Raw genomic sequence first — 243,793 nt, 5'->3', positions numbered from 1 at the left:
CTCAAACTCCTGACCTGAAGTGATCCTCCCACCTCCGCTTTCCAAAACTCTGACGTTATAGGCATGAGCCATCATGCCGGGAGATTACTGGCTTTTATAGAGGCATAAGAGAATGTTGCGGAAGGTCACAACTGCTGCTCAGGTGCCATCAATCCTCAGGACCCTGTCTGCCTGGGATTTGCTATGGAAGGCTCAGCAGAGCAGAGACCAGGAGATGCTTCAGCTGTTCACAGGTCCTGCCTTTGGCGATGGTTAGCGGAATCTGTTTCTGTGCTGGAAAGAGAGCTGGCAAAGTTGGGGTGAGAAACATCACACTGGAATAGGTTAATTACATGAAATGAAACTCATTTGCGTAAATTATTATAAAACACAGCACAAGACATTTTAGGTACGATAATTGGTTTGACAAATTATATTTCTGGAGTCGAAATATACAGACATGTTCCTTGTGAAACATACAGGCGTAACACAGATTGTAGGTTGGTTTTGAACATACTGTGCAAGTTTACCATCACCAGAAGCTCCTCAAATTACTGTCAGGAGCAGTCATGTGGTGTTGTGCAGAGTAACGTACAAAGCGAGCTTCCAGCCGCTGGTAAATACAGAGACCATATGGATGCCTACTGGGACTTCCATTAAACATTAGGGACTTCAATTAAAGGGAGATAGCAAGTTTTATCTTGTTTGCTGGAGAGTAGATTCTGTTGAGCCAGGGACCTGGACTTTTCTTTGTCTACTCCTGATCCTTGTTATACTGCAAAGGGGCCTCGATCCAGACCCCAAGAGAGGGTTCTTGGACCTCACATAATAAAGAGTTTGGGGCAAGTCCATAAAGTGAAAGCAAGCTTATTAAGAAAGTAAATGAACAGGCTGGGTGCAGTGGTTTACACCTGTAATCCCAGCACTTTGGGAAGCCAAGGTGGGCGGATCACTTGAGGTCAAGAGTTCAAGAACATCCTGGCCAACATGGTGAAACCACGTCTCTACTAAAAATACAAAAATTAGCTGGGTGTGGTGGCGTGCACCTGTAATCCCAGCTACTCAGGAGGTTGAGGCAGGAGAATTGCTTGAATCCGGGAGGTAGAGGTTGCAGTGAGCTGAGATAGTGCCACTGCACTCCAGTCTGGGCAACAGAGCAAGATTCTATCTCAAAAATAATAATGATAATAAAGTAAAGGAATAAAAGACTACTCCAGGCCAGGCGTGGTGGCTCACGCCTGTAATCCCAGCACTTTGGGAGGCCGAGGTGAGCGGATCACCTGAGGTCAGGAGTTCGAGGCCAGCCTGGCCAACATGGTGAAACCCCATCTCTATTAAAAATATAAAAATCAGCCGGGCATGCTGGCATGCGCCTGTAATCCCAGCTACTCAGGAGGCTGAGGCAGGAGAATCACTTGAACCCAGGAGGCGGAGGTTGCAGTGAGCCAAGACCGCGCCACTGCACTCCAGCCTGGGCGACAGAGACTCCATCTCAAATAAGATAATAATAATAATAATAAATAAAAAATAAAAGAAAGTAAAGGAATAAAAGAATGACTACTCCACAGCCAGAGCAGCAGCATGAGCTGCTGGACTGAGTATACTTATAGTTATTTCTTGGTTCTATGGTAAACAAGGGGTGGATTATTCATGAGTTTTCCAGGAAAGCAGAGGGCAATTCCTGGAACTAAGGTTTCCCCTCCTTTTCAGACCATATAGGGTAACTTCCTGACGTTGCCATGGCATCTATAAACTGTCACAGCACCGGTAGGAGTGTCTTTTAGCATGCTAATGTATTATAATTAGAGTATAATGAGCGGTGAGGACAACCAGAAGTCACTTTCATCACCATCGTGGTTTTGGCTGGCTTCTTTACCGCATCCTCTTCTATCAGCAGGGGCTTTGTGACCTGTATCTTGTGATACCAAACCTGCTGACCTCCTATTTCATCCTGTGACCAAGAATGCCCAACCTCCTGGGGATGGAGCCCAGCAGTTCTCAGCCTCATTTTACCCAGCCCCTGTTCAAGATGGAGTCGCTCGGGTTCAAACACTTCTGACCCTTGTACTGTGGCACTGACCTGATCAATGTATCCTACTGTGAAAGGAAAATAAATCTCGGGACCCCAAGATCACTACGCCAAAGAGAAAAGTCAAGCTGAGGGTCGCATCAGACAAACCTGCCTCCCGTTTTATTCTTCAATAAGATAGCTAGAAAGTTCAAAAGAGCTACATACCCCCCTCACAATTTCTCCACAAGCAAATTCCTTTCGGGCCTCAAGATCTTTGCCCTAAAACAGTTCTGATGAATTTTCCCTGGCAATGTAAATTGATAGCTTATCTTCACAGGTACAATGCAGAAAGTCAGCCCTCCGCTCACTGAAGACAAATGCATATGTGATTTCTTCCTCTGTCCTATTGTTTATACAAAATGCAGATTCACTGAGCCAGACAGTGAGTAAGGCATATGTGACTATTCCTCTACCCACTCTCACATGTAAATTGTGTATTCAGTGAAAGGCTGATCACAGACTCAAAAGAAAGCAAACTTTTGGCCGGGCATGCTGGCTCACGCCTATAATCCCAGCACTTTGGGAGGCTGAGATGGGTGGATTACCTGAGGTCAGGAGTTCAAGACCAGCCTGGCCAACATGGTGAGATCCTGTCTCTACTAAAAATAAAAAAATTAGCCTGGCGTGGTGGCACACACCTGTAGTCCCAGCTACTCAGGAGGCTGAGAAAGGAGAATCGCTTGAACCTGGGAGGTGGAGGTTGCAGTGAGCTGAGATCTCACCACTGCACTGCAGCCTGGGTGACAGAGTGAGACTCCCTCTCAAAAAAAAAAAAAAAAAAAAAGAACTCGGGATAGGGGGACATGGGTCCCCAAGCCCCTGAATTCAGGAAAACTATATTGAACTTTGTCACCACACATGAAAACTGCAAGGGGCCACAGAAAGCTCCTAATTCAATGCCTCTTTTTCATTTTTTTTCAATGCCTCTTTTAATGTGGAAACTAAAGCTAAAGAGGAGATAAATGGCTACAGAGTGTCACAGGCAGGACAGAACCCAGGGCTCCCTACCTCTAGACTGTTTCTCCAGCAGTCTAGCGACCACTCATCCTCCTTTTTTTTTTTTTTTTTTTTTTTTGAGACAGAGTTTTGCTCTGTTGCCCAGGCTGGAGTGTAGTGGCACAATCTCAGCTCACTGCAAGCTCCGCCTCCTGGGTTCACCTCATTATCCTGCCTCAGCCTCCCGAGTAGCTGGGACTACAGGCGCCCGCCACCACGCCCGGCTAATTTTTTGTGTTTTTAGTAGAGACGGTGTTTCACCATGTTAGCCAGGATGGTCTCATCTCCTGACCTCATGATCCACCCGCCTCGGCCTCCCAAAGGGCTGGGATTACAGGCGTGAACCACTGCGCCCGGCCCACTCATCGTCCTTCTGCTAATAGCACCCTGATCTTCCTCTGAGGAGCCACCCCCTGTGCCTGGCTGAGCCCTTATGCTTGAGGGGGGCTCTGCCCACATCTCCAGACCAAGTCCACAAATGCCAGTCCCTCAGGCCCAAGCTAAAGTCAGGGTCAGACACAGGACTCCACAGAGCCATCCGGGGTGAACAAGAGGCTTCTGGGGGCGTTTTCTTCCACTGGAGCTGGCCTGTGTGGGGCTTCCCCAAACATGAAGGCCCAGGAAAAGCCTGTGTGCAACCCCAGAAATGAGACAGAACTAGAGGGGGAGCAGGAATAGGTCCCTAGGTCCAACCAGGTGACATTGGTTTAGCTCAATGTCGGGTAGTATCTAGCCTTCCATCAGATGCCCTTTTTTTTCTTTTTTGAGAAGGAGTTTTGCTCTTGTCGCCCAGGCTGTAGTGCGGTGGCACAGTGGCACGATCTCAGCTCACTGCAACCTCCACCTCCCCAGTTCAAGCGATTTTCCTGCCTCAGTCTCCCGAGTAGCTGAGATTACAGGCATGCGCCACCACCCCTGGCTAATTTTGCATTTTTACTAGAGACGGGGTTTCACCATCTTGGCCAGGCTGGTCTCAAACCCCTGACCTCAAGTGATCCGCCCGCCTTGGCCTCCCAAAGTGCTGGGATTACAGGTATGAACCGCCGCACCTGGCCGACATCTTTCTTTTTTCTCCTTTCTCCATCCTAACCTTGCCAGTTTTCTGCCAGGCGGGATACAGTGTTTTCAAATCCCAGTTCCATCGCTTACAACGTGAGTCGCTCCATCTCTGAGCCCGTGTTCGCATTTGTAAAATGGGAATGACGCCGCCAGCTCTTTGGGTTGCTGGGAGGATGAAATGAGAAGACCCAAGTAAAGCACTTACGTCAGTGCCCGCCACCCCGGGAGGACTCGCATATTACTATTAATATATTAGGCCAGCTTACACTGGGTTTTGTCACTGACAATAGAGTTTGAGCAATCCAGGGCCTGTTACTGACACCACACCATGCTATAGTCACAAAATCACATATGCTTCCAGGACTCCTCCTCGAAAGAGTAAAGCTTTAAGTGTAGTGTGTGCTCAAGGGCTACGTTTCAGTTCGATGGATACCAGGAAGACACCTGTTCCCTGCGTCCTCTCCACGCCCCAGGCCGGGCGCCCACACCCTGCTCCTCCTGACGCCGCACAGCCACGCACCCAGGTACCCTCTCCGCCACCCCTTCTCCTCGCCTGCAGGCGGTGTCCACACCGCCCTCTCCGCTCCTGCAGACCGGGTCCTGGAGGGCGGCCGGGCGGTCCACGGGCCGGTGTCGCGCCGCCAGAGAGAACGCGGCAACTCGCTTCAGCCGACTCTGGACTCCTGACCTGGCGCGACCCCGGAAGTGGGCGGGCGCGCGACCTCGAAGCCAGCACCGACGCGGCGCACCGCAGCCAATCGCACGTCCCAGGTCGCAGCGTCCTGGCGAGGCTGGCCAATGGGCACGGGGCCTGATGCCGCTTCCGGCCCACCCTCTTGCCCGGTCCCCGGGAGGGCCGGTCCGCTCCTCCCGGACGCCGAGGACCTACCACCGCGACTTCGCCCCGCCCGGCGCGGGCCCAGGTGAGTGCAGAGTGGCGCCCCAGCTGCAGCGGCGGCCAGGGCCGTGGGAAAGAATGGGGCGATGAAGGGCTGGGCACGCCGCCTTCCCCACCACCCCCAGGCTGTTTGCTCGCGGGGAGGGAGGAAGGAGGGACCGCACTTGTCATCTCGCCTGCACACCTGGAAGGTGCCGCCCCCGTCCCCTGCCCTGGAACGCCCACAGGCTAGCGAAGTTGCCTGGTGCAGGTGACGCCCCCATTCCAGCCTTTGGACTGGAGCCATAGGAGAAGCGGATCGCGGGATCCTGGTTGTTTTCGAGAATCACGCAGCAAGGGGCCTGCCTATCCCTCTCCCTGGGTATTGATGGGAGCAAATCTGCTTGTCGTAAGATTAGCTTTGGCAGATGGTCAGGGCCCAGAGCTCCGACATATGCTACTGGTGGCAGTGCAGGGGCCCCACCTGTCACCCAAGTGCACAGCACTGGGCTGAACGCCAGGCTGACTCAGGACACCTCCTGCCCGGTGGGGCTGGGCGGACCCTATTCTTCAGGAAAGAATCAACTACCATGCAAGTTCTGCTGCTTTTTCCCACCTTTTAGGACCCTGATGTCGCTTTTGAACAGCCCCTGCACCTGGCAGCCAGCGAGCTACTGTAGTAGGCATTGCCGACTGTTTGCATACCGGATGGGAGTGACAGTGTAATAGAAAAACAAGCAAGAAACCTTTTAGGTAGGACTCCTAAGGCTCAGAGGAAGTAAGTGCTTGCGGAGCGTTCTTTGTACTGTGTCTTTTCCTCTACCACATCTCTGTCCCCGCCTCTCTTGGGTGCTTTTTTTGGTCTCTGAAAGGATCTGTGAATAAACTGAGACAGAAAGGCAGATGGCTTTGAGGGTGGCGAGCAGACCTTCTTCGTGGAAAGACTGAAGGTTCAACTCAAATTCATCTTGTAGAAATTCTTGGTGAATTCGAGGCTGCTGATTTGGAAGATTTTCCTCCATCCCTCTAACCCTACAAAACAAACAAGTCCCAGGATCCCTGAATCATGGGGCTTCATGTTCCAACCCCCCTTTCAAGAGTCCTCTGACCCAGTGACCCTGTGTAAGTTGCCTGATCAGCTCACAGCCAGAAAGTGGCCCATGAGGAGCTAGGGGGAGCCTCTTGGCAGAGGCAGAAAGAAAGTGTGGCTGACCAAGGATGGTTACCGGATGTCAACTGTAGCTAGGAAGTGACGACAGGTGCCTGGGTCTCTACTCTGAAGGGAGTTTGTAAATACAGCAACCCCCCACCCCTCCCTTTCACTGTAGCAGAGTCTTCTCCCATTAACTGCCCAGAAGATTCAATGATGTCTATGAGGAAATTAGTGCTTAGTCATTTATTTGAAGGAAAGTCAAAATCTCCTTTCATTGAGCTCAACCTGCAGACTGAGTCTAGCTAAACTGCTTGCTTATCCAGTGAATTCTGAGCTATCTTTGTTTTGTTGTTGTTGTTGTTGTTGTTTGTTTTCCTTTTTGAGACAGGGTCTCGCTCTGCTGCCCAGGCTGGAGTGCAGTGGCACAATCATAGCTCACTGTAGCCTCAAACTCCTGGGCTCAAGTGATCCTCCTGCCTCAGCCTCCCAAGTAGCTAGGATCACAGGCATGTGCCACCACACCTGGCTAATTTTTTTTTTAACTTTTTATTTTTACAGAGATGGGGTCTCCCTGTGTTGCTTAGGCTGGTTTTGAACTCCTCGGCTCAAGCGATCCTCCCACCTCAGCCCCGGAAAGGGCTGGGATTACAGGCATGAGCTACTGCACCTGGCCTCTGAGCTATCTTTGAAGGCTAACTTATATTTAACACTATAGAAAGTGACAATTAAAAAAAAAAACCTTCGTCTTCCCCTAGCATTTTATTGAGGATTTTCCCACATACAGCCAAGTTGAAAGAATTATACAGTCAGCATCCCCATCCCCACCAACTAGATTCTACTATTGACACTTTACTTGCTTTATCACATATCTGTCCACCAATTATGACCTTACTTTTCAAGTTATTTGTGGCATTTGTTTTCCCTGGAGAAGTATTTCTGTCTTAGATCAGGGAGTTGGCAGTGTGTTGGAGGTAGGTGGTGGTGATTATCCTTAAATGTTGTTTCAACACCCACTGTGTGCAGAGACTATTATGGAAATGAAGAGGCTGAAGACTCAGACCTGAAAGGGACTTGGTTTTTTGTTTTTCTTTTTTTTTTTTTGAGATGGAGTCTTGCTGTGTTGGCCAGGCTGGAGTGTGGTGACACGATCTTGGCTCACTACAATCTCCTCCTACCAGGTTCAAGCGATTCTCCTGCCTCAGCCTCCCAAGCCGGCTAATTTTTGTAGTTTTAGTAGAGACGGGTTTCACCGTGTTGGCCAGGCTGGTCTCAAACTCCTGGCCTCAAGCAATCTGCCCGCCTTGGCCTCCCAAAGTGTTGGGATTACAGGCATGAGCCACCACGCCCAGCCCTATTCTGCCTTTTATAGATTAGGAAATTAAGGCACAGAGAGGTTAGTTAGCTTTTGGTGGTACAAGAAAGTGAGGATCCCAGAATGCAGCATTCTGAGATCCAGGCAGCTCTGGACTCTCTTAGTCACTGTGAAGGTGCCAGAGGGACCCTCAGTCCTGATCAGTGAGGCACGAAGGGGTCACCAGGGGTCCCAGCTCAGTTTCAGATGGTTCCAGAAAGCTGGTGTTCTGATTTTCTCATATGTTTGACGGGCCTTGGTGTCCTGGGATGGAGGGGGTCAGCTGCTCTGGGAGGGGCTCTTACTCCCCGGGCTTCCTCCATTCTGCTGGGCAGTCTCCCTCCTATTCTTTTCCCCCACTTCCTGTTATGGGAGTTTCCCAGAGCTGAGCTTTTGTTCTGCTTCCTGTCTTCCTGTTCCTCACCCTCTCACTCACTTCCTTCTCAACCTGCAATCTGTCTTCTTGGTGTTTGTAAGATATACCTTGTCCCAGCCAGGGCCAGGGGCTCCTGCCTGTAATCGTAGCACTTTGGGACGGATCACCTGAGGCCAGGAGTTCGAGACCAGCCTGGCCAAAGTGGCAAAACCCCATCTCTACTAAAAATACAAAAATGGGCCAGATGTGGTGGTGCAGGTCTGTAATCCCAGCTACTTGGGAGGCTGAGGCAGGAGAATCACTTGAACCCAGAAGGTGGAAGTTTCAGTGAGCTGTGATTATGCCACTGCACTCCAGCCTGGGAGTAGAGGAAGACTCTGTCAAAAAAAAAAAAAAAAGATGCACCTTGTCCCCAAAGAGCCTAGTTTTTTGTTTTGTTTTTTTTTGAGACGGAGTCGCACTCTGTCATCCAGGCTGGAGTGCAGTGGTGCAATCTCGGCTCTCTGCAACCTCCACCTCCTGGTTCCAGCGATTCTCCTGCCTCAGTCTCCTGAGTAACTGAGATTACAGGCACGCGCCACTGTGCCTGGCTAATTTTCACCTTTTTTTTTCAGTAAAGATGGAGTCTCACCATGCTGGCCAGGCTGGTCTCAAACTCCTGGCATCAGGTGATCCATCCGCCTTGGCCTCCCAAAGTGCTGGGTTTACAGGTGTGAGCCACCACACCTGGCTTTTTTTTTTTTTTTTTTTTTTTTTTTGCCGGTGGCAGCTGCTCCTCTTTTCAGACATGCTTCTATCTCGTGCCATCGTCACAGTCACCCGGCCGTCTGGAGCACCCGCATGGCTCTGGTATGCTGCGGGAGCACTGGGCCCAGCCTCCAGGCACCTAAATAAACTCTGCCTGTCTCCTTTTGCTCCGGTTTTTAAGTCAGACTGGCCATGTCTTCATCTGTAGGCTCTTTCCTCTCTTCAGGCCCCGGGCCAGTGTCCTGGGTTGGATCTAGGAGCCGCCCTGTCGGGCAGAGCTTCTCAGGTGATGGCCCTGGTGGCTTCATCCAGTAGCTCTGTGTTTGGCTGCCTTGTGTGTGGCCATGTGGCCCTGCCACGGTGGAAAGACTGTTCCTATCAGGAGCCAGGACTCCAGGAAGGACACCCCTGGGTGCAACAGCACTATGGGCCCTGGAGGTGGGGCCAGGGGTGGTCAGTGGCAGAGCTTAGCAATAGCCTTGGCTATGCCTACAAAGCACAGAGAAAGAAGAGAGAAAGGGCTGGGTGCAGTGGCTCACGTCTATAATCCCAGCGCTTCGGGAGGCCAAGGTGGGAGGATCGCTTGAGGCCAGGAGTTCAAGACCAGCCTGGGCAACATAGCGAGACCCCATCTCTACAAAAAAAATTTTAAAAATTAGCCAGGTACGGTGGCACATGCCTGTAGTCCCAGCCACTCAGGAGGCTGAGGCAGGAGGATGGCTTGAGTTCAGGAGTTCAAGGCTGCAGTGAGCTATGATTGCACCACTGTACTCCAGTCTGGACAACAGAGCAAGATACTCTCTTAAAAAATAAAAAAGAAAAGAAAAGAAAAAGAAAGGAGTAGAGAATGGCAGAAGAAGAGAGCCGGGGGAAGAGGAGGAAGGAGTCACTGAGGGCGCATGAAGAAAAGACCCCTACGTCCCTGAATTCACATGGTCACGTTGGCTCTCAACGTGCCCTCATTATGCCCAGATAGAGGCCAACATGGCGGGGAGACCTGCCCACTCTGGGGAAGGACCCCTGGGGAAGTAGTGGGGTAGTTATATCTTTCGAGATTCAACTAAACCTGTAAGCTTTCATTGATTCTTTTGAAAACAAAGATCTGGCCAGGCATGGTGGCTCAAGGCTGTAATCCTAGCAGTTTGGGAGGCCGAGATGGGAGGATTGCTTGAGACTAGGAGTTTGAGACCAGCTTGGGCAACATAGTGAGACTCTGTCTCTACAAAAAAAAAATTTTTAATTAGCTGGGTATGGTGGTGCATGTCTGTTGTTGTCCCAGGAGGCTGAGGTAGGAGGATCACTTGAGCCCAGGAGTTCGAGGCCGCAACGAGTTGTAATCAAACCACTGCACTCCAGCCTGGGTGACCGAGCAAGACCCTGTCTCTACTTTTTAAATTCTTTTTTTTTGAGACAGGGTCTCCCTCTGTCACCTAGGCTGCAGTGCAGTGGCACTGTGTCTGCTCACTGCAACCTCCATCTCCCGGGTTCAAGCCATTATCCTGCCTCAGCCACCTGAGTAGCTGCGACTACAGGCACACACTACTGTGCCTGGCTAATTTTTGTATTTTTAGTAGAGATGAGGTTTCACCATGTTGACCAGGCTGGTCTTGAACTCCTGGCCTCAAGTGATCTATTTTTAAATTCTTTCAAAAACAAAAAAGAGACCGGGCGTGGTGGCTCATGCCTCTAATCCCAACACTTCGGGAGGCAGAGGCAGGTGGATCACCTGAGGTCAGGAGTTCGAGACCAGCCTGTCCAACATGGTGAAATCATGTCTCTACTAAAAATACAAAAATTAGCCAGGCGTGGTGGCGTGCACCTGTAGTCCCAACTACTGGGGAGGCTGAGGCAGGAGAAAACCTGGGAGGTGGAGGTTGCAGTGAGCCAAGATCCCAAGATCGTGCCATTGCACTCCAGCCTGGGCAACAGAGCGAGACTCCGTCTCAAAAAAATAAACAAAAAAAGAAAGAATAAGCAGTTGGCCACGCGCGGTGGCTCACGCCTGTAATCCCAGCACTTTGGGAGGCTGAGGCAGGCAGATCACAAGGTCAGGAGATCGATACCAGCCTGGCCAATGTGGCGAAACCCCGTCTCTACTAAAAATACAAAAACTAGCTGGGTATGGTGGCAGGTGCCTATAATCCCAGCTACTTGGGAGGCTGAGGCAGGAGAATTGCTTGAACCCTGGAGGTGGAGGTTGCAGTGAGCCAAGATTGCGCCACTGCACTCCAGCCTGGGTGACAGAGTGAGACTCCATCTAAAAAAAAAAAAAAAGAGAAAAAGAATAAATAGTCACAGTAGAAGTCTCCCAGGTTTCACATGACTCTGATGTCCCCTGGGCTGGGAGCCTGAACGCTGGCCCTCGTCCTCCTGCCGCAGGTTACCTCCAGCCGCTGCCATGCCCAACTCAGTGCTGTGGGCGGTGGACCTCTTCGGGAGAGTGTACACGCTGTCCACAGCAGGCCAGTACTGGGAAATGTGCAAGGACTCCCAGCTGGAGTTCAAGCGCGTCAGCGCCACCACGCAGTGCTGCTGGGGCATTGCCTGTGACAACCAGGTCTACGTGTATGTGTGTGCCAGCGATGTCCCCATCCGCCGCCGAGAGGAGGCCTATGAGAATCAGGTAGTGACCCTCATGGTTGGAGTTGCCGAGCGGGTCAGTTCGCTGGGTTATTGGTTAAAATGATGAACCACAGAAGGGAAATAGAGGCCCCAGATTCCCCACCAGTTCCTGCCTTCATTTCCTTCCTTGTACTTAAAATCTGTGTTGCTGCCAGGCGTGGTGACTCACGCCTGTAATCCCAGCACTTTGGAAGGCTGTGGCGGGCAGATCGCTTGAGCTCAGGAGTTTGAGACCAGCCTAGGCATCATGGTGAATCTCTGCCTCTACAAAAAAAATACAAGAATTAGCAGGGTGTGGTGGTGTGCACCTTTAGTCCCAGCTACTTAGGAGGCTGAGGCAGGAGGATCACTTGAGCCAGGGAGGTCAAGGCTGTAGTGAGCCATAATCGTGCCCTGCACTCCAGCCTGGGCAACAGAGCAAGACCCTGTCCCCCTGCACCCCGCCCCTCCAAAAAAAATTCAAGTTGCATAGTATCCAGGGTCTTTGAGGCTGAAGCCACTATTGTGTCCTCACCAAAGCAGTCTGGCCAGGTCCCCACGAGGGCAGGCTCCAGTGGTTTCTGGGAGCCTAGGACAAGGTGTGCCCTCCACCGCCTGCCCTGCTCACAGCGCCGTGGCTGGCAGGAGGTTCTTTGCCCTTTGGGGCTGTGCTGATGTACTTGCTGGCTCATGATGAAGTGGCATGGGGGTCCCCAGTTGCTGGGTCCCACACAGGCCCTCTGCTCACTTCCTATTCTGGAGATCAATGAGGGGGTCGGCTGGGCAGGGTCAGCTGGTCCTGGAGATGCCTGGCCCGCCTGGGTTCCCGCCCAGCAGGCTTGGGTCCAAGGCCGCCTCTGTGTCCCCGGCCCTCAGCGCTGGAATCCCATGGGCGGCTTCTGTGAGAAGCTCCTGCTGAGTGACCGCTGGGGGTGGAGTGACGTGAGTGGGCTCCAGCACCGGCCGCTGGACAGGGTGGCACTGCCCTCGCCGCACTGGGAGTGGGAGTCTGACTGGTACGTGGATGAGAATTTTGGAGGTGAACCCACTGAGAAAGGGGTAGGTGAACTTGGGACCCTCCATGACTGCCCTGTGGGGAGGGGGTGCCTCCCGCCTGTCCCTGCTTCTGTCCCCTGCACCCTGTGGTGCCTGAGCTCGGGTGTTTCAGGCCACACCCTCCCTCCCCACCTTCCCCAGCTCTTCAAATGCCTTCCCCGCAGAGCCTGAGAGCCCCTTCCTTGGTGTTTCAGGGGTGGACGTACGCCATCGACTTTCCCGCCACCTACACGAAAGACAAGAAGTGGAATTCTTGTGTGCGGCGCCGGAAGTGGATCCGGTACAGGAGATACAAGTCCCGGGACATCTGGGCCAAGGTCTCTGTTCCTGAATGTGGGTTGGGGGCAGGATAGGGCCAGGACAGAGTGTCACATGCAGCCTCCTCTCCACCTTCCCCACCTGTGTGCACCAGGGGACACCACGCCCACCTCGGGACCTGGCCTTTGAGCTGTTTCCTGTCCCGGGAACACCACGACACTGCGTGTCCCTTCACTTGGGAGATAGTCACACAGGGAGCCAGGCCAGGCCCAGGACAGCACAGAACTTGCCCTGACCCTGGTGTCCAAGCTGCTCTGTCCCAGACTGAGCCTCCATCTGGCACTTTGTCCTCCCCCTCAGCCAAGGGAGGCACCTCTGGCTCTAGCGTTGCTCCATGACCCAGAAGAACCTCCCAGCTTAGGGAGCACAGCACTGGACCCAGGTCTTGGCGTGGCCTCCAATGAGTGGAGGCCTCCCTGGGACATACAGGGCTGTCAGGTGGGGCTGCCCCTGGGACTGGGAGAAGCCAGGAGACCAGGGAGCTGGCCCTATTTTTTTTTCTTTTTAGAGATAGGGTCTCGCTCTGTTGCACTCTGTTGAGTGCAGTGGTACAGTCACAGCTCACTGCAGCCTGGAACTCCTGAGCTCAAGCAATCCTCCCACCTCAGCCTCCCTAGTAGCTGGGACTACAGGCATGCACCACCATGCCCGGTTAACTTTTAAATTTTTTGTAGAGGCTGGGTGTGATGGCTCATGCCTGTAATCCTAGCACTTGAGAAGCCAAGGCAGGTGGATCACTTGAGGCCGGGAGTTTGAGAACAGCCTGGCCAACATGGTGAAACCACGTCTCTACTGAAAATACAAAAATTAGCCGGGCAGGGGCCCCCACAGTCCTGATGCTGCCTTCCCTGTGAATTAAGGCAGCTGCAGGCTGGGCTGAAGAATGGAAGTCCGGATGGCAGGCGGGCGGGAGGTGGGTGCATGCCCAGGTGCCCACTGGGCGCTGACTGCTACCATTTCTCACTTCCTTCCTTCAGATCCCCTCGAAGGATGACCCCAAGGAGCTGCCCGACCCCTTCAACGACCTCTCTGTAGGGGGCTGGGAGATCACGGAGGAGCCTGTGGGCCGCCTGTCAGTGTGGGCTGTGTCTCTGCAGGGCAAGGTAAGGCCAACCCCTCTCCCTGCCCTGGCTCCCCACGATCCCACCTCCTGTGGGTCCTGTCCTGTGCACCCCCTGGGTCTTGCTCCTCCCCGGAGCCCCGGCCCCCCCACCCCATGCCTGCTCCTGGCCTTTCTCTCCTCCGAGCCCCCAGCGTGCTGATCAGTGCCCAGCCTCAGCTCAGGCACATCAATGCGGCCTCCTCAAGACAGTTTCTGAGCTCCCTGCTGGTGCCTCCCACAGTCTTCAGGAATAGTGTGGGGGTGGGTGTGTGGGTGACAGAAGGTGTGCCACTGGACGGATGGGTGGTGTGTGGGCAGAAGGATGGATAGGTGGGTGTGTGGATGGATGGGTGGATGGGTGGGTGTGTGGGCAGATGGATGGATAGGTGGGTGTGTGGATGGATGGGTGGATGGGTGGGTGTGTGGGCAGAAGGATGGATAGGTGGGTGTGTGGATGGATGGGTGGATGGGTGGGTGGATGGATGGATGGGTGTGGGTGGATGTGTGGATGGATGGGTGGGTGGGTGTGTGGATGGGCGGATGGGTGTGTGGATGGGTGGGTGAGTGGGTGGGTGGGTGTATGGGTAGATGGATAGGTGGGTATATGTGTGGATGAATGGAAGGTATGTGCAGATGGACAGATGGGTGGGTGTGCGGATGGATGGATGGGTGGATGGATGGATGGATGGGTGGGTGGGTGGATGGGTGGGTGGGTGTGTAGATGGATGGATGGGTGTGTGCATGGATGGATGGCTGTGTGGGTGGGTGGGTGAGTGGGTGAGTGGGTGTATGGATAGATGGATAGGTGGGTATATGTGTGGATGAATGGAAGGTATGTGCAGATGGACAGATGGGTGGGTGTGCGGATGGATGGATAGATGGGTGGATGGATGGGTGGGTGGGTGTGTGGATGGATGGATGGGTGTGTAGGTGGGTGGGTGAGTGGGTGAGTGGGTGTATGGATAGATGGATAGGTGGTTATATGTGTGGATGGATGGAAGGTGTGTGCAGGTGGACAGATGTGTGGATGGATGGATGGATGGGTGGGTGGGTAGGTGGGTAGTGGATCTGTGGCTGTTTAGAGAGAGGCAATCCTGTCTCAAGGAGTTTGTGAACTAAGCAGAGGAATCGAAGCAGCCCCTGAGGGCAGCAGAGGCCCCGAGGGTCCTGAACTCAGGGCGCTGACACTCGAGTCATGGCTTTCTGTTGCACAGCAGGATTCTTCAGTCGCTCTCACCACGCATTGACCACAGCTCCCCAGTGGGCTTAGCAGTTATTCAGAAGTTGCCAGTTTTGTCGCAGCCCCCCTCTGCGGCCACGTTGGCCTGGGAACAGGCGAACACAGTTGCTTCCTCAGCCCTGCTGAAGGGCGGTGGCGAGGGGCCGGGCAGAGTGAGGGAGCTGCCCCAGGACTGAGCCCCCATCGGGGGGCCATGGCCATCTGGATGCAAAGAGAGAGAGGGGAGAACAGGGGCTGCAGAGCAGCGTTTGTGTCCTGGAATGTCGGCCGTGAGCTGGTGCTGCCTGCACCACACCTGTGGTCCATGAGAGGTGGCACCAGGACCTGGGCTTCTGTAGAAGCTGGGGAGACAGATGGGCCACCTGCTAGCCGAAGGGAGGCTCCTAGGCCTGGTCCTGCAGGGCCTGCTGTAGGGGGATGGTGGCAGGATTGGGAGGCTGGGTCCCCTGTCTGAAGACAGCCCTATGGGGAGGGTCCCTTGCCCTTTCTGGATCACGAAGTGACATGTAGTCTCCCCCAGCTAAAATGAGCCAAACAGTTCAGACGCTCTGAGCACGTTGCTCCCAGTCTTAACCATTCAGTGAAGGAAAAAAGAACTGACGTCTTAGATAGTTTATGAATGGGAGTTGGAGCCTCCCCTGGAGCCGGGTGTCCTGAGAGCACATCGCCACAAGGGGGCATGGGACACACGGGCTGGCCAGAGTGGCCGGAGACCCACATGCCTGAGACTGGAATCAGGTGGTGGGTGGGTGTCCATGAGTGGGCTGGGTTGGGGGCATCACCCCAAACAGATGAATGGAACAAGTGTATCCCTCAGGACCACCGGAATCCAGGGTTTGCGTTTTTTGGCCGGGGTAGGGGGCAGGGAGTGAGATCTGGACGGTCAGGGGACATGGGTCCTACCCCCTACCACACCGAGACCCCCGTGCTTGGCTGGTGTGAATGAGTTGATGCAGGTGCTGTGTCCCTGTCTTGCCTCCCAGGTGTGGTACAGAGAGGACGTCAGCCACTCCAACCCCGAAGGGTCCTCCTGGTCCCTGCTGGACACCCCCGGGGAGGTGGTTCAGATCAGCTGTGGGCCCCACGACCTCCTGTGGGCCACACTCTGGGAGGGACAGGCCCTGGTCCGGGAAGGAATCAACAGGAGCAATCCCAAAGGTGGGCAGCCCGGCTCCCCCACCCACATACCCTGTACTGGGGAGAAGGGTGAGGGTCACTCGCTCCCCAGCTGTCCAGGCTGATGGGGGCCACTGGGGGTTTCTTGGGGGCCCGGTAGGAAGTTCCTGGTCCATCGTGGAGCCTCCTGGATCTGAAAACGGGGTCATGCACATCTCGGTGGGAGTCAGCGTGGTCTGGGCTGTCACCAAGGACTGGAAGGTAAGATGGGGATGAGGCTGGGGGATCACTTGAGCCCAGGAGTTGGAGACTGCAGTGAGCTGTGATCACACCACTGGACTCCAGCCTGGGTGACAGAGCGAGACCCTGTCTCAAATTAAAAAAAAAGAAAAACCCAGGCCGGGTGCAGTGGCTCACGTCTGTAATCCCAGCACATCGGGAGGCCTAGGTGGGCAGATTGCCTGAGGTCAGGAGTTCAAGACCAGCCTGGCCAACATGGTGAAACCTTGTTTCTACTAAAAATACAAAAAATTAGCTGGGCATGGTGGCGGGCACCTGTAATCCTAGCTACTTGGGAGGCAGGAGAATTGCTTGAACCTGGGAGGTGGAGGTTGCAGTGAGCCAAGATTGCACTATAGCACTCCAGCCTGGGCAACGAGAAAGACTCCGTCTCAAAAAAGAAAAACCCATTAGAACAAATCCGGCACCAGCTGAGCACCATGCATTGTTTGTTGCTGAAATTGTTGCCAATCTCCAGGACGTTTTGTGCCGTAAAATCCTCTTCCACCCACACGCTGGTACCCAAATGCAGCAACTGCAAGTATCACCTAATAGGCTGCAACATTTCGAAGAATCGGAAGCGAATTTCCTGAAGCCCTTGATTAACCAAGCGCCTCCCCATCCTCTAGTCACTGCTTGTCTTTTGCATCTTATCAGCGGCAAGTCCAATAAAACCAGCCGATTTCCGATTACTCACAGGGTTTTTCTTTTGTTTGTTTTTTTTGAGACGGAGTGTCGCTCTGTCACCCAGGCTGGAGTGCAGTGGCGCAATCTCTGCTCACTCCAAGCTCCGCCTCCCGGGTTCACGCCATTCTCCTGCCTCAGCCTCCCTCGTAGCGGGGCTACAGGCGCCCGCCACCACGCCCGGCTAATTTTTTGTATTTTTAGTAGAGATGGGGTATCACCGAGTTAGCCAGGATGGTCTCGATATCCTGACCTCATGATCCGCCCGCCTCAGCCTCCCAAAGTGCTGGGATTACAGGCATGAGCCACCGTGCCTGGCCAGTCACAGGGTTTTTCTAACTGCTTGTCAAGGGGGTTTCCCTGGCCCGGGGGATGGACGGCCCACACGTCTGCATCTGTATCTCCAGTGCTGAAGCTCTCAGAGTCTGAGGCCACTCCCAGCCCACAAAAATACAGACCAGACTGTCCCCCACATTGGATCCTGGTCACCCCACTTCCCAGAGACCACAACTTCCAAGCCCCTCTTACAGCCATGTGTCACTTTCTTTGGATTAAATGGGCAACATTGGATTTCTTTTTTTTATTTTTTAATTTGAGACAGAGTCTCGTTCCGTCACCCAGGCTGGAATGCCGTGGCCCGATCTCAGCTCACTGTAACCTCCACCTCCTGGATTCAAGCGATTCTCCTGCCATGGCCTCCCAAGTAGCTGGGGTTCCAAGCGTGTACCACCACACCTGACTAGTATTTGTAGTATTTTTTAGTAGAGGCAGGGTTTCACCATGTTGTTCAGGCTGGTCTCCAACTCCTGACCGCAGGTGATCCACCCGCCTCAGCCTCCCAAAGTGTTGGGATTACAGGTGTGAGCCACCGTGTCTGGCAGCATCTCAGGCATTCTAATAGCACAAGGTCTCCAGTAGGTCTGAGACTAACGGGGCCTCCCAGGCCACCATGGAGAATGTATAAGAAGAGCCCTGATGGAATGCCGGGTGGCGGGGTGGAGCATGACCAGCCGCTGAATCACAGAGCCACAGACAGTCTGGGAAAATCTAGTGGGAGTGTGTGTATTTTTACACGTCGACATGAAAATACTTCACTTTAAGTATTTCTTGAAGTACTAAGAATAGACCCAAAATAGGGGTCTTGTTTTTTCTAATAATGAGCTTTTTAAAAACTAGTTTTCCTAAATAACAGTATTAAGGCCGTTGTCTTTCACAGGGACCAACTCAATTCAAATAAAGTAGCCTTTTCCAAGCGTTAGGCTGGAGAATGGGCAGGAAGCTGCCAGGACACATGTGGCTGAGGCCAGAGGACCCTCAGCCCTCGTGGGACAGTGCCAGGCACAGGAGATGCGGTCAGGGTGTGGGAAGAGCGGCGTGGATCACGGATAAGGGCTTCCTCGCTAAATGATGTACCACTGCTCATTTGCGACGTGAACCAAAGGATCAAATTATTCACTTGTTCTCCCTGAGGCTTAAACGAACGAACCGTCTGTTTCAGTGGCCCTCCAGGAAGGCATGTTTATTTCTGACTCCCCCAGGTGTGGTTCCGAAGAGGCGTCAACTCTCACAATCCCTGCGGCACCAGTTGGATTGAGATGGTTGGTGAGATGACGATGGTGAACGTGGGAATGAACGACCAGGTGTGCACGTGGGTCTGCAGCCCCTAAACAGCAGGGGTCTCAGAATGGGGGCTCCTGATGCCACCCAATAGCCTAGTGGCCGCTTCCCACTGTAGGAGAGCCCCCCACTCCATTGTACTGAGCAAGAAGTTCTTTCTGAGGTGCCAGGCTTCCCTCTGCTGCCACACCCTCCTCCCACCCCCCCGGTGGCACAGCACCCAGAGGCCAGGGGGAGACAGGCACCTGCTAGTGCACAGGGGTGCTGAACCCAAGGCGAGCCTGCCAGGGCCAAGGGACAGAGACGCCACAGCCTACCTAGCCAGGCCACCTAGGCCCTTTAGCAAACCTTACTTCTTGCCCAAAGGCAGAGAGTAGGATGCCTACCCAGAAACCTTTTCCATGGAAAGTGAGGTCAGAATCAGGGAAGTTACTTTACATCTTAAAAAAAAAACACCACGGCCAGGTGTGGTGGCTCACACTTGTAAATCCCAGCACTTTAGGAGGCTAAGGTGGGAGGACCACTTGAGCCTAGGAGTTTGAGACCAGCCTGGGCAATATAGTGAGACCCCATCTCTACAAAAATTTAAAAATTAGCCAAGTGTGGTGGTGTGCACCTGTAGTCCCATCTACTCAGGAGGCCAAGGCAGGAGGATTGCCTGAGCCCAGGAGGTCAAGGCTGTAATGAGCCATGCATGATTGCACCACCGCACTCCAGCCTGGGTGACAGAGTGAGATCCTATCTCTAAAAAAAACCAAAAACATTCCGGGCACAGTGGCTCACGCCTGTAATCCCAGCACTTTGGGAGGGTGAAGTGGGTGGATCGCCTGAGGTCAGGAGTTTGAGACCAGCCTGGCCAACACAGTGAAACCTTGTGTCTACTAAAAATACAAAAATTAGCTGGGCGTGGTAGCACGTGACTGTAATCCCAGCCACTCTGGAGGCTAAGGCAGGAGAATCGGTTGAAGCTGGGAGGCGGAGGTTGCAGTGAGCCGAAATCACGCCACTGCACTCCAGCCTGGGTGACAGAGCAAGACTCCATCTCAAAAACAAAACAAAACAAAACAAAACTTAGCTGGGTGTGGTGATGGGAGCCTGTAATCCCAGCTACTTGGGAGGCTGAGGTAGGAGAATCACTTGAGCCCTGGAGGCGGAGGTTTCAGTGAGCCAAGACTGCGTCATTGCACTCCAGCCTGGGTGACAGAGCAAGACTCTGTCTCAACAACAAAAAACAAAGACAACAAAACCAGGACCACCTCTGGGTTCACTGGGGGCATCTGCTTCCCACCAGAGGGCACACGCAAGACAGGGAGGCAGGTGAACCTCATTTCCTAACACAGCGTCCCCCAGCCCCGCCACTTCCCGTGGACCTTGTCACCTTGAAACCCTGGGTCTGCCTGAGGTCAGGGAGACGGGACCAGGTCGCAGCTTCTCCTGAGCCCCCTTCCAGTATTTGACTTCTGTGCCCACCACACAGCCCCAGCATGGACCTTCCCAGCCCACACACACCTGCACATGGAGGACCCTGCCTGCATTTTGCACCCCTAGGAAGCGAGAAGAGCCCCCGGGCCTGCGCCCAGATTCCTCGGAACACAGCCTCTCTCTTCCAGGTGTGGGGCATTGGCTGTGAGGACCGAGCCGTGTACTTCCGGCAGGGTGTCACCCCCAGCGAGCTCAGTGGGAAGACCTGGAAAGCCATCATCGCGGCCCGAGAGTGTGACCGGTCACACTCTGGCAGCTCGTCTAGTCTCCTCAGGTGACTGGGGGTGGCAGGGTGCGCAGGAGTCAGGCTGGGATGGGCCGTCTGAGCCTAGGTGGTCATGTCCAGAAGAGGCTGCCACCTGCCCCACTGGGTCCCAGGACTTGTCCCAGGCAGGAGAAAATGGGTCTCCACTCACAAAAGCCACAAGAGCCGAAGCCCTCCTGCCTCGGTCCCACAGAGAGGAGGTCCTGGGGGCAGCCTGGGGTGGCCACTGGAGGTGTTTGACATACTCTGGGCTGCTGGTGGCGGCACCTGGGAGCAGGGTAAGGCTGGGCTGTCGTGATGGAGGTAAGGCTCGACCCTGAGCTGGGTTGTCCCATTGGGTCCGAGGCTGAAGATCTGGGGCAGAAACAGTTTCTCTGGGGTGGAAGTAAAGGCCCTTCTGTCCAGGGGAAACAAGGACAAGACAGAGGGTCTCTGCCCAGCCTGCAGCAGTGGTCTCAGACTCAGGCATCGGGGTCTCCTGGAGGGTTTGTTCAGACTTTGATCTCCGGGTCTTACCCCGAGTTTGTTTGAGACTTGGTATTTCTCACCAGCCCCCAGGTGATGCTGCTGCAGTTTTGGGGCTGCACCTGGTGGTCCGTGGGTCTAAAGAGCATGGACAAGCCCCAGCTCTGCCCACCAGCCGTGAGAGCACAGGCAGGCGACTCAGTGGATGAGCTGGGGACATCTCAGCTCTGCAGCGGGCGTGTCCACATCATGGGCATGGATGGAGATGGCGCTCAGGGCCCAGGCTCTGCAGCCGTCCACGTTTCCACCTATAGCTGTGACCCTCCCTAGCCCCTGGTCCACACCCCTCTGTGCCCTGAGCCTGGTGGTTGCCACCCTGCCGTGCTGTCAGCCCAGAGGCCCAGGGAGGACAGCCAGGGCAGGCGTTTGCTCATGTGTCACCTGAGGGTTTAGTCTGCTCAGATGGTGTTTTTTTTTTTTTTTTTTTTTTTTGAGACAGTCTCACTCTGTCATCCAGGCTGGAGTGCAGTGGTGTGATCATGGCTCACTGCAGCCTCAAACTCCTGGGCCCAAGTGATCCTCCCACCCCAGCCTCCCAAGTAGCTGGGATTACAGATGTTCACCACCACACCTGGCTAATTCTTGTATTTTTAGTAGAGACAGGGTTTCCCCATGTTGGCTAGGCTTGAACTCCTAACCTCAAGTGACCCTCCCACCTCTGTCTCCCAAAGTGTTGGGATTACAGGCGTGAGCCACCACACCCCGCCAGCTGGTAGTTCTTTTTTTTTTTTTTTTTAGACGGAGTCTCACTCTGTCGCCCAGGCTGGAGTGCCACGGCGCGATCTTGGCTCACTGCAAGCTCCACCTCCAGGGTTCACGCCATTCTCCTACCTCAGCCTCCCGAGTAGCTGGGACTACAGGCACCCGCCACCACACCTGGCTAATTTTTTGTATTTTTAGTAGAGATCAGGTTTCACCGTGTTAGCCAGGATGGTCTCGATCTCCTGACCTTGTGATCCTCCCGCCTTGGCCTCCCAAAGTGCTGAGATTACAGGCGTGAGCCACTGCGCCTGGCCCCAGCTGTTAGTTCTTAAACTGGAAAGCACATTAGAATCAGCTGAGAAGCTTCAAAAACTACAGATGCCAAATCTTTATAACTTTGAGGTTAGCGATAGCTTCTTAGATATGACACCAAAAGCACAGGCAATGAGGAAATACAGATAAATTGGACTTCATCAGAATTAAAAACTTTTGTGAATCAAAAGGACATTATCAAGAGAGTGAAAAGTCAGTGGAAGAAAGGCAAGGCTGGGTGCGGTAGCTCACACCTGCAGTCCCAGCACTTCAGGAGGCCAAAGTGGGTGGATCGCTTAAGCCCAGGAGTTCAAGGTCAGCCTGGACAACATAGTGAGACCCCATCTCTACAAGAATTTTTTAAAAAATTATCTGGGTGCTGTGGCATGGGCCTGTAGTCCTAGCTACTTACAAGGCAGAGGTGGGAGGATCACATGAGCCCAGGAGGTCGAGGCTGCAGTGAGCTATGATCACGTCACTACACTCCAGCCTGGGCAACAGAGAAAGACTCTATCTCAAAAAAAAAAAAAAAAAAAAAAAGACAATAACAAATGCTAGTGAGAACATGGAGAAATTGGAACTTCATACACTGCTGGTAGGAATGTGAAATGGTACAGCCACTGTGGAGAACAATTTAGCAATTCCTCAAGACATGAAACCCAGAACTGCCATGTGAGCCAGCACATCCACTGCTGGGTGTATATCCAAGAGGCTTGAAAACGCGTTTTAGTCCATTTTGTGTTGCTATAAGGGAATCCTGAAGCTGGTCTTTTATAAAGAAAAGAGGTTTATGATCGGGCGCGGTGGCTCACGCCTGTAATCCCAGCACTTTGGGAGGCTGAGCCCAGCGAATCACTTGAGGTCAGGAGTTCAAGACCAGCCTGCCAACATGGTGAAACCCCGTCTCTACTAAAAATACAAAAATTAGCCAGGCGTGGTGGTGCATGCCTGTAATCTCTCAGCTACTCGGGAGGCTGAGGCAGGAGAATCGCTTGAACCTGGGAGGCGGAGGTTGCAGTGAGCTGAGATTGTGCCCCTGCACCCCAGCCTGGATGACAGTGAGACTCCGTCTCAAAAAAAGAAGAAATACTAATTCTAGATCTTCACTCTCAGATATGTGGATGTGATTGGTCTGCAGGGTGGCCCAGGTGTCAGCTCCCTGGAAGCAGGTGCTGATGTATACCTTGCACAGAGGAAGAGACAGGAGTTCAGAGAGGTTCTGACTTGCCCAAGTTTCCACAGGCAGTCATGGTGGAGCACGCTGGAGCTGGGCCTGCCTGACAGCGCCTGTTCCCCTGCAAGGGAGTGATGGGTCTGCCCTGATTTGTCCCCAGTGCCGGCTGCTTCTTCGGTGATGAGGTGAGGGGTAGTGGCGAGTCTGCCCCCAGCGACACCGATGCCTCCTCGGAAGTCGAGAGACCAGGGCCTGGCCAGATTCTCCCTGCAGAACCTCTAGACGATTCCAAGAATGCCACAGGGAACTCAGCCTCAGGCCTGGGGGCTGGCAGGACCGCAGAAGATACCGTGGAAGATGCCTGCCCAGCCGAGGGCAGCAGGGAGGCCAGACCCAACACGCACCCCGGCCCGGCCCCCACCCCGGCCGAGCTGCCCTGGACCAATATTGACCTCAAGGAGGCCAAGAAAGTGCCCAGCCACTCGGCCGCTGGCTTCCCCGAGACCACCAGCCTCTCCTCTCTGGGGCTCCTCCCACTGGGCTTGGAGGAGCCGTATGGGGTGGATGACCACCCGCTGTGGGCCTGGGTGTCGGGAGGCGGCTGCGTGGTGGAGGCATGTGCCATGCCCAGATGGTTCACTGTCCAGGCGGGTAAGGGCTCCTGCAGGGCCTGGGGGCATCCACATGGCCAGGTGCCCTGGGGGTGTGGGGTGTGGGAGGAGGCCGGGGTCAGGGGGCTCGGGCAGGCCTGCTGTCCTCCCTGGACGCCTCACTGTGCTCAGCAGCTCTGAGCCAGGCATTGCGCTCCTCTGTGGCCTCCAGAGACCAGCCCGAGGCTGTCAGGACCTGGAAGCACGGTGGCCAGTGCCCCTTCCCCTGTCTGCAGCCCCTCCCCTGTGCTAGCGGTGGTGGCTGCTTTCCAGGCTGAATTACTGGGGGAGAGCAACTCATCCAACAGGGCAAAGGGTGGAAGGAGGCTTAACAGAGAGCGTAGCTTTTGAGCTAGAAAGGGCTGATTTGGTGGAGGGGAGCGCCGTGGCTTCCTGCCCAGCTGCGGGCAGGACAGTGCCCCGGCCCTGAGGCTCTCTCTGCCCCACAGGCCTGTCCTCCTCGGTACACATGCTGTCCCTGTCCATCACGCCGGCCCAGACCGCTGCCTGGAGGAAGCAGATCTTCCAGCAGCTCACGGAAAGGACCAAGCGGGAGCTGGAGAACTTCAGACACTACGAGCAGGCCGTGGAGCAGGTGGGTGCCCCGGTGGCTGCGCATGCATTTTTTTTTTTTTTCCAGCAATCATTCATTGAGCGCCTGCTGTGTACCAGCTCTGAGAGAAACAGATAGATGCCTCCATCCCCTGGTCTCCCGCCCAGATGCAGGCATAGAGAAATGAGCTCAGGGTTTCTTCGTCCATCCTGAAGACTTTGGTTTGGGCCTCACTGTGTTCCAGACTCGTTGGAGGCCCTGGGGACCCAGAGACGGCAGCAACCTCAGAGGGTGGTGGGTGGGGAAGGGAGGGTGGCCAGGGAGGGGAACCACGTCATCCTCTTCCTGCTGGAGGGAACCCCGGGCGCCCAGGGGTGTAGCGTGTGATTGCAAGGAGTTAGCACAGAGGGCGGCCGGAGACCCCACCCCTGGGCTGACCCTGCTTCTGCCCCACTATCCTGTGGCAGAGCCCGGCCCTCAGAGGTCAAGTGTGGGGGTGACAGGGAAGTCACACAGAGCATGTGACCTGCCTCATTCCAAAGGCCCCTGGACACAAGTAGGCTGTGGTTTGGGTTCTAGCTCTGCCGCTGGCTCACTCTGTGACACCAAAGCCAGGCACGGAACCCTCCCGAGCCTGTCTCCCCATGCAGAAGGCGGGATGGCAGTGCCCACTCTGGCTGTTTGAGAGAGAGGAGGTTGTACGGAACAGCCCTGGCTCAGCCTGCACCTATTGGGTGTCCGGCAGCGTCACTGTTATCATTAGCATAGGGGGAGCTGGGCTGACAGCCGGGAGTGCTGGGTGGGCCCTACCCCAGCCCTGCCTCCTCCTCTGGGCACCCCCAGCCCCGCCCTCCTCCCCTGGCACCCCGGGCCTGCCTGTGATGGTGTCCACTGCCCCGGCCTGCGCAGTCGGTGTGGGTGAAGACCGGGGCGCTGCAGTGGTGGTGCGACTGGAAGCCCCACAAGTGGGTGGACGTGCGCTTGGCCCTGGAGCAGTTCACGGGGCACGACGGCGTCCGGGACAGCATCCTCTTCATCTACTATGTGGTCCACGAGGAGAAGAAGGTGCCCACGGGTCCCACAGGAGATGGGGCCAGGGAGGGGACACAGGGCTGGGGTGCTAGAGGAGGGGTACAGAAATGGGGGTGCCCAGGGGAGGGGTACAGAAATGAGGGTGCCCAGGGAGGGACACAGAAATGAGGGTACCCAGGGGAGGGGTACAGAAATGGGGGTGCCCGGGGAAGGGGGTACAGAAATGGGGGTGCCCCAGGAGAGGGAGTACAGAAATGGGGGTGCCCAGGGGAGGGGGTACAGAAATGGGGGTGCCTGGGGAGGGGGTAAAGAAATGAAGTACCAAGGGAGGGGGCAGGGCTGGGGGTGCCAGGAGAGAGGGTGTCCGAGGGCCAGGGTCCCAGGGTGAAGCACAGTGGGGGTCACCCTCCAGAGGCCTCCTGCCCTGGGTGACAGCCCTGCCGGGCGCCTGTTCTGTGAACAGTACATCCACATATTCCTGAATGAGGTGGTGGCGCTGGTCCCAGTGCTGAACGAGACCAAGCACTCCTTTGCCCTGTACACCCCTGAGCGGACACGGCAGAGGTGGCCGGTGCGTCTGGCTGCTGCCACCGAGCAGGACATGAATGACTGGGTGAGTGGTCGGTGGTCCCCTCGGGCCGGGGGGAGGGATAGCCATGGTGGGGTGGCCTGGCCTGGCCTGGCCTGCTCAGCAGTGACCGGCATTGTGCCACACCAGCTCGCCCTGCTCAGCCTGTCTTGCTGCGAGAGCCGGAAGGTGCAGGGCCGCCCGTCCCCGCAGGCCATCTGGTCCATCACCTGCAAGGGGGACATCTTCGTGAGCGAGCCCAGCCCAGACCTGGAGGCCCACGAGCACCCCCTGCCCTGCGACCAGATGTGAGTGAGCCGCACTCTGGGTGGGGTCTGGGGCCTGGCCTCACCCCGAGCTCGTGGTTACAGAAGGGGGATCCAGAGGACTGGAGTCCACGCAGGGTCAAGCTTCTCGCTGACCAGGCAGAGGCACGGCCACTGGTTCCCAGGCCCCCAAGTCCCCCTGGGCCTGTCCAAAGACTCCAAGAGGGGGAACCAGAAGCCCCACTGGGCCCAGGGTGGGTCAGTGCCGCCCAGCAGCCTCTGAGCATCGGGAGGAATGTGGAGTGTGGGTGAGGGGCACAATTCTCCACCCCAGGGGGCTTCCAGGCTGTAGCAAAGCAGCCACGTCTCTCCACCTGCCCAGGGCACAGACCCGGTGCTCAGCCGCCTCCAGCTCCAGCTGAGCCCCTGCTGCATGGGCGGCCCGGGGCCTGGGGGCAGAGAGGAGAGAGCCGCTGTGGGAGGAGAGTTTGGGGGCGTGGTCAAGGCAGAGTTGGTAGGGTTTGAAGTCCAGCAGGAGTGGGCAGAGAGAGGACTTGACGTTTGGCACTGGGAAATGCTGGTGGAGACTGGACCTGGGGGACGTGGGGTAGCCAGGCTGGAGTGGGGTGAGGGCAGGGCTGGGCGCACAAGCCTAGGAGACATTGTTCTGTTGGGGACATTGAGAGCCACAAGGTGGGGCTAGGCAGGTTGGCTCACGCCTGCAATCTCATCACTCTGGGAGGCTGAGGTAGGAGGATCACTTGAGGTCAGAAGTTCAAGACCAGCCTGGGCAACATAGCTAGACTCGTCTCTACAAAAAAAAAAAGAAACCAAAAAAGTTAGCAAGGCATGGTGTCATGCACTTGTAGTTCCAGCTGCTCGGAGGGCTGAGGTGGGAAGATCACTTGAGCCCAGGAGTTCAAGGCTGCAGTGAGGTGTGATCACACTCACACCACGGCACTCCAGCCTGGGCAACACAGCGAGACCCTGTCTCAGAAAAAAAAAAAAAAGCCACAAAGGGGGAATGAGGTTCCCTGGGGGGGGGATCTGAGCTGAGTCCTGAGGACAAGGGCCCGGCAGGGGACATGGGGGCTATGATTCTGTCCCCTGTGGGACAGAGGCTGCCCTGGGGTTGTTCCCAAGCCGACGAGGTCCTGGGCTTCATTACCCGTGGGCACTGGGGCTGGGGACATAGTGAGCCAGAAGCCCTGGCTGCAGGAGGGGACAGCAATATCCTGTCAGAGGATTCAGACCGCCTCTGGTGACAGTGACAGTGACAGGGCCTCGGCCGCAGGAGGCTGTGACCTGCACCAGCCGCAGCCTGCACTCTGCCCACCCAGGAGGCCATGCTGTGCTGGCACCGCCTCCCGCTGACACCCTGGAAGCCCAAGGGCCGTGCTGTCACTCATGCAGAGGATTAGATGTCATGTCCGGCTCTGCTCTGTGACATTCAAGCCTGGCTGCACCTGCCACTGTGGCCAGCCCATTTCCCCAGGTCCCAGACCCCAAGGGGCCCCTGTGAAACACGCCGCTGGCCTCATCTCCCTCCATGTCACCATGGGGCTGAAGTGGGTGGGTTCCAGAAGACTCCCAGCCCATGGAGAGGGTCTGACCTGCACAGCCCCAGTGCCGAGACCCTGCACCTCTCGTGGGCTGAGTCTTTTTAGCGTTGATTAATATGAACGCGGAGGTCAGGCAGGGTGGATGGTCTGTGCTTGGAGACCGAGGGCTGGGAAAATCCCAGAACCACAGGAGGACACGGAACAAAAGGGCAGCCAGGCAGGGTTGGAAGGTGGGGTCTGAGGGGTTTCCACCTGCCCTCTCCCATCCTTCCAGGTTTTGGCGGCAGATGGGAGGCCACCTGCGGATGGTGGAGGCCAACAGCCGGGGCGTGGTGTGGGGCATCGGCTATGACCACACGGCCTGGGTATACACAGGCGGCTATGGAGGCGGCTGCTTCCAAGGTGAGGGCGGCCCACAGCCCCCCCGGAGCCTTCCTGGGCGTTCTTTCCTCTAGTCCCCGTCTGGGTTCCCTGCCCAAGGCCAGGGCCATTGTCCCAGTGTTCACACTCGGCTAACAGCTGGCTGACAGGTGACCTTCACCACTGCCAGCCTCCACCCAGGATGGTCCCTGCCAGTACCCACTTCGAGCTGAGGGCCTCGAAGGTTCCAGAGAGGCAGCGGCCAGGGTCCACCAGCATGTCCAGCCTCTCATTTTCAGGGTGTTAGGTGGGTTCCTCCTTCAGGGTAGGCACTCGCTGAACTTCTGTGGCCCCCCGATTTCTAGGAGCCAGGGTCCCTCTGTTCCTACTGGAAAACGAAGGCGGAAACAGACACTGAAACGGGGCGTTCCAGGCCGCAGCCCACATGCCCCACGGGGGAGCAGCTAACCCCAGAGAACTGTGGTCCCCTGATACCCCAGGAACGCATATCTGAGCAGGCTTTCCAGCTTCCCTGTGTGTGAGGCAGGAATGACCTCTGTCTTCATTTTACAAGTGAGGAAGCCGGGGCTCACGGAGGTTACGTTGATGGTCCCAGGTGCCTTTGTAACACAGAGTGAGCTGGGTGGGCCTCATGCCTCCCTGGTGCTAAGTAGGAGGGCAAGGTGGGAAGAGGCGCTGGAGGGGTGTGGATGGGAGATTTAATGCACAGCAGGCTGTGCTCATCGAGGTTGCACAATCCCAGAATAATCACGGTCCCGGAGGAGAAAACCCAAGCCAGGCCGACCCCCGTGCGATAAGCTCAACAGGACTGTTTGCTCCTCTCCGCTGACCTGGCTCCAGCCCGCCCTCCCCGTCTCTCTGGGAATCTGTGCTTCAGACGGAAAGCCAGAGTCCCAAGCGGAGCGTATGTGGCCTCGGTCCCAGCAGCCACCTCTCCCCACAGGCCTGGCCAGCAGCACCAGTAACATCTACACGCAGTCAGACGTGAAGTGTGTTCACATCTATGAGAACCAGCGCTGGAACCCCGTCACAGGCTACACCAGCAGGTAAGTGGCACAGGTGCCCGGCCAGGATGCTGCCTGGCATAGGCCTTAGTCCTGGCAAAAATAGGACAGCAACATCCACCGTAGCGTGGAGTCCAGTAGAGCCTGGTGTCAGGCCGCCAGCAGGAAACTAACCGGATCTTACCGCTCACTGAGATTTTTTTCCTTGAATCTTTTTTTTTTTTTTTTTTTTTTGATACAGGGTCTTGCTCTGTCACCCAGGCTGGAGTGCCATGGCATGATCTCAGCTTACTGCAACCTCCGCCTCCTGGGTTCAAGCAATTCTCCTGCCTCAGCCTCCCGAATAGCTGGGATTACAGGCGCCTGGCACCACTCCTGGCAAATTTTTTGTATTGTTAGTAGAGACAGGGTTTTACCATGTTGGCCAGACTGGTCTTGAACTCTTGACCTCAAGTAATCTGCCCACCTTAGCCTCCCAAAGTGCTGGGGTTACAGGCATGAGCCACCACGCCCGGTCAGAAGTCTCTAACTGTATTGACAAAGTTTCTACCTCCAAGAAATGTATGTAATTCCTTCTTAATAAGATTCTGTTCCTGATTCAAGCACCAGAGATAGAAGAAAGAGAGGTTTGTACTTTTGTTTTCTTTTTCTTTTTTTTTTTTTTGAGACCGAGTCTCGCCCTGTCGCCCAGGCTGGAGTGCAGTGGCGCGATCTTGGCTCACTGCAACCTCTGCCTCCCAGGTTCAAGCTATTCTCCTGCCTCAGCCTAACAAGTAGCTGGGATTACAGGCGCGCTCCACCACGACTAGCTAATTTTCGTATTTTTAGTAGAGACGGGGTTTCACCATGTTGGTCCGACTGGTCTTGAATTCCTGACCTCATGATCCGCCTGCCTCGGCCTCCCAAAGTGCTGGGATTACAGGTGCGAGCCACCACACCTGACCTGTAGTTTTCTATACTGGAGCTTTGACATCTTTTATTAGACGGTATTTCATATTTTTGGACAGTATTATAAGTGGCATATTCAAAGTTTTAAATTTTTTTTTTAACTTTTTGAGGCTGTCTAAAGAAATGCAATTGATTTCCTCTCCTGCTTTTCTTTGTTTTTTTTGTTTTGTTTTTTGAGACACAGTCTCACTCTGTCGCCCAGGCTGGAGTGCAGTGGTGCGATCTTGGCTCACTGCAGCCTTTGCCTTCTGGGTTCAAGCGATTCTCCTACCTGAGCCTCCCGAGTAGTTGGGATTACAGGCATGCACCACCATACCTGGCTATTTTTGTATTTTTAGTAGAGACAGGATTTCACCATGTTGGTGAGGCTGGTCTCCAACTCCTGAACTCCCGAAGCCCGCCTCAGCCTCCCAAAGTGTTGAGATTACAGGCATCATCAGGCGAGAGCCACTGCGCCCGGCCTCCACTTCTGCCTTTTCCAAATTGACGAAATAAACACTTAGTAATAGAAACAACAAACTCTCTGACAACTCTAATCTCACCAGCCAAAGACAGCAACTGCAATTAGCATGTGGGGTGTGGCCTTCCAGCCATACTGTGTGTCCGTGTTGGGGGCAGACAAGGCCAGGCACAGGGAGGTGGCTCCATGACCTCACCGTTCTGTACCCAGAGTGGACCCAGTGTATCTGACTTTACTCAGCCTTGGACGTCTCAACCATATGTGACCTTTTCAGCGTCCTATGGAACCATTTAAAGGATGTCCCTGTGTGTAAATATTTGTGTGTCTGTGTGTTTACCCCAGTAAATCAGGGGATTTGAGATTTTCTAAGGCGGTTGGCACACATCGCCAAAATATTTCCATCCTGAAAACCTCCGCCTCAGCTGTGGGCAGTGTCCACACAGCCTGGCAGCACACTTGGATCTCCACTCCCTCCTCACGTCCTCCTCAGTTCCGACGGAGGACAGGGCAGGGCAGGGCAGGGCTGCGCACCCACATCTGTCTCAGAGAGGCCTGAAAGGGCCACAGCTGGTCAACACAAATGCGTGCCCCAGCTGCGTTCTCCAGGCATCTCAGCCTCAGCCGTCCCCAGAACTGCCCTATGTGCTGCTTCCTGCCACTCGAGTGTCCTGTGGTGGTACTAACAAAGTACCACAGACCACATGGTTTGAACAAGAGAAATGTGGCCACGTGTGGGGATTCACGCCTGTAATCCCAGTGCTTTACAAGGCGAGATCAGCCTGGGCAACAAAGCAAGACTCCATCTCTACAGGACACTTAAAAATAAATTAGCCAGGTATGGTGGCATGTGTCTGTGGTCCCAGCTACTCAGGAGGCTGAGTTGGGAGGATCAATTGAGCCCAGGAATTCGAGGCTGCAGTGAGCTATGATCATACCCCTGCACTCCAGCCTGGGTGACAGAGCGACAGCCTGTCTCTGAAAAGAAAGAAAGAAAAGAGAACGAGTGAGCAAGAGAGAAAGGGAAAGAAAGAGAGAAAGAAAGTCTTTTCCCCTCTATGCATGTGTCTGTGTCCAAATTTTCCCCCCTCCCCCCGCCTTTTTTTTTTGAGACGAAGTCTTGCTCTGTCGCCAGGCTGGAGTGCAGTGGCGTAGTGGCACGATCTCCGCTCACTGCAACCTCCGCCTCCCGGGTTCAAGCGATTCCCCTGCCTCAGCCTCCTGAGTAGCTGGGACTACAGGCATCCGCCACCACACCTGGCTAATTTTTTGTATTTTAGTAGAGATGGGGTTTCACCATGTTGGCCAGGATGGTCTCGAACTCCTGACCTCAGGTGATCTGCCCGCGTCAGCCTCCCAAAGTGCTGGGATTACAGGCGTCAGCCACTGTGCCCAGCAGGCTGTCACCTCTTAGGAGTGCGAGTGCCTGGAGGTGGCTGGCTCTGAGACTGGAGCTCGGTGCTTCCCTGTGGGGTGTTATGGGGGTGTCTGAGTGAGCCAGTTCATTCCCCAGTCTCCCTCGTCACCTGCCCTGTTGTCCTGCCGCAGGGGTCTGCCCACGGACCGGTACATGTGGAGCGATGCCTCGGGGCTGCAGGAGTGCACGAAGGCTGGCACGAAGCCCCCGTCCCTGCAGTGGGCCTGGGTGAGGTCCCGCTGCCCCCTGGGGGGTTGGGAATCCGCCCTCCCACCCCTCCTTGCCCCTCCTCGAGTGTTCTGACTGCCTTCTGGATTCGGGGGGTCCCATCCTCACTGACCCACTCCTCCCAGGTTTCCGACTGGTTCGTGGATTTCAGCGTTCCGGGGGGCACGGACCAGGAGGGGTGGCAGTATGCCAGCGACTTCCCTGCGTAAGCCTCTCCCTGCACAGGGCCTTCGGGCTGGGTCCTGAATGTCAGGGCCCTGGAGTGTGTGGCCTCTGGCCTCACTGCTCTTCCAGGCTGAACCCTGCCCCCTAGGCCTGGCCAAGGAGCAGACCCCTGGTGCCAGCCCTGCTACTGGAGGGGGAGGAGCCAGCAGAGAGGCCAGGAGGGGCCCAGGGGAGTGCTCCCTGCACACGTGGCACCCCTGGCCTCCATGTGTGGCACGGGTAGGAGCACCATGGCTCCCCCACGCCACGTTCATCCCTGCTGTGCCAGGCACGGGCTCTGGGAGGGTCAGATGGTGGCACCCAGGGCACCAGACTGAGGGGCTTGAGGAGGGCGAGTGGCCTCTACAGCCTTAGCAGGGTGAGCTCTGGGGGGCTTTGAGCCAGGCCCTTAGTGTTGAGGGACCCAACACGAGATGTTAGGTGAAGGGGCAGTGTGAGCCCCTCGGAGAGATGCAGTGGCTGTCACGAGGCCCTGGACCCTGGCGGTGCAGGTGCACGGCGTGGGCAGGCCCTTCACGGCACAGTCTCAGCCTGTTGGAAGATGGAGCCAGGACAGCCTGAGCTGGGGCCCAGAGCCAGGTGGCTTCTGAGCAGACCAGGACCGTCCCCTCGGCCACAGCCAGGCCTCCTGGACCACCCTCCGCTCAGCCTCGGGCCTCATCCTGACCGAGGGCTCTTGCTCCCCAAAAGGGCTCTGATGGGGCCTGGGGAGGGGAGGGCTGAGTCCCCTTAGCCTGACCCCTGACAAGTGACTGCTCCGCTCCAGCCCCAGGGAGGCCCGACCCCCTTCCCCAGGGAGACCCCTGCCCCTGGGAGGCCCCAACCCCCAGGAGGCCCTCCCTGCAGGTCCCCAGGGCTGCACTCAACCCTGATCCTGCCGGGGCAGCCAGGAAGCGCCTCCTGAGAGCCGCGCGTGGTGACACCTCCTTCTCTGAACCCCATCCATGGCTTCCACCCAGTCCCCATGCCCTGTAACGGGTAGAACAAGAATGTTTACATGCACGGTCCCTTTCCAGAAACTTCCACGAAGTGGCCCTGATTTCATCTTCTTCCTCCTTGCAGCTCATACCATGGGTCCAAAACGATGAAGGATTTTGTGAGGAGGAGGTGCTGGGCCAGGTGAGGCAGGGCTGCAGGGTGACTGTCACGGTCAGGCTCCTGGAGGAGCCACCCTTGAGGGAGCTCTGGTTCCCTGCACCCCGGGCCAGATCTCCTGGCCTCTGACCTCAGTCCCAAGGGAAGAAGCAGTGGGGAGTAGGGTGAAGAGGGAAGCCGAATCTGAGTAAATGTCAGCCCAGGAAATGCCCGCAGGCTCCCGGTGCTCTCTGGTTTCAGAATAGTTTGTTTTCATGAACAAATAAGAGAAATGTCACTGGCACACTCCACCTGTGAGCGGGACAGAGAACGGGGCCTGGCTGGGGCTGGGGGTGGGGGTGGGGGCCTGGCTGGGCCTGGATGGGGGTGGGGGTGGGGAGGAGGCCACCTCTGGGCCCCTCTTTCTACCCGCCCCGGGGTTGGCTGCTTTCCTCCTCCTGGCTCCAGAGGCAGAGGCCCTGGAGCCTGGTGGTCACCTTGGGGTCCCTGGGCTGTGTCCCCTCTCCACTGTACAGAAAATGCAAGCTGGTGACCAGTGGGCCCTGGCTGGAGGTGCCCCCCATCGCCCTCAGGGACGTGTCCATCATCCCGGAGAGCCCGGGTGCCGAGGGGAGTGGGCACAGCATCGCCCTCTGGGCCGTCAGCGACAAGGGGGATGTGCTGTGCCGCCTGGGCGTGTCGGAGCTCAACCCTGCGGTGAGTGCCGGGGCCAGACAGATTCTTCTTGAAATGAGACCTTTGCTCTGGAGTCCGGCAGGGCTCAGACCCTGCTCAGGACAAGCCCCTAGGACCAGTGGACACTGCCTGTGGTCCGAGTGGGTCCCTGTGCCCTGGGGCAGTTGGCCCAGGAATGAGGCGGGTGGGGCGGGGGTGACAGAGGTGGGCCAAGGGGACACTGCGGCTCTTTGGCACCCAGTCCTTGGTGGTCAGCACCCCGGTGAGGTGCACACGCCCACGGGGGCGCTTTCCCTGCTCGCAGGAGGATGAGATGCGCCCAGGATTTCAACAAGCACCGAGATCAGGCCGGGTGGGGCTGTGTGACTCCCGGCTGTCCCCCAGCCACCTATGCTGCCCACGCGCTAGGCCCATTTCTGCTGGTCCTGGAGGTGGGGCCCTGGGGGTGGGGGCCCTGGTGACCTCAGCGCCCCTCCTTGCTATCCCCAGGGCTCCTCCTGGCTGCACGTTGGCACCGACCAGCCCTTCGCCTCCATCTCCATCGGGGCCTGCTACCAGGTGTGGGCCGTGGCAAGGGACGGCTCCGCCTTCTACCGGGGATCCGTGTACCCCTCGCAGCCAGCCGGTGAGTGCCGCGCCCCAGGAGCCCCTGCAGTGTTCACCTTCCGTCCAAGCTGATGTTTGCTGAACATCCCCTCTGGGCCAGGGTCCCCCAGAAGCTGGGACTTCCCCCAGAAGTGGGAGTCCCCCTCCCACTGGGACTGACTGGGAGGTGGTCACCCTGGTAATGGGGCAGCTGGAGCCAGGCCTGCCTGGCCCTTCCTGGGGTGGCCCCTGTGTCTCGGCCCTGCAGGGTCCACTCCACAGTGACCAATCTGGTGGCTGCCCGGGAGGACGGGCTGTGCTGGCTTGTTCTTCTCCAGATGTCCAGTGTCCAACACGGGGACGCTGGTACTCAGCTGCCCTCTGCACAGGGATGGGTTAGCAGGGCAGCCCCTGAGGCTGGGTCTCCACCATGAGCTGCACAGGAAGCCTTTGTGTTGCGCTGGCAAGATGAGTCCATCGGAGCCCGCCATGGCTTCCAGAGACCCCAGGCACAGTGCTGGGTGGACGGCAGGGCACGTGTCAGCTCTGTGTGGCACACAGCTGACACCAGGCTACACATCCGAGAGGCAGCTGGGGACCGAGGCCCACAGCCCCACCTGGCCCATGCAAGGAGGAGAAGGCAGCGTGCCTGAGTCAGCCTCCCCTTCGCAGGTGACTGCTGGTACCACATCCCGTCCCCACCGAGACAGAGGCTGAAGCAGGTGTCCGCGGGGCAGACGTCGGTGTATGCCCTGGATGAGAATGGCAAGTTGCTCTTTTTTTAAATTTTTAATGTTTTGGCTGGGCATGGTGGCTCACACCTGTAATCTCAGCACTTTGGGAGGCCGAGGCCAGCGGATCACCTGAGATCAGGAGTTCGAGACCAGCCTGGCCAACATGGTCTGCATGACACAGTGAGACTCTATCTCAAAAAAAAAAAAAACTTTAATTTTTATGGGTACAGAGTGGGTGTGTATATTTATGGGGTACATGAGATGTTTTGATACAGGCATGCATGCATAATATCACATCAGGGTAAAGGGAGTATCCACCTCCTCAAGCCTTTATGTTACAAACAATCCAATTCTACTCTTTTAGTTATTATTGTTATTATTTTTTCTTTGAGATGGAGTTTCGCTCTTGTCTCCCAGGCTAGAGTGCAGTGGTGCAATCTCGGCTCACTGCAACCTCCACCTACTGAGTTCAAGCGATTCTCCTGCCTCAGCCTCCCAAGTAGCTGGGATTACAGACACGCACCACCACACCTGGCTAATTTTTATATTTTTAGTAGAGGCGGGGTTTCACCATATTGGCCAGGCTGGTCTCAAACTCCTGACCTCAAGTGACCTGCCCACCTCGGCCTCCCAAAGTGCTGGGATTACAGGTGTGAGCTACCGCGCCTGGCCCTCTTTCAGTTATTTTAAAATGTACCATTAGCCAGGCACAGTGGCTCATGCCTATAATTCCAGCACTTTGGGAGGCTGAGGTGGGCGGATCACTTGAGATCAGGAGTTTGAGACCAGCCTGGCCAACTTAGTGAAACCCATCTCTACTAAAAACACAAAAATTAGGCCAAGCGCGGTGGCTCACACCTGTAATCCCAGCACTTTGGGAGGCCGGAGCAGGCGGATCACAAGGTCAGGAAATCGAGACCATCCTGGCTAACAGTGAAACCCTGTCTCTACTAAAAATACAAAAAATTAGCTGGGCGTGGTGGCGGGTGCCTGTAGTCCAAGCTAATCGGGAGGCTGAGGCAGGAGAATGGCGTGAACCCCAGAGGCGGAGCTTGCAGTGAGCCGAGATTGCGTCACTGCACTCCAGCCTGGGTGACAGAGCGAGACTCCGTCTCAAAAAAAAAAAAGCCAGATGTGGTAGTGCGCACCTATAATCCCAGCTACTCAGGAGGCTGAGGCAGGAGAATCGCTTGAACCTGGGAGGAGGAGGATATTGATTGCAGTGAGCCAAGGCATGCCACTGCACTCCAGCCTGGGTGACAGAGCAAGACTCTGTCTCAAAAAATAAAATAAAAATAAAAATAAATAAAGTAAAATGTACCGTTAAAAAATTTTTTTTTTGTTTTTGAGACGGAATTTCATTCTTGTTGCCCAGGCTAGAGTACAGTGACATGATCTCGGCTTACTGCAACCTCCGCCTCCCAGGTTCAAGCGATTCTTCTGTCTCAGCCTCCCAAGTAGCTGGGATTACAGGTCCCTGCCATCATGCCTGGCTAATTTTTTTGTATTTTTAGTAGAGATGGGGTTTCGCCATGTTGGGCAGGCTGGTCTCGAACTCCTGACCTCAGGTGATCCGCCCACCTCCGCCTCCCTAAGTGCTGGGATTACAGGCATGAGCCACCGCGCCTGGCTGTGTTGTTTTTTGACTTTATAATAATGGCCAGTCTTGCAGAAATAAAGTGGTATTAATATCTCAGTGTGGTTTGGATTTGCATTTCTCAGATGATTAGTGGTGTTGAGCATTTTTTCATGTTTGTTGGTCATTTGTATATCTTCTTTTTTTTTAATTTGAGATGGAGTTCTGCTCTTGTTGCCCAGGCTGGAGTGCAGTGGTGCGATCTCGGCTCACTGCAACCTCTGCCTCCCAGGTTCAAGCGATTCTCCTACCTCAGCCTCCCGAGTAGCTGGGATTACAGCCATGCACCAACACACCCGGCTAATTTTGTATTTTTAGTAGAGATGGGGTTTCTCTGTGTTGGTCAGGCTGGTCTCGAACTCTCAACCTCAGGTGATCCGCCTGCCTTGGCCTCCCAAAGTGCTGGGATTAAAGGCATGAGCCACCGCGCCCAGCCGCATATCTTCTTTTGAGAAATGTCTATTCATGTCATTTGGCCACTTTTGGATGGGATTATTGGTTTTTTGTTTTTTGTGTGTGTGCTGATTTGTTTGAGTCCTTCTAGATTCTGGTTATGAGTCCTTTGTCAGTTGCATAGTTTGCAAATATTTCCTCCTATCCTGTGGGTTTTCTGTTTACTCTGATGATTATTTCTTTTGCTCTGCAGAAACTTTTTAGTTTAATTAGGGCTCCTTTATTTTTGTTTTTGTTGCATTTGCTTTTGGAATCTTAGTCAGAAATCCTTTGCCCAGGCAAAGCCCTTGAATAGTTTTTCCTAGGTTTTTTTTATAGAATTTGTATGGTTTTAGGTCTAGATGTAAGTGTTTGATTCATCTTGAGTTGTTTTTTTAATATGGTGAGAGATACGGATCCAGTTTCATTATTCTACATGCGACTATCCAGTTTACCCAGCACCATTTATTGTATAAAGTGTCCTTTCCCCAGTTTATGCTTTTGTATGCTTTCTCAAAGATCAATTGGTTGTGGGTATCTGGCTTTATTTCTTGGTTCTCTCTTCTGTTCCACTGGTCTATGTGTCTATTTTTATAGCAGCACCATGCTGTTTTTGTTACTGTAGGCTTGTAGTATAATTTGAAGTCCAGTAATGTGATGCCTCCAGATTTGTTCTTTTTGGTTAGAATTGCTTTGGGCATTGAGGCTCTTTGTGGGTTCCATATTAATTTTAGGATTTTTTTTTCTAATTCTGTAAAAAATGATGACAGTATTTTAATAGGAATTGCATTGAATCTGTAGATTGCTTTGGGCAGTATGATCATTTTCATGATATTGATTCTTCCACTGATTCATCCCATACTCATCAATCCATGAATATGGGATGTATTTCCATTTGTTTCTGTCATCTATGATTTCTTTCAGCAGTGTTTTGTAGTTCTCCTTATAGAGATCTTTCACCTCCTTGGTTAAGTACATTCCCAGGTATTTTATGTTATTTTTTGCAGCTGTTGTAAAAGGGGTTAATTTGATTCTCAGCCTGGTTGCTGCTGGCATGTAGCAGTGCTACTAATTTGTGTGCATTGATTTTGTAACCTGAGACTTTCCTGAACTCATATGTCAAATCTAGGAGTCTTTTGGAGGCGTCTTTAGGGTTTTCTAGGTATTTGATCCTATCATGGGCAAACAGACACACCGTGACTTCCTCTTTTTCGATTTGGATGCCCTTTCTTTCTTTCTCTTGCCTGATTGCTCTGGCTAGGACTTCCCTTGTCCATAGTTTCTGCCTCAGCAGAAAGAGGATCAGGAGGCCGGCCGTGCCCAGCACAATAGGGCGATTATGAGGCTCGGGGGACGCCCCGAGTGTGCAGAAGGCGGAGCTGGCTGCAGCCCAGGCTCCTGAGTGTGGAGAAGCGGAGGAGGCTGTGGCCCTGACTCAGGGGCCAGGACCCTCCTGCCTCCCCAGCAGCTTCCCAAACCCCGAAGTGGTTAGAGCGGGGCCTGGCCACCGGCTGCCGGGCCGCACGGGCAGGAGGGGCCGGGAAGGTCTTCCCCTTTGACCCTCACTGCTTTTCTCCCCAGGAAACCTGTGGTATCGCCAAGGGATCACGCCCAGCTACCCGCAGGGCTCCAGCTGGGAGCACGTGTCCAACAACGTGTGCCGAGTGTCCGTGGGGCCCCTGGACCAGGTGGGGGTGCTCAGGGGGTATCGGGCACTTGGGGTGCTCTGGTTCCCTCTCTGGTCTCCCCCATCCCATGCCCAGCCGTCCCACTGCAGGTAGGGCTGAGGGCTTCATGGGGTCTGTGCTCCAGGTCTGGGTGATCGCCAACAAAGTGCAGGGCAGCCACAGCCTGAGCCGGGGGACAGTGTGTCATCGCACCGGCGTGCAGCCTCACGAGCCCAAGGGCCACGGCTGGGACTACGGCATCGGGGTGAGCGGGGCCCGCGGCCTTGGGCTGTGTTATCACCTTGTGCCTGCACTGGGTGCTGAAGACGGGACGACCACTGTGGGACTGTCCCCTGGGACCCGGTGTCTGGGTTGCAGGGAGGCCCCCAGGCAGATCCCCTCCAGGATCCTCGAGTCCCCGAGTCCCCTGGTGACACAGCTCTCTCCTTCCAGGGAGGCTGGGACCATATCTCTGTCCGGGCCAATGCCACCAGGGCCCCCCGGAGCTCGTCCCAGGAGCAGGAGCCGAGTGCCCCACCAGAGGCCCATGGCCCCGTCTGCTGCTGAGGCCCCCCCACACACCTACATGCAGGGACGGTGCCCAGTTTGGGGGATCAAGGCTGAGCCATTCTTGTGCTGGAGTGTGCACCGTGGGAGCAATGTGGCCCAGGTGGACTCAGGAGGGAACCTGGCCCCAAGGCTGCGGCCACTTCAGAGGCACTGGCTGAGACGGCCCTGAAATGTGAAGCTCCGCGGACACTCCCACACGTGTCCCCGTCTGCGAGGAGTCCCGGGGTGTGGGGCATGGGGTGGGGCTGCACCTCCCAGAGGCCCCTCCCACCCTTCCCTTCCCCTCTCCCTTCTGCCTTTCCAGGACTAGAACCGGGAACCTGGAGCCCTCCGGGAACGCCGGCCCTGGGGCAGCAGAGCCAGGATGGAGCCCTCCTGAGCTGGCATCTCAGACAGCACCCGGGCCCGCCACCCCTCACCAAGAGAGATGGCCATGGGGCTCAGGGCCTCTTTACCATGTGCAGTGACCATTTCTCAGAGCAGGACTTGCAAAGAGGCTTTAATTTCAAAAGTGAAGGAAGGAGGCCAGGCGCCGTGGCTCACGCCTGTAATCCCAGCACTTTGGGAGGCTGAGGTGGGCAGATCACCTAGGTCAAGAGTTTCAAACCAGACGGGCCAACATGGTGAAACCCCATCTCTGCTAAAAATACAAAAAAAAAAAAATTAGCTGGGCATGGTGGTGGGTGCCTGTAATCCCAGCTACTCGGGAGGCTGAGGCAGGAGAATCGTTTGAACCCGGGAGGCGGAGGCTGCAGTGAGCCGAGATCATGCCACTGCACTCCAGCCTGGGCGACAGAGACTCCATCTCAAAAAAAAAAAAAAAAAAAAGTGAAGGAAGGAGACAGCAGATTGGAAATAACACTGGAGTGGATGGGATGTCCTCTTCCCTGAGGGGGCCGGGGTACCAGACGGGAGGCTGGGAGAGGATGAGAGGCTGCCCCATGGCTGGAGGCAGTGTCCGTGTGTGCAGTCACCATCATCAACCCCCATTCGGCCCCTTCCCCAGATGCGCTGGTGACAGGGGCTTCTTGGATGTCAAATCATGTTGTAGGAGGGTGCAGACTGCGGGCTTCTGTGGGGAGCAGTACTACTGTGTCTGTCGGCAGTGGCCATGGGACCCTCAGCCCGTCCTGTACATGGAGCAGGGTGCACAGTCACCCTCCATCCTGTGGCGAGAGGCTGGCCCGGCCCGGCCAGGCGAGGCAGAAGGTGTCGGCCAAGTGGCCCCGACCCCATCCCGCAGTCTCTCAGCTGCTTTTTATTACCTCTGTGCCCCATTTGGGAGTTTGCTTCCTCCACCTGGACACTTTGCCCGGGAGGTCATCAGAGCCCAACCCCAGGCTCTGCTCGGTTGGAGAGGGGATGACTTCACCACCACCTGACCTTCCTAGGGTCCTGGTCTCACTGTCAGCTGGGGGTCCGTTGTGTGTATTTGTACAGTTTTGCTGTATGGGGTTTGTCACCCAAAAGCTGATGCTGAGAAAGGCCTCCCTGGGGCCCCTCCCGCGGGCATCTGAGAGACCTGGTGTTCCAGTGTTTCTGGAAATGGGTCCCAGTGCCGCCGGCTGTGAAGCTCTCAGATCAATCACGGGAAGGGCCTGGCGGTGGTGGCCACCTGGAACCACCCTGTCCTGTCTGTTTACATTTCACTATCAGGTTTTCTCTGGGCATTACGATTTGTTCCCCTACAACAGTGACCTGTGCATTCTGCTGTGGCCTGCTGTGTCTGCAGGTGGCTCTCAGCGAGGTACGGGGAGGGCGTCACCCTGCAGAACGGCAGAGTGACGCGTCCTCTCGCTGCTGAGCACCAGCTGTTTACCTGCCCTGCATCACTTCCTCGGATACTTTACTCAATAAGCATTTCCCCTGGAGTGTCCGTGCCCTGGTGTTTTTTATCGATACGTTGATTAAAACGCGTGGTTCCCCGTGTGCCTGAAGCAGACATTGCTGTGAAATCTTTTATTTTTGTTTTATGACACAGCATCAATTTCATGAATACTTTGAAAGGGCCATTAGAAAAAATAAGAGCCAATTTGGGTCATTTGAGAAACATTTTCAGCACAATTACAGTGGGGGCACGGGCCGTTCGGCTCCAGCTGGGTTTTCCCAGATGCAACAATCGCGGTTCTGGCTTCTCCACTGGTGGGGATGGGGATCGCGCCTTCGGAGCTCTCAGGGCGCCTGTCTGTCGGGGGCTGGGTGCGTCCACAGCCCCGGGGGATGGCGCGTGGCGTAGCCCAGGAACGGCATGTGGGTGGGTCTCTGACCTGCTTGTGCAGGGACTTGAGGGACCTCATCCCGATGGCCGAGGCAGGGGCTCCCCACGGGATAAAAGGATCCGGCCTGGCCTTGGGGTCCAAGAGGAGGGCCAAGGGAGTGGACCTGGCCCCTGTCCCCTCTCCTCCTCGAAACACTGGACACCCTGAAGCGAGACTATGGCTGCTGAGGATCCTGTGTGATGTGGCCGCGGGGCGTCCCCTCTGGCCTCAGGGGAAGAAGGACTGGGCGGCTCGGCCCAGGTCACCCTCTAGGAAGCAGAGGAGGTGCAGGTGCCAGTTCAGGGCAGAAAGAAAGAGCCACTGAGGCCATTGTCCTGAAGGCGGTGACCCCCAGGCACTCCTGCTGCCCCCCAGGAAGCCCTGGGCTGCGCTGGACACCGGGCCGAGTCTCCGTCTTCTGGACCGAGGCTCTTCTGGGCTTTCAGGCTCAGCTCGTCGGTCCATTCAGCAAGTTCAGGGGCAGACTGAGCCCTGCTCTGGCCATGGCTCAGCCGGAAACAAGAGCTGCCATGTTCGTAGCACCTGAGTACCCCCGCCGGGGAGGTCTCTGTCATCTCATGTCCCCGCTGGGCAGGTGCCCCACAGCAGGGGAGCCCTGGGCTCTCTCTGTCCCAAGCTCCCAGCTGCATCCAACCTCAGCTCACAGTTGTGGATCACCCTGACCTTCCAGAGTGCCCCTCCCAAGGGGCAGACCCAGCATCCTGGAGTCCCCACCCCGAGCTGTGCTGAAGGACAGCTGGGGCGGTAGGGCCAGGACCAGACCAGGCCTCTGACAAAGTCTCATCGAAATGAAACCAATGTGCCCGGGCCACCTTAAGGGGCCCTGACCAGGAAAGTTAGGCCTGAAGCTGCCAATGCCAGATCCTCAGGGTGTTACCTGTGTCCTTACGTGGCTAGGCCTGACCCCAAGTGCCACAACCCCCAACTTGGGGAGGGCAGGGCCACCTGGTGGGGACGGGCCAGCCAGAGCCCTTGGTCTCAGCTGTGGCAGCCACATCCCTGGCCCGGCTTGGCCCTGAGGGCCTTTGGGACATCTCTGGGCAGAGGCATGAGGGAGGGGAGAGTCCAGTAGCCAAGTCCGGCAGAGCCAGTGGGGCAGGAACGCCCAGCAGAAGGAAGCTGGGCTTGGGGCAGCAGAGACGTGCCAAGCCACCAGGCCTGGCCATGAGGATGAAGCACCTGGGCGGGGGAAGGGACGTACCTGCCACCCCAAGGCTCCACCAGGCAGAGAGACCCAACGGGCTGCCAACTCAAACCAGAACCCAAGCACGTCATAATGTCCTACAGACAGCATGGTGCCAATTATATGATAACCCCACATCAGTGAGAATAAGTAACGGCGGTGGCAGGGGCTGGGTGGGGGGCACACTCGCTCCCCACACAGGCCAGGGCTGAGCAGGAGGCCTCAGAGCTGCTCTTGGGGAGCAACCCAGGGCCTTGGGGCTTCTCTCCCATGCCCAGAAGGGCTGCACCAGGAACACCCAGCCCTGTCTCCTGCTCCAGTTCCACAGCACCCCTCACACCCTGCCCCAGACCCTCCACAACCAGGCACAGCCTGGAGTCAACACATCCAGGAGCCCCAACTTGGGAGGAGGGAGGAAGAGACTCCAGCCCCTCCCCACCATTCAACTTTTAAGGATGAATTGGAGGTCATCTGATTAGAGTTTCTGGCAGCTCCAATCATCTCTGATTGGCCCCACTCCCCGAGCAGCCTTAGGCTCTGCCGGGCTTGTCCCGGGCCTCAGTTTACCCCAAATGAGGATGCTGAGCCCAGGCCCCATGTAGCCCTATAACAAAGGTTGGAGAGGGGGTCCTTGCTGGGGCTTTGGCCTTGGAAAACCTGCAGGTAAACCTTTTCCTGGGATCTCCCCTTGCCCAGAAGTCAGGGTGAAGAGACGTTAGTTCCAAGGCTAAGGAGGCCTTTCAACTCGGGCTGAGACTGCCTGGCTCAATGAAAAATCAGGATCCAACTGGGCCCTACCTAGAGGTTTGGGCCTCACGCCGCTGTCCAGGGCCACAGCCGCAACTAGGCCACTCGCTGGTCCCCAGCGGGGCAGGAAAAATTGCTCCAGGGAAGTGGCTGAATGTTCGGGGGAAAATGGAACCGCTGAGGCCGTGTCCTTGTGGGGTGTCACCGCCCATCTGGGGCTCGTGGCTTGGAGGGACTGGGGCTGGGAGGAGCAGGCCAGGCAGCTGCGGCCACCGCCACCCCCACCCAGGACTGGGCGCTAGGTGCCCTCTCGGAAGCTGTGGATCTGCGTGGAGTACCTCTGCAGGTGGCCCTGGGGCTGGGCCTCCGTGGCCCCCAACGCACCCCCAGCCACCTGCTGCTGCTGCTGGTAGTGCTGGTAGAGCTTGGGGCCCGGCCCCTCCAGGCCTGGGAGGCGGCTGCTGGACATGGTCAGGATGGTGGCCGTCAGCGATTTGATGTAGTTCTTGGCCAGCGTGAGCGTCTCGATCTTGGAGAGCTTCTTGTCCGCGCGCACGTGGGGGATGACTTCACGCAGGGCCTGGAAGGCGTTATTTAGCTTGTGCATCCGCTGCCGCTCCCTCTCGTTGCTCTCCAGCCGCCGCTGGATGCTGCTGTCACGACGGCCACCGGGCCCGGAGGGTCCTGGCCGCCTGCGCCTGCCCTCGCCCGGAGCCCTTGCTGCGGCCCGGGCCGGCCGGCTCCGCAGACCCTTGGCCGGCTCTGGCCCCGGGTTCGGCAGGGACCCGTCGGGCGTCCCCTCCCCGGGGGTGGCCTCTGTGTCCTGCACCGGGGCCCGGCGCCGTGGGGGCCGGTTCTTGGTCTTCATGGCCCTGGACTGGCTGTCCTAGGAGGTGGCGGCAGGAAGGTGAGGCCCTTGGAGCTGAAATCCAGAACACAGGACACTCTGTGGTCACCCCACATGGGCAGGGGACCCGCTGGGGTGCCGTCCCTGGCAGCCTCCTCCTTGCTGACAGCAATGGTACCAGGGGCAGGGGTTGGCGCTCTGCGACTGGAGGTCCTTCTGTTCACACGCTTAGCCCTGGGCTGACCCCACACACACCCACGCCCTTGCTTTACCTCAAACAGACCTCTGGAATCTGTCCCTGTCCCTGCGTCCCCCTTCCCCCAGGATGACTCATCCTGACCCCTAGATCTTCCTCTGGCTCATGCCCCTCACTGCCCCCAGAGTGCCTCCTGAGCTCGGTGACCTTTGACACTTTGCCTAGAATGCGTCCCCCACCCTAGCTTAGGGGGCGCCTCTGCCGGAGGCGGCACTGACTTCATCCCGTGGGCGGGCAGTGACTCCAGCCACCAGGCTCTCACTGTCCTGCCCCGCTGGACGTGACACGTGCAGGGACAGCACTGGGGCCAGAACCGCTGCGGACATGGGACAGCACTGGGGCCAGAACCGCTGCGGACATGGGGCAGCCGTGGAGGTCAGAGGTCGGCAATGGCCAGGGCCTGGCGGCAGCCCCCAATCCCACCACGTGGATGGGCCCCGTGGAGCCTCCAGACAGACCAGAAGTCCCCCACCCGGGTTTCCCCACAGCCCCCACAACCCCCACAACCCCACCGCCAGGTCCTGCCCCTGGGTCCCCTCCCCGCGGCCCCACCCGAGTTCCCAGCTCCCGGGTTACCTGGGGATCCGCGGCCACACGCGCCGAGGCTGCCCACGGGGGACAAGGACACGTCGCTTTAGCCGCCCCGGGAGGGGCCGCGGACGCATGCAAATGAGCCCTCGGGGCGGGGCCGGGGCGGGGCCGGGGTCCGGGTGTCCCGGCGGGCGCTGGGCAGCAGTGGCGGCACCTGCGGGCGGGCGGGCGGGAGGCCGGCGCCTGGGGCTCCCGGACCAGGTGGCCGCGCAGCCCCGCCCCCAGCTTCCGCCCCGCCCCCAAGATAGAAAACCTCCCCCGCCCGCCTCTCCCCATCCTCCCCCTACTGCCCCCCACCCTCGTCCCCCAAGACAGCCACCCCCGCCCGCCTCTCCCCACCATCCCCCGACAGCCCCCGACCCTCGTTCCCCCAGACAGCCTCCCCCACACGCTTCTCCCCATCCTCCCCCGACAGCCCCCCAACCGCCCCGAGATAGCTTCCCCCCATTCGTCTCTCCCCATTCTCCCGCTACAGCCCCCCCAAGACAGCCTGCGTCCCCACCTCCCCTACTCCCGTCCCCCGACAGCCTCCCCACAACCTGCTTTTCCCCATCCTCCCCCTCAATTTCCACTCGCGCCTTTCCCACCCGCCTACCCCATATCCGTGCCCGAGACAGCCTCCCCCCGCCCGCTTTCCCCGACCCTCCCCCTGACACAGCACCCCCGCATCCATGCCTCCCGCGATCCTCCTTGCCCGGCCTCTCCACTCGTGGCGGGGCCCGGGCCCATTCCGCCAATGGGAAACAGGTCTCTGGGAGCCGCCGGAAGGAGGGGCAGCCCCGATTCAGGCTCAGCACACAGATCCCAAGTCCCAGGAGCACTCCGGGACGAGCCGCTCCGCGAAAACGCGGGCATCTCCCAGGGGATCCCCCGCCCCGCCGCCCGGGATGTTTAGGGGAACCTGGGGCTCCTACGGGCTGGGGGCGGAGCCCGAGTTGGGGTGGGGGTGGGGGGCTCCTTGGGCAGGTGTGCAGTCCTTGGGAACGCCTGTTTTGTTTGTTTGTTTGTTTTTGAGACGGAGTTTCGCTCTTGCTGCCCAGGCTGGCGTGCAATGGAGCGAGATGATCTCGGCTCACCGCAACCTCCGCCTCCCGGGTTCAAGCGATTCTCCTGCCTCAGCCTCCCGAGTAGCTGGGATTACAGGCATGCACCACCACGCCCAGCTAATTTTTGTATTTTTAGTAGAGACGGGGTTTCTCCACGTTGGCCAGGCTGGTCTTCAACTCCTGACCTCAAGTGATCCACCCGCCTCGGCATCCCAAAGTGCTGGGATTACATGCGTGAGCCACCACGCCCAGCCAAAGCAGCATCTTGCTCAGGGACTATTCGGGGCTGCTAGGGGTGCGGTGACTGCACGCTGCTGGGGGTGCGGTGAGTGTCACGCTGGCTGGCAGGCCTGGGCTCCACACTCATGGGTCTCGCCGCTCTGTCTCAGTACCTCTGGGTGGGAACTCAGAGGGGCCATAGTGGGGCGGGGGGCGGGCACAGAAAGGCTAGCTTGGAGCCAAGGTTAGTTAGTTCTTCTCTTGGCCTAAAGCTCATTTGAGGCTGGGCCAAATGAGGTCCTTGGAAATGAAAATGCTTCCGAAATTCATGAGTGCAAAGGCATGGTTTATAGACATGCTTCAAGGTGGCAGGAACACTAAACAGGTTTGGTTTTCCAGTGGTTATACAAAGCTTTATGTCCTCAGGAGTGCGGGGAGTTTAGGTCTGTCACACAAGCTCCAGAGGGACCAGGGCAGGGGCCTGGAACACAGGCTGCGGGCGCTCACAGCAGGGCAGGGCCAGGCCACCCACCCAGGTGGCCCTTGCACGGTGGACAAAACACAGAAGAAACGCGGCCAACAGAGTTTATAAATATATAACTATATTTATTTTGAATATTAAATAGTTTTTAAATTACAAGCAATTTATTGAATCACACTATGCATCAATATACAGTAAAAATCTTACAATTTAAAAATGTACACAATTTAAACTGAAAGTTCATTGACTATTATATTGCCATGAACCTCTTCTGCCTGTGTTAAAGCACAGCAGGGAGGCCTGGTGGGTGTGACGGCCCCCTACGTCCTCCTCTGCAGACGGAATCCGACGGTGGATCCATACACCAGCCCCATGATCAAGATCCCGCTCGGCCCACGTAGGCCTGAGTGCTTAACCAGCACGTGTCCACACCGGTCAAACTGATCTTCACAGGCTGTTGGTAATTCAACACTGTCAATGCATCTTTAAGAATTTCTTTATAGATGAAAGAGAATGTTCTTTGTTAATAAAGACTTGAGCCAACCCCATTGCTACTTAGGAATATTGTTTTGGAGATTTCCATCGGAAGTCACTGCGTATACCCATTCTTTTTTTAAGGCTACTTCCCATAAGGCTCATGTTTTGAAGCCACTCTAACAGAAGCCCAACCTCTGGCGTCTAACCCTTGGTTCACTTCTGAATTTTCAGATGATGGGCTGAGTTAAGGAAGAGCAGGCGCTGCCTTCCTTCCACCGGGGCCCTGGGGACAGGCATGCAGTAGGTCCTTAACTCTACAAATACCTTATTTCGGGAAACAGGAATAAAAGGAGGGGTTTGGAAAGGCCTTTTACAGCAGCAAGACAAACCAAGACTTTTCTTAGATAAACCCATTTCTATAGAAACGATCGAACCTGTACATTTAAAAATAGAACGAACGTTGTTTGCAATTCGGCTTGGTCGAGCTTTCTGCACCCTTACGGTGAATGGCTTCTCGTCCACACACACAGGCCAAGTCTCAGAAGGATGTGGGGAGCACTTTTTCTGGGTTGCCCTTTCTGGCTTATTGACAGGGTCATTCAAAAAGACAAATTCGCATCTAGCTAGTAAGGAAATGAAAACTAGATTATTTTTGTTATAGGATTTAAAATGTACAAACTCCACCAAAACAGGACTAATTCAGATTGATTCTGGGTTGCTACCCCATAGAAGGCCAGAAAATATTCTAACCTTCCCCCACATTATCTAGAGAATGCCACTGATTTAGTTCATTGTACAACTTATTAGAACAAGTACATTTTGAAAACCCACCACTGATAACCAACTTATTAGTTAAAAAATAACAAAACAAACAACAAAAACCTGAACTGAACACAGCACATGCTGACATTTCAAAAATGGGCTGCAATTTTTATTCTACTTAAATTTCCTGTGTATTGCTTGGATTTCAAAAAAACATGTTAACCCACGTGTTGATTATAAATATAAAATCTCGCCCCTCCATGCAACACCACACTAAGATCCACTACCCCCCAACTCAATGTATAAAATGCTTTTTTGGCAATTAATTATGAGTGACTCAAAATAAATAAAAATGGGAATTATGTTATGAAAAAAATTGTTTTTTTTTTTGAGACAGGGTCTGGCTGTTACCCAGGCTAGAGTACAGTGGCATGGTCTCAGCTCACTGCAACACCCATCTCCTGGGCTCTAGCCATCCTCCCACCTCAGCCTCCCAAGCAGCTGGGACTACAGGTGCACACCACTATGTGCCCCAGCTAGTATATATATATATATATATATTTTGTATTTTTAGTAGAGACGAGGTTTCGCCATGTTGCCCAGGCTGGTCTTGAACTCCTGGGCTCAAAGTGATCCGTCCGCCTCGACCCCCCAATGTGTTGGGATTGCAGGCGTGAGCCACCGCGCCCGGCCAAAATCTTAATCCTAGTGGAAAACTGACAGCCCCAAAAGGTTAATAAATGTACTCGAGGCTGACACTGTATAAGACGACGACAGATTCCATGATCTGTATGACTTTGGTCATTAAATCTGAACTCCTTAAACCTGCAATTGAAAAAGTAGTATAATCACGTCTCATTTCTCTTCAGCCAAGACTAATCTTAGATGTAAAAACTGAGAAAACTCAGGAAGTCCCCACAGCAAGAATTCAGAGTCATGACAATTTTGGCAAAATCATCTTCTAATGCCCTGTTAATTAAAAAAAAAAAAAAAATTCGCGCATCCCGAGACAGTGGTGCTCCCCACATAGCCCAGGTGGGCACCGCATCCACCCCATGCCTACACAGGAGGGGACTCTCTCCATCCTGAACTTCTTGCTTTGGAAAGTTATTGCTTAGTATAAAAAATGAGAGGAGTAGGGTGGAACTGGCAATGAAGGTCATTTGCTGCGCACTCTCTGGCAACGTCCGCCTGCATTTTGCACTAGGACTCAACTTCCTTCCGTGTACCCCAGGCGGCCCCTGCACGGGTCTGGAGAGCACCCCAGGTTGCGCTGGAGTCTGGAAACATATCAGCACCGGAAAATATGTTGGGTGAAGGGTGAGTATGAGGGGACTGCAGGCCCAAGGACCCCCGAAGGAACGGCTGCCTCCCCAGCACAGCACAGCCGCGCTGCACCAGCCACCGAGGACTTCCTTATGTCAGAGCAGAACTCAGGGAGGGAGGTGTGAGGTCGCCCATGACCACAGGGGCTCGTGACGATGTGACGAAGCTACACTGGGAGCACTCGGGCCCTTTCAAAGCCAGAAGAGAACCTGGGGCTTAATGCAGAACGGAGGGTCCGTGAGATGAGTCCCGGGCCATGCAGGACCACCCAAGGCCCCGACCCGAACTATGTGTCGGCTGCTGATGCTCTGCCGTCGGCCGTCGTCCCTTGTCCATCCCCCTTCACAGCTGCAGGATGTGGTGTTATCTCATCCCACATGGATAACCACAGACTGGCCAGGCCCAGCTGGACGTGACGTGGAGTGGCTCGGAGGAGAAGATTCGGCTGTGGAGGTTTTTTTAAAGCTCAAGTCCCCACCACCTGAAGTGTGCACACATCATCAAGTCGAACGGTCCCCCACGGCTGGTATGCTCTGCGGAGATGAGTCTGCCTGAGTTCCCCGGCTTCTTGAAGGAAGGACTGACAGGAACACGGAAGCTTCCCAGCAGCCTGGCCTCCGAAAACCAGGCAGAAGAGCTGCGCGGAGGGAAGCGGTGCGGTGCCCCGTGCAGGGTGCAGCTCTCTGGACCTGCCACGCCAGCACGTCCCCAGGGATGGGCCGGGTCCATCTGAGGTCTGCGGCCACAACCTGTTGGTTTTTACCAAAAGGGCTTTAAAAAATGGGATGTGGGGTGGGAGAATGACAAGGAGAGGCTGCAAGACCTCTCAGCTCCTCAGAGAGAAGCCTCATTTGCTGCGGCAAAGCCGCTTCATCAAGAAGAGACAAAAATGCATTCAAGTCCATCAACAAAACAGTGGTATTTTGGACTCAATGAAAATATTTCCTATATGAACATAAAACACTAACATTCAGAATCATTTATCATTTATGAAAGAGTACCATATGTACAATCCCAACAATCCTAGACACAGTAGAACACTCAAAATATTTAAGCTTCACAAGTACCATGCAGCGCAAACTATAAAACAGAAAAAAAATCAAACTAGTGGCTAGCATCGGCTTGACCTGCCTCATTCCCCTCGAATAACTGAAGATCCTGTACAACAATGGAGACTCTCGGAACATTTATCCACAGTGCAATTACAGAAAGCAGTTCGTGATTTCTCTAGAAATAATAAATATGGCTCACTGGTGACCATTCCCCTCACGTGTCCTCTGTGGTGCCCACACGTGCGCCGGGATGTGCAGGCGTGGACGCAGAGACGCCCCTGTGGAAAGCACACATGCGGTGCACACAGCTCCACACGCGCGCGCACATGGAGGCTGTGCCCCTGCCTCCCCCGACGGCCAGCGCATGAGCACTGCCTGGGAGGCCGCGGCCGCGGGTGCACGGGGCACTGAGGGACGCCGGCTCCTGGACACGGCCTCGCTCTGCACCTGGGCTCCCGAGGGCCCCGCCTTGAACGCAGCTAAGAGCCGTCTCCCTCTTCACCTCTGGATTCTTCCTCCCAATCTCATGTCAGCAAATGGCGAGTGGATGTCGCTGCTCGGGCTGAGGGCGCAGGGGCGCCGCTCCAGGGGAGCAGCCTCGGACCCGAGCGTGCGCGTTGGCAGCCACCTAGTCCTTTTCTCCGTCTTCGCTGCTTCCTGTTGAGGAGAGAGGAAGCGAGACGACAAAGCTGGGTTTTTAAAATGATCAGACAGGCATGGCGTGGATGGCATGTGCGCTGCACCACAGGAACGGAAGCGGGTGTTTTGAGCCCAGCACCGCCTGAGCCGCCCTTCCTGTCCTTTCCTTCGGAAGCAGCCCCTGCCTGACTCTCCCACATCTGCTAGGCTCAAATGCCCGCTGGGCGCTAAGGGTCAGGGTGCAGAAGAAGTCAGCTGGGATCCACACATCTGCCCCGACAGACTGGCAGATAGCAGGTGTTATCTAATCGGCACAAATGAAGCCTAGCGCCGAGGGAAATAAAGCCTCTTTGTATTCCATATTTATTATTTGATCTGTAAACTTCCAATCAAAAAATGAGCCTATTAACCTTTATCTTTCAATCTAGTGACGGGGAAAGAAGGCTCCCTATGTTCAGATACCTCGACTTCAAATGGCCCCTGCCCATTCACCCCACCCCGCCCTCGGGAGCCACACCAGGACCAAGACTCAGCAGCAAAACCAACATTCCAGGGGCAGCACCAGAGGGCATGTGGGCTGGTCCCAAGTCCAGGGGTCAAGTGCTCTTACGAGCCTGCTGAAGAGCAGGTTCTCTCTGGGAAAGGAGGAGACAGAGTGCGGAGGAGGGACTATGCAGCCACAGGAGAAAAAGAGGAGATGGCGCGCAGCCTGGGCGTTCCTGGGACCCAGAGCCCCTCTGCCTCAGCCTGGCCCCACAGGGTGGCCGGTAACGAGCCTGAGAGTGACCACAACAGGCAGGGGGCATGGCCCCGAGAGCACACTCAGGATGCTGGCAGTTTTATTTATTTATTTTAGAGGCAGGGTCTTGCTCTGTCACCCATGCTGGAGGGCAGTGGCACAATCATAGGTCACTGTAGCCTTGAACTCCTGGGCTCAAGCATTCCTCCCACCTCAGCCTCCTGAGTAGCTGAAGTGCAGGTGCACACCACCACATCCAGCTAATTTTTTAGTTTTTATTTTTTTTAGAGATGGGGTCTCACTATGTTGCCCAGGCTGGTCTCACACTCCCAGGCTCAACTGATCCTCCCACCTCAGCCTCCTGAGTAGCTGGGATTACAGGCAGGAGTCACTGCACCCAGCTGATGATGGGAGTTTTATAAAAACAAGTTTGTAATCTACTCAGCAAATGTGAAGAAGACATGAGATTATCAGGCCTGCAAAACCACCATCTCCCAGCTGCAGCGCCCCACCCCCGACCCTGCACTCCCAATCCCCAGCACGCAGCGCCTCTCACCGCCCTGCTCGATGTCCGAGTCGGTCAGGTGTGTGAGGGAAAAGCTGGCAATGTTGGCGGGAGAGATGGAGAACCGGGAGTAAGGCGCCGAGTGCGGCCAGCTCTGCTCCGTGCTCCGGGCCGGTGGCGGCGGAGAAAAGTACTTGGATGTTTGGAGAGAAGGCTTGGAGCTGAGCAGGTTACTTGTTGTCTTTGACATAAAAGGATCTGGGGAGAAGTCATCATCCCACTCAAAGCCACCACCTAGAAATAAAAAATAAAACCCCACCCTTTTTATCACTGCGTGATGAGGGAGAGGGGGAGCCTCTGGGCAGGTGCGCCCTGCAGGTCGGAAGACACAGCCCGGCCCGGCTGGCAGATGGCAGTTCTGTGCCCATGTCAGGGGGCGTCATTAAAGCAACATGGGAAGTTACCCTCAAAAAACCTTTACATTACTCAATTTTTCAGTTTCCTTTAAAACTAGACAATGACGTGAAATACCTTCTTCGTCGGTGGAGCTTTCGGAGTTGATGCACCTGCTCAGGTAGGGAGAGCCTGAGGCTGGGGCTGGGCCGCTCAGGTCCGGGCCGCACGCCTCTCCTCCACAGGGCCCCAGCTCTTTGGTTGGGGTCTCCTGAAAAGTCAAACAGAAACTCCTGTCAGCAAAGGCCTGCTCACGGGAACCCCCCGTGTGACCGCTTCCCCACTGGCAGGCGCATCAGACTCATCGACTGAGAAGTAAGCGTCTCAAGACAAGGGCGGCTCCAGGCCTGGGAGGACGGACAGACACTAGGCCCTGTCTCTCCCTCTGCCTGCAGCTCTGACCTCGGCAGAGGCATGAAGCAGCCCTCTGAGGCTGCAGAGAAGCGCAGAGCAGCAGGCAGGCGGGCACGAGCGGCAGTGCTCAAGGTGCCACCCACCAGCAACAAGTGTGTCGGCTTCTCCTCCACAATCCCCCGCCTGGACTCAGGTCAGCCCGGAATCCAAAGTGGGCACTGCCCTGGACACAGTGCTCCAGGAGAAGCCCTTGGTTCTGGCTTCGGAGCAGGAAGGGGGTCTTCTGATGCTCAGAAAGAGAAGGGGGAATTCCAGCTTTCTTCTTTTCTCTGTTCTCTTGCTCTCCAGTCTCAAGCAATCCTGGGGCAACAGCTGCCTATAATCCTGAGGGCCATGAAGCCTCCTCTCCACTGGAGGACTGTGATCACGAGCGGGAGGGGACCCTCGCTGAGTTTTTTTCCCTTCTGTCCTCCCACTGCTTGGCTCCAGATGCGCGTGCGATTGCAGGAAGTATGGCACATCGTGTAACTAAAGCCTCAACTTTCTAGCTAGGGGACCAGAAAGCAGAGGCCCAAAGAACTGCAAGTATCAGGGACATCACAGAAGAGGGAGGAGCTCAAAAAGGTGACCCGATGAAGTTGCTGGGGGGCTCCTGGGCTGTGTGTGGTAGATCTGACTCTGAACACACCCAAGCTTTGAAAATGAACCTCAGGGGAGACCGGGGTGGGGTGCGGGGCACACACGTGGGGCAGGTTCAAACAGCACAGCGAAGGCTTTGAAAGGGGAACTGGGAGCTGACACTGAAACCACAACCCACAGAAGGCTGCTTGGAGCTTGTGGCCTGCACCCACCGGGTCAAGGCCTGCTAAGGTAAAAGTATCAACATGATTCACAGCATTTACACATGGCACAGACTGCCTAACATGATAGGAGGATCCAAAAGCTAAAATTACTTCACATACAAAAACCAGGAACACCTCAATTTACCTGGGAAAAGACAATCAACAGGTGCCAGTGTCACCGTACCACAGATGTTGGAATTATCTGAAAAAGGACTATTATAAAAATGCTCCTACAACTAAGGGGAAACACTCTTACCATGAACAGAAATAGGGAAAATCTTAGCAAAGGAACAGATGATAAGAAGAATGACAAAAAGCAAAACTCAGAAAAGAAAAGTATAATAACCAAAATCTAGCAATTCAATGGATGGGCTCAACAGCATAATGGAGATGACGAAGGAAATCATCAGGGACCTTGAAGACAGAGCAACAGAAATCACCCAATCCAAACAAGAGCAAGAAAAAAAAAACCTGGAGGAAGAAAGGACCAGAGCCTCAGAACCTATGAGAGAATACACAGGGTCTAACCCTGGAGTCCCAGGAAGAGAGGAGACAGGGCGTGGGGCAGAAAAAGTACTAGAAGAAAAGAATGCCTGAAAACTTCTTAAATTTGGTGAAAGATACAAAACTACAGATTTAAGTTTAGCAAAACAAAAACGGGATAAATACAAAGAAATTGGGCCAGGTGGGGTGGCTCACAACTGTGATCCCAGCACTTTGGGTGGCTGAAGCAGGAGGATCCCTTGAGGCCAGGAGTTCAAAACCAGCCTGGGCAACACAGTGAGATGCTGTCTCTACAAACAATTTAAAAATTAGCTAGGCGTGGTGGTGCACGCCTGTAGCCCCAGCTACTCAGGAGGCTGAGGAGGGAGGATCACTGGAGCCCAGGAGTTCAAGGGTGCAGTGACCTATGATCGTGCCACTGTACTCCAGCTAGTGACAGAGCAAGACTCTGTCTCAAACAAAACAAAACAAAACAAAACAAAACACACACACGAAGAAATCCACCCTCAGATGCACCATAATCAAACTGCTGAAAGCTAAAGACAAAGATTTGAAAGCAGCCAGGGATAAAACATGTATTACAGCTTGAGCATCCCAAATCGGAAAACCAAAAATCCAAAATGCTCCAAAATCCAAAACCTTTTGAGCGCTGACATGACGCCCAAAGTGTTCACTGGAGCACTTGGGATTTCAAATTTTCAGATTTGGGATGCTGAACTGGTGAGTATAATGCAAATATTCCAAAATCTGAAAAAATCAGAAATTTAAAATGCTTCTGGTCCTAAGCATTTCAGATAAGGGACGCTCCACTTGTACTTCTAGGAGAAGAATGATCTGAGTGACTGCAAATTTCTCATGAGAGACCGTGGAGGGTGGAAGGAAGGGATACATTTTTAAAATGCTGAAAGAAAACAATTATCAACACAGAATTCTACACTCAGAGAAAACAGGCTTCAGGAATGAGTGTGAAATAGTCTTAGATGGAAAAAAAAACTAAGAGAATTTATTTAAAAATAAAAGGAATCCTGCAAAAAAATGGGTTTTTAAAAAAAAGAGAGAAAAGAAAAGCTAGTTAAATTTCTTTAATTAGAAGGGAAAGGGTTCCAGAAGGAAACCTAGAACATCAATAATGAAAAAGAACAGAAGGACAGGAGGCCCTCCAGATCAGAGAGTTCCACATCCTCAGAGTCAACCAACCAGGACAGAAAACATTCAGAAACAACCACAAATAAGAAATAACAGTATAACAACAACAACAACAACAACAAAATAAATAATACAGTATAACAACTATTTTCATAGCATTTACAGTGTATGAGGCATTATAAGTAATCTAGAGATGACTGAAAGTCTGCAGGAGGATGTGTGTAGGTTATATGCAAATATGATGCCATTTCATATAAAGCACTTGGGCAGCCTCTAATTATGGTATCCAAATTATGGAACCACCACTTCTTGGAAACCAAGGGACAACTCCAGAAACGATCTGAACAGAGATCAGTGACAAGACCACCCGTGCATAACCACACCTGTGCATACTAAGTCCTGTGGTTAGCCTTGCGGAACCCACATATACAAAAAGTCAGCCCTCCGTATCTATACACAGGTTCTACATCCCGAGAATACTGTGCTTTCGATCTGTTTTGGGTTGAAAAGAAGCCATGTTATAAGTACACTCACACAGTTCAAACCCATGTTGCTCCAGGGCCAACTGTATAATACTATTCATTTCCTCTTGAGTTTCTTAGAATGTGTTTGATGACAGAAAGTCAAATGTGTTGCACTGTCTGAGGAGTTATCAGTGTACATGTATGCAACATAGAAGAGCATGTCAAGAAGGGGACGGAGGGCAAAAGGCCTAAGTGACAGTAGGGTTTCCACATTCCATCTGAAATATGCAAATACAGATTCTAAGTAGATTGTGAGAAGTTTAATACATACATTGTAACCCCCAGAACAACCACTACAAAAACTACGCAAAGAGAACAGTGTAAAAAAAAAGAAAAAGAAAAATGTAATACTAAAAATGTTCAATTTATTAAAAAGAGGAAGAATAGAAATAAAAATAGAACAAATAAAATGGTATACGTAAATCCAAAATATCAATAATTTTATTAAAGGTAAATGATCTAAACATACCATTAAAAGGCAGATTTTTCAGAACAGAGTTTTAAAAACCCCATCTAACTATAAGATCTGCAAGAAACTCATGTCAAATATAATGATACAGGTAGATTAAAAGTAAAAGGATGCAAAAGATACACCACGCAAACATTAACCAAAACAACGTGGCCAGGAGCGGTGGCTCACGCCTGTAATCCCAACACTTTCGAAGACCGAGGCGGGCGGATTGCTTGAGCTCAGGAGTTCGAGACCAGCCTGGCCAACATGGTGAAACCCCATCTCTACAAAAAATACAAAAATTAGCTGTGTGTGGTGGTGTGCACCCGTAGTCCCAGTTACTTGTGGGGCTGAGGCAGGAGGACTGCTTGAGCCCAGGAGCTCAAGGCTGCAGTGAGCCAAAATCATACCACTGCACTCCAGCCTGGGTGACAAAGTGAGACTGTCTCCGAAAAAAGAAAGAAAGCTGGAGCAGCTCTATGAATATAAGGCAAAGGAATACAGAAGGACATTACGAAAGGATAAAAAGGTCAATTCAGCAAGAAGACATCATCATCCTCAATGTATATGCATCAACAGAGCTGCAAAATACAGGAAGCGAAAATAAACAGAAATGAAAAGAGAAATAGACAAATCTAAAAATCACAGCTGGAGACTTCAACAACCTCTCTCTGAGTAATAGAACAAGTATGCAGAAAAATCGGCAATGACAGAGAAGAACTAATACCATCAACAAATTAAATCTGACATTTATAGAACGATCCACCCACCAAAACCAAAATACACACTCTTTCAGGTATACATGGAATAATTCACCAAGAAAGACCATATCCTGGCTCTAAGATAAACCTTAACAAATTTAAAAGCATTGAAACCATATTAAATATGTTCTCTGCCCATAATGGAATTAGACTAAAATTTAATAACAAAAAGATACAATAAAATCTCCAACTCTTGGAAATTAAACAATATACTTATTAAACTATATTAACCAATTATTAGTAATTATTAATTATAACTAATATATTAAACTATACTTGTTAATCTATGCTCCCAAGAGGAAGTCTTACAAAAAACTTTTTGATCTGAATGAAAACGAAAACTCACACATTAAAATTTGCTGGGTGCAGCTAAAGTAGTACATAAAGGGAAATTTATAGCATTAAATTATTAGAAAAGAAGAGGCCAGGTGCAGTGGCTCACGTCTATAATCCCAGCACTTCGGGAAGCCAAGGCAGGCAGATTCACCTGAGCTCAGGAATTCGAGACCAGCCTGGGCAACATGACGAAACAAAAAATACAAAAATTAGCCAGGCACGGTGGTGGGCGCCTGTGGTCCCAGCTACTTCAGGAGGCTGAGGCAGGAGAATCCCTTGAGCCTGGGAGGTGGAGGCTGCAGTGAGCAGAGATCGCACTACTGCACTACTACAGCCTGGGCGACAGAGCGAGACCCAGTCTCAAAAAAAGAGAAAAGAGGCCAGGCGCGGTAGCTCAGGCCTGTAATCCCAGCACTCTGGGAGGCCGAGGTGGGCAGATCATGAGGTCAAGAGATTGAGACCATCCTGGCCAACATGGTGAAACCTCGTCTCTACTAAAAATACAAAAATTAGCCAAGCGCGGTGGCACACGCCTGTAATCCCAGCTATTGAGGAGGTGGAGGCAGGAGAATTGCTTGAACGCGGGAGGCGGAGGTTGCAGTGAGCCGATATCACGCCACTGCCCTCCAACCTGGCGACAGAGTGAGACGTCTCAAAAAAAAAAAAAAAGGAGAAAAGAAGTAAGGTCTCGAATTCTAAGCTTTTCTAGAAAAAGCAAAATAAATTCAAAGCAAGGAGAAGGAAGGAAATAATAAAGACAAAGCAGAAATCAACGAAAGAGAAAAGAAAAAAAAATCCATGAAAACAAAAGCAATTTTTTGGAAAGATCAACAAATCTACATAATCTCTTCCAAACACTATCAGAGAAGGAAATACTTCCCAACTCATTTTATGAGACCAGCATTAATTACTCTGATAACAAAACCAAAGACAGTGCCAGCAAACAAACAAAACCCAAACCAACCAAAAAAACCTAGGTGGAGCCCTGAATGTTTATTCCTCAAAGCTGGAGAGCAGGAGCCTCTCAGACAGGGTCTCACTCTGCCATCCCGGCTGCAGTGCAGTGACACAATCATAGCTCACTGCACTCTCAAACTCCTGGGTTTAAGCGATCCTCCTGCCTCAGCCTCCTGAGCAGGTGAGACTATAGGTGCGGGCCACCACAACTGGCCAATTTTTTAAAAATCGGTTCTTATTATGCTGCCTAGACCAGTCTCACCTCCTGGCCTTAAGCGATCCTCCTGCCTCAGCTTTCCAAAATGTTAGGATTATGGGAATGAGCTACTGTGCCCAGCCTTCAGTGCTTGTTTACAGTATGACGGATCAGGCTGGAGGGAACCCTGTCGCACTAATTGCAAGTAAGCATCATTACCCGCTACTTTTGTCTCAAGAACACTGTGCACTGAGGAAGGACATCGCAAGTGCTAAAAGTCGAATGCGATGCCAGGCTGCAGATTGTAAAGGTGCATGCAAGAGGTGGCAGGGCTCAGTGGTGAAAAGTTCTGTGCTCGGTCCAGGAGACTTGGGTCAAGCCCTAGCACTGCTACTCACTGGGGCCAGACCCTGTGCAAAGTTTACCTACTCTGAGCCTCAGGGTCCTCTCCATGAAGATGGTGACAACCACCCCCACATGGGGAAGCAAAACAAGACTCAATGTATAATAAAGGTGCTGGCACCCACAGACTGTTCACCAGCCTTTACTACTTTACACGGTAAGTGCTGGTTAAGTATTTGCTGAACTGACAAATAGTAATATAACCAAGAAACAATTGCTGCCCAATCCCATGAACACTCAGTTAAAAGTTTGGAGCCAAGATACTTCAACTGCTTAAAAACTACACAACTTCAAAACCAGCTCATTAAAAAAGAAAGCAGGAGTGGGAGGAAACCCTCAGTCCTCGGCCTGAACGCTTGGTGGCTGTCGCTTCAAGGCATGCTGCATGAGACGCATAAGCAAACGAATTTCAGATCATCAGAAAGATCTTCCTCATTTTCTTCTGGCCCTGACCCACCTTCCGACTTTCTCCTTGACACTAACTTCCTTGTCAAAGCCTCGCGTCCATTAAGCATGTCTGGTATTTGATCTCTGTACCTTCCATCCCATAACTAGAGTGCCCTTGTCACAGATCTTCATCTTTTGCAATTCTGTCTTCTAAAGTCAGAAAAACATAACATCCTCCACAAAGACTTGTGCAAGGGGCCCATACTCTGCGGCCCCAGGGAGTTTTCTCCACAGGCTGCTTCCACTGGGACTGCGTCCCTCTCACTACTCCAGCTACCCCCAGGCTTTCAGGAAGTGGGGACAGCGTGCTCCCTAGCTCCTAACCGCACTGCTCACCGAGCACAGTTGACAGTTCCGTCCCACCTATACATTACCCCATCCATGGAGAAATGCAGCGATAATCCAAGTTCACAGAGACGGTGGAGAAAGGGCTATGTGGATGCATTGAAAACAAAACACAAACCCGAGGGGCCAGGTGATCCCTTCTCCCTTCCACTCTTACTAGAAAACGGCAGCGTGTTTTCTCAGGCTCCCTGAGCTCAGAGGCTCCTGAGTTCGAGATCTGCCTAGGAACCACCTGGGGAATGAAAAGAGAAAGACGGCCTCCTGGCCCCTCGCAGAATCAGGTTCAAGAGGTCAGGCTGAGCTCAGGAGGCTGCTTTTTTTTTTTTTTTTCTGAGACAGGTCTCACTCTGTCACCCAGGCTGGAGTGCAGTGGTGCAATCTTGGCTCACTGCAACCTCTGCCTCCCAGGTTCAAGCAATTCTCATGCCTCAGCCTCCCAAGTAGCTGGGCCTGCAGTCTTGCCTACCGTGACTGGCTAATTTTTATATTTTTAGTAGAGATGGGGTTTCGCCATGTTGCCCAGGCTGGTCTTGAATTCCCGACGTCAGGTGATCCGCCCACCTTGGCCTCCCAAAGTGCTGGGATTACAGGCATAAGCCACCGCGCCTGGCCTTACTTTTCATTTTTTAAACATCCACTTCCCCGCCATATATGCTATAGCTCAAATGCGGGTGATTTAACGATTTTTAAAGAAACATCATAAAAACCAAAGTGAACAGAACACAGAGGAACAAGGCATAAAGTGACGTTCAACAGACGCAGCTCCTGGGGGAGGAGGTGGAACAGTGCTTGGACCCGCCATAGCCACGGACCCATGAGGGATGGTGCCACGCAGGGGCTGAGACCAAGGTCTGGGTTCCCAGAATGGAGCAAAAGGGAGGGCAAGCAATGTGAAGGAGACGGCGAGGACTCCTGCGCCTTCTAGAAGGTGAGGGGACCCCATTTTCATGTCCCACCACTGAGCTCTCCCAACAATCCAGCTGATGCAAGCAGCAAATTCAAGGGCTACAAAGACTAGTATGAAAAGAACTTTTTTTTTTTTTTTAAAGCATGCTTGAATTATCCGCTGTTACATTTTTAAAGGAGCCTAAATCCATGCCCACTCAGCAGTGCACACTAAGCTGCCTGCTCCAAAGCAGGGAAAGAGGACAGGTCAGGGGACAGAGCAGAAGGACCACAGACGCTCCTGCTGTGTGTCACACCCTCCAGACACCCACCGCAGGGCTTCTGGTTGGCCCCTCTCCTGAGCTGTCTCCAGGGCTGCACGCCAGCCATGGTTCCAGGCTTGTACCCAAGTGGTGGGTCCTACTGCCAATTGTCAGGCTCTAAAAATTGGAGGCCAAGCGCAGTGGCTCATGCCTGTAATCCCAAAACTTTGAGAGGCTGAGGTGGGAGGATGGCTTGAGCCCAGGAGTTTGAGAGCAGCCTAGGCAACATAGCAAGACCGTGTGTCTACAAAAATTAAAAACAAAACAAAACAAAAAAAACACCAAAACCTTAGCCAGCCATGGTGGCATGAACCTGTGGGCCCAGCTATTATGGAAGGTGGGAGGATCACTTGAGCCCAGGAGTTCAAGGCTGCAGTGAGCTGCAACTGTACCACTGCATTCCAGCCTGGGCCACAGAGCAAGGCTGTCTCAAAAGAAAAATAAAAAAGTAAAACAGTAAAAATTTGGTGTGTAAAGGGTGACTAATTCAGGAAGACTCCATTAGAAGACCCAGGAAGAGCATTCGGGTCTCTTTCTCTTAATTTAATACGAACTCCCTGAGCAAATGACATTTCTGCATATTCTTAGAACTCTAACCAACCCCAAATTACTTTTTGTGAGTAATCACAATCTGCTGCCTCAAAATGGCAACTAGAAAACAGACCACACTCAATTTCCTAGCACATTTTGGAATCCTTATATGGATGTGTATAGAAAATGATTTAGAGGGAACAGATACCTGGTCAAACAGGTAGACTGTGACATCATCGAAAAACGTGACTGCCTTCTTTTCCTTCTTCCAGTCCTCGGGCAGTGGGTCGGGGGCATTGGCCGCTGTGGGCTTCAACAGACTCCGCAGGTGCCTTCCGTCCTCGTTGCTGAGGATGATGGGCACGGGGTGCTCGGTCTCGTCCTCCGACTCGGAGCTGAGGCTATGCAGGTTGAAGGCCCGCAGGTCCTCGTCCGAGTCGTCGCTGTTTTCGTCCTCCTCGTCTGCATCCATCCCGTCCTCTGAGAGGTCGAGCATCCCTGACACCCCGAGTTTCCCCAGGTACTTCCCTTCGATGTCCGGCTCCTTCAACTTCGGGCCCTCGGAGTGGCTGGACAGGGACTTGTCCAGCGCAGAATTGGTGTAGGCAAGGAGTTCGTTCGTGTTGGTCCCCGTGGAAGCGAGGGTGCAGGGGCGATCGTCCTGTGTCTCGAAGTCATCGCCGCTGCTAAGTTCTGCATTCAGCACACTCCAGGGACTGCTGGCCTCGTCTTCCGTGGGATGCACCTGCTGGGGAACACCAGTCTGTGCTGGCTCCGGCGTGGCTCTTAATTCCAGGTCACTGGAGTTGTGCAAAGCAGACAGACAACTTTCATCTGGCTGGCTCTTTCTGGCTTCCAGGCAGCTATCCTGGGCAGCAGGACTTTGCTCGGGGAGGACTGGCTCGGGTAGGGGCTGCTCCTGTACCAACACCAAGGCGGATGGGGAGGTTCCCGGGACCTCCTCAGACCTTTTCTCGGGCTCAGAGTCATTGTCTGAGAAGTACGCAGAGTCTCGGTATGAACCCTGGGAGCCAGCTGTGAACGTCTCAGGGGTCACTTCTGTGCCTCTGTGACCATCGCCGGCATCTGAGATGACAATGACCGGGTTGGGAGGCAGACCGCTGTGGCCGCCATCGCCCGTGGTGGCTGGTTCTGAGTCTGCGGTGCCCTCGGGAGCGGGATGCAAGGTCCACTCGGGAGACTCCAAGTTCTCTGTTTCGTAGCCACTGTCTGCCGGCTTATCGGGGGGCACTAGTTTCTGGGGAGTGTGAGATCCTAAAGAGTCCAGTAGCGCTTCGTGGACATCCACTGACTCCAGAGAGTCCGGGGTTTCCAGGGACGGCTCAGAGGCTGGGAAGGGTGCTGACAAGCTGTCCTCCAGGAGGCTGTCCTGACTGGTTGAGTCCGAGGAGAGGGCAGACACCAAGCCTGCTTCTTTTGCTGCGTCTTTAGAATTGAGCTGATTTAAAGTCTCCACAGCCTCTAAGTTTTTCTCTAGCCGGCGATGACTGTGATGGTCTTCCGAAAATGGTTTATTGTGCAATTCCTGTCCCAGTTCCGGGAGACTACTCCCTACACTCACCCTGCTGGCAAGGATGTCATCAGCAAGAACAGAGTCACTTTCGGTGAGTCGCAGGGTCTCCTCACTCTCGCCAGGAGAGTCCTGGGACCTGTTATCCAGGCTGTGGGTTCTGGCATCAGTTGAGAGAATTTCAACCGGGACAGTCACAGCGTCTGGACTGATGTCCTGGTGGAGACAGTCCTCCGGGACAATAACATCTAAACACGTGGGCTGGGTTTCTCCCTGTGTTGGGAGTGAGTCTGGGGGTACCCGACGGGGCGTTTCTTCTGTTTCGAAGGAGGTAGGAGGTACCTGCACTTCCGGGGAAGACTGCAATGAGGTGCTCAAAGTGTCACCTGTGAGCATGACATCTGTATCGTCACCCTTTGTGCTTACGTTTTCCTGCAACAAAGACAAGCCTGGCTTATTTTCAGCAAACTGAAGCTCAGTATCTAAAGAGTTTCTACATGACGTTTCTAACATAGCTTCAGTAAAACCAGCATTCTTAAGTTCTGTCTGAAGATCATTTATGTGTTCTTTGCTGGACAATGAGCCTTTTAGTAAGTTTTTCTCTTGAAGAAATAAAAAGTTTTCTGACAATTCTTGAACATTCAATGGATCAAAATTATCTTGGTGCATAAGATTATCTGATAGGCAGAGAGGCTCACTGTCAAAAATCTTACGGGGCTTTTCTTTCTCAAAGTGGCCTGTTATGACTGACTCTTTGGGGTTATCCAAACTGGAACTTAAAGTGGCAGGTTTAAAGTCGGCTTGAACTCCGTTTAATTCCATTAAGTCGAATATTTTTTGGTGACTGGGCAAATCTTCCGATTTGTCCACATCATTAAATATATTGTTGAAAGGGCTCTCGGGGCCACTGGTCACGTGTAAGTCCCCTGGTAAGCTAGAGTCTTTGGGGTCTGTACTGCTTTGGAAGAAGTCCTCATCTGTACTGGACTCCTCAAGTTCAACGCTCCTGAGCGCCGTGAGCTGGGACAGTTCAGGGCCAGTCCTTTCTGGATTATCCATGTCGGTTGTGAGCAGCGCTGGTGGGTAATCAAGCTCCAAGTTACTACCACTTTTTTCTTCTAACTGGATATAATAGTCGCTTCCAACAGAAAGGTTGTGGGCATCAAAAACAGGAACCACTCCAGGGACCCTCAGGGGGACATCCTGGCCGCTGTCATCTTGCTTTCCGGGCCCAGGATCTGAAAGCGAACTCTCAAAAACTTCAACCGGATAGAAGATGCTCGTGTAGGACAAGCCTTCGTCCAGGTGGCCCCGGCTGCGCTCGTCAAAGTGGTCGTGCTTAGCGGCCTCCCAGACATACTCGAAGCTCAGGCCCTGGCTGGTTTCGGTCACGGTGAGGACTTCCTCCATTTCACGACCCAGCCGGTCCCTGGCAAAGTGGTCGAGAATTGGGAATGCAGCATTGTTGGAGGAGTCTCTGCTGTTTGTGTTCGGCTTCAGAGCGTTCCACTGCTGTTCAAAGTCGACCTCTGAGTCCCGCTGGCTCTGCAGCCGCAGGTAAGTCAGCAGCCTGTGCACATCTTCAGCCGCGGGTCTCTTTTCTGGTGACAGCCAACAGAACTGTAAGACTTCATACCTGAGCAGCACACGACAAGCAATCAGTGGAACCATCACGAATTTTTTTTTTTTTTTTGGTTCGAGACGGAGTCTTGCTCTGTCACCCAGTCTGGAGTGCAGTGGCATGATCCCGGCTCACTGCAACCTCTGCCTCCTGGGTTCAAGCAATTCTCTTGCCTCAGCCTCCCGAGCAGCTGGGATTACAGGCGCCCGCTGCCGCGCCCAGCTAATTTTTGTATTTTTAGTACAGACGGGGTTTCACCATGTTGGCCAGGCTGGTCTTGAACTCCTCACCTCGTGATCTGCCCACCTCAGCCTCCCAAAGTGCTGGGATTACAGGGATGAGCCATTGTGCCTGGCCGAATCAGTTAAAAATATCAAAAGAGGCCAGGCACCCTGGCTCACACTTGTAATCCTGGGGCAATGGGAGGCTGAAGTGGGAGGATCACTTGAGCCAGGAGTTCAAGAACAGCCTGGGCAACATACTGAGACCCTGTCTCTACATTTTTTTTTAAATAAAAATAAATAAATAAACAATATGAAAAGAATTTACAAGGACCCTAAAGCCAACTCAACACCCGAAACATTTCTACACCTTCATCACTGCCAACCACATTAAGTAGTTCAGCTCATGGTGACATCATGGTGAAAGAGGAAATGAAGAAACATAATATTTGGCCCACGAATTTTTTTGTGTTTTGGGGACACCTCACAGTGAAGACGAAACAGAACAGGCGGAATGTGAGGCTACCAACCATCTATCAGAGTAGGGCTGCTCCAGCTGGGGCTTCGGGAGTTTTGTGTCTCTCTCTCTAATGACTTGGTTGAGGACATCTAAGTTGGAAAGGTTTGAATACGGCTGTGCGGCATTGTCAAAAAGCTCCCAAAGTGTCACACCCAGAGACCTGTTGGAAAAAGAAAATGGCTGTTTCTCTCTCCCTTTAGATGTCAAATTTTTAACACTCATACTTGTTACATAGCCAGTAATTTTAAGGACAAGGTGTGTATTGAAAAGATTATTAATAGGATCTTTGTTGTTGTTGTTGTTGTTTTAAGACAGAGTCTCACTGTCGCCCAGGCTGGAGTGCAATGGTGTGATCTCCACTCACTGCAACCTCTGCCTCCCGGGTTCAAGTGATTCTCCTGCCTCAGCCTCCCAAGTAACTGGGATTACAGGCACAAGCCATCATGCCCTGCCAATTTTTATAATTTTAGTAGAGATAGGGTTTCACCACGTTGGCCAGGCTGCTCTCAAAGTCCTGACCTCAGGTGATCCACCTGCCTTGGCCTTCCAAAGTGCTGAGATTACAGGCGTGAGCCACCACAACCAGCCAAGATTGTTCTTTAATCTGAAACCAATAATCAACAGCACAATAGCAAAAAAAGAGGCATTTCTGTTAAAATGAGGAAGACCATGCCTCCTATTTGCTACTGAATACCACCCTAGAAGTTTTGGCCAATGAAAAAAGTACAAAACAGAGATAATAGGTGTAATTATGTGGATGAGATGACTATCAACTTTTAAGTACTCAATAAATTATTGGAAAGACCATCAGAATGTTCTAAAAATTTGGCAGAATTGCTGGAAACAAGATAAATACCCTGAATTCTGATTTTTTTTTTTTGGTAGAAAAATACACCTATTAACAACATTAGTAAACACCAGAAACCATCTAAAAGGAATCTTTACATGGGCAAGACGATATCCTCTCTGTGAGACCCACAAGTTTGGTTTGAGTTACTCCTCAGTATCGTGGGTTTTGCTGCTATTCTGAAGGGATCCCCCATCACGCTGGCAGCTGTGTGCCAGGAGAGACCCTGAGGGCTGCCTCACCACAGCAGGAACGCCCTTCTCAGTCCCAGCCCAATCCTCTCTCACACTGCGGTGCTCTGTCCCCATGGAAACAGCCTCTGCTGGCTTCCTGGGTCAGAGGAGCTGCCTCTCATTTCCTCCACGAGGTCTCTGCATTTCCTCCCCACCACGCACTGCCTCCATCCCGCATTTGTGTCTATTTACTGCAATGTTCCCGAACGTGACTCTCATCTGTGTCCTCTGGGAAGCCGTGAACACACACACTGCTAGGTCAGATCCACCCCTAAAGGATGCTTAGTTGGTAGATCCAGGTGTGGCCTAGAAAACTCACGTTTTAAAAAGTTCCCCAGTGATTCTGATGTCCAGCTAACCCTCCACGACACGCCCCAAACAACAAAGAAGCAACTACATTTTGACAAAAATCACTAAAGGAGAGCACCAGAGCCCATCAAAGGAGTAACAGGTACTCAGGAGATTCAGGACAGCCACAGCGAGAGCGGAAGGAAACGCCTGGCCTCCACCACCCCATCCCTGGCAGGCGCAGCCAGGAACCAGGAGCAACTTTCTCTTCCAGGTAAGGGCAAGTAAGAGGATCTCACTGTGGACCCCTACATCCTCACACTGCTCACCGTGGACACTACAGTCCTCACACTGGGGTCGCCTGGGGTCCTCACAGGCAGTAAGCCCAGCTGAAGAATTCAATAAATGAAATAAAAAGAAATACAGAACTTCAACAACAGACTCAAGCAGAAGAACCTCTCAACTTGAAGAAAGGTTGTTTGAAATCACCCAGTCAGAGGGAAAAAGACAGAAGAATGAAAAGGAGTGAAGGGAGGCTTCAGGGCTTATGGGAGACTACAGTGCAAACAAATACACACATTATGGGAGTTACAGAAATAAAAGAGCTAGGAGAAGGCAGAGAAAGGCTATTTAAGGAAAGAACAGCTTAAAAACTTCCCAAGTCTTGGGAGAGATACAGACATCCAGATCCAGGAAGCTCAAAGGTCCTTAAAATACAATCAACCCCAAAAGGTCATTTCAGAGGCACATTATAGTCAAATTGTCAAAAGCCAAAGACAAAGATAAAAATTCTAAAAACAGCCAGAGAAAAGCATTAAGTCACATAGGAGGGAAGCAGAGAATAGGATGGTATACTCAAAGTACTGAAATTGGCAGCCAAGAACACTATGCCCTGCAAAGATATCCTTCGGAAATGAAGGAGGGTTGGGCGCGATGGCTCATGACTATAATCCCAGCACTCTAGGAGACTAAGGCATGAGGATTGCTTGGGGCCAGGAGTTCAAGACCAGCCTGGGCAACACAGCATGACCTCGTCTCTACTAAAAAAATATATATAATAATAACTTTTTTTAAAAAATGGAGAAATAAAGTCTTTCCCAGATAAGCAAAAACTGAAGGAATTCATCATTATGAGACATGCCTTAAGAGAAATGGTCCAGGAGTCCTGTATCTGGAAGCTAAAGGAGGATAACCATCAACATGAAAAAACACAGAAGTATCAGACTCACGATACACTAGGTAGAGCAGATACACAAGGGGGAAAGAAAAAGGAAGAAAACCTCATCACTCGTGGAAGATAAAAAGGTTGATCTCATAGAAGTAGAGAGTAGAAGAGTGATTACTTGAGGCAGGGAAGGGGAGGGAGAGGAGGAATAGTGAGAAGCTGACTAACGAATACAAAATTTCGGCTGGGAAGGAGGAATAAGATCTAGTGTTCTAAAGCACTGAAGGGTGACTATAATTAACAACAAATTTTTGTATATTTTCAAACAGCTCTAAGAGCGGCTTTTGAATGTTCCCAAAAACAAAAAGAAAAAATGATACATGTCTGGAGTGAAGGGGATACTAGTTACCCTGATTTGATCATCACACACTGTATATAGGTATCAAAATATTACACTGGGCCAGGTGCGGTGGCTCACGCCTGTAATCCCAGTACTTTGGGAGGACGAGGCAGGCGGATCACTTGAGTTCAGGAGTTCGAGACCAGCCATGGCAAAACTCCATCTCTACTAAAAGTACAAAAATGGTGTGGTAGTACATATTGGTAATCCCAATTACTCGGGAGGCTGAGGCACAAGAATTACTTGAACCAGGGAGGTGGACACTGCAGTGAGCCGTGAGCCGAGACTACACCACTGTACTCCAGCCTGGGCGACAGTGAGACTCTATCTCAAAACAACAACAACAACAACAACAACAAAAACATATATATATATCACTGTACCCCATAAATATGTCCAATTATATGCATCAATGAAAAAAATAATAAAAGCAAAAAAATTGTTTTAAAGAAATCAATCCAAAAGAAAGCAAGGAGAGAAAAAAAAAAGCAGGACAACAGCACATAAAACATAGCTATAAATTAAGAAGGCTGTGACAGAAATTGTTAGTCAAAGTTTTAGGTGCATCTTTTTAGCTCCCATTAAACTGACTCCTATAAATCATAGTATAAACATGATAGTCCACACCCCTTTCAGTTTCTTCTTTCACTTCAATAAATACATATTAAATATCTATTACATGTCAGGCCCTGTGGGAGGCACAGAATATGAAACAGACTTGGTTCCTGCTTTTCTAAAGGAAAATGGGTAGCAGGGGCAGTATTCAAAACGTTAACTCCATCACCACAATTGTGATAATTACTATTTGTGTCTTTTAAACTGTCTTTTTCACACCATCAGATACTCTTTTGTTCCTACATCTTATACAACTACTTTCCTTTAAGGAAGTACTCAAAGAGGAAGAAGTTAGGACTTTGCCAAAGAAATGACTAATAAAACGGTAAGCCAATACGTACCAGATATTACTATACTTAGTCTGATCTGCAGTTAGCAGTCTGTCTTGAAAGCTGGTTACTAATTCTGGAGCAGTCCATCGCAGAGGGAAAACTTTTTTATCATCTGTTTCAATATAATCCTCCTGTTTTGTTAGAAAGCACACAGAATTTTGAATAGAATTATACTTTTGGTGAGTTCAAGAATTTAAATCCATGGTATTCTCAGAAAACATATACCCAATCCAAAAACCAGGTCAGAAAAAAAAGCAGGCATGAAGAGTGACTTTCTGGGCAGAAAGTGGGTAAGGAGTTTTGCTGAAGCCTCCTGGGCTTCATGACCTCATCTGCGAGCCATGAACGCTTGCTAAGTCATCCTTCTTGGATAAGAAAGTACGCTGTGTCTGATGCATATAACATAGACTCTGAGCAAAACACTAAAACAATATATACTGGGACTTATGCGCTGAACAGTGAAGCCAGTTAGGGAGCAAGACTGTAGGCTTTAGACTCTGACAGACCGGGGTTTGAAGTCCTCATTCTACCATTTACCAGCTATGTGATTCTACGCAAGCAACAACTTTGTGAAGTTTTTTCCTGATCTGTGAAGTGAGGAGAACACAAACCTCCCCTCTGCGGTGAGGATTAAATGAGATGATGCAGGCCGGGCTCGGTGGCTCACGCCTGCAATCCCAGCACTTTGGAAGGCTGAGGTGGGCGGATCACAAAGTCAGGAGTTCGAGACCAGCCTGGCCAACAGGGTGAAACCCGTCTCCACTAAAAATACAAAAATTAGCTGGGCGTGGTGGAGGGACCCTGTAGTCCCAGTTACTCGGAAGGCTAAGGCAGGAGAATCGCTTGAACCCGGGAGGCGGAGGTTGCAGTGAGCCGAGATCGCGCCACTGCACTCCAGCCAGGGTGACAGCGAGACCCCATCTCAAAAAAAGAAAAAAAAAAAAAAGAGATGATGCAGGATACAGGCAGGTGCTAAGTGCCTGACATCTAGCAAGTGCTCGAGACACTAGAGCTACTATGTAGACAAATAACCAATTTCTATTTGCATAATATTTTTTGAAAATATTACCCGTTTGGTCCTCACAAGAACTCCGAAAAACAGAACAGATCTTATCCGTATGTTGCTGCTCAGAAAGCGGAGGTCAAGGCTGGGTGGGGTGACTCACACCTGTAATCCTAGTACTCTGGGAGGCCAAGGCAGGCAAGTTGCTTGAACCCAGGAGTTTAAGAACAGCCTGGGCAATATAGCAAGACTCCGTTTAAAAAAAAAAAAAAGAAAGGAAAAGAAAATGGAGGTCAAGTGGCTTATCCGAGGTCTCCTGACAGCCCGGAGCTGGGACAGTCCCATTCTCTGCCCCAGAACGCTCTACCTCATTCACTGGGGCTACACAGACACACACAAATGGAAACTTCATTGACTTCTTCACTTATTTCCTTTAGAATATATTCATGACAGAGTTAAAAAAACCTAGATCCCCAGGTTACTGAACATGAGCTGAAATTTTACTGACCACGTAATGGAGAAACATTTATATGATATGTATATTTTATCATAACAGGTAATAATAACTACTGTTGCTCATGTGTTCACTCTAAAATTTATTATGCACCATCAGACTACATCATTTACAGTGTTTATAAATATTTTTAAACGAAACTTTTGGAAAGCTGTTGCAAAACCTCGGATGCAAAGCCGCAGACTTACACAAGCCACACGCCAGAAGCCTAGACCACATTAAAATGACTGCTGCAAATCCCTCTCCAGAAAGCCTAGCGACTAAGATTCTTATACAAACAGTGGGGCATTTGGTGACATTACAACTTCACAATTCAAATTAAATCAGACTGAAAACATTTAAACCTCTGGCTTACCTTGTACCTGCTGAATCCTATTCCGTAATCTCCCACTTTCACATTTAAGTCGGAGGTGAGAAAACAATTCCGCAGGGCTAAATCACTGAAAACAGAGGGAAGTGAACATGGCAAGAAGAATCAACAACCAGGATCATGCTGTATGGAAATGCCACAGAAATGGGCTTTCTCTCGGGATCCGAGTAAGTATATTGAGCTCTCTGCTTAAGAATTAACCTCTCAAAATTCTTTTTCATAGTAGAAGTATTACATATGTCATCAATCACTTAAATAATAAAGATGATCACACTTTTAGGCAAGTAACTAGCTCAGGTTAAATACTGACCATATCTGTACCACGTTCTACATTAAAACCGGATGTATGGCTTGTTTCCTTGTATTTTCTTTTCTTTTCTTTTTTTTTCTCATTCAATTTAGAAGTTTATTTTGCCAAGGTTAAGGACGTGCCTGTGACACAGCCTCAGGAGGTCCTGACGACATGTGTCCAAGGTGGTCAGGCTACAGTTCAATTTTATACATTTTAGGAAGACATAAGACATCAATCAACACATGTAAGATGTACAATGGCTCAGTCAAAAAAGGCAGAACAACTCAAACACTCTAAGTGGAGGCTTTCAGCTCATAGGTATGTTAGAGTAGGTAGTTAGGCAGATATGGACAGGGCAGGAGAGCACCCCCACACACATACCCCCAACCCGTTGCCCCCAGGACTGTCAGGCGACAATAAAGTGATGGTCAGGTGGTTGTTAAACTGTCTCTCTAAAATGATAAGTGGTCACAGCCAGCACCAGGAAAAGACAGTCTCCTAACAGACAGAAAACACTCGGAACTGGTGTTATCCTCTTCTCAAAGACCTCAAACAGGCACACTAAGAGGCAAAATGGCCTCTTATACGACCTCCCACTGGGAACGCTCGACAGGTTAAGGAAAAAACTCCTCAAGTGAACACGTGCACAACTTCAGCAAACCCCAGAACCATAACAATGTACAAAACCCCAAGTCAAGGGTTGAACAGGGCACTTGGATCTTGCAAGTCACCCGCTTGGCCCTTCTAAGTGTACTGCTTCCTTTCACTCCTGCTCTAAAACTTTCAAACAAATTCTCACTCCTGTTCTTAAAACTTGCCTCAGTCTCTCCCTCTGCCTGAAACCAACTACTGCCTCTCAGCAAAATTCTTTCCTCCAAGGAGGCAAGAATCAAGTTGTTGCAGACCCAGATAGATTCACCACTGCTAACAGGTGGATTCAAAGATTTTCCGATTAGCAACCTGTCAAACTAGTTTACCTAAAGACCAGAAACCCACTTGGGCATGGTGGCTCACACCTGTAATCCCAGCATCTTGGGAGGCTAAGGCAGGCGGATCACTCGAGGCTAGGAGTTCAAGACCAGCCTGGCCAACACGGCAAAATCCTGTTTCTACTGAAAATACAAAAAAGCTGGAGTGAGGCCAGATCATGGTGGATCACACTTGTAATCCCAGTACTCTGGGAGGCTGAGGCAGGTGGAACACATGAGGTCATAAGTTCAAGACCAGCCTGGCCAACATGGTGAAATCCCATCTCTATTAAAAATACAAAAAAATTAACCAGGCATGGTGGTGCATGCCTGTAATCCCAGCCACTCAGGAGACTGAGGCACGAGAATCATGTGACCCCCAGAGGCGGAGGCTGCAATAAGCCGAGATCGCACTACTGCAATCCAGCCTGGGTACTCAAAAAATAAAAAATAAAAATAAATAAAAAATACACACCTGAAATTCCATATAAGGGAGTGTCTGGGTTAAGATAAGGGGTTGTAGAGACCATGGTTCTTATTATGCAGATGAAGACTCCAGGTAGCAGGCTTCAGAAAGAATAGATTGTAAATGTTTCTTATGAGACTTAAAATGATGAAAGACTCAAATAATTCTCTCCAGGATCAGAGAAAAGACCTAGAAAGGGAAAGGCATTCTCTACAGAATGTAAGATTTTGCCTCTAAGAGACAGTTTTGCAGGGCCATTTTTAAATATGTCAAAGGAATATATTTGGGGGCAAAATACTTCAATTTCTTACAGGGCCTGCTATCTGTCATGTGATGCTTTACTTTAGTCAGGCTGGAATATGGTGTCTTATTGCTACAAAAAGTCGTAAGATCTCTGTTTTAATGTTAATGCTGGTCAGTTGTGCCTGAATTCCAAAGGGAGAGTATAATGGGGAATCTGATCGCCCCCTCCCCATCATGTCCTGAACTGTGAGATGTCCTTGGCTGAGAGGATGAGTTCATTCAGACAATTGGAAAGCTTAAAGTTTTATTTTTAGTTTACATTTCTTCCATATTTCAGCTATTGTGAATGATGCTGGTATGAACATGGGTGTACAAATTATCTCTTTAAGACCCTGTTTTCAACCATTTTGGGGATATGCCCATAAGTGGCATCACTGCATCACATGGAAATTCTATTTTCAATATTTATGAGGAGCCACCATACTGCTTCCCACTGTGACTATACCATTTTACCTTCCCACCAACAGAGCACAAGGGTTCCAATTTTTCCACGTCCTCACCAAAACATATTATTGTTTGATGTTGATAGTAGCCATCCTAATGGGTGTAAGGTGGTATTTCATTATGGGAAATTGACTTGGATTTTCCTAATGATCACTGATGCTGGGCATCTTTTGGTGTACCTATTGCCATTTGTATATTTCCTTTGGAGAAGGAAATACACACTTTCCTTCATTTTCTAATCAAGCTGTTTGTTTTGTTGTTGAGTTGCACGAATTCTCCATATATGCTTTATATAACCCTTTTCAGATATATAATTTGCAAATACTTTCTCCATTTGGTGGTTATCTTTTCACCCTATTGATAGTGTCTTTTGATTAACAAAGTTTAAACATTTTCATGTAGTCTTCTATGTTGTTGTTGCTTGTGCCTTTGATGTCATACCCAATAAATAACTGCTGAATAAATCACTGTCATAAAGTTTTTTCCTTATTTTCTTCTAAGACTTTTATAGTTTTGCATCTTACATTTAGGTCTTTGATCCATTTTGAGTTAATTTTTGTATATGGTGTTAGTTAAGGGTTCAACTTCATTTTTTGCATGTGGATATCCCATTTTCCCAGCAGCATTTGTTGAAAACACTATCCTTTCTCCATTGAATAGTCCTGGTACTCTTGTTAAAAATCATTTGACCGGCTGGGTGCAGTGGCTCACAACTGTAATCCCAGCACTTTGGGAGGCCAAGGCAGGCAGATCACAAGGTCAAGAGATGGAGACCTTCCTGGCCAACATGGTGAAACCCAATCTCTACTAAAAATACAAAAATTAGCCGGGCATGATGGTGGGTGCCTGTAATTCCAGCTACTGGGGAGGCTGAGGCAGGAGAATCGCTTGAACCCAGGAGGCGGAGGTTGCAGTGAGCTGAGATCGTGCCACTGCACTCCAGCCTGGCAACAGAGCGAGGCTCCATCTCAAGAAAAAAGAAAAAAGAAAAAAATCATTTGACCATATATATGAAGTTTTATTTCTGGGCTCTCTCTTCTATTTCATTGGTCTATATGTCTTCCTTATGCTAGTACAACACTGTTTTGATTACTGTAGCTTTGTAGTAAGTTTTAAAATCAGAAAAGGTGAGTCTTCTAGCTTTGTTCTTCTGTTTCAAGACTGTATTGTATTGAGTATTTGAGGTCCCTTCAGAATCCATATGAATTTTAGGATATGCTTTTCTATATCTGTAATCCCAGCTACCTGGGAGGCCTAGGAGGGAGGATCCCTTGAGTCCTTGAGATGGAGGCTACAATGGGCTATGATTGCACCACTATTCCAGCCTGGATGGCAGGGTGAGAGCCCATCTCTTTGGGGAGAACTTTACCGGTCCACAAATCTAGTTGACATGTGAAAATGCATGTTCTTGTTATAGATCATAAATGACTTAGGCTCAGTACAATAGAGTTCTCCAAACACAAGTCTTGGTTTGCAAACAGAAGTTGAAGAGGAATCAAGAAACACAAGCTAAGTTCTCCCTCAACTGAGCTGCTGGAAAAACAGCATCTCCAGATTTTCTTTCAGGCTTTGAGAATTTTTCTCCCATTCCACACTTTTATCTTGATACTGATATCACTGTGGCGCAGAAGGGCTCCGCAGAAGGGCTCCCCAGCTCCTATTCCCTGAATCCTCCTCCTCCTCCCCTCCTCTTTCTCTCTCTCTCTCCCTCAGTCTGCCGGGCGCTCACGGAACCGGAACCAGCTGGGCCCGGCCCGACCTGAAAGAGTGTTTCCTTGTATTTTCAGAGTGACTAAGAAGGAACTCTAAAATGCTATTAGCAAAATTGGTGAATTTTTTTTACAGCTTGTATTACTTGAGTAATAGTCTAGTAATAGTCTGTTATAAGTAAATATTAATATAATTTATAACTTCAAGCACCCAAAAATAATCCACATTATTAAAAATGTTTATTTTTCCCCTTTCTCAAAGATATGCAAGCGTTGTAGTCAGGCCCTTTCCAAATTACTTTCATGACTTCCAAACTCTCTACTTCTCCACAAGGGAGGTAAAGAGCATATTTCAAGACACAGAACAATTATAGAATTTATTTTAAGAAACAGTTAATTTTCAAAAACACACAATTTGACAAGTAAAAACTACTTTTTCTAAAGGAACTTTCCACACAGACAACAGATTAAGTTTTTTGGCTTTTGGCTTTAACCCTTAGAGTCTTTATAATCACCAACTGGTATACGAATAAAAAAGCCATTAAATTAAAATAGAAAAGGAGGCCTAATTTATAGTTTTAAGTTGTAAACTGAAGATATCAAAGCTGAATTTCCATAGTGCAAAATGTATGTCTTTACAGAAAGGCAAAAGACCAAAAACTTAAACTATCACATTCATATTTTCAAAGATTTTAATTTCCAAAGCTCACATGTCTGAAATACAAGGATAATGGAGATGATGACAGCAACGGCTAACACCGATATAATTCGGTAACAGCTTGATACATAACATTGATTCAATAACATAATCATGGCTAATATTCAAAAAATACTTACTTCACAAGAGGCATTTTATGTTTTCTCTAAGTGTTTAATCTTCACCACAAACCTGTGAGGTGGGTACTATTATTTTCCTCATTAACAAATATGGACACTGAGGCAGAGAATTGAAGTGACTTCGCTAGGGCCACAAAGCTAGCAAGGTAGTGTTCGGTAATATGTTTGTGTTTTCACCGTCAATAACTCTCAACGATGATGCAGTGACACTTGGAGCTGCTGTTCCAAGCACGCAGCTGGTCCTCAATGTGGATTCCAGTTAGCTACCTCACATCACTTGCCACACTCTTTGTGCTTACAAGTGATTTTCTGCACTCCATCCAGAAGCCTTCAGGCCTGCTGAACTGCCTGGGAAAAACCTTGGGACACCTGTGACTCCACTGTTATGAACAACAAAGAATCTTCTAATTGTAAGAAGAATGTTGGTCCCCATTTCTTGGAATTAAGCAAGGGAGAGAGGGAGGGAGGGAGAAAGGGAGGGAGGGAGAAAGGGAGGGAGGGAGAGAGGGAAGGAGGGAGAGAGGGAGGAGGAACATGCCATATGAGGACAGAAAAGTGAAAATGCTTTAAGTAAGGCTGCTCTATCCACTGGGCCAACAGCTGCGACTGCAGAGATACAGGTTTTGCCAACAGAGGCTCCGTCACTGGGCACCACCAACGACCACCTCTAGGGTCTATAAACAGACCCTGTGAACCTTCCCGACATCTCCCTCCTGAGACCAGAACAAGGAGCTGGATGCCAGCATCCCAACAAGGGCAAGCACGCATCCTGCTAGGCCAGGGGCAGCAGCCTGAGGCTAGCTTGGGCGATGTCGAGCTCAGGCATTTCCTGGATGGCAGGATGACTGTCCCAGTCCCTCCCTCCTCTTCTCTCTCCATACTAACATTCCACGTAGGTCTTTGGATACTTGAAATGCAAAGGCTTGGTAAAAGATGAACAATTACGCCTGCAGAAGGTCCTTGGCTCTCATTATAAAACTCGAAAGCAAGCAACTGGTGTTCCCAGGGGAAAAGGCAATGCTTCTCATGACCTGAAACCCAGAGGTGGTGAGGAAGCAAACAGTGGCAGGACTGGGTCCTGCCCCACTCCTCCCCAAGTGCCCAGGCTCCACAATGCAGTGGGAGGGAGCCCTGGGCAGTCAGGAGGCCAGGAGCTCATCTCAGTTCCACTGCTGCAAGACCATGTGATGCTGGGCTGGTCACATGCATAGCAGAGGAGCCTCAGTTTCCTCACGAAACAACAGGTTGCACTTGAAATGGTTAACTCACAAGGCTGTTGCAAGGGTAACACTGAAAAATACATGAAATGTTTTGAAAACATAAAAGTGCTGTACAGATTCAAAGTAATGATACAATTTGGGCCAAAGTTGGTAAAAATAAATATTATCTGAAGCCCAATAACGTGCAAAGCTAAAGAAAAACACACAGGTGTCACTTCTTAACAACAGAGGGAACTCTTGACGTCAATGGCTGCTTTTGTCAGGAAATGCAAACACACAGCCAGTCTGCTCTCCCTTCAAGTTGAAAAACAGGTCCAGGGATGAGGCTACCAGTGGCACCAGCCCCGCCCGGCTCTCAGAAGGCTCTGGCAGCGTCGCCTGAGCTTGGCAGCACTTGCTGTGACTGAGACCACAGTAACCATGAGACTCAGGGCCGCATGAGCAGAGCGATCGACAGAAAGTGGGAGCTCGCGGTTCTGAAGGGTTCCCACCCCGATTCACAAGGAAGTACCACTGCTTGCTGCTCACTCACGCTAGGACTAGTTTGCGCGTCTTCGGGGTTCTCCAATGCAAACTCAACACGCAGGAGGCATTTTCAAAATAATCCACACCTCTATTATGTGAACTACTTATGCTTTCCCGAGTAATCTGGATTCCTGATAAGAAGAGTTCACAGACAGGAAGCAAAATACCGGAAAGTTACTGAATATTCTTCTAGCAGCTTGGCATACTTTATCTCCATCTTGACAACAGCACTCCAGGGCTTTAAAGACGATCCCCATTTTATAGAAGAGATAGAGCTCCGAAGGATGAAATAACCAGGCTTATACTGGTAAAGCTGATGAGAGGTGAATGAAAACTTCAATTCCAAAGCCTCCCTCTGCTCGTCACGTCATTCTGACTCTGGCAGCCACAAAGACTTAAGCTTCCGAAGGGACTCTGCACTTAACACTCTAAGATGGGATGGAGACGTACCAGGAGAGGATTAAAACAAGAGGATTCCGATAAAGCACACAGAGGCAACTTTATACTAGAGTTTTGACAGTGTTTGCCCTGCTTATTAGGTCAGTCTTTGCTAGCTGGGCAATGGTACATTTACTGAGTGCCTGCTGTGTGTATCTCAGGCACCTGCTAGGATTTGGGTACACAGAGTTCTTCCACAGGGTGTGAAATTCTTATTACACCCTAGGGAAAACGCCTCTGGCTGGAATAGGGTCCACCACTGATGGTGCATATGTATAGTCCCAGCTACCTGCGAGGCTGAGACAAGAGGATTGCTTGAGCCTGGGAAGTCAAGGCCAAGCAAGTGAGCCATGATCGTGCCACTGCACTCACTCAAGCCTGGGTGACAGAGCGAGACCCTGTCTCAAAAAAATAAAAAATAAATAAAAACCCTGTTCAGATTCGAATGGGAATTCTTTGAGTGAACTGGCATTTTTGTGTGGCCTCCCCACCATAAATCATGGTGCATCTTTCCATGTGTCCACATGTTATTTTACATTCTTCAATAAGATTTCATAGTTTTCTTCATACAGTCCTGTGTCTTTCTCACATAATATATACCCAGATAATTTATAATTTTGGCATTATTCAGAATAAAATGGTTTTTATCCACCTTCACTACTGGGTACATAATTACACCTGTACAGAGAAAAACTACTGACTTATGTATACTGTCTTATAAAAAGCCACAACAAATTCTTTTATGAATTCTAATTTTTTAAAAGCACAGTTTCTTGGTTTTTCTAAACATCCAACACCATGGCACCAGTAAAGAAGGGCAATGTTCTCTTCTTTTCCAATGATTGTGTGGTGTAGCTCGGTGGTTAACAGTGTGAAATCTGGAGGCAGACGGTGTAGCTTTGAATCCCAGCTCTGCTGGCTTCCAGTTGCACGACCCTGAACAAGTCAGTATACCTGTCTGTGCCTGCGTCTCCTGACCTGTAACACAGACGGGAAAACCAGCACTACCACTTAAGAGTTGGTGTAAAGTAGCTGGCATGTGGGAAGCATTCAGTAAATCATTATTATTATTGAGATGGAGTCTCGCTCTGTCATGCAGGCTGGAGTGCAGTGGTGCGATCTCAGCTCACTGCAACCTCTGCCTCCCGGGTTCAAGCGATTCTCCTGCCTCAGCCTCCCAAGTAGCTGGGATTACAGGCATGTGCCACCACGCCTGGCTAATTTTTTTGTATTTTTAGTAGAGATGGGATTTCACCATGTTGGCCAGGCTGGTCTCAAACTCCTGACCTCAAGTGATCTGCCCACCTCGGCCTCCCAAAGTGCTGAGATTACAGGTGTGAGCCACTGTGCCTGGCCTATTATTATTTTTTTCTTTTTTCCCCCTTATTTCTTGGGCCTATTATTTTTAAACTGATAATTTTATAGTTTGTGTTTGTATTAGCTAGTACCTCCAAAGAAATGTTGGAAGGTAACAGAAATAGTGGGCATCTCTGCCTGGTTTCTCATTTAATTGAAAGGACTTTATTATTTTGCCATTTAGCAATAGCATGATATTGCTATTAAGTTTTGGTAAAGTTTTGAGTCTTAGTCCATATGATATTTAAGTTGTATCTTTCCTTTCCTGTCGGAAGAAATGTTTCCCATCAGAGGAGAATATGTTTACATAGTCTATGTAAACACAGAATAGCTGCTGAATTATACTAAATGATGTTTCTGCAATCTATTGCTATAATGTATTTCTCCTCTTTTATTCTGTCAATGGAATGAATTATGTAGACATATTTTTATAATACACATCTACCCTTATAGTCCTAGAATAAGTCTTAATTGTTTTATTCACACACTGCTACATGCAGTTTGCTAGTATTTGTGTCTATGTTCATTCAGGAGAATCGTCAATAATTTCTTTATGTCATCTTTTGCTATTAAGCTTGTGTTGGATTCATGATATGAGTTATAGAAATTTCCGTCTTCTTTATGGTCCGGAATAGTTTAAATACACTGGAGCCACCTGTTCATTAAAGGTCAGACAGAGGACACCCATGAAACCCTCTGGACCTCGAGCCTTTTAAAATGAAAGCTCTTTAATCACCTTCCCAGTGTAGCTACTCGGCTGATTACAGTCTTTCCATCTCTTCTTGGGTTGTAGCTGCAGTCAAACTGGTTCCTTTCCCTTGAAGCCTTCCTCATTTCTGTGTGACATACATCATGGGAGATACAAAGGTCAGGAAGATACAATCCCTGCCTTCAGCAAGTCTTCCATGTAGAAAGGGAAATAAGGAAACTTCATGGACACCCACCATATATGAATTCCGGTTTGGTTTTCGTTTAGGTAGTGCCTTCTCTTTCTAAACCAGCCTAAGCTGAGGTGCAATAGTGATTAAACATGCACGCACGTGCACACACAAAGCTCTGGGCATGCCATCCTACTGCCTACAGAACACAGCCTGAAGGCCTTATCTTGGCACTCAGGCCCTCTGTAATTTGGTTTCAAGCTGTGTCTCTATTCTTATCTCCCACTATCTTCTCTCCTGCGTCTTCTTTTCTGGTAACACTGGACTATCTGACATTTCCCTAAACTCCCTTTCTTTCTCTTCCTCCTACCATATACATCATCTTGCTACTCCCTTCTCCAGAAATTCTGAATGTCCTCCAGCCTTCAACTGATGCCCATTCTTCAAGGATCACTAAAACGCCACCTCCTTCCAAAAACCGACCTGGACTCTTCCCAAAGTAACTCTTCCTCCTCCTGCAGAAATGACCACACACGGTATGTGCACGTGGGTACAAACTGCTCATCAAATGATCAAATGAGTGGCTGAGACAGACCAACCGCTCAGCACCCCAAGCCTCAGTATTCTCCTCTGTAACTGGGATGAATAATGGCACCTGCCTCGTGGCACGTGGGGTGGCCCTGACGATCAAATCACTACTCACAGAACGTTCTGCAAATGCATGGAACACGGCAAACACCCTGCCAAATGAGAACATGCGTTTCCACTCTCCTGCTGGGGCGGTAGTGAGCAACAGGTGTGCACTTTGCTTTGATTTTAAATGTATTTCTCTGTCTCTCACCTTGTCACTGGATTTTAAATGCATTTCTCTACCTCTCACCTTGTCATTGAACTCTGCAGGCTGTGGAAGTTCGCTACACACTAACCCCAGTGTTGCACAGCAGAAAGTAACTGTAATGCTACAACCTGGCAAATCCTATAGAGGTTCTTTTGTACACAATGGTCACCCAGGTACTCCGCAAGGCTACCCCCTCCAGGTCTCCAGCTCCATGAGTCACTGCGAGGAGGCAGGCCGCCCATGAGAACCCCCTGGCTCAGCTCATCACAGCGACCTGGTGGCATCTCACGGACAGGCTGCTCAGGAGACTGGCAGGCAGGGGACAGGAAGTCCTGGGCTCCAGGCCAGCAAGGCAAGTGGGATGGCACAGCAGCAAGCTGGCAGCGCCTGCTGTTTACATGGCTTTCCAAAAGTCACATGCACGACTTCAGAGACACAGGCTCCTCAGACTCCAGGTTAAGGCTCTTCTTAAACAATAGGTAGAAATACAACTTCACTGTGGGTGCCTTACTAGATTAGTTTCCAAATGGAGCTAAGAACTTTAATTGGACATGTAGGTTGTTCTATTTTCAACCAACAGAGGAAGTCCTACTTTAAGTCAACCAATAAATATTCTAAATTCCAACTTAAAAATATACTATATGATATGCTACTGACAAAAAAGATCTTAAAACACAAAACTTTGCCCCAAACAGAAATTTAATATAGATATGATTACTTTTTCTTTTTTTTTTTTTTTTTTACAACAAAATGAAACAGCTGTCAATGGTTTCAAGGGTTTTTTGTTTTTTGAGACAGAATCTCGCTCTGTCACCCAGACTAGAGTGCAGTGGCATGATCTCGGCTCACTGCAAGCTCCACCTCCCGGGTTCACGCCATTCTCCTGCCTCAGCCTCCCGAATAGCTGGGACTACAGGCACCCGTCACCACATCCGGCTAATTTTTTGTATTTTTAGTAGAGACGGGGTTTCACCGTGTTAGCCAGGACAGTCTCGATCTCCTGACCTTGTGATCCGCCTGCCTCGGCCTCCCAAAGTGCGGGGATTACAGGCATGAGCCACCGTGCCCGGCCTCAAGGATTTTCTTTAACTTGAGTTTTAGAACTTGAATAAAACCCAAACTATGTGATTTACTCATCATCTTTACTTGCTCTAAAGTCCACAAACTTTGAAATTAAGTAAAACTTTAACTTGAAACTCACAGGAAAATACTATTTACTCTGATATCTTTGCCAATTTAAAAAATACAGATTCTAGTTGTCTTTGATAATTTTACATTGCTGATTCCAATATTATGCTCTTTTAAAATTAAACCCCCTTCTCCAAAATTTAAGAATTCCTATACCAGTATTAGTAATTATCTGCATTTTGTAAGATATATTAACAATATAAATTATGCTAGATAACAGCCTGTTATAAAAGACATCAAAAGCTAAATGTAGGCTTTCTCCATTACGAAATCTTTATAAAGCTTCATATAAGGGATTCTGCTTTGGGTCTTAAGAAACTGGTAACTTTTTGAGTCTTTAAAAAAAAAAAAACACTTTACCAGAATGATTTGTTTACTATCGTAAATCAAACAAGATATAAATGTGTAAGAAGAAGGTTAATAATTTTCCTCTGTCCCCCCTTGAAGGAATGTTGACAGTCTGATAGGCACGGTACTTTTCCACGCCTGTTTAAGACACACACACCTCTAGAAATACGACCAGGTGTTTTCATACTTAAGAAATGGAATCACACTAAGCATATTACTGTGAAATCTGCTTTTTACAAAAAAGAATACTTCAAGCCAGGCACAGTGGCTCACACCTGTAATCCTGGCACTTCGGGAGGCTGAGGCGGACGGATCATCTGAGGTCAGAAGTTTGAGACCAGCCTGGCCAACATGGTGAAACCCCATCTGTACTGAAAATACAAAAATTAGCCAGGCCTGGTGGCAAGTGCCTGTAGCCCCAGCTACTCGGAAGGCTGAGGCAGGAGAATCACTTGAACCCTGGCGGTGGAGGTTGTAGTGAGCCGAGATCACATCACTGCACTCCAGCCTGGGCGACAGAGACTCCGTCTCAAAAAAATAATACATAAATAAATAAAAAATAGAATACTTCATACACATCTCTTCAAGTCAAGACACACAGGTGTTCCTTTTTAGGTCAATGGATTACTAAGAGTTAAATGATTTACTTAAAGTTGACTAAAGAAATACTGCCTGGTTTCCCTGGAGACCTAAGAAATAATTTTAAACGTATTGTGTTGTTTTTAAACATAAAGCACAGCTCAAAAGCCTAGAGGAGAATAAGCAGAAATCTCCTTTTGGGTTCACAGAACAGACTCCTCATTTGAGACGGGACTCCAAGTCCTTTGGTGTTTTAATTACGAAAATCACCATCTATGATCTTAACAAAATATAACGTGTTCCAAAGAACTACGGTCATTCAAGGCGTGAACCCGGGAGGTGGAGCTTGCAGTGAGCCGAGAACGTGCCACTGCACTCCTGCCTGGGCGACAGAGCAAGACTCCGTCTCAAAAAAAAAAAAAAAAAAAAGAACTATGGTCATTCAAGTGGGGCCTGAAAAGCTGCAACAGAAATGTGCTACACAGATCGCTGTGCTGCTCACAAGCAGCCCCTGACTACCCACCCGGGAGCGGGGGGCCTCATCAGATCGGATCCCATGACACCTCTGCTTCCAAATGGGCACCTGAAGCCCACCCTTCAGCTGGCCAGAAACCAGTGCTATGACCTTGTGCAAACAGAGGCTGCTGGCCTAGAGATTCTCTCTTCCTCTCTCAGGAATGTGAACTGGGATGCACCATGAAACCGGGCGGGTGGCACCAGAAGCCTAAAGCTGGTGTGGCAAGGATGAAACACGCGAGGTGTCATACGGTGGATCGGGACTGTTTACTCCCAACTCTGAGGCAGGTACAACTATTCACATTCTTTGAAATGCTGGAAATAATAAATGTATTAAGACATCTTATTCCCTGGTACTGGTTTCAATGAAGCCCAACTCAACCCTTATCCGGACATGGGTAAGAACGAGATCGCTTCTACCTACATGAGCTGGGTTCATTCTGCCACCTCCTGTCCTCCTTAAGTTTCACAAACTCGGCAGCCTCTCTGGACTGTCCCGCCGGTGCTGTGTGGGGCGTGCACCGCTGACGCAGGTACCCACCTGTGCAGGAAGTGCAGCTTGTGCATGGCGGCCAGCCCCGCGGCGACCTCGCACGCCATCCTCTGCAGCAGCATGGTCTGTGAGTCCCCCCGCATGTGCTCCTGCTCGCTGCGCAGATACGCCTTCAGGTCACCCTGCAAAAGTCAGCCCGTGTGAGTTTCCAAACGAGCCACAGGAATAAAGTGAGCGCTTAAATACGTGCCTCGGTGAACACTAACTGTTAAGATTATTTATTAGAAACTTCTTTTGTTCATACTTAAAGAAGTTCCAACCCAATACTGCGAAAGTATAGAACACTATTATGCTTTTAGGAACATTCTAACTAGTTAACATCTTTGTCACATAAACACATGGAACACAAAACAGTTTAAAAAAAGATAGTTTTGCAATGATGCACATTTAAACTAAATGCTGTGTAGAATTAGAGAAACTCCCAGGTTACCTAGGAGATGACACGGAGAGTGTAAGAAATGGTGCCACTCACACTGCCTGTTCTATGGACTCCAGGCGGCCCCTGGGCAGTGAGCGCTTCATCACGAAGGCGCCGTGGTTACTGCCAAAGCTTGGAGGAGCAATGGAGCGGGAGAGAAGGAAAGAAAAATGGGTGGGAAAGGAGAAGTCCAGGTAGTGCAGCAACAACTGTTTCAGGTCTCCCCCAGCTTCCCCAGGACCCTGGGCTATCCTGAGACGGTGAAGAGAAAGAACATTTCAGCCACTCCAGAAAAACTCACCACGTTAACAAGCCTACTCTTCAAAGGGGAGCAACCTGAGCAGGAAAATAAACAAACTTACAGTCAGATGCCCAGCACATGGCCATGACACTGCAGGGCTCCCCAGGCCTCCTCCAAGACTTCCCTGTGTTACGCTGTCTTTATTTCATGATTTTCATTTAGGATACTATGTTTTTGGGAGTTTACCGTGTATCTGTTATGGGGAACACCTTCTGAGGGAATAAAATCTTCCATATTCTCCTTACCATATGATTAAATATTTATTGATATGATTTCATTCCAAATTAAAGTTTCCTCGAATCAGTTAATAAAATTTAGAAAGCAAGCCAATAGCTTTCAGTGTTCTTTAAATCTGAGTCAAGAAAAGACGGCTGGAGGCGGGGAGCGGGAAAAAAAAGAAAAAAAAAAAAGACTCCTGAGGAAGGGCATTTTCCTTGACCAACTAAAGAGTACATGTCTTGTAACTGTTACTGAAGATAGCCAATTTATCAAATACCTCCCAGAATAAAACCTTAAAACACAGTATTCCTTTACAAACATTTACCCACATTTAATACTGAGTACATTCTGAGGTAACTTCTAGGTCCACTCCAAGAATCTAAATTTGTTTCCATTCCCAGTTTCCAAGATCTTTACATGAGTGATAATGTTGATATTAATAGTTGCCACCATTTGTGCTTTGAGCCCTGAGCCAAGCGTTATGTTAGGAGTTTTTGCACTTGTTACTGCAAATACAATATGAGATGTTTACCAGATATGGAACTGAGGCTTAGGGAGGGTAAGAAATTTGCCCAAGGCCACAGAGCTAATAAATGGTAGGGCTGTGCTTCTACTTTTCGGCTTACCAACTAGTCAAGAAAGGTCTATTTAGCAAGTGAATTAAATCAGTATGCAGACAACATCAATGTATTTTATAAGAATGAACATAAAATAACTGAAGGTCAATCCTATCAATCTGCTGGGGTCTCCCAAGCGTCATGTGACTGCTCTGCCAGGGGAGCAGTGGTCTTCCCTCGGTGCCGTGCACCTGGCATTGCTGTCCTTCATACATTTCCTTCCAAACGTGGTGCCTTCTCCTTTGTTTCCAACGAAATTAGAAGCCACTCCAGAGGAGAAAGAGAAAACTTTTTTTTTTTTCTTGTAAAAACATATGCCCCTCCATTCAGATTAGGCTCTGTGGAGCTTGGGAGTTGTAAGGATAACAAATGATTCAGAAGACAATTAAATTCACCCAGAAAAATTCCAGCAAAAAACTCCAGGACTACAGGCAGCTGGGAGTTTCATAAGGTAGCCCATAGAGAAAGTAAACATGAAAAAAGCTTAAGTCTATCTACATTACCAATGAAATGGTAATGAAATTCTTCTGCCTAACCCCTCCGCCACCAATACCCATCTAAGGAAAAACTTACTCTCACACGAAAACATGGTTTTGCTGGGCTGAATCTGGCCAATCCTAAAACCAACAGCAGCTGCTGGCAGGCAGTGAACTGCCACCCCAGCCATGAAGGCAGAGGAAGCGCAGAGCGGGCGTGGCTGCTTCTCAAGGGTATCTAAAGTATATTCACCACACTCACTGTTCTTAAAATGTCTTCTCTCCATAATAGCCCACTTCCCAAATTTCACTCAAAGACAGAATATAATCAACAGAAAGGGATTTTACTTAAGAATAGATAAAATCAGTACATTCCAGGCAAAAATATCTTTAACCCAGGAATAGGGAAGAACATCAAAGATTACTGGAGGCCCCTGGTCATGGTTCTCATGGTTGAGACTTGTCATGGATTGTGTAGGATCCAGGGTTAGTTCTATGTTTCAGAAAGGTCCATAGAGCTCTCCTGGTACCACAGTTTAAAAGAAAAAATCAACATAAAATCTTTAATTAGAGTAAAAATGTTTATGTTAAGCAAGTACTAAAATTTGATTCATTCTATCCAAAACAGACATATTATCTGATTTATTTGTACTTTAATGGTGCTTAGTGAATAGACATGATTATTTTGGTCCATTATTTAAAGAAAAAAGCTCACCAAGAATAGCAATGTATTCTGAATTAAAATAAACATTCCTTTATCCAAGTTTTAAAAATTTCTCAGCTTCCCAAAACCCCCCAAAAAACTCCCGAAGGAAAACTTAGGACACTAGATGGCAGCAGAGCGCTACACCAAGCTCTCCATCAGCAGAGCAAGTGACCTGCAACGCCCTGGTAGAATGAGTCATTCAAACACCTGTAAATAGGTTCCTCGCAAGCCCGCTCCTCAATGCTGACATGAATGGCCAGGGAGGGCTTTATATAGCTTTTCTGCAGGACACTAGGAGCAATTAATTAATTTCAGTACTGTGTAAAAAGTCAACAAGTAAATAGCTTTAGAACTGAAAAATTAAAGTCATTTATATGTTTAATAGGATGATTCTGGGGAAAAACATAATCTTCAATAATTTTATTGAAAGGATGAAAGAATGATATAGACAGCGCAACACCCCCGCTTCTGCTAATGAAATAGAAGACATGCAGACTGGGGCAGCTGACGCCGCCACGCCTCCGCGAAGCCCGGGGCCTCGCTTCCCTCCCAGCAGCTCTCTGCCTGTGTCTATTTTTTCTCAGCACCACTGGTCCCCCCGCCCACTGGCATCCATAACCTTATACATCATCTCCTCTTTGGTTGCCATGGATTCTTCGTCTTGTGCCTTTCTAAGCTCAGTCCTCTCGAGAGTCCATCTCTTCTCTCTGCTCTGGCCCCAAACACCTCCCAGGTAAACCCAGCCCTCCCCTCCCCAGCCCTCCACTTCTTTCTCCTTTCCGTAGTTAAACTCCTCAGAAGCCTGGTCGGTCCTGGCTCCTTGTTCAGGAACCCCTTGCCACCATCAGAAGCACTTGCATCCACCATTCAGTGGCAGCTGCTCTCGCCAGGCCTATCAAGGAGTGACCTGCCCACTTCTCCCCAAGCACAGCTGGTCGGGTCTCATCTCACCAGCATTAATGGAGACCGGCCCGTTCTTTCCTTGCTTAAACATGTTCTTCACCAGCCTTCGGGCACCGCAACCTCCTGCGTTTCTTCTTATCCCACTGGCCGCTCCTTCCTCGGCCCCCCCACTGGCTCTCCCTCCTCTCGTTGATCCGTAAGGACCCTGGAGCTCCGTCCTGGTCCTCAGTCCTGGGGGCGCTCCCCGACCAGGGGTTTCAGCCACCCCATGGCTTGAAAGCCCATGCCTCACGTACAGCTCTCTGGCCCAGCCCCTCATCTCCTGACTCAACTTCCCTCCCTGTATGCCTAAGAGCCCTCTGGCACAAACCTCTGCCAGTCTCAGTAAGTGGCATCGCCGTTTTCCAAGTGCGTCAGACCAAAAGTGAAGATGTCATTTGTGAGTTCTGCCTCTAGGCAGCCACATCCAACCCGTCACCAAGTTCTGGGTCTGTTTTCAAACTACCTCCCATGCCTCCGCTGCTGTGGTATTGGTCCCAGCACCACCCCACCTTGAGGACACACCTGCGCCAGTCTCCCTGCGGCCTCCCTGCATCCATTCGCCTGAGCAGCCAAAGCCAGTCCCTGAAAACATAAATCCAACCGTGATAGCCTGGGTTCCTCCCTGCTGTTTTATTTCCTTGTCTGTCTCTACCACTAGAAAGCAAGCTAGACATGGCTAGGACTCCGTCTAGTTCCCTATTGTGTCTCTAAAACCTAGAACAGTGCTGGGCACACAGCATGTGTTTAATATTTGCTTAATGAATGGGAGAAAAAAGAAAAAACACTTAGGCAGACATTCTAAATGATGCCCTACAGGTTAAAGTTGGGACAACTGTTTTCCCAAAGCCGCCCCACCCTATCATTTCCATTTAATAATCTAATAAGAATGAACTTAGGAGTAAATCTGAAATTTCACATTTTTACTGGGCTTTTAAATTTATTACTTCATTACTCTGGACATTAAAGCTAGCCAAAGACACTTAATTTGGGAAAATAATATTCTTTAAGTAAAATCTGATTCTCTTTGAAAGTTTATCTTTGTATAGTAAATGTTACTTTGAGAACAGAGAGTCTAAATTATTCCAAAATTCTGTTAAAATACAGTCGTGTGTCACTTAACACTGGGGATGCCTTCTGAGAAATGTGTTGTTAGGCAATTTCACCATCGTGCAAACATCACAGAGTATACTTACATGAACCTAGATGGTCAGCCTACTGCACCCTGAGGCTACAGAGGGTGGTTTCTTGCTACAGCCTAGGCTTCAAACCTATAGAGCATGTTACTGCACTGAAAACAGTGTAAGCCACTGTAACACGATGGCAAGTATTTCTGTATGCAGCCTTGACCTCCTGGGCTCAAGAGACCCTTAGACCACACTAAATCTATATAAAAATTTTGTCTTTCTCAATAATATACCTTAGCTTACTGTAACTTTTTTACTTTTTAATTTTTTAAAACTTTTGAGTCTTTTTGTAATAACACTTAGGTTAAAACAAAAACACATTGCACAGTTGTACAAAAATATTTTTCTTTATATCCTTATTCTGTAAATTTTTCTATTAAAAGTGTTTTTCTTTTTAAACTTTTACAGACAACAGTGAGGCCCCCATCAGCCTGCCCAAGCACCATCGGAGGGCGCCAGAGAACCTCTGCTGAAATCACAGCTGCCACTCCGTGTGGCTCCAGCGCTCCAGCTACAGGTGCACACCTTGGTTATAAGCAGCGATGACCTGTCACTGCAGCAACAGGGGAGAAAGAAGACAGCACCTAGGAGCAGTGTGGCCACACACATGGGGAAGCAGTGCTGATGGAGGAAATGCAGGGGAGGGAGAGCAGGCACCAGGGAAGACCGGAAGGGCCTGGCCAGAGGCAGCCGAGGCAGACTCAGCAAGGGCCAAGGCCGTAGTGCCCGGGCTGCAGCCAGGCGTGGGGAGGGCCAAGGCCATTGGCAGGGCCCCAGCACAGGGCCGGGCACTGGAACAGGGCAGACGCAGGGACTGGGAACGTACCCCCGACCCAATCACCCCCACACCTCAACCCATGCGGTTGTCCAGCACAGGCCTCCCCTCTGCTGGCTCTGGTCAGGGACCCCATCCACCTGTGCCCCCAGCTCTCCTCACGCCTGTTCCACCGTGACTCTGTGTCCCCTCTCCTCTACATGAGCTCCTTAGGGGCAACGACACGTCATCCATCTTGGTGTGCCCGGTGCCTGAGGAGAAATTGCTGAACTGAGGTGCCCTGGTGCATGGGGCTTATTAATAACTACATTCATAAAGAAGAGCTGCCCATTAATTAGGCATTTCTGCACCAAAGAGGCCAATTCTAAAATGGAGGCCTCCCGCTGGTAGTGGCATTAAACCACCTGGTATAAAAGTACACAGGGCCGGGTCATTCCAGCACTTTCGGAGGCTGAGGTGGGAAGATCACTTGAGACCAGGAGTTTGAGACCAGCCTGGGCAATATAGTGAGACCCCATTTCTATTTTTAAAAACAATAGAATAAAATTAGAATAAAATCAAGCCACCCGTAAACACACTCACTTTGGCACTGGTAACTCTGCACCCTCAGGCAAGTCCATCACCAACCCTGACACACGCAGCCTGGGTCTGATTCTTCAGCCAGTCCCTTCCCCTCTCTCGGCCTTGGTTTCCTCATCTGTAGACTGAAGCTACTGCTATGGGTCTCACAGCGTTGTCAAGACAACTCACTCGATGGGAACATACATCAAATGCCCAGCACTGGGCCTAGCCCAGAATGCTCAGAGCTTCCTCATCGTACTCCCCGTTGTGGGCAGTGGCCAAGGTTCCTTCCAGGTCTAAGAGCCCATGGGTCTAAGCTCCTCTGATTCTGCCCCCAAGTCACCGCTCTTCATGAGAAACAGAAGAGCCCAAGTCCCACAGAGCAACGCACTACTGTCAAAGGACAGCCAGCGGATGCCCTCCCCTTCTCCACTGCGAACTGCCTTCAGAAACAGTGGACATCCTTCCCCTTCTCCACTGCGAACTGCCTTCAGAAACTGACTCCATGTTTTACTGGCTGAATTTAGTAAAGGAGCTCAGGATACAACATTCAAGAACACAGTATCATCTGCTCCGGGGCCAGGTGATGGAGCTGAAGAAATTGCTGACCAATAAGAAAGACTAGGATGTGGCAAAGGTTAGTCTACATCCTCCTTTTTCTCTCCCGGCTGGCAGCCTGGTCTCCAGCGTGCTTTGTTCTCTGTCCTTACCCCTTCCACTTGAGCCTTCCCAACAGACCCAGCTGGCCTCGCCACCAGGGCACAGCATCCCCTGTCTCCACACTGCCTTTACAAAGCCTTCCCCAGTGATCCTGGTTAGGACTCCCGTACTTCTATACGCACTACCCAAGCTTTTATTTAATAATTAGAATCAATCAATTTTAGTAACTAAAAATGGCCACCACTTACTGAGCATTTTCCTTGTGCTCGGTAATCTCATCCATCATCTTACTTAATGGTCAGGGCAGTTCTAAGGGGAGACAGTATTACTGCCATTTTACAGAAGAGGTTAAGGGATTTTCCAAGGTGATAAACCAGTGAGTGGCAGAATGAACATCCGAGCAGGCAAGTCAGGGGCGGGGCTTATTCACTTCTGTGTTCCTTAAAGCACCAGGCAGCTCCCGGCACTTCGAATTTGCTCAATCCATTTTTGTTGAGTGAGTGATCCTTAATCAAAAGTCTCATTGCCTTGATATTCACGTGAGAGCGGCGTGTACCTGCCATGGCAACAAGTTCTATAAAACACCCTACAGTCATCTCTCGGCTCCTCTCATAAACATTGTCACCGTCAGCATTGCAAATCTGTGGCTGCAGGCCAGCTACAAAATGCACTCAGAGGAGTTTTCATTTACTTTCATAAAAATTCCATGATTAAGTGCCTTTTAAAAACAGGCTGGTTAATTCCATCTTACAAGGAATTAAGTAAGTGCAAAAATATTTTCTCCTTTCTACTTGGGAGATGTTATCATTGGGCATGATGACTGCAGGATGACGACTGAAAAGGCCACTGTTCATTCAATCGCTCTTGACCTGCTAAGACAGGCAGCGATAGCCGGTCCTTCACCGTGGCCACAGCAGCTTTTTACAGAGCCCAGACCGCTGCCCTCTGTGCCCTTTGTGCCCTTTGTATTGCGGCCAGGGGGCAGGTCCTGCCTTGGGTTATGCCCCTCTGATCAGAAAGGCCTGTTTCTGGGCAGGTTTTGGGTCATCCAGGCTGGGAGCTGGGCTCAGTGTCAAAGAGACACTTTGGTGTGTCCCATGGGACAACCCTCGGTCCCTTCAAGTAGATGCCCTCTCTGGCTCCCTGGGCTGGTGCTACCTGACCGTTCTTGCCACACGGTGGGAGCCCGGAGAAGCTGGACTTCAGTGCCAAGAACCCTGTCAGGCCCCTAGTCCTTGCTGCTGGAAAACCTGTTCCTTTTCAAGTTTACGAGAGCCCAGAAGTGATATGTACGAAATTGCCCAAGGAAACAATGTGACCTCCCACTGCTGGACAAGTTGGTGGCACCCTGTGTTTATGACCTTGACTCTGATATATGACTGGCCACGCCAAGTGATAACCAAAGATTTCCAAAGGGCATCCTAGCCTCCGAACATAGGTAGCACCTGACATGGCACCTTAAATTGTGGGAGGTAATTATCCATTTTTTTCTACTGGGGTAAAAAAAAATGCATAAAATACCATTTGGCATTGTAACCACGTCTAACTTTACAATTCCAGAGTTAAGTACATTCTTCTTGCTGCACAACCATTACCACCAGCCCCCTCCAGAACTTGTTCAACTCACAAAACTGAAGCTTTGCATCCATTAAACAACTCCCCATTTCCCAGCCCCAGCCCACCCCTGGCACCCACCTTTCTACTTTCTGTCTCTAGGAATCTGACTACTCTAGGTCCCTCCTGTAAGTAGAATTACCCAGAACTTGTCTTTTTGTGACTGGCTTGTTTCACTTCCCATAATGGCCTTAAGGTTCATTCATGCTGTAGCCTGTGTTGGAATTTCCTTCCTTTTAACAATCCTCCATTGCACAGAGAGAGCAGATTTGGTTTATCCATTCACCCATCGATGGACACCTGGCCACTTCCACCTCCCAGCTACTGTGAATAGTGGTTTCGATAATAACCCATTACTGTGAATAACGTGTGCAAATATCTGCCTGAGGGCCTGCTTTCACTTCTTTTGTATATATCCCCAGAAGTGGAACTAGCTGGATCATATGGTAATTGTATTTTTAATTATTTGAGGAACAATGATGGCTTAAAAAATTTTATTGATCAATGTACCATTAGGTGGGACGCTTAAATTAAACAAGCTATTAGCTCTGCACTGCCAGTGGAAGCTTTTGATGGCGACCAGAGCTCCTCGGGATGTTCAGGAGTGACCGTCCCCGAGTGACTTAGGAGGGTCACATAAAATGTGTTTCATGAAGTCACATCTGCTCATTCTAGAAGGCTGTATGCATAATATTCACCCCAAAGTATAAGAGCCAATCAAATTTAGGTAAGTTAATATGCTTTGAATACTTAGTCTAAGTATTTGGATAACATGTATTTAAGTCTGAGCTCTAAATTTGTTGGGGAAAAAATTATAAGGATGCTGAGTTAAAGAACAGATGTATTTCTTATATTTTCATAAAGATGTCTGTACAATGATAAAGATACAGAAATACTCTAGATCAACACTGGGTCATTTATGGTAACATAAAGGAGTTATTCCACCATGTTTTTGTGTTTCTTTATAAAACTGGTTAAATTACTAGTCCCAAAAAGGACAGCTGCTATAAAAAATACATTAAAATAGCATTAAAACAAAGCCCATCTTCTGAACCCATTCAGAAGAAAACATGAAGCGGAGTGGACAAGGTCTTTGACCATTGTATGAAAAAACTAACATTGTCTACTGGAACTTTCAAGAACGCATGCAGAAGGGCAAAGAAGAACTGGAAAATGCTAAAATATATGAGATAGTTTTCCAAGCCACCTCCATCAGCCGGGAAACGGGCAATTGTCAAATAGATGCTGCCTCCGGCTCTATTTCTGTGATGGTCACTCACAAAGACTATGCCTCAACTGTTATTTATAATTAATATAAGGAGCTTAGGGACCAAAAAAGGCAACATGAAACAGCTCAGAATAGCGGGCCTCTGACGAGCAGACTTGCCTTGTCACCTGAGGGCGCATCTCTGTGTCCTAACTTTTTTTTGTTGATGCTGTGTCAGTGCCAAAATCACCTTCCATGGGTCACACAGAGCTAGACTAAAAGGAAGCTATTTTTATATCACAATAACCTAAGATCATAAATTTTATAACTCTGATCATATCGAGATCATCAAAACCGATTATATAATAATAAGCAATAACACCCTGAGAAATCCCAGCGAGAACTCCTTCCTCTTAGTTCTCATGCCTCTACTAAATAATTGATCCTGTGTCACCTCTCACTGGGCGACCTGGAGGACAACGAGCACACTGAGTCTCGGTATCTCCAGGTGCAGCATGCTGCCTTACTTCAGTTAAGTGCCCAATGAATAAGCATCCTCCACAATGGCAGAGAATATGGGGTGGCCCAGAAAAGTAGGTTTAATTCCAGTTTTCCTTACATGGAGAGAGAGCTCTAGGAGTTTCCAGCTCCTTTGGGGCAGGATTAAAATATTAATTTTAGACTTTGTTAGGTTAAAAAATGTGCATGCTGTAATTTCTAGTGCGACCACACAAAAAATTAAGAAACAAATATCTCAAGTCCAGACTTGTAGATGGGGAAAATTGAAACAAACAAAAAAAATTGAGAATCCCAAAGAAGAACAGAAAAAAAGCAAAAAAGAAAAATTGTAACGGGTACAAAAAAGAATACCAAATAGGTAGATAAAATTACAAATATCTCACTAATTACAAGAAACGTAAATGAACTACATATTCCATTTTAAGTGACCACGATTGCAAGATTTAAAAATTTTTTAACAACAAACTATTTACAAGAGGTGTAAACCAGAGAAGAAAAGGATTGACAGAAATATAATTTGACAGGCAAATTCCAACCAAAAGAAAGTTGGTCTAACTATATTAGTATCAATAAAACCAGACTTTATCTTTATTAATGCTTTTAACCTTAAAGAGAGCCCCTTCATAATGATAGAAGGTTGAAATTGTAGGAAATTATACCAACCTTAAATGTTCATGCCTACATAACAGGGCATCAAAATGTAAAAACAACCAGAATTATAAGGAAAATCTTTAACTAGAGCCTCTCTCAGTAACCAACAGAAAACTGACTCAAACCCCCTCCACACTCCTTCCCCCAAATCAGAAGATATGAGAGATTTAAACAACCTCACAAACTTGACCCAGAGGCCATGAAGAATGCTTTAAGGAACAACATCAGAATACACTTTCTCTTTTTTTCTTTTCCAGCATCTACAGGCACGAAAAAACACTGATCCTAGAGTGAAGATGAATGCAGCCCAGAAGAGAGCCACAGTTGACTCAAAGCCAACACCTAAGATGAGTGAGAACTACTTTGTTGCAATGAGCCACAGATATTTGAGGGTAACTATTACATAATCCAACAAAAGCTAATGTTATCAAGTTTATTAATCAACCACCTCTGCCAATGAGAGAAATACTCGAATCACACTTAGGAATTAAAACAAAAAATCACGATGCTTACTGTTCTTTATTTAAACAGATGAAAATATTATTTGAATTAACTGGGAATTTGTTTTGGGGTACTCCTATTTTTCTATGCACAGCCATGGAAGTTTCAATGTTCTGAAAACTGAGATGATGCAAAGAAATCAATTAAAACCTGACTCATCCAATTAACAGCTCACCACTGTTTTTGGAAGATAACAATTACATGCTAAAAATGGGCTTTTAAAAAAGATGAAATATTCTGCATGCGGGAAAAGATGTTTAGAGGAAATTTCACATAGAAATTACTACTGAAATTATTCATGAAACTGCACAAAGAACAATCTTTCCAACTGTCCAATAAATAATATTATCATGCTAAGAAATAAGGTTTTTAAGAAAATAAATCTAACTCTTTAAACATATAAATGTCACATACGTTTGCTATTTTCAGATGCTGACGGATGAGGAGTACTCTAGGTAAAGCGATTCTTGGGCTCTCTCAGGGGGTTAAAGTGTTTCAAGATGTTTCAAGCCTGGTTCACGCTCTTAGGAGGGCACATCTAGACCCAAGCTCTGGCTCTGGCTGTGCTACACACTTGATCCACACCATGGCCATCACATGGAAAGTATGGACAAATATTGGTACCTAACTCTGGAGTTTGTTATCATTAAGTGTGGTAAGGCAACTAAATAGCTTAGCACAGGGACTGCAGTGTAACAAACCACTATGTAAGTGTCAGTCAACACTATCACCATCACCAAAGGGAATAAAAGTAACTCATCATAAAGTTCTTCAAGTGGGGGACAGACATGAAAGCAACCCCTCATCCAGCATGTCCATCTGTCAAAAACACTTGAATACAACCTCTGGAATACTCGAACTTGAATTCCTTCAAGGAACTTACCAAGTCACAGAACTCAAACACCAGGAGGTAGGGAATCGCTTCTACGCACTGTCCAACACACTGAAGAATATTTGGATGCTGAAGAATGCTGGGAAAAATAAAAGCCATAATATTGTTCATCAGGAAGCATGATAATAACATTATTCAAACAAAAGCATACTAATAAAATTATTCAAATAGTAATCCAAATTTTTTCATAATAATTTATATAATATTTACATAAATGACAGGCTAAAAAGATCACGAAGATTATACTTAAAAGGTGTATACTAAGTTATCTAGCAAGTAATTCAAAGCCAATCAAGTGAATATTTTCACAAATTAAAAAAGAAATCTTAACATAAGAAACTTTAAAAATTTTTTTTCAAGAGACAGGGTCTCGTTCTGTCACCCTGGCTGGAGTGCAGTGGTGCAATCATAGCTCACTGCAGCCTCCAACTCCTGGGCTCAAGTGATCCTGCCACCTCAGCTGGCCAAATAGCTGGCATTACAGGCACGTGCCACCATGCCTGGCCTCAAGAATTTTTATCTTTAGTAATTTAAGTTAGGAGATAATATTTTAAAGCAGCATTTAAAAGAGGGCAGACTATACAGTCATCCCTTAGTACCTGCGGGAGACTGGTTCCATGAATCCCTGAAGATACCAAAATCCAAACCAAAGATGCTTAAGTCTCTTACATAAAATGGTGTCATTATCTACACATAACCTACGCACATCCGCCCATATAAATAGTCTCTAGATTACTTGTAATACCTAATACGATGTAAATGCTATGTAAAAAACTGTTATACTGTATTATTTATATTTTTTTTACTACTGCATTATTTCTTTCCATTTTTTTTTTTAATATTTTCCATCCACCATTGGTTGAATCCATGGACACAGAACCTGTGGATACAGAGGGCCAACTGTATATACAAATTCAGTAAGTATTTCAGCCAGGACAAAAAAGGGAGACCAGATCTGTACAAAAGACAGAAAAACTAATTGGGTGTGGGGACGCGCAACTGTGGTCCCAGCTCCTCGGGAAGCTGAGCCGGGAGTATTGCGTGAGCGCAGGAGGTGGAGGCTGCAGTGAGCCATGACTACACCACTGCACTCCAGCCCGGGGGACAAAACAAGACCCTGCTTCAAAACAACGACAACAACAAAACAAATTCAATATGTATTTCAGTCCAGATATTAAATAACTCAGTTTCTCCTTCAGGCTATCTAGCTTATACATTCTTTTCCATAAATTTCCACAGTATATGCAAACTCCTTTTGGAAAATATTGTGTCCAAAAGAAAATATAGTTAAATAAAAGGTATGCCAAAATAATTTTTTAAAAAACCCTTTATTTTGATACAATTATGAACTCACAGGAGTTGCAAAGACAGCAGAGAGAGGCCTGGTATACCCTTCACCCAGTTTCCCCTGTTGGTTACATCTGACACAATGACGTACAGTGCAACACCCAAACCCGGGAACTGCCACTGTGATAAAGTGTGTGCAGGGCTCCATGCCAGGTCTGCACGTGCACAGATGTGTGTAACCACCACCTCAATGGAGACTCAGAACTATCCCATCACCACAAAGATCTTCCCGCCCCACCCATGTGTACCCCTGGCAACCACTAACCTGTTCTCCATTTCTAGAATGTTCTCATTCTAAGAATATTATATAAATGGAATTGGTATAGTATGTGACCTTTTGAGATTGATTTTTTCACTCAACATAATCCCCCTGAGGTCATCCAAGGTGTTCCATGTGTCAATGGTTCATTTTTTTTTTTTTTTTTTTTTAATGTGGGAGCAGTGCTCCAGGAAATGTGTACTGCTTTGCTGAACCACTCACCTACTGACGGACATGTTAGTTTTTCCAATTGTTAGCAATTACAAATAAAGCTGCTATGAACAATCATGCAAGGGTTTTTGTACGGAAAAAAGTTTTCACTGCTCTGGAATAAATGGCAAGGGATGCAACTGCTGGGCTGTATGATGTGACGGTTAATTTTGTGTGTCACCTTGGCTGGGCCATAGTGCCCAGGTATTTGGTCAAATATTATCCTTATTATGTTTCTGTGAGGGTGTTTTTTGATGAAATTATTGCCTGTCTGTATCTATCTATCTATCTATCTATAATCTACCTACCTACCTACCTACCTACCTACCTACCTACCTACCTACCTACCGAGACAGGGTCTCACTCTGTCATCCAAGCTAGAGTACGGTGGTGTGATCATGGCTCGCTGCAGCCTTGAACACCTGGGCTCAAGTGATCTTCCTGCCTCAGCTTCCTGAGGAGCTGAGACTACAGGTGCGTGATGCCACCATGCCCAACTAATTTTTCTGATTTTTTCTACAGACAGGGTCTCACCACATTGCCCAGGCTGGTCTTGAACTCCTGGGCTCAAGCAATCCTCCAGCCTCAGCTTCTCAAAAGGCTAGGATTATAGACCTGAGGCACCGTACCCAGCGGATGACTATTTAAATCGGTGGACTTGGAGTAAAGCAGATCCTGCAACAATGGTGGGCCTCATCTATCAGTTGAAGATCCTAACAGAACAAAGACTGACCTCCCCCACAGAAGGAAGAACTCTGCCAGCAGACAGCCTTCAGCCTTAAACTACAACATCGACTATTCCCTGGGTCTCCAGCCTCCTGGTCCACCCTGCAGACTCTAGACTTTCCAGCCTCCGTAACTTCATGAGCCAATTCCTTTAAAAACATCTCTCTTTAGATATACATGTACATACACATCCTATTGGTTCTGTTCCTCTGGAGAATGCTAATATATAACTAATGCTAATATATAACTTAACGTATGTTTTGTTTTTTTAAGAAACTGCCAAGCTATTTTCTACAGTGGCTCTATCATTTTACATTTCCACAAGCAATGTATGAGGGATCTAGTTTCTCCACATCCTTGCCAGCATTTGGTATTGTCACTATTTTTTCATTACAGCTTTTTTTTTTTTGGAGACGGAGTCTTGTTCTGTCGCCCAGGCTGGAGTGCAGTGGCGTGATCTCGGCTCACTGCAAGCTCCACCTCCCAGGTTCACGCCATTTTCCTGCCTCAGCCTCCCAAGTAGCTGGGACTACAGGCACCCGACACCACGCCCGACTAATTTTTTGTATTTTTAGTAGAGACGGGGCTTCACCGTGTTAGCCAGGATGGTCTCAATCTCCTGACCTTGTGATCCACCCGCCTCAGCCTTCCAAGTACTGGGATTACAGGCGTGAGCCACTGCGTCCGGCCATTACAGCTTTTCTAATAGGTATGAAGGGATCTTAATTCATTACTTTAGTAGCTCATGACACTGAACGTCTTTTCATGTGCTTATTTGCTATCCATGTTATCTCCTCTTCGGTGAAATGTCTCTTAATGTCTTCTGACAATTTTTGAATTAGGTTTTTTTTTTCTGTTGAGTTTTGAGAGTTTCTTATAAATTCTAGATATGAGTCCTATGTCAGCTACGTGGTTTCCAGCTATTTTCTCCCAGTCTGTGGCTCGTCTTTTCACTGTTACCAAGGTCTATCACAACGCAAATGTTTTTAATTTTGATGATACAATCAGCCTTTTTAAGGAAGTTCAGCCATATTTTTGTTCTTTTCTGATGTTCCAAGACGCCTCCTTTTATCATTTCTTTTCTGTTTAGAAAACTCATTCTTCTAAGGCAGGTTTGCTGGTAATAAATTCTCTTAGTTTTCTGTCATCTGAGAATGTCTTGATATTCCCCTTCATTCCTGAAGGATATTTTCTCTGGAGAAAGAATTTCAGAGTTCTTTTCTTTAGAAAAGTGACAAACGTGCTGATTCCTTCTGGCCTCCAGGTTTCTGATGAGAAATCGGCTGTCCTCCACATTGCTTCCCGCTATAGGTAAAGTGCTGTTTCTGTCTCCCTGCTTTTAGGATTTTTTGTCTTTCATTTTCAGAAGTTTGACCATGTGTCTTGGCATGGATTTCCTTGGGTTGATCCTGTTTAGCATTTTCTCAATTTCTTAAATTTGTAGGCTTTTTCTTTTCCAAATGTAGAAAATTTTAGCCTAACTACTGCTTTGAATCCTTTTTCAGCCCCATCCTCTATCTCCGTTCCTTCTGAGACATCTATGACATGAATAATGCTGGATCTTTTGTTATATTTCCCCATGCCCCTGAGGCTGTAACTGAAATGATGAGTTCCTGTATTTCTTAGTCCTGAGGTTTCCATTTATGTCTTCTTTATGTCTTCTATTTCTCTGCTGAGACTATTTTTTTTGTTTTAAACGTGATGCAATTGCTCACAAAGCATTTTTATGATGAGTGCTTTAAAATTCTTGTCAGGTAATTCTAACATCTCTGTCATCTGTGTTGGAATCTGTTGTCTTTTCTGGTTTAGGCTGAGTTCTCCTGGTTCTTGGAATGCTAAGTGATTTTCAGATGACGCCTGGACATTTTAGGTCTTATGAGACCTTGGAACTTACTTAATCATGTATGTTACAGGCAGAAATCCCACAGTAGTTTTAAACACCTGACCTTCAACAGACCACAGACTAGTCTTACAGAACACATGACAAGGTTTACTTACTAGTAAGGTTCTCCATTTTTCAAAAAAGTATCTTGTTCCTTTGGGTTGGCACTTGCTTTTAACTCCTTCACGATGACTCTTGCTACGCTAGTGCCCGTGTAAATCTCTCCCAAGAGAACCTAAAATCAAAGAACAGTTTTTTGTGTCATTTCCATCAAAATGATAAAGGAGTCTGCTGCATTTACCGGGAAATGGAACACAGGTGAACAAGTTAAGCAATAAGCAGGTGACCTTCTATTCTTTTACTTACCACCTCACCAAAAGCTTGGAAAACTCAAATATTTTTCTTCAGTAAAAGGACCATTTTAAACCATTCACCAGATAGTTACAATATTCACATATTTATGCATATTTCTTTTCTATTTATTTTAAAATGTATTTATACTTATTTGTGTCGATTTATTTAAAAATGTATTCTACTTCAAGGAAATTCACTATGACTTTACAGAAGTGCAATTTATAAGTTCAGTTCCAACATAACTCAAATGTTCCTCAAAAACACTTCCACTAAGTTTTGTTATTTAGTCTGCTATACATATGAGAAAGTAAACTGACGAAAGCTAATTACAATCAATCATTGCCCTGAAACTTAAACACCCATCGCACTCCATCCAATGATACCCGGCCTTGATCTCCTACCAAATCTCCATTCAAAACACCCCACTGAAATCAGCAGAACACGAAATGAGAATCTGCTGCCTCACATGAGAACTAGCTACAAGGGAAATGCTAAATATAAAACAGGACAATGCCAAGGTATTCCAAAGTGCAAGATGAAAATGCGAATAAGGGTTTTTATTGAACTCTAGAGAATGATTTTTAAAAAAAGAGAATGATCAAAATAAAAATACTTCTTTTAAAATAGTTCCTTTTAAAATAGATTAATTTTAATGTCCTGAAAATACAGTAAGAACCAGAACAGAACTCAATGTGTTTATTAGAAATATAAGGACAGAAAAATGGAGAACAAGAAATTCTGATAATTAACTAAATCACCCTCTCTTTTTTTTTTTGAGACAGTCTTGCTCTGTCACCCTGTATGGAGCACAGTGGTGCAAATATGGCTCACTGCAGCCTCGAACTCCTGGGCCCAGGTGATCCTCCTGCCTCAGCCTTCCGTGTAGCTGGGACCACAGGCGTGTGCCATCCCACTCAGCGAATTTTTTTTTAGAGATGGGGTTGTGCTATGTTGCCCAGGCTGGTCTCAAACTCCTCGCCTCAAGTGATCCTTCCCACCTGGGCCTCCCAAAGCACTGGAATTACAGGCGTGAGCTACCGCGTCCAGCCTATTGCTCCTTGAGGAGTAAAACTCTTCAAGAGGGTTGTCTAAATGCACCGTCTCCTCTTTCTCTCTTGAATCCATTCCACGCAAGGATGTACCATCACCATTTCCCCCTGAACAACTTCTTTCAAGGACGCCAAGGAACTTATGCTGCTGAATCCTCATTCTCCCAGGCTTCATCTTACTCCATTTGTAAGCTGCAGCATTACTGCAATTAATCTTCTTGGAACTTTCAGAAGACTCCTGTCTCCTGGGCTTCTCCCTCCTCACTGCTTCTCCCTGACTGCACTGGCCTCTCCCTGCTGCAGAGCCTCCCCCTGGTTTCCACTTTGAAATTCTCCATGACTTCACCTAGTCTCCTAGCTTTGAATACACTCTATAAAACGAGATCACTCGGATTTACATGTCCAGCCGGGACCCTCTCTCCTTCACTCTTGCTCTGCATTTCCAGTTCAGCTACTTGGTGCCCCCACTGAGTTGTCTAACGGCCAACTCACACCTGACATAGCAAAGATGAACTCCCGACTTCCTCCTGCCTCTCCTGCAGTGTCTGTTGCATTTCAGTTGACAGCAACTCCATTCTTCCAGTTCATCAGGCCCTCAGCAGTCAATCTGACTGCCTCTTCCTCCACAGTCCATGTCTTATCCCCTCTAAGTCTACACCCGCATGCTCTCGTCTGAACATCTGTCTTGGGTCCTACCACTTCTTGCCACCTCCACCGCTAGCATCCAGGTTCAAGCTGCCTGGGCCTGCAGGAGCCTTCTAGCCCATCTCCTCCCTGCTTTCACCTTCCCCCTCTATGACTTCCAGAGTGATCCTTTTAAAAAGGTAACTCAATTACATCATGATCTCTCAAGCACCAGAGTATTTCCCCGTTTCATTCCGAGCAAGGCAGTCTCTAGGCACACAATATCCCAGATCACCTGCCTGCCCTCTACCTCTCTGAGCCCACCTCCCACAATTGACTGTTTGCTGTGTGACCCTCCCAACTAGATATCTAAGCCTTGTGAAGACAGGGTTTTGTTTGATCTCTCATACAGGACTCCACACAGGTCAAGGTTTGACCCATCTTCCTCCACATCGTGCCCCTAGCACCAAGAACAATGGCTGCTACGTAACAGGTTTTGCTGAATGGTGCAGAAGAGAACTCAAACAGTTGGGAGGACATGAAAGATACAGACAACGCTGAAGGGAAGGAGAAGCAGCAGCAGATGGCTGACTACTGGGAAGTGCATCCTCCTGTTGTAAGCATCCTGCTTACGATGTAATCCCTACTCCATTAGGAACCTCTTGCAGAGCACGACTGCAGTACTGTGGAAATGGCTGTAGGAGATTACTCCTTCTGAGCCATCTACGATAAAAAAATCAACAAAGCATTGTTACTACAGGCCACTTGACGGGCTATGAGAGAAGACTAGTTGTTCATGGTGGTCTTCATTGTAAGACTGTATTTACAGTTCTAAAGTGGCTTAAGTGCTATAAGGGGAAGGGATTAAAAAAACAATCTAACCTGAGAAGGATACAAAGCTGAAGCTGCTAAGATTCCAGGTCTCTTTTCCCTTCTTACTTTCTTATGTCAACAATTAGAAAAGTCTCAGATACTTTTTTTTTAAAGGCCTTTGTTATGATCGAAATGTCTGTGTCCTTTGTCCTGCCCAAATCCGTAAACTGAAACCTAATGACCAATGCGATGGAGAGGAGGAAGGCCTCTGGGAGGGAAAGGGATTTGCATCCCTCCAAAAGAGGTTCCAGAGAGCTGCCCTGCTCCTTCAACCACGGGAGGACGCAGCAGGAAAGTGCCACCTTCACCTGATCCGGATTCAGCCAGCACCTTGATCTTGGACTTCCCAGCCTCCAGGATTGTGAGAAATAAATTTCTGTTGTTTATAAGCCACCCAGTTTATGATATTTTGTTATAACAGCCTGTATGCCGTAAGACATCCTTTCTGGAAAAGGCTCGACACACAGCAAGGCTGAAGCTCACGCCCCCACGCTGCCACAGGGGGAATGGGGAAACTCAATTAGTAACGCAGGGCCCACAGGGCACGTGGAACTCCACACAACACAATTCTTCATCAGCCCTGCACTGAACACAGTATCATTCAGAGGAAAACAAATGCAAGTGAAGAGCATCTTACCTTTCCAAACCAGCCATTTCCAATTTCCTGTATGTAGTTTAGACTGTGGCGGGCAACTTGAGACTTCAATCCCTCTGTAGAGAAAAAAACATTAAAAATGAAATATAAGTATCTAAATATTAAATATATAACCTATAAAGTATGAACACTAACATAAAGGCTTGTGCAAATAAAGGTAGGAATAAATACATAAAACACCTCTTTTAAACGAATCATGCCAAAACAGTTTTAGGCTTTAAAACTGACAATATTTTTTAATGAGTTTCCTACCAATTCTTTAATACCTTGCGCATTGTTTTTTTTCCGATCCAGCTACTCTCATGTAACCACCAATCACCAGGCCAATGGCCTTTACTTAGTCTTCATTTTCATCTCTCTTGAACAGCTCACCTAGACATATGATTAGCACTCTTAAACTACTCTCCTTAATTTTTAAAAAGTTTTACTGAAGTATAATCAATATACAATAAAGTCCACATATTTAAAATATACACTTTGATACACTTTAATATTTGTAAGCACCTGTGAAACCATTACCTAAATAAAATACGGAACATCTCCATTACCCCCAAGTCTTCTGATACCCTCAGTAATCCCTTCCACCTGCCCCCATCTCTACACAACCATTCACGTGCTGTCTGCACTATAATTTGCATTTTCTAAAATGTTATGCAACCAGAATCATATGGTATGTACTCTTTTTTCGATGGTATGGCTTACATAAATTATTTTAAAATTCAATCAAGATCTGGAGTGTATCTAGAGTTTATTCTTACTTTTGTCACAGAAGAGTTTTCCACTGAATGAATATACCACAGCTTGCTTGCTTATTCACAAGTGGACAGACATTCATGTCATTTACAGGTTGAGGCTATCACAAATCAAGATGCTATAAATACATGCATGCAAATCTTTCTAGGGACAAGTGCTTTCATCTCTCTTGAATAAATATGAAGGAGATCATATGGGAGGTGTCTCTAACTTTTCAAGAAGCTGCCAACTGCTTCCTAAAACATGAGTAGCACACAAGGGTTCCAGTTGCTCCGTCTCTTTGCCATCACTTGGTGTAGTCAGTCTTATTCATCTTAGCCATTCTAAAGGGTATGCAATCTTATTTTAGTTTTCATTTTTCCTTTTTTTTTTTTTTTGAGACAGGGTCTCGCTCTGTCACCCAGGCTGGAGTGCAGTGGCGCGATCTCAGCTCACTGCAACCTACGCCTCCCGGGTTCAAGTGATTCTCCCGCCTCAGCCTCCCGAGTAGCTGGGACTACAGGCACCTGCTACCACGCCCGACTACTTTTTGTATTTTTAGTAGAGACAGGGTTTCACCATATTGACCAGGCTGGTCTCAAACTCCTAACCTTGTGATCCGCCCGCCTCGGCCTCCCAAAGTGCATTTTTATTTTCTTAATGCCTAATGATATCAAGTCCCTTTTCACTTGCCTACCTGCCATCTGTATATCTTCTGAGGTGACATATCTATGCAAATCTTTGCCTCATTTTTATTGGCTGTTTCTTATTATTGAGTTTTGAAAGTTCTTTCTATCTTCTGAAACCAAGTCCTTTAACAAATATGTAATCTGCAAATGTTTTCTCCCAGTCCACGGCTAGACTTTTCATTCTCTTAACACTGTTCTCCAAAACACTTTAAATTTTAATTTTAATTTCCAAAAAGCTTTTAATTTTGAAAAGGTCCAATTTATAAATATTTCCTTTTGTGAATGATGCTTTTAGTGTCCTATCTAATAAATCTTTGTCTAACTAAAGATTATAAAGAGTTTATTCTACAAGTTTTATAATTTTAGGTTCTAAATTTAGGTTTATGATGCATTCTGAGTTAGTTTTTACATATGGTGCAAGGTATGGATCAAAGTTCATTTGTTTGCCAATGAATATCCAGTTGTTCCGGCACCATTTAACTGCACCTCTATCGAATTAACTGACAGCAGTGGAAACGGTGACAGCAGTGGAAATGGTGGAGCAGAGATGTCTCCTCTGGCAGCCGTCCCTTCCAAGAAACACTAAAAGACTTTTTTTTAAACTGCCAGTGTCAACCTTATAAAAACTCTAGAAGATGGTCAAAGGTTTACAGCAACCAAAGTGAGCCAGGAGAAAGTCCACTGAGACAGGGTAGAATATCTTTGTAGCTTTAACTTACCCTGCTTCTCCAATCTCCCTCCCCAGTGCAGCTGCAGTCTTAAAGATGACCTGTGTTCCCAGGTGGGTACCAGGGTCCACGGGGAGCACAGTGGACCTTATTCCCAAGGAACTATGTTTAACTTGACCTAACTGGGGTTGTCCTGAGGAACTGCCACAAGTGGCTTCTCTTTGTTTCACGTAACTCACAATTCTATCAGGATGGAGTGGTCACATATTCCTCGAAAACAACGAAAGGCAAATGAGAACAAGCTACTGCCACCTAGGGCAAAAACAACAGTTGAGGCCAACAGTGCACATGCTGAAAGTTTTGGCAGAAAAGCCGGGGAGTGAGATTTTGGAGGAGAAAGGGGGCTTTGGAAAGCTCCCATGTAGATGGGAACCTAGACAGCCACGTGTATGCTCAGGGCAGGATGCGTACTCAGAAAGGCTGAGGAAGAACACAGGCTTTCAGCTGGAGCTGGTCTTCAGGCCCAACACAAGAAGGAAGTGAAGGCTAAGTCAGGGTTATAAACGGCCTGGCTAGGTGTTGAAGGAGTGCCCCAGCAGAGTCAATCTGCAAAGACCTAGACAATATTTTTTGTTTTCTTTCTTCTACTTCTCTTTTGCACATCACATTATTCAAAACGTCCAGTTTCCAACAAAGAAATTATGAAACATGCAAAGAAACAAAAATTGGCCCATTCACAGGTAAAAATGAACAAACGGAAACTGTCACTGAGAAAACAGACATTGGACTAATTATTAGACAAGACTTTATTTTTTATTTTTATTTATTATTATTATTATTATTTTTTTTTTTTTTTGAGACGGAGTCTCGCTCTGTCACCCAGGCTGGAGTGCAGTGGAGCAATCTTGGCTCACTGCAACCTCTGCCTGCCAGGCTCAAGTGATTCTCCTGCCTCAGCCTCCCGAGTAGCTGGGACTACAGGCAAGCGCCACCATGCCCGGCTAACTTTTTTTGTATTTTTGGTGGAGACAGGGTTTCTCCATGTTGGGCAGGCTGGTCTCGAACTCCTGACCTCAGGTGATCCACCCACCTCAGCCTCTCAAAGTGCTGAGATTACAGGCATAAGCCATCACACCTGGCTTAATTTTTTTTCTTTGAGACAGGGTCTCACTGTATCACTCAGGCTGGAGTGCAACAGTGCAATCCCGCACTGCAACCTCTGCCTCTTGGGTTCAACTGATTCTCCTACCTCAGCCTCCTGAGTAGCTGGGACTACAGGCACAAGCTACCACACCTGGCTAATTTTTGTATTTTTTTGTAGAGATGGGGTTTCCCTAGTTGGCCAGGCTGGTCTCGAACTCCTGACCTTGGCCTCTCAAAGTGCTGGAATTACAGGTGTGAGCCACCACGCCCGGCCTAGAAAAGACTTTACATCAACTGTCATGAATATGTTCAGAGAGCTAAAGGAAATGATGGACAAAGAACCAAAGGAAACCAGGAGAATGAGTTTCTCCCAAATAGAGAAGAATTTCTCTAGAAATTCTAGAAGAAGCTTGACCTGAAAAGCACAGTTAAGTGTTCCAACAACAAATTTGGGCAGACAGAATCAGTGAATTTAAAGATGGATCAAATGAAATTATCTAGTCTGAAAAGCAGAAAGGAAAAAGGATGAAGAAAAAGGAACAGAGCCCAAGGAACTTGTGGGACACTGTCAAATAAACCAAGAGACATATTATCAATTGGAGTCCCAGAAGGAGGTGAGAAAGAAAAGGAAACAGAGGGCATGAATCTACACACTCAAAAAACTCCAAGTAAGATAAACTTGCCCAGGCACAGTGGCTCATGCCTGTAATCCCAACACTTTGGGAGGCTAAGGTGGGAGGACTGCTTGAGCCCAGAAGTTTGAGACCAGTTAATTAGGCAACACAGTGAGATGCTGCCTCTATAAGAAATTAAAAATAAATTAGTCAGGAGTGGTAGCGTGCACCTGTAGTCCCAGCTACTTGGGAGGTTGAGGTGGGAGGATCACTGGAGCCCAGGAAGTCGAGGCTGCAGTGAACCATGATTGCAGCACTGCAATCTAGCCTGGGTGACAAAGTGAGACTTAAAAAAAAAAAAAGTAACATAAACTCAAAGAGATCCATACTGAGACACAAACTGTAGAAAACCGAAGACACAGAATCCCGAATGCAGCAAGAGAAAAGCAATTCATCATGTACAAGGGATCCTCAATAAGATTAACAACCAATTACTCAAAAGAATCCGTGGAGGCTAGAAGGCAGTGGGATGACACAGAGAAAGTGCTGAAAGCAAATACCTGTGAATTCTATATCTGGCCAAACTATCTTTTAAAAATGAAGTAGAAATTAAGACATTCTGAGATAAACAAATGTTTAGGGAGTTTGCTGCCAGTATACCTGCCCTACAACAAAAGCTAATGGGAGTCCTCCAGGCTGAAATAAAAGGACACTAAACAGTAACTCAAAGCCATCTGAAGAAATAAAGATCTCCAGTAAAGGTAACTATGTAGGTAAATACGAAAGCCGTTATTACTGTATTATTGGTGTCTAACGCCTCTTTTTATTTCCTACACAATTTAAAATACGAATGCATTAAAAAAATTATAACTCTGTGTTAATAGGCACAAAATGTATAAAGATGTAATTTGTGACAACAACATAAAGGGATGGGACTGAGCTGTACAGGAGCAGAGTTTGTGTGCTGTTGAAGCTAAGCTGGTATCAATTCAAAAGTGTTATCAATTTGGGATGTTAATTGTAATCATTATAATCACTAAGAAAACATTTAAAAATATAATCCAAAGGGAATGAGAAGGGAATCAAAATGGTACATCAAAAAAAAAATTCCTTGATTACAACCATTACAGATTATTTTGTTCCTTCTCCACTCCCACTGGTTCACTTGACTAGACTAAAATAAAATAAAATAAAATAAAATAAAAAAACTATCAGAATCCCAGTGGCCTGTTTTAGAGAAATAGGAAGGCTGATACTTACATTCAGTTGGAATTGTAAGAAATCCCAAATAGGCAAAAGGATTTTGAAAAATTAAAACAAAGAAGACTCATATATCTTGATTTCAAAACTTACTATAAAACCAAAGCTACAGCAATCAAAATGGTGTGGTACTGGCACAGGGACAGACATACAGATCAAGAGTCTGTATCAAGATGGACATACAGCCGAGAGTCCAGAAATAACCCCAAAAAATATAGTAAACTGATTTTCAAAAAGGGTTCCAGGACAATTCAATAGGAAAACAACAGTCTCTCAAACACTGTTAAGTGAGACAACTGGATATCCACGTATACAAGAATTAAGGTGGATCCTTACCTCACACCATATAAAACAATTAACTCAAAATAGATCAAGGAGCAAGAGCTAAAACTATAAAACTTACAGAAGACAACATAGAGATGAATCTTCCTGACCAGGGATTTGGCAATAGTTTCTTAAATATGACACCAAAAGCACAAGCAACAAAAGTAAAAAACAGATAAACTGGACTTCATCAAAATTAAAACGGAAAAGTTTTATGCGTCAAAGGACACTATTAAGAGAGTGAAAGAGAACATATAGAATTTGAGAAATATTTGTAATTCATGTTATTATGACATGATTATGATTAAGAGAATGGTATTGGGAAAAGAAATACACAAATTAATGACAGAGAATAGAAAGCCTAAAATAGACCTATACACATATGGAGGCAGAGAGAAAAGAAAAGATCAGTGCATGAATGAAGCTGAAAAACCACAGCAATCTATAAGGAAAGCTGAAGTTGGATTTCCTCCTAACACCATCCTCAAAAATCAACTCAAGATGGGTTTTAGATCTAAATGTCAAAGCAAAAGCTTAAAATATTTTTTAAAAAGGTATTATTTTAATCACAGAATAAGAAAGAATTTCTTAAGACCACAAAAAGTTCTAACTCTAAAAAGGGCTTAAATTTCATACTCTAAAAAAAACTGTAAAATTTACTATATTAAAATTAGGAATCCTGTGCATCAAAAATCCTTTTTTGTATGTGTGATTGATTTTTTTTTTTTTTAGTGTACCATTTTGATTCCCTCTTCATTTCCCTTTCTGTAAATTTTTTAGTGGTTACCATGGGGATTACAGTTAGCATCCTAAATTTATAACAATCTAGTTTGAATTGATACCAATTTAGCTTCAAAAGCAATGGCATTTACCATTAGATACCCAACTGGCAGGAAGATAAATTGGTCGACTCCTGCAGAGGGTAAGCTGGCAAGACCCACCAAAATTATAAACACATGTACTCTTTGACCCACTTTAAGAAATGTATTCTACGGATACCAGTACAACAACCACCTGCAAAACAACACAGATACAAGCTTTATTTGTTTTCGCATTAGAAACAAGCCAAATATCCATCAACAGGGGGCTGTTTAAATAAACTGTGCTAAACTATACAATCTACATAGTACGAACCTAGAAGCAAGAATACATACGCTTTAATGATATGGAAAGATCTGCAAGGTATGTTGGTAAGTGAAAAAAAAGCAAGATGCAGAATAATGAATTTACCATGACACCTTTGAGTAAAAAAAAAAAAAAAGGAGGACTATGCATGTGTGTGGGTGGGGACATAATAGATATGTCTGTACTTACCTTCCTCTAAATTTTCCCGTGAACCTCAAACTTCTCTATAAAAAGTCTTTTAAAAAACAAAAAATTAAAAAATTAAAAGTAAATGTGAATGGGAGTGAGGGGAGATACCTGCATCAACAAATTCGAGAAAGGTGTATGAAAAACCAGAACCAACAGTGCAGCTGTTACTTAGGGAAGCCAGCAGTGGAAAATAGGTCACATTTAAATACCACAGGGAGACTTTTCAATATATATATATTTTTTCTTTCTTTTTTTTTTTTTGAGACAGAGTCTCGCTTTGTCCCCTAGCCTGGAGTGCAATGGTGAGATATTGGCTCACTGCAAGCTCCGCCTCCCGGGTTCATGCCATTCTCCTGTCTCAGCCTCCCGACTAGCTGGGAATACAGGCGCCCGTCACCATGCCCAGCTAATTTTTTTTTGTATTTTTAGTAGAGACGGAGTTTCACCGTATTAGCCAGGATGGTCTCAATCTCCTGACGTCATGATCCACCTGCCTCGGCCTCCCGAAGTGCTGGGATTACAGGCATGAACCACCGCTCCCAGCCTAAACATATATATTTTTTGTAATGTTATGGTTTTTGAACCAAGTGAATATATTATCTATGCAAAAAATAAAATACATTTTAAAAATAGAAAAAAAGAAAAAAATGGTAGAACTTGTAGAATTGCTTGTATGTGGTATATCTTTTTCATGTACTATATCACAAATATCTTTCGTAGTCAAATACAGTTCACCTTGATCCTTTTATAGGAACACATAAATCGCCACTGTATTGATTGACTATAATTTAGCAAATTGCATATTGACAGACATTTAATCTGTTTCCATCTTACCCTGCCAAACAACGCTGCAATAAATTCCTTTGTACATGCATATTTGCACACTTGCCCAATTAGTTCCTAAAGATAAATTACTAAAAGTGGAACTGCTCGATCAAGAGTCAACATGTCTCATATTTTGATACATGTTGCCCGACTACCCCTCCAGAAAGAACATCTTCAGCAATTTATAGCTGCACTAATCCTAGTGGATGAGACTGCCTGCTGCTCTCCACATGCTCGCCAATCACTACCTGGTGTCATTTCTTTTCATCTTTACCTATCTGCTCTCAGCTTAAGTCAGCATTTCTTTAATTAATAACGAGGTTACTATGTTTATTGGCCATTTGAGATTCTCCTTTCATGTCCTCAGCTTATTTATTCTAGTAGCGTGTTACTTTTTATCCTGCATTTGTTTGTACTCTTGATATGTAACCGTTTTTAATACTGTTTGTAGTTCACAAATATTTTTTGCGACTCTGTCAATTTGTGTGTGGTGTCTTTTTCTATACAGAATATTTCATTTTTGTAAATCAGATTTGGCAGTATGTTCCTTTATGGATTCTGGATTTGGTGCATGCTTGGAAAGGCCTCTCGTATCCCAAGATGATAAAAATATTCTGAGGGTATTCTACTCAGAGAAATTTAAAATAATTTCTTCCTACGGAGAGGGATATTAGGGTACAGGGCTTCAGTAAAACAGAAAGGGGTGTGTATATAAACAAAATTACAATGGCTGCCCAGGTCACCATAATTTCTCTTCTGCCTGCATCTGACTGTGCTCCCATCCATCCCCAGTAGATCCTGAAGAGAAGCTGTCTGTCTGTCCCCACCTTCCTGACCAGTGATGGCTCTGCATCCTGTGACTTAGGTGAAGACAACCAGAATGTCCCTCCAAAGGGTTTTCTTTCTGGTCCAAGGAGAGAGAGAAAGAAGCTCCTTTCCTCTATGGTTATAAAACTACAAGGGAATGGGTGTGGAGCTGCTGGCAGCCAACCTCCCTACTGAGCAGAGAAGCTGCCTAAGAGATTCAGCAGATATGCAAAGAGAAGAGAAAATCAGAAATGAATTAAAATGCTGATGATGTTCCAGGCCCTGGTTCTAGCTGTCTCCAAGGTCAGCTGAACCCCTGTTCTTCCTACGGTCTGGGTCCATGTGTCAGAAAATTCTCGTTTCCACTTAGGCTGATCTAATTTGGAATTCAGCTACTTGAAATGAATCCACCGGGGATCGACTATGGGCCTGTAAAAGCTCTGAGAAGTCTCTCCAGGTTTTTCTTAAGTATAAAGGAAAGCAAATTATCAAACAAGCAACAATAAAATATTTCCATTTAGAGTAAGTATACTTAAGTTATCCCAAGAATATATTAGACCTCCTTTTAAACTTCATTATTTTGGTTGGAGTAGGGGTATTGTTATTTACAGCAATTAAACACTCCAGGTTGTTTTTTTTAATGCTGCAAAATCTATAAATTTAAATATATTCTTACTTTACAAATATTTAAATGAAATGCACCAACTATGTCACGTTCCATCTGGCTTTTTCTTATAGTCATGCCTGCCTGCAGTGGCATCAGTTCGGGGGTTTATTCTGCCCTAGGCAGAGCCCACAGCGTGTGTCACACCAGAAAAGGTAGTCCTAGCATCTACAGACTTACACAGCCTTCTTGCGGCAATCTCAGAAAACCCTACTTCTTGAACCTACTTCTTTGGTCAAAGCAAAAGCTTAAAATATTTTTTAAAAGGTATTATTTTAATCACAGAATAAGAATTTCTTAAGACCACAAAAAGTTCTAACTCTAAAAAGGGCTTAAATTTCAAACTCTAAAAAAAAAAACTATAGTCACATTCTATTTTTCTAGTCACATTCTATTTTTTCACAAGACATCAACTAACACAGAACCAAACCTCTGTCTGAAGAAGCTTAGAAAAGTCAATCTGATTAACATATCCAAACTTTCCTCTCCTACCCAAATGCAGGGCATCCCAGTGGAAGCCAGCAGAGTCCTACTCAGCAAGGTCAGCCGTGGCCAGAACTAGCAGAGAAACCACCTCCAGAACAGAGCCTGGGAGTTCTGGCCAGGTGTTCAATGTCAATGAATCAAGGAGATTCGTTTTATTCTCATACCAGACCCAGGGTCCAGAAAGCAGAAGACAAAGCTATTGCAGGAATACAATGGGCCTGACCACTAGAATTCAGCTTCACTGGGAGCAGAAGGAAGAGAAATAAACCAAAGAGGAGATGGGCAGTCCAATATTTATGATGGCTAGGCTCCCATTCTCAGATCTCAGAAACAATTCATGAAAACGTGGCATTAGGCTGTATGGTCTTACCTACAGAAGGCTGGAATTGCGAGGGAGCTGGGAGTGAAATATTTGGTACTGAAAGTGTGAAGACCTCTGCTGGGGACTGAACAGAGGGAGTGTCTTCTGCTGGTGGTGTGAAATCTATCTCATCATCAAAATTATCTTCAAATTCCTAAAATGAAAGAGAGCAAGCATTAAAAACCATTGGCTAACATTTAAAATAGGAACATATTTGCACAATGATTTGGAACTTGCTGCCACAATTATTTTTTTCCAGTTTGTACTTAATGTTAAGTAAAAAGCATATGTAATTTTGTTCTCTGACTCCAAACAGCAGAATACATAAGACAGGAAAATAAATTATACATATTTCATGTAAGTTTTTAAACTGTTAGTTTGAAGTTAAATGCAATGGAATTTACACAAAAATAGTTTTCTAGGCTTAAAAATTTACTCTCAAATGACTACAGTTTAAGCAATTCTTTTTTTTTTTTTTTTTGAGACAAGGTTTTGCTCTGTTGCCTGGCTGGAGCACAGTGACTGGAGCACAGTGGCATGATCATGGCTCACTGCAGCCTGGACCTCCAGGAACCAAGTGAGCCGCCTACCTCAGCCTCCCGAGTAGCTGGGACCACAGGCACGCATCACCACGCCCAGGTAATTTTTTGAATTTTTTTTTTTTTTGTAGAGGCAGAGTCTCCCTATGTTGCCCAGGCTGATCTCAAGCAATCCTCCTGTCTTAGGCTCCAAAAGTGTTAGGATTACAGATGTTAGCCACAGCGCCTGGCCAAGCAATTCTTTTAATATTATTACTTTTGTGACATGATTCTTTGCATACTGAATCAAAATAAATCATTTTATTTTAAAGTTGTATATGCATTTCTAATTGAAATGTGATTTCTATCAAAATAAATGTTGAAAGACTCAGAAAAGATATTTTTAAGTGAGTTCTATTTCTCTGAAAAGAGTAACAATGGAAACATTACTAAATTAGCTAAAAAAAATCACCAGGATCTGAACCACAAAGGTCACTAAAAAAACCATGTGACGCATAAGTGTAATTAACATATAAGCACGTCTGGCTTTCTAAAGATGACAACTTTACAACTGAGGATGCAGGCAGGCAAAGTGGCTCATGCCTGTAATCCCAGCACTTTGGGAAGCTGAGGCAGGTGGATCACTTGAGCCCGAGAGCTCTAGGCCAGCCTGGGCAACATGGCAAGACCCTGTTTCTACAAATAATGATTTAAAAAAATTAGTCAGGCATGGTGGCGCAGGACTACTGGAGTAGTCCTGGCTACTCAGGAGGCTGAGGGAGGACTGCTTGAGCCTGGGAGGTCAAGGCTGGGTGATAGAGCGAGACCATCTCAAAGACAGAAAGAAGAAAGAAAAGAAAGAAAAGAAAAGAAAAGAAAAGAAAAGAAAAGAAAGAAAGAAAGAAAGAAAGAAAGAAAGAAAGAAAGAAAGAAAGAAAGAAAGAAAGAAAGAAAGTTGTGGAAACCTTTTACGTGACGTTCGGTGGGAAGCTATCGCAATTCTTCCGTCACCATTCTGGTGAACTGGTATACCTTGATATCCATGTTAATTTACCATAGACACGGCCAATTATCAAGTCATTCATCAAATCATTTGTTCAGATAATTAACATGTATTAGCCCTCCAGGCACCATAACAGAAGCTGGGAACAGATCAGTGAACAAGACTGTTCTCCACTGAACAGTCTATGAACTTTTATTTTCATTTTCTCTACCACCTCTCCTAGCCCCCATCCAATACAAGAAAGAAACTAAAAGTTACAATGGTAGATTTCTCTAACACTTGTGTTTCCATATGCGTGTGAGAAGACATTATTCTCATGTATGTTCTCCAGTGCATTAAAGGACATTATTGCTATTTGTATTGATGGAGTTGGGAGCAAGAAAAATGAGGTACCGTAACTTCAATCTGGGAGGGGATTTTTGAACAGAGGAAATCCTTCAATTTTCTTTTGGACATTCCTAAATAGGGCTCTCTCTGTAAAATGATTTTGTCCATCACTCCTACCTTAAAATAATGCCATTCAAAATTTGGCAGCAGCATGATGTACCACTAGATATACCAACAGATGATTCTAAAGATTCAGACCAGGTAATGTAGTATAAAAATAAGAAAAATGGCCAGGCCCGGTGGCTCACGCCTGTAATCCTAGTACTTTGGGAGGCAGAGGCGGGAGGATCACTTGAGCCCAGTAGTTCAAGATCAGCCTGGGCAACATGGTGAAACCCTGTCTCTACAAAAAATACAAAACTTAGCAGGGAATGATGGCGTGTGCCTGCAGTAACCTTAGCTACTCGGGAGGCTAAGGTGGGAGGATTGCTTGAGCCTGGGAGGTTGAGGCTGTAGTGAAGTGTGATCCAGCCTGGGTGACAGAGAGAGACCCTGTCTGAAAAAAGAAAAGAAGAAAAATTAGATAAGCCTGGGTCACTTTTAAAGTTTTGCTGCTGGCTATCTGGATGAATGTCGGCAAGTCACCTGTGTTACCAGACTGTAGCTTCCTGGTCTGTAAAATGACTTCCACGGACCATCAGCTCTAAAACTGCACAGCTTTAAATCTAGAGAAAGCCAATAAATCACAGATGGAAATACTCTTTACACAGTCACACAGACTCTAGAGCTGGAGAGTCCTCTAAGACACTGCGGCCCCTGCGCCAGCATCTCCGGGGGAAGCTTGGTAACAACACAGATTCCTGGCTCTCAAATGAACTCCCGCATTCAATCCTGAGATTCAAAAAGCTTTGCATGATCTAAGGCAAGAATGAGGCATCATGAAATGTGAGATGGAGACTGGATTTCAGTATCAGCAACACTGATCAGGCTTTATCTTTGTCCTGAAATGGCCAGGTTTCTGTGTAAAGTCCCACAGCAAGACTAACAAGCAAGGGACACAAACTGTCCACCGACAACTGTGCCCCTACTACTAGTGCCGTCAGCAGGCGCCATAGCAGTGTGTGTAGGGGTTCTAAGGCCTAGGGACTGATGTTGTGAGTAAAACCCTACAGGTCTGGGGCAAAATATTCTAAAGGAACTGATCTCCATTAGTGTTTTCCAACCACCCTCCTGTGTTCTCAGCCCTCTGTGTGTATACGGCCAGTGCTGACCCAAGAAAACAGCACATCTGTGTGTCTCCTCAGCGCTACTAGAAGGCTTGGGGTAAAGACAGCACACAAAAACAGCCATGAGGTTCTAAAGACCAGGGCCCCATGTCCAGGGAAAACAAGGCTTTAGCCAGAAGACGACCTTTTTTTTCCCTCAATTTGAACCACTGGACCTCCAGGCTCCTGGGCCAGCCCTGCGCGGTCAACAGGGAGTGACATTAAGGACCATTTTCTCTGCACGCCACATTCCTTCCTTCTCCCCCCCATGTATTCCTTTATAACAAGTATTTACATAGGCCGAATGCACTCCAGCAGGCATGCAGTAAGTTCTAGAGGCCTTCCTGGCTGGTTCACTGGTCCATTCCACCGTCTGCTGCTATAACCAGATCTTCTCTATTACCCTCCCTGGCCAGGACTTTACAATCTGCAGCCTCCTCCTCCCTGTTAGGGAACTTGAGGTTTCAATGATCTTCCTCTTTCACAAAACACACTGGGGGATCCCTCTGCCTCAGTAATCTCAGTGACCACAAATTCACCAGTCTACAGAAGTTTCGGGGTGGAGGGGAACAATCATCTTGCTCTTCCTCATAGCCCTTACGGACAACAGTGAATTCAATCACCACGCTTCACTCCTCACTCAGCAAGAACCTCAACTCACCACAGGCAAGTGGTTATTGTCAATGACAGAGGCGGAGCAAACTACAGCTGATGCACCAAATCCAAACCTCCTATTTGTGTAAATAAAGTTTTATTGGCACAAAGCCATGACCATTTGGTAACAGTGTCTATCCTGGCAGAGTTGAGCTGCTGTTTTAGAGACTGTATGGCCCACAATATTTACTATTCACTAAGGTAGAAAATATTTACTATTTGGCCATTAGGGGAAGAAAAAAAATCTGCTGATCCTGTTCCCAAAGGACTGTGCTATCCAGTTATTCTATTGAAAAACATATTGGAAGACCATTTTAAATGTTCCTACCCTCTGTGCTCACCTTAAAGTCTATTTCTGGGTCCTTACAGCAGGATACACAGTTTGCAATTAACACTATTAATATTATTAAACTGCACACACACAGGATCACAAAAGATGAGGAAACTTCTGCAGCAGGTGGCGCCTCCCCTGGAAAGAGAGATAAATAATATTAAAAACATGTACATTCCAAAATCAACTTTAATTAGTGAATCAATATATTTTCCTCTACATACAAATGGGTGTAAGGGTTAATAAAATAATGCTCGAGAAAAAGCTGATGATCCATCCAGGATAAGAAGCTGCTGTTTCTTTGAAATAATTTAGATTTACAGAGGAGTTACAGAGACAATACAGAGAGTTCATATACAGCCTTCACCCAGCTTCCACTAATGCTAACATCGTACATTACCACAGTATGCTGATCAAAACTAGGACAGTAACACTGGTAACAAGGCTATGAAGTGAACTTCAGGCTTTATTCGGATTTTACTGTTTTCTCCACTTTAGTCCTTTTTTCTTTTCAGACTCAATCCAAACTACCAACGTTGCATTTAATCACCACATGCCCCTCAGCTCCTCCAGTCTCTGACAGCTTCTCGTCTTTCCTCGCATTTCATAACTCTTGACACTTTTGAAGAGTGCTGGTCAGTTATTTTGTGGAATGTCTCTCAATCTGGGCCACCCAATGTCTTCTCAGGATTAGACCAAGGTTGTGGCTACCTGGGAAGGAGTTAGAGAATTCCAGTGGGGTGAACTGTCCTGCTTGCACAGCAGGGCGCATGACCTATGCCTGGTGAGGTGACTTTGATCCCATGGGCCAGGTGGCTCCCACCAGGCGTCACCAACCCACTGCAGGCCTACCTTTCCCTTCTCATACTCTATTCCTCGAAAGCAATGCTGGCCCACAGGGAACGGACGTAAGCTGTACTTCCTGGAGGGAGGAGTAGTAGAGTCTGTAGACACAGGTTAAAAACCCTCCAGTAATTAGTAATATCAGGGGAAGAAACTTTGAGGCTATGCAACTGCCTGTTTCTCCTTCAGGTCTTGCACACCAGTTTTCTGCATCTGTCAGGGCATCTTGCCTACAGCAATTACTACTGTGATGTTTGGAAGGTGATTTTCTATTTCCCTCATTTCTTCTACATTTGTTATTTGGAATTCTGTAAGGAAGATTGGTCCCCTCTCCTCCCCTTATTTATTTTATTCAGTCATGTATATACTTATGGACTCACGGATATTTATTCTCCGGGCTGTAATCCAAAGTCATCATCACTTATTTTGTGGCTCCAACGATTCCAGCCTTGTCACTGGGAGCTCTACCAAGGTGACTACTGGATCTTTTTGGCATGCCCCATCCTTCCCTTTTTCTCCAACTCTTCCTTACTTCCGGGCACGACAGGAAGCTCCAGGCTCCTCATATTTTCCCTACTCTGCTTGAGAACCAGCCATTGCTCCAAGGAGCTCTGGTCATGATAAGCAGGGAGGGAGGCGGCCTGCAGACTACAGCCTGAGGCCTGCTGTTGCGTGGGGGGCCTCCCCTGACTCTCCAGCAAAGAATGATTTCTACATCTTTAAGGGGCTGTTTAAAAAAAAAAAAGAATATGCCAAGGATACTGCCTGTGAGCCACAATGCCTAAAATATTTTACCGCCTGGCCTTTTCCCATCCCTATCTAGAGCATAAAGATTTTTACATCTTATTTTTAGCAAGTTCTTCATTATCCGGAAAACATATTATTCAACTAGGATAGTTGTGAACCTTTTCTTTGTTAGAGCAAACTATTAAAGTCTCAGCTACTGGAGTTTTACTGAGAAATAAACTTTTCCTTAAAATCCTCATCTATGGCAGGCACAGTGAGCATGCCTGTAATCCCAGCACTTTGGGAGGCCAAGGTGGGAGGATCGCTTGAGCCCAGGAGTTTGAGACCAACCTGGGCAACAAAATGAGACTCCATATCTACAAAAAATAGCAATAAAAATAAAAGTTAGCTGGGCGTGGTGACACGTGCCTGAAGTCCCAGCCACTCAGGAGCCTGAGTGGGAGGATGGCTTCAGCCCAGGAGGAGGAGGCTGCAGTGAGCTGTGAGCACATCACTGCACTCCGGTCTGGGTGACAGAGCAAGACCCTGTCTCAAAAAATAAAAATAAAAAATAAAAATAAATCCTCATCTATGGCTAATTAAGTGTTCAAATGCACCAAAAGGAAGGCAGAGAGATAAATTAATGAGGTTATTTTTTTCTTAAATGAAGCTAGGGTACTTGAAGAGAGGAAAAACTAACCCAAACTCCTAGGTGAGCAAAACACATTCTTGAATCTAAAATAAGCTTCAGTGAAGATCAGGGAAGTCTAAAATGAACTGCAAACAGAACTAAGTTCTTTTTCAATAACAAAAGGTCCCTTTGTGAAAGCAATGCTGAAACACCATTGTTACATGCGGGCTCAGTCTGTGCTTAAGAATAATACAGTTAACCAAGGGGTGTTGAGAATCTCCGAGTTCTAAATCAACAAAGTCTAAAACAGAGGAAAGCCCATACATTTAACACAGGAGGTAACTCGGTGCTTCCTCTTGAAACCAATCTGGAGGAAGTCAACTTTCAATGAGAACAAGAACTCCCTAACCACAGACACACTTGTGTCCATTTGGAAAACCTAAACTAAGTGAGGAGCTTGAGGCACTGAGAGCCAATTCTTATGAAGACCAAGAAGGATGATTTTCTTCTCTTCCTCCTTGCAGTGAGCTGTTCACTCATCCAGACAAGAAGCCTGTGCTTCCCCACTGGAATTTCTTCTTCTTTTTTTTTTTTTTCTATTGAGAGATGGGAGTCTCACTATGTTGTCCAGGCTGGTCTTGAACTCCTGTGCTCAAGTGCGCCACCCACTTCAGCCTCCCAAAGCGCTGGGATTACAGGCATGAGCCACTGCGCCAGACTGCTGGAATTATTTCTGAAGAACTGTGCTTCACTCCCGATGCACATAATAAAAATTAAATTTGACTCCTGAGGAAAGCAAAGCGCTTTCACGTACACTGTTTTTTATTGATTGTTTTTAAAGACGCATTTGGATTGTAAGGGAGAATAAAAAGAAAAAATAACACACAGTTTGTCCACTGCATCTCTGAATTTCAGGTGCATCTCACACTTCAAGTTAGCTTAACTGGCAGCATTTCTTCTTTTTAATGGTACAAAACTAAGGGTGTGACTTATCATCAACCTCATCTGACATTTGATAAAATACAGCATTATTTCATTTGGCTGTCACAATACCTCTGAGGTAATACGACCAGCTCCACGTCACAGATGAAGAAACTGATATGCCCATGAACCCAGGTGGGACAGTGGCAGGCCAGACTGAGTTTAGGTGTGCTGGGTGCAAGCTCCCTCGCTTTCCTTGAAACCCCACTGCTCTGCCTCTATGTGGTTAACCTTTAACACTTAAAAACAGCCCACTGTCCTTTGAACCCAAGTCTGTCATTAATTAGGGTAGTTTATACTTCCTCAAACTCCACATAGCTGATCTTGACTTACTTTTTCCTCTCTTGCACCCAGAGTTTTTGTTTTGTTTTTTTAAGCATCACAAACTACTTATTTATTACAGAACTGGATAAGGACTGTATGAATGCCAGCCTAATTATCTGATTCATGAAAGTGTCCTCTGTGAGTCACTAGATAGGTATGAAGAGTATAACCAGGTTAAGACCAATGAACTATGCCACGCTTTGCCCTAGCTCTCTGCTACACTTACTTCTGCTAGGGTCTGCAGGGCACCTACTCTCCCTTAGATTTCCTCAGTGTGAACCACACTTACTCAACCTCAGTATCTAACAGTCCCATTAAAACTACTGCCTCAGAAATTGACTAGGTAGCTTCAAGTAGACATTTTTAGTTACCCCTTTTTAAAACTTTAAAGTATTTTTCTTTTGATGAATCCAAAAGCACTGTGCTATAAAAAAAAACTCTATTTAGCAATGAAAAAAAAAAACTTCCATAAAATGAGGAAATCAAACATAGGCTGGAAGGTGAGATGGGTTTGCAGAAACCACAGAGAGGAAGTAAATTCTAGACTTGAGGAACCACAAATAAAATCCCTATACCGCCGTGGTCAAACTAGAAACCAGTCCCTGACACAGTTCCTGACTGCAGCTGTTAGAACCTGATAAAGAAAGGCAGCTTTAACATGCAGCCTACAGCACTGAGAAGGGCATACGTCGAGCCAGTCATCTACCAAACAACATCAAGAACAGGCATCACCATACATTTAGGCAGCTTTTCCCATCACAAATTGAGAGCAAGCACCACATGAGGTCTGGCGGAATACGTATGCTTTCCCCAAGACACTGATTAAAAAACACCCGGCATGTCTACAGCACATTCTGTGAGTTTTCATTTAATAGTTTTCAAAGCATTTTAATAGCTACCTAGAACTTGATTCAATAAGCAGAAAACTTGAGAAACTCTAAGAGGTAGGTACATATTATCTGTTTTAGAGACAGGTAATTTGGAGAATGCAATTTCTCAGTAATGACTCAAGGTAAGCCAGGAATACCACCTATTAATTCAACCATTATAACTCCAGCCCAATTATCTGATTCACGATCTCTAGAACCTCAGATGAAACTGGACCCATATGTAATTAACTAAAGAGTTGTCTGTGAAGCCATTTTGGGATTCAATTAAAAAAAAAATTAAAGGCCACAGATAAAAAGAAATGATGATCAATATTTAGATCCATTAGGGATTACAAAATGCTGGATATCCTAATGTTGTCATTCCTTGTTCAGTCACTAGTGGATATGCTTTTATAAAGAGAAATTTCCTCACATTTACTATTTGGTTACCCAGTGGTTCAAGTCATAAGGAAAAGGCAGACTAGATACTTCAATCTTTCTCTTTGCCAGTTTTTAAAAAATGAGTTGGTGGTTGGGTGCGGTGGCTCACGCCTGTAATCTCAGCACTTTGGGAGGCCAAGGTCGGGGGACCGCAAGGTCAGGAGATTGAGACCATCCTGACCAACATGGTGAAATCCCGTCTCTACTAAAATACAAAAAATTAGCCAGGCGTGGTGCCGCGCGCCTGTGGTCCCAGCTACTCGGGAGGCTGAGGCAGGGGAATTGCTTGAACCCAGGAGGCAGAGGTTGCAGTGAGCCAAAATTGCGCCACTGCACTCCAGCCTGGGCGACAGAGTGAGACTCCGTCTCAAAAAAAAAAAAGTTGGTTCACTAGCATCCTCTGGCAGTGACCAGTTCAGAGAGCTGCTGTCACTGTTTTGTGGTATCATCATGAGCTAATGGATTTAAAGCACCCACAGGCTTCCATCCGTTGTGGTTGTTCTGATTGACACTCCCATTGTCCTGTCTTTGGCAAGCAGGGCCTCTAAAGCGGTTTGCTCCCAAGCCCTCCCACAGGGTCCCGGCAGGCCTGGGTGGAGTTCTTGTTCCCTGGGTTGTTCCAGGCTCATCTTTTATAGTTTCTGTTTCAAACCTCCTATCAATCATTTCCCCAAAGAGCCCTGGTTTCTTTTAAAGTGAACTGCTAATGTAAAGACCTCGGTTCAGGAAGTAGAGCTGCTTATTCACTGCTGGTGTCACAACTACCTTAGAAAACAATGTATCACAGTTTTGTAACATTGAACTTTGGTACCCCTGTGGTCTAAGCAGCTGCTCTCTTCGGGTAATAGGGATCAGGAAACTGTGGCCACTGGGTGAAATCCTGCCCACAGTTTTTGTTTTGGTATGGCCTGAAAGCTAAGAATAATTAAGAATTCACGTTTTTAAATCGTATTTTTAATCCAAAATAACATTTTATGACACATGAAATTTATATCAATAGCTGATAACACAGAAAGACAGACATTATCTCCTGACAGAAAAACACATCACCACCTATGCAACAGTACTGCCCAAAACAAGCAAACAAAAACAATATCAAACCTGAATCTAATCAACCACCTAGATCCAAATGTCAATGTATAGGAAACATTATGAATAGCGAGACATGTGAAATACCACCACAAGAATGTAATCAGCAAAACACAGGCTGTGAAAAACACTTGGGGAGAAAAGCCTAGGAAAATGTAAAAAAGAAAGAGATGAAGAGAGGGAGAGTGGCAAACATTAAAAGACTTAAACGACCTACCCACCAATTCCAACATATGGATGTTATTTGAATCATGATTCAACCTATTTTAAAAACTATGACATTTCAGGCTATTGGAAATCTGAACACTAACTGACCATATTAAGAAAATGTAATTCATTTCTCCTTGGAGTGATAATGGTCATGTGCTTGTTTTTAAATGTAGTCCTTATCTTTTGGAGATAGTGACCTACTTAATGATGTCTGGAATTTGCTTCCAAACAGCACGAGGGCGTGGAGAAAGTGGACGGGGGCAGCATGAAGAAAGATGGGCTGCAGCTAATTCAGGCTGGGTGGAAGCTGTGTGGGAATTCATTACAGTATCTATGTCTTGCATGCTTGAAGCTTTCATTTATTAAATGAATTTAAAAGTTTAAATGGAAGAAAGCAGATATCATAATTTATAATCCATATTCTTGCCTACTCTTGATATGGCCATTAACGTGCTAGGGCTGTCATAATCAAGTATCACAAACTGGGTGACTCAAATAACCAAAATTTATTCTCTAGTTTTGGAAGCTCCAAGTCCAAGATCAAGGTGGCAGCAGGATGGGCTCCTTCTGAGGGCTGTGGTGGCAGGGTTTGTTCTAGGCCTCTCCTTGCTTCTGGCAGCTGGCTGCCTTTTCCCTAAGTCTCTTCCCATCATCTCCCCTCTACGTGTGTCTGTGTCCAAATTTCCTCTTCCTATATATAAGGACAGCAGTCACACTGGATTAGGCCCACCCTCATGACCGCATTTTCACTTGATCATCCCCGTAAAGACCCTCTCTCCAAATAAGGTCCCATTCTGAGGCACTGGGGTTAGGGTTTCCACGTATGAATTTAGGGGGAACACCATCCAACCCATCTCTAGGACAGATGCTTAAATGAAAACAAGGAAAAACAAAGAAGAGCCAAAGACCAGTAGGTGCACATATAACAGCAGCTACCTGCAAGGACAGAAACAGAGTGGCTGGGGGACAGAGTGTGCTATATCCTTTCCTATTTGTTGGTATAGCACAAAGGTGCTATATCCTTTCCTATTTGATGAATTTTGTACCCCCAGCTTCTCGCCATCTTTAACCTAATGGCAAAATTCCTTCATAAGGCTTCAGCATCCAACGTTGCCTGGCTACTTCTGACCTCCCAGCCCCGACTCCATCACTCCCCGCCAGCTCTCTACTATGAGCTATGATGACCCTCTCTCCATCCTTCCAGATGGATCTTCTGCCAATTCATTCTCATATCTTCCACCACCCAGAGACGCTAACATGACATGCTCCCCTGCCCCCACCATTCATTCATCCCTGCCCATCAGAGCTCAACTCAGAAACCATCCTTGAGGCCCGCGGTTGGAGTCCCTGCCTGTGCACCCCCAATTACCGTGCATCGGCCCATGGAATCTGTCACTCCATGTTGCAAATGCCCATATGCCTTCCCCACTAGGCTGCAAGCTGAATGGGGTCACGGGCCAGGCTTGTATAATCCACCAATGACTCCCCAGAGCCTAGCCCAGCGCCTAGCATTCAGGTAGAAGTCGGGGTAAGAAAAAGGGAAAAAAGTTAGAGAGCGATGAAGGGGCATGAGCAAGCGAGGGAAAATAAGCAAGCAAGGGAACGAAACAGGAAAAACAACAACAACAGAAAGAAACCATAACCAACCTACCGGATCACAGAATAAACTTACGAGCTAGGCACAGTGGCTCACGCCTGTAATCCCAGTGCTTTGGGAGGCTGAGGTAGGAGGATCACTTGAGCCCAGGAGTTCAAGACCAGCATGGGCAACATAGTGAGACATCATCTCTACAAAAAGTGTGAAAAATCAGCCAGGTACGGTGACACACACCTGTAGTCCCAGCTACTTGGGAGGCTCACCTGAGCACAGGAGGTCAAGGCTGAAGTAAGCTACGATCACACCACTGCACTCCAGCCTGGACAACAAAGTAAGACCCTATCACAAAACAAAACAAAACAAAACAAAACAAAACAAAACAAAACTGAATAAACTTATGGGCCAGGTACGGCGGCTCATGCCTGTAATCCCAGTGCTTGAGCTCAGGAGTTCAAAACCAGCCTGGGTCTCTACAAAAAAATACAAAAACTTAGCCGGGCGTGGTGGCATGAGCCTGTAGTCCCAGCTACTCGAGAGGCTGAGGTGGGAGGATGGCTTGAGCCCAGGATGTTAAGGCTGCAGTGGTGTGCGATCGTGCCACTGCACTACAGCCTGGGTGACAGCCTGGGTGACACAGTGAGACTGTCTCAAAAATAATAATAATAAACTTACGTTTTCAGGGTCAAACAAATAAGATTATAAGAGAAGCATCCTTCAACAATTTTACACTCTTACTCGGGACATTTTCCCACTGTTGACATACACTGTATTGGAGTGGTGAGATGCTTACTCCCCAGGGCCCCAAGAACTCCCACAAACATGTACCCATTTTGCTTCAGCTGCCTAACTAAGGTGTTTTATTAAGAAATACATTATCTCAAAAAGTGGATTTCCTCCAATTTATGTTCTCCCTCAAAAACAGGTGTTTACCCACACGCACCATGTTCTCGCACAGCCTCATCTTACTGGAGGCCATCAGTGCATTCTACTCAGTGCAGGCAAAGCGAGAATCCAAAGGCAGCCTCTTCCCCAGGGAGCCCCTGGAGCACAGGACTCAGAAGAAAGCCCCACACACGGGCAGAGCCACAGCCCTCGGACCTCTATGCCAACGTGTGTTTAGGAACAAAACAGGAATCTTAATTGGTGCCATCTAAGATGTGATTTAAATTTGTTTTAGTCTGAACACTGCGCGTATCAGTTTGCTAGGGCTGCTAAAACAAAATACTACAGGCTGGGGGTTTCAACAGCAGAACTTGACTTTCTCACAGTCCTAGAGGACTAGGTGTCGGCAGGGCTGGTTTCTCCTGAGGCCTCTCTCCTTGGCCTGTGGACAGCAGCCTTCTCCCTGCATTCTCAAAGGGGCTTTCTTCCGTGTGCATCCCTGGTGTCTCTGTGTGTGTCTAAAGTTCCCCATTTTACAAGGACAACAGTGAGAATGGACTACGGCCCGCCCTCAGGACTCACCTGTTTAAAAGGCCTATCTCCAAATACAGTTATAGTTTGAGGTACATGGAGGGGTAAAACTCAGCCCCTAGCACTGTGTCAATTTACTAATCTTTTCACCTTTTTAATTATTTATTTACTTATTTATTTATTTAGAGATGGAGTCTTGCTCTGTCTCCCAGGCTGGAGCACAGTGGCGCGATCTTGGCTCACTGCAACCTCCACCTCCCGGGTTCAAGCGATTCTCCTGCCTCAGCCTCCCAAGTAGCTGGTATTATAGGCACCTGCTACCGCACCCAGCTAATTTTTGTATTTTTTAGTAGAGACGGGGTTTCGCCATCTTGGCCAGGCTAATCTCAAACTCCTGATCTTAGGTGATCCACCCACCTTGGCCTCCCAAAGTGCTGGGATTACAGGCATGAGCCACCATGCCCAGCCTTAATTTTTTATTTTTAAGTGTACAAATAGGTGTATATATTTATGGCGTATGTGTGACGCTCTGATACAGGCATACAAAGTGTAATAACCACATCAGGGTATTTGGGGTGTCCGTCACCTCAGGCATCGATCATTTCTTTGTGTTAGCAACACTCCAATTCCACTCCTTTAGTTATTTTAACATATACTTGGTCCATGCATTAATTGAAGAAAGCCAATCCCACTGGCAGGGGTCCATCCTTGACAGCACAGACACAGGCATGAGGGCATCCTGCCTTCTAACTGGAAAAGCAAGTGTAAAGCAAGGGCCAGGTCCTTACACATCTCGCCTGTTTTCTGTTTTGCCCAGACCCTCTTGCCTCAGGGAATTTGCATAGGAGAATTCTGTGCCTACTTGAAAATTAACAATGGTGGCTACTTAGACAAAGGTTAGACAAAGAAAACTCATAGAACTGAGGGAAGCTAAGGGCCAGCAACCTTCCAAATGGGCCCAACATAAAGCCCATCTCTAAAACACATCGTTTGGGCCTTTTTCTCCTAGCACGTTAGGACCACTAAGCCTGTCTTCCTCTTCTAACACCCTGACAAGTAGCACTGCAGCCCAGAGACTTAATAAAATGAATCATCATCACACTACTTGGGGAAAAAAATCTGAACAATTATTGCAGATCACACATTTTTATTTAACGCCTCAAACTTACAAACCCATCTATCATCAAGGTTTCCTGTACACAGAATTTTAAGTCACAAAGTGTTTTCTTTGCCATAATATAACAATATATCTATTTATAAGAACATTAAATAACCTAGAATCTCCCTCAGGTATTCTAATATAGGAAAGGAAAAGGGAAATGAAGCGTGGCAGTAAATATACTCAGTCACACACAACAGTAAAGAGTGCACTGATGATCTCGTTCATGAATCAGAGATACCACAAAGACCCTAAGCCAGAATCTCAACAGCCTAGAGAAACAGATCGCTCTGTGTGCTAATCACAGACAGGGAAGAGTTCCTCTGTTCAAAAGTGATTTTCAAGGTCAGCCAGCCCAACTGCTCCCTCACACTTGCAGAAAGGTTATATAATTTGAGTGCTAATTAAATACCTGTGAATGAGATCATTTTATACGAAGCTGCTGGTTTCTCTCAGACTATTCCACTAAAATTTGTTATCAAAGTGCCATTTCATTCCCATTTTAAAACACTAACTAGGATGGAGACTACTACAGAAAAGCTCATCTAAGGCAGCACGGTGTGGCCAAAAGAATGTCGGGCTTGAATGACTTCTGCCAGATGACTGGGCCCCCACACCCCAAGAAATGAAAGGCTGGATATTCCGGAACTGGAACCTTGGTTAAGTTGCTGGCAGAGCTGAGCTATGGCGTCATCCACGGCACTTCCATGTCTTTAACAGCTTTGAATGGTGGTTCCACACTCCGGAAGCCGATGCAGGAACGGGAAGCATCTAGTCCCAGAAGGAGAGACTCAGAGCCAGATTCCCAGGGCTCAACCCCACAACCATCCCTGCAGTGGACCACCAACGTCTAGGGGAAGGATATTCTGTTTTGTCACACAACTTCCCATGTACGTCTGCAGAGATGTGCAGGCGAGTCAATGGCAGTACTAGATTCACAACACTTCGTCAATCCAACTTCTGCACAATACAGCTGAAAGATGGGAGAAGTGGCCTAAATGTCTGCTCCTTACTTCCCATGTAGGACAGACCCTAAATAACCTAGAAAAACATGTCTACTTTTTCTTTCAAATCTCCTACAATCCCTCGATGGAGTCTATGTTCTCAGAGCCCTGCTGGCTTCCTAAAGCCTAACTTAAGTTCTTGCAAATATAACTGAAATGCAATCTTAGGCAATGTGTCCTTCCAAGTTCTCTCTTCAGAGAGGAAGTACCCGGTGCTACTATTGAATATTGAAGCAGGCCTGGCGGTGAGAGACGGCTGGGCCCGGGTATGGGGAGAGAGAATTCATTATGCTCTTCTCTCTACTTCTGCATATGTTCAAAATCCTCTACAATGAAGTTTTGATTTTTAAGTACCATCTTCGAAACTAAGTCAGAAACTGGTTACAACAGTGACCTTGACAAGGTTCTACAGCACACAAAGGCAAGATCATCTAGGGTTTCCTATTTGATAATGCTTCAACTGTTGTCTTTATGTCATACAGAAAAATAAGCCCAAAGACAATTCAATATCTAATTAGGTGCTTCCAGATACTCAGGTATCCAGCCCAAGATAAAATACCCCCAAATAGTTAAGAGGGTTATGGGACAGGGGTGTCACCTACTGAAATGGCTGCGCAGTCACCCTACTGTGAAGTTCACCAGGCAGAAAGACCCACCAACACATTCATTCATTCAACAAACATTTACTAAGCATCTTATAAGACAGGTGCTGCTATAGGTTCTGAGAATAAAGAAGTGAAAAAAACAAAGTCCCTGCACACAGGGCAGACAATAAGCAACTAAGTAAATATATGATACGTCAGATGGCAAGAAGCAATATGGAAAAATAAAACAAAGGACTGGGGAGATTTTTTTTTTTTTTTGAGACGGAGTCTCGCTCTGTCACCCAGGCTGGAGTGCAGCGGCGTGATCTTGGCTCACTGCAAGCTCTGCCTCCCAGGTTCATGCCATTCTCCTGCCTCAGCCTCCTGAGTAGCTGGGACTACAGGCGCCCGCCACCACACCCAGCTAATTTTTTGTATATTTAGTAGAGATGGGGTTTCACCATGTTAGCCAGGATGGTCTCGATCTCCTGACCTCGTGATCCGCCCGCCTCGGCCTCCCAAAGTGCTGGGATTACAGGCGTGAGCCATGCGCCTAGCCTGGACTGGGGAGACTGTTATTTTTTATGGAATGACCAGGGAACACATTTCTGATATTACAACTAAATCATGCAAGAAATGACAGTGATTTGATACCAGGAGGGTTATAAAAATAGTCAATATTTACATGTTGCTTACAATGTTCCAGGCAGTATTCTAAACTCTTCCAATTCCATAACAACTCTTTGAGGTAGGTAGTATCATTAGCCCCATTTTATGTTATTATTATTTTTTTTTTAGAGACACAGTCTTGCTCTGTCACCTCGGCTGGAATCAGTGGTATAATCATAGCTCACTGCAGCTTTGAACTCCTGGGCTCAAGCAATCCTCCCACCTCAGCCTCCCGAGTAGCTGGGACTACAGGTGTGCACCACCATGCCCAGATAATTTTTTAATTTTTTGTAGAGACAGGGTCTTACTACATTGCCCAGGCTGGTCTCTGTCTCTTGGCCTCAAGTGATCCTCCCACTTTGGCCTCCCAAAGTGCTGAGATGACAGGCATGGGCCACCACCCTTGGCTAATTTTTTAAAATTTATTGCAGAGATGGAGTCTCACCATGTTGCCCGGGCTTGTCTTGAACTCCTGGCCTCAAATGATTCTCCCCACCTTGGCCTCCCAAAGTGCTGGGAAACAGTCATGAGCCACTGTGCCTGATGAGCCCCATTTTAAAATGAAGAAACGGAGCACTGAAGAGGCAAAGTAACTTCTCCAAGGTCAGACAGTACATGGTGAGGCTCAGAGTGCAAGCTCTTCCCACTCCATGACAGAGCAGGGGACGAAAGCAGGTGGAGCCAGGACTTGCTGGCAGATGTGAGGTGAAGCTGGAGGGAAAAGGGGACATGGAGCACACCTCCAATCCATTTATTAACTCCCTGCTCTGAAAGAGGAACAGACTTTCAAGTATCACCTGACATTTGAAAAACCTCTTAGGTAAAAGACAGTGCCCAACCCAAACAGATATAAAGGAACCTGAGGGAAACAGACAATGCAGGGGCTAAAAAATAATAAAAAACAACAACTATATTCTCAGAAATAACAAGAGACAGTATACTCATGAGAGGAAAGAGGCTATTTAAAAAGTGGGAGAGGAGGCCTCCTGGAAATCAAATGAAATTGAAAAAAATACTTGCACATAGCAGTAGAACACAGACAAAAAGATCAACAGAAGTAAAGTAGAAGCTCATTCCAAAACATCCAACAATCTGCTGATAGAAGCTTTAGATGGAAAGAACAAAGAGAAGGAAGAGAATTCTTCCCAAAAAGTGTGTGCATATATACACATACATGTGTATGTCTGTGTGTGTGTGTGTGTGTGTGTATATATGAAAATTGGCCAGAACTAAAGCACACAACTTTCAAGGTTCAAAGGGCCCATTGTGCATCCATGTTGATGAATGAAATGGATGAAACGAGACTCATACCAAGGCACAGCTTTACAACTGTTCAGATCTAGACACATAGGAAGTCTTAAAAGCTTCAGACCTCTCAAGAGGCTGGACAGCGGCCACAGAGACACCACTGCAAGACTGGCATAGGACACAAGGGTTCCAGGACACAACAGCCAAACACACGGAGAGGAGATTTAAGCTGCTGACAAGGCACCTGGGACGGATTAATGATGTGTTCATAAAAAACTAACCAAAGAACTGTAATCATCACAAACACTATAGGGTCAGTTGTAAACAATGTCTGTAGCCATAAAAATGTAAATAATGAATGCTGATTTAATGGAAAAGTTTAAGTGACTGTGTTGAGAAAAAGGGTGAATGCACGTATGTGTGTGAATATATAAATCCTTGTCATGCATAGTAGAAACTCAGTATCTGATTAAAGCAACAAACAGTGCTACAAGCACATTAGCCCACAATGTGGCTAAAAGAGCTGCAGGGCGTTGCCACTGGGAGCCAGCAGCAGGGATGGGGAGGAACGGGACAGGACAGGGATTCACTATTTTTATGATAAACCCTGAAAAACTATTTAATTTTTTAAAACTATTTACATGCATCATTTGCAAATATAATTTACAAAATAGATCAAGGGGGAAGGAAAAAAAAAAGAGAACCAAGGAGATAAGAAACAACATTTAAGGGAGGGGACAAAGAAACAGAGCTGATAGGAAACAGGAAAAAGGATGTTTCGGAGGCAACAGGGAGGCATACTACCATGGAAGGCAGAGGAGAAAAGCATGTTTAAAAGTGTTATGCAGGCCAGGCACAGTGGCTCAGCCTGTAAGCCCAGCACTTTGGGAAGGGACACCCCAGCCTAGGGGACAGAGTGAGATCCAGTTATATATATACACACACACACACACACACACACACACACACACACACACACACACACACCATGTAGAGTTATTCACTGAACTGTTATTTATTATATAAGCTGACAGCAAGGGTCCAGGAGCAGGAGACAAAGAGGACATAAGTGAGGGATGCTGCAGCTGCCAGGAAAGGGTGGGATGAGAGGCATGGGTCACAATGCCTTGTTTTAAAGAGCTGAGAGAAAGAAGAGGAGAAAAATGACATTTGTTGACTGTTCCACACGCTTTTTAAAATACCTGTCCGTGACTCTTGAAAGGATATACAAAATATCCGCCAATGAGCATTATTCTTGGGACCTACAGCAGTTGCGGATTCCTAAAACCATCCAGGGTTGGAGGAGGGTGAGAACTGGGAAACTGCCTATGGGGTACTATGCTGATTGCCTGGGTGACAAAATTATCTATACACCAAATCCCCACGACATGCAATTTACCCACGTGACAAACCTGCACATGCACCCCCCGAAACAAAAACGAAAGTTGGAAAGGAAAAAAAAAGGAGTCCAGACCTCCACAAAAGCATATAAATCAATGGTGGTGTTTAAAGTATCTTTCATGTTTACAAATGAATGCTTACAAGTTTATGATTACACTTCTTAAAAGTCAGAAACATTTTTATTACCTTTAATTAAATGGTATAATGTCATCTCATAGGTAGAAACTAAATAGTTGTTTTTACAATTTTTTTTTTAACCCGAGACACGGTCTCGACAGTCCGGCTCTGTCGCCCAGGCTGGAGTGCAGAGGTGCGAACACAGCCTAGACCTCTCAGGCTCAAGTGATCCTCCCACCTCAGCCTCTTGAGTAGCTGTAACCACAGGTGCACACCACCACACCCAGCTAATTTTTTTAAAAAATTTTTGTAGCGTCGAGGTCTTGCCATGTTGCCCAGGCTGGTCTCGAACTCCTGGCCTCAAGCGATCCAGCCGCCTCAGCCTCCCAAAGTGCTGGGATTACAGCCCTGAGCCACCATGCCCGGCACAAATTTAAAAACAATATGAATGTGATTTTTTTCAGCCTAATTATGGAAGCTAGCACTTTGGTTTCCTAATTTTCTTTTTTTTTTTTGAGATGGAGTCTGGCTCTGTGCCAGGCTGGAATGCAGTGGCGCAATCTCGGCTCACTGCAACCTCCACCCTCCTGGGTTCAAGCGATTCCTCTGCCTCAGCCTCCCGAGTTGCTGGGACTAAAGGTGCACACCACCATGCCAGGCTAATTTTTTTTTTTTGTATTTTAGTAGAAACAAGGTTTCACCATGTTGGCCAGGATGGTCTTGATCTCCTAACCTCATGATCCACCTGCCTTGGCCTCCCAAAGTGCTGGGATTACAGGAGTGAGCCACCACGCCAGGCTTGGTTTCCTAATTTTCAATATGGCATTTTCTTTAGTACTTCAAGAGGCAATCTTATGATTCGTAGTTTAACATTTCACCCCAGTACTTTCAGAGAATATACAGAAATCAATATCCAGAGAAGTGGCTGGAGTTGGGTCTCCGTGTGTGCATGCGCATCGCACTACAGAGGTTCTTTAAAGCACAATGCGGTTCACCAGGGTGAACGGGTGGCCTGGACCTTAGGACCCTCACTCTTGAATCGGACCTGCCCCTAACTGGCGGTGTGAGACTGACTGCATCTGTAAAACTGGCATTTCAACTCTAAAATTCTACAGACTAGGATTTACGGTCCCAACATTTTCTAAGTCTACCGGGTGCCTATACGGTTAATGTTGGTGATCAGCTCTTTATTAAAGTGAATTTTCTTTTCAATACAGAAAACTAAGTTAGATGACAGATTCCCGAATTGTACTGCTGTGGCAGGCCTCTGGGAGAGTGTTCCCAGGGGGCTATTTTGGTAAGTTGGTTATTTTTCAGTGCCTTACCAGCAATCAGTGTCAGGGTGTTGCATTTTAATAACAGTCTGAGGTAAGAGTCAAGTGGGGCTCTGCTCAGTAACTGACAGGCTGGATCCGGGGAAGCAACCGCTGCTGCCTAGATAGGGAACCCTTCTACAGGGGCAAATTGCCAGGAAAGAATGGGGACAGGATATTTTTTCCTCTTGAAAGGGGCACAAGTTTAATTTATTGAGGGTTCTGAGAAGAATCTGCGATGAGAAAAATACTTTAAACTTAAATTTAGTGGCTAATCTGAGAGGCCACCAATAGATCACAACACTTTAGTTTTGCAGTAAAAAGCTGCAACTACAAAATTTTATAATTACTAGTTGGTTAAAACAGATATTTTAAATGTGCAAAATGATTGCAAACTTCTCCTCCTTTATCTTCTAAGTCCAAGATGTCTTGGGGATTTACTTCCTATAATTAAAGGTTGCAATTATACCATGTCAAACTCAAGTCCCTTCCTCAGTCTAGCAAAAACAGGGAAAACAAAGTTTGGGGATGGACTGAGAATATGAGCCTGAAGGGGGAAAAAAAAATAAGCCTTTTAAAATTATAGTGGTTTCACTTTTAAATAAGAGCAGCTCCTCTCTCAAAAACCGCTATCATAGATGTAACTAAATTCTTTTCTCCCACCCAAGGCATACATGTTGTCAAAAAATAGTCTGTACTAATACAAGAGCCTATGGTGTTCTTCATCAAACCCGACTGATGATTATACAATCATTATAATGTAGCAGCTTCAGAGACAGTTTACTTTTTTTAGCTCATCATAAGAAAATTTTGTACAGATCAATCATCCACAGCAAATATATCAAAATATAACAACAAACAGCTTTTAAAAAAAAGTACCTATCAAAAAATATGAAATAGGCTACAAATCCTAGGCTACACCTAAATGAGTTAGCTTAGAAAAATAAACTTTTTAAAAGCAAGATGCTAACAACATATTATCCTAGCAAAACAAAACACCCTGCAAGTTACCGTATAGATTACGAATCAGGGGTTCTCACGTTACAGCACACCCATTTATCACCAAGGGAATTAAGAATGTCACGGTTTTATACCTGCTCTCAAAATTTCCCTACGAGTCACCTGCCACCCTGACTCTAGCTGCAGTGAGCTGAGGCCTGGTGGTCCAGGACTGGCACCAAGATTCTCAGCTCACGGTACCAGCATCTGATTGTCGGACTACCTGCTGTTTTCCCTGATATTTATACATGATATTCGTAAAATGTAAAGAAGCTATTATTCATACAGACATCTAGAGAAGGAGTGAAGTTTTTAAAAAAATAAAAAAATACTTATTTCAAGCTTTAGCTGTGTTCTGCCCCGGAGTGCTTGAATTCCTTTGTGGTGATGGCATATGTACTCACAGGGAGATATTTACACGTGGTGCTCAGGATGAGTGAGCTCTTCAGATTTCAGGTGTTGGCATTCATTTTAAAATCTCAAGTTTTTAATCAAATGGAATGTTTTCCTCCTTTCCTTGATTCTCACTAGTTACACAAGTCAACAGATTTCCAGTAAATAACTGGTATTATTTTGTACGTAGTAGAAGATGAAATATGTGTGTTGTGGCAGTGAGGGGATGAGGGGAGAAATAACCAGAAAACTATTATAAATGCAGGATTCCAGCCCAGCCTTCAGCATTTTGATTCAGCTGGTTAGTTTGGGACCCAGAAATCTGCATTTCTTTTTTTTTTTTTTTTTTTGAGATGGATTCTCACTCTGTCACCCAGGCGGGAGTGCAGTGGCACTATCTTGGTTCACTGCAACCTCCGCCTCCCAGGTTCAAGCGATTATCTTGCCTCAGCCTCCTGAGTAGCTGGGACTACAGGCACCCGCCACCACACCTGGCTAATTTTTTGTATTTTTAGTAGAGACGCGGTTTCACCATGTTAGCCAGGACGGTCTCGATCTCCTGACCTCATGATCTGCCTGCCTCGGTTTCCCAAAGTGTTGGGATTACAGGCATGAGCCACTGCGCCCGGCCAAAATCTGCATTTCTACAAATACCTAGGTGATCTGCACGCAAGCCATCCTGTTTTATAAAAACACACTTACTTCTTCCTGAAGCATTTTCAGCTGCACTGATCCGTCACTGAGATTTACATCAATACAACAAAGGCTAGGGCAGAGGGAAGGGTAAAGGTGAAACAAGATGAATCATGAATGAAAATACTGTGGATGCTGGGTGACGGGAACACGAGGGTCCACTATACCACTTCACTCTATTTTTCTGTATGTTTGAAATTTTCTATAATAAAAAGAAAAAAAAAGCAAAGCAAAGCTCAGTAAACAGATCAAAGCAAGTCTACAGCCCCATGCTCTTCAAGAGACTCGCCAGTAGAAATTTCATCTGAACTTTTACCAATTCAAGGAGTTGCCTATAAACCTTTTCAGCAATTCCAACACTGAAAGACCCCCCAAAATAATCCTCTCTAACTAAATTCTTAAGCCAAAGAGGTTTCGTTCATATTCTCAGAGATTAAGCTGCTCTTGGAGGAGGTAAATCGAATCTATTTTTCATATATTTATTACTCTAAAAAGAAAAATAAGATTCTGCCAATATCATTATAATGCAGTTAGTACCACAAACATGGTATTTAGAATGTTTATGGTGGTATTTAATAGTTTAAGTGACAGGGAGAAAACATGGACAGAGTCCTTCCAGCTCATCTGTCTCTAAGAGGTCCCAAAGTTGCTCTCTCCTCCCCTCCCCACAACCCCAAAGATTAGGTACAGGAAGCAGAGGATCAAAAATCTATTAAAAATGCCCAGAAGCAATGAGCAAACCCAGCACCCAGATCTTGTTTTTTTTGTTTGTTTGGTTTTTTTTGAGACAATCTCACTCTGTCACCCAGGCTGGAGTGCAGTGGTCCGATCTCGGCTCATTGCAACTTCCATCTCCTGGGTTCAAGTGATTCTCCTGCCTCAACCTCCCGAGTAGCTGGGATTACAGGCGCACACCACCACACCTGGCTAATTTTTGTATTGTTAGTAGAGACGAGGTTTTACCACGTTGGTCAGGCTAGTCTTGAACTCCTGACCTCAAGTGATCCGCCCACCTCGGCCTCCCAAAGTGCTGGGATTACAGGCATGAGCCACTGCGCCTGGCCCAGATCTTGGTTTCTCATATCACTCTCCAATCAGAGGAACCAGAGCTCCTTGAAGAAAAGGCTGATTCTAGGACTGGGGCAGGGAATATACAAGATGAACCTGTAGCTTCTTGAAATGCCAGAAAATAAGGAAATGCTTAAAAAAAAAATGAGGATATGTCAGCGGGGCACCCAGGAGCTAACTGAAAGAGCTCTCGATGGCCAAAGCTGGTACAATGTAAGAACAAATAAACAACACTGTGGAATCAACTCGAAGTATAAAATAAATATCCATGCATCCACACTGACATAAGTAAATGCTTGAATAAAGAAATAAACAGAGGATCGCATGGGCCCGGGAGTTCAAGGCTGCAGTGAGTCATGACTGTGCTACTGCACTCCAGTTTGGACTACAGAGCAAGACCTGTCAAGGAAAGGGAAGGGGAAGAGGAAGAAAAAAAGAAAAGAAGAGAATACGCGAGTCTCTTCAACAGAACTCCAAAGAATGTCTACAGACACTTCCTTGCAAAGAGGTGGAGCACAGCTTGCCACTCATTAAGTGTTGACCCTGCACTCGTACACCATGGGGAGGGGAGGACAGAGTAACTTTACAGGGTGAAAGCTGACAAACACTACTCAGCCAGGTGATCAAGTGACAAGTCATGCTGTGTGATGTTGTGTGCACACACCCTTGATGTGATGTGATGAGAATGGCACTTTAACTCTGTGGTCTTCCTCCCAGAAACCCACACCCCCAGTCTAATCGTGAGAAAAACATCAGACAAATCCCAGTTGAGGGACATTCTACAAAATATCTGACCAGTCAGTACTCCTCAAAGCTGTCCAGGTCACTCTAAACAAGGAATGGACTGGGGGAGCCCAAGGGGCATAACTACTAAATGTAATGTGGTTTCCTGGAAGAGAAAAAAAGACACTAGAGAAATATTAAAGAAACTGAACAAGCTGTGGACTTATTTAATAGCAATATATTAATACTTGTTCCTTAGTTGTGACAAATGTACTACATTAATATAGGATGTTAACAACAGGGACTGGGTAAAAGATACACAGGAACACTCTGTACTATCTTTGCAATGTTTCTGTAAATCTAAAATTGTTGTGAAAGAAAAAGGTTTTAATAAAAAAAAAACTATAAATGGCCTCATCCCAGGTGAAGGTCTGTGGCTGCATGGGAAGTCAAGTCCGCAAGAGAATGAGAGGCTTCAGCTCATACCCTCTCCTTCACACACACACACGCGGACACAAACACACACACACACGCACAAACACACGCACATGCACACACACACACACAGACACACACTGAGGTACTGGTTTGGAGAACTTAGTTCTCTAGTATCATCTTCATCATCCTCAGTTACAAATGCTGACAGAGCATCTACAACCTGTGACATACCATCCAAACACCAATCCCAAAAATGTGCTATCCCAAGGATATAAGACACGGTCCTTGCAAACTAGGTAAAGAGACAGGACTTAAACAATGATGTAGGCCGGACACTGTGGCTCACACCTATAATCCCAACACCGTGGGAGGCCGAAGCCAGAGGACTGCTTGAGGCCAGGAGTTTGAGACCAGCCTGGGCAACATGGCAACTTTACTTTTGTAGACCATCTCTACAAAAAGTAAAAATTGGCCAAGCATGGTTACATGCGCCTATAGTCCCAGCTACTCAGGAGCTGACATGGGAGGACTGCTTGAGCCTAGGAGTTCAGGGATGCAGTAAACCATGACAGTTCACTGCACTCCAGCCTGGGCAACAGAGCAAGACTTTGTCTCTTAAACAAACAAACAAAAAACCAATGATATGAAGATATAAAGTGGTATTTGGTATTTATTAAGTGCAAGTAGTAGACTGGTATGATGAAACCAAACCTTTCTTTTTTTGCTTTTTTTGAGATGGAGTCTTGCTCTGTCACTAGGCCTGGGCACAGTGGTGCGATCTCAGCTCACTGCAACCTCCGCCTCCCGGGTTCAACCTCAGCCTCCTGAGTAGCTGGGACTATAAGTGCCCGCCACCACACTCAGCTGACTTTTTAGTAGAGACGGGGTTTCACCATGTTGGCCAGGATGGTCTCAATCTCTTGACCTCGTGACCCGCCCGCCTCGGCCTCCCAAAGTGCTGAGATTACAGGTGTGAGCCACAGCACCCGGCCCAAAACCAAACCTTTCTTGATTTCAGCCAGCAGTAATTTCTCTCTCCTCTCTCCCGCCCTCCCTTCCTTCTTTTCTTTTTTTCTTCTCTTTCTTTCTTCTTTCTTTTTCTCTTTCTTTGAGTCTCGCTCTGTCGCCCAGGCTGGTGTGCAATGGCATGATCTCGGCTCACTGCAACCTCTGCCTCCTGGGTTCAAGCGACTCTCCTGCCTCAGCCTCCTGAGTAGCTGAGACTTTAGGAGTGTGCCACCATACCCAGCTAATTTTTGTGTTTTTTAGTATAGACGGGGTTTCTCCGTGTTGTCCAGGCTGGTCTTGAACTCCTGACCTCACGTGATCCACCCACCTCGACCTCCCACCGTGCTGGGATTACAGGCATGAGCCACTGTACCCAGGCAGTACATTTTATGTTCTTTCCGTCCCATGTCATTTATAAATCAAAAAATGTGTTAGTGTACCACACATTCTATACCTTAAAACATCACATAAGTTGACCTTTTAAGAGGATGAAATGAGAATAAACATCAGTTCCAATGTTTTCGTCTGGCACCCCATGAAACATCTTGCTCCACAGGTATACACTCTCAAGTTCACCAAGGGAAGGAATCTCTAAGGGCTGGGCCAGGATCAATAACTCAGTAGGGAAGGTGGGTCCGCAAAGAGGTTTTAAAAAAAATAAAAAGATGGCAGCACTTACAGAAGCAGGAAAAGAGGCAATTGCAAACAGGGAGAATATATGGAGAGCCAGAAGATGGGAATTTGCATGGAATATTTTGCAAGCGATAGGCAGATCAAGTTAGCTCTGAAAAAAGTGCTGTGGAGGGTGGAGGCAGGAACAACAACAGATGCGCTGCAGCAGACACCCCGATGCGACCGTCTCCCTTCACCAGATGCAGGGAGACAGGGGCTACTTTAGCCATAGCACAAGGTCCTGCACACCTAATTTGACCTGATGGTAACTCAAGCCTTTTAAAATATTAAAACTACCCAGGTGCAGTGGCTCATGCCTGTAATCCCAGCACTTTGGGAGGCTGAGGTGGGAGGATCACTTGAGTCCAGGAGTTTGAGACCAGCCTGGGCAATATAGTGAGATCCCATCTCTATAGAAAAAATATGTTTTACATCAGTCAGGCATGGTGGTATCCACCTGTAGTCCCAGCTATTCAGGAGGCTGAGGTGGGAGGATCGTTTTAGCCCAAGAAGTAGAGACTGCAGTGAATATGACTGCACCACTGCATTCCAGCCTGAGTGACAGAACAAGACCCTGTCTCAAAAAAAAAAAAAAAAAACTTTAAAAAAACACATATAATAAAATGCAAAACCTACCTACCAAATTGTCAAAAATTAAACAGAAGGTTTACCACCACCACCCCCTCCTACCAAAGGCCCAGGTGGGCAGAGGAATACAGAGTCACTCTTTTGTGGTTGGGGAAGGAAAAAAAGGCAGAGAAAATGAAAGATACTGATCAATGCTGTGGCTGCGGGTACCTGAGACATCTGGCATAAATAGTGCTCACTTTTCCCACCTGAATCACAATACAATAAATGACATTTGGAATCACTGCACTGAGCTAACTTTTGCAAAAAAAAAAAAAAGAATTTAATAATGAGGTTACTTTTCTGATATGCCTGCTCTTTGTGACAAACAATTGTAATGCCAAGGCAGGGCTCCGAATTAGCCACTTGCTACAATTTTAAAAGACATCAATCCAATATTTTGCTCTGCAGACATGCTAATTTTACCATAACTTCCCCAGTTTTCTGCAACAGTATCTTCATAAGAAGATTCAAAGAAAAGCTGATAATGGAATCTAAAATCCCTAGAGGGAGCAGTCTTCTAGATCAGAGATGGTTGTCCAGCATCTCCTCCGAGAATATTCCTTCCCTCATTTTAGTAAATACAAAGTTTTAAAACAGTAATAAAGCACTGCTAGTCGACTATAAAAGCACATGATTTTAAATGAGAAAGGGCCAGGTGCGGTGGCTCACACCTATAATCCTACCACTTTTGGAGACTGAGGCAGGAGGATCACTTGAGGCCAGGAATTTGAGACCAGCCTGGGCAACACAGTGAGACGCCAGCTGTATTAGTCCATTCTTACAGTGCTATAAAGAATCGCTCAAGACTGGGTAATTTATCAAGGAAAGAGGTTTAATTGACTCACAGTTCCACATGGCTGGGGAGGCCTCAGGAAACTTATAAACACGGTGGAAGGGGAAGCAAACATGTCCTTCGTCACATGGCAGCAGGAGAGAGAAGTGCCAAGCAAAGGGGGAAAAGTCCTTACAAAACCATCAGATCTTGTGAGAACTCATTCACTATCACAAGAATAGCATGGGGGTAACCACCCCCATGATTCAACTATCTCCCATGGGGTTCCTCACACGACATATGGGGATTACGGGAACTACAATTCAAGATAAGAATTGGGTGAGGAAACAGCCAAACCATATCACCATCTCTACAAAAAAATAAAGTGGGCATGGTGGCACACACCTGTAGTCACACACCTACAGGTAAGTGTCTGTAGGTGACACACACCTACTCAGGAGGCTGAGGCAGGAGGATTGCTTGAGCCTGGGAGTTTGAGGCTACAGTGAGCTGTGATTGTGCCATTGCACTCCAGCCTGAGTGACAGAGCAAGACTGTTTTTCCCTGAAGTCTCTTTCTTCTGTTCTGCAGTGGGGAGCTGAGGTTGTGCTACCTCAGTTCTCATCTCTTCACCAGCAAAAACTCCACAATTATTTTGTCTTTTCTTCTTTCTTTTTTCAAAGCCCTCTTCTCACTTCCCTCACCCTTGTAATGGGCCTAGATTTGGGAGTTCACGAAGAATCAGGATCATGATCATAATTATAATCACAGCTGGCCTTACATGTCCTAACCAAGGACTGGGCACTGTACCTGCCTCACACCAGCCCTGTCCCACAGAACCTTTTTCCATAATGGGAAGTTCTCTTCTGTGCTGTCCAATGCCGTAGCCACCAGCCACCTGCAGTTATCAAGCCCTTAACTTGTGGCCAGTGCCACTGAAGAACTGAAGCTTTCGTTCTAAAACGTTTACATTTAAGCATCCACAGGGAGCTAGTGGCTATTGTACTAGACAACACAGGTTTGGACCTTCACAAGACTGTAACTATTCTCTCCGTTTTACAGATAAACCAAGTCTTGCCTGGTGCAGTGACTCATGCCTATAACCCCAGCACTTTGGGAGGCTGAAATGGGAGGATCTCTTGAGGCCAGGAGTTGGAGGTTGCAGTGAGCTATGATCGCACCACTGCACTCTAGCCTGGGCAGCAGAGCAAGATCCTGTCTCTTAAAAAAAAGAAAAATGAGAGGGAGAAAGAAAAACGTCAGTCACATTCATCTCTCTGGTTTCTAAGAGAAAGCATCAGCTCTGGGCTTGTTCTACTACAACCTGGGTTAATCAGGGATGCCTCATGACAATACACAATTGTGTTTAAGATCAAGAAAAACTTTCAAGTGCTCATGATTCCTTTAAATAAATTAAAATCAGCATCTGTTCACATGCAAGAGCTTTAGTCATCTTCCACTTTAAAAACAGGTTTATTACATAAAAGCAGACTAACCCAGATGATCCTAAAAATTTCCAGCATAGTTCTCCAACACTACGAATTTCAAGTAGTAACAATACCAGCTTAGACTTAAATAAACCAGATTTCTCTCTAAAGCATCTCCATCCACCATAAAAAAGTTATTTTGAGCAACAAAGATTTTTTAAATCCAGTAAATTCTAGACATGCCATGTTACGCAGCTACCACTTTGAGCTCCTGCTTTGATGCCATACCACCTGCCATTAGTCAATTTGATGATAACCAAATTTACAAAGAAATCTGAAACAATGAAGCAATCTAGTGTGAGAGGGTACACCACTGTGCCCCCCACAACCCTTTGGGTAAATATTGTCATTGCCACCCTTTTTAATGATGGAGTTCTAAGCCCAGAGGTCGAGTAACTGACCCAGGGTCCTTAAGCTATTCCAGCGGCAGCCAAGGCTTCACACCCAGATCTCACTACAAAGCCCAAGCTCTTCCTACAACACTCTGTTCCAGCTAGGATTGGTTCATGAATTTTACTCTCAACTAAACGAAAAAGTTGGATTATTTCTATATGTCCATTTACAAGAACTTTTTTGAGGACTCATTTGTTTACTGTTTCAGAACCCTGGACGTCCCTTATTTATATGACAGTGTCTTTTTAAAATTATATCTACAGCTGTTATCTAAGTGACACAATACACAGGGGCCAGAGAGGGCCCAAGGACTCTAAATTTTTAAGAGAATTTGCAGGAACACTCAGCACACTGATTATCAGCAAAACTGTAAGGATTTGATAACTTCAGTGCTAATCAGCTACAAAACTGCAGACGGACTTCCTATTACTGTTCAAATGAGCATATTTAGTTAACCCCAAAATATCACCAAGTAAAAGTAATTGCAGCAATCCCAACCAAAATCAAATTTCAAGATTTATAGCTATAAATCCTAAAATAATTTGCATAGAAAGCCTGTTGAAAATAATTTTCCCAGAGGCTGTTAAACACAGTAATTCATACTTTAGAAAGCATTTCCTTTACTTTAGAAATCTTTTTCAAAATACAAGTCTGTTTGTTTAATCTAAAACGAGAGGCTCGGTTTCACAAGCTGCTGTTTAATCAGTAGCTGAGTCCCACTGGCTTCACGGGCTTCCGTGAGGTCCTTTATCTGGAGCTGCTAAAAGCTTCCTCTGTACTCTGTGACCTAATATGCTGCAGAACAATAGAACTGGGTTTCCTTGTCTCACCACTATCCTAATATTAATAAGAAAGTGTGAGCTTAGAGAAATTCGTTCACATATACAAGATCTTTCTTTATTTCTAGTCCCCGTTTATGATGTGAATCCTGAGAATCTTAGAAAAGGCGCATCCATGTTTTCTAAGAGAAGAATGATCTGATAACTATGATCTGGGGAAAAGAACTGAACTGTAATCTTAGTTTGGCAATTTAACTGGGTGTGAAAACAGTGAACTTTCTCCCTTTACATAAAAGCTTCCTAGAGAGGACCAACAAGTCTTAGTCTACATAACAACAAGGGCCCTTACAGAAACACAGATTCTCAGGAAAAGAGGCTCCTAGACGGGGCGGGCGTAGGGGGCAAAACGGCATCCCAGCTCAAAGAAGAGGCCCAAAATAAAGTTCAACCAAGAAATGCCTTCTTGCCTGATGGGCAAGTGCAATCTATATATTTACATAGCTTTATTATGACTGAATAAGAAAATATCTTTTTCAGCTTCTGAGTCTAGCAATGAATCTAGATGATGAAGACACCATAGATAAATGATCTTCAGTTTAAAAGCTGAATTTCAGTTAACTGCATGCTTTCTCTAAGGCACCATTAAACTGGATAGACTGATCAGGCTTCAAGCAGAAAGAAGAACAAGGAGGCGAAAGACCCTATGAAATGGGTCTATCCTTATTTGAAAGTGTCTAGCTCTATCTTCACAAGGAGTGCAGGCTCCTAGATTACCAGAAGCTTTAGTTAGGTTTTTGGCGTGTAACTGCTCTTTTATCTACCATACATGGTCAAGCGGGATTCCTCTTTTTTAACCAGCGAGCTCACTAGTCAGGATTAGCTTAAAGGTTTTTTTTTAAACTTGGTCTAATATATCTTGGTCAAGAACCCACCTCAGCTAACGAGGATCAATAAACTCTTTTGGATGGAGAGACAAGCCCCTGAATATCTATGTCTGATTGTGCATCTTCCTTTCTTTTTTTTTTTTTTTTTTTTGAGACGGAGTCTCACTCTGTTGCCCAGGCTATGATGCAGTGGCACAATCTCGGCTCACTGTAAGCTCCGCTCCCTGGGTGCAAGCAATTTTCCTGCCTCAGCCTCCCAAATAGTTGGGATTACAGGCTCCCACCACCACGCACGGCTAATTTTTGTATATTTAGTAGAGAGGGAATTTCACCATGTTGGTCAGGCTGGTCTCGAACTCCTGACCTCAAGCAATCCACCCACCTGGGCCTCCCAAAGTGCTGGGATTACAGGTGTGATCCACTGCTCCCGGCCTGACTGTGCGTCTTTTCCACAGACTTTAACCCTAGGTACCCATTATTCATATGCAACACGTCAAAACATATACACCTATCCTACAAAGATCAGAATATGAAAGGAAAATTTGTAGCAAAAGTTGCTACAAATTACCAAATATTTCCTTATGCTATATGTATGTCAAGATTTGATATCTCTATTTACAGATTAACTTTTCTGATTGCTTTGTTCTACAACACCCCAACAAAATTCATTTTATAATTCATGACACCATAAAATTGTAAAAGAATGGAATAAAAACCGTGTAAGAAGTGTACAGGTGGCCAGGCGCGGTGGCTCACGCCTGTAATCCCAGCACTTTGGGAGGCTGAGGCGGGTGAATCACGAGGTCAGGAGTTCAAGACCGGCCTGGCCAAGATGATGAAACCCGTCTCTACTAAAAATACAAAAATTAGCCGGACATGGTGGCAGGGGCCTGTAGTCCCAGCTACACAGGAGGCTGAGGCAGAGAACTGCTTGAACTCGGAAGGGGGGGGTTGCAGTCAGCTGATATCGCACCGATGATGCACTCCAGCCTGGGTGACAGAGCAAGACTCCGTCTCAAAAAAAAAAAAAAAAAAAAAGTGTGCAGGCAGACATAGGTTCCTATAAAGAATCGATACTTCAAAATATATAAAAATCCAATTAAGTGTAAAGTCATCTGGAAATTTCTTGAATCCCCATCATATAAATACTCTTTACCTACTACACTATACTAGTGCTAACTTTCAATATCAATATCTTTAAATATCAACATCACCATCCTTCCACATAATCTTTCATTATTTCCCAGGCATTTCCTGTGACTCTTTCCGGGGTTGCCTATACACATCTGATAACATTTACTCTTCTTATCTATCGGATCAGAAAACAGAATTCACCTCACAAGTATTTGATCTAAGGCAGTAACAGAAATTTAGTGCTACATTATACGGTACAATGAGGACATTTAACGTTCAACTAAAGGGCACTCAATGACAAACCCTGATGTAGCTCTGGAAGCAATTACATGTAGCTTTCATCGTAGATTTGTTTGAAAAATATGTCTTTACTGGAGACAGTACATCCACATTCTGTACCCAATTAACATTATTCCAAAATAACTCTTGACCTCGAGAGTATTCCAAAACAGTTACAAGACTTAAAAAAAATCATACAACTAGGGGTATCTAAGACCTGGCTTTGGGGCTCTGCCTACAACGAAGCTGTGTCACCCTGGGTAGGTCATTTGACCCAACATGCCCAGTATCTCCTACTACGTAAAGAAGAAATTGGTCTAAATTTTCTTTAAGGTCTCTTCTAACTCTAACATTCTATGAATGTATGAAATTTCAATCTTTCCCCATTTCAAAGGTAATGGCGGCAGTCAATAACGCCAAGTTAGCCTAGATTTTTTTTTCCTTTTTAGAAAAATGACCCAACTTGGGATGTTTTCTTGGGTTGAAGTTTTATTTAGGAAAATAAACCCCAAATAAAAACGATGTTGAGAAAATGGGCGGGGGGGGAGAAAAGAAAATCATACACTGACGTTAGCTAAAATAGAAACTTCCATCACCCTTAAGCCAGTTTGTCAATAGTTATTCAACGCCTGCTACTCTAATCACTGGCTTCCTAAAATAGAAATATTTATAGTTGTTTCCTTCTCATCCCCGGAGATACATTCCGAATAAAAAGCACAGCGTCTAAAATCAATTTACAACTTCAGAATAAGTTGCAAGGAGCGAAAACAAACTCCGCACAGCTCGCCAAGTCATTTGCATTTAAGTATGATTAGGGCTAAGAAACGGTTCTTATGAGATGCGAAAAAAAAGCACAAGAGGCAGGTGACATCTGGAAAGGGAAGCTGAACTGCCAGGAAGCGATATAAGCTGAGGATCTTAAGGCAACAGGTCCAGGGCCGGCACCGCAGCCTATCCCGGGAGGGGTCGGTGGCTGCTACCTCGCCCGCCGCCCTCCCCAGCCCCAACGACGTCGCCTCGCTCCCGCCCCCCCAAATCCCACGCCCCTGCGGCAGAAATCTCCCTAATCACTCGCCTCCCTGGGCTTCCCGCCCCCGGCAGGCCCTCCGATTCCTCGGCGCCGAGGCCGGCCCGGCCCTGCCGCCCCCTCCCCTCCACGCCGAAGACCCCGCAGCCCCGTCCCCGCCGCGGGCCCGCTCACCTGCACCTGTTTGCGGAAGTGGCGCGGCCCCAGCACTGCCGGCGATCAGGAGGACCAGCAGCAGCAGCAGCAGCCTCCGCCGCAACGCCGGCGGCCCCGGCATCTCGCCCACGGCGCGGCTCCGGGGCCGGCCCTCGAGTCGCCTTCCGTCCGTCCGTCCGTTCGCCCGTCAGTCGATCCTGCCTCCCTCCGCTGCCTCAGTGGCACCCGCGCCGGTTGCTCCCGAGCACACGTTGCTTCTGCCAAACCTCGGTCCGGCTCCCGGTCCGCACCTGCCGCTCCAGTCGCAGAAACACCATCCTTCCCGCCCGCCTGCGCCGCCGCCGCCGCCTCTCAACAGCAGCAACGCCAGCAGCCCTGCGGAGCGGCGGGCCTGGGAAGCCGCGCTCCCGCCGCCATGATGGGCTGCGTCATGTGACGTAGCGCGGGGGCGGGATGTCGTGATGGACAGGGCGGCCAGCCACTCGTCAGTCCACACCGGCCCAGGAGGCCCCGCCCATCATCCTGAAGGAGTGAGCGGTGGCGGCCGGTGCGCCCCCTGCAGACGGAGGAGTGCGTGGGCAGCAGGTAACACCAACAATTATTTTAAATTGAAAAATACAGGAAAATGTAAAGAAGACCATGACAATCATCCTGATATTTTTTTCTCGGTGTTTTATAACATGCAAAAATAGGCCTGTCTTGTCTTCTGCCTTTTTTTTTTTTTTACTTGTCAGAGCTGTTTTAGGCTCTTCTCCTTAAGTTGACCTACACATCCTCTCAGCCATCAAACAGCTTTGGGCTTTTCACTTGAATTGATCAAGAGAATGCCTCTCTCGGCATCACCCACTGACTCACCTCCTGAGCTCAAGCTGTTGCCTCTTGTCCACCTGGCAGACACTCTTCCTTTCATCTGTCGAGACTCACCTGACATATGACTTCATCTATGACTCTCTAGGAGAAATGACTGTCATCTCCTTAGTGCCCCGCCCTGGCCCTGTGTGGACTGCTATCCTAGCTGCAGTATCCTATTGACCCGTGACTGTAAGCTCCCTGAGGACAGCAACTGTGTCTGATTCAGCTGGTGGGAAATCCCTGGTGCAGGACCTGGGTCGGAGCAGGTGTTCTCTAAAGCAATGGTGCATGGCCCTGGTCCCAGGTACCAGGGCAGAGCAGCTCCCAGGGGTGGCCTTCTCCCCACCAAGAGGTGAGGTGAGAACACAGTCCTGCAGAGAGGATAGAGAAAGCACTCTCCAGACACAAGTAATATAGTGGTCAGAGGCATGGGGGTTGGGAAAATGCTAAGCTTTTCTGGAGAGGCGCTATGGTTCAGTGTGTGCATGAGAGGAGCTGATTTCAATCTTATCAGATGAGACTTTGCCACCTGGCAACAGTGTAACCTCCCCAATTCTCCAAACTCCCCAAATGTCCATCCTAAATGCCAGCTGTCGATGATGTTAACACAGCACTGGACACACAGATGATGCCCAGGGAATATTTGTTGGATGATTGAGGCAAGCCAATAAATATCTAAGGAGACAAATACCTGGAACGAGAAACATTGAATTTAAAAGTCCATGGCTTGGCTGGGCACGGTGGCTCACACCTGTAATCTCAGCACTTTGGGAGGCCAAGGTGGGTGAATCACTTCAGACCAGGAGTTCAAGACCAGCCTGGCCAACATGGTCATACCCCATCTCTACTAAAAATACAAAAAGTATTAGCCAGACACGGTGACGCATGCCTGTAATCCCAGCTGCTTGGGAGGCTGAGGCAGGAAAATTGCTCGAACCCAGGAGGCGGAGGTTGCGGTGAGCTGAGATCACACCGCTGCACTCCAGCCTGGGCGACACAGCGAGACTCTGTCTTAAAAAAAAAAAAGTTCACGGCTTTCTGCTGATTATATGCAGAATTGGTAAGGAAGGCAAAGGTCTAGGAAAGAGACACAATCACCCTGTTGTACTTCTACTTCTTTTTTTTTTTTCTTTGAGACAGAGTCTGTCTCTGTCACCAGGCTAGAATGCAGTGGTGCGATCTCAGCTCACTGCAACCTCTGCCTCCTGGGTTCAAGCGATTCTCCTGCCTCAGCCTCCTGAGTAGCTGGGACTACAGGTGCCCGCCACCACACCTGGCTAATTTTTGTATTTTCAGTAGAGACAGGATTTCACCATGTTGGCCAGGATGGTCTCGATCTCTTGACCTCGTGATCTGCCCACTCCGGCCTCCCAAAGTGCTGGGGTTACAGGCATGAGCCACCGCGCCTAGCCTATACTTCTACTTCTATCAGGAAGCTTCTCACTTTGAGTTCAGAGAAGCCAGGGACACCCACACTGTGTACTGCAAGGAGGCTCGTGACTGCCTGCTGTAGTGCTGGCCTAAGGAAGGCCTTACCTGATAATCCTGGTAGTGGTTATTTACAACTAAAGTGCACTCCAACAGCACGTTGGACCACAATCCCAAAGTAGATTTTGCTATTATTTGAGCAAGCCCAAAAGTTAAAACAAACAAACAAATAAACAAACTTCTTTTCCTCTTTCACAGAACAGGGGTTACAGTGCACATCCCCCAGATGATGTCTAAAGGCAGCCTTTGCCCCACCACCCACCTCACCGTGTATGCCTTTACTCAATACTTGAAGACTTCCAGTTAGAGATGTTATTAAACAAACAAAAACCTGTTGGCTTTGTTTAGTTTCACCCAGAAGTCAGAAAACAGCCTTTAGCACAATTTGGAAATCAATACCTAAGATTAGAAGCAATATCTTTCAGTGTTTTACAGCCATTCTTTTTTTTTTTTCTTTTTTGAAACAGGGTCTCGCTCTGTCACCCAGGCTGGAGTACAGTGGTGTGATCTTGGCTCACTGCAACTTCTGCCTCCCATGCTCAAGTGATTCTCCTGCCTCTGCCTCCTGAGTAGCTGGGGTTACAGGCGCCCGCCACCACACCTGGCTAATTTTTGTATTTTTAGGAGAGACAGGGTTTCACCATGTTGGCCAGGTTGGTCTTGAACTTCTGACCTCAAGTGATCTGCCCACTTCGGCCTCTCAAAGTGTTGGGATTATAGGCATGAGCCACCACGCCCAGCCCTTTACAGCCATTCTTGCAAGTTTTCCTTCATGCCAAGCCTCTTTCAAGTTTTCCTTCATGCCAAGCTATCGCTTGGAAGACCCTCCTGCCAGTGTCTGTCCTGCCAGCAAGCTCTGGCTGAGGCCTGGATGCTGAAGGATGTGGAGTCAGCTTAGTATTGGATGAGCACTTCTGGAGCTCTGGCACCTAGCAGATACTCTAAAGGTTCACAGAGCTCAGCTGGATCAAATGGGGCACCCAGGAGGCCTGTTGGTGGGGTCCTGGAGCTGCTGGTGCCAACTCATGAAAGCCAATTGTTAACATGTTCAGGAATTATGCGCATTGGTTGTTCAACACAGCCATTGTTAAAATTTAAGTTATAGGCAGTGGCTCACGCCTGTAATCCCAGCACTTTGGAAGGCCTAGACAGGTGGATCACTTGAGGTCAGGAGTTCAAGGCCAGCCAGGCCAAGATGGCCTGGGCATGGTGGCTGGCACCTGTTATCCCGGCTTCTCATGAGGCAGAGGCAGGAGAATCACTTGAACCCAGGAGGCAGAGGTTGCAGTGAGCTGAGATTATGCCATTGCACTCCAGCCTGGGCAACAGAGTGAGACTCCATCTCAAAAATAAATAAATAAATTATATAAATGTATAATTAAACAAATTATTTTAAAAACAAAGGTCATGAGGGAAGCATTTGGATACGATTTGGGCTTGTGTTCCCACCCGGTCTCATGTGTGGAGATGTAATCCACAGTTTTGGAGGTGGGGCCTGGTAGGAGGTGATCGGATCATGGGAGAGGGTTCTCATGAATGGTTCAGCGCCATCCTCTTGGTGCTGTTCTTGTGATGGCGAGTGATCTTTGACGAGATCTAGTTGTTTAAAAAGTGTGTAGCACCTCCTCCCTCTCTCTCTCTACTGTTCCCACCGTGTGAGATGCCTCGCTCCTCCTTTGCGTACTGCCATCATAGTAAGTTTTCTGAAGCCTTTCAGAAGCCAAGCAGATTCTAGCATCATGCTTCCTGTACAACTTGCAGAACCATATGCCAATTAAACCTCTTTTCTTTATACATTACCCAATCTTAGGTATTCCTTATAGCAATGCAAGAATGGACTGATACTTGAAGAATGGAAGGCAAGAAGAGCACTAGCAAAATTGTCCACATAAACTTCTTCAGAACTCTAGGAATTTGCCAGAGGTTTGCAATATCATGAGTCAATTTGTTAAAGAAAAATGGCTGAGGCCAGGTGTGGTGGCTCACGCCCGTAATACGAACACTTTGGGAGGCTGAGGTAGGAGGATCACCTGAGCCTGGGAGTTTGAGAGCAGCCTGGGTAACATAGTGAGACCCCAATCTCTACTAAAAATAAATAATTAGCCAGGCACAGTGGCACATGCCTGTAGTCCCAGCACTTTGGCAGGCTGAGATGGGAGGATTGCTTCAGCCCAGAAATTTGAGGCTGCAGTGAACTGTGATTCCACCACTGCACTCCAGCCTGTGCTACATAGTGAAACCCTGTCTCTTAAAATAAAGAAAAGGAAAATGGCCAAATCTCATAAGAATAATGAGCTTCATGAAATTTTTACTTGCCCTATTTCCATTCTTCTCTCCCCACCTCTGTGATAGCCTTGAAAACCAGCAACTTCACCACCATGGGAACTGTGGAAATAAGCAGGCTAGCAGCTACCAGAGGGGGCAGAATAGGTTTGGAGCTCCCCCAAAACCTGTATCCCCAAAGAACTGTGACTATCTGACCTGTCTGGCAGCTCCTTAGAAAGGCACTATTTTCAGGGCTTTTCTTCATTTGATATGACTCAGAAATGCCTCAGTGAAAATAGTCCTATCCTGTTTGTTGAAAATAATCAGTGACAACTGTTTAACATTGCAATTGCCTGAGCCAGTGATACCAGTTGGCTGATGAGAAACTTAAAAGAAAAATCTAGGGAATAATATGTCATTGGGAGCTTTGAAAAGATCCACCATATTATTGGAAATCTAGAAAGCCATGTGCATGTACAAGGCTATGAACATGGCTAGGAAATACATGAGAAGGCCCTCGTTTCTCATTCCTAGTTGATCATGAGGCTGTGCAAGCACAGTAAGGACTGGGGCAGAATTTTAAACTGCCAGAGCATCAGATGCATGCTCCAACACACATACAGAGACTCTTAGCAAAACCAGGGAGACATATTGGCTCAAATAATTTAAGGAGGCCAGGCACAGTGGCACACGCCTGTAATCCCAGCACTTTGGTAGGCCAAGTTGGGCAGATCGCCTGAGGTCAGGAGTTTGAGACCAGCCTGGCCAATATAGTGAAACCCTGTCTCTACTAAAAATACAAAAATTAGCTGGGCATGGTGGCACGCGCCTGTAATCCCAGCTACTCGGGAGGCTGAGGCAGGAGAATCACTTGGACCCAGGAGGCAGAGGTGGCAGTGAGCCGAGATCACACCACTGCACTCCAGCCTGGATGACAAGAGCAAAACTCTATATCAAAAAAAAAAAAAAAAAAAAAAAAAAAGAATTTAAGGATATCTCTGTAGTCATTAGCTGACCACTAAGCTAACTAAACAGAGACTTTGGTGGCCATTCACAAATTTTTCAAAATACAGAATTAGACCAGGAAAGGCCCTTTAAAAATGAATGATGGCAGCAACAGCAATAACAAACAGCACCAACAATGCAAACCCTGTGGAAGGGGAATATCAGGGAAAACCTATTCCAGAGTTTCCACATTATGCAATTTTAAATGTCCAGTTTTCGAAAAATTGTTACAAGACAGAAAAAGAAACAAGAAAATATGCTTCATACACAGGATGAAAAATTAGACAACAAAAACTTTCCCTGAGGATTCTGTATTAGTCCATTTTCATGCTGCTCATAAAGACATACTCACCAAGACTGGGCAATTTACAAAAGAAAGAGATTTAATGGCCGGGTGGAGCGGTCATGCCTGTAACCCCAGGCCTTTGGGAGGCCGAGGCAGGCGGATCACGAGGTCAGGAGATCAAGGAGACTATCCTGGCTAACACAGTGAAACCCCGTCTCTACTAAAAATACAAAAACAAAATTAGCCGGGCATGGTGGCAGGCGCCTGTAGTCCCAGCTACTTGGGAGGCTGAGGTGAGAGAATGGTGTGAACCCGGCAGGCAGAGCTTGCAGTGAGCCAAGGTGGCACCACTGCACTCCAGCCTGGGAGACAGAGCAAGAATCTGTCTCAAAAAAAAAAAAAAAAAAAGATATTTAATTGGACTTACAGTTCCACATGGCTGGGGAAGTCTCACAATCATGGCAGAAGGCAAGGAGGAGCAAGTGCTGTCTTACATGGATGGCGGCAGGCAAAGAGGGAATGAGGAAGACACAAAAGTGGAACCCCCTGATAAAACCATCAGATCTTGTGAGACTTATTCACTACCACAAGAACAGTATGGGGGAAACCACCCCCATGATTCAATTATCCCCCACCAGGTCCCTCCCACAATGCATGGGAAGTACAATTCAAGATGAGATTTGAGTGGGGACACAGAGCCAAGCCATATCAGATGCTGAGAAGTTGGACTTAATAGACAAAGACTTTAAATTATAATTATTACAATTAAATAATAATAATTATTATAAATATGTCTAAAGAATTAACGGTTGATTGAAAAACAATAAAGAAGACCTCAATAAATGGAAAGACATCCCATGTTCCTGGATCAAAAGACAATATTGTTAAGGCAATACTCTCCAAATTGATCTATAGATCTAATGTGATTCCCATCCATTCCCTCTGGATTCTTTTCAGAAATTGAGAAGCTGATCCTAAGATTCATATGGAAATTTAAGGGCCCCAGAATAGTCAAAACAATCTTGGGCAGGGTTCAGGAGACAAAGTTGGAAGATTCACATTTTCTGACTTCAAAATATATTCCAAAACTATAGTAATCAAAACAGTGTGGCACTGACATTATACATCAAACAATATAATTAGGGGTCTACAAATAAATCTTAAGATTGACAGTCAATTGATTTTCAACCAGGGTATAGGACAATTCAATGGAAAAGAATAGTTTCTTAACAAATGCTGTGAGACAGTGGATATCCACATGCTAAAGAATGATGATGATCGGCCCCTACCTAATGTCATGTACAAAAATTAACTAAAAATAGATCAAGAACCTAATGCAAAAGCTAAAACTATGAAAATCTTACAAGAAAATGTAGGCATAGATCCTTATTACTTTGGATTAGGTTTGTTTCAGAGATAGGATACTATAAGCACAAGCAAACAAAGAAAAAATAGATAAATTTGGCTTCAAAATTTAAAACTTTTGTGATTCAAAAAGCACAACCAAGAAAGTAAAAAGATAACCCACAAAATGAAAGAAAATATGTGAAATCCATATATATGATAAGTTACTTGCATCTAGAATACAAAAAGAACTCTTACAAGTTGGGCACAGTAGCACATGCCTGTAATTCCAGCTACTTGGGAGGCTGAGGCAGGAGGATTGCTTGAGCCTGAGAGTTCAAGACCAGCCTGGGCAAATAGAGAAACCCCATCTCAAAAAATAAAATAAATAAAAAATAAGAAAACAACAAAATACCTCCCAAACCAAACACCAAAAATTTAAAAAAAAAAAAATTACAAAAAGAAGTCTTAACAACTCAATGACAAGAAGACAAATAGCCCAATTAATTTTTTTTTTTTTTTTTGAGACAGAGTCTCACTTTGTCATCCAGGCTGGAGTGCAGTGGTGCAATCTTGGCTCACTGCAACCTCTGCCTTCTGGGTTCAAGTGATTCTCCTGCCTTAGCCTCCCGAGTAGCTGAGACTACAGGCATGTGCCACAACGCTCAGCTAATTTTTGTATTTTTGGTAGAGACAGGGTTTTGCCATGTTGGCCAGGCTGGTCTTGAACCCCTGACCTCAAATGATCCACCCCCCCTCGGCCTCCCAAAGTGTCAGGATTACAGACATGAACCACAGCACCTGGTCAGCCTAATTAAGAACTAGGCAAAAGGGTATGAATACACATTTCTTCAAAGAAGATATACAGATGAACAATAAACAAATGAAAAGATGCTCAACATCTTTAGCCATCAGGGAAATGCAAATCAATGCCACTTCATGCACAATAGGATGGTTTTAGTTTATAAAAAGACAGGTCTAATTTTTAAAATATGAGACACAAGACTGGTGAGGTTGTAGAAAAGTTGGAACTCTCATGCATTACAAATGAGAATGTAAAATGGTATTGCTGCTTTGGAAAACAGTCTGGTAGTTCCTTAAAATGTTAAATACAGAGGTACAATATTACCCAGCAGTTCTATTCCTGGTATATACCTAAAAGTATTGAAGATGTATGTCTATATAAAACCTTTCCCACAAATGTTCATAGCAGAATTATTTATAATAGCCCAAAGGTAGAAATAACCCAGATGTCCATCAACTGATGAATGGATTAGCAAAATATAGTATATCCTTAAAATAGAATATTAGTCACCAACAAAAAAGGGAATGAAGTATTGATATGTGGTACACCATGGGTAAACTTTAAATATATAATGCTTAGTGAACAAAGCCAGTTAGAAAAGACCAAATATTGTATGATTCAATTTTTATGAAATGTCTAGCATAGGCAAATCCATACAGACAGAAAGTAAGTTAGTGTTTGCCAGGGGCTGAAGAGGGAAGGGAATAGATTAGTAATTGCCTGGGGCTGACAGGGTGGGGAAGAAATGAGGAATGACTGCTAATGGGTATGGAATTTCTTTGGGGGATGATGAAAATGTTCTAAAATTTTATCTGTAAATATGTTTAAAGCTATTGAATTATACTTCAAAAAAGGGAGTTCATTACCTGTGCACACAATTACTTAAAAAAAGAGAATATTGACAAAGAGACAGCAGTTACTTTAAAAAGAACCCAATAAAAATTCTGGAGTTGAGAAGTACAATAACTGACATTTAAAATTCACTAGAAGGACTCAATAGCAGATTTGAGCTGACAGAAAAAAGCATCAATGAACTTGAAAATAGGTAAATTGAGATCATCCAGTCTGAGGAGTAGAAGGAAAACCAAATGAATAAAAATGAACAAAGTATAGTGTGGGGGTGGGGGGAGTAGTTTTACCAAAGTGTGGAGAAACCTGACAAGGTCTGCATCAACACTGTTAAGCCATGTTGATACTATGTATTTTTGATATGATGTGATGAGCTGTGGTCTTCATCCTCAATGTATAACATTAGTCCAATCAGACAAATCCGAATTAAGGGACATTCTACAAAATACCTGACCAGTAGTCTTCAAAAATGTCAAGGTCATTTGTTGCAAGTATTTGGTTATTTAAAAAACATTTTTTTTAATGTCAGGGTCATGAAAAACAAAGAAAGTCTGAGAAATTGTCATGGCCAAGAGGAGTCTAAGGAGATATGATAACTAAATATAATGTGGTATCCAAAATAAGATCTTGGAACAGAAAAATGACATTAGGTGAAAACTAAGGAAATCTGAGTAAGATATGGGCTTTAGTTGGAATAATATATCAATAGCAATTCATTAATGATAACAAATATACCACATTAATGTAAAGTAATAACAGGAAAAATTGGGTGTGGGATATATAGGAATTCTCTGTACTAGCTTTACACCTTTCTATAAATCTGAAACTATCGAAAGCTTATTTTAAAAGAAAAAAATAACAAAGCCTCAAAGCTCTGTGGGATGCCATTGAGCATACCAAAATACATAAAGTGGGGGATTCCCAGAAGGAGAGGATAGAGAGAAAGGGAAAAAATATGTACATTTGAAGAAATAATGGCTGAAAATCTCCCAGATGTCATGATAAGTGTTAGGCTACACATCCAAGAAGCTGAAATAACTCCAAGTAGGATAAACTTAAAGAAATCCACATCTGGGCACATCATAACCAACTGTTCAAAGACAAAGACAAAGAGAGAATCTAGAAAGCAACATGAAAAAGAACCTCATTATATATAGAAGTTCCACAATGAGATTAACAGCTGACTTTTCATCAGAAACCATGGAGGCCAGAAGGTTGTGGGACAACAAATTCAAAGTGCTGACATGTTAAAGAGCTGAAAGACAAAGACTGTCAAACAAGAATTATATGTCCAGTAAAGCTTCAAAAATAAAATAAATATCAAGACATTTCCAAATACACAAAAACAGAGTGAAATTGTTGCTAACAATGTTTACTACAAGAGATACTAAAGGGAGTCCTTTAAACAGAAATAAAGTCACTATTCAGAAACTTGAATTCACATAAAGAAATAAAAAACACCAGGAGAAGGAAACTATATCACTAAATATAAGAATATAAATATAAATGTATTTTTCTTTATAACTTTCTTTTCTCCTATCTGATTTAAAAGACTACTACATAAAGCAACAATTATAAAACTGGCAGAGGGACTTATATAAAGATATAATTTGTATGACAATAATAGCACAAAACATGGATGTGGGAAGAGAGCTATACTGGAGCAACGTTTTAAACACTATTGAAATTAAGCTGCTATTAATCGTATCTAGCTTGTTTTAGGGTATTATGTTAATTGTAATTTCTAGGGCAACCACTAAGAAAACTCGAAATATATATTTAAAAACAAGTAACAAGTGAATTAAAATTGTACACTAGAAAATATCTACTTTAGACAAAAGTGGGCAGTAATGGAGGAATAGAGGAATAAAAAGCACATAAGACATATAGAAAATACATAGCAAAATGACAGACATAATCCTATTTTGCTGATGAGCAGCACAGTAACTCACACCTGTACTCCCAGGGATCTGGGAGGCCAAGGCAGGAGGATCACTTAAGCCCAGAGTTTGAGACAACCCTGGGCAACATAGTGAGGCTCCATCTCTACAAAAATTGTTTAAATTAGCTGGGTGTGGTAGCATGCAAATGTAATCCTAGCTTCTCAGGAGACTGAGGTGAAAGGATTGTTTGAGTCCAGGAGTTTGAGGCTGCAATGAGCTATAATTGCACCACTGCACTCCAGCCTGAGTGACAGAGTGAAACCCTTACTTTAAAAAAATTAGTAAATTATCATCATCATCTTCATCGTATCTTATTGATAATTACATTAGATGGAAATGGACTTATCACTCTAATCAAAAGGTAGAGATTGGCAGAATGAATAGGAAAACATCATTCAACTATATGCTGTCTACTAGAGACACATTTTAGATTCAAAGCAAAATAAATTTAAAGTGAGATAAAAGAAAACCAGGAAAAAAGCATCTAAAAGAGAGGTTGAGTGGCTATACTAATATCAGACAATAGAATGTGAAACAACAAGAAAAAGAAGGATATTTTATAATGATGGTCAATCTATCAAGAAGATATTACAATTATGTAGAAGCATGCGCCTAACTACACGGCTTCAAAATACATGAAGCAAAAACTGACATAATTGAAGAAAGAAATAGACGATTCAAAAAATAATACTTTGGACTTCACTACCCCACTTTTGGTAATAGATAGAACAACTGGGTAGAAAGCCAAGGACACAGCAGACTTGAACAACACCATAAATCAGCTAGACCAACAGACATCTATAGTACACTCCAGTCAAGAACAGAAGAATATATACTCTTCTCAAATGCATCTGGAACATTCTTCAGAATAGACCATATTCAGGGCCACTTTTAAAGCCTCAATAAATTTAAAAGAATTAAAATCTAATAAAGTATGTGTTCTCTGACAAGAGTAGAGTGAAGTTAGAAATCAACAATAAAAGGAAGTTTGGGGAATTCACAAATATGTGGAAATTAAGCAACACACTCTTACATAACAAATGAATCAAGAACTCACAAAGGGATGGAGTGCAGTGGCTCACACCTGTTATCCCAGCACTTTGGGAGGCCAAGGTGGGTGGATCATGACGTCAGGAGTTTGAGACCAGCCTGGCCAACATGGTGAAACCCTGTCTCTAGTAAAAATACAAAAAATACCCAGGCATGGGTGGTAGGCGCCTGTAATCCCAGCTACTTGGGAGGCTGAGGCAGGAGAATTGCTTGAACCCGGGAGGTGGAGGTTGCAGTGAGCCAAGATCATGCCACTGCACTTTAGCCTGGGTGACAAAGCTAGAAAAAAGAAAGAAAGGAAGAAAGAGAGAGGGAGGGAGGGAGGGAGGGAGGGAGGAATCACAAAGGAAATTAGGAAATAATTTGAGATAAATGAAAATGAAAACACAACATACAAAATTTATAGGATGTAGATAAAGTGGTGCTTACAGAGAAATGTATAGCTTTAATCACCTAAAGTATAAAAGAAGAAATATCTTAAATTAATAACCTAGTGTTCCACCTAAGAAACTAGTAAAATATGGAGCCAAGTGTGGTGGTATGCACCTATAGTTTATAATCCAAGCTACTTGTCAGGCTGAGGCAAGAGGATCACTTGAGCCCAGAAGTTCAAGACAAGCCTGGGCAACGTGAGATCCCATCTCAAAAACAAACAAATAAAAAAAGAAACTAGGAAAAGAAGATCAAACTAAACCAACAGCTAGGAGAAGGAGGAAATAAAGATTAAACAGAAATAAATGAAGTAATAGAGAAAAGACAACAAAACCAAATGTTTATCCTTTGAAATGATTGACAAAAATGAAACTTTTAGCTAGACTGACCAAGAAAAAAAGGAGATAAACCTCAAATTACTAAAATAAGAAATGAAATACAGGATACCACTACCAACCTTACCGAAATAAAAAATAATTATAAGGGAATATTATTAACAGCTGTATGCCAACAAATTAGGTAACCTAAATGAAATAGACAAATTCCTAGAAAGACACAACTACTAAAACTGACTTAAAAAGAAATAGAAAGCCTGAATAAACCTATAAAGAGTAGAGACAGAATTAGTAATCATAAAATTTTCCACAAAGAAAATCCCAGGCCCAGACAGCTTTATTACTGAATACTTCAAAACATACATTAATAGAAAGGAATGACACCAGTCCTTTACAAACTTTTCCAAATAATAGAAAAGGAATCCTGTCTCATTCTATGAAGCCAGCATTGCTCAAGAAAACTATTTACTGATATCCCTTATGGATATAGATGCAAACATCCTTAACAATACACTTGGAAACAGGATCTAAAAGCATATGAAAAGAATTACACACCATGACCAAGTGAGATTTATCCCACGAATGCAAACTTGGTTTAACATATGAAAATCAATCAATGTCAACATATACCATATTAGTAGAATAAAAGACAAAAAACACATGATCATCTCAATAAGCATGAAAAAAGCATTTGACAAAATCCCTTTGATGATAAAAACACTCAACAAAATAGGAATGGAAGAGAACTTCTTTAACATAATAAAGCACATCTATGAAAACCCTATAACAAACATCATACTTGCTATATGACTGAATGTTTCCTCCTAAGATCAGGAACAAGACAGGGATGTCTACTCTTGTTACTTCTATTTCACATTATATTGGAGATTATAGCCAGGCAATTAGTCATGAAAAAAAATGAAAGGTATTCAGACGTAAAAGGAAAAAATAAAACAATCTCTGTTGACCAATAACAATATCCTCTTGTATGTAGAAAATACCAAGGACTCCATTAAAATACTATTTGAACTAAGAAATGAGTTCAACAAGGTTGCAAGATACAGCTCAATACAAAATCAATTGTGTCTGTACACTAGCAATGAGAAATCAAAAAAGAAATTTAAACAATTCAGTTACAATAGCGTCAGAAAGAATTAAGTACTTAGGAACAAATTTAACAAAATACTTAGGAATAATTTATACTCTGAACACTATAAAACATTACTGGAAGAAATTAAAGATCTAAATAAATGGAAAGACATCACATGTTCATGGATTAGAAGATGTAATGTTGTTAAGACAGCAATACTCCCAAACTGATTTACAGATTGAATGCAGTTCCTATCAAAATCCCCAAAAAGCTGCCTTTTTGGCAGAAATTGAGAAGCTGATTCTAAAATTCATTTTGAGTTCCAAAAGATCCACTATGGACAAAACAATATTGAAAAATAACAAAGTTGGAGGACTCACATGGTCTGATTTCAAAACTTACTACAAAGCTACAGTAATGAAAACAGTGTGGTACTGCATAAGAAGAATTAAGATAGATATAGATATCAATGGAATAAAATTGAGAGTCCAGAAATAAACCCTCACATTTACTGTCAATTCATTTTATGCAAGGTTGTCAAGACAATTTAATGGAAATAATGGTTTTTCAATAAATGGTGCTGGGACAATTCACATGGAAAGAATGGAATAAACTCCTACTTTACACCATATAAAAAATTAACTCGACTACTCTGGGCATGCTGCTTATGGGTTAGCCGTGATCTGCAAGAAGCAGTTTAAAAAATTTACTCAAAATGTCCTAAATGTAAGCGCTAAAACAATAAATCTCTTAGGAGAAAACCTAGGTATAAATCTTCATCACCTTACATTAGGTAATGTTTTTGTAGAAAGCACATCAAAAGCACAAGCGAAAAAAAAAAGATTGGACTTCATCAAAATTAGCCTTCATCAAAATTAAAGACTTTTGTATTTGAAAGAACACAAGTGAAAATGCAACCCACAGAATGTGAGAAAATATTTTCAAATCATGTATCTGATTAAGGACTTGTGTTCAGATATATAAAGAACTCTTAACTCAATAATAATATAAATAAAACTAATTTTAAAATGAGCAAAGGATTTTTTTTTTCCTTTTTTTGAGACAGAGTCTCACTCTGTTGCCCAGGCTGGAGTGCAGTGGCACAATCACGGCTCACTGCAACCTCCGCCTCCTGGGTTCAAGCGATTCTCCTGCCTCAGCCTGCTGAGTAGCTGGGATTACAGGCGCCCACCACCACACCCACCTAATTTTTGTATTTTTAGTAGAGAGGGGTTTCACCATGTTGGCCAGGCTGGTCTTGAACTCCTGACTTTGGGTGATCCTCCCAACTTGGCCTCCCAAAGTGCTGGGATTACAGGCATGAGCCACTGCACCCAGCCAAATGGGCAAAGGATGTAAATACACATTTCTTCAAAGAAGATGTACAAATGACAATAAGCACATGAAAAGATGTGCAACATCATTAGCCATGAGGAAAAGGCAAATCAAAATCATGATGAGATACCCCTTCACACCCACCAGGATGGGTATAATAAAAAAGACAGACAAGTATTAGGAAGAATATGGAGAAATTGGAACCCTCACTCATTGCCCATCAGAATACAAAATGGTTCAGGTTAGCTGGGCACAGTGGCTCACGCTTGTAATCCCAGCAATTTGGGAGGCTGAGGCAGGAGGATCACTTGAGGCCAGGAATTCAAGACCAGCCTGGGCAACATAGTGAGACCCCAATCTCTACTAAAAATTAGACCAGTAAGGTGGTGCACACCTGTAGTTGCAGCTGCTTGGGAGGCTGACGCAGGAGGATTGCTTCAGCCCAGGAGTTTGAGGCTGCAGTGAGCTACGATTGCACCACTGCATTCCAGCCTGAGGGACAGAGCAAGATCCTATCACTTTAAAAAAAAAAAAAAAGGGTTCAGGGGTATTGAAAAACAAGCAGTTCCTCAAAATGTTAAACACAGAGTCACTATATTGTCCAGCAATTCCATTTTTAGGTTTATACCAAAGAGAAATGATAACAGACAGACATCCCAACAAATGCTTTTTCATGAACGTTCATGACAACATTATTCATAAGAGCCAAAAAGCCAAAGCCCCCCAAATGCCCATCCACGAATAAATGGATTGACAAAATGTGTTATATCCATACAATGGAATATTATTTAGCAGGAAAAAAGAAATGAAACACTGATACATGTTATAACATGCATGAACCCTGAAAACATCATGCTAAATCAAAGAAACCAGCCACAAAAGGCTACATCATCGTATGATTTCATTTTCAGGAATTTAGAGTAGGCAAACCCATGGAGACAGGAAGTAGATTAGTAATTTCCAGAGGCTGAATGGAGAAAGGAATGGGGAATGACAGTGAATAGGTATAGGGGTTTGGTTTGCTTTAGAGTGGTGAAAATATTCTAAAGTTAAATGATGGTGATGGTTGCACAATTCGGTGACTATACTACAAAATTCACCTCTGTCAAGGGGTGAATTTTATAGTCTGAGTTATCTCTCAATAAAGTTGTTATTGAAAAAAACAAAGATAATAAATGCTTAAAAGTTATTGATGCCTAATTATGTTACCTATGCTCTTAAGGTTATTGACTTTTTTTTTTTTTTTTGAGGTGGAGTTTCGCTCTTGTTGCCCAGGCTGGAATGCAGTGGTGCAATCTCGGCTCACTGCAACCTCCTCCTCCCGGGTTCAAGTGATTCTGTAGTCCCAGCCTCCAGAGTAGCTGGGATTACAGGTGCATGCCACCACGCCTGGCTAATTTTTGTATTTTTAGTAGAGATAGGGTTTCATCATATTGGTCAGGCAGGTCTCGAACTCCTGACCTCAGGTGATCCGCCCACCTCCACCTCCCAAAGTGCTCGGATTACAGGCGTGAGCCACCGTGCCTGGCCCATCTTTTTTTTTTTTTTTTTTTTTTTTATGGTGGGAATTATAATACTGTACCTCTTCCCACCTTCAAGTTCAGTGACATCATGTCTATAGCTTGAATAAGCCATGATATGAGTATTTATACCACAGGTAATTGGCAAACACTGTTAATTGGGGCTCCTTTTACCCAGAAAGTCATTTTTTAATTGTTTTATTATTTACTTTGATTATTATTATTATTTTTCGAAACAGAGTCTCACTCTGTTGCCCAGGTTGGAGTGCAGTGGCACGATCATAGCTCACTGCAGCCTCAAATTCCTGGGCTCGAGTGATCCTCCTACCTCAGCTTCCTGAGTAGCTGAGCTGCAGGCATGTATCACCATGCCTGGCTCATTTTAACATTTCTTTCATAGAGATGGCAGTCTGACTGTATTGCCCAGGTTGGTCTGGAGCTCCTGGCCTCAGTGCCTTGGGAGGCCAAAGTGGGTGATCACTTGAGCCCAGGAGTTCAATTCCATTTAGACAACATAGGGAGACCCTGTCCCTATTTAAAAAAAAAAAAAGCAAAAACGCTTTTCTTTTTTTTTTTTTTTTTTTTTTTTTTTTTTTTGAGGCAGAGTCTTCTTGCTCTGTCGCCCAGGCTGGAGTGCAGTGGTGCAATCTCAACTCACCGCAACCTCCACCTCCCAGGTTCCAGCAATTCTTCTGCTTCAGCCTCCCCAGTAGCTGGGATTACAGGCACGCACCACCACACCTGGCTAATTTTTGTATTTTTAATAGAGATGGGGTTTCACCATGTTGGTCTGGCAGGTCTCGAACTCGTGACCTTGTGATCTGCCCTCCTTGGCCTCTCAAAGTGCTGGGATTACAGGCTTGAGCCACTGTGCCCAGCCTAAAAAAAAAAAAAAAAAAAAAAAAAACCTTTTTTAAAAAAAAGAGAGTGGATACATGGATGTTTAGTTACAGGGTGCACACTGCCCAAATGACAGGGGGCCCATGTGTTCTTTGATACACTTCTGTTTGTGCTTCTGATACATGGGCACCTCCAGCACAAGAACCCTGGGCAACCCTCCCTGCCTATTCTAAGGGCAAACTGCTCTCTGAGTGTATTAGTTTACATGGGCTGCCACAAAAAAAATGCCGTAGACTGGGCGGCTTACACAACAGAAACTTCTTGTCTCACAGCTCTGGAGGCTGGAAGTCCAAGATCAAGGTGTTGACCAGGTTGGTTTCTCCTGGGGCCTTTCTCCTTGGCTTGTAGATGGCTGCGTTCTCTCTGACATGGTCTTTCCTCCGGCCACATGCATACCTGGTGTCTTTTCCTGTCTTCTTTTTTCTATTATTTATTTATTTATTTTATTTAATTAATTAATTTATTTATTTTTGAGATGGAATCTCCCTCTGTCACCCAGGCTGAAGTGCAGTGGCACAATCTCGACTCACTGCAAGCTCCGCCTCCCGGGTTCACGCCATTCTCCTGCCTCAGCCTCCCGAGTAGCTGGGACTACAGGTGCCTGCCACCACACCTGGCTAATTTTTTGTATTTTTAGTAGAGACGAGGTTTCACTGTTAGCCAGAATGGTCTCGATCTCCTGACCTCATGATCCTCCCGCTTCAGCCTCCCAAAGTGCTGGGATTACAGGCATAAGCCACAGCACCCCGCCTATTTATTTATTTTTTTTGAGACAGGGTCTTGCTCTGTCGCCTAGCTTGGAGTACGCAATGGCATGACCATAGCTCACTGCAGCCTCGACCTCCCCAGGCTCAAGTAATCCTTCCACCTCAGCCTCCCAGGTAGCTGGTATTACAGCCATGCACCACCACGTCTGGCTGAGTTTTTTTTACATTTTTTTGTAGAGATGGGTTTTTGCTGTGTTGCCCAGGCTGGTCTCCAACTCCTGGGCTCAAGTGATCCTCCCACCTCAGCCTCCCAAAGTGCTGGGATTACAGGAATGAGCCACCGCACCCAGCCAAGAGCCACTTGTTAACCCCTAGCCGGCACATCAGTGGCCTCGCCATAGGACACCCTCCTGCGGGTCTTTACGATCACCTTTGCTTGACTTGAATCCCTGTCATGGTTGCGTGACTTTAATTCAGCATTAGGCAAATAAGGAGACCAAGTAGGTTAAAAGTCATTTGACTCTCCCTAGTTCTCTGCCAATCAAAGGCTGTGTGCCTCATTCTGGATGATAGCCGACTTTATCTGCATAATGATGTGTGGTATATCATTAATGCAAATGATACATCAATTACCAAACTGGGCAATGATGAGATATCATGATGGACAATTGGCTGTCTTTCCAAATGCCTTTGTGCAAAGTCCTTACCTGTTGTTGCCTCTAAACCTGTGTAACTCAGGGACAGCTCACCAGCTGCCAACAGAGCCTTGAGCCACCACCCATTTTTGGAGGGGGTGCGGAAACCACCCAATATGGTAAAAACGTGCTAACACATTTAAGTCTAACAAATTAACACTTTTAATGTACATAATTTATACAGCTATATAATGATGCTATGCACAAAATAATTACAGCAGGATTGATAAAAAGTACACAGCAGATAGTGAGATTCGGGAATGAAATACCATTTTAAAATTGTATTATGAACATTTTTTTTCCAAGCTCATTAGTATTCATGCCTTCCTTTCGAGGTAAGTTTTATTCGACAATGACTTGCAGATCACTTTTGATGTGTCAGACACTGCTGTAAGCACTTTATAAGTAATAACTCTTTAAGCTTTATCTAATTTTAGAATATTTTTATCACCCACAAAAGAAACTCTACCCGTTAGTTGTCATTCCCCATCCATTCCCCCTGGTAACCACTAATCTACTTCCTGCTTCTATGGATTTGCCTGTTCTGGGCTTTTTTGTTTTTATTTTTGGTAGAGACAGGGTCGTGCTATGTTGCCCAGGCTGGTCTTGAACTCCTGGCCTCAAGTGATCCTCCCTCCTTGGTCTCCCACAATGCTGGGATTACAGGCAGGAGCCACTGCATTCAGCTGATTCTTGACATTTTATATAAATGAAATCATACAATAGGTTGCTTTTGGTGATTGGCTTAATCTATCCTTATTCCCATTTTGTGGATGAGGAGACAGAAACAGAGAAGATAAGGACCTTGGCCAAGGTCACATAGCTAGTAAGTGACAGAAGCAGGGTTCACACTCAGGTAGCCTGGCTCCGGCATCCTTGCTAAGTATCAGAGTCAAAACCGAATAACGTCAAAAGTGTACATTGAGGCCCGTCTCATGCCTCGGTGCCTCATGCCTGTAATCCCAGCACTTTGGGAGGCTGAGGTGGGAAGATCACTTGAGACCAAGAGTTCAAGACTGCCCTGGGCAACATAGCAAGGCCCCATCTCTACAGAAAAAAAAAAAAAAAAAAAAAATTAGCCGGCATGGCTGCGCACACCTGTAGTCCCAGCTACTCAGGAGGCTGAGGCAGGAGGATTGTGATCACTTGAGCCTAAGAGATCAAGGCTGTAGTGAGCCATGATTGAACCACTGCACTCCAGCCTAGGCAACAGAGCAAGATCCTGTCTCAACAACAACAAAGTATACGTTAAAAGCTTTTTGCGAAGATGAGGTGTGGACCAAATTGCTCCTGGATACCCCTCAGGTGAGAGACCCTGTTAAGGTTTGCTTTCTGGTGAGATCGGGGCTGGGGAGTAGGGTGAAGAGCAGAGGTGGAGAACAAGCTCTACCCTGAAGTTAATAGTTGCTGAGTAAACCTTTGTCCTTAGAGAAGATAGACTCAATACAATTACATGTATTTTAAAACAGTAATATTAAAAATTAGCTGGGCATGGTGGCACATGCCTGTGGTCCCAGCTACTCAGGAGGCTGAGGTGGGAGGATCCCTTGAGCCCCAGTGGTAGAGGCTGCAGTGAGCCACGATCACACCACTGCACTCCAGCCTGGGTGACACAGCAAGACCCTATCTTAAAAACAAAAAGAAAAAATTTAAAAAAGAAAAGAATTGTAAGTTTCTGGGGACCACGGGCTTCTCTTGCGCAGGGCACATGTTCTGCTCACATCTGCTCCTTACCAATTCTTTGACAATTATTTCAACACACACAGGAAGTGCCCGTGATGTGTCAGGTTATGTTCCAGGGAGGCACCAGGGTAAACAAGAAGATGACTTGTTAGACTTCTAGGACAAGGAGAGCCCAGGCCGCTGTGGAAAACTCTACCTGCCTCAGCCACTCTGCTGGCCACACGACTTTTGCCCCAAGCCCATAAAACCGAGGGAGTCACCTGCTGCGTCAGTTTCTACCAGGCCAGCTGGAACAGGCTGGGCGAGTTGGTGCCAGACTGGCACATGGGCAGGTAGGGCAGGGCCCGTTGTCTTCCCAGGGATTAATCAGCTCATGCAGCGTCATCCTCTGTCCCTTCCTTGGCATTGGACCAGAACGGGGACTGGAGCCTTCCAGCAAAGGGAGTCCTTGGGGAGCTCCTCCAGCAAGACCCGCCTGGGACTCTCCACCACCCCATGCAATGCCACCCTGTCTCATCCACGTATCTCAGTGAGGGGCAGCGGGAAAGAGGAATAGGGGGAGCTTTTTCTCTGTCTGTCTGATTGTAAGCCCCTACTTCAAGATACTCTAAGGAGTCGCTTCTACCTTCCCCAAATCGCTGGGGAGCAAACGCTCCATGTGACCCTATAAGGTGAGAAGTGAGGAAGTGACTCCCCTGTAACCCAGCAGTCCAGAATCCCGGGTCCAAGGTCACCCAAATCAACCATCTCATCACTGTTTGCAGTTGCTCTCTGGGTCTGCCTTTGGCTTCTTTTTGGGTTCAGAGCCCAGCAGGAAGCCAGGCCTCACCAGCAGGCCCCCACTCCCACTGCTGGGGGGCCTAGGCTGGGAGGCCCCAGGGAACTTCCTGCACCTCCCTCTGCCACACCTGCTTGTACCTGAAATTGTTTATTAGGGCGGTTCCAACAGCCACCAACAGGCTTGGCCGGAATTTGTGGTTCTTTCTGTGTAACACTCAATGGCTTTATTATTTAATAGCAGAAGGAGTTGTGGCTACTTATTTAATTGCCAAACTTTGTTAGAAATGGGGCTTTTCGCTGGGCATGGTGGCTCACGCCTGTAATCCCAGCACTTTGGGAGGCCAAGGTGGGCAGATCACGAGGTCAGGGGATCAAGACCATCCTGGCTAACACAGTGAAACATTGCCTCTACTAAAAATACAAACAATTAGCTGGGCATGGTGGTACATGCCTGTAATCCCAGCTACTCGGGAGGCTGAGGCAGGAGAATCGCTTCAACCCGGGAGGCGGAGTTTGCAGTGAGCTGAGATCGCGCCACTGCACTCCAGCCTGGACAACAGAGCGAGACTCCGTCTCAAAAACAAACAAACAAACAAAACAAACAAACAGAAATGGGGCTTTTCGCTGGGTGCGGTGGCTCATGCCTGTAATCCCAGCACTTTGGGAGGCCAAGGCAGGTGGATCACCCGAGGTCAGGAGTTCAAGACCAGCCTGTCCAACATGGTGAAACCTTGTCTCTACCAAAAATACAAAAATTAGCCGGCTGTGGTGGCGGGCATCTGTAATCCTAGCTACTTGGGAGGCTGAGGCAGGAGAATCACTTGAACCCGAGAGGTGGAGGTTGCAGTGAGCTGAGATCGCGCCACTGCACTCCAGCCTGGGTGACAGAATGAGACTCCTTCTCAAAAAAAAAAAAAAAAGAAAGAAATTGGGCTTTTCACTGCCCCTTGTACACCCAGGTTGTAATCACAACCCACAACTCATCTGCTAAGAGGGCAAGCGTGTTTGCCCTTCTCTGATTCCCCATGAATAAGCCATAAACAATTGCAGACTTGGTTCAGGATGCCTGGACAGCTGTGTGTCCCAGGTGGCTCGCAGGCATCTCCTGTGAGGTATGACATCGCTCCCCTGAATAAGTCCTCTGAGGGTGGAGCTGTGCCCATTTTACCCATGCAGGAATCAGAGTGCCTCTGTTTTCCTGTGGGTGATGCCAAGAAGACTAGGGCAGTATTTGATCATCAGCAGGAAGGATGGGCTTTTGAGGAAGCCAGCCTTCTGCTACTGACTTCATTTGGGCCTTGAGGTTATTAGTTTCTCTCTCTGCATCTATTTCCTCTTGGGGGAAATTGACCAACCCCATCTGCTCACCTAGTAACCAAGTACCCCTATTTTTCTAAGAAAAAGAGAATGAGTAATTATTTATTATTTTTTCCTCTTTTCTGTTTCCCCTGTTCCTCATTTCCTACTTAGCCCTTTAGAAATGCAATCATACCTTGACCGGGCACGATGGCTCACACCTGTAATCTCAGCACTTTGGGAGGCCGAGACAGGTGGATCACTTGAGGCCAGGAGTTTGAGGCCAGCCTTGCCAACATGGCAAGACCCCATCTCTACTAAAAATACAAAAGTTAGCCAGGCGTGGTGGCACATGCCTGTAATCCCAGCTACTGGGGAGGCTGAAGCACCAGAATGGCTTGAACCCAGGAGGCAAAGGTTGCAGTGAGCCAAGATCGCACCACTGCACTCCAGCCTAGGAGACAGAGCAAGACCTTATCCCTCCCCTGCCACACACAAAAAGGAATGACATGATAACCTTTTACCTCCCCTTCACCAGACACTCCCTGCAGGGCAAGCTTATCTAACTATGTGCTTAGAAACTCCAGCGTGGAACTCACTCCCATTAGATTGCCTTGAGAGACAACGGTCTATTTACAACCCAAAGTATGCCCACTATGAAACTCTCTCCCCACTGGATAGTTTCAGCCACTCTGAAGACTGAAACTCTCTCCCACCTGGAGAGTTTACAACCTAGTTCTGCTCATGAAGGTGCTAGCTTGACTGCCCAGTAAATAAGGCACCAAACAAATTTGGGCAGACCCCCACCTGCTCACTTTCTCCCCTGCATGCCATTCATGCCAGACCCCCGCTTTAAAAGTGCACACTTTCTGCTCCAAAAGCGAAGTGGTACCCTTAAGCCAGGAAGCCTGCACTTCTTCCCACAAACTAGCTTTAAAATAAAAAGCCACCAGACCTCGCGCTTGTTAATGGAATTTTGCAAGTGGCGAGTGACTGAACCTGTGATTCGGTTACAACCTCTCTTCTGGAAGGGCTGAGGCTCCGTCCAGCTCAGGCAGATGGATGGAGACCCAGGGAAAGGACAGATCAGAGGGGGCTTCGGCACAGAGGCCAATACCAGAAGATAAAACAACTCAGCTATCTCTTAGCTGGAAAATGGGGACTTCTTTGCCCCTAGGAGGTATCAGGTGACAAAAAATATGTGGGACATCTCTGGGCAGCCCTGGAAACAGCCTCTGTTCTCCTCTGCTGGTGGCATTTATGTGGGTCTTGCTTGACGACCCCCCGATTCCTTGGAGAACAACCATTTGTGATTTTTCTTCTTACCGAGGTGGCTAAGAAATGGAAAATTTGTGAGCTAATAATTCTCACAGAGAAAAATGATTGCAAACTCTTTCACGCTACAAAAAAAAAAAAAAAAAGTGGGGGGGATTTCAAAGAAAAGAATGGGACCAGGTGTGGAGGCTCACATCCATAATCCCAGCACTTTGGGAGGCTGAGGTAGGAGGATCACTTGAGCCCAGAAGTTTGAGACTGACCTGGACAATATAGAAAGACCTATCTCTACAAAAAATTTAAAAATTAACCAGTCATGGTGGTGTGCACCTGTAGTCCCAGCTACTCGGGAGGCTGAGATGGGAGGATTGCTTGAGCCCAGGAGGTTGAGGCTGCAGTGAACCCTGATCATACCACCGCACTCCAGCCTGGGTGACAGAGTGAGACTGTCTCAAAAAAAAAAAAAAAAAAAAAAAAGAGAAAAGAAAATAAAAAGAAAAAAGGGGGGAGGCCTCAGGCTTTTTTTTTTTGTTTGCTATTTTATTATTTTTTATTATACATATTTAAGGTGTACAACATGACGTTTTGATATACATATAATCAGTCAAATGGTTACTATATCCAAGTAAATGAACGTATTCATCATTTTACATAGTTACCCATTTGTGTGTTTGGCAAGAGCAACCTAAAATCTATTCTTTTAGCAAAAATCCCAAATACAATATGATATTGTGAACTACAGTTCTTATGGTGTACATTTGATCTCTGTCTGGTGGGAGAACGGGTAGTGAATGGTGACTCTCTGGAGAGGCTGTCCATGGGAGCCAGAGACCTGGCCAGAGAGCTGGGGTCCGGCAGTGTCAGCTGCTATGTCCCCAGAAAGGCCTGATTGTGCAGTACAGGCCCTGAGCACAGAAACTCCAATGCAGGCCGGGCATGGTGGCCCACGCCTGTAATCCCAGCACTTTGGGAGGCTGAGGTGGGCGGATCACGGGGTCAGGAGATCGAGACCATCCTGGCTAACACGGTGAAACCCCATCTCTACTAAAAATACAAAAAATTAGCCGGGCGTGGTGGCGGGCGCCTGTAGTCCCAGCTATTCGGGAGGCTGAGGCAGGAGAATGGCGTGAACCCGGGAGGCGGAGGTTGCAGTGAGCCAAGACCGTGCCACTGCACTCCAGCCTGGGTGACACAGTGAGACTCTGTCTCGAAAAAAAAAAAAAAAAGAAACTCCAATGCAGCCATGAGGTCAAGACCATGTGAAATGAGCTGGGCGTGGTAGCTCACGCCTATAATCCTAACACTTTGGGAGGCCGACATGTGCAGATCACTTGAGGTCAGGGGTTTGAGACCAGCCTGGCCAACTTAGTGAAACCCCATCTCTGCTAAAAATACAAAAATTAGCCAGGCATGGTGGCGCGTGCCTGTAATCCCAGCTACTCTGGAGGCTGAGGCAGGAGAATCACTTGAACCCAGGAGGCAGAGGTTGCAGTGAGCTGAGATTGTGCCAAAACACCCCAGCCTGGGTGACGGAGAGAGACTCTGTTTCAAAATATATATTCATATATATATTTATATATATATGAATATATATATTCATATATATATTTATATATATATTTATATATATTCATATATATATTTATATATATATTCATATATATTTAACGTAAAATGTACATTTCAGAGAGGCATAAATAGCAGAGAATCACATCTTGGTGAGGTTGGACAAGGTTGGAAAACATAAGGAAGGTGAGAGTATTCCAGCCAGAGGACAGAGGTCAAAGGCTGTAAAAAGCAGGAAAGCAGGAACCATGCAAATGTGACCCAACCAGGAGTGACCGTGTGAACAAGACAAAATGCCCATGTGACCGTATTAGTAAAAGGAGGTCGTGTGATCTCATACTCATATGCATATTTATACTCACGCATATTCATAAACTGGAAGGAAATCACCAAAACATTAGAATACTGACGGTGATGGTCTCTAAATGATAGCACCGTGGATGTTTCTTCTTTTCTTTTTTTCAAAGGTTCTCATTTTTTTGTAATGAACCTCAATTATTTAATAGGCAAAAGGGAGGACTGTTGTTTGCGTGTCTGTTTTTATGTTTACGTTGGCAGATGTTCTTTTTTTTTCTTCTTTTTTTGAGCAGAGTTTTGCTATTGTTGCGAAAAGCGAAGTCCAGCCAGGCTGGAGTGCAATGGCACGATCTCAGCTCACCACAATCTCCGCCTTCCAGGTTCAAGCAATTCTCCTGCCTCAGCCTCCTGAGTAGCTGGGATTACAGGCATGCGCCACCACCATGCGACCGGCTAATTTTGTATTTTTTTTAGTAGAGATAGGGTTTCTCCATGTTGGTCAGGCTGGTCTTGAACTTCCAACCTCAGGTGATCCGCCCGTCTCGGCCTCCCAAAGTGCTGGGATTACAGGTGTGAGCCACCGCGCTTGGCCTACGTTGGCAGATTTTCCAGGTGAGAATTTCAACTCAGAGCAATATCATGTCAAGGACAGAGTCTTTGTCACAGGGATGGCTTCACAGTTAGAAAATCATTAGTGGGATGCGGTGGCTTACACCTGTAATCTCAGCACTTTGGGAGGCTGAGGTGGGAGGATGGCTTGAGCTCAGGAGGTCAAGGCTGCAGTGAGCTGTGATCACGCCACTGCAGTCCAGCCTGGGCAACAGAGGGAGACCCTGTCTCATGCATGCAAAAAAGGAAATCATTAAGAGTTTTCCAAAACATGCTCTACATAATGAAAAATATTCCAGATGGCACTAGGCAATAATATTCATTTCTAAACATTTATATTCATGGAGCTTAGACACTGCTGCTCCTAGTTGAGCCAGTCCATGTTTTCCTTCACACCTTGGGCACTGGTTGCTTAATTATTCACTGTTATCCTCACCAACTCACTGAATCTGCTGCCTGCTGGGAGGTGTTAAAAAAAAGCCCTTTTTTAGAGAGATAATTGAATCGGCTGAGGGAAGTGGAGTGTTTTATTTTTAGTGGGGATGGTTGGCTACATTCCATGTATTCTTTTTTAAAATCTTACTTGAAGGATTGTTGCTGTCTGGTGATGGCATATAGCTTTTCCATTTTGCTATTCTGCCTTGTTTCTGAGCAAGGTATAGACACACGGAGATAGAATTCTATTTGTCGCATCTTTATTCCAATCTGGGTGTGCACTTCTGTGTTCAGAAGGCAGCTGAGGTCATTAGACAGCAAAAACTCCTATGCAATTTTGGACTAGGTAAGAGGAGTTGCACCTTTCCACAAGTCAGGTTTGCTGGCTCAGGGGAGCCATGTCTCCAGGCCATCAGCTCATGCAGGTTAGGGAGTCAGGTGGCTCTTTCCTAGGAGAACAGGTGCAGAAAGGGTCGGCTAGTTTTTTCCTCTGTATTGATTACAATTATCAACGAATCGACTGAATTGATGAGATATTTTGGCACTATGTTACTTGCCTTTAGTCCTGCTAATAGGACCCAGCAGAGAGCTTTTGAAGACACTGAGCTCAGAGCGAGCAGACTTTAAAAATTGTTATTATGGTAAAATATGCATAACATACAATTTACCATTTTAACCATTTTTTTATTAAATTTTTTTTCTCTTTTTTTTTTGAGATGGAGTTTCACTCTTGTTGCCTAGGCTGGAGTGCAATGATGCGATCTCAGCTCACTGCAACGTCTGCCTCCCAGGTTCAAGTGATTCTCCTGCCTCAGCCTCCTGTGTAGCTGGGATTACAGGTATGTGCCACCACGCCCGGCTAATTTTGTATTTTTAGTAGAGACGGGGTTTCTCCATGTTGGCCAGGCTGGTCTTGAACTCTCGACCTCAGGTGATTCACCCCCCCTTGGCCTCCCAAAGTGCTGGGATTACAGACATGAGCTACCGTGCCCGGCCTTTTTTTTTTTTTTTTGAGATGGTTTCTTACTCTATCACCAGGCTGGAGTGCAGTGGTGTGATCTCGGCTCACTGCAACCTCCACCTCCAGAGTTCAAGCAATTCTCCTGCCTCAGCCTCCCGAGTAGCTGGGATTACAGGCACGCGCCACCACACCCGGCTAATTTTTGTATGCTTAGTAGAGACGGGGTTTCACCATGTTGGCCAGGCTGGTCTCGAACTCTTGACCTCGTGATCTGCCCACCTCAGCCTCCCAAAGTGCTAGGATTACAGGCATAAGCCACGTGCCCAACCCCAAAATTTTTCTTCAAGAGATGGAGTCCCGCTATGTTGTCCAGGCTGGTCTCAAACTCCTGGGCTCAAGCAATCCTCCCATCTAGGTTTCCCAAAATACTGGGATTACAGGTGTGAGCCACCGTGCCTGGCCCATTTCAATAATATTAAGTGTACAGTTTAGTGGCATTAAGCATATTCACATGATCGTGCAACCACCACCACCATCTAGCTCCAGAACTTTTTTGTCTTCCCAAACTGAGAATCTCTCCCATGGAATTCTCACACCCCTTTTACCCCATCCCCTAGCCCCTGGTAATCACCATTCTACTTTCTGTCTCTATAAACTGGACCAATCGTGGAACCTCATTTAACTGGAATCATAAGGTGTTTGTCTTTTTTGTGACCAGATGTATTTGCCACATTTTGTTTATCCATTCATTCGTCGACGGCCCTGTGGGTTTTGTTTCTACTTTGGGCTGTTAGGAAGAAGGCTGCTATGAGCACAGGTGTGCAAATACCTGTTCATGTCTCTGCTTTCAGTTTTCTTTTGGGTATATGCCCAGAAGTGGAGTTGCTGAACAAGCAGACATTTTAATAGAAACTAGGCCATTTGGAAAGCTCTCTGCCTCCTGAGCCATGGCGTCGAGGAGGGGCCCTACGTCCAGGAGGGGCCCCCAGGAAATTTAGAAACCACAGCAGCATCAAACCCTGAAACATCAGTCTGAGCTGGAGGGGTCTTCAGAAGTCTCGGAGTCCAAAGCCCTCGCTTTATGCAGAATCTGCGTTGAGTCCAAGTTATGCAGCAAAACAGTTCCTCTGTCCTGGTGGTAATGGCTGGGTCCAGAGAACAGCTGCTTAATGGAGGCTCTCAAGGATAAAGCAGAAGGAAACAGCAACCTGGACAAGGAGCAGTAGGGGAAATTTTCTGCTGGGTCAGGAACTATCTGCTGCCCACGACCTGCCTGGTGCATGGACAAATTTCTCCTCAAGGTGGGCCAGGGAATTTCAAGAGGCGCCACTCAGCCTCATTCAATCCAAAGTGACAGGCAATGTAAAGCATTCAATGGTGCTGCTGATTAAGTCAGGGAGATAAGCTGCTGTCCATCAGGGATTTCCTACACACAGACATTATAAATCAGAGGCTCTATGCAGCAAACATCATCGAGGTTCTGATTCAGCAGCAGCTATAGGGAACACTCGGGTGGATGTTGTAGCCATTGATTATTCGTCCTGGTGGTCCAGCACTGGCCACTATAGACTGATGATCATTTTCCCAGCCTCCCTTAAAGCTAGGATCCTGCCATGTGACCTGTGTACCACCAATCAGAGGCTAGGGAGAAAGAGGAGCAGGTACCAGGCATGCTCACTTTGAAACTGGATAGCCACAGCTACATCTAATGTCTAGAGAGAGGGAATCAGCTGGGTTGCTTTTGCTTCTAACAGCATGAGCTGTGATAGCTGCATTGAACCAGTTCTATTCTGTGACTTGAGGCTTGTTCCTGACTCTATAGACTCCAAGCCAGGATCTCCAGCCTTCCTAGAGATCCAAATTACCTAGTATTCCCCTTCCCCTTTTTTCCCTTCTTCTCCCTTCTCTCTTTCATTATTTTTATTTTTGTTTTTTATTTTTTATTTTTGAGATGGAGTCTGGCTCTGTTGCCTAGGCTGGAGTGCAGTGGCGCCAAGTCAGCTCACTGCAACCTCCGCCTCCTGGGTTCAAGCGATTCTCCTGCCTCAGCCTCCCAAGTAGCTGTGACTACAGGCACCTGCCACCACACCTGGCCTAATTTTTGTATTTTTAGTAGAGACGGGGTTTCACAATGTTACCCAGGCTGGTCTTGAACTCCTGACCTCAGGTGATCCGCCCACCTCAGCCTCCCAAACTGCTGGGACTACAGGCTTGAACCACCGCACCTGGCCCCTTCTTTCTTCTTCTCCTTCTTCCTGTTTCTTCTTCTTCCTCCTCCCCTTCCCCTTCTCCTCCTGCTCCTCCTCCTCCTCCTTCTTTTTTTTTCATTCTTTTTGAGACAAGATCTTGCTCTTTCGCTCAGCCTGGAGGGCAGTGGCACAATCACAGCTCACTGCATCCTTGACCTCCCAGGCTCAAGCTATCCTCCCACCTCAGCCTCCCAAGTAGCCGGGACTACAGGTGCACACCACTATGCCTAACTAATTTTTGTTTTTTTTTTGTAGAGATGGAGTCTCACTATGTTGCCCAGGCTGGTCTTGAACACCTAGGCTCAAACAACCTCCCACTTCAGCCTCCCAAAGTGCTGTGATAACAGGCGTGAACCAGTATTCTTTAATTACATTTCTTTTCTGCACAGACCCGTTAGAATTAGTTTCTGTGATTATGAGTAAGAACCCAGGCTGATTCATCAGATTGCTTGCTATCAGTTAGCATTAGGTTCAGCTGTAAACATTTTCTTCCTTTAAGAGACCAATTCTCTGGCCAAGCACAATGGAACGCACCTGTAATCCCAGCATTTTCAGAGGCCGCGGCGAGAGGATGGCTTGAGCTCAGGAGTTTGAAACCAGCCTGGCAACATGGTGAAACCCCATCTCTACAAAAAGAAAAAATACAAAAATCAGCCAGGCATGGAGGTGTGCACGTGTAGTCCCAGCTACTCGGGAGGCTGAGGTGGGAGGATCCCTTGAGCCCAGGAGGTTGAGGCTGCAGTGTGCTATGATGGCACCACTTCACTCCAGCCTAGGCAACAAGGTGAGACCTGATCTCAAAAAAAAAAAAAAAAAAAAAAAGAAGAGAAACAGATTCTCACTGTCACCCAGACTGGAATGCATTGGCACAATCACAGCTCACTGCAACCTCAAACTCCTGGGCTCAAGCGATCCTCCTACGTTAGCCTCCTAAGTAGCTACAGGCATACAGTAACATGCCTGGCTTTTTTTTTTTTTTTTAAGAGACAGAGTCTTCTCACTATGTTGCCCAGGCTGGCCTTAAACCCCTGGCCTCAAAGGATCCTCCTGCCTCAGCCTCACAAAGTGCTAGGATTACAGCTGTTAGCCACTGCACCTGGCCAAGAGTGCCTTAAGCAAGACAAAAGTTTATTCCTTTTTCATTTAAAAGTCTGGGACAATAGTCTTGGCTGGTATGACAGCACAAAGGCCTCTGGTATTTTGGCTCCTTCGAGCTTCTCATTTTGCCATCCCTGGGGTGTGACCTCATCCTTATGGTCCCAGATGGCAACTGAAACTCCAGCCACCACATTCACATTCCAGGTTTAATAAAAATAGAAGGAAGGACAAAGAAGAAGGAGCAGATGGTTTGTAACAGCCACCTTTCAAGGAAGTTCCTGAAAGCCTAAACCTCATTGGCCATTCTGGAGGTAGATAACGGTGATGATTGTACAACATTGCAAATTATACTCAAAACCCCTGAATTGTATACTTTTTTTTTTGAGACAGGGTCTCACTCTGTCATCCAGGCTGGAGTGCAGGCATGATCATGGCTCACTGCAGCCTTGATCTCTTGGGCTCTAGTGATCCTCCCGCCTCAGCCTCCTTAGTAGCTGGGATTACAGAAGTGTGTCATCATACCAGGCTAATTTTTGTATTTTTAGTAGAGACAGATTTTCACCATGTTGGCCAGGCTGATCTCAAACTCCTGAGCTCAAGTGATCCACCCGCCTTGGCTTCTCAAAGTGCTGGAATTATAGGCATGAGCCACTGTGCCCAGCCCTGAATTATATACCTTAACGCAGTGAATTTTGTGGTATGCAAATTTTATGTCAATTAAAAAAAACACACCCATTGACCAGGACTTAGATATATAGACATACCTAGCTGCAAGGGAGGCTGGGAAATGAAGGCTTTATTTTAGGTGGTTACATGGCCAGCTAAGAATTGTAGCTTTTTGCTGGGTGCGGTGGCTCAAGCCTGTAATCCTAGCATTTTGGGAGGCCGAGGCAGGCGGATGATGAGATCGGGAGATGGAGACCATCCTGGCTAACATGGTGAAACCCTGTCTCTACTAAAACTAAAAATACAAAAAATTAGCCGGGCGTGGTGGCGAGCACCTGTAGTCCCAGCTACTCGGGAGGCTGAGGCAGGAGAATGGTGTGAACCCAGGAGGTGGAGCTTGCAGTGAGCCGAGATTGCACCACTGCACTCTAGACTGGGCAAGAGTGCAAAAAAAAAAAAAAAAAGGCATTGTAGCTTTTCAGCCTGGGCAACATAGTAAGATCCCATGGTGGAAAAAAACAAACGACAACAAAAATAATTGTGACTTTCATTTACTCGAGAAGAAACAAACAACAGGGGGCAGTCAGCAGTGTCTACCACAATAAGGGAACACAGAAAACGGTGCCCAAACACTTGCAGGCTAGATCTTACTCCTCAGCTCTACCATTGCCAGCCAGGGTCCTGGAATTTGTACCTTTGTTTTTGTTTTTGTTGGAGACAGGGTCTCCCTTTGTCACCCAGGCTCGAGTGCAGTGTTGCAATCATAGCTCACTGCAGCCTCAAACTCCTATGCTCTAGTGATCCTCCCATCTCAGCCTCCTGAGTAGCTGAGACTGCAGATGTGTGCCACCATGCCCAGCAAATTAAAAAAAAAAATTTTTTTTTTAGAGATAGGATCTCACTATGTTGCCCAGGCTGGTCTTGAACTCCTGGCCTCAAGCGTTCCTCCTGCCTTGGCTTCCCAAAGTGCTGGGATTATACGCATGAGCCCCTGTGCTTGGTCTTGGTGACTTTGTTTTCATAAAGGGATGTCCTCCTGGTTTCTAATGACCAAGACCCAGTTAACTAATGACAGATAATTTTAGCATTGGGCCCTGGCTGCAATACACATCCCCAAACGGCCTACAAACGTCTACTGATAGAAGGCTTCTATGTGCCACCCTCAAGATCTGAGCATCAGAAGTCAGAGTAGGAGGCCAGGCTTGGTGCGTCATGCCTGTAATCCCAGCATATTAGGAAGCTGAGGTGGGAGGATCGCTTGATCCCAGGAGTTCAAGACCAGCCTGGGCAACAGTGAGGCTGCAGTGAGCTATGAGCACACCACTGTACTTCCAGCCTGGGTAACAGAGCGAGATCCTATCTCTAAAAAACTATTTTTTTAAAAAGAGGTCAGGGTGGTCCCTAAACCAGCAGCATCTGTATCACCTGGAAACTTGTTAGAAATGTACGTTCTCCGGTCCTAGCCTTGAGCTCCCGAATCAGAGGCTGCGGACAGGACCAGCGATCTGTATCTATTACACGCAAGCCTCCCAGGGGTTTCTGGTGCTGAGGTTTGAGAATCACATCCCAAAGTCCACACACCCGGGCCACATGAGTTCTGCCTCTCACAGAGCTGTCTTCACTGGAGTTTTTTGTTTTGTTTTGTTTTGAGATGGAGTCTCACTCTGTCGCCCAGGCTGGAGTGCAGTGGCGCGATCTCAGCTCACCGCAACCTCCACCTCCCAGGTTCAAGTGATTCTCCTGCCTCAGCCTCCCCAGTAGCTAGGACTACAAGTGCACACCACCACGCCTGGCTAATTTTTGTATTTTTAGTAGAGGCAGAGTTTCACCATGTTGGCTAGGCTGGTCTCGAACTCCTAACTAAATGATCCACCCACCTCGGCCTCCCAAAGTGCTGGGATTACAGGCATAAGCCACTGTGTCTGGCCTTCACTGGGTTTTTTTGTTCACTACTGTAATTCTCAGCAACTAGGAATGATGGCAGGTCACCATAGCAGGTGCTCAATAATTATTTGGCAAATGAGTGAATGAGATGTTCTTGGCTCTCATTGAAGGAAGCAGTCCATTAAAATTCATTGCTGCTTTTGCCTTTGCTGTGGGGAACTTGTTCATCGCCCCCCACTCACTAGGTCTCATATCACCACACGAGAAGTTTATTTTATCTTATCTCATTTTCTTTTATTATTTACTTATTTATTTATTTCAAGACGGAGGCTTGCTCTGTCACCCGGGCTGGAGCGCAGTGGCGCGATCTCAACTCACTGCAACCTACGCCTCCCGGGTTTAAGCAGTTCTCCTGTCTCAGCCCCCTGAGTAGCTGGGATTACAGATGTCCACCACCACGCCCGGCTAATTTTTTAATTTTTGGTAGAGACGGGGCTTGTCCATGTTGCCCAGGCTAGTCTCGAACTCCTGACCTCCAGTGATCCACCCGCCTCGGCCTCCCAAAGTGCTAGGATTACAGGTATGAGCCACCGGGCCCGGCCAGAAGTTTATTTTAGGACTTAGGGCTAGGCAGGGAAATGGAAAAGGTATCAGGGTCCCAATGAGGGAGCAGGCAGGACTCAACTCCAGAGGTGGGGCCCAGATACTGGACCTAATTGAAGACCAGGTGAAACAGACTGGTGGAAGCAGCTTTCCATAAGACACTCACCAGTGCAGCATGTCAGTTTACCATTGCCATGTCAACACTTGGATGTTATCACCCCTTTCCATGACAATGACCCCACAACCTGAAAGTTACCACCCTCATACTAGAAATGTCTGCATAAACCACCCCTTTATTTGCATATAGGTAAAAGTGGGTATAAATACCAGGGCAGGCTGGTTGCGGTGGCTCATGCCTGTAATCCCAGCACTTTGGGAGGCCGAGGTGGGCAGATCATGAGGTCAGGGGTTCGAGACCAGCCTGGGCAACATGGCAAAAGCCTGTCTCTACTAAAAATACAAAAATTAGCGGGTGTGGTGGAGGGTGCCTGTAATCCCAGCTACTCAGGAGGATGAGGCAGGAGAATTGCTTGAACCCGGGAGGTGGAGGTTACAGTGAGCCAAGATCACACCATTGCTCTCCAGCCTGGGTGACAGAGTGAGACTCCGTCTCAAAAAAAACAAAAAACAAAAAAGGCTGGGCGTGGTTGCTCATGCCTATAATCCCAGCATTTTGGGAGGCCAAAGTGGGTGGCTTGCCTGAGGTCAGGAGTTCAAGACCAGCCTGGCCAACGTGGCGAAACTCTGTCTCTACTAAAAATACAAAAATTAGCTGGGCATGGTGGTGGGTGCCTGTAATCCCGGCTACTCAGGAGGCTGAGGCAAGATTATTGCTTGAGCCTGGGAGGTGGAGGTTGCAGTGAGCCAAGATCGCACCACTATACTCCAATCTGGGCAACAGAGCAAGACTCTGTCTCAACAACAACAAAAACAACAACAAAAATACAAAAAAATTAGCTGGGTATGGTGGTTCACACCTGTAGTCCTAGCTACTTGGGAGGCTGAGGCAGGAGAATTGCTTGAACATGGGAGGTGGAGGTTGCAGTGAGCTGAGATTGTGCTACTTAACTCCAGCCTTGGTGACAGAGCAAGACTGTCTCAAAACAAACAAACAAACAAAAAAAAACAATTGCTGTTTAACACTACTGGCTTGGCCAGGTGCCGTGGCTCACGCTTGTAACCCTAGCACTTTGGGAGGCTGAGGTGGGTGGATAACCTGAGGTCCAGAGTTTGAGACCAACCTGGCCAACATGGTGAAACCCTGTCTCCACTAAAAATACAAAACTTATCCAGGAATGGTAGCACATGCCTGTAATCCCAGCTACTCGGGAGGCTGAGACAGGAGAATCGCTTGAACCCAGGAGGTAGAGGTTGCAGTGAGCCAAGATCGTGCCACTGCACTCTGCACTCTAGCATAGGCGACAGTAATAATAATAATAATAATAATAATAATAATAATAATAAAGACACCACCAGCTTGCTCTTGAATTCTTTCTTGGGTGAACCCAAGAGCCCTCCCAGGCTAAGCCCCAATTTGGGGCTCACCTGCCCTGCATTACCATTAGGATCCTGATGACACACTCAAAATAGGATCATTTTAGAAGGGGCTATTTACAATGAAATTATTTACAAAGGTGTGGATAACAGCAGCAAGTCGTTATCACCCCTGACTGGGAGAAGTGGGAAAGGAGGAGCTGCCAGAACCCAGGAGGGAAGACAGCTAGGTGTAGAAGGATGACCTTCAGTTAAGAGCCATAGCCAGCCCAAGGCCACTTGACCTTGAAGGATTAAGAAGATGGGATAGGGAGGAGATGAACAGCCAGACTTCACTGTTCTGCCTCCCTCTGATCTCATGCCAGAGCTCAACCCAGCTAGAAGCTGGAGAGTACAAGAACCTGTTGATAAAGTCTCTACAGCTCAGCTTGATTGTAGGATAGAGGATGGCTTGGAGAAGGGTTGAGAGCAGGCCCGAATTGGCAAAGGAGAGATACCTGGCATAGATGTGTTTCTTTCCCTGACAATAAGAAGAATGCAACTCATTGGTCACATCTCCCTTTTCACTTTGCCTGCCAGGAAGCTCTAAGCCAAATAAGAGGCTTGCCTAGAGCAACTATGTCAGCCTTTGACTTGTCTTTTGAATTCTTCTGTCCCTCGTTGTCACTTCTTTTCCACTGAACTGGCCCTGATTCCTTCTTCCTATCTGAGTTAAGATTATTTTGTGGCACATTTTCCTTTTGTAAGTCATCTCAACCTTGGTGGCAGGAATCCTGGCACTTATATAAATTTTTAAAATTAAAAATAAGGCCAGGCACAGTGGCTCATGCCTGTAATCCCAGCACTTTGGGAGGCTGAGGTGGCCGGATCACGAGGTCGAGAGATTGAGACCATCCTGGCCAACATGGTGAAACCCCATCTCTACTGAAAATACAAAAATTAGCTGGGCGTAGTGGTGCACACCTGTAGTCCCAGCTACTTGGGAGGCTGAGGCAGGAGAATCGTTTGAATCTGGGAGGCGGAGGTTGCAGTGAGCCGAGATCACGCCACTGCACTCCAGCCTGGTGACAGAGCAAGACTCCGTCTTGAAAAAAATAATAATAATAATTAAAAATAAAACAGCAAATGGCTACCCTGTGCCAGACACTGTAATAGGTGCTACGGGATGTAGAAAAATAGGTGAGATGCAGCTTCTGTCCTCAACAAGACCCCAGTGTACACAGTGAGGCATGGGAATTCATTCATTCTTATCTTCACAAGAATGTGAAGACGCCATTATGAGGGAGAAAAAAGACTGAAGCCATCTGGAGGAAGAAGGACCTGCTGCAGTCTCTCTGAAGTTGAGTTAGAGTACCCATCTTTTTGGCTGCCAAAGGTAAGCATAGGACTTGGGTCTTTGCTTGTACCATCAAGTCCAGGTCTTCTAACCATCAGAGAAGATGACAGTAAACCTCCCTCGGCGTGAGGGGCGTAGAAATGCTTGCAGCTCCCTCTCTTTGTCTATAAGTCTCATGCTTGGGAATTACATCAATGAGAAGCAGCAGGTCCGGGCGTGGTGGCTCATTGCTGTAATCCCAGCACTTTGGGAGGCTGAGGTGGGCGGATCACCTAAGGTCGGCAGTTCAAGACCAGCCTGGACAACATGGTAAAACCCCGTCTCTACTAAAAATATAAAAATTAGCCGGGTGTGGTGGTGTGCACCTGTAATCCCAGCTACTGGGAGGCTGAGGCAGAAGAATCGCTTGAACCTGGGAGGCCGAGGTTTCAGTGAGCCGGGATCGCGCCTCTGTACTCCAGCCTGGGCGACAGAACAAGACAGAGCAACCTCCTGGGTTCAAGTGATTCTCCTGTCTCAGCCTCCCTAGTAGCTGGGATTACAGGTGCGCCACCACACCCAGCTAATTTTTGTATTTTTAGTAGAGATGGAGTTTCACCATGTTGGCCAGGCAGATCTCAAACTCCCGACCTCAGGTGATCCACCCTCCTTGGCCTTGCAAAGTGCTGGGATTACAGGCGTGAGCCAGTGCGCCCGGCCCGTGTTAACCATTTGTAAGTGTACAGTTCAATGGGCACTAAGCATATTCACCTTATTGTGCAATTATCACCACCATCCATCCCCAGAACTTCTCATCTTCCCCCACTGAAACTATCCATGAACTCTCCTCATCTCCTTCTCCCAAACCCTTGGCAGCTGCCAGTCTACTGTCTGCCTCTATGATTTTTTTTTTTTTTTTTTTTTTAAAGAGAGACCAGGTATTGCTCTGTCACCCAGCCTGGAGTGCAGTGATGCTGTCATGGCTCACTGCAGCCTAGACCTCCTGGGCTCAAGCGATCCTCCTCGCCCAGCCTCCTGAATAGCTGGGACTACAGGCACACACCACCATGCCAGCTAACCAGCCTCAGCATCCCAAAATGCTGGGATTTTAGGTGTGAGCCACCGCGCTCAGCCCTGTCTCTTTGAATTTGATACTCTAAGTGTCTCATAAATGTGGAATTATACAGTGTGTGTCCTTTTGTGACTGGTTTATTTCACTAAGCATAAAGTCTTCAAGGCTCATCAGTGTTGTAGCAGGAGTCAGAATTCCCTTCCTTTTTAAGGCTGAGTAATATTCCACTGTATGGAAACATCACATTTGTTTACCCAGTGATGGACATTCGGTTGCTCCCACCTCTTGGCTGTTGCAAATAATGCTGCTGTGAACACAGGTGGGCAAATACCTGTTTCAGACTCTACTTTCACCTTCTAGGGGGGTTACAGCACCAGGTGTGGAATTACTGAGTCACAGCATAATTCTATGTCTGATTTTTTTTTTCAGGAATCATTATACCAAGGAAGTAAATTTCACATTTAAATTTAAATAGCCACATGTGGCTAGTGGCTACATACTGGATGGCAGACATACAGAGAACTTCCAGCATTTGGCCAGGCTCCTTGGGGACCTGTCTCCATCATTCTCTCCTCTAGGTAACCACTACTCTGCCTTTTGTCACCACAGGGAGGCCAAGGTGATAGGAGGATTGCTTAAGGCTAGGAGTTCGAGACCAGCCTGGGCAACATAGAGAGACCCCTTCTTTACTGAAAAAAAGAAAAAGGCCAGGCATGGTGGCTCATGTTTGTAATCTCAGTACTTTGGGAGTTCGAGGCAGGAGGATCTCTTGACCCCAGGAGTTTGAGATCAGCCTGGGCAACATGGTAAGATGTCATCTCTACAAAAAATAAAAATATTAGCTGGGCATGGTGGTGCACACCTGTGGTTCTCAGCTACTTGGGAGGCTGAGGTGGGAGGATGACTTGAGCCTGGGAGGTTGAGGCTGCAGTGAGCTGGTGATCACACCACTACATTCCAGCCTGGGTGACAGGGCGAGACCCTGTCCCAAAACAAAAATTTCAAAAAATTTTTAAAAAGCGAATGTTTGCAGATTCCTAGGCTAGGAGGTTAAAGGCTGGAAATGGAGAAGTGAAAATAGTCAGTTTTATCATATGTAAATCTCCTGTATGTAACAACAAACCATGTTCATAAATGCTTAAGTAAAATGCTTAAAGCATGGGGTTTGCATCATAAAACAAGATGGTTGTTAACGTACAGTTGCTTTGTATTCAATACTTATACCTTTTTTTTTTTTGAGACAGAGTTTTGCTCTTGTTGCCCAGGCTGGAGTGCAATGGCGCGATCTTGGCTCACTGCAACCTCTGCCTCCTGGGTTCAAGCGATTCTCCTGCCTCAGCCTCCCAAGTAGCTGGGATTACAGGCATGCGCCACCACATCCAGCTAATTTTTTGTAGTTTTAGTGGAGACAGGGTTTCTCTATGTTGGTCAGGCTGGTCTTGAACTCCCAACCTCAGGTGATCCGCCCGCCTTGGCCCCCCAAAGTGCTGGGATTACAGGCGTGAGCCACTGTGCCTGGCTGTATTCAATACTTTCTTTTCCATTGCCATCACTTTTCTCACTCTCCTTGCTTCATTTTGAAAAACAAAAATAAAATCCTAAGTTCCTGAACCAACTGAACAAGCCCCCCTTGGCGAGGGAGACCTCAGAGAGAGTTTACACATGGAGTTCCCAGCCATGATGAAACGGGGGGGTTAGACAAGCTCCCCATGTCCTCTCCCTTGCTAACTGCAATTAGACTTTCTTTCCTAAGGGTTAAACAGAAACCAGCGCTTTTGAAAGACTTGCCAGACTCCCCTCCCCGTCTGCAGTTTCAACACAGCAACTGCCCAGCATTCTTCCCTGATAAGAGATCGCTGAGGTCCCGTGTGGTGCCTCCTGCCTGTAAATCCCAGCATGTTGGGAAGCTGAGACAAGAGGATCACTTGAGCCCAGGAGTTCGAGAGCAGCCTGGGCAACATAGCAAGACCCCATCTCTACAAAAAATCCAAAATATTCACCAGGTGTGGTAGTGCACACCTGTGGTCTCAGCTACTTGGGAAGCTGAGGTGGGAGGATCACTTGAGCCTAGGAGTTGAGGCTGCTGTGAGCCGTGATTGGGCCACTGTACTCCAACCTGGGCAACAGAGTGAGACCCCCCGTCTCCAAAAAAAAAAAAAAAAAACAAAAAAGAAAGAGAGGCCAGGCATGGTGGCTCATGCCTGTAATCACAGCACTTTGGGAGGCTGAGGCAGGCAGATCACAAGGTCAGGAGATCGAGACCATCCTGGCTAACACGGTGAAACCCCATCTCTACTAAAAATACCAAAAATTAGCCGGGCGTGGTGGTGGGCGCCTGTAGTCCCAGCTACTCGGGAGGCTGAGGCAGGAGAATGGCATGAACCTGGGAGGCGGAGCTTGCAGTGAGCCGAGATTGCACCCACTGCACTCCAGCCTAGGCGACAGATTGGGACTCCATCTCAAAACAAAACAAAAGAAGAGACCACAGATCATGGAGTGGTTCTGACCAGTCTACAGATGCTGTACACTGAGCGCCTTCGTGTCCTCTGCTTCACCTTTTGATGTGTAGGGCTTCATTGTGACACATTTAAATGTTAAGTCTCTGCCCAAAGTGAACACAGGATGCATATAACATGCTGTTTGCTGATGAGGCATATGTATGTTCTCTCTTCATGAATATTCATAGCTCCTCCCATAACCTGTTCAATATGTATAGTCACCTGTTGAATATGTATAGTTGAATATTTATAGTTCCGTATAAATTCCTGTCTCCTTCTTTCCTCCCTCCACGTACCTGCTTCTGGCTTCTCCCTGAGGCTACGCTTCCCAGCCTGTGGGATGGCATCCTGTAGGCTGCAACCCTTTGTAAGAAATAAAGCTCTCCTTTCCAAATTTGTGAACCTCATAATTCTTCAGTTGACATTTTGTGTAATTTTTTTCATCATTTTCTCAATTTTGGGAGGGGGACTGATTGTATACAAGGCTAGGCAAAAAGAAGAACCACACGGAAAGCATTATGAAAAATGCTCTGTTGCTGAGAATGGCTCCCTTGGTTCTGTCCTCGCTCTACACCAACATCTTCCAGGTTACACATCCTTCCAAAGGGCAACAAGGCTCTAATGTGCTACCAAATGTACTTGGACCATCACTGGCACGCTTTTCTTAAAATGTTTTTAGACCGGGCAAGGTGGCTCATGCCTGTAATCCCAGTGCTTTGGAAGGCTGAGGTGGGAGGATTGCTTGAGCTCTGGAGTTCAAGATCAGCCTGGGCAACATAACAAGATCCTGTCTCTATAAGCATTTTTAAAAATTAGCCAGCTGTGGTGGTGCTTACCTGTAGTCCCAGCTACTCAGGAGGCTGAGGCAGGAGGATCACATGAGCCTAGGAGTTCCGGGGTGCAATGAGCCATAGCTTACCACACCACTGCACTCCAGCCTGGGTGACAGAGTGAGACCCTACCTCTAAAAATTAAAAAATTTAATTTAATTAAAATTTAATTCAAATTTAATTTAATTCAAATTTAATTCAAATTTAATTTAAATTTAATTAAATTAAAATTTAATTTAAATTTAATTAAATTAAAATTTAATTAAAAATTAAAAAAATAAAAAAATTAATAAAATATTTTTAATTTCAGGGATGCCGATATTAAATATAAATGTTATAAATAGCACTCAAAAATGCTTCATTGAGGCCAAGCACGGTGACTCATGCCTGTAATCCCAGCACTTTGGGAGGCCAAGGCGGGCGGATCACTTGAGGCCAGGAGTTTGAGACCAGCCTGGCTAACGTGATGAAACCCCCTCTCTACTAAAAATACAAAAAAGTTAGCCAGGCATGGTAGCAGGCACCTGTAATCCCAGCTACTCAGGAGGCTGAGGCAGGAGAATCACTTGAACCCGGGAGGCAGAGGTTGCAGTGAACCAAGATCTCGCCATTGCCCTCCAGCCTGGGCAACAGAGCAAGACTCTGTCTCAAAACAAAACAAAACAAAAAACAAGAGCTGGATTTTTCTCCAACATCTCATCGCAGAGCCTTTGCATTTGCTGTTGCCTCTGCCCGAACACCCTTCCCCGCATGCTGACATCTGCGTGCCTGGCTTCTTCATTTTATTTGGGTATTTACTCAAATGTCACCTGCTCGGTGAAGCCTTCTCTGACCACCCTCTACTTGTAGCCTTTTTCCCACACTCTATATTTACCTCTCCCCACCATTTCATTTTTTATTGCACTTCTTTTTTTTTTTTTTTTTTTTTTTTTGAGACAGTCTCCCTCTGTCACCCAGGCTGGAGTTCAGTGGCACAATCACGGCTCACTGCAACCTCCGCCTCCCAAGTTCAAGCAATTCTCCTGCCTCAGCCTCCCGAGTAGCTGGGATTACAGGCATGTACCACCACGCCCGGCTAATTTTTGTATTTTTAGTAGAGACAAGGTTTCACCATGTTAGCCAGACTGGTCTCGAACTCCTGACCTCAAATGATCCACCCTCCTTGGCCTCTCAAAGTGCTGGGATTACAGGGATGAGCCACCATGCCCAGCCTCTCTGTTGCACTTCTTAACCCCTGACTTTGATCATTCTTGGTTTTGGTCTGTCTCCCTTCATTAGAACATAAGTTCTGGAGGCATAGGGGATTTTTCCTATGTTGATTATCTTGAAACTCAAGAGCCTGGAACAGTGCCTGGCACATAGTAGGCACACAATAAATAATTTTCAACTGCCACTGGCCTTTTTTCTGAGATGGGGGGTCTTGTTCTATTGCCCAGGCTGGTATGCAGTGGCACAATCATGGCTCACTGCAGCCTCCAACTTCTGGGCTCAAGTGATCCTCCCACCTCAGCCTCCTGAGCAGCTGGGACAACAGACGTGAGCCACCACACCTGGCTATATATTTTTTTCAACTCAATTTTAAATGGCTACAGTGATTGGTTTAGAAACAGACATGTAATCTACCAGTCATGACGGCTCATGCCTGTAATCTCAGGACTTTGGGAGGCCAAGGCAGGAGGATTGCTTGAGCCCAGGAGTTTGAAACCAGCCTGGACAACATAGTGAGACCCTGTCTCTACAACAAAATTTTTTTAAAAAATTAGCTGAGTGTGGTGGTGCATGCCTGTAGACCCAGCTGCTCAGGAGGCTGAGGCAGGAGGATCGCTTGAGCCTAGGAGTTCGAGGCTGCACTGAGCTATGATTGCACCATTGCATTCCAGCCTGGGTGACAGAGCAAGACCCATCTCTAAAAAAAAAAACAAAACAAAAAACGAAAACAATGTATTTTGTTGTTGTTGTTGTTGTTGTTGTTGTTGTTTTTAAGATGAAATCTCGCTCTGTCACCCAGGCTGGAGTGCAGTGGTGTAATCTCGGCTCACTAAAACCTCTGCCTCGTGGGTTCAAGCGATTCTCCTGCCTCAGCCTCCTGAGTAGCTGGGACTACAGGTGCACACCACCATGCCCAGCTGATATTTGTATTTTTAGTAGAGATGGGGTTTCATCCTGTTGGCTAGGATGGTCTTGATCTCTTGACCTCGTGATCCACCCCCCTCGGCCTCCCAAAGTGCTGGGATTACAGGCGTGAGCCACTGCGCCCAGCCCAAAAACGATGTTTTTAAAGAAAAGAAACAGATATGTAATCCACTTTGAGCTAGAGAGACAAAATGAGGCTTTGACATGGGAGAAAGGGGTCCTTTCTCTTGCCCTTCACTTGCCCTGGAAGCTTGCAGGCTAGAACTGTCACCACTGTCACATATCATAAAGGGAAAGCCTGCTTGAGAGTAGCCAGCAGAGGAAAGCCAGAGAGATAAAGCGAGGTCAGGGGTTGGTGACATCATTTGGCCTCTGTATGCAGCCATACCTGAAATAAACATCCAGTGGTGTGCTGGTAAATGTTTAACAATCAGCTCTGGGGTGAGGGGTAAGAGAGCCCTGATTCATAGCATCTGCCAATTTCCATAGTGTAAATATTCTCACCAGGCTGATTGAACTCAGGCTTGGGAGAGATTGCACACAGTCAGTAAGCTGCTCCATCATATCACTGCCCTGACTTCGAGTTCAGTGAATAACCCAAGATATGCCCTTCTTGCTTAAGTCAGCTTGTGTTCGGCTTTCGGTCACCCAAAGATCCCTGATACAGGTGCTGATAAAATAACAAGCCAAGGCTGGGCTTAGTGGCTCACGTCTGTAATCCCAGCACTTTGGGAGGCTGAGGCAGGCAGGTCACTTGAATTGAGGAGTACAAGACTAATTTGGCCAACATGGTGAAACCCTGTCTCTACTAAATACAGAAAAATTAGCCGGGGGTGGTGGCAGACGCCTGTAATCCCAGCTATTCAGGAGGCTGAGGAAGGAGAATCGCTTGAACCCTGGAGGCAGAGGTTGTAGTGAGCTGAGATCACACCACTGCACTCCAGCCTGGGTGACAGAGTGAGACTCTGTCTCCAAAAAATATATAAATAAATAAATAACAAATAAATAACAGCACAAACAAATGTGAAATTGCCCTTGTGACAGGCACAAAGAAGAAAGGCCCGTGAGATAGCTTGCTTGGCAGTGCTTACAAAGCCTTATGGAGGGAGGCATAGGAGGGAGGACCAGCCTGGGCAACAAAGTGAGACCCCGTCTCCATAAAAAATTAAAAAAAAAAAATAGCCAGGCATGATGGTGTGCACCTGTAGTTCCAGCTACTTGGGAGGCTGAGGCAGGAGGATTGCTTGAGCTCAGAAGGCCAAGGCTGCAACGAGCTATGATTGAGCCACTGCACTCCAGAGCGAGACCCTGTCTCAAAAAAATTGACAATGAGATATCACTTCATACCTGTCCGAATGGCTATTTGAAAAAAGATGAAAGATTAAGTGTTGGTGAGGATGTGGAGAAAAGGGACATTCGCACACTGTTGGTGGGAATGTAAATCAGTACAGCCATCATGGGAACCACTGTGGAAAACAGTATGGAGATTCCTCAAAAAATTTAAAAATTTAGCATATGACCTAGCATATGATCTAGCAATTCCACTACTGGGCATATAGCCAAAAGAAGTAGAATCAGGCTGGGGCGTGGTGGCTCACGCCTGTAATCCTAGCACTTTGGGAGACCTGAGGTCAGCAGTTCAAGACCAGCCTGGCCAACATGGTCAAACGCTGTCTCTACTAAAAATATAAAAGTTAGCCAGGTGTGGTGGCACGTGCCTGTAATCCCAGCTACGCAGGAGGCTGAGGCAGGAGAACTGCTTGAACCCAGGAGACAGAAGTTGTGGTGAGCTGAGATCGTGCCACTGCACTGTAGCCTGGATGACAGAGTGAGACTCTGTCTCAAAAAAAAAAAAAGTAGAATCAGTACATCAAAGAGATATCTGCACACTCATGTTAATGACGTCATTATCTTTTAAATTTTTTTTTCCTTTTTTTTTTTTTGAGACGGAGACTCGCTCTGTCACACAGGCTGGAGTTCAGTGGCGCAATCTCAGCTCACTGCAACCTCTGCCTCCCGGGTTCAAGCAATTCTCCTGCCTCAGCCTCTCGAGTAGCTGGGACTACAGGCGCCCGCCACCATGCCTGGCTAATTTTTTGTATTTTTAGTAGAGAGGGGGTTTCACCATGTTAGCCAGGATGGTCTCGATCTCCTGACGTCATGATCCGCCCGCCTCGGCCTCCCAAAGTGCTGGGATTACAGGCATGAGCCACCACGCCAGGCCAAATTTTTCCTTTTTTAAGTCTTTTGCACTCCTGATTGACAGCATTATTCACAATCGCCAAGATGTGAAATCAACCTAAGTGTCCATCACTGGATGAATGGATAAAGGAAACGTGGAATACTATTCAGCCACAAAAGGAGGAAATCCTATCATTTGCAACAACATGGGTGAACCTGGAGGAAATTATGTTAACTGAAATAAGCCAGGCACAGAAAGACAAATACTGTGTGATCTCACTTACATGGGGCATCTGAAAAAGTCCATTTCAGAGAAGTACAGAGTAGAATGGCCTGTTATTCCATCGTCTGCTCTGTGATATGGCAGAGCCCAGGTTACCAGGGGGCTTGGGGTAGTGATAGGGGAGGAAGTTTGGGAGATGTTGGTCAAAGTTTACAAAATTTCAGTTAGATAAGAGAAATAAGCTCAAGAGATTGGTTGTACAACATGGTGACCAATATATTGGCTGGGCAAGGTAGCTCATGCCTGTAATCCCAGTGCTGTGAGAGGCTGAGGCCAGAGGATTGCTTGAGCCCGGGAGTTCAAGACCAGCCAGGGCAAAATAACGAGACCCCATCTCTACAAAAAGTTTAAAAATCAGCCAGGCGTGGTGGTGCGCACCTGTAGTCTCAGCTACTCGGGAGGCTGAGGAGAGAGGACCACTTGAGCCCAGGAGTCTGAGGCTGAAGTGAGCTGTGATTGTGCCATTGCACTCCAGCCTGGGTGAGAGAGAGATACCCTGCCTCAAAAAATAAAAATAAAATAACAATATGTTGTTTTCTTGAAAAATGCTAAAACAGTAGATTTTAAGTGTTTCCACTGCAAAAATTACAAATGTGAGGTGATGCGTATGCCTGTTGGTTGGCTTGGTTTGGCCATTCTGCAATGAATATGTGTTTCAGAACATCATGTTGTAAACAATAAACATATACAAGTTTAGCTGTCAGTTAAAAAATAAGTAATAACAAATGCAGAAAAAACTGACTGGGTGCAGTGGCTCATGCCTGTAATCTCAACCCTTTGGGAGACCAAGGCTTGCAGATCGCTTGAGTCCAGGAGTTTCAAGACCAACCTGTGCAACATAGTGGAATCCATCTCTACAAAAAATACAAAAAGTTAGGTGGGCATGGTGGTGCGCACTAGTGGTCCCAGCTACTCGGGAGCCTGAGATGGGAGGATCGATTGAGCCCAGGAGTTGGAGGCTGCAGTGAACTATGATTGCGCCACTGCACTCTAGCCTGGGCAACAGAGCAAGATCCTGTCTCAAAAAAAAAAAAAAAAGCCTGGGATTTTAAAGCAGCCGAGACAAGCAGTATTTGGAAGTTTTATGTTCCACATTACGAGGGTTTGATGTGTCTTCTGCAGGATTCTCCTTTAGCGTTTCAAGATTGGTTGTGGCTTGGGAGTTCTAATTCTCCAGCAGTGGGCCAGAGCTCTGCAGAAGAGGCAACAACGCACCTTGTTCAGGGACTCTTAAAAAAAGACAACTTGGCAGGGCGCCGTGGCTCACGCCTGTAATCCCAGCACTTTGGGAGGCCGAGGTGGGCGGATCACGAGGTCAGGAGATAGAGACCATCCTGGCTAACACGGTGAAACCCTGTCTGTACTAAAAATACAAAAAATTAGCCGGGCGTGGTGGGGGGCACCTGTAGTCCCAACTACTCAGGGTCAGGAGAATGGCGTGAACCCGGGAGGCAGAGCTTGCAGTGAGCCAAGACCGTGCCACTGCACTGCAGCCTGGGCGACAGAGTAAGACTCCATCTCAAAAAAAAAAAAAAAAAAAAAAGACAACTTTCACTCCATTCACAATGTAGCCCAGGGCAGGGTCGTGGATGTGTTGGAAAGGATGTTTTAGACACTTTGAGCGTATGGCTCTGAACTTGTTCACTCACAGGCAAGCAATGCCCATCGTTTCCCTTTTGATTTCTGCTGCTCAGATTTCCACAAGCCATTGAGAGGCTGCCAGCTTGGATGGAACACTCTTCATCTCAGCCCTGTTATTCCATTGTCTGGGCTGTGATATGGCAGAGCCCGGGCTGGTTAAACATACACAATCCCTGCTCTATCCCTGTATGAGTCTGTTCTTGCTCCGCTGTAAAGAAATACCTGAGACTGGATAATTGAGAAAGAAAAGAGGTTTTAATTGGCTCATAGTTCTTCTGCAGGCTGTGCAGGAAGCATGGAGGCTTCTGCTTTTGGGGGAGGCCTCAAGACGCTTCCAATCACGGTGCAAGGCAAAGTGGGAGCGGGCGATCTTACATGGCAGGAGCAGGAGCAAGAGAGAGAAGGGGAGGTGCCACACTTCTTTCTTTCTTTCTTTCTTTCTTTCTTTCTTTCTTTCTTTCTTTCTTTCTTTCTTTCTTTCTTTCTTTCTTTCTTTCTTTCTTTCTTTCTCTCTCTCTCTCTCTCTTTCTTTTCTTTCTTTTTCTTTCTTGTCTTCCTGCCTGCCTGCTTGCTTGCTTTCTTGCTTGCTTGCCTGCGTGCCTTCCTTCCTTCCTTCCTTCCTTCCTTCTTCTTTCTTTTTTTTTTCTTTTGAGGCAGAGTCTCCCTCTGTCACCCAGGCTGGAGTGCAGTGGCGAGATCTTGGCTCACTGCAACCTCTGCCTCTCTGGTTCAAGCGGTTCTCCTGCCTCAGCCTCCAGAGTAGCTGGGATTACAGGTGCCCGCCACCACGCCCGGCTAACTTTTGTATTTTTAGTAAAGGCTGGGTTTCGCCATGTTAGCCAGGCTGGTCGCGACCTCCTGACCTCAGGTGATCTGCCTGCCTCGGCCTCCCAAAGTGCTGGGATTACAGGCGTGAGCCACCGTGCCTGGCCGCATTTCTACTGTTTTAAGCCACCACCTCTGTGGTAACTGGTTACTGCAGCCACAGGAAACTAACGCTTTTGTAAACCCCAGTCTGTCCCCTGGCCCCTACCCCAGCAGCTGGAGCGATCTTTTAGGCCACGTCCCTCCAGCGTCCTCCCCTGCCATGCAGAATGAAATCCACCTTCCTCCCACAGCACCAGGCTCCCTGCCAGCACCCCGGCCATACACCTCTCCCCATTCCTCTCCTCTCCTCCCACACTGGACTCCACCCATCAGCTATCATCTGCTTGAAGTCTTTTGTTTCTGGAAACTTCTGTTCCAAGAAAACCTGCCGAGCTCGTTCCCACATTGGGTCCTACATGGTCATTGTTCTCTGTTGCGGGACGTCCTTCTTGTGGCTCAGTCAGTGGTTGACTTTTCCTCCTGTGGGACACGTGATCTGGCAACATTTTGGTTGTGGGGACTTGGGGGCTGGGGGATAAGAAGAGGGCTACTGGCATCCAGCGGGCAGAGGCCATGGATGCCGCTCAACACCCTATTGGGCACAGGGAGCACAAGATAGCCCAGTTCCTCCAACTGCAAAGAACTATCTAGCTCCAAACATCCACAGTGCCCAGGTGGAGAAATCCAGTTTCACATCTTTCCATAACTCATTCCTTAACTCTGTCCTTTTTGCCTTTCAGGATTCAGCTCCAAAGCCACCTTCTCGCAGTGGCTCACACCTGTAATCCCAACACTTTAGGAGGCTGAAGCAGGAGGATCATGAGGTCAAGATTTCGAGAACTTCCTGGCTAATATGGTGAAACCACATCTCTACTAAAAATGCAAAAATTAGCTAGGCTTGGTAGTGCATACCTGTAATCCCAGCTACTTGGGAGGCTGAGGCAGGAGAATCCCTTGAACCTGTGAGGCAGAGGTTGCAATGAGCCGAGATCGCACCACTGCACTCCAGCCTGGCAACAGAGCGAGACTTTGTCTAAAAAAAAAAAAAAAAAGCCACCTCTTTCTCCAAGAGACACTGTCTCACTATCCATTGTAAAGTAGCACTCCTCCCCATCACCTGCCTTCATTTTCTTGTTTCGTGAGAATGGGGTCTCACTATGTTGCCCAGGCTGGTTTGAAGTCCTGGGCTCAGGCGATCCTCCCACCTCTGCCTCCCTAAGTGCTGGGATTATAAGCAGGAGCCACCATGCCCAGCCAAGCTTCATTTTCATCTACCATTATTACTATTGTTATTTTAAGAGATGGGGTCTCACTATGTTGCCCAGTCTGGTCTCAGGTTCCTGGGCTCAAGCAATCCTCCTGCCTCTGTCTCCCTAAGTGCTGGGATTATGGGCAGGAGCCACCATGCCCAGCCAAGCTTCATTTTCATCTACCATTATTACTATTATTATTTTAAGAGATGGGGTCTCACTATGTTGCCCAGGCAGGTCTCAACCTCCTGGGCTCAAGCAATCCTCCCACCTTGGCCTCCCAAAGTGCTGGGATTCCAAGTGTGAGCCACAGTGCCCGGCCTGGCCTCATTTTCTTCAGGACCTCATCATCACTTGAAATCATCCTGCTTATTTATTTTTTGTTGTTTTTGTCTGCCTCCCCGCTCCCAGCCCTCCCCAAGACATCCCAGAAGATTTTCACAGCCACTGTGGATGGGAATTATTACTGTCTAGCCATCTCCGCCCCCGTCATCACCCCCGCCACCCCCAGGGAGTCATTAATTGAAGGTTTGTTCTTTCCTTGTAGCCAGCAGATACTTTTCCCCCTCTCCTAGATCTCCTTCTGAAGGTGAGTGCTGCTGGCTTGGACCTGTCTGAACAAGCATCACTTTATGCGGTTTTACTGGTACTTTCTAGTCTTGCCAAGGCTGTGAGGGTGGCTGTAAAGACGGTCGGCCTAGCTTTGCGTTGGAACAAGCTATTGAGGCTGTCCTGTTCCTTCTGAACACGCCTCATTGACTGGGTGTTTCCCTGTGGTCTAGACATAGCCCTGGAACCAGAGCCGAGGCCAAGGTCCCAGCAAATCTAAACCTCCTCTTATTTCAGAATTAGAATCCCAAGATAACAGGAGAAGGGGAGCTGTTATGGGCTGATCATGTTCCTCCAAAATTCATACGTTGAAACCCTAACCCCCATACCTCCGAATGGGACTCTATCTGGAGACGGGGCCTTTAAAATGGTGATTAAGTAAAAATGAGCCAGTCAGGGCGGGCTTTAATCCAGTACGACTGGTGTACTTATGAGAATAGATTAGTGGCCAGGCACGGTAGCTCACACCAGTAATCCCAGCAATCTGGGAGGCCGAGGTGGGAGGATCACTTGAACCCAGGAGTTCAAGATGAGCCTGGCCAAACTGATGAAACCCTGTCTCTACTAAAAATACAAAAATCAGCCAAGCATGGTGGCACACACCTGTAGTCGCAGCTACTTGGGAGGCCAAGGCAGGAGGATTGCTTGAGCCCGGGAAATGAAGGTTGTGGTGAGCTGAGATGGCGCCACTGCACTCCAGCCTGGATGACAGAGAGAGACCCTGTCTCAAAAAAGAAGGAGAAGAAGAAGGAGGAGGTGGAGGAGAAGGAGAAGTGATTAGCACACAGACACACACGGAGGCTGACATATGAAGACCCAGGAGGAAGACAGCCATCTACAAGACAAGGAGAGAGAGCTCCAAAGGGCACCAACCCTGCCAACACCTGAACTGTGGGCTTCTGGCCTCAATAATTGTGAGACAACACATTTCTGTTGCTGAAGCCACCCGGACTGTGGTATCTTGTGATGGTGGCCCCAGAGAACTAATACAGGGGCCAGCCTAGGCTCTAACCCCTCACTCCTCAAGCACTGTTAGGAAGGTAGCCTCATCTCCCCAAGGGTCCTATTCTTCCTTTGTAGCAAGGAGATGGTAAGATGCTTCTACTTTATTGAGCTGCTATGAAGAGCAAATGAGATAGACCTGATGTTTGTTTCTTTTTCTTTCTCTTTCTCTTCTTCCTTTGTTCCTTCTTTTCTTTCTTTTTCCTTTCCTTTCTTTCCTCTCCTCCCTCCCTCCCTCTTTCTCTTTCTTTCTTTCTCTTTCTCTTCCTTCCTTTCTTTCTTTCTTTTCTTTTCTTTTTCTTGCTTTCTTGCTTCTTTCCACAGACTCTTGCTCTGTCACCCAGGCTGGATTGCAGTGGTGCAATCCTGGCTCACTACAGCCTCAAATTCCTGCGCTCAATCAATCCTCCTACATCAGCCTCCTGAGTAGCTGGGACCACAGGTGCATGCCACCATGCCTGGATAACTTAAAAAGTTTTTTTTTATTTTTATTTTTTTGTAGAGATCGGGTCTCGCTCTGTTGCCCAGGCTGGTCCTGAATTCCTGAGCTCAACCAATCCTCCTGTCTTGGCTTCCCAAAGTGCTGGGATTATAGGCATGAGCCACCATGCCCAGCTAAGCCAACCCTTCTTGAGAGCACCAAATATGCCCCAAGCTTTTGTGCATGATCTAGTATGCACCTACCTTGTTCAATTCTCCAGCAACTCTTGGCAAGGGTTCTGTTTTATCCATTTTACAGTTCAGGAAACCAAGGCCCAGAGAGATCAAGTAACTTGCTCAAGAGCACACCAAGATCAGCACAGATATGGCGCTGAATGTGAATGCAAGTTTGCCTAAATCCAAAACCCAGGTCTTTAACCACAAGGTAGGTATATGGTACTCTGATGTACAGGAGAGCCCTGCACTTATTAGTTCTATTATTTACAATATACTAGTAAGTTACTATTCACCACTAAAAAAAAGTTGAAGGCCAGGCACAGTGACTCACACCTATAATCCCAACACTTTGAGAGGCTGAGATAGGAGAATTGCTTGAGGGCAGGAGTACAAGACCAGCCTGGGATCCGATCTCTACTAAAGATCTTTAAAAATTAGCCAGGCATGGTGGCACATGCCTGTGGTCTCAGCTACTCAGGAGGCTGAGGGGGCAGGATCACTTGAGCCCGGGAGGTTGAGGCTGCAGTGAGCTATGATAGCGCCACGGCACTCCAGCCTGTGCAACAGAGCAAGATCCTATCTCTAAACAAAACTTTAAAACTAAGAAAAATAATTTGTGCAGCCATCACTGTGATCCATTTCCATAACTCTTTCATCATCCCAAATAAGATGTCTGAACCTATTAAAGGTTCAGAGGGCACACAGACTCCACTTTTCAGGAGAGGTCTATCAGTCAATTTGTAAAAAGAGCACATAGGATAGATAAATATATTGATGAGGACATCTTTGAAAAATACAGTCTGCTCCAGATGAGGAGGCTGAATACATAAGTGCTAAGACATTGCTCAGTCATAGAAATGGCCATGGGTAGAGGTGGCTGATCATGGACAACGTGATTTGGGGCTTGGCAAAAATATAGTATTTTACATGGTGGGAAAAAGGAAGCAAAGACAGCCAACACCGGCTGGAGAAAAGCCTAAGACTTGGCAACTCCTTTTTGACACGTGTGGCCAGTGCTGTGAGGTTGAGTTTCCATGGGACTCTACAAACTGATGGCTTGTGACCAACACTGCCACATATAAATCCAGCACGTCTTTGGGAGCCAGAGCCAAGAGCCCCAACAAAGAACCAGTTACATGGATGAGTTTAGAATCCAATGAAGGTGGCCTAGTAGCTCATCCCCGTAATCCCAGCACTTGGGGAGGCCGAGCCCGGAGGCTCACTTGAGGCCAGGAGTTCAAGACCAGCCTGGCTAACATGGTGAAACCCCATCTCTACTAAAAATACAAAATTGCCTGGGCGTAGTGGCTCACGCCTGTAATCCCAACACTTTGGGAGGCCAGGGCAGGAGGCTTACTTGAGGCCAGGAGTTCAAGACCAGCCTGGCCAAAGTGGTGAAACTCCATCTCTACTAAAAATGCAAAAATTAGCCAGGCATGGTTGCACACGTCTATAATCCCAGCTACTTGGGAGGCTGAGGCAGGAGAATTGCTTAAACCCGGGAGGCAGAGGTTGCAGTGAACCAAGATCATGCCATTGCACTCCAGCCTGGGCAATAAGAGCGAAACTCTGTATCAAAAAAAAAGAAAGAAAGAAAAAAAAAAAGAAAACCAAGGAGGAAAGATTGGCTGCTTCAAGAAATGATGCTGGGACAATTGGTTAGCTTATTATGAACAAGAATAAAATTAGACTTCTTAACTCTCACTTTATGGTATCAAAATAAATTCCAGGCCAGACGCAGTGATTCGCGCCTGTAATCCTAGTGTGTTGGGAGGCCTAAGTGAGAGGATTGATTGAGGCCAGGAGTCCAAGACCAGCCTGGGCAACATAGCAAGACTCCGTGTCTACAAGAAAGTTAAAACTTAGCCAGGCATGGTGATGTGTGTCTGTAGTCTCAGTTATCGGGAGGCTGAGGCAGAAGGATTGTTTGAGCCCAAGGAGCTGGAGGCTGCAGTGAACCATGATTGCACCACTGCACTCCAGCCTGGGCAACAGAGCAAGGCCTTGTTTCTTAAAAAATAAAAATAAATTTTTTTTTAAAATTTAATGAAGCCATAAAAGAACTAAACATATTTAGGAGAATGTTGATCTGATCCTAGAGAGAGGAAGGCTTTCCTGAACATAAAGACATTAAAGTAATATCAAACATTCAATAAGGGATTTCCTCCGCAGTATTGTCTAGAAAAGGAAAAGATAAGGAAACCCTCACCTTCCCCGGGTCCAGCGATGGAGAATTGGCTAAATAAATTATTGGATACATCCCTATGTTGAATAGTCATGTGATAATTAAGAATCATACTTAGGTAATATTTAAGGATATAAGGAAAATGCTCGTGCTATGTTAAATTTTTTTAAAATTATGTTGCAGAATGTTATAATTATACCACACTATACTTTGCTGCTGTGCTTGAAGAAGGGGGTGTGGTTCCACTGACGTTTTACTGGGTATTCAGCACTGTGCTAAGCATTTTACATGCATTTGACCATTTCCCCAGCTGGGTGAGGTGGCTCACACCTGTAATCCCAGTACTTTGAGGGAACAAGTCTGGAGGATCACTTGAGCTCAGAAGTTCAAGACCAGCTTGGGCAACATAGAGAGACCGTCTTTACAAAAAATAAAAATAAAAAATTTTTGGTGGTGCGCACCTGTGGTCCCAGGTACTCAAGGAGGCTGAGGGAGAAAGATCTCTTGAGCCTAGGAGGTCAAGGCTGCAGTGAGCCGTGTTTGCCTCACTGCCTGGGTGACAGCAAGGCCTTGTGTCCAAAAAAAAAAAAAAAAAAAAAAGAAGAAGAATATGCGGTAGATACTGTTAGTATTATTCCCATATTACAAGTCAGAAGACTGAGGTGTAGAAAAATTAATTCATTTGCCAAAGGTGGCAGGTAAGCAAAGAAGCTGCAATTGTAACTCATGTCTACTCGTTTCCAGAGCCCTGGCAGAAGATTCCTTTGAGGCTATGAATTTCCAATGTTGCAAGACGCCAGCTCTCAAAGTGAATGGGAAAGGAAAGGGGTTACTGGAAGGATACGGAGATCTAAATGTTAGCTGTGGGCCGGGCGCTTTGGGAGGCTGAAGCAGGTGGATCACTTGAGCACAGGAGTTTGACACCAGCCTGAGCAACATGGCAAAATCCTGTCTACCAAAAATACAAAAATTAGCAGGGCATGGTGGCACACGCCTGTAATCCCAGCTACTTGGGAGGCTGAGGCAGGAGGATCTCTTGAACCCGGGAAACAGAGGTTGCAGTGAGCTGAGAGCATGCCACTGGACTTCAGCCTGGGCAACAGAGTGAGACACTGTCTCAGAAAAAAAAAAATGTTAGCTGTGGTTATCCGTGGGTGGTGAGATGATTTCCCAGATTTCCTACAGATTCATGTGACTTTTAGAGTAAGATCAATTTATAAAACATTTTATAAAAGGGTGGGCGTGTAGCTAGATAGACGTCCACACGGGCAGGTTATGAAGCTCTCTCCTCTCTTGGAGTCCCCAAGTGACTTGTCCCTGCGGAATCTGGAGGTCCCCACACAGACACACACCCATAATAAATGCGACAAGCAGTGCGTGACACCAGGCAGTGCCCGGCAAGCCTTTGATGGCTAATGGCTGTAGGTGAAGTTTCTGAAATGACTTGCTCTTGTCCTAGGGTGGCAGATGCAGTTACAAGGGACCCAGTGGGACAGGACAACGCTGTTCTTTATATTCAAGAAGTGCCCCCTTTGATTCATAGCTGGGGACCCCTCGCCGAGCGGGCCATCAGAGAGGCCACCGGTGGCGCCCCGGAGCTCGTCGTGGCGACTGGTCCAGCCTTGCGAAGGAGACCTGGTTACCATGGATACAGCAGGGCGGGGGCGGAGCCAAACCGGATCCCGGAAGTGGGTAATTAGTCTCATCTTCCCGCCACCTGCCTGCTTCCCCACCTCACACCCCATGGCTTCCAATCCTGTCGCTTTCCCCCTACCCCCTGCAGGCTTAGGTTTTCCTTGTCTTTAAAAGGCAGGAACTGGGGAGGAGTGGGTTGGCAAACAAAAAGAGAAATTTGGCAGCCCTACTTTAAAAAAAAAATTGTGGAATTGTTCAAACCTACAGAAAACTATAGGGAGTAAAATAAACACTCATGTACCCTCCACCTAGAATTAATATATGTTCACGTTTTTGCTTGGAGGTGTTTCTGATTTTGATCTTAAGAAACCCCCTTTTCGGGCCGGGCACAATGGCTCATGCCTGTAATCCCTGCACTTTGGGAGGCCAAGGCAGGCAGATCTCTTGAGGTCAGGAGTTCAAGACCAGCCTGGCCAAAAAGGTGAAACCCTGTCTCTATTAAAAATACAAAAATTAGCCGGCCGTGGTGGTGGATGCCTGTAATCCCAGCTACTCAGGAGGCTGAGGCACAAGAAACGCTTGAATCTGGGAGGTGGAGGTTACAGTGAGCCGATATCGCACCATTGCACTCCAGCCCGGGCGACAAGAGCAAGACCCTGTCTCAAAAAAAAAAAAAAAAAATTGGCGTTACACAATGTAAAGATGAATGGTAAATTCATGCTAATAATTTAGATTTCTGAGTTTTCTTTACTTAGAATGATAGTAGGGAGCAAATAAAAAATATTGTGACAAGTCAATAGAGAGACTGCAGAAAAAAGAAAAAAGCTTTATATGTTATTCATTTGTTTTGTTTTGTTTTGTTTTGTTTTTTTGAGACAGAGTCTCACTCTGTCGCCCAGGCTGGAGTGCAGTGGCATGATCTCAGCTCACTGCAACCTCCGTCTCCCAGGTTCAACCAATTCTCCTGCCTCAGCCTCCCGAGCAGCCAGGACTACAGGTGCGTGCCACCACGTCTGGCTAATTTTTGTATTTTTAGTAGAGATGGGGTTTCACAATGCTGGCCAGTCTGGTCCTGAACTCCTAACCTCAGGTGATCTACCTGTCTCAGCCTCCCAAAGTGCTGGGATTACAGGTGTGAGCCACCACACCCAGACACCATTTTGTTATGATTGAGTTTTAACAGTTCTTTGTATATTTGGAATACAAATCCTCTATCTGATATATGTTTTGCAAATATTTTCTCAGAGTCTTTGGCTTGTGTTTCCTTCTCTTAACCCTGGGTCATTTTGGAAAATCAGGGTAAAAATGGGTTAGGCCCACCAGTTAGGATGAGGGGAAGATAAACCAGTGATCTCAGGGGAATAGTCTGGACTGGAGAGGACTGGCTGGTAAAATTGGCCTCCAAAAAAACATGCCTGGCCCTTTTATCACATGGGAAAATATTGGGCTTCTTTTCCATTTCCAAGTCTTCTGGGTCTTTGGGGGTGAGGACTCTGCTACAGGGCCGGTTCCATAATTTGTGGAGTCCAGTGCAAAATGTAAATGCAGGCCTCTTGTTCAAAAAGCAGGAAAAATGTGCTGTTCAAAATACTAGGCTGGGTGCAGTAGCTCATGTCTGTAATCCCAGCACTTTGGGAGGCTGAGGCAGGAGCATCTCTTGAACTCAGGAGTTCAAGACCAGCCTGGGCAACATAGCAAGATCCCATCTTTAATTAAAAACAAACAAACAGGCCAGGCAAGGACCCAGACAATTGTGGGTTGTATTTTTAGTAGAGACAGGGTTTTGCCATGTTGGCCAGGCTGGTCTTGAACTCCTGACCTCAAGTGATCTGCCCGCCTCAGCCTCCCAAAGTGCTGGGATTACAGGTGTGAGCCACTGCGCCCGGCCCCAGGAATAGGTTTGATCCTCAGCTCCTGACCAAATCTAGGCTGCGGCTCAGCGCCCCATCCCATCCTGCCTATTCCCCGTCTTGCGAGTGCAGGACACCGATGGAGAAATCCCAGGGTAACTTAGCAAATAGGTGATCTGCCAAGGAAGGGAACAGGCAGGCCAGGGCAGTCCTAGCCACACTAGGAGGGGCAGAGCCCAGTCAACACCTGCTTAGGCTCAGGAGTGAGTAACTGGCCAGGAATGCAGGTTGCCAGAGGGCTCAGCTGCTATGAGATGCCAAAATCTTTCTCGCGGATGTTAATTTCCACCGTCTCAGGAAGTGGCTGCTGTTTTCACACTAACTCTGCCGCAGCCAGGGGGCTTTTCTAAGCCTCTCCATCTCACACTACACTGAAATCTCTTCAGACCAAATTAAAGCATCAAGGATCCACTTGTGAGATTTGAGATGGGTTCCCCCAAAGTGGTGAACCCCATTGGAGTCGCAATGAGAGCTGTTGTGTCTTGAGGCTCACTGACTCTTTGGGGGAAAAAGTCCTGATCTGTAGCAGTTGCTAATTTCCACAGTGTAAATACTCTCACGGTGGCCAATTTCAAGTAGATAACAAGTCGGACAAGAATCAGGCACAGGTTCTTTGTCAGAAGTTAGAGGGGAAGAGAGTGAACGTGGGGGAAAAGAGAGAGACTTTGGGGACAGACTTAGAGACTCAAGTTTGCGTCCAAACTCTCCCACCTGCCAGCTCAGACAACTCGTTTCTTCCTCCAAAGGCTTAGCTTTCTCCTATAGAAAACAGGGGCACTTGGCCGGGCATGGTGGCTCACACCTGTCATCCCAGCACTTTGGGAGGCCAAGGCGGGCAGATACTTGAGTTCAGGAGTTCAAGAGCAGCCTGGCCAACATGGCAAAACTCCGTCTCTACTAATAATACAAAAATTAGCCAGGTGCAGTGGCTCACACCTGTAATCCCAGCACTTTGGGAAGCTGAGGTGGGCAGATCACTTGAGGCCAGGAGTTCAAGACCAGCCTGGCCAACATGATGAAACCCCATCTCTACTAATAATACAAAAATTAGCCGGGTGTGGTGGCACGCAGCTGTAATCCCAGCTACTCAGAAGGCTGAGGCAGGAGAATCGCTTGAATATGGGAGGCAGAGGCTGCAGTGAGCCAAGATTGCACTCCAGCCTGGGTGACAAAGCGAGACCCTGTCTCAAAAAGAAAACAGGGACACTAACAATGCCTACTTCGTTGGATTACTATGGGCATGAAATTTGGGGCAGTTGCAATAGCAGTTGGCAACTGACCACCTCATATCTATTTCTTCTTCTTAACACTATCCTGGCTGGGTGCAGTGATTCATGCCTGTAATCCCAGCACTCTGGGAGGCTGAAGTGGGAGGACTGCTGGAGGCCAGGAATTCAAGACCAGCTTGGACAGCATAGCAAGACCCCATCTCTGCAAAAAATTTAAAAACTATGTTCACACCACTGCACTCCAGAGCCCAGGTAACACAGCATGACCCTGTCTAATATATATATGACATACTATGTATATACACATATATATTTATATATATGACATATTATATATACATATGTGTATGTCTATTTATATATGTGTGTATATAAATATATACATATATAATATGCCTTATATATAACATATATAATATGCCTTATATATAACATATATAAGATATATAAAACATATATGTCTAATATATATAATATGTGTGTATATAAATTTTTTTTTTTTTGAGACAGAGTTTCGCTCTTGTTGCCCAGGCTGGAGAGCAATGGCACGATCTCGACTCACCACAACCTCTGCCTCCCAGGTTCAAGCGATTCTCCTGCCTCAGCCTCCCAAGTAGCTGGGATTGCAGGCATGCGCCACCACGCCTGGCTAGTTTTGTATTTTTAGTAGAGATGGGCTTTCTCCATGTTGGTCAGGCTGGTCTCAAACTCCTGACCTCAGGTGATCCACCCACCTCAGCCTCCCAAAGTGCTGGGATTACAGGTGTGAGCCACCGTGCCTGGCTCTTTATATAAATTTTTTAAAAAACAAATACCCCAACTTTTCTGAAGATATTTACCCAAAGGTATCAGTCCAATGTGTTTGAGGAAAGCACCCTCCTCCTTCTCACTCTCATGACCCCTCCATACCAGGAGAGGAACATGTGGTCAAGGACTAAGCTCACTGGGACATCACGTTTTCTGGCAACAATGATTGGTTCAGAGACAGCCTGTGACCTCAGAGGGTCCAACTGGGGCAAAGCCTTGGATTTGTTTGGCGGTCAAGGGCACTCTCCTTCTTGCTGGCTGAAGACCCAGGAGAGTATAGCTTTGTGAACTGCTTGCTGCATTTGTCTGTGATCACAAAAAAAAAAAAAAGCATTTTTTTTTTTTGGCCAGAATCCTGGGATGCAGAGCTGAGACGTGGATGGTGGTAAAGTTGCGTGTATGTTTCACCAAGCCCTACCTGAAGCCAAAATGACTGCTGTGTGTTCACAGGCTTTCACGGATATGGTTCCGGGATTCTATTTATGGTAGTGATAGACAGTTTATTTTTAAAATAAATACATGTACGTTTGAAATGTGAGTCACTATAGTTTCTCTTTCTGCAATACATTTTCTTTCTGTGGAAATTTGATAATGTTTTCTGTCACTAGTAACAAAAGGTTCTTCCTGTATTGGTTTTCTCCTGTGTATTAGAGGGCTGCCATCACTCAATACCACAGACTGGGTGGCTTAAACAAAAGAAATGGACTTTCTCACAGCTCTGGAGGCTGGAAGTCCAAGAGCAAGGTGTAGACAGGCTCAGTTTCTCCCGAGGCCTGTCTCCCTGGCTTACAGATGGTCATCTTGTCACTGTGTCTTCAAATGACATTGCCTCTGCACGCAAACATCATGGTGTGCCCCTGTGTGTCCCTCAGTCCTCCTCTTCTTTTTTTTTTTTGAAATGGAGTCTCACACTGTCACCTGGGCTGGAGTGCAGTGATGCGATCTCGGCTCACTGCAACCTCCACCTCACGGGTTCAAGTGATTCTCCTGCCTTGGCCTCCCAAGTAGCTGGGATTACAGGCACGCATCACTACACCCAGCTAATTTTTTGTATTTTTAGTAGAGATGGGGTTTCACTATGTTGGCCAGGCTGGTCTCGAACTCCTGATCTCATAATCTGCCCACCTCAGCCTCCCAAAGTGCTGGGATTACAGGCATGAGCCACCGTGCCTGGCCCCTCATTCCTCTTCTTATAAGGACACCAGTCAGAAGGGATCAGGGCCCACCCTAATGACCTCATTTTAACTTAATTATCCTTTTAAAGGCCCTGTTTCCAAGCACACTCCCATTCTGACGTCCTGGAGGTTGGGACTTCAACATATAGGCCAGGCACAGTGGCTCACACCTGTGATCCCATCACTTTGAGAGGTCGAGCCAGGCGCATCGCTTGAGGCCAGGAGTTCGAGATCAGCCTGGGCAACATGGACAAACCCCATCTCTACGAAAAATACAAAAATTAGCCAGGCATGGTGGTGCATGCCCGTAATCCCAACTACTCTAGAGGCTGATGCAGGAGAATAGCTTGAACCCAAGAGGCGGGGGGTTGCAGTGAGCCGAGATGGTGCCACTGAACTCCAGCCTGGGTGACAGAGTGAGACTCTATCTTGAAATAAATAAATAAATAAATAAATAAATAAATAAATAAATAAGACTTCAATGTAGGAATGTGGAGGGTACACAGTTCAGCATGTAACACTGCAGCTACTATAACAAGGTGCCGGCTGGGTGTGGTGGCTCACACCTGTAATCCCAGCACTTTGGGAGGCTGAGGCGGGCAGGTCACCTGAGGTCAGGAGTTCGAGACCAACCTGGCTAACATGGCAAAATCCTGTCTCTACTAAAAATACAAAAATTACCTGGGTATGGTGGTGCATGCCTGTAATCTCAGCTACTTGGGAGGCTGAGGCAGAAGAATCACTTGAACCTGGGAGGTGGAGATTGCAGTGAGCCGAGATTGCACCACTACAGCCTGTGAAACAGAGCAAGACTCCATCTCCAAAAAAAAAAAAAAAAAAAGCCACAAACTGGGTGGCTTCAAACAACAGGCATTCTCTTTGCTCTGACAGCTCTGGGAGCTAGATGTCCAAAATCACTGAACAACAGCAAGAACAAAAAAACTTGCTTCTGTTAAAATCAGGTGGGACGCATCTCACGCTGGGACACGCAGGTCCAGACGGCAGCCCTGAGCATCTGTCGTCCTGTGAGCACCTCGAGATGACCGCCTGCAAACTGCCCAGCTGCCCTTGTGTGCAGAGTGCTGCAGGAAGGACAGGCGTATCTTCCCTAACCACATCACCCTTCAGTGCAGACGCAAGAGGTGCACGCCTGTCTCTCTCATTGTGAGGCTTCTTACTCATTCCCTTTCCCAATCTATACCCATCGATCCACCAAATACCAAGGACAAAACCAAGAAAAACCATTCATACCAATCTCTACACTTTTCTACCTTCTGTCCAGTCTCCGTTCACCTGTAGGTGTATTTTCACACAGTTCTAGTCAGCATGGATACGATTTTGGATTCTGCTCGTTTTGCTTAAAATTATGTGGACATTGGCCGGGTGCAGTGGCTCACGCCTGTAATCCTAGCACTTTGGGAGGCCAAGGCGGGCAGATCACGAGGTCAGGCGATCGAGACCATCCTGGCCAACAAGGTGAAACCCCATCTCTACTAAAAATACAAAAATGTGCTGGGCATGGTGGTACATGTCTGAAGTCCCAGCTACTCAGGAGGCTGAGGGAGAAGAATCGCTTGAACCCAGGAGGCGGAGGTTGCAGTGAGCCAAGATCGCACCACTGCACTCCAGCCTGGCAACAGAGCAAGTCTCCAGCTCGAAAAAAAAAGGAAAAAAAGAAAATTATGTCAACATTTTTTCTGTATTGCTGCAGTCTTTGTAGTCGTGTGTGTGTGTGTGTGTGTGTGTGTGTGTGTGTGTGTGTGTTTTGGGGGGTGGGGAGAGACAGGGTCTTGCTCAGTTGCCCAGGCTGGAGTGCAGTGGTGCAGTCATGGCTCACTGTAGCCTCCAAGTCCCAGGCTACAGTGGTTCTCCCACCCCAGCCTCCCAAGTGACTGGGACCACAGGCACATGCCACCACACCCGGCTAATTGTTGTGGGTTTTTTTTTAGTAACGGGATTTCACCATGTTGCCCAGGCTGGTTTCAAACTCCTAGACTCAAGCAATTCTCCCACTTCGGCCTCCCAAAGTGCTGGGATTACAGGTGTAATCCCAGCCTGATTGTTATTTTGAAAAGCTGTGTAACATTCCACCTAGAAGATGTACCATAATTTTTTGTTTGTTTTTGAGACAGGGTCTTGCTCTATGTCCCAGGCTGGAGTGCACTGGTACAATCACGGCTCACTGCAACCTTCAACTTCCAGGCTCAAGTGATCCTCTGGCCTCGGCCTCTTAAGTAGCTGGAACTACAGGCATGCATTATCACACCTGGCTAATTTTTGTATTTTTTTTGTAGAAACAAGGTTTTGCCATGTTGCCCAGGCTGGTCTCAACCTCCTGGGCTCAAGTGATCCTCCTGCCTTGGCCTCCCAAAGTGCTGGGATTACAGGCATGAGCCACAGCTCCCAGCCTGAGATAAAATTCTTTACTGCACAATAAATTATACTTCTGGGAAACCAAAAAGACTAACAAAATCCAGAGTAGTGAGAGAACAAGGAGACAGGCCTTCTCATGCTCTGTTTTGGGGGTGTCAATGATTATCATCTTTCCAGAAGGCAGATCAATGTTCTCATACTTCATTGGTGGGAATAAACTGGAACAGACTTTGGAAGACTTCTTGGAAGGCTTATTTAACCACCCAGAAATGTAAATGAGAGGATTCTTTGAAACAGCATTTCCACTTTTTCTAAAGGAGATCATCAGACAAGAGTGCAAAGCCGCATGATTTGCGCATTGGAGTTTAATTTCGGCCGGGCACAGTGGCTCACACCTGTAATCCCAGCACTTTGGGAGGCCAAGGCGTGCAGATCACCTGAGGTCAGGAGTTCGAGACCAGTCTGGCCAAAATGGTGAGGCCCCATCTCTACTAAAAATACAAAACATTAGCCAAGTGTGGTGGTGAGTGCCTGTAATCCCAACCACTTGGGAGGCTGAGGCAGCAGAATCGCTTGAACCCGGGAGGTGGAGGTTGCAGTGAGCCGAGATCATGCCACTGCACTCCAGCCTGGGCAACAGAGCAAGACTCCATCTCAAAAAAAAAAATTTAATTGTTTAATTTCAAATATTGAAATACTGGTAACAACAGGCATGTTCATTAATAGGGAAGGGATTGGTTGAATAATTCATTGGGATTGTGTTGAATCTACAGATCACACAAATCACTGTATGACATGATCAACCTCACTCAAAATAAGAAATATAAATTAAAACTACAAGGAAATAGTATGTTTCACATCTCCGATTGGCAAAGATAAAGAAGGTAGCAAATTATTACTTAGGGTGTGAGGAAAGTCTACGGTAGTTGATGGGACAGTCAACTATAGGGTAGTTGATCCTATATTTGTAGGACAATTTGGCAACATCTATCAACCCCCAAATGCATAAGCTCTTTGACACATCAGTTCCATTACTGATAATCTGTATACACTCTAGCATGGACTCAAAGATCTAAATACAAAGATATTAATTGCCACATACTTAGTAGTAGTTACTAAGTAATAAGTTACTAATACAGTAAGTAGTAAGTTACATAGTAGTAAGTTACTAAGTAGTAAGTTACATAGTAGTAAGTTACTAATACATTAGTTACTACTAACTAATATATTTAAGGCTAGTTAAATACATTATATGACAGGGCCAGGGGCAGTGGCTCACGCCTATAATCCCAGCACTTTGGGAGGCTGAGGCGAACAGATCACTTGAGGTCAGGAGTTCAAGACCAGCCTGGCCAACATGGTGAAACCCTGTCTCTGCTAAAAATACAAAAATTAGCAAGGCATGGTATCACGTGCCTGTGATCCCAGCTACTCAAGAGTCTGAGGCACAAGAATCGCTTGAACTCAGGAAGCGGAGCTTGCGGTGAGCCAAGATCTCACCACTGCACTCCAGCCTGGGCCACAGAGTAAGACTCTCTCTCTCAAAAGACCAAAACCAAAAACAAAAACAAAAATATGCAGCTCTGCATCCTCTCAACAAATATGACTGAAGCCTACCATAACTAGGCATTATTTGAGGGGCCAAGGACTAAAACAGTCTGTCCTCTCACCATGCTAAGATTCTAGTTGGAGAAGACAGAAAACTGTTCTAAATGTTTGTAATAGTCAAGTGGTGAAATGCACTCAGAAAAATAAGGCTGGGTAAGGAAGAGAAAGCGCTGGGACTGAGCGTGTGCTATCCTGTGGGTCAAGGAAGGGGTCTCAGAGCACATTTGGGAAGAAAGCTGAAGGAAGTGAAATGCGGGTATCAGGAAAAGAGTTCCAGGCAGAGGGAACAGCTCATACAAAGGCCCTGGGGTCAGGGTGCCCTAGGCACACTGGAGGAATAGCAAAGTGGCCCAAGTGGTTTAAGGAGTGAGTGAGGAGTAGGGGGAGGAGCTCACAGAGGTATTGGGGGTGGCAGATCCCTGAAGGCCTAGTCAGGTTAAGATTTCAGCCCTGGAGGTCACTGATCTGAGATAAGACTTCTTTTTTTTTTTTAAAGACTAACTTTATTGAGATATAATTCACATAACATACAATTCACTCATTGAAAGTGCACAATTCAGGCTGGGTGCAGAGGCTCACACCTGTAATCCCAGCACTTTGGGAGGCCAAGGCTGGCGGATCCAGATCACCAGAGGTGAGGAGTTCGAGACCAGCCTGGCCAACATGGTGAAACCCTGTCTCTACTAAAAATACAAAAATTAACCAGATGTGGTGGCACACATCTGTAATCCCAGCTACTCGGGAGGCTGAGGCTGGAGAATCTCTTGAACTCTGGAGATGGAGGTTGCAGCGAGCTGAGATCGTGCCACTACACTCCAGCCTGGGCGACAGAGCAAGCCTCCATCTCAAAAATAAAATAAAATACAACACGTTACATGGGGATGGCACGTTAGCAGCACCCAAAGCGAGGGGTGCAGAGTGAAAATGTACACCCTTCTGAGTGAGCACCCGGTGCTGACCAGGAGGTGTTCACAGCTGCCCTCCTCTATGCCCGTCCCCGCCGGAAGATGCTCTGCAGATTGTTCCAGTCGAGGATGCGTGGCAGATGGGGATAAGTCTGCAGAGCAGTGATCAGGGGAAGAGAGTGAGGAAGGCAGGCTGGGAAGGAAGCAGGATTGAACAGCGGGGAAAGCTGAGCTGCAGTGCAGTCTCGATGAAGGCCTCAGCGGACTCCATAGGGAGCGCCGGAACTGGGAGGGCCCTTCCGAGTAGGCTTGAGTCAAGACAGGAAATTGGGTCTTCAGACCTCTTTGCTGCTAAGCATTGAATGCAGTTGCCCTGGGAAGGGACAGGGCTCTGTGCAACCTGGGGACTCTCTGCAGCCAAGGTAACACCTGCAGAGGGCCAGCAGGGGATGGGGGTGCTCTCAGCAGTGATGGGAGTCAATCTTTCCATCCTACAGGGAGTCTGGGGGTTGCCATCATAGGGTTACCGTGGCTGGCCATTGGGCTGTACTCCTTGGGAGAGTGGGGACAGGGAAAGACTAAGTCCTCCCAGGACACCATCTGACCAGGCAGTCCTCCCTCCTCCATCATCCTCCTTTCCTTGGGAGATCTAGGGTTCGAATCTTGGGGTGGACTCAAGGAAGTGGGCGTCAGAAGTCACCCAACCTGGGTCTGCCTTTGATCAGGCAAGGAGTCCCTTCCACATGGCCACACTCGCTACCACCTGCCTTCTCTCTCTCTCTCTGCTCCCTCAATGCCCAACAAGCAGACCCCCCATAACAGAAAAATAGGACTCTGTAGCCTGCAGCCCTGCCTCTCAGTGGCCAGGTAGCCTTGGGTAAGGCAGCTCCTGTCACTTGTTATTCACTCAGCTTTCTCAACCATCCAACGTGGATAAAGGTTCTTTTTACACAGGGTCTCCGTGGTCTTGATGTGTGGCCCAGGCTGGAATGCAGTGGCATGATCACAACTCACTGCAGCCTCAACTTCCTAGGCTCAAGTGATCCTCCCGCCTCAGCCTCCCACATAGCTGGGACCACATATGTGCACCCCCACACCTGGCTGATAAAGGTTCACTTGGAGGCAGATCACTGCACCTAGAGCCCAGGGCCTGGCAGTCAATTGGTCCTCATCAATGGAAGCTATTGTCACGACTGTGCACAGAAACACACCCTTGACCTATAGAGAAATTATGAGGACGTGGTCGTAGGATGGCTTGGCATCACGTGGAAAGATGGGTTTGTGCCAGTGGGGAATTTCTTAGGGAAGATGGGTGCTCTTTATCTGCTGTGAGTTGAGTTGTGTGTCCCCAAAAAGATAAGGTGGAGACCTAACCCCGGTACTGTGAGTGTGACCTTATTTGGAAACAGTCTTGTTAGCTGTCATTAAGATGTAAGTTAAGATGAAGTCAGACTGGATAAGGGAGGGCCCTAAATCAAGTGACTGATGTCCTTTATAGAAAGAGAAGAGGGCCAGGCACAGTGGCTCACGCCTGTAATCCCAGCACTTTGGGAGGCCAAGGCGCGTGGATCACGGGGTCAGGAGTTTGAGACCAGCCTGACCAACATGGTGAAACCCCATCTCTACTAAAAATACAAAGATTAGCCAGGCATGGTGGTGGGCATCTGTAGTCCCAGCTACTCGGGAGGCTGAGGCAGGAGAATCGCTTGAACCCAGGAGGCAGAGGTTGTGGTGAGCCGATATCATGTCACTGCACTCCAGCCTAGGGAACAGAGCAAGCCTCTGTCTCAAGAAAAAAAAAAAAAATTAGCAGGGCATGTGGTGTGCTCCTGTAGTCCCAGCTATTTGGGAGGCTGAGGCAAGAGGATTGCTTGAGCCCGGGAGGTCAAGGCTGCAGGGAGCTGTGATTGCACCACTGGACAACAGAGCTAGACTCTGTCTCAAAAAAAAAAAAAGTTAATTAAAAAAACATAAAAGGGGCCAGGTGCAGTGGCCTGTAATCACAGCAATTTGGGAGGCCGAGGCAGGTGGATCACTTGAGGTCAGGAGTCAGAGACCAGCCTGGCCAACATGGTGAAACCCTATCTCTACTAAAAATACAAAAATTAGGTGGGCGTGGTGGCAGGTGCCTGTAATCCCAGCTACTCCGGAGGCTGAGGCAGGAGAATTGCTTGAACCCTGGAGGCGGAGGTTGCAGTGAGCCGAGATCACACCATTTCACTCCAGTCTGGGTGACAGAGCAAGACTCCATCTGAAAAATAAATAAATAAATAAAATAAAAGGAACTCTGTAACCAGCTCTTTCTGATTCCAAAGGGTGGCCAGGAAGCTGGCATCGTTCCTCAGGCACGGGTGGGAGAACCAGAGCAGGCTCCTCTCCCCCACGGTGCCATCTGTGCCCAAGAACCGCTCTCCCCACGTGGCTGGCTCTATTTCGGCAAGAGAAAGAAGCTTCTCAGATGTGAAGCCCACGGGAGACCCACACGTATGAAGCAGGAGACCAAAAAAAAAAAAAAAAAAAAGGCAGCTCAAAATAGATTCTGTCTACAGCAGAAAATGACCTGGTGCCAGAATGGAGAAAAGTGGCCAAAACGAGCCAGTTTCGAGGCTTTCTAGGGTGCACGCCAGCATTCTGTCTGGAACAGGGGGTACCTCGGGGACTTCAGGATTGTGTGGGCCCCTTGTGGGGTGCAGACGAACCTCCCCCTTCATTCAGAAGCCCGCCTCTATGGCCTGGCCTTTAAAAAAAAGCCATCTCCCGGGATGAACTGGAGGCAGAAGCCACAGCAATTACTTGGAAGGAAGATCTGACTGCAGAAACACAGTGATCTGCATAGCGAGATGTTTCTAAGGCTTGTGGGAGAAAGCCATGGTGGTTTCCAAGTAAACGGCTTTTTACAAATTAAGCACAGCTACAGACAACAGAAGCAAAAAATAGATAAATTGGATTACCTCAAAATTTAAAACTTTTGTGCATCAAAGGATACTATCGTCATAGCAAAAAGGCAACCCAGGAGAATGGGAGACAATATTTACAAGTCATATATATATATATGTCTTGTAAAAATATATTCTTTCTTTGAGACAGGGTCTCGCTCTGTCACCCAGACTGGAGTGCAGTGGTGAGATCTCGGCTCACTGCAACCTCTGCCACCAGGGTTCAAGTGATTCTCGTGCCTCAGCCTCCCAAGTAGCTGGGATTACAGGCACCCATCACCATCCTCAGCTAATTTTTGTATTTTTAATAGAGACGGGGTGGGGGGGTTTCACCATGTTGGCCAAGCTGGCCTCGAACTCCTGACCTCAAGTGATCCGCCTGTCTTGGCCTCCCAAAGTGCTGCGATTACAGGCGTGAGCCACCACGCCTGGCCCACAGGTTATGTATCTGATAAGGGGTTAATATCCAGATTATGCATAAAGAACACCTATAATTCAACAGTTTTTCTTAAACCTGATAAAAATGGATTTGAACAGACATTTCTCCAAAAATACACAAATGGCCAATAAGTACATGAAACGATGTTCACCATTATGAATCATTAGAAAAATGCAAATCAAAACCACAGTGAGATAGAGCACTCTACCCATTAGGATGGTCACTCAAGAAAAAATTGAAAATGAGTGTTCGTGAGGATGTGGAGAAATTGGAACTCTTGCCTACTGCTGGTGGGAATGGAAAATTGCACAGCCATTGTTGAAAATAGTTTGACAGCCCCTCAAAAAATTAAGTCAAAAATAGGGCCAGGTGTAGTGGCTCATGCCTATAATGCCAACACATTGGGAGGCCAAGGCGGGAGGATCACTTGAGCCCAGGAGTTTGAGACAAGCTTGGGCAACATAGTGAGCCCCCATCTCTACAAAAAAAAAAAAAAAAAAAACATACAAAAATTGGTTGTGTGTACTTATAGTCTCAGCTACTGGGAGGCTGCAGGAGGAGGATCGTTAGAGCCTAGGAGCTGGAGGCTGCAGTGAGCTGCACTCAAGCCTGGGCAACATAGTGAGATCCTGTCTCTAAAAAAAACTTTTTTGGGCCAGGTGTGGTGGCTCACGCCTGTAATCCCAGCACTTTGCGAGGCTGAGGCAGGCGGATCACCTGAGGTCAGGAGTTCAAGACCAGCCTGGCCAACATGGTGAAATCCCCATCTCTACTAAAAATACAAAATTAGCTGAGCGTGGTGGCACGTGCCTGTAATCCCAGCTACTCAGGAGGCTGAGACAGGGTAATCACTTGAACCCGGTGGTGGAGTTTGCAGTAAGCCAAGATTGTGCCATTGCACTCCAGCCTGGGCAGCATAGAATTACCTTATGAGCTAGCATTCCAAAGAACTGAAAGCAGGAACTCAAACTATTTGCACACCCATGTTCACAGCAGCATTATTCACAATAGCTAAAAGATAAATACAATCCTGCGGGTACAGTGGCTCATGCCTGTAATCCCAGCACTTTGGGAGGCCGAGGCAGGCGGATCACGAGGTCAGGAGATCGAGACCATGTTGGCTAACACGGTGAAACCCCATCTCTACTAAAAATACAAAAAACTAGCCGGGCATGGTGGTGGTGGGTGCCTGTAAGTCCCAGCTACTCAGGAGGCTGAGGCAGGTGAATCGCTTGAACTCAGGAGGCGGAGGTTGCAGTGAGCAGAGATTGCACCACTGCACTCCAGCCTGGGTGACAGAACGACAATCTGACTAAAAAAAAAAAAAAAAAAAAAAAAGATAAATGCAACCCAACTGTCCACCAGCGGATGGATGGGTAAACCAAATGTGGCCTATCCATACAATGGAAGATTATTCAGCTTACAAAGGAAACAAATCCTGGCACACGCTACAACATGGATAAACCTTGAGGACATTGTATTAAGTGAAATAAGCCAATCACAAACGGACAAATCCTGAATGACTCCACTTATATGAGTTACCTAGAGTCTCAAAATTATAAAGGCAGAAAGTAGAACAGCGGGTGCCAGGAGGTGGGGGGAGGCGGATGGAGAGTGAGTGTTTAATGGGGACAGGGTTTCAGTTTGGAAAGATGAAAAAGTTCTGAAGATGGAGGTGGATGACGGTTACATCACAGTGTGAAAGTATTGAATGTCATTGAACTGTATGCCTCAACATGGTTAACATGGCACGTTTTATGTTATGGACATTTTAAAACTATTTTTGAAAACGTTTTCAGGCCGGGTGCGGTGGCTCATGCCTCTAATCCCAGCACTTTGGGAGGCTGAGGTGGGTGGATTACCGGAGGTCAGGAGTTCAAGACCAGTCTGATCAATATGGTGAAACCCTGTCTGTACTAAAATTACAAAAATTAGCCAGGCATCATGGCACACATCTGTAATCCCAGCTACAGGGGAGGCTGAGGCAGGAGAATCGCTTGAACCCAGGAGGCGGAGGTTGCAGTGAGCCGAGATCGTGCCACTGCACTGTAGCCTGGGTGACAGAGTGAGACTCCATCTAAAAAAAAAAAATAAGTAAAATAAACAATTACTAAATAAATAAAATAAACATGTTTTAATAACTAGTGAACTAAAAATTTAAAAAATCACAAGATTCCCTTCCATAAATTCAGGAAACATCTAGAAATCTGCCAATCTATGGTGGAGTGAGCAGCTTCAGGGTCAGACATCCACAAGTCATCCCCAGTTGCCCGGGATCCAGGCCCCCTCAGCTCATAAGGAGGAAACAAACAATGGAAATCCAACCCAACCCCCTTCTCTTTCTTTTTCTTTTCTTTTCTTTCCTTTTTTTTTTTTTCGAGATGGAGTTTTGCTCTTATTGCCCAGGCTGGAGTGCAGTGGTGCGATCTCGGCTCACTGCAACCTCTGCCTCCCGGGTTCAAGCGATTCTCCTGCCTCAGCTTCCCAAGTAGCTGGGATTACAGTCATGTGCCACCACACCCGGCTAATTTTTTGTATTTTTAGTACAGGCATGGTTTCACCATGTTGGCCAGGCTGGTTTCGAACTCCTGACTTCAGGGGATCCACCCGCCTCAGCCTCCCAAAGTGCTGGGATTACAGGCGTGAGCCACCGCACCCGGCCGAGACTGGCATTTGAATCAGTGAATTGTGTAAGGGAGTTCTGCCCTCTCCCAATCTGGGCAGGAACCACCCAATTGTCAGTGGGCCTGGAGAGGATAAAAGAGCAGAGGAAAGAATTCTCTGTCTCTCTCCTGGACCTGGGACACCCATCTTCTCCTGCCCTTGGACATCAGAATTTCCGGTTGTCCGGCCTTTGGGACTTGGACTGAGCCACGCTGCTGGCTTCACCAGTTCTCCAGCTTGCAGATGGCACAGGGTGGGTGAGTGTCAGCCTTGATAATCTCATGAGCCAGTTCCCATGGTAATCCTCTTCTCATTTATCTATATCGCTATCTATCTATCATCTATCTATATCTATCATCTATCATCTATCTATCAACTATCATCTATCTATCATCTCTCTATCAATCTATCATCTGTCTATCTATCTAGCTGTCTATCATCTATCATCTATCATCTATCTGTCATCTGTCATCTATCTATCATCTATCATCTATCTATCTATCTATCTATCTATCTATCTATCTATCTATCTATCTAATCTCCTGTTGGTTCTGTTTCTCTAAAGAACCCTGACACAATACACTTTTCCTATTCATTCGAAACATCATCTTCATTCTGCAGGATTCATCCCTCGCCTAGACGCTGGCGGGGCGGGCCTGGTCTGTCTGCGGGTGCTGTCTGCACACAGCAGGAACGAGTTAGCACTTGCAAATGCTCGCTGCTCCCCGGCGCCGCCCGCATGTCGGCTTGGCTCATCCCGCATCCTGGGCAGAGCCCAGCGTTTGTGTTTGTCCTTGGCCCTGGGCTCGAGGAGATGTTTACACTTTCTGCTTAAATCATAAGAAACTGGATCTGGCCAAGCACTTTCCCCAGATTTAGCCACTTTTCTTGTTTCGACTGCAAATATCTTATCTATTCTCTCGAGATATAAACAGCACAAGGGGATGACCTGGTGTGTTCATCTGACACCAGCCCCATTCAGATGCTGAGTCCGGGGTGCTGTGTGTGGACCAAACATGGGGTAAATAAAAATGGGTATGTCCCCCAGGAGGCAGTACTTGTTTCCTGGCCACCCTCAGGGACCCACCTGGCTCCCAAAGCTAAGCTTGGGGCTCCAACTGCCTATCTCAAGAGGGAGCCTGGGCCAGGTGCAGTGGCTCACGTCTGTAATTCCAGCACTTTGAGAGGCTGAGGTGGAAGGATCACTTGAGCCCAAGAGTTCAAGACCAGCCTGGTCAACATAGTGAGACCCCATCTCTACAAAAAAATTTTTGAAAATTAGCCGAGTATGGTGGTGCATGCCTGTAGTCCCAGCTACTCAGGAGGCTGAGGTGGGAGGATCACTGGATCCCAGGAGTTCGAGGCTGCAGTGAGCCATGATCACACCACTGCACTCCAGCCTGGGCAACAGAACAAGACCCTCTCTCTAAAAAGATAAAAATAAAAATAAAAAATAAAAAGGGCTCCTGAAGTCTAAATGTTCCAGAAACATGGAGAGGGAAACAATGATTTCTTTGAGCAATATGGGTACAGAAATATAGCTAGGTAGGTTGAATAAGATCTACTATTCGGTAACACAACAGGGTAACTACAGTCACCATTAATTACCATACATTTTAAAATAACTGAAAGAGGCCGGGCGCGGTGGCTCACTCCCATAATCCCAGCACTTTGGGAGGCCGAGGCAGGTGGATCACCTGAGGTCAGGAGTTCAAGACCAGCCCAGCCAACATGGCGAAACCCCATCTCTACTAAAAATACAAAAATTAGCTGGGTGTGGTGGTGTGTGCCTGTAATTCCAGCTACTAGGGAGGCTGAGTCAGGAGAATCGCTTGAACCCGGGAGGTGGAGGTGGCAGTGAGCCAAGATTGTGCCACTGCATTCCAGCCTGGATGACAGAACAAGACTCCACCAAAAAAATAAAAATAAAAATAACTAAAAGAGTATAACTGGAATGTATGTAACATGAAGAAATGATACATGTGTCCAGGCACAATGGCTTACACCTGAAATTCCAGCCCCTTGGGAGGCTGAAGCAGGAGGATCACTTGAGCCCAGGAGTTTGAGGCCATACTAGGCAACATGGCAAGACCCCATCTCAGAAAAATATATAATCGATTAAAAAATTTTTAACAAAATGTGAAACATCACAAATGAGGGTTCTCTGTAAGTTCTCTGACCTGTTGATTAGATGCTTTAGAAGCATTCTTTTTTTTTTTTTTCCAAGACAGGGTCTCACTCTGTCACCCAGGCTGGAGTGCAGTGGCATGATCTTGGCTCACTGCAACCTCCACCTCCCTGGTTCAAGCGATTCTCATGCCACAACCTCCCAAGAAGCCAGGATTACAGGTGCACACCACCACGCCCAGCTAATTTTTGTATTTTTAGTAGACATGGGGTTTCACCATGTTACCCAGGCTGGTCTTGAACTCCTGGCCTCAAGGGATCCACCTGCCTCGGCCTCACAAAGTGCTGAAATTACAGGCATGAGCCACCATGCCCGGCCAGATGCATTCTTTCTGGGTTCCACAGAAGGGCCCCCCATTGACCCTGAGACCTGCTGTCTGAGGCACTCCTCCTATTTCCAGGCACGACTCCTTCCCGGGGTGAATATCCCAAGCTTCATTTGAAAGGAGCCGTAATGATGAGGCAAGAAGCCTTTTCCCAATCCTCCCCAAGGGCTGGTGGTGAACCTCACTCCTGTTTTTAAAGCATTAGCTCAATGAGGTGGCAGTGAGGTCCAGGTATCCACTTTTCTTGATTAAACCGAGAATGCCTTTGCCTTCCATAAGGTCCAATTCCAGACTGGGTGTTGGGCTTGATTTAGGCTTGGGGGGCCTCCCGGGCAGGGCAGCAGTGCAAGTCAGCACCTGGTGTGTGGCCAAGATTATATTTCCTGTCCCCAGGTCCAGTGCATGGACACACAGGCTGGCAAAGGAATCGGCCCTCACTGTGACTGTGGGGCTTCCTTCCCTCCTTCCCTGGCCTATTTCTAAGGATGCCTCGCTCATCCCCAGACTCCAAGGATGCCTCTCCAGCTTGGTTTGGGTTTTTGGTGTTTTGGGTTTTTTTTTTTTTTTTTTTTTTTTTGAGACAGAGTCTCGCCCTGTTGCCCAGCCTGGAGTGCAGTAGCACGATCTTGGCTCACTGTAATCTCCACCTCCCAGGTTCAAGCAATTCTCCTGCCTCAGCCTCCTGAGTAGCTGGGATTACGGGTGCATGCCACCACACCCAGCTAATTTTTGTATTTTTAGTAGAGACAAGGTTTCACCATGTTGGCCAGGCTGGTCTCGAACTCCTGACCTCAGGTGATCCGCCCACCTCAGCCTCCCAAAGTGCTGGGATTACAGGTGTGAGCCACCACGCCCAGCCTGGTTTGAGTTTTAAGTGTCACCAGAGGCAGACTGGGGACTCCAGGGCAGAGACTCACTCTTCCTTAGTTACATTTCATCCCAGCCATGGCCATGACCCCTATTGTCTCCCCGAAGTGTATCAAGGCTACTCAGCTGCAAAGTGAGGGGTTGGCTCTCACCCCAAAATGTGGAGGGTTGGCTGGACGCAGTGGCTCATTCCTGTAATCCCAGCACTTTGGGAGGCCGAGGCAGGAGGATTGCTTGAGGCCAAGAGGTCGAGACCATCCTGGGCAATATAGCCAGACCCCCATATCTAAAAAAAAAAAAAAAAGCAAAAAATTGGAGGGTCCTAGGGGGTGTCAGGGCCAATATGTTCTAAGGTCACTCTGACCCACCCTCCTTTCAGATGAGGAAACTGAGGCTGAGAAGGCAGGTAAGCCTATCCAGGCCCACAGTGGGGCTTCCAGACTCCCAGGTCCTCCTCCCTGGTGCAAAGACCACAGGATACCAGGGAATGGGTCACCTCAATAGACAGCACAGGGACGTGGTTAAAAGCACAGGCCCGGGGCTCACACTGCCCAGGCTCAGCCTCTTCTCAGCCACTTACCAACCCCAGGACACCGAATAGCCATTTAACTCCTCTTTAATAGCCATTGAGCTTCAGAGAGTCCATTCATAAAATAGATAAAAATAGAAGCTGTTCCATGCAATAGATGCCCAGTATCTGACATGCAGTGAAGCACTCAATAAATTCTAGATATTATTGTTATTAATGTAGACATCTTTCATCAGATTCTCTTTGTGAATTACAGCAAGTTTATAGGCTGGGGGGTGGATATTGAGAGCACTTCTTTGCTATTTGTGGCTAGGCTTGTAAATCTGAAGGGTTGCTTTGGTTTGCTATTAGCATTCAATTGTGCCTAGAGATACTGTATAAATTTTAAAAAGCCTGTTTATGCCAGGTGTTGTGGCTCACGCCTGTAATCTCAACATTTTGGGAGGCTGAGGTGGGAAGACAACTTGAGTCCAGGAGTTTGAGACCAGCCTGGACAACATAGTGAGTCCCTGTTTCTTTCTTTCTTTCTTTTCTTTTTTTTTTTTTTTTTAAAAAGCCTGTTTGTGATGACTGTTCTAGACATAGATACTTTTACTTCAATGGAAGAGGATATTTGATATTATATCTTCCTGAATAAATGTACATAATCTATCCTATTAAAAAAAAAAAAAAACCCCAGCCAGGCGTGGTGGCTCATGCCTGTAATCACAGCACTTTGGGAGGCCGAAGTGGGCAAATCACGAGGTCAGGAGATCGAGACCATCCTGGCTAACACGGTGAAACCCTGTCTGTACTAAAAATACAAAAAATTAGCAGGGCGTGGTGGCGGGCGCCTGTAGTCCCAGCTACTCAGGAGGCTGAGGCAGGAGAATGGCGTGAACCCGGGAGGCAGAGCTTGCAGTGAGCCGAGATGGTGCCACTGCACTCCAGCCTGGGCGACAGAGCGAGACTCTGTCTTAGAAAAAAAAAAAAAATTCCCAGCCAGGTGTGGTAACTTACACCTGTAATCCCAGCACTTTGGGAGGCCAAGGCAGGCGGATCACAAAGTCAGTAGTTCGAGACCAGCCTGACCAAAATTGTGAAACCCCATCTCTACTAAAATACAAAAATTAGCCGGGCGTGGTGGCACATGCCTGTAATCCCATCTACTCAGGAGGCTGAGGCATGACAATCGCTTGAACCCAGGAGGTAGAGGTTGCAGTGAGCCGAGATCGTGTCACTGCACTCCAGTCTGGGCGACAGAGCGAAACTCCACCTCAAAAAAAAAAAAAAAAATTCCAGCTCTATCCAAAACACAGGCAATAACAAATGCTGGCAAGGTTGTGGAAAAGGGGGAACCCTCATACACTCTTGGTAGGAATGTAAATTAGTACATCAACTATAGAGAACAGTTTGGAGGTTCCTCAAAAAACTAAAAATACAGCTATGACACGATCCAGCAATCCCACTGCTAGATTTATCCCCAAAAGAAAGGAAATCAGTCTATGAAAGAGATCTCTGCATTTCATGTTTATTGCACCACTGTTCACAGTAGCCAAGATTTGGAAGCAACTTAAGTGTCCATTGACAGATGAACGGATAAAGAAAATGCGGTATTTATACACAATGGAGTACTATTCAGCCATAAAAAGAATGAGATTCTGTCATTTGCAACAACATGGATGGAAGCAAAGTTCTTTCTGTTAAGTGAAATAACCCAGGCACAGGAAGACACACTTTGCATGTTCTTCCTTATTCATGGGAGCTAAAAATTAAAAATAATTGAACTCAGGCCAGACGCGCTGGCTCACGCCTGTAATCCCAGCACTTTGGGAGGCTGAAGCAGGTGTATTACTTGAGGTCAGGAGTTCAATACCAGCCTGGCCAACATGGTGAAGCCCTGTCTCTCCTAAAAATACAAAAATTAGCCGAGCATGGTAGCACGCGCCTGTAATCCCAGCTACTTGGGAGGCTGAGGCAGGAGAATGGCCTGAGCCTGGGAGGTGAACGATGCAGTGAGCCGAGATCGTGCCACTGGACTGCAGCCTGGGCGACAGAGCAAGACTCCATCTAAGAAATTAATTAATTAATTAAAACAAAATAAAATAATTGAACTCATGGAGATAGAGAATAGAAGGATGGTTACCAGAGGCTGGGAAGGGTAGGTGGCAGGGGCGGGTGAAAGAGGGGATGGTTAATGGGTGCAAAAAATAGTTAGAAAAAATGAATAAGACCTTGTATTTGATAGTACCACAGGGTGACTACAGTCAATAGGAATTGTGCATTTTAAAATAACTAAAAGAGTATAACTGGATTGTTTGTAACACAAAGGATAAGCGCTTGAGGAGATGGATACCCCATTTATCCTGATATGATTTTTTTTGAGACGGAGTCTTGCTCTGTTGGCCAGGCTGGAGTGCAGTGTCACTATCTCAGCTCACTGCAACTTCTGCCTCCCGGGTTCAAGCAATTCTCATGCCTCAGCCTCCCGAGTAGCTGGGATTACAGGCATGGGCCACCACACCCGGCTTATTTTTGTATTTTTAGTAGAGACGGGGTTTCACCATGTTGGTCAGGCTGGTCTCGAACTCCTGACTTCCTGACCCACCCGCCTCGGCCTCCCAAAGTGCTGGGATTACAGGTGTGAGCCACTGCGCCCGGCCCCCCGATGTGATTATTATACATTGCATGCCTGTATCAAAATGTCTTATGTGCCCCATAAATATATACACCTACTATGTACCCACAAAAATAAAAAAAAAAAAATTCGAGTCGTTGGTGAAGGATTAGGATGGATCTCAAGGTTTTGTGCCTGGAAGTCCCCTTCACCCTTCTGCACTCACCTCTGCACACATTTCTGTCTTTAAATGACATCCATCAATCAACTACATTGATGTAGTTGTAGTGCTGCTCACTGCACAATCAGGACTGTTTGCAGAGTAGGCATTTGGAACATCACTCCATGGGTCGCCACTGAGGCAGAGCCAAAGGTGAGTAACTGTGGCAACTCACAATGTAGTATTCCGGTGGAGAAAACCAACAAAGTAAAAAAACAGTCCACAAGAGGATGCCTGCCTCCCTCCCTCCCTCCCTCCTTCCCTCCTTCCCTCCTTTCATTCCTTTTTTTTTTTTTTTTTTGAGACGGAGTCTTGCTCTGTCACCCAGGCTGGAGTGCAGTGGTGCGATCTCGGCTCACCGCAAGCTCTGCCTCCCGGGTTCACACCATTCTCCTGCCTCAGCCTCCCTAGTAGCTGGGACTACAGGTGCCCGCCACCGCACCTGGCTAATTTTTTGTATTTTTAGTAGAGACGGGGTTTCACCGTGTTAGCCAGGATGGTCTCGATCTCCTGACCTTGTGATCCACCCGCCTCTGCCTCCCAAAATGCTGGGATTACAGGCGTGAGCCACCGCGCCTGGCTGGACTGCATGCCTGCCTGCCTGCCTGCCTTCCTTCTTTCCTTCCTTCCTTCCTTCTTTCCTTCCTTTCTTCCTTTCTCTCTTTCTCTTTTCTTTCTTTCTTTTCCTTTCTTTCTTCTTTCCCCTTCTTCCTTCCTTCTGCCCCCTTTCCTTTTTTTCTTTTCTTTCTTCCTTTCTCTTTCCTTTTCTTTTGTCTCTTTCTCTTTCCTTTCTCTTCTTTCTTTCTCTCTCCTTCTTCCTTACTTCTCTCTTTCTTGCTTTCTCTCTCTCTCTCTTTCCGTGTGTGTGTGTGTGTGTGTGTGCACACTGACATTCATGACTCCAGCTCCCCAAGATGGGGCGTCTTTGTCCGTGGGATCCAGTGGAGATTTTCTTTCTGCCTGGATTGCAAATCTGGGGCAGGAAAGCAGAAAAAGTATCAGGAAGCCAGGCATGGTGACACGCACTTGTAGTCCCAGCTACTTGGGACACTGCCGCTAGAGGATCCCTTGAGCCTGGGAGTTCAAGGCTGCAATGGCTATGATCGCACCACTGCACTTCAGCCTGGGTGACATAGCAAGACCCTGTCTCTAAAAAAAAAAAAAAAAAAGTATTAGAGAACTGCCACTTAATGCAAGAAAAGGGAAACTGCACTAGGAAAACATATGCATAATTTAACAAAAGGAACACGAATATTTGATGAAGGTGCAGGAGGAACATACTCTCATACACGGTTAGAGAATGAATTAGTTTCAACTTTCTAAAACCCTACCTGGCAAATAAAGTCTTTACATTTTTAAAAGTATATAGTTTTTGGTCTGTGCATATTTGTGTGTGTACAGAAAAACACTGGAAGGCGCTAGGCAAACATTTATAGTGGTTTTACCTAGTTGAAGGAATTATGGATAATTATTTTTATGTTTTCTTATAATTTCTTCCAATGCTTCTGCCTTTCCTCAAAAATGTTTTTTTTTTTTTTTGAGACAGAGTCTTGCTCTGTTGCCCAGGCTGGGGTGCAGTGGCGTGATCTCAGCTCACTGCAATCTCCACCTCCCGGGTTCAAGCGATTCTTCCGTCTCAGCGTCCTGAGTAGCTGAAATTACAGGCATGCACCACCATATGCCCGGCTAATTTTTGTATTGTTAGTAGAAACGGGGTTTCACCCTTTTGGCCAGGCTGGTCTCGAACTCCTGACCTCAAGTGATCCGCCCGCCTCAGCCTCCCAAAGTGCTGAGATTACAGGCGTGAGCCACTGCGCCCAGCCCAAGACAAGACATCTTTAAAAGGAAGGGGGAAGGAAAGAAAGGGCTCGACAAATGTGGGCACGCAGGGAGATGCCTTCATTTGCACACATGAGTCAGGTCAGGTCCACCTGGGGGGCAGAGGAGGAAACTGAGCTTCCAAACTAATATTTCTCCCAACACAAAGACTCGGGACCATGATTACAGCTAGTTCTGTGGCCCAGGGCAGGCAATCTAATCCCTCTGAGACTCAGTTTATTTATTTATTTATTTATTTATTTATTTATTTATTTATTTAGAGATGGAGTCTCACTCTGTCACCCAGGCTGGAGTGCAGTGGCGCGATTTCAGTTCACTGCAACTTCTGCCTCCCGGGTTCCAGCGATTCTCCTGCCTCAGCCTCCTGAGTAGCTGGGACTACAGGTGCCCGACACCACGCCTGGCTAATTTTTTTATATTTTTAGTAGAGACGGGGTTTCACCATATTGGCCAGGCTGGTCTCGAACTCCTGACCTTGTGATCTGCCCACCTTGGCCTCCCAAAATGCTGGGGTTACAGGTGTGAGCCACTGCACCCAGACTATTCTTTCTTATTTTTTTAGAGACAGGGTCTTGCTCGGTCGCCCAGGCTGGAGTGTAGTGGCGCAATCATAGCTCTCTACAGTCTCCAACTTCTGGGCACAAGTGACCCTCCCACTTCAGCCCCCTGAGTGACTGGGACCGCACTTGGCTCTTTTTTTTTTTTTTGGAGAGATGAACGCTCACTATGATGCCCAGGCTGGTGTTAAACTCCTGGGTTCAAGCAACCCTCTTGCCTCTTCCTCCCAAAGTGCTGGGATTACAAATGTGAGCCACTGCGTCCAGTTGATTTGTATTTTTTAATCTGAAGCTGCTCTGGTGTTAGGACTGACTTGCTTCCTGAGTACAGATTTAGATGTCACTACAGTACTGATTCCCGAGTGCCCTGAGGCACGCGTCCTCCTGTGTGGGGAGTCCTTATGGTCCCTTCCGGGCTTGATTCTTCTCAAATGTTTAAGCATTTTTATTTATGTATTTATTTTTTTGAGACAGAGTCTTGCTGTGTTGCCCAGGCTGGAGTACAGTGGTGCAATCTCAGCTCACTGCAACCTCTGCCTCCCAGGTTCAAGCGATTCTCCCACCTCAGCCTCCCAAGCAGCTGGGACTGCAGACACGTACCACAACACCTGGCTGATTTTTTTTTTTTTTTTGAGACAGAGTCTTGCTGTGTTGCCCAGGCTGGAGTGCAGTGGCAAGATCTCGGCTCACTGGAAGCTCTGCCTCCTGGGTTCACGCCATTCTCCTGCCTCAGCCTCCCGAGTAGCTGGGACTACAGGCGCCCGCCTCCACGCCCAGCTTTTTGTATTTTTAGTAGAAACGGGGTTTCACCGTGTTAGCCAGGATGGTCTCGATCTCCGGACCTCGTGATCTGCCCACCTTGGCCTCCCAAAGTGCTGGGATTACAGGCATGAGCCACAATGCCCAGTGAAGTGAAACACTTTGTATGCTCTCCCTGCTCCAGAGACAGAGGCCACTTCCCAAAAAGACATGAGGCCACGGACACGCAGTGAGCTGGCAATCTGTGCTTAGTTTTATTTCCTGGAATTGGCAAGGGGAGTCACTGCTCTCAATTGGACATCGAACTTCCAAATGGTGAAAAATGAGGGTTGTGTGTATATCATGGGTATCTCTGTGTGTATGTGCGTGTGTGTGTGTTTGTGTGTGTGTGACAGAGAGAGACTCTGAGAGAGAGAGAGATAGAGATCGAGTTTGGCGGTTGGGCACAGTGGCTCACACCTGTAATCCCAGCACTTTGTGAGGCCGAGGCGTGTGGATCACTTGAGTTCAGAAATTTGAGATCAGCCTGGCCAGCATGGTGAAACCCCATCTATACTAAAAATACAAAGATTAGCCGGGCATAGTGATGCACGCCTGTAATCCCAGCTACTCGGGAGGCTGAGCAGGAGAATCGCTTGAACCCAGGAGGCAGAGGTTGCAGTGAGCCGAGATCATGCCACTGCACTCCAGCCTGGGCAACAGAGCAAGACTCCGTCTCAAAAAATAAATAAATAAAATAAAATAAAATAAAATAAAATAAAGAGTCTGGGGAGCTACAGAGAGGGGATAGCAGAGTTATTTCGCCCTGGGCTGTAGTCATCCTTGTTGAAATCTGACTTCGTTCATTCCATGGAATTTGGGGAGGGGGGTGTATATGGAATAAATGTGTCTGGGATAGCTGCATTCAGCATTGCATACACCCAGCTAGGGAGATGGATCACCTTCTCAGGACAGCTTGATCCAGCTGCCTGCTTGGGGTCGGAAGCAAAGACAAACCGGGACCTCCACAAGAAGTCCCATCCCCTGGATACAAACAGGGGGAGGGTGGTGGCAGCACCTGGCTTCTTACTGCATGCAGGTATCAGTTGGCCACGGGAAGCCCCATTTCAACACCTTCAGAGGCCATCTGTCAAGTGCAACTATTCTAGATCCTACAGCTGTGATCACATGCACTGAGTGGGTGTGAAGAGCTGGGCGTCCAGGACTTTCCAGCCCAACCCCGCAGGGTCTTTCTTCTTGGCCCCAGTCTCTGGCTTCTGTTGACGTAGCTGCGAGGACAAGCTCTCTTTCCCCACATTCAGGACTGTCACGCCATCCACATGCAGTGTGAGGTCGGCCTTTCCTGGGGTGGTTGAAGAATCAGTGTGCAATTTGCAGTTGACCTTTATTATTATATTATATTATATTATATATATTATATTATATTATATTATATTAATTTAAATAGAGACTATGTTGCTCAGGCTGGAGTGCAGTAGCTATTCACAGGTGTAATCCCACTGCTGATCAGCACGGGAGTTTTGACCTGCTCTGTTTCTGACCTGGACCGGTTCACCTCTCCTTAGGCAACCTGGTGGTCCCCTGCTTCTGGGAGGTCACCAATGAATGCCAAACTCCTGGGATTGAGCGATCTCCTCACCTCAACCTTCCAAGTAGCTGGGACTACAGGCATGAGCCACCACACCCAGCGCAGTTGACATTTCTTATGTGCACCCAGAAATGTCATCCTGGTGACCAAGGAGAGTATATGATGCCCCCTGCTTATAAGAGCCCAGTGCCCACACTATAATGGGGTTACCAAGTGTCTATCAATGCTCAGACAAAAAGTCTTCCATGAGAAGGAGTGAAGCTCAGCCAGGCACAGTGGCTCACGTCTATAATCCCAGCACTTTGGGAAGCAGAGGAGGGAGGATTACTTGAGGCCAGGAGTTCGAGACTAGCCTGGACAACACAGTGAGACCCAACCCCCGCCACACACACACCCAAAAATTAAAAAATTAGCCTAGCACGTTTGCAAGTGCCTGTGGTCCCAGCTACTCAGGAGGCTGAGTCGGGAGGACTGCTTGAGCCCAGGAGGTCAAGGCTGCAGTGAGCTATGATAACATCACTGCACTGCAGCCTGGGCAACAGAGCAAGACCCTGCCCCTAAAAAAAAATTAAAACATTAATAATAAAAATAAAATAAAGATCACCCAGGCAGCTTAAAACTCAGGTTATCCCTGTGATCAGTGCTGCAAGGTATTGACCATTAGCATTGACCAGTGTCTTCAAGAAGCTTCCATCAGAGGCTGCAAAATGGTACCCACAGGCCAAGCCCGGCTGTAGATTGCCTTGACTGGCCCATGAAGAGTTTGAAAATAATTGTAACTAACTGCCAATATTCAAACATTTGGAGATTTCCTGTGGAAAAAAAATTCTGCATTTTCCAATTCTCTGGCCACGCGGAGCCCGCATTCGGGCCTAGTAAGTGCCCAGGAGCTGGGCTACAAATGCAGCTACCCCCTTTAGAGTTGGCCTTGGTGTCCACAGGCCTCTCTCCCAGGGGCGGGTCTGCTCAGGCCTGTGGACACCTCTCCAGCCCTGCTGGAAAAGTGCAATTCCTGGAGTGTGTTCTGACCAGGAAGGACTCCTCAGAGCTCCTGAGGAAGGCATGGGCCCCTGGCCTGAGGCTCACTGCAGCTGTCCCAACCCTGTCACCAGCTCTGGGCTGTGGTTTGGTTTGGTTTGGTTTGATTTTAGAGACACAGTTTCACTATGTGATCCAGGCTGGAGTGCAGTGGTGCAATCATAGCTCACTGCAGCCTTGAACTCCTGGCCTCAAGTGATCCTCCCACCTCAGCCTCCTGAGTAGCAGGGACTATAGGTGCCCACCACCACATCTGGTTCATTTCTAAATTTTTTTGTAGAGATGTTGCCCAGGCTAGTCTTGAACTCCTGACCTCGAGCAATCCTCCTGCCTCAGCCTCCCAAAGTGCTGCAATTATAGGCTTGCATCACCCCACCTGGCTGATTTTTATTTGCCTATTTATTTATTTATTTATTTTTGAGACAAGGGTCTTATTCTGTCACCCAGGCTGGAGTGCAGTGGCACAGTCATAGCTCACTGCAGCCTCAAACTCCTGGCCTCAAACGACCCTCCCACCTCAGTCTCCTGAGTAGCTGTTCATGCTCAACACCTGGCTCATTTTTAAGTTATTTGTAGAGATGGGATCTTGCCATTTTTCCCAGAGTGGTCTTGAACTCCTCCTGGCCTCCAACGATCCTCCTGCCTTGGCCTCCTAAAGTGTTGGGATTACAGGGGTGAGCTGTTGCACCAGACCCCAGTGTTTGTCTCTGAGGGACTTCCCCACACATGACCTCACCTGACCTTCAGAGAAACCATCCAGAGGGAAAAGGGACAAGGTCATTACCTGCGCAGGGAGAGCCCTTGGGCCGGGTAAATGGCGCAAGGTATGGGCTGAAGCTTCCCTTGGGGAGGGAAGGGACATAGGTCATGGGACAAGGTGATGTGGCCTGGACACGGTGGGGCACTTTCTCATCCTGGGTGAAAGTAAGGACGTAGGAAGGATGGGAGCATGGAGTAATAGCAGAGTGGGTGACATGAGAAAGTGGAGGCCCGGCCTGAAAACGGAGGGGGACAATGGTGGGAGGTGATGGGCGGTGGAGATGCCAGCCCGGCCCAGCCGAGACTCAGAGCTGTGGCAGCGGCGCCCCCTGGTGGCCGTGATGGTGCCTGCTTCCCCTTCCCTGGAGATTTGATGGCAACATCACGGGAGAAATGATTCAAAGCTGAGCAGGTGCCAGGCACCGTTCAATGTACACGATACATGGGTGTTTCTCTTTTAAATTTTTTATTTAAAAGATTATTTTAAAAAATTTTAACGGGCAATTTTCCTTGGGTCTTGAAGTCATCATTTCTTTTTCTTTTTTTTTTCTGAGAGTCTCATTCTTTTGCCCAGGATAGAAAGCAGGGGCACAATCACAGCTCACTGCAGCCTCGACCTCCCACCTCCCAGGCTCAAGCAATCCTCCCACCTCAGCCTCCCGAGTAGATTGGACTACAGGTGCACACCACCACGCCCACCCAATTTATATATATTTTTTGTAGTGAGGAGATCTCACTGTGTTGCCCTGGCTGGTCTTGAACTCCTGTGCTCAAGTGATCCTCCCACCTCGGCCTCCCAAAGTGCTGGGATTACAGATGTGAGCCACCACGCCCAGCCTGCGTGGGTGTTTCTACAAAATCTTAAGTATCTCTCACAGCAACCCTGTGATTGCCACTATTATCACTATCCCTTTTCACAGCTGAGGAGACCCAGGTTCTGAGAACTGAGGACCGTGATATATCCTATGCAGTGCTATACTGGGATTTGAGAAACCCAGGCCCACCCAACCCACTTCAAAAACAAAGGTAGGCCAGGCGCAGTGGCTCACGCCTGTAATCCCAGCACTTGGGGAGGCCGAACCAGGTGGATCACTTGAGGTGAGGAGTTCGAGACCAGCCTGGCCAATATGGTGAAACCCTGTCTCTACTAAAAATAGAAAAATGAGCCAAGCATGGTGGTGGGCGCCTGTAGCCCCAGCTACTCGGGAGGCTGAGGCATAAGAATTGTTTGAACCTGGGAGACGGAGGTTGCAGTGAGCTGAGATCGCGCCATTGCATTCCAGCCTGGGTGACAGAGCAAGACTCTGTCTCAAAAAAAAAAAAAAATGTAGATCCAGCAATTCCACTTCTGGGTAGATGCTCCAAAGAATTGAAAGCAGGGACTCCAGCTGATATTTGTGGGATTTTTTAACCTCTTTTTTTTTTTTTTTTGAGATGGGGTCTGACTCTGTCCCCCAGGCTGGAGTGCAGTGGCAAGATCATAGGTCACTGCGGCCTCAACCTCCAGGCTAAAGCAATCCTCTTGCCTCAGCCGCTCAAGTAGCTGGGACTACAGGCATTCCCCACCATGCCCAGCTAACTTTTTTATTTTTTGTAGAGATGGGGTCTTGCTATGTTGGCCAGGCTGGTCTCAAACTCCTGGCTTCCAGCAATCCTCCCACCTCAGCCTCCCAAAGTGCTGGGATGACAGGCCTGAGCCACTGCACCCGTCCTCAACAGATATTTGTACACCCATGTTCATTGCAGCATTATTCACAATAGCCAAGAGGTAGAAGCAACCCAGGAGTCCACCTACCAATGAATGAACAAAATGTGTCTGTCCATACAATGAAATATTATGTAGCCCTGAAAAGGAAATAAATGCTGACACCTGCTACTGCATGGAGGAACCTTGAGGACATTATGCTCAGTGAAATCAGACAGTCACAGCTGGGCGCTGTGGCTCACACCTGTAATCCCAGCACTTTGGGAGGCTGAGGTAGGAGGATCACTTGAGCCCAAGAGTTCAAGACCAGCCTGAGCAATAAAGTGAGACCTCATCTCTACAAAAAAATTTTAAAAGCCAAGTGTGGTGGTGTATTCCTGTAGTCCCAGCTTCTAGAGAGGCAGAGGTGGGAGGACTGCTTGAGCCAGGGAGGCAGAGGTTGCAGTGAGCAGAGATCATGCCACTGCACTCCAGCCTGTGGGACAAAGCCAAACCCTGTCTCAAAAAAAAAAAAAAAAAGAAGAAGAAGAAGAAAGAAGGGAAGGAAGGGAGGGAGCGGAGGAGAGGAAATAAGTCAGTCACAAAGAGGCAAATATGGCCGGGTACAGTGGCTCACACCTGTAATCCCAGCACTTTGGGAGGCGGAGGAAAGTGGATCACTTGAGGTCAGAAGTTTGAGACCAGCCTGGCCAACATGGTGAAATCCTGTCTCTAATAAAATACAAAAAATTAGCTTGGCATGGCGGCGCACGCCTGTAATCTCAGCTACTTGGGAGGCTGAAGCACAAGAATCACTTGAACCCAGGAGGCAGAGGTTGCAGTGACCCAAGATTGTGCCACTGCACTCCAGCCTGGATGACAGAGTGAGACTCGTCTCAAAAAAAAACAACAAAAAGGCCGGGCGAGGTGGCTCATGCACTTTGGGAGGCTGAGGTGGGTGGATCACCTGAGGTCAGGAGTTCAAGACCAGCCTGGCTAACATGGCAAAACCCCGTTTCTACTAAAAATACAAAAAAATTAGCCGGGCGTGGTGGTGCGCGCCTGTAATCCCAGCTACTCAGGAGGCTGAGGCAGGAGAATCGCTTGAACCTAGGAGGCAGAGGTTGCAGTGAGCCGAGATTGCACCACTGCACTCTAGCTTGGGCAACAAGAGCAAAACTCCAAAAAAAAAAAAATGGCAAATACAGCATGATTCCACTTATATAATGTACCTAGAATAGTCAAACTGATAGAGACAGAAAAAAAGTAAAATGTTGGTTATCAGAGCCTGGGGATAAGGGGGATGGAGAGTGAGGGTTAATGGGGACAGTTTCAGTTTGGGAAGATGGAAAAGTTCTGGAGATGGATGGTGGTGACAGTTGCATAATATTTTGTTTATTTCTCTCTCTGTCTCTCTTTTTTTTGAGACAGAGTCTCGCTCTGTTGCCCAAACTGGAGTATGGTGGCGCAACCTCGGCTCACCACAACCTCCGCCTCCCAGGTTCAAGCAATTCTCCTGCCTCTGCCCCCTGAGTAGCTGGGATTATAGGTGCACACCACCACACCCAGCTAATTTTTGTATTTTTAGTAGAAACGGGGTTTTGTCACGTTGGCCAGGCTAGTCTTGAATTCCTGACCTCCTGCCTGCCTCAGCCTCCTAAAGTGCTGGTGTTACAGGCGTGAGCCACCATGCCCAGCCCGGTTGCACAATATTTTTGATGTAATAAATGCCACTGAATTGTACCCTCAAAAATAGCTAAAATGGCAAATTTTATGTTATGCATATTTTACCATAATTAAAAAAAAAAAAAAGCAAGTGTAGGATCCACTCCCAGCCGGGGCTCTGGCCCTGCCCTGGCCCCACAATGGAGGAAGGTGCTTCTCTCCCATTAAGGTGGACACGCATTGACCAGGATTTTGAGCATGTGGTTTTTCCCTTCCCTAGCCCGGGCCTCGACCTTCTATGACAATCCGCTTTCCTCTTTCATGTGATTTTACTTTCCCAGACTGGAACATTCGCTTTCTGTTCACTTTACTAAACGACTCTTAGACATCCAACCCCTCTCTGTCCTCTCTCTTCCCTGAAGCTTCCTTGGCACACGACACACCTAGGCAAGCCTGGGTGGGTAGAGGAGTGGTTCACCCCATCCCTGGAACAGGCTCAGGGGCTTTCGGGCATAAAGGCCTCCTCCCTGGCTTGATGGTCAACCTGTGCCCAGTGTCACATCCATCAAATGACTTTGTATTTCCCAGCTTCTCTTCCACCCCCACTCTCTTGGGAGAGGTCAGGCCCTTCCAGCCCAGAGTAGGGGTCAGTGTGGACCTGGGATTTGATGTATACTCTAAACTTGGAGAAAAAAAATGGTTAAAAAGTCCCCCAAGGGCAGCAGGAAATCAGGCTCTGTCCCCAGATGCATTTGTGACGAAAGGGATTAGACTCTTTGCAGCTCCTGTTAAAACCAGCCACCGCGTCCATAGGTTGATCCAAGAATTCTCTGCAAAGTCTGTAAAATTCCATCCTTGGTCTTGCTTGCTTTAATGACAGTCTTTCACATTTTTGTCCTAACGTGTTCCTTCTCAGCCTGATTTTTTAACAAACTGGCAACTTTGAAATGTAAAACAGTGAAATCTAGAATTTTCTCCCAGAGAAAACTTTTCCAGAGAGAACACACACAAACACACACACACACACACCCCCATCAATTGAGAACCATATGCTAAGAGCAACTATGTTTACTTTACAAAAGAATAATGTCTTGGCTGGGCACGGTGGTTCATGCCTGTAATCCCAGCACTTTGGGAGGCCGAGACAGGCAGATCACTTGAGCTCAGGAGTTCGAGACCAGCCTGGGCAACATGGTGAAACCCCATCTCTACAAAAAAAATTAGCCGGATGTGGTGGCACGTGCCTGCAGTCCTAGCTACTTGGGAGGCTGAGGTGGGAGGATCACTTGAGCCTGGGAAGTGGAGGTTGCAGTGAGCCAAGATTGCACCACAGCACTCCAGCCTGGGAGACAGAGTGAGATGCTGCCTCAATAATAATAATAATAATAATAATAATAATAATAATAATAATAACAACAATAACAACAACAACATCTTGAAATATCCATTTCTGTCTCTTTCTTGCCACTGGAGACAAAACAGTGAGCCAGGTTGCAATTTTTTTTTCCCATTCCTCACTCCTGGAGGCAGCCAGGCCACTGGGTTCTGAGCTCCTTGTCTCCAGAGAGTTGAGAAGAACATGCTAGAGTCAGCTTGCTTCAAGTCTCAGCTCTACCATTTGCTAACTTTGGGTAAATCATTCAAGCCTCGGTTTCCCCATCTGTAAAACAATGAAGATTATCAATGTAACTACATCCTACATGCAGTAGGCAGCAGACTACAAGGGTGTCTCGAGACCAGCAGAGGCAACATAGTCTTGCTCTGTCACCCAGGCTGGAGTGCAGTGGTGCGATTATAGCTCACTGCAGCCTTGAACTTCTGGGGTTCCAGCGATCCTCCTGCCTTAGCCTCCCAAGTAGCTGGGACTACGGGCACATGCTATCACGCCTCACTAACTTTTTAACTTTTTTGTAGAGATGGGGTCTCGCTATGTTACCCAGGCTGGTCTTAAACTCCTTGCCTCAAGCATTCCTCTTGCCTCTACCTCCCCAAGCAGTGGGACTACAGGCGTGAGCCACTGTGCCTGGCTAATTTTTAAATTTGTGGCAGAGACAGGTGTCGCACGACGTTGCCCAGGCTGAGTCTATATTTTCATACGGTCATTATTCCCCATGTTCAACTTAGAGGCAAAGTCTTATTATTATGGTTGTAGTTGAGAAAACCTGGGCTCAGCAATATAACAAGGTTCATCTGAGGTCAGCCAGTTTATAGCACACCTGGGTTGGGGCTGGACCCCACCCACCTCCCTCCCCTGCCCCGCCCACCAACTTTTCTGTTGGGTACAAGGTGCTGCCTACATAATGCAAAATATCCACAGTAAATTACAGCGAGGTGAGGCTGGAGCTGTAGTCTGCATGACAAAGCAGTCTTTAACACACAAACACACACTGCAGTAATCACCACATACAGTATTCCCCTGTGAGAGTTAGTTGGCTTTCAGGTTGAAAATAAGCTGATTCTTTGAAACAAGAAACATGTCAGATTACTTTGCCAAAAAGAGATTCAGATACTTTTTTTTTGAGACAATGTCTTGCTCTGTTGCCCAGGCTGAGTGCAGTAATGCAATCATGGCTCACTGCAGCCTCGACCTCCTGGGCTCAAGTGATCCTCCTGCCTCAGCCTCCTGAGTAGCTGGGACCACAGACATGCACCACCACACCTGGCTAATTTTTTATTTTTTGAAGAGATAGAGCCTCACTATGTTGCCCAGGCTGACCTCAAACTCTTGGGCTCAAGCAATGCTCCCGTCTTAGCCTCCCAAAGTGCTGAGATTACTGGCATTACAGGCGTGAGCCATAGCACCCGGCCTCAGACACACAGGACGAAATCTCCAAACTGCTTCTCTATAAAGGACAGAGGGTGACTCAAGAACGTGAGCTCGGCTGGGTGTGGTGGCTCACACCTCTAATCTCAGCACTTTGGGAGGCCAAGGCGGGTGGGTCACTTGAGGTCAGGGTTCGAGACCAGCCTGGCCAACATGGTAAAACCCCATCTCTACTAAAAATAAGAAAATTAGCCAGGCATGGTGGCAGGTGCCTGTAATCCCAGCTACTCGGGAGGCTGAGGCAGGAGAATCACTTGAACCTGGGGGGCGGAGGTTGCAGTGAGCCGACATCGCGCCATTGCACTCCAGCCTGGGTGACAGAGTGAAACTGCGTCTCAGAAAAGAAAAAAAAAGAACGTGAGTTCAAGGAACCTGACCCTCACGCCGTCTTGTTTCCACCTTGGGTGTTTATTTCCTTGTTTATTTGTGTTTCTTTTCTCCTTCCCCAGAAAGCTGACTTCATGAGACCGAGGATCTCATTCATTGATCGATGCTACATATTCAGCATGTTGGATAATGAGGTTGGTGAGATTAATGAAATCCCGTCCACCAGGGCCGACCCACAAAGAGACTTTTTATGAAGAACATGCTCCTGAACTCCGCTCCAGAACCAGCTTTTGAAAAGAAAAATCTGAAAAAATTTGACCTCAGTTAAACTAGTCCAAATCCCTGAGCATAACCAAATCTTTCCTCATTCACTCTTCCCTTGGACCATGTTTAGTTCAGTTGCTGATGACAATATTTGTTTTAGTAAGGTTGTCACTCTACCTTGGGTGAAGATTTGGGTTCTGTGGACTGATGTTTTTATTTTATTTTATTTCTTCATTTTATTTATTTATTTTAATTTACTTTATTTTATTTTATTTATGTTATTTTATTTTTTTTAGTTGAGACAGGGTCTCACTCTGTTACCCAGGCTGGAGTGCAATGATGTGATCGTAGCTCAATGCAGCCTCAAACTCCTGGGATCAAGTGATCCTCCTGCCTCAGCCTCCCGAGTAGCTGGAACCACAGATGCATGCCGCCACGCCCAACTATTTTTTTTTTTTTTTTTTTTTTGGTAGAGACAGGGTCTCGCTATGTTGCCTAGGCTGGTCTCTAACTCCTGGGCTCAAGCCTACCTCAGACTCCCAAAATGCTGGGATTACAGGTGTGAGCCATTAGGCCTTGCCAAGATGTCTTGATTTAAAACAAAGCCCTCTTCTGTGTTTGACACAGGGCCTTTCCACTCATGCTTGTGCCCTCTGCCACGGTGCTGTGGTTCTCACCCTGGGATTTTTATTCCCTCTGATGTGCCTTCCTCTGGTGACATCTATAGGCAGCTGCGTAATTCATGCCCACAAAGAAGGACAAACCGAGGAGGCTGGAGAAGTCAGGGTTCCTCTGGAAATAAATATTCTGTATTCTGTTGCATGCACACATATATGCACTTTTTTTTTTTTGAGATGGAGTTTTGCTCTTGTTGCCCAGGCTGGAGCACAATGGCATCATCTCGGCTCACTGTAACCTCCTCCTCCTGGGTTCAAGTGATTCTCCTGCTTCAGCCTCCTGAGTAGCTGGGATTACAGGTGCTTACCACTACGCCCGGCTAATTTTTGTATTTTTAGTAGAGATGGGGTTTTGCCATGTTGGCCAGGCTGGTCTCAAACTCCTGACCTCAGGTGATCTGCCCACCTCGGCCTCCCAAAGTGCTGGGATAACAGGTGTGAGCCACCACACCCAGCCCACTGCTCCCTTTTGACCAATAATTTGGGAATGTCATTTTAAAAAAGCTTTAATTCTTTATATAGCCTTTAACTCACCCTTCCAGGAACTTAAAATGTTTTATTTTTTTCTTGAGACAATGTCTCACTGTGTCACCCAGGCTGGAGTGCAGTGGTGCGAACATGGCTCACTGCAGCCTGGATCTCCTGGGCTCAAGCAATCCTCCCACCTCAACCTCCCACATAGCTGAGACTATAGGCGCACATTGTCATGCTCAGCTACTTTTAGTATTTTTATTTTCTTGTAGAGACGGGGGTCTTGCTGTGTTGCCCGAGCTGGTCTCGAACTCCTGGCCTCAAGCAATCTTCCCACCTCAGCCTCCCAAAATGTTGTAAAAATTGTGGAGATTTCCCCAACTTATGGCCAAGATGGATTAACCCTCTTGCCTTAAATACCTACAAAACCGTACAACACATACGCAAAGGCAGTTTTTAGACACCGGTCAATAGGTGGCACTAAAGACCGTGATCTCTGTTAGGGGAGAAACCAATGAGGCAAAGTGTTTCCAGCTGCTGCGGGAGGAGGGCAGCCGAGCAGAGCCCAGTGGTCTCCCTGAGTGCAGGAGACAGAGCTGAAAGTGTGAGCAGGCCTGGCCAGGTGCAGTGGTTCACGCCTGTAATCCTAGCACCTTGGGAGGCCGAGGTGGGTGGATCATTTGAGGTCAGGAGTTCGAGACCAGCCTGGCCAACGTGGTGAAACCCTGTCTCTACTAAAAATACAAAACATTTAGCTGGG

General features: G+C 47.1%; 3 protein-coding genes and 1 long non-coding RNA gene across 9 annotated transcripts, besides 22 other annotated features; 1 reads left to right on the top strand and 3 right to left on the bottom strand.

Annotated features, from left to right (window-relative positions):
* Window positions 1–397: 397 nt before the first annotated feature.
* Window positions 398–4,795, bottom strand: LOC124901706 (uncharacterized). The gene is made up of 2 exons (XR_007060448.1): window positions 4,626–4,795; window positions 398–4,270 (listed from the first exon to the last, which is right to left on the bottom strand). It is a non-coding gene; the product is annotated as an uncharacterized LOC124901706 (long non-coding RNA).
* Window positions 1,523–1,817: an enhancer, noted in NCBI's record as "tiled region #13100; K562 Activating DNase matched - State 9:DNaseU". NCBI's record gives its function as "activates a minimal TATA promoter and a strong SV40 promoter by Sharpr-MPRA in K562 cells {active_cell/tissue: K562}" and the evidence as "EXISTENCE:reporter gene assay evidence [ECO:0000049][PMID:27701403]".
* Window positions 4,532–5,275: an enhancer, noted in NCBI's record as "H3K27ac-H3K4me1 hESC enhancer chr7:97881191-97881934 (GRCh37/hg19 assembly coordinates)". NCBI's record gives its function as "activates a minimal SCP1, AML or CMV promoter by ChIP-STARR-seq in naive H9 embryonic stem cells {active_cell/tissue: H9 hESC(naive)}" and the evidence as "EXISTENCE:reporter gene assay evidence [ECO:0000049][PMID:30033119]".
* Window positions 4,636–4,735: a silencer, noted in NCBI's record as "silent region_18392". NCBI's record gives its function as "represses an Ori minimal core promoter by ATAC-STARR-seq in GM12878 lymphoblastoid cells {active_cell/tissue: GM12878}" and the evidence as "EXISTENCE:reporter gene assay evidence [ECO:0000049][PMID:35858748]".
* Window positions 4,826–5,215: a silencer, noted in NCBI's record as "silent region_18391". NCBI's record gives its function as "represses an Ori minimal core promoter by ATAC-STARR-seq in GM12878 lymphoblastoid cells {active_cell/tissue: GM12878}" and the evidence as "EXISTENCE:reporter gene assay evidence [ECO:0000049][PMID:35858748]".
* TECPR1 (tectonin beta-propeller repeat containing 1) lies at window positions 4,922–42,530 on the top strand. Of its 5 annotated transcripts, none has more exons than XM_005250253.5 (26): window positions 4,922–5,028; window positions 5,606–5,735; window positions 10,989–11,232; window positions 12,087–12,269; window positions 12,461–12,583; window positions 13,562–13,687; window positions 15,910–16,084; window positions 16,203–16,303; window positions 18,544–18,645; window positions 20,233–20,378; window positions 23,243–23,733; window positions 24,182–24,327; window positions 25,195–25,350; window positions 25,781–25,930; window positions 26,036–26,193; window positions 27,988–28,115; window positions 29,038–29,140; window positions 32,052–32,148; window positions 32,274–32,353; window positions 33,436–33,492; window positions 33,984–34,164; window positions 34,633–34,768; window positions 35,401–35,493; window positions 39,112–39,218; window positions 39,343–39,462; window positions 39,651–42,530. In XM_005250253.5, exons 3-26 carry the CDS (start codon window positions 11,008–11,010, stop codon window positions 39,762–39,764), a joined length of 3,498 nt encoding a protein of 1,165 aa, XP_005250310.1. In that variant the 5' UTR covers window positions 4,922–5,028; window positions 5,606–5,735; window positions 10,989–11,007; the 3' UTR covers window positions 39,765–42,530. The 5 variants fall into 5 exon arrangements, 4 of the variants coding, with proteins under 4 accessions (XP_005250310.1, NP_056210.1, XP_047276075.1 ...); NM_015395.3 differs by having other exon boundaries at window positions 5,606–5,760; XM_047420119.1 differs by lacking the exon at window positions 18,544–18,645.
* Window positions 15,486–16,388: an enhancer, noted in NCBI's record as "H3K27ac-H3K4me1 hESC enhancer chr7:97870078-97870980 (GRCh37/hg19 assembly coordinates)". NCBI's record gives its function as "activates a minimal SCP1, AML or CMV promoter by ChIP-STARR-seq in naive H9 embryonic stem cells {active_cell/tissue: H9 hESC(naive)}" and the evidence as "EXISTENCE:reporter gene assay evidence [ECO:0000049][PMID:30033119]".
* Window positions 25,151–25,351: a silencer, noted in NCBI's record as "peak6653 fragment used in MPRA reporter construct". NCBI's record gives its function as "represses an SCP1 promoter by STARR-seq MPRAs in K562 erythroleukemia cells {active_cell/tissue: K562}" and the evidence as "EXISTENCE:reporter gene assay evidence [ECO:0000049][PMID:32103011]".
* Window positions 26,474–27,127: an enhancer, noted in NCBI's record as "H3K4me1 hESC enhancer chr7:97859339-97859992 (GRCh37/hg19 assembly coordinates)". NCBI's record gives its function as "activates a minimal SCP1, AML or CMV promoter by ChIP-STARR-seq in primed H9 embryonic stem cells {active_cell/tissue: H9 hESC(primed)}" and the evidence as "EXISTENCE:reporter gene assay evidence [ECO:0000049][PMID:30033119]".
* Window positions 38,809–38,868: an enhancer, noted in NCBI's record as "active region_26306". NCBI's record gives its function as "activates an Ori minimal core promoter by ATAC-STARR-seq in GM12878 lymphoblastoid cells {active_cell/tissue: GM12878}" and the evidence as "EXISTENCE:reporter gene assay evidence [ECO:0000049][PMID:35858748]".
* On the bottom strand, window positions 41,697–45,715 carry BHLHA15 (basic helix-loop-helix family member a15). The gene is made up of 2 exons (NM_177455.4): window positions 45,656–45,715; window positions 41,697–44,898 (listed from the first exon to the last, which is right to left on the bottom strand). The coding sequence occupies exon 2, from the start codon at window positions 44,842–44,844 to the stop codon at window positions 44,275–44,277; it is 570 nt and encodes a 189-aa protein (NP_803238.1). The 5' UTR covers window positions 44,845–44,898; window positions 45,656–45,715; the 3' UTR covers window positions 41,697–44,274.
* Window positions 45,654–45,843: a silencer, noted in NCBI's record as "silent region_18390". NCBI's record gives its function as "represses an Ori minimal core promoter by ATAC-STARR-seq in GM12878 lymphoblastoid cells {active_cell/tissue: GM12878}" and the evidence as "EXISTENCE:reporter gene assay evidence [ECO:0000049][PMID:35858748]".
* LMTK2 (lemur tyrosine kinase 2) lies at window positions 47,516–150,292 on the bottom strand. Of its 2 annotated transcripts, none has more exons than NM_014916.4 (14): window positions 149,874–150,292; window positions 119,712–119,839; window positions 115,613–115,757; window positions 105,699–105,772; window positions 102,278–102,396; window positions 97,729–97,816; window positions 85,480–85,613; window positions 72,019–72,103; window positions 70,156–70,277; window positions 66,277–66,426; window positions 62,582–65,540; window positions 53,448–53,580; window positions 52,968–53,210; window positions 47,516–51,690 (listed from the first exon to the last, which is right to left on the bottom strand). In NM_014916.4, the coding sequence occupies exons 1-14, from the start codon at window positions 149,974–149,976 to the stop codon at window positions 51,662–51,664; spliced, it is 4,512 nt and encodes a 1,503-aa protein (NP_055731.2). In that variant the 5' UTR covers window positions 149,977–150,292; the 3' UTR covers window positions 47,516–51,661. The 2 variants fall into 2 exon arrangements, with proteins under 2 accessions (NP_055731.2, XP_011514283.1); XM_011515981.4 differs by having other exon boundaries at window positions 149,880–150,292.
* Window positions 53,382–53,561: an enhancer, noted in NCBI's record as "active region_26305". NCBI's record gives its function as "activates an Ori minimal core promoter by ATAC-STARR-seq in GM12878 lymphoblastoid cells {active_cell/tissue: GM12878}" and the evidence as "EXISTENCE:reporter gene assay evidence [ECO:0000049][PMID:35858748]".
* Window positions 64,099–64,263: a silencer, noted in NCBI's record as "fragment chr7:97822203-97822367 (GRCh37/hg19 assembly coordinates)". NCBI's record gives its function as "represses an EF-1alpha promoter that drives an FKBP-Casp9 reporter gene in an ReSE screen in phorbol 12-myristate 13-acetate-treated (for megakaryocytic differentiation) K562 erythroleukemia cells {active_cell/tissue: K562(+PMA)}" and the evidence as "EXISTENCE:reporter gene assay evidence [ECO:0000049][PMID:32094911]".
* Window positions 90,580–91,095: an enhancer, noted in NCBI's record as "H3K27ac-H3K4me1 hESC enhancer chr7:97795371-97795886 (GRCh37/hg19 assembly coordinates)". NCBI's record gives its function as "activates a minimal SCP1, AML or CMV promoter by ChIP-STARR-seq in primed H9 embryonic stem cells {active_cell/tissue: H9 hESC(primed)}" and the evidence as "EXISTENCE:reporter gene assay evidence [ECO:0000049][PMID:30033119]".
* Window positions 91,096–91,613: an enhancer, noted in NCBI's record as "H3K27ac-H3K4me1 hESC enhancer chr7:97794853-97795370 (GRCh37/hg19 assembly coordinates)". NCBI's record gives its function as "activates a minimal SCP1, AML or CMV promoter by ChIP-STARR-seq in primed H9 embryonic stem cells {active_cell/tissue: H9 hESC(primed)}" and the evidence as "EXISTENCE:reporter gene assay evidence [ECO:0000049][PMID:30033119]".
* Window positions 92,889–93,397: an enhancer, noted in NCBI's record as "H3K27ac-H3K4me1 hESC enhancer chr7:97793069-97793577 (GRCh37/hg19 assembly coordinates)". NCBI's record gives its function as "activates a minimal SCP1, AML or CMV promoter by ChIP-STARR-seq in primed H9 embryonic stem cells {active_cell/tissue: H9 hESC(primed)}" and the evidence as "EXISTENCE:reporter gene assay evidence [ECO:0000049][PMID:30033119]".
* Window positions 93,398–93,907: an enhancer, noted in NCBI's record as "H3K27ac-H3K4me1 hESC enhancer chr7:97792559-97793068 (GRCh37/hg19 assembly coordinates)". NCBI's record gives its function as "activates a minimal SCP1, AML or CMV promoter by ChIP-STARR-seq in primed H9 embryonic stem cells {active_cell/tissue: H9 hESC(primed)}" and the evidence as "EXISTENCE:reporter gene assay evidence [ECO:0000049][PMID:30033119]".
* Window positions 123,654–123,703: an enhancer, noted in NCBI's record as "active region_26304". NCBI's record gives its function as "activates an Ori minimal core promoter by ATAC-STARR-seq in GM12878 lymphoblastoid cells {active_cell/tissue: GM12878}" and the evidence as "EXISTENCE:reporter gene assay evidence [ECO:0000049][PMID:35858748]".
* Window positions 124,263–124,763: an enhancer, noted in NCBI's record as "H3K4me1 hESC enhancer chr7:97761703-97762203 (GRCh37/hg19 assembly coordinates)". NCBI's record gives its function as "activates a minimal SCP1, AML or CMV promoter by ChIP-STARR-seq in naive H9 embryonic stem cells {active_cell/tissue: H9 hESC(naive)}" and the evidence as "EXISTENCE:reporter gene assay evidence [ECO:0000049][PMID:30033119]".
* Window positions 207,849–208,349: an enhancer, noted in NCBI's record as "H3K27ac hESC enhancer chr7:97678117-97678617 (GRCh37/hg19 assembly coordinates)". NCBI's record gives its function as "activates a minimal SCP1, AML or CMV promoter by ChIP-STARR-seq in naive H9 embryonic stem cells {active_cell/tissue: H9 hESC(naive)}" and the evidence as "EXISTENCE:reporter gene assay evidence [ECO:0000049][PMID:30033119]".
* Window positions 208,350–208,850: an enhancer, noted in NCBI's record as "H3K27ac hESC enhancer chr7:97677616-97678116 (GRCh37/hg19 assembly coordinates)". NCBI's record gives its function as "activates a minimal SCP1, AML or CMV promoter by ChIP-STARR-seq in primed H9 embryonic stem cells {active_cell/tissue: H9 hESC(primed)}" and the evidence as "EXISTENCE:reporter gene assay evidence [ECO:0000049][PMID:30033119]".
* Window positions 222,100–222,607: an enhancer, noted in NCBI's record as "H3K4me1 hESC enhancer chr7:97663859-97664366 (GRCh37/hg19 assembly coordinates)". NCBI's record gives its function as "activates a minimal SCP1, AML or CMV promoter by ChIP-STARR-seq in naive H9 embryonic stem cells {active_cell/tissue: H9 hESC(naive)}" and the evidence as "EXISTENCE:reporter gene assay evidence [ECO:0000049][PMID:30033119]".
* Window positions 222,608–223,116: an enhancer, noted in NCBI's record as "H3K4me1 hESC enhancer chr7:97663350-97663858 (GRCh37/hg19 assembly coordinates)". NCBI's record gives its function as "activates a minimal SCP1, AML or CMV promoter by ChIP-STARR-seq in naive H9 embryonic stem cells {active_cell/tissue: H9 hESC(naive)}" and the evidence as "EXISTENCE:reporter gene assay evidence [ECO:0000049][PMID:30033119]".
* Window positions 233,866–234,365: an enhancer, noted in NCBI's record as "H3K27ac hESC enhancer chr7:97652101-97652600 (GRCh37/hg19 assembly coordinates)". NCBI's record gives its function as "activates a minimal SCP1, AML or CMV promoter by ChIP-STARR-seq in naive H9 embryonic stem cells {active_cell/tissue: H9 hESC(naive)}" and the evidence as "EXISTENCE:reporter gene assay evidence [ECO:0000049][PMID:30033119]".

Source organism: Homo sapiens, chromosome 7, assembly GCF_000001405.40.
Source record: "Homo sapiens chromosome 7, GRCh38.p14 Primary Assembly".
Taxonomy (NCBI): domain Eukaryota; kingdom Metazoa; phylum Chordata; class Mammalia; order Primates; family Hominidae; genus Homo; species Homo sapiens.
The sequence above is the reverse complement of the archived record's forward strand: the minus strand, read 5'-3'. Positions and strand labels throughout refer to the sequence as shown.

Excerpts from the sequence above, each read along its gene's own strand:
- BHLHA15 (NM_177455.4), bottom strand. The coding sequence starts at position 44,844 with ATGAAGACCAAGAACCGGCCCCCACGGCGCCGGGCCCCGGTGCAGGAC.
- TECPR1 (XM_005250253.5), top strand. The coding sequence starts at position 11,008 with ATGCCCAACTCAGTGCTGTGGGCGGTGGACCTCTTCGGGAGAGTGTAC. Across the intron at positions 12,584-13,561 it reads CCCGGGACATCTGGGCCAAG|ATCCCCTCGAAGGATGACCC; the intron begins GTCTCTGTTCCT and ends TCCTTCCTTCAG. Across the intron at positions 18,646-20,232 it reads ACGTGGGAATGAACGACCAG|GTGTGGGGCATTGGCTGTGA; the intron begins GTGTGCACGTGG and ends TCTCTCTTCCAG.
- LMTK2 (NM_014916.4), bottom strand. The coding sequence starts at position 149,976 with ATGCCGGGGCCGCCGGCGTTGCGGCGGAGGCTGCTGCTGCTGCTGCTG. Across the intron at positions 70,278-72,018 it reads TAGGATTCAGCAGGTACAAG|GAGGATTATATTGAAACAGA; the intron begins GTAAGCCAGAGG and ends CTAACAAAACAG. Across the intron at positions 53,581-62,581 it reads CAGTCTACCTGTTTGACCAG|GAGACCCCAACCAAAGAGCT; the intron begins GTATCTGTTCCC and ends TTGACTTTTCAG.